The sequence below is a fragment of the Mauremys mutica genome, chromosome 2 (genome assembly GCF_020497125.1).
Source record: "Mauremys mutica isolate MM-2020 ecotype Southern chromosome 2, ASM2049712v1, whole genome shotgun sequence".
NCBI lineage: Eukaryota > Metazoa > Chordata > Testudines > Geoemydidae > Mauremys > Mauremys mutica.
This window is the reverse complement of record NC_059073.1, coordinates 228,706,847-228,976,849: the sequence shown is the minus strand read 5'-3', so window position 1 is coordinate 228,976,849 and position 270,003 is coordinate 228,706,847. Positions and strand designations below refer to the sequence as shown.

At 43.3% G+C, this 270,003-nt stretch overlaps 4 protein-coding genes and 1 long non-coding RNA gene across 20 annotated transcripts; 2 read left to right on the top strand and 3 right to left on the bottom strand.

Annotated features, from left to right (window-relative positions):
• Positions 1–3,854: 3,854 nt before the first annotated feature.
• On the bottom strand, positions 3,855–13,735 carry DPH3 (diphthamide biosynthesis 3). Of its 2 annotated transcripts, XM_045005996.1 has the most exons (3): positions 13,598–13,735; positions 8,381–8,455; positions 3,855–6,769 (listed from the first exon to the last, which is right to left on the bottom strand). In XM_045005996.1, the coding sequence occupies exons 1-3, from the start codon at positions 13,703–13,705 to the stop codon at positions 6,707–6,709; spliced, it is 246 nt and encodes an 81-aa protein (XP_044861931.1). In that variant the 5' UTR covers positions 13,706–13,735; the 3' UTR covers positions 3,855–6,706. The 2 variants fall into 2 exon arrangements, with proteins under 2 accessions (XP_044861931.1, XP_044861932.1); XM_045005997.1 differs by lacking the exon at positions 8,381–8,455.
• OXNAD1 (oxidoreductase NAD binding domain containing 1) lies at positions 13,505–47,849 on the top strand. 9 transcript variants are annotated; one of them, XM_045005984.1, is made up of 8 exons: positions 13,505–13,764; positions 19,280–19,438; positions 20,747–20,810; positions 28,270–28,376; positions 33,968–34,109; positions 37,867–38,109; positions 46,555–46,663; positions 47,410–47,849. In XM_045005984.1, exons 2-8 carry the CDS (start codon positions 19,308–19,310, stop codon positions 47,562–47,564), a joined length of 951 nt encoding a protein of 316 aa, XP_044861919.1. In that variant the 5' UTR covers positions 13,505–13,764; positions 19,280–19,307; the 3' UTR covers positions 47,565–47,849. The 9 variants fall into 9 exon arrangements, with proteins under 9 accessions (XP_044861919.1, XP_044861916.1, XP_044861924.1 ...); XM_045005981.1 differs by having other exon boundaries at positions 13,731–14,153; positions 19,280–19,359; XM_045005985.1 differs by lacking the exon at positions 13,505–13,764 and adding an exon at positions 14,070–14,153.
• A 7,087-nt stretch (positions 47,850–54,936) lies between these two features.
• LOC123364147 lies at positions 54,937–65,120 on the top strand. Its single transcript, XR_006577012.1, has 3 exons — positions 54,937–55,071; positions 60,582–60,665; positions 64,510–65,120. It is a non-coding gene; the product is annotated as an uncharacterized LOC123364147 (long non-coding RNA).
• On the bottom strand, positions 62,117–225,455 carry RFTN1 (raftlin, lipid raft linker 1). Of its 3 annotated transcripts, none has more exons than XM_045005979.1 (10): positions 225,315–225,455; positions 179,544–179,696; positions 145,178–145,364; positions 126,895–127,003; positions 105,618–106,053; positions 99,585–99,788; positions 88,810–88,928; positions 76,362–76,465; positions 74,817–74,898; positions 62,117–63,757 (listed from the first exon to the last, which is right to left on the bottom strand). In XM_045005979.1, the coding sequence occupies exons 2-10, from the start codon at positions 179,686–179,688 to the stop codon at positions 63,305–63,307; spliced, it is 1,839 nt and encodes a 612-aa protein (XP_044861914.1). In that variant the 5' UTR covers positions 179,689–179,696; positions 225,315–225,455; the 3' UTR covers positions 62,117–63,304. The 3 variants fall into 3 exon arrangements, with proteins under 3 accessions (XP_044861914.1, XP_044861913.1, XP_044861915.1); XM_045005978.1 differs by lacking the exon at positions 225,315–225,455 and adding an exon at positions 187,112–187,334; XM_045005980.1 differs by lacking the exon at positions 225,315–225,455 and adding an exon at positions 187,112–187,334 and having other exon boundaries at positions 88,810–88,925.
• Positions 225,456–225,633: 178 nt separating this feature from the next.
• Positions 225,634–266,937, bottom strand: DAZL (deleted in azoospermia like). Of its 5 annotated transcripts, none has more exons than XM_045005992.1 (11): positions 266,476–266,657; positions 254,256–254,399; positions 253,817–253,908; positions 252,798–252,849; positions 251,981–252,047; positions 251,430–251,566; positions 245,728–245,805; positions 231,841–231,891; positions 228,832–228,939; positions 227,778–227,905; positions 225,634–226,477 (listed from the first exon to the last, which is right to left on the bottom strand). In XM_045005992.1, the coding sequence occupies exons 1-10, from the start codon at positions 266,476–266,478 to the stop codon at positions 227,813–227,815; spliced, it is 825 nt and encodes a 274-aa protein (XP_044861927.1). In that variant the 5' UTR covers positions 266,479–266,657; the 3' UTR covers positions 225,634–226,477; positions 227,778–227,812. The 5 variants fall into 5 exon arrangements, with proteins under 5 accessions (XP_044861927.1, XP_044861926.1, XP_044861925.1 ...); XM_045005990.1 differs by having other exon boundaries at positions 225,640–226,477; positions 227,778–227,876; positions 266,476–266,643; XM_045005994.1 differs by lacking the exon at positions 266,476–266,657 and adding an exon at positions 266,917–266,937 and having other exon boundaries at positions 225,641–226,477; positions 227,778–227,876.
• Positions 266,938–270,003: the final 3,066 nt, after the last annotated feature.

Here is a 270,003-nt window from a genome sequence, read left to right as displayed (position 1 = left end):
GTAACGGTGACTCTAGTCAAAAGAACTGAGACATTTGGAGGTTATTGTCACAACAATTGTGGGATGTATCACTCTATAATGACTCATTGCACTATCGAGCAATAATACTGAGGACCTTCAGAGAGCTCAGTCAGAACAATGTTGTTGTGTTATAAAACACAGACTTCTGTCTGCAAAAGTGACTGGTAATCTGAGCCCTTCTATCCCACATGTCCAACCTGCTCTTTCAGCTGACACATGGGCATCCGCATTCAGATTCAGATTAGGAATAGTTGTTATAGGCAGGGAGCTCAGAATCTCCCTATTTGCCGCTGATGTCCTTTATTCTCTGATCTTGGGTAGTTCATCTGTTTGTAAACATCGAAGAGCAATGATGAGGGGTCAGCTAATTTTACAGTTTTTAGGATTAGTTTTTGGTGTGAAACTATGCCGGTTTCAAATACAGACTAAGAGCAACATTCTACTTTTCTTTTCATGGGTGTAAATCTGGAGTAATGTAATAAAAGTAGCTTGACTTACTCCAGATTTAGATACCATGGATTTATACAAATGTAACTGCAGAGCTTGGACCAAAGCATCATTTATAAAGTACTTTATATCAACTGTTCCTCAGGGGCTTTACATGCCTAGAGCGCAGAATAGCCCCTGCCTGTTTAATCTTAATAAACTGCCTTTGCAATGCAATTTAGAAACCTGTTTACAATTCTGGCATGATAATTTCATGGTTCCTTGAGATGATTAATCCATCAAACCTGAGCCTTTCTCCAGAACACTTTATTTTTGCAGGTGCTCCTGATATAACTGCCTAAATAGTACAAGAACAAACTAGACAAAATGTGCAGACGCTTTATTTGGCATGGAAAGAAATCAAGGACACAGCCCTGCTACAGTTGCAAAAATCAAAAGAGTATGGGGAATTTGGCCTTTCTAAGTGGAAATTCTACATTTGGGTGGCCTTGCTGCAATCTGTGTGGGACTGGCAGTCATTGTCTCTGAATGAAAAGCTTGGTTTAACCTATCATGCTATCAAATTCTCCCTTTGTAAGAGCTCTCATTTGGTAAATGTACTGCCAGAATTTCTCTGGCTGAGAAAGCACTATCAAATCCTATTATGTATAAATCATAAAAGTGGGCCTCTTAGTTTAAAACGTTGAGTCAGACTAGGTTCTTCATGTTTTCTCCAACTGCTGATTTCTTTGAATTGTCCTGTAGCTAGGAAACTCCCAGACTTGAAAAATTAACAGGAAAACAAACAAAAAGGACTTAAAAAGATCAAGGAGTGTTTTGTAGGGAAACATATTAAATTATTCTAACAAGGTAATCTTCTGTATCAACCAAAATGAAATGTCTGTGTGTTCCTATACGTATGGCATTTCTTATTTACAACCCTGAACAGATGGAATAACAGCTTTCAAGACAAGGCTGAACATGAGGAAATCACCCACATATTTCTAATGAAGGATAAAGGTATCATGCATAGACAATCAATATATTACACATCTATGCTCCTTCTGTATCTGGGTGTGCAGCACAGTACACGAAATTGCTCACTAGGCTTTACTAATTAAGGAGCAAATCCTGTGCCCAGTGCCTAGCACAAATAGTTGTGCTGGGGAGAGGAATCTTCCCCTCACAAACTGCAATAGTTTCCCCAAGACCTTTTGAAACCCCCAGGGAAGGAAGAACCCATATACCAGCATATCTTCCTGACCTGCCTCTGCCACAAGCTGTTCTCTCTTTGCTGCTGCAGGGTATGGAGCTGTGCACCAGTCCCCATCATCCAGGCCCCCTTACATGGCAGAACCACACCAATTCTACTGCTAAGCAGCCTTCTGTGGTTGTGGAGGAGGGGTTTCATTTGTCCCATTATAGTGAATGGGAATCCTTACTTGTTCAAAGAAGGGCTGCTGGATCTGACCCTCTGACTAGCTGCCTGCAAAGTTTGTCAACATTCAATTGTGTATCATGTTCTCAACAGGAGGCTAGCGCTGAGGCTGAGAAGGCACTTCCATGCCAACCTCATTTTAGGTGCTCTTCCTGGTGAGTCCCAAGAAGTAGCCTTTCCCTGAGGACCTACTCAAAGGGAAGGGAAACTGAGTTACAGTTAACCCCTTGCCCCTACACTCTGTTACAGTCATTATTAATGACTCATTAACAATCAGACTCACTATCCTTTTTTCAGGGCAGTCACTAGAATGTAAGCATAACACACTAATAAGCACTGAACTGGTCTGGTTTTCTCCTGTAAGGAGAGGGAGGTGGTACACAAGCCAATACATCATGGTAGGACCCCATTGTATAAGGCACATAACAGGCAGCATCCCCACTCCCTACAATAAAGTTAATACAATATATTAAAACTAGAAATAAACATATCCCAGCCTCAAAAGGCCCACCAATCTCAACCAAAGAATCTGGCATCAGGGCAACCAAATAGCCCTCAGGAAAACCACTGTACCAAAGAAAGCTTCTTGGGCAACAGCTTTAAAAGACGGTGGACATTTATGGTGCCATATAACAAGTGATGTAAATGATAATTCCCAACACAAAGAATATGGAAGAAAATGACTTAAAAGATCCAAACAAGTAAAGCCAAAGCAGTAGTGCGGGAAGGGGAGCATAAATCAGATAAGGTCAAACCTGCCTAAATGCATCACCCTTTCATCATCTGCATCAGTTGCTAATAAGGGATTTTGGTATACTTCCTCTCAGAGAGAGTTCCACTGCTGATGGCTCTATACTCAGGGCATGGCTACACTACAAAATTAAATCACATTAATTTAAGTCGACATCTAGCCACTGCAGTAATTAAGTCAGTTGGGCATGTCCACACCACTCTCAGTCTCGGTGGAGTGCATCCTCACAAGCAGTGCTTGCATCAATGCAGAGAGCAGTGCACTGTGGGTAGCTATCTCACAGTGCAACTAGCCACAGGGGGGTTTGGAAAGGGCTTGCAATGCCTCATGGGACCAAAACATTGTCGCAGGGTAGAATGGGAACATGGCTTCGACATCTCACAATGCAGTTTCCTCCCTCCCTCCCGATATCAATGGCAAACAACCCATACTTTTTGCAAAAGCCTGGCTTAGTCACGTGTACACCATAGCCCAAGAGGTATGAACCCCACTCAGCTGTGCACTCTTGTTGTGAGCATTACAAACACCTCACATCTTAATCTGCACTATTTCCAGAACCGAGACAGGAGCTACCATGCGGAACATTGCAATGTCCTTGGAGCAGTCCTGCTGCAAGCCAGAGAATGCTGGCAGCCATGCAGTGGCTGAACATATTTCTGGTTGCAGGAAACGCGCACTGACTGGTGGGATTGCATCATTTTGCAGTTATGAGATGACGAGCAGTGGCTGCAGAACTTTCGAATGGCCACTTTCCAGGAAATTTGTGCAGAGCTTTCCCCAGCCCTGAAGCACAGCGACACTAAAATGAGATTTACTCTGATAGCAAAGTGAGTGGTAATTGCTCTGTAGAAGCTTGCAATGCCAGACTGCTACCGGTCAGTGGGGAATCAATTTGGTGTGGGTAAATCTACCATGGGAGCTGTTGTGATCCAAGTTTGCAGGGCCATTAATCGATTTCTGCTAAGAAAGATGGTGACTCTGGGAAATATGCAGGACAGAATGGATGGTTTTGCCATGATGGGGTTCCCTAACTGTGGTGGGACACTAGATGGCAAACATATCCCAAATTTGGCACCACCTTGCCAAAGAGTACATAAACCGAAAGGGATACTTTTCCAATGGTGTTGCAAGTGCTGGTGGATCACAGTGGGATCACCAACATCAGTATCGGATAGTCAGGAAAGGTGCATGACACACATCTTTAGGAACACAGATCTGTTCAGAAAGCTGCAATCCGTGACTTTATTTCTGGACAGCAAAATAACCATTGATGACATACAAATGCCAATAGTAATCACGGGAGACCCAGCCTACCCCTTGCTCCCACGGCTCATAACTGGTGCAAGAAAACCAAATAGAAAAATTGAATTAGTCCAAACAAAAATGGCGTACTGATATAAGTCAAGGACTGTGGTGAGATATTTAGTAAACAAGAAAAGGTGGGAAAAAAAGTTATCTATGCCAAGTTTGGCTTTACAGAAATAGATTTAATTGTTGTACAAAATAATGAGGATAAAATGTGTCCTTCACTATTACTCTTTTGGGGGCGGGGGCGCGAGGGTCTGGGTTTTAAAAAGCGACCATCCCCAGCTCATCTCCCAACTTCCCAGCATTGCAACTCATCTCAGCTTCAAGTCAGAAAGAGCAGATGAGGGTAACGGACGTTCTTCTCAAGAGGAAAACCAGCTAGCCTTGTTCTTGTTTAAGGCTCGCACTCTCTCTCTCTCTGTGTGTGTGTGTGTTTCTAATTGCCCCTTTCCTTGTTGTATTGCTTTCTATCCCCCTTCTTTCCTCCTCTCATTCTCGGGCTTTTCATTGAATTCTGAAATCAACTATACTGCATTCATCCTTCCTTGTTAAGGAGAAAGAATCCAATCAGATGACATCCATGACCAGAGCCTGAACCAGGGTCTAAGCAGCAGGTGTCATGGTTGACTTGCCAGCTAAAGCATCCACTTGTAATGAACCAGCTGTCCAGTCTTCCAAAAAATAACAAAACATGCATTTCACCCATTTATTTTTTATCCTGTTTCTATGCTACCTTGCATCTGTCTGTTAACAGCAGGATAAGTGAATGCCCTTCACACATCAGGACTGAGTGTAAAATGAACTTTTTCCTTTAAATCAAAGATTATTAATGATGTTTCTAATCTAAAAGAAGGGAGACTGATAGGGTCTTACTAAGTTTGTTTTATATAATCACTCAACCACAGTTTCAATATAAATGTTTGTTTTAATTCCTTGTTCTCTTTTTTTTGTTAAATCAATAAACTGTCAACCTGAATGAATGCTTTTGCGTGTCTGCCAAGTAACCATGTAAATCCAAGGTTTCTGTAAAAATAACTCTGAGCCTAACAATCACTGTTTAATGCTGGACAGTGAAAGAGTTTACAAAGATCTTTAACTCCTTAGGCCTTTAAAATCAGTATCAATACAACAGGACCCCACTGTTCTAGGTGCTATACAATCAGAATAAATGATGGTCCCTTACAATTAATGATACAGTTTTAAAAACTTTTATTTAAATAAACAAAATAAATATTTGTAAAAATATATTTTAAATAAATTGAGACCACAGCAGTTTTTAAACATAGGAATCCAGCACCACCTTGTGGCCAACCAATGAAACAATTATTTGTTAAAATCATAGTATCATCCAGTTCAGATTCAGAACTTGTAGTTAATGGATACATTTTGGAACCATCTAGGTTTGGCAAAAACAAGGTTTTACCAAGCCTCATAACAATTTTTTCCCTTATGATTTTGTTTGGATTTAGTTATCCCCCTCTAGCACATACAAACTCACTTATTGCAGGACTGGATTAACATAGGAAAGCTTGAAATAGTGAAACTGACTTGTTTATATTCAGTGCCCAAGCTGAGTGACATGAGTAGTAAACAAACCACATAAGTGTTATAAAGTATGAATCTGTAAAGCAGCCCAAGAATAAAGTACTTTGGAGTGTGTTCTTTCAAGGTTTTCTCTGTCTTAAGACAACCATTTAGTCATATGCAAACCTGCACTCATGCATAGACTCCTGCTGGGAAAGCACTTACTGGACCAGGGTCTACATTGGTAAAGAATAATATAAATGTTGAGACGTACAAATAGAAACATAGCTACACTATTCATACATTGACAAACAGCATTGAGAATAACTTGCAGCCTTATTGACTATTTCATGTAGTAGGGTCAGATGAGTTCCCCTAAGTTGTTCAGGAAAAACTGGATCAAATGCTGCCCACAGTTACACCCATTCACCCCACTGGGAGTGCAGGTGCATTCATGGGAAGTTACCATGACTGCACGAATATTACTGAATGTGGCCCACCATGTCTCTCTTTGTGCAAACTAAATAACGGAATCAGAAGTTACCTAGTTTGTTTTAAGTAACTTTAGCTTGGTAGCCATTATCACATGATTGCTTAAGGCTCTAGGACTAAAGATTTGTTTACTTTAATGTAGCAAGCAACAGATATGACAGGTGCAGCAAATAAGTTGTACCCACTGAAGGCAGAAACTGCAGCTGTTTGTTTCTAACCAGAACACTTTCTATTGCCCGAACCAGAAAAAGTCTTCTACCATTCTAACAGTCCACGTTTTTCCATGTGGCGAACCATTTTGTAACATACATCATTAATAGAGCCAACCTTTTCTTAAGCCCCCACTGGTTGATGATCCAAGTATTTCATTCTGTGCAGCAACAAGGAGACTTTGCTGGTCCAGAGACTGGAGAATAACTACTCTTTAGCTAGGTTTAGCATACAAATTTCACAACCTTATATGCAATGGACTGGAAAAAAACTTTTGTTGATTTCAATCCTATCCTCAAGAGCTTCTCAAAGTCTTAAAACATTTTACAATAATTTAAGAATTATATGCTTTCAGGCACAAACCCACTTATGTTTTGGATTATTTCACACTACTAGAGGCTGTTGATAAATAGTAGTCAGTCGCTGCACAGGTATTTGAGGAGCAAACACCTCTAGAAGTACAGAGCTCTGCGAGTTTTTCCACATCCACACATTGTTTTTTTTGTTCAAGAAGAGCAGAGTCCACATAGCATTCATCAGCATTTAACCAATTCTTTGCTCGTAGGTGCTGAGACTACTTCACCACACATAAACTGTTCCTAAAAAAACAAAAATGAATAGTGTTATAACTAATTTCCACTGCTGCCCTCACAAGCAGTATAAAGTAAGATAATTTTGTTTTATCTGGCAAAACAGTTTTATTATAGCCACAGATGCAACTGAAGCCCAAAATTAAACTTTCATATACAAATTTGCAAGAACTGATAACATATAAGTATGTTTTAATAGGCTTGTCATTTGGCTAACTAAAAAACATCATTGCTAATTTGGATTACGGAGGTAGTGCAATTAAGGTTGTAACTAGCTTCCTATTACAAGAACAATTTTATCTACTCTTCATTTCATCTCTCCTCCTACCAAAAAGGAGTTTCTTTTAAGCTATGTACGGACTGTGGGTAAGAGGGAATTGGGGGGGAAAAATATTAACATGAATTTTTGAAAAAAATTCTAATTCAATATTTATTTTCAGTGTTTGAAAAATAGTATCACAACAACAACTAGCTCCTATATATGGCATAGAAACTTCACATTTGATTTATGTGAGCTCCGTAACATGATCTAGTCAGTGCACAGGACTGTTTTTGCTAGTTCGAAATGTTTATTCACTCTGGGTTTCTGAACATATGCATATACGATTAGATCTCAATTATCTTTACAAACGTCAAAGCTCTGCTGATGGACTGCTGGGGCAGTGAAATGTGTAATACATAACAGAACAAAATTTATTTACAATATATGACTTTATCCTTAGAGTGCCCCTTTTATTTATAAAAAAGCCCAAAAGAATGCATCTACAATGACTTTTTCTCCTGGAAAATCTCCCACCATTGCTGGCAATGGTGGCAGCATAAATGTAAACTGGCTGTTGGCATTACCACTGTTATGTCACATACTTGTCTGCAGCCGATCTAGCCACATGAGGGAAAGACTGTCTGCAGCCATCTATACTAACACCTATGCGGGTGGTACCAGTGCAACCACACAGTTCCTGAAATACAGGTAAGAAATTTCCTAGTGTATCCAGGGCCTGAGTGCAACTTCTCAGGAGACCTACCTGGATGAGCCATTTATAGCTACCAGTGGCAGCTGTATGCCTGCAGTCAGATGTCCAGACTAGAACAGTGTATCAACTAAGATGTTATAATTAACATTTTTAAACTAGTGTGGAGGTTTAACATCTTCACGAGTGTTTTAGACAGTCACAGTTGACCCTAGAGGGAGCCTGGGGTCCTCTGCGACAAGCCAGCATGCTATTAAAATGATAAACCCTGATTACACTAGGGCAGGGGTTCTCAAACTGGGGGTCGAGACTCCTCAGGGGGTCACCATGTTATTACATGGGGGGGTCACGAGCTGTCAGCCTCCACCCCAAACCCCGCTTTGCCTCCAGCATTTATAACAGTGTTAAATATATTTAAAAAGTGTTGTAAATGTATGGGGGGGGGTCACACTCAGAGGCTTCCTGTGTGAAAGGGGTCACCAGTACAAAAAAGTCTGAGAACCCCTGCACTAGGGACTGGATAGGGTTTAAAGATGTACCAGACACCTGTTTGCCTTGACGGTGTCACCCGCTGCCACCAAGCCACCGAGGGAGAGACACACTTGTGTCCCCAGGCTCCCACTCACCCCTAGGCTGGCCCCATTCTCACCTGGTCATAGATCACCCTCACAATCAAGGAGCAGCTGGGGCAGGTGGCCACATCCTCCCCATTCTCCAAATCCTCCTGCAACAGAGCCAGGGACACAGTCATTGCTCCACAACTGTGCTGCACTAGTGGTGTAAGGTTGTATTCCACCCCCTCACCCGATGTGCTGCTTGGCTGTTATAAGCTTGCTCATGCGAGCTAGAGTGCCCACTAATATCTGCTATCCTCACTCTGCCCTTACTGCCTTGCTATTCATAGGGACTAAAGGGAGCAAATTGGAGGGGAGGGATGGGCAGAATCTGTGTGTGGGAAACAATACACAAGAGGATTAAACAGCTAGAAGGAAGGAGAAGGGATGAGGGGCAAAATCAGGGACAGGGTGCAAAAACCAGAGTTAAGAACCACAGTAACGCACTGCCAGACAGTGGTAGAGGAAGATTCTGGGATAGGGAGGGGGAGAAGGAAAAACGTTACCCCAAATGGGAGCCATTTGCAGTTGTTACAAAAATACGGCAGGGGGCTGCTGCTCCCACACCCTCCACAAGACAATATAATTCAGCACCCACTTCCCAGTCTAGTTCTTAAAAGCACAGAGCACCCAATGCCTAGACAAGGCAGCTCTTCCCATCTGATAGGATGTATTGATCTGCTGAAGGAGTGAAATTTTTTTACATACGCTCTCCTCCAAAAGTTATAATTGTCACACGTTTTTAGTGTTTAAAAGAATCTCATATTAGTTTATATGTCTGCATAAAGCTGCAACAGTTGTTCACAGATCCTCCTACCTGCTGTTCTGATTACCTGAATCGGACTGCCTTTTTCTACATTTACAGTGGATTACAAGTTTCACTCCTTTAAATGATTTACTTTTAAAATGTTATTTTTATTATTCTTAGCACTTCATCATTTACCTTTGTTGACACTGTGCAGATGGATGTTACTGTGTTAGTTCATATTTTTAATAGCAAATAAAGTAACAGTGAAAATATTAATAATAGCTAATAGCTTCAGCAATCACGTCTCAACATTTCTAGTATTGTGATATTAGTTTTTAATTCTAAATTTGTGTTTCTGGTATTTATTTTTTTTATTGGACAATTTTATTCTTTGGGGTCAGATGACTTCAAGACTGACTGATTTCCTGGGTTCGTGTCAAAACTTCTTCAGTTCCCTTTGATCTGCAAATGGGGACTGTCTTTATCAACTGTTATTTGTCTCCCTAGTACTTTTTCCACGTGTCACCACTTCTGTATAGAACGTGACTCTAAAATAATCACTAAAGGCCAAGTTTTAAAAGGCTGAAAGCATCTAAATGCCTTTGAAAATCTCCCAAGTCACCTAAATACCTTTAAATAACTGGTCTCAAGGGCATTGTTCTACCTTGTATGAAATCCTTCTCACACGCAAATTTTTACTGTAATTTTTATATGCAATGTACAATAAAATATACAACCCAAGATGGATTCTTGTGGTTCTCAGTCTAACAATCATGTGTTATGCACCTGAAAGTCATGAAATTAAAAATAATATAAAAAAAATCTTGCAATTTGCCTTTTTGTTTCTGTGCCTTCGGGGATACTAGCTTCATACTTTTGCTGTTACCTCTCCCAAAGAATCCATATACAGTAAAAGCTGTTTCCATGTTGGGGGAATGGGAGGAGCCAGTAAGTGAAAAACGCTGGTTAACTAAGAGGGAGGGAGTTTGGGTGTGGGGCTGGGGAGGAGGCTCGGGGTGCCGGATCCGGGGGGCGCTCACCTCAGGAGGCTCCCTACAAGCAGTTACTTTTCCCAGCTCTTCCTAGGCACAGGTGCGGCAGCCAGCTCTGCACGCTGCCCCCGCCCTGAGCGCTGGCTCCACAGTCCCATTGGCCAGGAACCATGACCAATGGAAACTGTAGGGGCAGCACCTGCAGACAGGAGCAGCGCACAGAGCTGCTTGCCACACCTCCACCTAGAAGCAGCCGGGACAGATCGACGCTTGCCAGGAGCCAGGGCCGGCTTTAGGAAGTGCGGGGCCCAATTCGAACATTTTCGGCGGGGCCCCGGCAGGGATGACTTTAAAAAAAAAAAAAGTTAAAAAAAGCCTTTCATTTCTTAGCAACCGGTTCCCTGTAAAAAGTTCTGCTTTAAGGGATGTGCCACAGTATGTATTTTTTGTACCAATAGGGTTACCATACGTCCGTATTTTTAAAAATTCCTCCCGGATGGCGATTTAAGAACCAAAAAGCTGGACATGTCTGGGAAAATACGGATGTACGTTAACCCTACCTAAAGTTCTTTTTTAAAAAGATGAGCCTGAACTAGAAATGAGCTCTGTTTCACATGTGTGGGTCCCCACCACTCCCTGGGGGTGTGCTAGGGTGACCAGATGTCCAGATTTTATAGGGACAGTCCCGATTTGGGGGTCTTTTTCTTATATAGGATCCTACTACCCCCCACCCCTGTTCCAATTTTTCACACTTGCTGTCTGGTCACCCTAGGGTGTGCACATGTGTGGGTCCCAGCTGTTCTCTGCCCCTCTCATTGAAGCAGGTGTGCAGGGTTACTGCCCTGGGAACTGCAGGGCACCAGTGGACATGGGGCTGGCTGGAGGCAGAGCAGGGGCTGACTGGAGGTAGGGTCTGGCTGCAAGCAGGGCAAGGGGTGTGGGGCTGGCTGGAGACAGGGGGATGTGGGGTGGGCTGGCTGGCTTCAGGCAGGGCCGCAGGGGGGTGCGGCAAGGCTTAGCAGGCCTGGAGACAGAGGAGTGCTGGACTGGCTGGCTTCAGGCAGGGGGGTGCAGCAGGGGTTGTCTGGAGACAGGGCAGGAGGTGCAGAGCTGGTGTGGGCAGGGGCGGGCTGCAGGCAGGGCAGGGAGTGTGGGGCTGGCTGCAGGCAGGGGGTGTGGGTACAGGGGGTACAGCCCACCCTGTACGGTGAGAGCCTCCTCCTCCTCCTCCCTCCCCCACCAGGGTAGCAGCAGCAGCCCGGGGCTCGGGGGCTATTTAAAGGGCCTGTGGCTCCCCTGCTTCCACCGCCCCAGCCCTGTAAATAGCCATGGGAGCCCTGGGGAAGCGGCGGGGCTCCGGGGGCTATTTAAAGGGCCGGGGCAGCAGAGGCAGCTGGAGCCCCCTGCTACCCCAGGACTCTGGGGATTATTTAAAGGGCCTGGGGCTCCCCTGTTTCTACCACCCCGGCCCTTTAAATAGCCACAGGAGCCCTGGGGAAGCGGCGGGGTTCCAGGGGCTATTTAAAGGGCCGGGGCAGTATAAGCAAGGGGAGCCCCAGACTTTTTAAATAGCCCCCAGGGCTCCAGCAGTGGGGCTCTGGTGGCAATTTAAAGGGCCTGAGGTTCCAGTCCCTGCTGGGAGCCCCAGGCCCTTTAAATTGCCCCCTGGGGAAGCTGGGCCACCCCGGTACAGCGCACTGGCAGGGCTTGGGTGCGGGGCCCTCTTAGGCGCGGGGCCCGATTCGGGGGAATTGGTTGAATTGGCCTAAAGCCGGCCCTGCCAGGAGCCGCCCAAGTTGAGCACCTCCCTTGGATCCGGCACCCCGAGCTCCCTCCCGCACTCCAACCCCTCTCCCGTACCCAAACTCCCTACCAGAACCCCTACCCTGCACGTCCTCTCATGCCCCCAGGCCCGCACCCCCTCTCTCATGCCAAACCCCTCGTGACCATTCATCTGCCTAGGAGCAACGGGGACATGTCGCCATTTCTGGGGAGCCATGCAGAGCCAGGTAGAGAGCATGCCAACCCCGCACCAACCGGACTATAAACTGAACTTTCTATGAAGATTAGAAATACTGGTTTATAGAGCTTTCCTGTTGGTACAGGGCCAGATAACACAGCTTTTACTCTACCTAAAATGGATGTACATTACTATAACATTAAATACAGGTTTGAACCTCCAGGAATGTGACCCCCACCCTTTGTAACTGAAAATTTATTAAAAATCCTAATTTCTGTAAGTAATCTCCCATTCTCCAAACACTACGGTGCACAATTTACTCTTCTATTACTTCACTTGTTGCATACATAGAAGTTGATTTTTCTAGTAGATTATTTATACTTCTAATTGCATATTTTAAATTTCACAGCCTTTTTTGTATGCTACATAGTTTGTTATGATACATTTCAGTGAAGTTCTTCATTCTAACATATTTACTGTTCTGTACCGTCAAAAATAAAGGATTCTTAAAACAGGAATGATCCTGTTACCCTTTTTTATTAATTGTGTGGGAGGTCATAGGGCTGATCTCATCTAGTTTGCCTTTGGTGGAACTAAAGTACCTTGTCTGACTCTACACTACGTTTTTACAGCAGGATAGGTAATACATGTTAGTTACCCCATTGGAAAAATACACATTTTCTTAGCACTGAGAACACAGATTACAATGCTGACTCAGATGTTAATTAATCATTATTATTCATAGTTGACAACTCTAACACTGACTGTATGGCTAATACTGTTTCTAAGTCATCAGAAGTATGTGTCTCTGATGTCTGCATCCCCACAGTGGTTTGAGCATTGGCCTGCTAAGCCCAGAGTTGTGAGTTCAATCCTTGATGGGGTCACTTAGAGGTATGGGGCAAAAATCTGTCTGGAGATTGGTCCTCCTGAGGTCCCTTCCAACCCTGATATTCTATGATTCTATTTGTACAGGGGTCATAGATAACCAGTTAAAACGAGAGGAAGGGGATTGATGTGGAAAAGGCCTGAGAAACGGTCTCTGAAATAAAATCAGATGGCAACATGGCCATGTGTTTGTGCCAAGGGACAGAAGTGTCAGTTCAATACGCGTGACAGTGACAATGAGGGTGCACAGGAGGCTGGATAAAGAACAGTGGCAGATTTTCCAGCCTAACAGCTTGTGTTTAAGAGGCGTTCGCAGGCATGGCGAGGTACTACCGGTCACGCTGTGGTCAGCACGCTTGGTACGTTAAGCGTTCCCTCGCTGCAGACACGCTGCGGCCTAACCGGCAGTGGAAAGCGGCTAAGGAGAACAGACAACACCTTCCCCCAGCGTGGGACGTACAATAGCCCCGCGGCTCACGTTACAAGGACACCTGACTCTACCTGCGCCACGCCGGCCGCAACCCCCCGCCCCCATCGCAACGCGCCACCCGCGGCCCGAGCACGAGCGCGGCAGCCGCAGAGCAGTAACGGCTAGCGAGCGAGCCGAGCCGGCGGCCGTTGGTGACGCGCCGGGCTCTGTGCACGGCCGCCTCGCGCTCCGTACCCGGGTGATGAGGAAGCGGTCCCCGCACGGGCACGGGTAGCTGTAGGTCTCGGTCTCCTCATCGTACTCGAAGTCCTCGATCTCCACCTCATCATGAAACACCGACATCGCCGCCGCCGGTTCTCAACTGCGCATGCGCCGCCCCTCTTCCCCAGTACTCACGTCAAGTACGCCGCCAGCCCACTTCCGGGCCGACTCTTCCGTGTGCGCCAATCGCCGGCCAAGCTGGAAGCGCATTGCGCGTGCGCCGAAATCCATTTTCCGGCAGGCCATTGCGCCATTCACTCGCGAGGGGGCGGGGATTTTTCTGGGACAGACCCCGCCATACGTCACAACCCGCGGGGAGCCAATGGGGAGAGAGCAGGGGTTGCCTCAGCACCGGGGAGATGGGGCTGTTGGTCCCCGTCAACGCAGCTCCAGGGGCGAGCACAGTGACTCTCCCCAATGCCCCCCCCCACGCCCTGGGGCACAGCTCCTGGCAGGGCCGGCGGTCGTTCTCTTGCCCTTCGGGCCACCGGGCCGCAGGCGGGCGGCGGGGCGTAGCCCGCCAGCAAATGTAGGGGGCGTGGCCTTTATCACGTGACTAGGGCACTGGCTTCGCGCAGGCGGGCGCCCCCATCACATGATGCGGATGCGGCGCCGGTAGGGCAGCTGGGGTGCCGGGCGCACGTGCGGGGGAGGACGGTTGGGGGAATGAGTGAGCTGCCCCTGTGTGAGGGAACCAAACAGTCACGTAGTGGGCGCGCGGAGAAACAAGTCCCCCGACCCCGCCTCTTCTTCCCGGGGTGGCGGCCCCTCTTCTCTGACCCGGGCCGGGGGAGGCCTGTGCGCCGGGGACCTGCCTCGGCAGCCAGTCGGGCGCGGAAGCGGGGCAGGGCCCTGCCAGAGAGCGAGGGAAGAGAGGTGCGTCGTGCCGCGCTTAGCGCCCAGAGCTCAGGCGGGCAGGACCCGCGCTCTGCCTGCGGGAGGTGGCGGAGTTATGTTTGGCCCCAGCTTTAGTCGGAGATTTCCTGTGATGCGGTTTCGACCAGATGTGACAGAAATCTAAGACAGGTGTAACCCTTCCACCCGTCTGAGTCGGCAACAACAAGGGCCAGGTTCAGTGCCTAGGGGTCCCCTTTCAATGACAGGCAATAGCGGTTCAGAAAGTGACAGACCTAGGAGGGTGTGAGTGGCTGACAGCAAATGTTTCAACCTGGTGCAACAACCTAATCTAGCGATGTTGATCTCCTATAACGTATTGCACACATGTATACACTGCATAAAACATTGCTTATATGCTTATTAATAGTGACAGCAATTAGCTTTAGGATACCTCTAAAGTAAGTTTGCATTTGTGACTCTTCTATAGAAGCAACAGTATATTTATAAGGCCCTCGTGTTATGCTCTTAAGAAAAAAGAAAAGACTGGCAGCTTTTTGTAGGTACAGTAGAACTTTAGTTATGAACACATGGGGAATGGAGGTTTTCATAACTCTGAAATGTTCATAACTGAACAAAATAGGATTCTTTCAAAAGTTTACATCTGAACATTGACTTAATACAGCTTTGAAAATTGCAGAAGAAAAATACGGCTTTTACCCATCTTAATTTAAATGAAACAAGCACAGAAACAGTTTCCTTACCTTGTCAATTTTTTGAAACTTTCCCTTTTTTTAGTAGTTTACATAGTAGTTTACATTTAACAGCACTGTACAGTATTTGCTTTGTGTGTGTGTGTGTCTGCTGCTGCCTGATTGCCTGCTTCTGCGAGGTGGTTGACTGGTCAGTTCGTAACGTCACTGTTCGTAACTGAGGTTCTACTGTATATTGTTTTCTAACAGAACATTAGTGGATTGACATTTACAGTAGTGCACTCTGCAAACATATTTTACTGTCATCTAAAATGGCTTGCTGTCCTTGAGAAACTTGAATACCATTTGGAAAAAAACATACTTACCATGGTGAAACAGAATTTTAGCCTGCTCTGTTCTTAGAAAAGGAGCAAGCAGATTGGATCCACTGTAGTGCTGTCTTGTGTGGAAGGAGAGGAACAAGGAAGTAGCACGACATCTCTAAGAGGATGGACAGGGAAAGGGAGGAATAGAGTGACTTGAACTGCTGCTGCTTTTCTTGAAGGGAAGGGAGAGAGGAAAGGAAATCAGAAATAAGGAATGGAGCAGTTCAAATGAAGAGGAGCTGGGCAAATGAAAGCCCTCGTGCACATCTAGGAGGGCAGTAGCTCCCCCATAACATATCTGTTAGAGTGTTTATTATCAAAGCACTTCATAATCTTTTTTTTTTTTAAGATGCACTGCAAAAGATTCAGTTTAGCTGGTTTGTTTTAAACAGTTATGTTTTGAACGTGTTTGCTTCACTTCAGTAGTTTGATAAAGCTAATCTTTCCACCTTTACTTGACAGTGCTATGATTCATTAATAGGCGGGGTTTGTTGTCCTTAATTCATTAATAGGAACAGAAAACATCCAGAAGTAATTTCTAGGGTAAGGGTGGGGGATAGCGCAGTATTCATTAACTTAGGGAGAGGAGGAACTCAATTCATTTATAGGAGAGCATGGAATTTATTAATTATAGGGTGATGTGTTAGAATTGATTTTGTTGGAGGTGGGAAGTGATTACATGGCTATGTAAATTATATAGGGGTAGCTTTGAGGGAGCATGCTTGGTGAAACAGATTTTTCCACCAACTAGTAGGCTTAGCCTTCGTCTACGCCACCAACCTACGTCAGTATAACTACGTCGCTCACAGGTATGGAAAATCCACATCCCTGAGCCACACAGTTATACCCACCAAACTCCAGGCGTAGACGGCACTATGTCAGTGGGAGAACACAGCTACTGCCTTTTGGGGAGGTAGAGTACCTATGCCAATGGGAGGAGCTTTCCTCTCAGTGTAGATAGCATCTTCACAAAGCACTACATCAGTGCTGTAAGTGTAGACAAGCCTGAAGGTCATGTTTACACTACCACTTGTGCTGGCAAAACTAATGTTAGAGGTGTAAAAGAAAACACCTCCTGAGGGACATAAGTTTTGTCAGCATAAGTGGTAGTGTGCATAGCACTATGTCGGTGGGAGAGCTTTTCGTTAAGTGGTTTTATTATGTTGACAGGAGAGCTCTCTCCTGTTGACGTAGAGTGGCTGCATGAGTGATCAGTACAGCTGTGCCACTATAAGCTCGCTGGTATAGACATGGTCTTAGTCTTTAGGTGACTATTGCGTGTGTTAATGGAATCTTTCAAGCCCTGACTGATTATTGCACCTCTTACAGCAAAATTCTGTTCTTTTTTCTTTGTGTTCAGTATAACTTTTACTATTCAGCTCATATTTTGGCCTTACCTTCCCCAATTTTTAAAGTCTTAATTTAAAGAAAAACCACTCCCCTCTTGAAGGAAATGGCACTGTCAAGTGAAGGTAGAAAGAAGGTTAGCTTCAACTTTATCAAACTACTGAAGGGAAGCACACACATTCAAAACACAACTGTTTAAAACAAACCAGCCAATCTGAATCCCTAAAACTAAGTTGCAATGGGATTCTGAAGTTAGGCCATTTACCAGCAGATGTCGTTATGGTCAGTAGAACTGGTTTTTAAGGATATGGGAGGATTAAACAAGAAGTATCTCTGAAAAAAGACAGCTATGTTACTTGTTCTATAATTTCGTGGATTATGTCCAAAGCCTAGGTATTCTATATCCTGTTTACAGTTGGCTATTGATTTTCTGAAATGTACTTAGTATCTTTACTATTGTGATGTTGTCACAGTTATCTGCCGTAGCAGCGTTTGACGTTAAGGGAAAAAGCTACCTGCTGCCATGACAGGTATTTTTTAAAAAATACCTGCCTATCCTAGTCTTTTCCTGTGCAATTTAAATCAAGTCCCACAATCAGCAACAACATTGTGCTAAGCCTTCACAGAGTTTGGGAGAAATCTGTAGACGATATAAAACACTTGTCTTATTTTCTTCTCATTTCTTTTCGTCAGTTCTAACTTTTTGGGAAAATATTTTGTGACTTTAATATATATGAAAATAGTCAGTCCATTTGACATGGATTGCTAATCAGCATCTTCTAAAAATGTGTGTACTGTAAAGTATTGAGTATTGTTTAAATTGAGTATTCTGTAGCATATACTGCAGCAAAATTTTTATAAACCAGTGTTCAGTCCTGGTGCCTTATGACAAGATACTTTTATAGAAGCCTATATTAAAAAGTTGCAGTATACTGTGAAGATAAACACTACAAAGTTATCACAAATTGAGAAATGTTAAAAGTAGCAGCAACAAACACTTAAGTCTGAAATTGGGCATTTTAAATAAATAATAAATGCATTCCATTTGAGGGATCTACTTCCATTTTCCTCTACTTCCATTTTCACAAGGTTATGGACAGGAGACTTTATTCGGTAACCAGCCAATGCAGTTCTTAGTGAAAGCCTAGGAACATATCAGTCAGGCATACTGGATTGTTGCCATTTTAAAGAATTCACAGTGGAAAAAAAACAAAAAATCCCTTCTAAAATCAATAAATAAATCCAGTGTATGTCAAAGTAAGATTTTTAAATGTGAAATGAGAGATTAAGAATACTTGTAGAGATGCAAGAGGCTGCAACATCAGTAAACTGTATCCTAAAAATGAGATCAAGAATTATGGTAATCCAATCTCAAGAAAAAAAAAAGGCATGTACCAACAGAAAGATGTATTCATTCATCTGATCCTGAAAGTGAAGCCAAGGGGGGTTTCTAGTTTGTTTTCTTGTACTATTCTTGATTACTTCACTTTTCTGTGGTTGGTGCAGCTGCTTGTTCAGATAGTAGGTGGTTTTGAATCAAAGCTATATTCTCACCGTATTATGCAATTGTCTGCACCTTTAGATGAAAATGTACTGTTTAGGCTTTTACAAACATGAGTCTTATGGAGGATATACAAATCACTATAGTGCATTATGCTTCTTGCATCATCATGGTGTACATTCATCATTTTTAAAGGTAGATTTTGAATGGTTAGGAAAGATCAGGGTGTGTGCAAGTGTCCTAGGCAGTTGCTATATAATCTTTCCCTTGCTGTCCAACCTGTATGCCCCCTCAGTGATGACCTGGAGGGACAATTTGTAAGGGCGAGAATATAGTTGTCTCTATGCCTGTTCAATTCTTTGCTATCTTTGAGGAGATTACAATTTTGGTTGATTTTTGTGCTGTGGGACCTGCCCCTTGAGAGTGAACTGTGACCAATCAATTCCACATGGACCACTTAAAGAAATTTTTTTAAAATAAAGTCATTAGTATTTGATGGATATAAAATGTATACCCAAAATTAGCTATGTTTTATATTATCAGAGGGATAGCCGTGTTAGTCTGGATCTGTAAAAGCAGCAAAGAGTCCTGTGGCACCTTATAGACTAACAGACATATTGGAGCATGAGCTTTCGTGGGTGAATACCCACTTCGTCGCATCCGACGAAGTGGGTATTCACCCACGAAAGCTCATGCTCCAATACGTCTGTTAGTCTATAAGGTGCCACAGGACTCTTTGCTGCTATGTTTTATAGTTTAGGATAAAGGGGAGATGTTCACTACATATTGGAGGTTTTGAACTCTTTTCAAACCTGATGCTTTTGATTTACAGATGAAAGCAATCAAGCTGAATAATAAGAAGTTGTTGAATAATTATTTTAAATTGAATTTTCAGGAGCTGGCGACTTTGATCAGGGAACACCATGGCCCACACTACCATTTCTGCAGCTTTTGCTATTCCTCAGTTACTGAGAGGTACTGCTCGAATTTTCCCCACTCATTCTGCATTGTTACGGTTGAAGTACTCTGCTTTGTGTTCCTGCACAATGAATGGGTAGGTTATCAGTCTACAAACATGACTAAATATTTTGTTTTTAAAGAGATTGTGATAACCGTGTCATGAGTGCCAGAGGCTGAACAAACTTTAAAGAACTATAGAAATACAACCAGGTGATTGATAGAGTATTTTAAAGACATTAGTAAGTAGGGCTGGCTGGCACACAATTCTATTTATAAAAAAATTGGGTTATTCAAATCTTTCAACAATTTTTGTGAAAAAAAACATGAGGGAGACAGAAATAACCTAGTGCTTAGGGCACTTACCTGGGTTGTGGGAAACCCTGGTTCAAGTCCCTACTCTCCCTGACCCAAATGAGTGCCTTCACCACCAGGCTAGAGAGTTATTCTCTGTCTTTCTCTACTATTAGAGTTGTTCCATATTGTATAACTAGGTAAATATTCATGGGCGAGAGGTTCTACAGCCCTGTGGTTCTCAACCAGGGGTACATGTACCCCTGAGGGTACTCAGAAGTCTTCCGGGGGTACATCAACTCATCTAGATATGTGCCTAGTTTTACAACAGGCTGAATTAAAAGCACTAGCAAAGTCAGTTCAAACTGACAGTGACTTGCTTATACTGTTCTATTTACTCTACACTGAATGAAGTATAATTTATATTCCAGTCGATTTTATAATTTTATGGTGAAAGTGAGCAATTCCAGTAATAGTGTGCTGTGACACTTTTGTATTTTTAGGTCTGATTTTGTAAGCAAGTCCGTTTTTAAAGTGAGGTGAAACTTGGGAGTACACAAGACAAATCAGAGTCCTGAAAGGAGTACAGTAGTCTGGAAAGGTTGAGAGCCACTGCTATAGCCTGGTGGTTAGGACACTCACCTGGGATGCAGGGAAATCCAAGTTCAAGTCTCTGCTCTTAATTAGGCAGAACATAGACTTGAACTTTGGCCTCCCAAACCACCAGTGGGTAATCACCAGGCTTGGCTATTATGGTGCGGGGGAGGGGATCTTTCTCTGGTTGTGACCACAATATCTGCCCTGGACCAGAGAAACCTGTGTGGTGAAAGTTTTGTCGAAACAAATGTTCCTGTGAAAAGTTTTGTTTTTGGCAAATGAGTATTTTCTGTTGAAAATTTCCCAACCAGCTCTAGTGTTAGCATTCTAAGATTAAATCTGAGGTGAGATTAGTGTCTGACTTCATTTAATTTTTGTTTAAATTAACATGGTTTAGAATGGCAGATTGATTAAAGTGGTTAAATTGTCAATAGAAATTCCTACCTTTTAAGCGAAGCACTGATGCTTTGCAGTTGCAGTAATGACGTTAATCTTGATTTGCTTTTTGTTGAAGCACAATGAAATCCAAAAGGAAAACAGATCATCTGGAGAGAACGGCAAATAACTTTCGACAGGAGGTTAGTGTTCTGTTCTGCAGAACTGACATGTTTTTCTTTGTGTTATGAAGAGACTGGATAATCTTATTTGATGGTGATTAGGCTTCTTTCTTTTCTATATGAGATTTTTTGCCATTTGTCATTTTTCTTTTTTGCATTTATATTCCAAAGACACTGTTGTAAAAAGGCATGGTTTGGGGTTTTTTTTGGATGGGTGAAACAAAATGATGTTAAAGAATGAATGGCTGTCATTCTTTAACATTTTTAATCAGGAATTAGTAGTCTCCTAGTTCAGTTTGGATTGTTCTAGTTTAGGAAATCTTAGTCACTTATTTGTATTACCATCATTGATACATAGGCTTATAAGGAACCATGGGATCCCCCCCCCCCGATAACATCTTCTAGAGATATCTGATATGTACAGTAACTCCTCACTTAACGAAACAACATTAACTGGGATGATGTTATTAGGTCGCTGGTCTATTAGAGAACATACTCCTTTCATGTCCTGCACTGTTCCCTTATAACATTATTTGGCTCCCACTGCTCTGCCCACCGCTTCTGCCAGGGAGTGGGGTGGAGGCCTGAGGGCTTGCCTTGTTCCGCCCGCCCAGTGCTTCTGCCAGGGAGCGGGCGTGGGGGCTTGCCCTGCTTGGAGCACCGGGCGGACTGGGGCAAGCTCCCGCACCCCGACCCTGTTATGCCCCTGTCTCAACCAAGCTTCACAATCATTGGTGAGTACAGTATTAAGTTGTTTGTTTAAAGTTATTTAAATCTTACTGTATATGTATACAATGTCTTGTCTGGCAAAAAAAATTCCCTGGAATTTAACCCTCCCTGTTTACATTAATTCTTATGGGGAAATTGGTTTAGCTTAAAGTTGCATTTTTCAAGAACATAACTAGTATGTTAAGTGAGGAGTTCCCTACTTTTTGATTTAAGGGGTGAAAGTGCTGCATCTTTAACAGAAGTTCTCTTGTTTGTAATGAATTAGTTTAAATAAGTTAACAAAAGAGTTGCAGATATTTTGAATATAAATAACTTGCTTTCTTCATTAATAAGGTTTCAGTAGTAAAGTGATGCTACATCTTTTTTTGAATTTCAGTGCGGCTGGGAAGTGGAGGTGTGTTAAGGGATGGGGATTGGTTAGTTTGAAGAGGGAATGGAGAACTGTGCAGAGCAAGTAAAGAAAGGAGGGTTCAGTGCTGCTACCTCAACTTTCTGGAACATCTGGGAACTTGTTATTTTTTTCCATGCTTAATTTATTCTTAGTTGTTACATGTTGTCACTTTATTTCTGACCAGTTAGAAATTGGTCCGTTCGAAACTCCTGTTTAGCTATAAATCCTATGTAGTTAGTAATTGGCTTCCCTCCCCACATTACCTTGCTTGGTTTTTGTAATCCTTTGGAAAGGTTAATGGAGGATTTTTCTGTGTTTCAGTAATGTGGATAAGTACACTAGTTATCACATATTCAAGGATGTAGCACAAATACAAGTGCAAGAAAGACTGGCTGAAACTTTGTCCATCTATGGTGAAATCCAGATGGAAAAAAAATGAATGTCTGGGTCTTTTATTCTGCCAAATCTTGATCTGGATCAGTTGGTTACTCTTATGAATGGTCAGAGTCTTCTCTGAAGGTCCTTGATCACCCGGGCCTACATCAAACTTAGTTTTCTGCACCAACTTACTACAGAGTAATTAAAATTCCAGTGTTTTGTCAAAAATGTAGGCCAAAGAACAATTGGGGTGGGGGCGGGGGGAGTTGGGAAGGAAAGGGTAGAAGGAATGTCAAGTGTCTGCACATTTCCGGCACTAAGACCATTACATAAGAGAAACATTTAAATAGCCTACCTGACACTTGTCTCGTTAACCAGTATGACTGCATTTCCTGTTTAATATTGTCTATTAAAGTGGAAAAGTACACTACTCTAACTTCGTTTTAAGTTGGCAAATGTCCTGTTGTTTTACTGGACAGTAGACATGTTCAAATGTTGTTTTATGGAGAAATTCATTTCCTGCCATGTGTTTTAAATTAGAGCAAGACTGGTTAAAGTTTCATTTGTTAAATTATTTGATCTTGTACAGATGAGAAATATCACAATCATGTGTTGTAGGAAACATCAGACTGGGAGAGTTAATGTAGTAGATGGCATTCAACATTTTTTAAACGTTTTACAGCCTAGGACATAGACTGGCCTATTTACAAAACCAGTTATTCTGTTTCGCTGAATTTTCAACAACAACTAAAAAAAAAGTCAGTGGGGAAAGAAGGATGGACAGGTATCATGCAAGTTAGCTGTTCTTATAAAAAGAATTGTATGTTTTGATACACATTGCTGACAGTCTGTTTCTATCCCTATATATTGAACATTAATATGATTGTTTTCTCCTGTAGATCAGGGGTCAGCAACCTTTCAGAAGTGGTGTGCCGAGTCTTCATTTATTCACTCTGATTTAAGGTTGTGTGTGCCAGTAATACACTTTAATGTTTTTAGAAGGTCTCTTTCTGTAAGTCTATAATATATAAACTATTGTTGTATGTAAAGTAAAGAAGGTTTTTAAAATGTTTAAGAAGCTTCATTTAAAATTAAATTAAAATGCAGAGCCCCACAGACCCATGGCCAGGACCCAGGCAGTGTGAGTGCCACTGAAAATCAGCTCGCGTGCCGCCTTTGGCACATGTGCCATAGGTTGCCTACCCCTGCTGTAGATGGATACTGTGACAAAGTTCCTCCTCTACCTTGGTGGGTCCTGCGCTTATTGGCGGATTTGCTTGCCTCACAGATTCACCCTGTGGGTTGGGAAACAGCCCAGAGACCTTCCTGTCTAGTAGAAGCCACAGTCCAGGTCAATTCCTCCTGTGTTTGATCAGGAGTTGAGAGGTTTCGGGGGAACCCAGGCCCACCCTCTACTCCAGGTTCCAGCCCAGGGCCCTATGGACTGCAGCTGTCTAGAGTGCCTCCTGGTACAGTTGTGCAACAGCTACAACTCCCTGGGCTACTTCCCCATGGCCTCCTCCCAACACCTTCTTTATCCTCACCACCGGACCTTCCTCCTGATGTCTGATAACGCTTGTACTTCTCAGTCCTCCAGCAGTATGCCTACTCACTCTCAGCTTCTTGCACGCCTCTTGCTCCCAGTTCCTCGCACACCTTTTCCCTTGGCTCCCTCTGGCCTGACTGGAGTGAGCCCTTTTATAGCATCAGAGGGGCCTTAATTAGTCAGCTGCTTAACTGCCTCACCTGACTCTGAGCAGGTTAATTGGAGTCAGGTGTTCTCGTTAGCCTGGAGCAGCCCCTGCTCTGGTCACTCAGGGAACAGAAAACTGCTTATCCAGTGACCATTATATCTCCCTTCTACTACTCTGCTGTTCCCAACTGGCCTGGGTCTATCACAATACATTCTTCGCGACATGTATATATCTGCTGCCAAATGCTTCCCTGAATTGCATCCTTGCAGCCTCATTGAAGTCCAAGTTGTTGCATAAATATAGGGAAGAATTTGGTGTACTGTGTTGGTGGAGAAAGCATTTATGATGCTGCAACAGGATCAACTTGCATGGACCCTGGCCCATTGAAGTCAACAGGTGGAGGGTTCAGCCTCTGTCAGCCTCCATTGTAAGATCTGGCCCTTATTTAATATAGTGTTATTCTTTGTAGCTCTTGTCCTTAGCCTTTTAGCTGTAATATTTATTAAGTCAAAACTATGGCTTTCAGGTACTCCACTCACAACCAGAGTCTTTGCTTCCTGCCAGCAAGAAAAATATGTTTGTATAAAAGTTTCCCTCCATTCTCAGTGACATACTGGGCCTTGGGCAAAATGCTGTTATGTCACAAGTGCTCTCATCAAAACATGGAAGTATATTTTTTAACTCGCTTTAGTGTTCGCCATTTATCCGATGATAGAGTAGGACCACTTTCCCAAACGTTAAATATCTCAGGTTTTTGGTTGTTTTAAGAAATCTTATTTTAGGAGGTATTGTGGCAGCTAAAGCATAAACACATACCCCTAGAATGAGGTTAGTTTCTGCCAGAACTAGGTATAGATGAGAGTTTGGTACAGTGAGGCGAGATGTATTAAATTAGACATTTACAACTGGATGGCATGTGTTCATTGAGGGGAAAAAATAAACTGAGGTTTAATATAGGAAACATAGCATGAAAACAAAATAGTGATATTGGCCACTGAACAACTTTTTTTAACTGTAGCTTCCCCCTCCCTCAAGCCTCTGAAGTAGGGCTCAAGATTTCCAAAATATTTTATTACTGACCATGCAAATAATGGTCTCTTGGCTTCTCTGGTAATTGATTCACCTTATGTCTGTAGATTCATATGTAAATGTGTAAATTCATGGCTAAATGCAGGAGGTTAAACTGCATTTTGTACAATAATCAGCCCTATGACATGAGGCAAGGGGAAAGATATGCCACTAATGTAGTGGAGATTCCAGTGGCCATTGTGGTTAAATTGTGTTTGACTGTCTTAAATGGAAACAAGTAAATATATTAATCTAGAAGTGAAAAGTAATTTTTCATTTAGAGTGACTGAAAAAACAGATTTAATTAAATGAAATGACAAGTTTAGGTTTGTTTTTTCTGCAGTCATCTTAAATATCCAATTATTTATGTAGAATAAATATTCACTCCAAACTTCTCCCAGTGATACTAGTCAGTTACTGGTCTCCTTTTAAAGGTTGCCTTTGTCAACATTTTTTTACATGAAGATTTTCTACCCACTTGTTTTGATTTTTTTGCTCTCAAAAACCAAAAATAAACTAGACTTTATTTTGTTTTGGTCAAAACATTTTTATGTAGCTGGGCCAAGATTTTCAAAAATGACTAGTGATTCTGGGTGCCTGCCTTGCCATGGTAAAAGGGCCTGTTTTCCAGTGTGCTCAGTGCCCACTTTATGCAAATAATGCCCCTTTAAGGTACCTTGAATTGGACACCCAAAATTCCTAGTCACTTTTCCCTGAGTCTGGTACTTACCATAGGTCTGTGGATAAATCAGATTTTACACTTTTTGGTAAACTGGAAGGATCACTTGTGCAGTTAGAAGTGAACTATTTTCAGATATTTTCTCTGTTGCAAACTTCAATGTGTAACTGGCAGAAATAACTAAGTGTAACACTATGAAGTAGTAAAAAAAACCCTAAAAGTTAAAATTTATTGTGAGGGGAGGAAGGATTATGGGTAAGGAATTGGGAACAAGCATTATATTAAGAGCACATTGTATTTGTTAAATCCACTAGACCAGGGTTTCTCAGAACAAATTATCTGGTGGTCTCAGAGTGCAGACACCAACTCTTGTGGTGGCCGCTCTGACAATTTTTCATAAAACAATTAACTTTAGGAAAAAGCAATAAATATGCATATATACAGATTCCAAAGCATTGTAATTTGTTTATTGGTAGCTAGTAAGTCTGCTGTGAAAAGTGATATTAACATACAAGTATCACTTTTCACAGCAGACTTACTCAGCTCTGGCAAGTTTGTGGACAAATTAGGCCCTGGATTGGGGGGGGGGCAGGGGAGGTAGTGGGGGGCCAGGGAGGCAGCGGGGCTCTAGAGCCCCAAAGCCCTGTGGTCAGAGGACAGAGTCCAAAGCCATGCAGCCAGAGCAGGGGGCATATTGCCATGGTGCCAAAGCCCAGGGCTGGAGACTGAAGCCCTGGGGCCAGAGCCTGCCGCCCCGCCACCCTAGGACTGAAGTCCAAAGCCTGAGTCCCACTGCCCCTGGGAAGTTAAAGAACTCACCAGCTGCTCCTCTAGTGTTGTGCCCCAGGTGTCTCCAGAGGAGGGCAGGGCCCAACCCATGCTGGCAGCCCCAGAAACCAACACCAAGGTGGTGTATCCAGGAGTACCAGGGAGGGGGAGAGGCCACTGCTTCCCTTCCCCCCTCCAATCACAGCCCAGGAGGCTGTGGCTGCAAAAAAAGTCCCTGGGGGCCGCAGTGGCTGTGTTTGAGAGTGAGGGGAGAATGCTTATTCTGTGAACAGCCTCATGATTCCTGTTGGGAGATTTCACCTTCAGAGATACCATTCTGAACGGATCTTAGTTGTATTTCTGTTATGTAAAAATGTTTTTCTAACTAGGTAACCCAGCAGTTTCCAAACAATAGGTCATGATCCCAAGTGGGGAAAATGTCACTTTACAAAATGGCATCCTTCACACAGCATAACTTTGCATGTACCTTTTGTGCAAGGATATGCTGTGTGGAGGATGCCATTTTATGGCACAAATTGGCATCTTTGATGTGTGTGACCTCACACTGTGTCCTCCATGCAGTCTGGAGTCATGGGAAGCAATACCTCTGAAAATGGGGTCATACAGTGTGTAATGATCAGGCCTCATTGGAAGCATCACCTAGTGATTAGGGGTTGGGCCCTTCTTAATGCAGACAGGGATGGTAGGGGAGCCCAGACCCTCCCACTCCACCAGGCTCTAGCCCAGGACTTGTATGGGTTCAGCATTCAGGAGCACCGTAAGGCTGGCCTCCCTGTGACCCCTTTTACTATCCACTTTGTTCTCCAAGTTTTGTTCTCTATTGTGAAATGGTAATAGAAAAAGGTACTAACAGTACCTTCATTGTGTCTGGGTCCAGCAGATAAGCTCATCATCTCTAAAAGTTGACTTCTGCAGCACCCCTCCTCAAGAGCAGGTAGGGCAGTCTTCTCCCTGCCTGGTTAAAAAAAACCCTCTTCTGAGCTGTTTGGCTTCCTTTTAAACTCCACCTCAATCTGGATCATGCTCTGCAGGTGCGGCTGGGTGGGGTCATCAGAGCACAGAATTGCTCTTTAACCCCTTCAGTTCTAGTGTAAGGTTTCCCACCACACAGAGAAAAAGTTTGGGAACCACTAGTAGTAGCCCCAAATTCACCAAAGATCATCTAACATCCAATTTAGCAAGCACAGTAATAGTCCCATGAAAAGTGATAGAACAAGTACCTTGCTGAGTCAGGGCCATAATGACTGTTTATAGTAGTTCCATTTTAAAGATTTTTGGATATCTGAAAAGAGTTTATTTTGAAAATTACTTTACAAATTCCACTGTCATTCAGTTCACACTGTTTGCTTGGTGTGAATGTTGTACATTATAGATATTCAGTAAAAATAGCCAGATGGGGATAATGTTGCATGTTTGTTTCTAGAGATACCTCATTTTTTTTCAAGTAATCTAGAATGTGTATAGTTCAATTTAATCTGGATGAAAATAATTTAAATTTAAACACAGGTTTAGATTAACCCTGATTAAAATATCCAAAAAATCTTGGTGTTGGTGTATACATTTAATGAGGTGTGGTTTTCTGTGTGAGTCTATTATTATTTTTTATTATTTTCCCACTGTGGTGGATACGTGGTAATGTTTTTAAATTATGAAATGCTGTAGTTAATGATGCATAACTTCCATGGACGGTCTGAAGCACATTTGCTGAAAATAACACTACTGTAATATAATGATTCATTCTCCTTTCTCTAGGTTATTTCTCCAGCAAAAGTGTGTGGCATCACCAATGAATCTGAAACAGTTAAAAGACTTCGCTTGGCTGTCACAAATAAGGATTTTACTTTTAAAGCAGGACAGTGGTAAGACTTCTCTCTGATTTTGTGGGGGGGGGAAATTGCTTACAGAAAGCCCAGGATGATGAAATGTTAAAAGGAAGATACTGGGATAATTCTTCTCCATTATATTTATATAACATACTATTTTAGTCATAAATGCCATATAAAACAGCTGATAAATTCAACTTCATAATTGTAAACTATGCTTTATTAAATACATTCATATTCATACAAACAGAAAAAAATAAAAAATAATATTTGCCAGTTTTCATTTTGCTTCCTTCAGTGATGACCTGTGGTTTATATCCATTAACTTATTGCTATATTAATATCTTTACACACTATTTGTATTCCATTACTCTGATAGCTAGCTGCACAGTGGAGCAGAGACTGAGTGTTGCAAATTTGAAAGTTAATTTATATTTGGTTTTACAGTTTTACCATTAAAAAACCCCAAAAAGTGATGTTGACATTTGTCCTCCTAAAATTAGATCTGCTGGGTTAGTTTGGGTAAGTGTATACTTGAAAACAAACCCAATTAACTGCTTAGCCCATTCTGTTATGGATTAACTGTTATGACACTTCCCAGGGATACCCAGGGCTTTAAGGCTCTTTGCTACCACCTGTCTTTAGCATGAAGAATCCTTGTCTGTGCCTTTTAGGGGTCAGCTCCCCAATTCCACTGGCCATGAGCAATGCAAGTATTCCCCTCTAAGCCTTGCAAGTCTTAGCCATTGGCACACCCCAATCCTCTAGCCCTCTAATCATCTCACTGGAGTGCCCAGCCCCTCGTTCGCTGGATGCTTGCAGTGTTCACGGATTTGCTTCTTCCAAAGAAACAGTACACCCCAGTTTACCAATTCCACCTTCTCTGCTGAACATGGCGCTCTTAGATATATTTATGGTGAAATCAGGAATAAGTTTCTTTAGGCAAGCAAGGAGATTCAAAGTAATAGAAAATAGAAGTATTGGAAACAAGAATGATTACATATAAAATAAAACCATAACATGCATACTAGACCCTAAACATAATTAACAAGATATTCTCGTGTCTAAATAAGTTTTGCTCACCCAAAAATCCTTGCAGCGATTTATAGCTAGGCTGGCTGTGATCCTCCTTTTATGAGACAAGCATGCTGTCAGCTTGCTTTCTCGGTGAAGAACCTGGAGGTGTCCTTGCATCCCAATATATAACAGACCAATCCTTTGTATTTATTCATAAACCAGAGCACCCGCTCACCCAGGTGTTTGTTTCCTACTGGGAATTCCCTCTCTCCTAGATTTTGCAATCTCTTAGCCTGTGGCTTAGTAAGCAAATAGGCATCCATTGTGTGGTGTACAATACACAGATGACCAGACAAGGACATAGGTGTATGTTACCTCCTGCCTGAATGGAACATTTGAGCTATGCCACCTGCCTTAATTCAAGACCTCAAGAACATAATTTTTAGTAATAGATATATAACTCCTTAAATATTATCTTTGTGTACATTTCAAAATGAGTATGATGACCAGTAGGCTACTGACTCTCAGTAGGGACCTCATATGCCACCCTTCAGTGAACTATTATGCATACATCTGACAGATACCCGTAAAAACCTATGCACCCCCTGTGCCCTCTGGCAGTTGGCACCAAGCAGTCCCTCGATCACAATTGCTATTTAAACAATGTTACAGTTTTAGGAGTATCAGAATTTTTCAGGATCAGGAGGAATTCCATGTTTCAATTCAAATAGTATTTTGTAGGATAAGTTATAATTTGGATCTCTCACTCTTGACAGTGAGAGACAAGGTGGATGAGGTAATATCTTTTATTGGACTAACTTCTGTTGGTGACAGAGAGAAGCTTTCAGGCTTACACAGAGTTCTTCTTCATGTCCCAGATCTGAAGAGGAGCTGTGTGTAAGCTCGAAAACTTCTCTCTGTCACCAACAGAAGTTGGTCCAATAAAAGATATTACCTCACCCACCTTGTGTCTCTGATATCCTGGGACCAACACTGCAAACAGCTCTCAGTGGTCCTTTAACTTTTTTTTTTTTTTTAAACTTCCTGTTGGCTTAGTCCATCTGGAAACTGCTTTTGCTGGAATCAAAGTTTAACTGCTAGGGTGTTAACAGCATGTGTTACCAATGTAGTCTTAATATCCAGACTCTTAAATTTAGAACCAGAAAAACAAGATGTTGATTGCAATAATTTTTGTTTGTGGAGCATTTTGTTGCAGTTTTTGCACGTGTGGAGTGACGCATATTAAATTCTTGCTTGCCAGTTCTTCGAAAAACACATTTACCCATCAAAAATGTTTTAGCAATTATCACTCTGAAAAATGAAAGCTTTAATTATAATTACTCTTTTCATATTCTTTTTCCTTGAAAGTATTCTGAGGCTGTTTTTTGGCATGGCAACTTCTCTGTACTGGAAGCTATAAACTGTGGTCATGTTTTCTGAGGAATAGTGCCAAGAATCAACAATTTCCTGAATAGAAAAGCCTAACATGTCAGTGAGATGCCAGAGCTAAAGTTTGTCTTCACAGTATTAACACAGAAAATGGAGCTTTCATAATCTTGGTTTACATAAGCAAAAAAAGTTGATTTGTTGTCCCAGGATCTAATAGACTTCTGTTGTCTATTGAGTTACAAGTAATAATTAAAATGAAAAAGAAGAGATTTGTTGCTGTAATAAGGAATTTTTGAATGTGATAGATTGTGCATGCGTTTGTTTGTTTCTAAGTATCATGAACGGCTGAAGGACAAAGGACCAGTAACTTTAAGCTCATCTTAATACTTCTAACTTCTTATTCCAGCAACTGTTGGATATTTATCTCTTTTCTGAATCTTTGGCTTTAAAAACTTTAACAGACAAAGGAGAATATGTGACTGAGACATACCTATAAGTTTACAAATTCTCTTTCCTCTTTTTAAATGCAGCATCTTCCCTTATTTTGGCTTCCCCTTGTTGGATATATATATTTTTCTAGAATTACTCCACTTAAACCGTCACCAGTAGTGTATTACTTTGGAAGTCCTCCCATGTCGTCTCACACCCTGTTAAAGTAAGGCAAGCCTTCAGAAGCAAAAGTCAGTCCAAGATATTATATTACAGCATAGTACGTAGCCCATTAAAACTTCTGCTGTCCGTAGTGAGCTAAGTTTAAAAAATTATGTACTTTTAAAAAAAGTACACACTTGCGTAAAATCTTTACTTAAAATTCATGCTTTTTAATAATTTTTGTTTGAATTTGGTGTGATCTCAAACAGGATTTTAAGAAACTAGTAATTTCCCCTGTCCATAACCAGAATACTTACTTTGGCATGATAGTGGACCATGATTTGTGGTTTAAGTGCCCTCCATTCTAGTCTGAGCATTCCAGTTTATTCCTTTCCTGTAGAGAGTGGTACAGAGCTTTAGTATCCTCAGCTGAGGTGTTCTTTGGTACTGTAAGTATTGCAGCACAGAACTGGATCACCTTTACTCAACTTCCCAGTCTAATTACTTAGAGCCTGTTTACCAGAGGTGCTGAGTATCAACAGCTCCATTTGAAGGCAATGGGAGTGGCAGGCACTGAGGACATCTGAAAGTCAGGCCCTTAATTTCTCTAGATTAGGCAGTCTCCTCAGGCCTCCTGTCCTGTAAAACAGTGTTTCTCAGCCTTTTCAGGTTGGCAACCCAAAAATGTCATGATCTCCTTACATTTACTATAAACGAGTAAAAAAGATGTGTTAATGATAAGCCTAGTAACTTGTGTGTGTTTTTGAGAGATTGATGGAAAATACTTCTCTCTGACGGGTAAGGGTGTGCTGGGAGTGGAGGAGAAAGATTTTCTGTGCTTTAGATAATAACATTGCCAGTGCCTTGCCCCCTAGCCTTACCCCCAGCTGCCATTCATAATCTCTTTTGGGATCATAACCCACCAGCTGAAAACACTGCTCAAAAACATCCATGCAATAGAAGCTAAACCACACTCCTCCTACCATCCTCATTTAACTAGCCAACTTAATGACTCATTGTGCATTATCTGGGGCTATTAAAGAAGCTGACACACATAATTTTGATCAGAACTGAATATTTACAGCATTTTGTGTGGGGTGTCATCTCAGGCCTTAATTGACTAACCAGTCATTCTCCCATATTTAGCAGTCTTTACCACAGTACTCAGTTCACAAAGAGAGCAGCCCAACTGACCTTAACATAAAATTTATAAAAAAGTCAGAATTTTGGTATTTGCAGCAGAGAAGTGGGAATATTCTTGACTACTGAAATATTAAGGCAGCTTTCTTTAGGAGTTTGAAAAGCACCAATAGAAGATTCCGAGTTAAGACCTGATTTTCAGAGATGATGGAACACCACAACTCCCATTGACCTTGATTGATGCTCATCACTTCTGAAAATTACCCCTAACTTTCTGAAGTTATTTAAACTGAACTATGAGGTATCTGTCTCTTTCATTTGTGAGTGCAGCTGGATGAAAATGGAAGAATTTTAATGTTGTTGAGCATTGAATTTGACTTTTAGCTGCTCTGAAAGTAACATGACCATATTTTGCAATATGATGTGAAACACATTTACTAAGACTCCAAATATTTTTAGTAGGCTTCTTATATTTTTTGATATATTGTTGTTCTACAGCTTTACTAGCATCATTTGGGAATGATCCACATGCACAGAGAGAACCCCTGATGGCAAAAGCTTGTCTTGTAACTTGCCAGCCACTGATATACCTAGCCTTTTACAACATGTTAATTTCTGAACTTTAAGTTCTTAGGTGTGTGTTCTAAATTTAGTTTAGACGAACACACATTATAAAAATGCTTCTTGTACATTATCAAAATGTTGTATGTCACTAGAGGGTGCTGCAGTTTAGCATGTAAAGCAGTATCACTTATTTTAGTGGCTTTCATTTTTTGTCATAAAAATAAATAGGTATGTAAAGAATTTTTTAACAGTCATATTTCTTAATCTCAGAAGAGTGCATGTGTATGTAATTAAAATCTGTTTTCCTAAATTAGTTTTCCAATTCCTTTCCCAGTAAGGTACAGTAGTTTGAAAATCAAAGGGAGTATCTGTGATGCTGAAAATGGTGGGAACTGAGTCCTCTGGCTGGACCATATTGACTTTTTAAATACATAGCTAGACTTAAGTAAATGACTAATAATGTAAGATTGTAGTACCCCTTTTTTATACATTGCACTTAAGCCTCAAGAACAACCTAGAAATGTGCCAGTATAATACAGATGTATTTTACTTTTTGGCAATCTGGAAAGAAAAAGAAATAATCCTGCCCCTTTTCAGTCGCAGGTGAAAAGAATTCTGATTTGATGGCATTACTCAAGCTGTGTGTTCGGATGCCAAATGCTTCTTATTGTTAAGCTAGTAATGAAAAGTGGTTACTCAACTTTGTAAAAAAGTTTTGTTCAGTTATTTTGTTATTGAAACATACAAATACAAAAACTGCTAGTGCACTGTCTCTGTTGGGTTCTGAACCTTATAGAAATCAAAATGCACACGTTTTGATAAATACAGAGTAGCTGAGATCAAGCCAGCCATTTTGAGTTGGAGGAAACTTGGTAAACGTTCTCTTGCCTTGTTTTTAAAGTTTCTTTTATTTCACTATTTGTTAGGGTAGATTTCTTTATTCCTGAAGTTGCCGTAGTTGGTGGATTCTCAATATGTTCCAGCCCTGGTCTACTGGAACAAGATGGAGTATTAGAACTGGCAGTAAAACATACTGTACATCCTCCTGCTCACTGGATTCACACTCAGGTAAATGATATTTGCAGATGATTACACACTGAACAAGTCATTTTTCACTTAGAACTTGATTCTGTCCTACAAAGTCAGTAGCGAAACTCCCAATGACTTCAGTGAGTAGGAGATGGGCTCTTATTAATACACAATTTCTAAACATCTCATTTAATTGACCTTAACATTTATCTTGAATAAAATAATCTGCTTTGTAAGAGACCGTGAAATAACATAATTTGCATGTGGTAACCTGAGTCTAAAGTTGTGATCTTCTAACTTTTTGGTGCCTCTCTTCTGAATCTTGCTCTTAGATACAGCTCTGTTATATTAGTTAGCTATATCGAACATCCTGTGTTTGTGGAACTTTCCAGCAATCACGTCTAACTGAAGGGTCACAGTTAGTAAGTTTAAATGTTTATATAGTTACATATGGTTGACAGACAAAAATAATATGTTATAAAAGGGACCCTTATGTCAGTCAAACATAATCAGTAAAGCAACAATACTTCAGAGATGACAAAATCCCAATACTCTGGATTACACTTTGAGACAATTTAAGGCCTTTCTTTTGGTCATGCTAAGGGTAGTCTGATTCTTTTCCCCGCTGCTGTTTTGTGATGGGTACGTCTTGAGGCCTTGGAGCATTTTTTTTATCATACATTCTCCTATTTACCACAGTTTAATTATGGTCACAAGATTTCCTGCCACACTGTCTGTTCAGATATCATCCCTCCTACTTACTATCCTATGCCTATCGTCCATAGTTCTCTAAGTGTTGCTGCAAGATCTAGGCTAACAGATTCTTCCAAGGTTACAGCCATTGCTGCTCTGTTTATTGACCAGAAGAGTCACAGTAAAAATCAAGCAGTGAGAATCCCCAGGTGATCCTAACCCAGCAGTCACCATGTGACCTTGCACTGCACTTCTGCTGCTGTTAAATCAGGTTAGTTTCATGCATCACTGGACTTCAAATGAAATGACTTGTTTTGAAAGGCTGTGTAGAAAATGTAGGACCAATGTCACTGGCTACACCCTTAATGAGAGTACACAGGGACATTTCCTATTTCTTTGGTGTTGCTCAGTAATACTACTGAAAGCCTAACTTAATCTTCCATCTCTGCGGCATCTCTGAAGCTGTTACCCGTCCTTAACCCACTGTTGAATTTTCTAGGTGAATTCACAGGAAAATACTCCGTTCACATGTAAACTAGTTCAAAAGCTGATGCTGCAGAAGAATCCTCAGAATATGAACTGTGTTTTCTGTTAAGCAAGTGCTTTATTTCTGTAATGAGGAAAGGAGAAGGAAAAAATGTAATGACCTCTTTGAATCCTATGACACTTATTTGGTAGGGAAGCTATGAGATTTAACTGATTACATTTAATTTGTAATGCATTTTGAGATTCCAGGATAAAAGATGCTTTAGAAATGCTAAATATTATTTGTCTTATTTATTTATTGCACCTGATTTTTTCAAATTGATTTTTTCATAATTAACCTTTAATACCTTATTTATAATAGTATATTTCATCCTCCGTGTTTCCAATACACTTTATAATCTTAATAACGTCAAGAAGACACACTTCTGTGGATAAAGCTGTAGTGTAGTTTTTTTGCTGTTGAATCCATCTTCTTTTTCTCTCAGCCTACGCCATTTCAATGCAATGCTTGCAATTTTAGTAGAATATGCTAGTTCTGTGCTACAGGGTGATGCTTCCCCACCAAATCACCCCAGAATTAATAGTCTTCACTAACACGGTGACTCTTAATAATAAGCTGCTTCTCTAATGTGGTTTCCATTAGTATGGCTGCATAGGTGTGTCTTTCTCATCTGTCAGTCAGGTTATTGCATTGGTCCCTGAACTACACAGGGGGCTGCTGGTGTAAAAAACAGTTGCCTAACTCAGAGCCCCATCCCCCTCCCCACCCTGAGGCCTGACTGTGCTCATTCTACAAGAGGCCAAGATGGTGAGGGATACACAGTGGACAGGGGCGGACACTTTTGTCTCTTCCTGTTTTATTTTCTGGGAGAAAGGCTGTCTTCCCCTGTTCCAGGTACTTCTTGACCTCTTCTGAGGCCTGGAAGAAAGAAGGTGCCTCTCTGAGGCATGGAAAAATGGAAAGAGCCTGCCAGTGTGTTGGGAAAAGGAGGAGGAACTGGGCTCAAAAACAACTCATACAGATTGCCTAATACCACTTGACTGGCAGATAAGAGGAACTCACTCATTTGTCCACATTACACAATGCAATTAGCAAGGAAAGAAACATTTTCGGTTTTAGGGTGATGATGGTAGTTAGTTTATGGGCCTCCTGCTTCCTTGCAATCCCAGTTGTGTGTAACACTGCTTCAAATGATCTTCTTTCCTCATCTTGGTACAGGTAGTCTTTTGGGGGTTGGACCTTTACTAAATATATGCCTGTCACTGATGGAAATCACTCTTCATGGTAGACCTGGTTGAGACAATGTCACTTAACCCTAAGCCCAAGATTTGCCTTTTTGATTTTGCTTTACTTACTGTTTTGTAAAGCACTCAAGACAGTAATTTCTCGGTCTGCTGGAGCCTGACAAGTATCTAGCTTAATCTTCAGGTTCACTTCATAAATGGTTTGTAGTAGTAGCATCCCACCAAAATGACAAATAAGGGTCAGTCTTTTAGCCTCCTGCCTCAACATTTTCTTTTTTGTTTTTTCTCACCTTAACATGAAGTGATTTGGCCTCATCTGTTTCAATTGCTATGTCCTGATAATAGAAGAGACGTTCTGGAGGCAGCACTTTTTGTACGTGACTGATGAATTGCTGTTCCTGATGGATTTTTTTCCCCCTTTTCTTGTATTTTTACCCCTCTTCCTTTTTCTGTTTGTCCCTCTTTCCTGTTTGTTCTTCCCCATCTGTGTGGTCTAGAGTGAGAACATAAGATTCGGATCAGGAGTTCTGGCTTCTACTCCTGCTTCTGCTACTAACTTGTGACCTCGGAAAACTTGCTTAATTTCTCTATCTCAATTTCCCCCTTCATGCAAGGGTGTCAGTCTGGAATTGAATTCTCATATTCCAAGAGGACATTACCCCAGTGTTATATACTCAGGGCAGTTTCACTTTTCCATGTATTAAACTTTCTTTGCAGAGTTGCTCTCAGGAAATACCTCTATTTATATACAACTGGAATTTTGATTTTGAGGGGGAAAGGGTAACTTTTTTACCCTGTGGTTTTTGTAGTTGTTTATTAAAGCAGATAGAAATATCACTGTAAGAGAAGTTTTGGAGTGGCAGTGGGGAAGACAGCCCTTTTTAGGTCCACACAACTGCAGCATGACTTCCTCCTGTGGTCTGTCTCCTTTCCCCTTAGCAGAGCCTTTCTGAGAATAAGGGCCCTGGACTTAATGGGAATCTCAGACTTTAACCTTGGGTCTTCACTACAACACACATTTTCATTGTGTAAAAATCCTAACATGAATCACTCCTTACTGTGAAATATCCTGCATCAGCCCTCGTGGGGGAATGTCATCAGTCCTTTATCAGGGCCGTGCCTTGGCCTGAAGGCAAAAAATAGGCCCCTTCAGGGCACTCAACCAACTGACTTCAGATAACTGGGTTAATTTTGAGTGTGTGTTTTTAAAATACTTGAGCTTTCCTTCTTGGGTAAAATATGTAAAAACTAACAATGATGATCTTATTCTGAAGGCCAGCTTGTCTTATGACTTAGCGATGTATGAGGACTTGTATTTTGTCCTTTGCTTTTAGTAAAAGTTAAAATATTATCTTTCTCTTTCTGCCCCTAGTGCTCTCTTGACTCAGAAGTGGCTCTGCGAGTGGGAGGCAATTTCTTCTTTGATCCTCAACCTGCTGACTCCCCTGTAAACCTTGTGCTGATAGCAGGGGGAGTAGGAATCAACCCATTGTTTTCCATACTGCTACATGTAGCAGATCTTCATAAAAATCAAGAGAGTGAAAAAATTGGGTATAAAATGGGAACAGTGAAGCTGTACTATAGTGCAAAAAACACAAACGAACTCTTATTTAAGGTAGGTAAAAGGAAAGTAGTTTTCTTGAATTGTTTGTTCTTTTCAGAAGGCTTTATTGTTCAGTTGGTTTGTATCAATGTAGTGAGGAGAAGTGCTACTCAGAGACCAGGCCCCTCTTGTGCTAACTGCTCTACAAACACAGAACAAAGAGCCTGTCCCTGCCTCAAGAAGCTTATATACCTTTTTTCCTGCTCCCATTGACTTCTGTGGTGCAGAATCAGGCCCTGTATAGGTAAATTTTCTGCCTTTCCCCCTTATTGCTGTTTTATTGAACTTAAATACCTCTGATTTGCTTTCTGTTTGGGAACATCTGACCTTATGATCCGGTGTAATGGTTACCAAAGAGACAATTGAAAGTTAGTCACAGGTTGTCAAGTCGATCTATAAAACCAGTTCTAATGGAAAATGTCTTCGGAAAAATTCTTGCTAAAATTACGCACAGGCCCATACGTGTTCATGCATCTTCAAGGTGCCCACAATTGCAAAGATTACATAGTCAGGAAGCAGCATCAGTACATGCAGGGGAACTTCTAAACTAATATAGTCTTGTGGCATTAACCACAGTTGCAGTTAAAGCACAAACATTTCCAAAATAAGCCTTCCAAATTTCTAGTCCAAAAGCTATGATTCTTGTACAGATCTAGACAAATTACCTCCTCAAAGACAATTAGCCAATTTTTCAAAAGTTGCATCTTATTTTTGATGCCTCTGAGTACTCTTCTTAAGATACTGATTTTTCTTTCTTTTCAAGAGCACTCCTTGACTTTAGTTGGAGGTGTGGGTTCTGATCATCATCCCTGATAATCAGACCTTTGGTATTTAAAGCTGAGTATATGAAACTAGTGACCACTCTTGAAAACAAATTGTATAGTTACACTGATGGAATTTCAGAGAAGCTAGGATTCAACTTTTTTCAGATTATTATTCACATTCCTGGCTTGTACAATAAGAATTTATCAAACTGATCAAAATTGTTGCTTCAAAACATTTTTGCTCCGTGTAAACTGTAACTGAATGTTGAAGTATTACACCCTGTTGAGTGTGTCTGCGCACATCGAATGGCCGAACATATTTATTGGTATTGTTTCAAAAGATTTGGTGAATGTAGTGCTAATGACTGTTGCTGGATTGATAGCCCTGCAGATTGATGTCCTTTTCCCACAGAACAGCAGCATGTATTATGCAATGTTATTTTTCAGCATGCAAAAGAGGTACAGATATCCTGTGTGAAGTGGCAGTGCAAGTTTGCCAACAGTATCCCACTAATGTGTATCAGAATCCTGGTCCAGAGATTCAAGGGTTATTTGGTCTCCTTTGGCTACTTCTGGGTGTAAAAATTGTATGGCAGGCCATGAATGCTCACAAATTTGGGGGTTGGAGTGCAGGAGGGGGTGAGGGCTCCGGCTGGGGGTGCAGGCTTTGGGGTGGGGCCAGAAATGAGGAGTTCAGGGTGTGGGAGGGGGCTACGGGCTTGGGCAGGGGATTGGGGTGAGAAGGGGTGCAGGCTCTGGGGTGGGGCTGGGAATGAGGGGTTGAGGGTAGAGGAGGGTGCTCCAGGCTGGGACTGAGGGTTTGGAGAGTGGGAGGGGGATCAGGGTTGGGGAAGGGGCCACCGGGGTGGGGAGGGGCCTCAGGGGTGCAGGCAGGCTCTGGACGACACTTACCTCAAGCAGCTCCCAGAAGCAGCATCAGGCCCCTCCTATGGCTCCTACACAGAGGCGCAGCGTTGGCCATGTGGCTCTGCGCACTGCCCTGTCCACAGGCGCCACAGGTTCCCGGCCAATGGGAGCTGCGGGGGGTGACGTTTGGGGCAGAGGTAACATGCAGAGAGCCCCCTGGCTGCCCCTATGCGTAGGAGTGGAGGGGGGACATGCCACTGCTTCTGGGAGCCGCGTGGCAAGCCCCTGACCCCGCTCTCTGACCAGAGTACCAGAGCAGGGCAAGCCCCTGACACCGCTCCCCAGTGGGATCTTGAGGGACAGATTAAAAGGCCTGATGCGGCCGTAGTTTGCCCATTCCTGCACTAGGAACTGGAGTAAATTATACATAGGCCACTAAACAGCTGTCATATAGTCATGACTTGTTCATTACAGAACTGGGCTGGACTTAGTGACCTAATGGTGAAAAGTTCTCATTAACAATCTGCTCATTGCTATTGATAAATTAAATACTACAGTCGAACCCATTTATCTCGACCTCGGTTAACTTGCCAACCCTATTAAGTCGACGTTTTACAAGTGGAACCGCCAAACTCCCTCTTTGTCTTATGGGTTTCTCATCCCTTATGTCGATTCCCCGAACCCTAATATCTCGAGCCCGGCTCCCCGCGTCCCCGACCCACCGTGTCCCCAGCCGCCCACTCCCCGGATCTCCAGCCCCGCGGTTCCCCAGCCGCCCGGCTCCCCGCGTCCCCAGCCGCCCGGCTCCCCGCGTCCCCGACCCACCGTGTCCCCAGCCGCCCGGCCCCGCATACCCGGTCCCCGCCCGGCCCCGCATACCTGGTCCCCGCTTCGCCTGCCGCCCGCCTGCCCGGCTCCGCTTCGCCGGTCCCCGCTTCGCCGCCCGCCCGTCCGCCCGGCTCCGCTTCGCCGCCCGCCCGGCCCCGCATACCCGGTCCCTGCCCGTCCCCGCCCGCCCGGCCCCGCATACCCGGTCCCCGCTTCGCCGCCCACCCGGCCGGCCGGCCCCGCTTCGCCGGCCCCGCTTCGCTGCCCGCCCGTCCGCCCGGCCCCGCTTCGCCGGTCCCCGCTTCGCCTGCCGCCCGCCCGCCCGGCCCCGCTTACCCGGTCCCCGCTTCGCCGCCCAGCCCCGCTTACCCGGTCCCCGCTTCGCCTGCCGCCCGGCTCCGCTTACCCGGTCCCGCTTCGCCTGCCGCCCGGCCCGTTTACCGGGTCCCGCTTCTTTGGCTGCCCGGCTCCGGGTCCCGTCCACGGCCGCCCGGCCCCGCTTCCCCGTCCCGCTTCGCCGGATCCAGCCACGTGCAGCACCGCGGTAAGGGGGCAGGGAGGGGGTGTTGGAGAGAGGGCAGGGGAGTTCAGGGGTGGAGGGGTGGATAGGGGTTTATCTCGATCATCGGTTATCTGGACTATTTTTGGCAAACCCCTAGGCCGGCGACATAACAGGGTTCAACTGTATTTCAACCAGTGGAAAGAAACTTTTTCATAGAAGTATAGTGTATTTTTATCTCTATGCTCTGCCTTACTGATGTACCTTGTATTTTTTTTTTTACAGTACCATTGTTGACCTGCTATGTCAGACATGCCAACCCTCCCTTATTTTCAGTAATCTCTTGATTTTTTAAAAAATAATTATGAAATTACTATTCCAGGCTTAAATCTATCACTTTTGCAAGTGCGCACATACGCAAATATATATATTAAAAAACAACAACATATGCCTGTGTCACTAGCCACCACTCAGGTCCTACGAACATAACAAATAACGTTATGCCCACTGTAAGGATCTGACAGGAGGCAAGCCATGATGGTTTCGAATGGGTTGGGGCCCTGCTGAATTAACTGACCAAACCACAGGCTGCGTGTTTTGCTCTAGCTGCCCCGTGTATACCATGCTGGACTACGTTAATGTGCTGTAGGTACCTAGAGCACGCCAGGAGGGTCTGCATGGGGCAGTTAGAGAACAACATGTAACCTGTGCTGTGGCCCTACAGATAATCACTGCAGCTTGTCTTCTTTTAAACCCTTACCAGGGAGTCTGCAGGGGAGGAGAAGCCAGAGGGGTGGGAGGAGGCAATGACAGTAGAGAAGGAGAGAGGGAACATGACAGAGGAGAGAGCAGAGGGGAGGATCATCCTGGGAAGGAGGTCCAGGGCGAGGACTGACCAAGATAATTGAGGGTCCTAAGTGGCATAGGCGGGCAGCTTTCTGCTTCCCTATGCCTGCCTTTGGCCATAGACATGGAGGGGATGGTGGAGGTCCTGGTTTCTTTAGGTGGAGGGGAAGGGAAGGGAGGTGGAGAGTGAGGTCCAAGCAACTTCCCTAACTTTTTTCCCATAAACATCCCTAAAAGTCTCAGAGCAAAGTTGGCATCTCTACTATGTTTTGATGTCTGGATGAAATAATTTTATAACTTTTTTTTAAAATGTTACTTTTTTTATTTGTTTACATAAATTTCACACCCTGAAACGCCAAGAGACTGAGAATTTCTTGCATAATTTGAAAACACAAAAAGTCACTTTTTTGCATGAAATTTTGCATATGTGAATTTCAAATAATTGGGTTTGGTCAAATTTATACTGAAGAGTTTTGACAAAATTAAGAAGTAGAGATGGTAGCACAAAGCTGGGAATAATGCTTCCTTACATCAGAGGGGGTACTAAGGATTAAAAAACATAGCAATTATGAGGTGCTCAGAATTTGCTAATGCTAGGTGTGTAAGTACCTATATAGATTTTCTTCAAACAACATTTTTTTAATTGCTTCTGTTTTCCTAACTCAAAAATGTGAAAACACAAATTAAATGGGGGAAAAAACTGTTAGTTCTGTGTTTTTGCCAGCCCTAGTTTTGATCAACCATCATGTTGCTGCTACATCTCATAATACTGTGTTGGTTGTTTAGTATAATATAGTCTTTGTGATAATACTTTGCCATCATCTCAATGTTTGTGACAGTTTAAGGACTGAGTAGTACAGCACTTGGATGTAGGTAGGGTCACTGATAACACTGTTAGTGTCAAATCAGCACAGCTTCCATAAGGGCAAATTGTCTCTCTCTAATGAGTTAGGTTATTTGAAGACATCAGTGGCTTTTGGTCATAAATGATTGAAGAAAATAAACACTAGGTAAAGGGCAAAGATCTGTGTGGATATAAAAAATGGCTGATCAGTATGATCTGTTCCTCTGAATGTAGATTAGTAAATGGAATGCCTGAGGCTGAGGTCACTACTGGGTTTGGTTTAATATATTAATGACTTGGAGGAAGTAGACAGTGAATGGGTGAAAACTCCAGGTGAAACAATATTTTGGTTTGCAAAGACTGAAGTATAAGAAACTCTCAGATGTATTTAAACACATTAGGGAATTGAGCAGCAAGATGGCTGATGTACAGGTTATCCAAGGTAAAATGTAAGGTGAAGCCTGTTCGTATAATATTGTCTAAAGTGCTCACATCTGCTGGTAGACTCTGACTTCTATTATTCTCCTGAGTGAGAAAAAGAAAGTCAGTCAATCCGTGTGGGTCACTGAAGGTATATACCCATTGCATAGCCAAACTAGAATAAAATAATTTCTTGCATATGAAATTAGTAAAATAATGCAGGAGCTGTTGTGACATTTGGCAATGATTTGCCCTCATCTAATGGAATGTCTGCATGTTTGATCACAGCACTTTAATGATATAGTTACAAAGTCAAGGAAGATGGCTATAGGAATGTCAGGGCTACTTTGATCCAATGATTGTATAGTGGGATTGTTTAGTGTCTCAGGGATAGGAGTTAGGGGCTTAATATATTAAACTACGCAAAGAACTGATGAGTCCCTCTTCTTAGTTATTAAAACCCTATTGCATACAATGAAATTAAAAGGCAAGATATTTGGATATAAAAGGTAATGTTTCTTACTGTGTCTGTAAGAAAAAAACCTGGAAACGGTATGATGCTTGCCAGCAAGTCCTCTGTTTGTCATGTCTATTTAGATTACAAGTTCTTTGGGATTCAGACCATCTCTCACAATGGGTCTGTATAGTGTCTGACACTGCAGGGCCCCTCACCGGGGCCTATAGACTTCATTGTAATACAAACAATAAGCAATGAATTGGGGGGGGGGAAGTGGGTAATTGCATGATCCTTGTTTCTCAGTTGTGCTAGGCAAGTCAAACTTAATCAAAGCTTATGCATCCAGTTAAAAGGTGAATTGTCTGCAGGACTCAGTAAAGAATTTTCCTTCTACAAGCAGTGTTGCATAATTAAGCCAGATGCATCCTGCGAGGCAGAGAAGGTGTTTGCTTCCACTAAAGCATCTGATGTTCTTTGCTGCTGGGGGCAGAATAACACACTTGCACCAATAGCTTCATTCAGTAGAGCAATTACTAATGTTCCTGTGTGTTTTATAAATATATACTATTTTTAATGGGGGTGGGGGTGTCAATACTTTCTAAAAAATCATCATCTTCTGCAGTTTTGTGAGAGCATAACCTTTATATGCTTGAGCATTCTGCAAGAGAACAGTGTGAGATAATGAGCTGTGACTAGAGATTGCATTGCCACATTTGAATGATTTATTATGTATGTTCTTTCTTCATGATCTCTTGAAATTTAGCATTCAGAATATGTATGAAAAATCTTTGATAAATACGTACACCGGGATGGGGCACACATGATCATTGCTTGGCGCTCCTTGTTATCATGAGACAGCTCCATATTAAACTCCCCAGGAAACCTTTAGTGCTTCAGCAAGGATACAGAGGACCCTTTAACCCCCAAGAAAAAATTAGTTGTGAAGTCGACCTTCCTTTCTATCACCTTGTCAAGTTACAGTAAATCATTGCTCTGACACTTATTCTTTCGCATGCTCTTCAGCAACTTCATAGGCAGTTACTGTTGCCCAACTCTTTGGAAATGTAGCTCTATGGTATGTTACCCACTATATACATTATACCATATTAATATAATTACTGCCAGTCTCTGCTTAAATAGCTGTCTCAAGTTTCTCTTAAAGTGAACGTGACTGTTCTTCCCCTCCCATCTCCCAGTCACTATGAGAAGAGAGATCTTTTCCCCAGTGGGGGTCTCATTGTCCAGCTGCCATATCCATTTTGTACATTAGTTGTCAACTGGCAGATTCAGACAGACAGAATAAAAAAACAAAACACCTCTGACGCATGAATGCTGCGGAAGCACTGCCTTTCTCTGCACCAGGTTTTGGCACTGGGGTGTATGCAGAATCATGGTCTGCACTCCTTGAGAGTGAACATGCAGGCAATATGTGTACAAGTAAGAGCAAAACCTGTGAATCTGCTTGGGAACCTGCTTAGCCAGGTCCTGATGTCTCCAATCTTTGGGAGAAGATTTGGCTCAAAAGTACCCCAGTTATGAAAGCCCGAAGTAGCTTAGAATCTAGATCAAGGGAGGGCAAACTACGGCCGATGGGCCAGATCCAGACCTCCAGCTGTTTTAAGCCGGCCCTGGAATTCCTGCTGGGGAGTGGGGTCTGGGGCTTGCCGCGCTCCGCCGCTCCAGCCGGGGAGCAGGCTCGGGGGCCACTCCATGCTCCTTCCAGAAGCATAGGGGCTGGAGTGGGGACATGGCTGCTGCTTCCGGGAGCCGTTTGAGGTAAGCGCTGTCCAGAGCCTGCACCCCTGAGCCTCTCTCTGCACCCCAACCCCAGCCCTGATCCCGTCGCCTGCCTGCTGAACTCCTCAATTCCAGCCCGGAGCACCCTCCTGCATCCCCAGAGCCCGCACCCCAAGCCGGAGCCTGCATCCTTTCCCGCACCCCTGTCCCAGCCCTGTTCCCCCTCCTGCCCTCCGAACCCCTCGGTCCCAGCCCAGAGCACCCTTCTACACTCCAAAATCCTCATCCCCAACCCCACCAGAGCCTGCACCCCCAGCCGGAGCCCTCCCCCCCGCACCCTACTCCCCGTCCCAGCCTAGAGCCCCCTCCCGCACCCTGAACTCCTCATTTCTGGCCCGACCCTGGAGCCCTCACCCCCTCCTGGACCCCAACCCCAATTTCGTGAGCATTCATGGCACGCCAAACAATTTCTATTCCCAGATGTGGCCCACAGGCCAAAAAGTTTCCCCACCCCTGATCTAGATAGTAACTAATGAAGTCGTAGTCGTGAGACTTCATTACAGCACTGGTCTAGTAAATTTTCACTGAGAATTGGCATGAGGCCATTGGGGTTTTGGTGAGAATGATCGCACTTGTGGATTACAGAATTGAGAATTAGTGAGTTTCTACTCAGGGTATTAATAGGATTAAAATTTATCCTGTAGGTAGTTTTGGGTTTTTTAAAAAAATAGGTCAGTAACATTACCAAGGGGAGGTGGTTCCAGGCTTGGACCTAAAGGTCTGGACAACTGAAATGCACAACTTGTTCATTTTTAAGTAAAAACATCAGGTTTCTGGAAGGTGGAGGGAGGAAATGGAGACCAGTTTGCCTTTTTTGACAGCTTCACAGCTGCAAGAGGAGAAGCCACATAAGAGCGGAAATAGTCATAAGATGCAAGTGTGGTTTAATTACAAACAGTTGCAGAAACGGAGAAAAACATCAGCAGTATAATTGGTAGCATATTCAGATTCCAGATAAAGAAGTCCAAAGTCCTTAAAAAGTTCTGGCTTGTTAAACTCAAACCATCAAATTCTTAAATAGAGAGAATTTGATGTGCAGAATCTTAGTAGATAATATAATCAGCCGTGTTCTGTGCACACATCTGCTTTGATTTAATAGACTCTGTGGTATGACCAAGTATGTTTAACATTCCAGAATAATATCTTTGGTTTGATGAACGAATTTCCTGGAAAGATCACATGCAGTTTCCATGTTACTCAACAGAGTTCACAAATCTGTGAAGAACTTCAGCCATATATCACTGGTACGTACTCTGGTGATGCCTAGAGATTAAGTTAAAGTAATTGGTTCACTGGGAGTTCTGATCGTAGTGTTGTTCAGACTATACTTTTAGAGAGGTTTGATGTGCATAATGTAATGTTTTATAATATCTGAAAAAAATCATCATACAAAATGGGGTAGGAGCCCAGTGGATAATTGGGAAAATTTGTACGTGAGAAACATGAATGATTTAATTGTATGTACTTTTTGGTCCTCTGAATCATCTCAAGTATGCTTGCACAAGTTCTGTGTTACACTTACGGCTGAATTGCTTCTACTTGCTGTTAATTCTTATTTACACTTCATATCCAGTCCTCTCCTCTGTGTGTTCATCACTTGTATTTACTTTGCTTAAAGCTGTAATGACAAAGCAGGATAAACCCACAGCCTTTAAGGTGTCCTTGGCATGGAGAGAGAGAGGGAGATCTATTCTCAACAAAATATGGGATATTTTAGTTGTACAGTATTGTTACTGTTAATGGCAATTGAAGAACTAATGTCCTGTAAATTGTCTGTTTTCTTAAACACTGATCTAAGCTTCCGTGTGTGTGTGTGTGCGCGCGCTTTCCTACCTTGAGCAACCTTAACCAGGCCTGCTTTTCAGAGGGCCACTGTTGAAACACCAGAATCACTACTCCATGTTAGAAACTTTAGGCCACTGCCTTTTGACTGTATAAATATCTGTCTTCATATGAATTTCTGTTCTTAACTACGTGTGTTCTTTGGCAGAGGGAAGAATATCTGAAAAGGATCTAGAAAAACATGTGTCTAAGGATACTTTATGGTACATCTGTGGTCCACCTCCAATGATAGAATCTATATCCAAACTACTAGAAAACTTTGGTGTCCCTACAGACTGCATTTACTTTGAAAAGTGGTGGTAGCAACAGCTACTTAGCAGAAAATAAAAACTGAAAACAACTAATCTATGTATTTTGATAAATAAAAAGTGCCTGAAATGCACAGAAGATGGACTCTACTATGACCTCACTGACTGCAAGATTTCACTATACGCACATGAAATCTTTACACACATGAAATCTTCTTGTATCTGGTAACAATTCCTAAATTATCCTATAATGCACTCTGATTTGGATCATTATTGCTTTATTGCTTTTGGAAAAAAACCTGTATTTTATATTAAAGACATGAGCCATTTGATTTTTGTATTTCACTTATTTGCTACTGATTGATTTGTGTAGTACTCTTTTTTTTGTTAATTAGGTAGCTTTTTAAACATTCAAATACTATTTTCATTACGACTATAACTTAACTTGCAATTAACTAAATGTGTAAAAATGACCAGATGTAGTCTATAATGTATTAATTCAGACCATAATTTTGTAAGCTAAGCAAGGCCAGACTGGGTCACTAGGTGGTGAGGGTCTCATCTCCCAGCTGTTGCAGATAGTGATATTGACACAATACCACTATTGGCACAATTCCCAGAGTCCTATTTAGATGCTGCAGCCTGATAAGGGTGCTGTTTTCCTGAGACTACTACTCTTTGAATGAGATGTAAAACAGGTCTTGACCACTTCTGGGTATTAAAGATCCTATAATATTTTCAGAAGTCTAGAGCAGTCTCACCTTCTCTTGGGCCAATTCTAAATTACATTCTGCTTACCTAAACTTACTTTTATATAATTGGATAAATTTACCCATTCACTTTCTGTTGTACAAGGGGAAAAAGCCATTTAGAAGGACTTCTGTATGCCACTGCCAACTGTGTTGGTGGTAAGTGAAAAGAGCGGTATAGTCTGGTATGAGTATAGTTTGTAATTATGTGAAATGTTTTGAGGCTAACAAAGTGCTACGTAAATTGCATAATACAGTAGAACTTCAGAGTTATGAACTGACCAGTCAATCACACACCTCATTTGGAACCAGAAGACTCAAGCAGCAGCAGACACAAAAAAAAGGTGCCGAATACTGTACAGTACTGTGTTAAATGTAAACTACTAAAAAAAAAAAAGGGAAATCTGTATAGTAAAGTTTCAAAGCTGTATTAAGTCAATGTTCAGTTGTAAACTTTTGAAAGAACAACCATAATGTTTTGTTCAGAGTTATGAACATTTCAGAGTTATGAACAACCTCCAGTCAGGCCCAAGGTGTTCATAAATCTACTGTAGTATGATTTAAGATATTTAAATATGCGTGTGATTTGTTTGTTGAAGACTTTTCTCTTAAGCTTGGTAATGAGCTTACTGATTTTCTCAGCATCCATGCAAAAGAGAGGTCTCCTTGAAAAGGAATCATACAGGACTCAATTATTACAGAAAAGACGCACTCTCACTTTCTTTTCCTGCAGTACACACACATCCCTTCTTAAAGATAAATGGAAACAGAGGTCACCAAGATCCATCTTGCATTTGTTTCCCCACATTCATGTAGGAGAGGTACGTATTAATTCTTTTGTTGTTGTCCACACGGATTCCACTCACGCTGTTTGTACACCCCATGCTTTTGAGATCAGATGCTTTTGGCCATCAGTTTCACTTGGGGGCCATACCTGTGCCCTAAATGTCCTTGCATCTCCAAGTCAAAGGGCATAAAGAGTGGAGCAGGCCCAACCATTCTTCAGTTCCTTCTTGCTGCCTGTAGCAGTGAAAAAGAATCCTTGCCCTGTCCATCTGCTTCTGAGCACCATGTGCTTATATTAGTTAGTAGACTTTAGTTGTTAGATTCTAAAGCCAGAAAGGACCACGGTGATCATCTAGTCTGACCACTTGTATAACACAGGCCATAGAACTTCCCCAAAAATAACTCCTAGAACATGTCTTAGAAAAACAGCTGATCTTGATTTAAAAATTACTGGTGATGGAGAATCCACCGTGACCTTGGTAAATTGTTCCAAGTGTTAGTTTATATAGATAGTTCTCTGCCCATACGTTCTCTTTAGGCTAGAGCCCTCCCTGTACAGCATTATGGGAGAAGTAAAATCCCTGGGGTTGAAAATGTGTCCCTTCATTCAAAACTTCAGTGCCATTTAATGACCAGCACTCCCGATGCCTCTCTTGCCTGTCGGAGGAACATATTCCTGAGCAATGTTATATATGTCACTCCTCTCAGCAAACTCAGAAAGGTGGAGGTGCCTGCCCAGTGTTGTTCCTCTTCAAACTTTCAATGCAAGGTCTTGAAAGGAAAGATGCAACTTGACCACAATCCTCCAGTTAGTCCTTCTCCATGAGCGATGGGTGAGTCAGCCCCAGTCATTCCAGTATCAACAACACATCAGTCCAGGTGGGTCCAGCACCAACAACCAATGTCCATTCTAGTATCAACAACCTCAAGAGGCATAAAGGAGCACTACTCCAGAGATGAGCCAAGGCATGGTAACTTCCAGTGCCTACCACATGGATAAACAAGTCACCAAACTTCTTACTTATCTTAGTCTCAACGCTCTTAAGGATAAAAAGCATCAAAAGGGCCCCTTTGGAGTCCTGGTACTAAGAGTGTCAGTGGTCCCTACTAAATCTACTAACCAGCCTGCATATTCTGCACCTTCCAGACTTAGATTCTCCCTCCCCAAAGAGGCAGTACAGACCAACCCAGCCAGGTCAACTAGTGCAGCCTCAGGTTCTGGAAACATAGGAGGAGGAAAGCAAAGAATAGCCTACTTTCACATATGTTCATCCTGCCCACAGAAAATTCAGATTTCTAGTATGGATCTCTTACTATTCCTGTCCTTTGGTCTTTCCACAGTACTGAGGATATTCATCAACTACTTGACAGTTGTGGCAGCTCTTCTAAGGAGACAAGATGAGGGTTTACCGTGGCCCATACATTCATTACTACCTGATCCAAGGAAGATCACCCCAAAAGGATTCAAATAATCTTAAATCTTTTTCAGTCTGGGCCTCAAAGACTGAGAAGAAGCCTCACTTACTGCGACTTAAAGCATAGAGTTCATAGGAGCAGTGTTAGATTCTAGATCAGTAAAAGCTTACCTTCCACCAGGAGCGATTCCAAGTTATAGTGACTTTCATCGACTGACTTAAAGCTCACTTAGACACCAGGGAGGGCATGCCTCAGACATTGAGAACAGTGGTCTCAAGCACTTATGTGACACAGTTTGTCACACTTAGCCTACACTCCACAGATGGGTGGTTGAAATCAGCGTATTAGCTGGCACCACATTGATGTATTGGGCACAGTCCCTCCAGAAGTCTTCTCCTTGTTAAACTGGTGGAAAGACCACCTTCAGGTGTACAACGGAGTAGCCTCTGCACCTCCACCTATGAAGCCTGACAGCTGATGGCTTGCCTTCAAATTTAGGAAATTTCCTTCTTCCAAATTCTGTGGTCCCTGCAGGACACACAGCTACACATAAACCACTTAGAGCTTAGTGCCATCCACTTGGCATTCAAAGCCTTTCTACCTCCATCCCAGATAGCCACAAGCCAGCTGCTAACAGACAGCACATTATGTTAGGAGACAGGGAGGACCATTTGGCTCTGGTCTTCATCTATTTACCACCAGATCACACCATTGCTCCTGCATCTGCCAGAGATTCAGAACTTGCTAGCAGATCACGTCAGCAGACAGGTCTCAGACAACACCGAGTGGCTGATCAAGAACCCAGTGCTACAGAGAGTCTCTCACAATCAAAGCTCTAGACCTATTTATTTGCCACAGACCAGAATAAGCAATGCCGTGTTCTGCTTGAGTGGGGGGCTCCACTCAGACACTTATCATCTGGATACTGGAATTGAGGTATTCCTGCCCCCTGATCTCCATGATACTTGAGGAAACTGACGCAAGAGGCAGGGTTGATGATCATGAGACCTCTGGCCAGTGGCCAAGCAGTTCTCGTATTTGGCTCTGATGAACCTCTCAGTACCTTGCCTCAGTGGTTCTCAACCTTTCTGGACTATTGTACCTCTTTCAGGAGTCTGAGGCCAAAGCTCTGCCACCCGGGGCTCAAACCCAAACTCCGCTACATGAGGCTGAAGCATGTAACTTAGCTTCGTGGGTCCTGGGCAGTTGCTACCCCCTAACACCAGCTCTTCACTTGCAACACGCATAAACTCATCCTGCTACCTCCCTGGGGGGGTTGCAGCCCACATGTTGAGAAACATTGATCAAGAGTTGATGTACCCCCTGGAAGACCTCTGCATACTCCTAGAGGTACATGTACGTCTGGTTTAGAAACACTGCCTTACGTGATCTAGCTGACAGGTCCTACACCCAGATCCACCTTTGTTACATTTGACTGTCTAGATGCTTGTCTGGATGATATCACCCAAAAGAGTCTGTTCACCTAAAGTTCAGAACATTGTGCTGCAAAGCAAGAAACCCTCAGCTGGGATGACTTAGAAAACTCTCTTCCACTTAGCTTTATATATGAGCATATCAGCACCAGTTTCTTTAACACTCGTTTCAGCGCTATTGGCCTATTTGCTATCCCTGAAGCAGTCTGGACTTTCAGTAAGCAACAGAAGTATTCATTCAGTACTAATAGCTGTGCATCACCTGCCTATCCCGTGCCATGTATTTTCTCACCCTACAAGGTCTAGATTCTTTAAGGGCTCTATTCATGTTTTTCCTCCAGGCAAAACCCCCCCTCCCCTGAACCTCAATATCATAGTAACAGTATTGATGAGTCCCCAATTTCAGCCATCAGCAACCTATTCCTTTAACCTCCTATTGATGAAAATTGCCTTTTTAGTAGTCATTACATCAGTTTTAGAGGTAGAGGAAATTCAGGCCTTCATGGCAGGTTCCCCTTATACAGTGTCTTATAAAAATGAGGTTACTTTTAGGCCTCTGCCCAAGTTCTTGGCCAAAGTGGTTTCAAATGAATGGAGGGTGGAAAATTTATTACTAATTTCCTTTCTGGGACTGACTTCTCCCCCAGTCAATTACTAATAGGCTGTAGGAAACAGTAAGGAGAAATAGTAGGATACCACTGCTTACACATGAATCATCTTGTTTCCAAAGGCTGCGTCACAGTAATAAAGAGCTAGCTGGTAGCGTATTGGTATGGGACCATCTAGTAACCTTGGCAATTTCCTGTGCGGTAGTTGCTCTTTGGGTTCAAGTTGCTGCCATAGAGCACTGAGCTAGTTAGGGCTTTATATTAGCACCTGTCACAGTAATAACTGGTCCCTGAAGCTCCTATTGCTTTTCCTGGGGCCAGATACGATTCTCAGATGCACCATTTTATTCTTCTGGCAGCACCATCCCTATCTAACAGCATCCACAAATGGGGGGTCTCCTACTACCCCTGACAATGTTGGAGCCCCTGGAAAAATTAACCACACTACCTCCCAGCACTCTGGGAGAACTGATTAGAAATATTTTCTTTCTATGGGTCAGGGCTGTGGGAAGGCATCAGGTGTGGGGTTTGCATTTGACAGCCAGAATTCCCACAGGCAGCAAATGTAAGTTTAAATGGGTCAGTGTGGCAGCCTGATGTTGATGTTTTAAAGAAAAATAGTTGCTGGTTTGCTCACACCAGAAGTGCAGAGGGAACAAAGCAGTTGTCCACATAAATAAATGTCAGGATGTGTTGTGTTAAAGAGATCAGAACTGGCATTTCAAAGCTTAGTTTGGAGGGAAGCCATCATCTTCCTGAAAAGTGAGATTCTGTGCCATTGGCAGTGCTAGAGCCCTAAAGAAGAGGCCAGAAACCAGTTTCCAACATGCTTTCCATTTCCCAATTAAAAGTCAATCTTTAAACATAGATTCCCTATGGCTTTGAAGCCATTAAACTGGTTTACACTATACCGATAGGGCATATTCTCCCTGTATCACAAATACCATCCCTTTCACACCCTGCTCCCTCAAACTGAAATATTAACAAAGTTAAACTAAGCTGGCCACTTAACAGATGACATTTCATATCATTTTGCTTATGTAATTATCAACCCCTGCACCTCTGGCATCCCATGTTATATGCCGATTGAGACAGGGACAAGGCCATGTCTTGTATGTGGTTATTTACATCTAAAGTATTACAAAAAATAATTTCAGCAATATGAGACCATCTGCACTAATAGGCTCAGAAGATGTAATTCAAAAAAATTAATCAGATTCATAATACGTTTTCTTACCTTGTGATCTTTTAGCCTGTTGGCGAGCATGCAAGTTTCCTTTTATTACACTGAGCACAGAACATCTTAAATTCAGACACAACATGGTTGTAAAAAGTCTGACCTACCTGGAAAATGTTCTTGTGGTCCAAAAATCCCCATGGAATTGCTACACTAAATTATGTTCGTTAGACTCATCACTAACTAGTTTGTGGTGATTCTTTACTTATGAATAGTTGGGCATCTTTCTTCTGCAGCTTAACAGTCTAATAGTGAAACACCAGCATTTTCATACCACATAGTAATTTATAATTCATTTGCTCTGAAGCCATCTTAATGGAAGAATTGTTCATGCAGCATAGAGACATGCAGGCCAGTAACAAGAGTGTTTATTTAGCCTATAGTGATAGGAAACAGGAAGAAGCCTCTGCTAGTTAAAGGGCACGAATTTAAAGAGAAACACCAATCATCCTGTTGATTGTGTTGAAGAATCAGTTTCATTTTGGAAAAGTGTTCTTCAAGCTTTGTGTGGTAAACGGATGGGCTGTTACTAGAAAAAGTGAGACACTTGAAAAGACAATTTTGATGAATTCTTATATATGTCTTTTTAAAAAATGGCTTTCAAGGTACCCTTGTGTTGGTACTATATTAAATTAAATGTATTCCTAATTTCTTTTGTATCACTCACCAAGAGCTCATTTAGTATTGTGGGTATGATGCAATACTCTTATAGGCCTTCCATTAATTAACTAGCAAATGGTTTCTGGCTAGTTACCATTAGCACATCACAGATATCCACTGCCTTCGCTGACAGGGGTTTTTAGAACAAACAAAAGAAAGCTCTTAAATTGTGAAGACTTTTTTCCTCATATGGATGAGGTGCTGAACATGGTAATTGACTCCAGTCAACAGTATAGGTAGACTGTTGCTGAAGAAAATTTTTGCACTGGCAGTCAGCCCCACTTAAATGAGACTCACATCACCATTAGCAGCGCTGGACATGAATTAAACTGTGGGTAAAATCTGTGAAAAGTTTGCTGGTTTAAGGTAAATGTAATGTGAAAATAGTCACTGACCTGGTGAGGTATTAGCACATCCTTTGGCTGAGCTTTCACTGCTCCAAGCACACACAGCCCAGGATTTAACTCACCTGGAAGTCCTTTCCTAACTGCAATCATTGTTCTCGATTGTGATGTCAGCCCACTACAAGACACACAGCTCACCCTCTGGCATGGAGCAAGTCCCTGGGTTGCTCAAATTTGGTCTTCCCTTGGCTTCTTGTTCAAGACATAGGCATAACAGGTGGCAGACAGGCCTGTCCCACTGAATACTAGAATCTGTTGACCACAGCAAGGTAATTCGCCTTGGTGCCTGCTAGATCTGGCTTGAGGATGGTGTGGGGGGAGGAGAAGGAAAGGGGACTAGCTACTCTCCCTGCCTCTTCCCTTTGAGAACCAAATTGGTTTGGGGAGAACTATCTGAAGGGGGGACACTGCAGTGAAGCTGGGTGCTTGTAGCTGGTTATGCTCCTCTGGCTAAGAAGCAAACTGGAGCTCTCTCGCCTACACTGCACAAAGCAACAGAGAGGCCTTATCTCCTGCAGCTGGAAGCCAACTCCCTTATCTTGCCCCAAATACCATGCTTGTTTGGACTGGATACCCATGTCCGGGCAGTCCCAGCCATTTGCAGGCTAGACTGAGTATGATTGGTTGTTCAGGCATGTCAGTCAGGCTCCTCACCTAGCAATTCCTTTTCTTGTCTGTGCCCCGGCAGCCCCCATTGTCCCAGTTTCAAGCACAGCACCTGGGCAGTCACTTTCATTTTCTTGGCCTCTGTCCCAGTCTCTTTCAAGCCTCTAAATGGCAAGGAGGGCTAACACTGACTAAATTAAACAATTACACGAGCTTATCATTGGAACCTTGCCCTCTCTCTCCTTCTCCACCCCCATCACAGCCACCTTGGGACAATGGGTGAGAGTTTTCAAAGTCAACTAGGGGATTTACCCAAACAAGTCCTGTTCATTTGAGTGGAACTTGTGTGACTAAAGCTCTACTTTCCTTTGAAAATTTCAACCATTGCACTTGGGTACTGGTAAGTAATAAAAATCTCTATGAGGTGTCTTGGAGTGGCAATCATTGCCAAAATTGGTCCTCTGAATATTTCAGGATTTGGAAATAGTGTACGCAAACCACTAGGGTGTGAAGAGGTCAAATGCTCCCAGAGAAAGGGTTTTTAAATGTTCAGTACAGTACTTATAACCCAATAAAAGAATAGAGAACTGTTTTTTCAAGATTTTTCTAATAATCACTGTGAACCTGCAAGTGATTGAAAAGTGCATCCATTGGAAAAAAATGTATTGTACCTATTGGCATGATATTTCCTCAGCCTTGTCTACATGGAGGAAGTGACATCAGTTTAACTGAAGGTATCATTTTAAACCAATATAGTTAAACTGGTGCAAACTCTTTGTGGTTTCAAAGTTGTTTAATCTAAAGTGCAATAAACCATTTCCTAACTGATGTAATATACACCACATTAGCCTAGTTTAAGATCCTGATTAATTTCAATTTAATTAAATCAGTTTTAAATCACCCCTTTCATTAATCTGGTTCAATTTTCTTTAGTTAATCTGGTACAAGGGTTTAATTCAGATCCTTATGGATATTTAGGCTTGTCAGGGTTCCCTCCTCACTTTGAACTCTGGGGTACAGATGTGGGGACCTACATGAAAACCTCCCTAAACTTATTTCTACCAGCTTAGGTGTAAAACTTCCCCAAGGCACAAATTCCTTCCTTGCCCTTGGTATTGCTGCCACCACCAAGTGATTTAAACAAACATTCAGGAAGGGCCACTTGGAGCCCTATCTTCCCCAAAATATCCCCCTAAGCCCTTACACCCCCTTTCCTGGGGAGGCTTGGGAATATATCCTAACCAATTTGTTACAAAGTGAGCACAGCTCAAACCCCCTGGGTCTTTAGGACACTGAAAACAATCAAGTTCTTAAAATAAGTTTAAAATCAGCATTTCCTTGTTCTTACTTACTATTTCTGTAATATTAGATGCTTAGTTCAGATATGGCTTAGGGAGATGCATTTTCCCTGCCATGATTCATCGCTGACCCAGAGAGAACAAAGGAACACAAAACAAAAACCTTCCCCCACAGATTTGAAAGTATTTTCTCCCCTTATTGATCCTTTTGGTCAGGTACCAACCAGGTTATCTGAGCTTTTTAACCCTTTACAGGTAAAGGAGGGATTTTATGCTACCCTTAGCTGTATGTTTATGACAAGGGTCCTAACTTCCATTAAAATCAATGAAAGTTAGGAGCCTAAATATCACTGAGGATCTAAATCTTATTAGTCTCTCCTTAGTTCTTTCAAATAGCGGCCAGTGAACTAGTTAACCAGATTTGTAACATCAGCAACTAAAGCTAATAGAATAGTGCTTTAACCACCCACCAGCATGACTGCTCACACTTGTTTCTAGGCCAAGCTAATAGCAAGAGTGTGAAATAAGATGCCTCCCACTCACATTTGTTTCTTCTTTTAGCTTTGTAAATGTTTGGCATCCAATTAGAGCAAAGTAGGTCATCATGTGCAACCAAACACGTTTTCCAGTGGAAATTCACTATTTAACATACATAGTCTCTGTATCAACTATTTTCCTAGAACGCTGGTTGACTTATTTTTTAATTCAGAGAAACTTAGTAAGACACAGGCTTTAAGGACCAGCTTTATACTCAGTTAGTGACAAGATACTGTGCCAATAAAATCTGCAAACAAATGTTGCTAACTATCCAGAGTACAGTGTTTGTATTAAAATTATTTACAGTCTTTTTAAAAATATTCTGTTAAAATAAATACTCTTCAGTTATTGTGGAAAAAAATACAACATGTTTTCTCAAAAAGAACAGGAGGACTTGTGGCACCTTAGAGACTAACAAATTTATTTGAGCATAAGCTTTCGTGGGCTACAGCCCACTTCATCAGATGCATAGAATGGACCATATAGTAAGGATATATATATATACTTACGGAGAATATGAAAAGGTGGGAGTTGCCCTACCAACTCTAAGAGGCTAATTAATTAAGCTGAGCAATTATCAGCAGGAGAAAAAAAACGTTTGTAGCGATAATCAAGATGTCTCTGTCTGAGGGATTGAAGCCAAGCACCAATAACATCTCTATCAAGCATTCTTAAAACTACAGTACCCACCTGCTGAAGTGAAAAAAACAGATCGACAGAGCCAGAAGAGTACCCAGAAGTCACCTACTACAGGACAGTCCCAACAAAGAAAATAACAGAATGCCACTAGCCATTACTTTCAGCCCCCAACTAAAACCTCTCCAGCGCATCATCAAAGATCTACAACCTTTCCTGAAAGATGATCCGTCACTCTCACAGATCTTGGGAGACAGCCCCCCAACCTAAAGCAAATACTCATCAGCAACCACACACCACGGAACAAAAACACTAACCCAGGAACCTATCCTTGCAACAAACCCCAATGCCAACTCTGTCCACATATCAATTCAAGTGACACCATCACTGGACCTAATCACATCAGCCACGCTGTCAGGGGATTGTTCACCTGCACATCTACCAATGTGATATATGCCATCATGTGCCAGCAATGCCCCTCTGCCACGTACATTGGCCAAACCAGACAGTCTCTATGCAAAAGAATAAATGGACACAAATCTGACATCAGGAATCATAACATTCAAAAACCAATAGGAGAACACTTCAACCTCTCTAGTCACTCAGTAACAGACTTAAAGGTGGCAATCTTGCAACAGAAAAGCTTCAAAAACAGACTCCAATGAGAAACTGCTGAACTTGAATTAATATGCAAACTAGGTACCATCAATTTAGGCTTGAATAGAGACTGGGAATGGCAGAGCAACTACACACATTGAATCTATTTCCCCATGTTAAGTATCCTCACACCTTCTTGTCAAACTGTCTGAAATAGATCATCTTATCACTACAAAAGTTTTTTTTCTCCTGCTGATAATTGCTCATCTTAATTAATTAGCCTCTTAGAGTTGCTTGGGCAACTCCCACCTTTTCATGTTCTCCGTAAGTGTATATATGTATCTCTTTACTATATGTTCCATTCCATGCATCTGCTGAAATGGGCTGTAGCCCACAAAAGCTTATGCTCAAATAAATTTGTTAGTCTCTAAGGTGCCACAAGTACTCCTGTTCTTTTTGCGGATACAGACTAACACAGCAGCTACTCTGAAACCCAACATGTTTTCTGTGCATGAAATGGAGTGATTTAAATTTAGCGGCAATTATCCAAATTACATGGACATTTGATGTTGTATGATTATTTTCTCCCTGTTCAGCAAATTGCATTATTTCTTTTAGATGTTGACTGTAGTTTAAAAAAATAGCTTGAACATGCATGATGTGCACTTAGAAAACAGATTTTATTGAGTTAAAATACTGTACAAAGAAAGACTGAGAATTACCAGGCACAAACTATGGGAAAAACTATATTGAACATAAGAACAGCCATGCTATGTCAGACCAATGGTCCATCTAGCCCAGTATCCTGTCCTCCAACAGTGGCCAATGCCAGGTAGTCAGAGGGAATGAACAGAACAGGTAATCATCAAATGATCCATTGCCAGTCGCCCCTTCTCAGCATCTGGCAAACACAGGGTAAGGACACTTCAGCTCATGGTTTTGCATCCCTGCCCATCCTGGCTAATAGGTGTTGATGGACCTATCCTCCATGGACTTAGCTTGTTCTTTTTTGAACCCTGTTATAGTGTTGGCTTTCACAACATCCTCTGGCAAAGAGTTCCACAGGTTGACTGTGCATTGCATGAAGAAATACTTCCTTTTGTTTGTTTTAAACTTACTGCCTATTAATTTCATTTGGTGACCCCTAGTTCTTGTGTTATGAGGAGTAAATAACACTTCCTTACTTGCCTTCTCCACACCAGTCATGATTTTATATACCTCTATCATATCTGCCCCTTAGTCATCTCTTTTCCAAGATGAAAAGTCCCAGTCTTATTAATCTCTCCCCATATGGAAGCTGTTCCATACCCCTAATTAATTTGTTGCCTCTTCTGTACCTTTTCCAATTCCAGTATATCTTTTTTTGAGATATGAGGCAACCAGATCTGCACACAGTATTCAAGATGTGGGCATACCATGGATTTATATAGAGGTAATATATTTTCTGGCTTACTAGCTATCCCTTTTCCTAATGATGCTCAACATTCTTTTAGCATTTTTGACTGCCACTGCACATTGAGTGGATGTTTGTAGAGAACTAGTCACAATGACTCCAACATCTCTTTCTTGAGTGGTAACAGCTAATTTAGACCCCATCATTTCATATGTATAGTTGGGATTATGTTTTCCAGTGTGCATTACTTTGCATTATCAACATTGAATTTCATCTGCCATTTTGTTGCCCAGTCACCCAGTTTTATGAGATCCCTTTGTAATTCTTCACAGTCTGCTCTGGAAGAGGGCCTCATCCTCCCTGATTGAACTAACCTCATTATCTCTAGACTGATTCTTGCCTGCATATTTATACCTGCCTCTGGAAATTTCCACTACATGCATCTGACGAAGTGGGTATTCACCCACGAAAGCGTATGCTCCAATACGTCTGTTAGTCTATAAGGTGCCACAGGACACTTTGTCGCTTTTGAGTAGTTTTGTATCATCTGCAAACTTTGCAACCTCACTGTTTACCTTTTTCCATCTTATTTATGAATATGTTGAACATTATTGATCCCAGTGCAGACCGCTGGGGGACACCATTATTTACCTCTCTCCATTCTGAAAACTGACCATTTATTCCTACCCTTTGTTTCCTATTTTTTAACCAGTTAGTGATCCATGAGAGGACCTTCCCATCTTACGTTTACTTAAGAGCATTTGGTGAGGGACCTTGTCAAAGTCTTTCTGAAAATGTAAGTACACTATATCCACTGAATCACCCTTATCCACATGATTGTTGACCCCCTCAAAGAATTCTAGTAGATTGGTGAAGCATGATTTTCCTTTACTAAAACCATGTTGACTCTTCCCCAACAAATTGTGTTCATCTATGCGTCTGATAATTCTGTTTTTCCACTATAGTTTCAACCAATTTGCCTGGTACTGAAGTTAGGCTTACTGACCTGTAATTGCCGGGATCACCTCTGGAGCTTTTAAAAATTGGCATCACATTAACTAACTTCTAGTCATCTGGTACAGAAGCTGATTTAAATTTTAGGTTACATAGCACAGCTGTTAGTTCTGTAATTTCATATTTGAGTATCTTCCAAACTCTTGGGTGAATATCATCTGCTCCTGGTGACTTATTACTGTTTAGTTTATCAATTTGTTCCAAAACCACCTCTAATGACATCTCAATCTGAGACAGTTCCTCAGATTTGTCATCTAAAAAGAATGGTTCAGGTTTAGGAATCTCCCTCACATACTCAGCTGTGAAGATCGATGTAAATAATTAATTTAGTTACTCTGTAATGGCTTTATTTTCCTTGAGTGCTCCTTTAGCATCTCAATCGTCCAGTGGCCCACTGGTTGTTTAGCAGGCTTCCTGCTTCTGATGTATTTAAAAAATGTTTGCTATTCTTTTTGAGTCTTTGGCTAGCTGTTCTTCAGATTCTTTTTTGGCCTTCCTAATTATATTTTTATACTTCACTTGCCAGAGTTTATGCTTTTTTCTATTTTCCTCAGTAGGATTTAATTCCCACTTTTTAAAGGATGCCTTTTTGCCTCTAACTGCTTCTTTTACTTTGATGTTTAGCCATGGTGGCACTTTTTTGGTCCTCTTACTATGTTTTTTAATTTGGGATATACATTTAAATCAAGCTTCTATTATGGTGTCTTTAAAAAGTTTCCATGCAGCTTGTAGGGATTTCACTTTTGGCATTGTACCTTTCAATTTCTGTTTAACGAACTTCCTCATTTCTGTGTAGTTCCCTTTTCTGAAACTAAATGCTACCATGGTGGGCTGCTTTGGTGTCTCCCAGCCCCAAAGGGATGTTAAATTTCATTATGTTATGGCCACTATTACCAAGCAGTTCATCTATATTCAGCTATATCCAGTTGGACCAGATCCTGTGCTCCACTTAGGACTAAATCAAGAATTGCCTCTCCTCTTGGGGGTTCCAAGACTAGCTGCTCAAAGAAGCAGTCATTTAAAGTGTCAAGAAACTTTATTGTTTACAGAAATGAAAAAATAGAAGGTATTTTTTAAAAACACCATACAGGACTGCCTAACTAATTGTAAACCGGGACTCTAAGGGGATTGCTTATTAAGAAAAGAAAAGCTACTACATGTTACATTTTTAAGCAGACTAAAACTGTTTAAGAGTATATTCAAATATGATCTAAAAAAATTGTTACACATACATTTTACTGTAAAAATTTTAATATACCTCCAAACATGAAAATGTTGACCATTTTACATCATAAAGTTTGTATGTCAGCTGAAAAACATGGTTATCTGTTGTAAAAGAAAGGTTTAGTCATCAGGGTCATTCAGTAGCTTTCACTGACATTTGCCTGGTAGCTATTTGATTAAAAAAAACCCCATCTTTCCTGTGACACACACTACTCCAGTTGATAAATGATGAAAAGTCACATAATAGCAGTTCTAGCAGATGGCGAGTGTATCCACTATTAGTGAATATGTACAATTAATGAGTTACATTTTACGAGCAGTTTTCATTTTCTTTTCTATTTCTTGAAGCCCCAGCAAGCATTGCCGAAGGGCTGATTAGCAACCTAAAAATCCAGAACACCAAAATAAGAGAATAGGGAATCATAGGCATTATGTTAGAGCCATCTGCTTAACATACAACACACATTCATCAAGAGGTTTGTTTCCCCATCAGGTTCCCCTTATGTACCTACAATATTCGTGGTCTGTTTATTGCTTTATATATCTGCAAGAGAAAACTAAATTCAAGAGAATATCAATGAGTAGATATGTTACGGAGATAAATACAGCTACAGCCACTTTATCAAACTTCCCAATTCCAGCCTCTGTAAGCCTAAATACCATTTTCTTGACAACACAAAACAATGACAAAACGACATGGTGCAAATAATTGTTTCAGCAATGATACTTCGATAAAATTATTACATAAGGAAACTGACCAACAATGCTTCTCCTAAACTAATATGAAATACTGAATACAAACCTGTTTTTGTTAAGATAGCACAGAGCAGTTTAAATATCAGCATTTTTTCTTGAGTCACAGAACAAGCCTGACTATGTTTTCACTCCCAACTTGGTAATCACAATACATTTCATCTCTACCTTTAAAACTAAGGACAGTAAAGCCAGTCCTAATCTCAGTAAAGTCAGTGGAAATTTTGCCATTAACTTATGTGGGAGCAAAAGTGGGTCTTACAGTTAGTTGAAACTTTAAGATGCCTGTATGTTAATTGGAGAGAATAAAATTGTATAGGGCATTTACAAAGCCAAATTAAAAGTTGTATTAAGCAATTAAATTAGTGAGGATGATTAGCAAAACTTGTCCTTTAGTTTGGCAAAAGATCTGCAACTCTTTCAGTAATCTTGAGATGCAGGTGATTAATCGCAGGAAGCATCCATAGCTTCAGTCGCATTGTCCCCATCCCCACTGTCAGTTATTAGAACACAGCTTCCTTCATGTCTTATCTGGTTCTCACAGTTGTCCGACGTATCATTGTGACTCAAGCACACTTCCACTTCTTTTTGATCAGTATCATGACTTGGATGCCATTTTTCTTCTGATTCCTCATGGCCATGGATAGATATATCTTTGTCCTCATGCATCTCAGATGTCTTGTCTATGATACTATCCAGTTGTTCATTCAAGACTGGTTTGCAGTTCCCAACATTTTCAATTGTTGACAATTGTGCTTCTAAGTTTCTTGTATTCTCTGTAACTTCACACTCCGGTTTTTCTTCTGCTGTTTGTTTCTCCCTCGAACTTAGTTTAGCCTTGTTAGATTTCTTTGTTTGTTTGTTGTGCATCTCTTCTTTGGAGAACCTCCAGTGAAACTATAAAAAAAAAGATTTGAAAGTTAAAGGTCACTTTAAACATAAATAAAAACTCAAGTAAAAATTTGCTTTCTGAAATAATAATGGTTTAACTTCAGTTCAATGGTTGATCTGGTCAAAGGATCCAACCTCAAAATGTATATTGTATATGAGTACCCAGACTACTTAAAATTGTTATGTTTGTAGCTATTACACACATGTAGATACAACACTTCTGTTCTTTTCTCTGTCTCTACTGCTTTGTATGACTAATCGGTTTCTTGATGAAGGATATTTCAGTGCTGAGGTAATAACCCACAACATCCTGGCAGACATTCCAAACTGTTCTGAAAGCAAGAAAATGGAAAGCTGTGCTAATGTAGACAAACAGAGGAAGAGATCCTGGAGTATTAGTCCAGTTTTTCAACAAGTTAGTAGCAGAAGTAACAAAGCCTGACTGAGAACACAAGCGCACACATTCACCAAGTGTGTGAAGATAGCAACTCAGAAAATTTACAAATTCAGCTTTTAAGGTGCAATTCCACTGCTTGTTTTATGACTATTTATCCTCTCTCTCAGATATGTGTAAGCATGTATATAAAGTGCGCTATGTAGACATTGATATAAAACCAAAATGTGAAAGAGCTGTGCAAGAACAGTTTTATAAGAAAATCATTCAAGTATCGTGTATCATACAGAAAAGTTCTGTACTCCTATCCTATGTACTGTTTGGAATGTGCCACAAAATAACTCTAAAGTGTTTTCTTTTTCAGAAGCCCACAGTTCCCACAGGACCAGCATTTGCAAGACTAAACCAGCATTTTGAAACTTTCAGGAAGTTTTCCAAGTCAGTCTGTGGACTAAAAAATTCCAAATGTATAATCTGATCTGCTTGTGCTAAGCCATACATACAGTGCAGAATCCAGAAGTGATTTTACAGTACAATGTTTTAAACATTGAGCATTTAAAAGACCAAGTGATAAACAGTGCAAGTAAGTAGCAAAACATTCTGAGCCGTTTGTATGAAAGTTTCTGGGGCAGAATGCACAAGGCCACCTCCTACAACGCACATCACAAGACTCATCATGACCACCATTTTGGATGATCTATGTTGACTAATGCTGAAGGCTGTATTTTGACTAGCAATAAAAGTAACTATGGTTTCTTGAAACGTTGATGCAATAGTCATAGAATTAAAATCAGAAGGGACCACCAGATCGTCTAGTCTGTCCTCCAATATATCACAGGCCACCAAAACCACCTACCACTTGCATACTGAATGCAACAACTGAAATTAACTCAAGGTATAGCCCTCAGGAGACTATTGCGTGCCACAGGCAAAGAATAGGAGAGACCAAGGACCCTGCAAGGGCAGGAAATTTATTGAGAGGTACCCAGATGAATCTGGCAGGCAATTTGGACCACATGCTCCAAAGGAAGATGAAAACCCCCCAAGACCACTGGATAATCAGCTGAATGTGAGCTCCCAGTGTGATGCTGTGGCCAAAAGAGCTAATGCAATCCTGGGATGGATAAACAGGGGAATCTCGAGAAAGAGTAAGAGCAGAGAGGTTACTTTACATCTGTATTTGAGACTTGTGCACCCACTGCTGGAATATTGTTACTCCTTGGGGGATTCTGTGCACCTGCAGCAAACAGCCCTCCCTACAGAATTCTTGCTTTTCCCTGCAGAAAATGTCAGGGAAGCTGCGCTGCGGAGGGAAACCATGTGTGCAGTTTTTTGGGGGGATTACCCCCCAAACATTGCTGAGGCATGGGGGGGCACACAGGGTTATGTGCCACTGCCCCCCCCTTTGTGCAAACGCAAAACTGCCCAGCTCAGAGGCTGCGTCTTGGGCTCTGCTGACCCTGAAGCTGAATGCAGCCTCCTGGCTCCTAGTGCCAGTGGTGCTCCCCTTCTGTGTGCTGGGAGCCTTCCTATTTCCTGTGGAATGAGTTTCCGCGGTGGGGCTGGGTAACAGCGGGTGGGGGAAATGAGGGAAGGGGGCTAAGGAGATAGGGGGGAGAGGCAGTGGGGAAGGAAGGGGGGTGGAATAGGGCGGGGGAGGGGAATATGGGAGTGAGGGATGGAGAAGAAAAGGGAATCGGGGGGGAAGTGTGAGCCTGACATGCTGTGACCCCTTGGCAGCAGCTGGGGTTCCCCCATTAAGCAAGCCTATCAAACCCGCACCCTGACAAGCCCTACTGCCATACACCTGGACCCCTCTGACAAGGCCCCCACCCCACTGAGCCCCAACCAGCTGCACCTGGACCCCCACCCATCAAGCCCCACTCCCCCAGCACCCAGACCCCCCCACTGAGCCCCCACCCCCAGGCTGCCCCGCCAAGCCCCATCTCCCCACCCCCGGTGCATCCAGATCACCCACGGAGCTGCCCGCACCCAGACTGCCCCACACCTGAATCCCCCCATACTAAGCCCCTCCACACTTGGATACTGCTGGGCTGAGCCTGCCCAGCCACACCTGGCAAAGAGGGGCAGGAACACGGGGTGTTTCTGGGGCAGGCCCAGCCCTTGCACTGTGTCAGGATCAGGTGCAGCCTCACTGCCGAGTCCCTGTACTGGGGGAGGTGGAGGCTTCAGGGTGATCTCCCACCTCAATGCAGCCAGTGGCCTGTGCTCCCCACTGCCATGCTGGAGCCACATTTATTTATTGACAAATAAAACTTGCAGAATTTTGCAGAATTTTAAAATATTGTTCATATAATTTTTAATTTTTTTGGCACAGAATTCCCTTAGGAGTAATATTGTGTTCAGTATTAATGCCCACGATTCAAGAAGGATGTTGATAAATTGGTGAGGGTTCAAAGAAGAGCCACAAGAATGATTAAATGATTAGAAAATAGGCCTTATGGTAATAGCCTCAAGGAGCTCAGTCTATTTAGCTTATCAAAGAGAAGATTAAGGGGTGACTTGATTACAGCCATAAGTACCTACATGGGGAACAAATATTTCATAATGGGCTGAGTTGTCTAGCAGAGGAAGGCATAACACATCCAATGGATGGAAGTTCGAGCTAGACAAATTCAGACTGGAAATAAGGTGTAAATTTTTAATGGCAAGAGTAATTAACCATTGGAACAATGTACCAAGGGGTTGTGGTGGATTCTCCATCACTGACAGTTTTTTAACTCAAGACTGGATGTTCTTCTAAAAGATATGCTCTCAGAATTATTTTGGGGATGTTCTGTGGCCTGTAGTATACAGGAGGACAGACTAGATAATCATAATGGTCTCTTCTGGCCTTAAAATGTATGAATCTATTAATCAGACCTATGGGAAAATTCCTTCCTGACCCCACATATGGCGATCAGTTAGATCCTGAGCATGTGAGCAAGAACCAGTCAGCCAAGCACCTAAGAGCATTGGCCAACTCCGTCCATTGTCCCACCTCCAGCTGTGACCATCTCTGATGCTTCAGAGGGATGAAAAGAAAAAAGAAACAATGGGGAGGAGAGAATCCCTTCCTGACCCCTAATAGGTGTAATGTGCTTATAATGTCTGAAAATTACTCAGAGGACAAAGGATTTATCTGCCTCATTCCTGAAGGAAAAGTCAACCTTCCCAAGCAAAGTCAGCCTAAACTTTCAAGTGGTTAGTTACTTCACCATTTAAACAAATTGTCTCACCAATTTGCCAGCACTCAGGTTCCACTCTGCATCGTGCTGCATGCCAACAGCTGGGCCCTCACCTGCCGGCTGTGAAAAACTCAGCAGCAGCTCCTATCGGGGACTGGGCAGATCCAGGAAGTGGGACGAACCCATTACCTGAGGGCTCACCAGCAGGGAGGGTAAACTAAGGAGTCGGGCGAGAAGGGAGGGAATCCAGGAGGGTCAGGTTGGTGAGGGGAGGGCTCCCTTGAGGGCCCTTGGAAGGTTGGGCTGGTGAGGGGTGCTTTGCCTCACACATTTGCAGTTCTTCTGGCACCCATGCTTTCCATACTACATAAAATATAGGAGGCTGTGGACCTTATCTGGCTGTCCAGAAGTCATTTTCCCAGTGCTAGAGGTATATAAAATCATGAGTGATGTTGAGAAAGTGGATAAGGAAAAGTTATTTACTTATTCCCATAATACAAGAACTAGGGGTCACCAAATGAAATTAATAGGCAGCAGGTTTAAAACAAATAAAAGGAAGTTCTTCTTCACGCAGCGCACAGTCAACTTGTGGAACTCCTTACCTGAGGAGGTTGTGAAGGCTAGGACTATAACAATGTTTAAAAGGGGACTGGATAAATTCATGGTGGCTAAGTCCATAAATGGCTATTAGCCAGGATGGGTAAGAATGGTGTCCCTAGCCTCTGTTCGTCAGAGGATGGAGATGGATGGCAGGAGAGAGATCACTTGATCATTGCCTGTTAGGTTCACTCCCTCAGGGGCACCTGGCATTGGCCACTGTCGGTAGACAGATATTGGGCTAGATGGACCTTTGGTCTGACCCGGTACGGCCTTTCTTATGTTCTTATGCTACAGGTCTATACCAGAGACCACCAAGAGGACAGCTCATGATCACAAATCTTTTGCCCTCCTTAGCAATTTGATGCAAGAGGACCACCCAAAACCGTATCTTAGAGAAAAAACCTTTTCCAAACCAAGTTTTGAAAACCAGCCTTCCATTTTGCACCTACAGTTTTAAGCCCACAAACAACTGTGAGCAGAAAGTCTGCCATTTGTGATCCTGTTCTGCTCACAGATAAGGTAGTTGTGTAAATCCCGTATGTTATACCCACAATTGCACATGCAATTGCTTGCAAGCATACAGAGGCATGGTTGAGACTCTTACTTCATAACACTGAAGTAATGCTCCAGCTGGCCAAACTCTGAGGGAGCAAAAAATCCTCTAGCAGTAGCTAGATTTAGCCTATATTCTTTTATGTTTTATTTGAGTCTAGATGTCGTTCACCAAACGTATCTTGCATATAAATATATTAAAGAGAACACCACAATTTTTTAACTTGTGTCTAAATTTAGACACTCGAAAAAAGTGTCCTGATTTTCAGAGGTGCTGAGCATCCACAATTCCCATTTAAATCATTTAGAGTTTTCCGTGAGTAGTGGCCAAAATGTTAAAAAGTTTCTTCTGAACTAAGGTCAGCCTTTACGGGGTTTAATGTCCATGAAGCCTAATTTCTGCTGAAATGAGCCTTGATTTTGTCTCAAGAAACAGCAGATAAACTTTACGAGTAATTAGATTAAAGCAGCAGCCTGTGATGGGGCAATGAGAGGTACAGTTATCGCTATCTTATTGCAGAGTTTTTACAATTCCTTATATGTTACCTTTCTGTTCAGCTGAACTGCATAGCACCTGACTAGTTCATATGAAGGATTTAGTTTCCACCACTGCAATTTCATTTTAATCTTATCAGCACCACATATTTTCCCCTCCAAGTGTTTATCTACAAAAAAGTTTTAAACATGTTGTAATCAAAAATTAAATAAAGCTATCAGATCTTAGTGCCTATGCTTTTGTGCTGTTCAGAATGCTTAGCAACTGATTCAAATGTAAGGTGGTTTATGTCAGGCATTTACCAGCAGCTGAATAACAATGACAGCTTTTTATAGAACTACTATGAATTTGGATGATTTTACCTCTCCCATATTTTTCTTGAACCTTTGACTGAAAACCATCATATTTTATTACTTGTACTTTTGTACTACATTTATTTCAAACTTCCTGCACGTAAATAATCTCTTATCAATAGACATTTGTAAAATTTGAATGAACCTTTTCAATGGTATATGTAAAAATAATATTTTCAGTCACACTTGTTGGTTTGCAGCTGCCACTACCGTTGACTCATTAGTTATGGATGTATCTATTATAGGTTCCCATCCTCTTCATTAAAACTCACAAAGCAAACAAAAGCAGGGTCCATGATGATAACCACCCCAACCCTCAGCCCAGCTCCTCCTAAATAGCCTGAGAAAGACAGGTTTTGCAGCATGCCTAGAAGAGTAATAAATCTGGGCTCTGGCTAACCAAGTAGCAGAAGTGAATTCCAACATAAAGGATACCATGCCAGCAGCTTACTCTTGTTTATATTAAGGGGGATCCAGCTTGAGCATCTCTGCTGATCTCACCTGTGGCAACAGTGAGCAGCTAATAGTGGAGTTTCCAGGAGAGAGTTTGGGGGATTTGCTTTATTAGTACGGTTTTGACTCAGCAACAAGGATAGAGAGTCATCAGCTAGTCTGATAGTCATCAGTGGTCTGCAGTGGATGTGCCATCTTCTGCTTCCTGCCTGAAGAGAGAGGAGACTTTGTCTTGTCTGTATGAAGTGCAAGCTAATAGCCCTGATGGAGGTGAAGGTTTGTGGTCTTGAGGAACAGCTGACTACCTTGCAAAGCACCAGGGATACGGAGGATTTTCTGGTCAATACTACAGCAAATCCCACAGGGGATGGTAACAGAATCAGGTGACAAGAGCAGACAAGGAAATAAAGATAGGAAATTTGTCACCACCAGAAGTAGGAGAACCCAAAGGGCATCTTCACAGCTGGATATATCAGGTGCTGAGTAAGACATCTGAAAAGAACAACCAGCAAGACCCAATTGGAGCAAAGGACCTATAGACAGCAGAGAAAAGAGCTAAGAACTTCTGCCCAGCTCAAACTAGATGGACTCAGACAAGTTCAAGAGAGCATATCCACAACTGGCCAGAGAGCAAGACAATCCTGAATGGGGATTACATGCTAAAGAGAATGGAAAGGACATTCTGCAAGGGCTAGAAGGACAGCAAGACAATTTGTTGTTGCCTTCCAGGAGCAAAGACAAGGGACATCACCACAGGAATAAACAAAATTCTGAAGTTGACAGGAGAGATTCTTTAGGTGGTGATCCACATTGGTGCCAATGACACTACATCTGGCACTATTCCAGAGATTCTGGAAGACTTCATGGATCTAGGAAGGAACTGAAAGAGAGAAATATCCAGATTCTGGGAATCCTTCCTATGCCTCAAGTGAGAGAAGAAAGAGGATATCAGAGATGAACAGTTGGTTAAGTAAGTGGTGTAGGGGAGAAGGTTTTGTGGAATATTGGGGTAGAAATGGTACCGATCTCCTGGGTGACAGACCAGCAAGGGTATCTGAGAGGGCTTTAAACTAACCATGAAAGGCAGAGGGTGTTAATCGAGCAATCATGGTGCCAACACCCAAATATGCAAACCAGCCTCATGGTGTCATGCATATGACAAATCCAAGTACAAAGGCTCTTGTAAGGGACACATTTTTAATCATCTATATTCTGATGCTAGGAGCCTAAGTTACAAACAAGAGGAGTTGGAAATGCTCATATCTGAGAAGAAATATGATATGGTTGGTATTACTAGAACTTGTGGGATGGTTCATATGATTGGAACATTAAAACTGATGGTTACAACTTATTCCATAGAAATAGAGGGAAAAAGAGGAGGGGGTAGCACTTTACATCAAAGACACAGGAGACTGGAGTGTTACCCAAGGACCTCTTGATGCCAACTGGCATAGGGAACAGGAGATGCACAGAGTTTTACATGGATCCCGTGCATCAGGTACGCACATAATAATTCACCAAAGGGTGGTAGGTGAGGTCTCTACTGAGAGCCAGTAGTCCATTGATGATCATAATCATTTTGAATTGCATGTACAATTAATATTTAAGGAGCTATGTATCTTTAATAGGAATTATGTTCTCAAAGCCTAGGCCTTAAGGCAGGTAACCAGGAGATGATGTGACTCAGACTGGTTCCTTCCAGACAGGATGTAATAAATGCTTATCTCCCTGTCTGGGCATTGTGTATTGTCCATGGCACAACACAGATCTATTTGCATCTGGAGCCAAAATGCTAATCAAGGGATTGTGAAATCTTCAAGAGAGGAAATTTACAAGAAGAAATAAAACAGCGGGAGGGGGATCCTGTTTATGAGTAAAGAGAATGAATTGTTGGAATATATGTGGGGGGTGCAGATACCCCCCTGCACCCTTCACTGAGGAGGCAAGCTGGCAGTGTGACTTGTCTCACAAACAGAAAATCACAACTGAGCCTGGCAGTAAAACGCTGGGAGGACTTTGGGACGGGCTTTGCTATGTAAGACAGGAAAGTAACTTGTTAAATAAATCTAGGTTCTCGAATGCAAGTTATGAAATTATTTTATAGTAACTATTTATTTCCAATATTCCTACGTGCTGTCATTTGAATCTCTTCTCTTTGTTAAATAAACTTTTGCTTGTTTTCCCTATAAAAATATCTAAGTGCTGCATGTTAAATGGAACTGTGATCTGAGGTGAAACTGTAAGCTGGAGTGCTCTGCTTCTCTGGGAGCAGCAAATCTGTGAGCTCTGTGAGTGTCCAATGGATCAAGGGCTAGATACTCCTGGGGGCCGCTTGGAGGGCTCGGCTGTTGGAGTGGGCCCATCACTGACCGGCAGAGAGCCAGCGGTGCCTGCCTCGGCTGAGAGAGGCATGCTTGTGCTGCCCAGGGCTGGTGGAGTCAGGGAGTTGACACATGACAGACACAGATAAGGCTTCTTCATGCTAAGCACAGGTGGTAGTGAGGTGCCTCCCAGCCATGGGTAGCCTTGGGAAGTGTTACACTGAGTCATAAAGGATTCAGAATCACAGGACCTTGAACGCTTATAAATTAAAGTTCTAACTAGTAAAACCAAAGATGGGCTACTGGCAGGCATGTGTTACTGGTCACCAAATTCCACTAGTGAGCAGAATGAACTGCTCCTTAGGCATCTGCCCATAAAGGGTAGAAGGAAAAAATGCGTTATCATGGGTGACTTCAGCCTGGGGGATATTTGCTGGACATCTCATGTAACCAGTAAAAAAATTTCCTTAAAGTTTCTAAACATTAATAACTGATGATTTCTTAACACAGAAATTCCTGAAACCAAAATGATGGGGTGAGGGAGCTCAATACTGGATGTCATTCTGATGGCCAAAGATGATTTAACAGCAGGCCTAAAAATCAGTGGTTGCCTAGATACTAGTCATGATCTGATTATATTTACTTTATGCAAACAGAATATGGCAGCAGCTAGTAATATGTTTATTTGGAACTTTAAGAGGGCCAACTTTCCAAAGAATAAGGCAATTAATTGTCAGTATAACTGACTGGGAATATAAATTTAAAATGGGAAGTGTTAACAAAAACTGGTAATTGATCAAGAACATCCTACTGGATGCCCAACAGCCACGAAAAAGGTTATCCTGGGCAACAAGTCATCCTGGTTAAAAGCAGTCCACATGGTGGGGCTACCCCTGAAACTGTAGACTCTGGGAGCCCCGGCAGTAGCACAGTGAAACTGACAGTCTTATCAGTTTTGATGCTGCTAGTAATAGTGATGAAACTGACAAGACTGTCAATTTTACTCAGTAGCTGTCTGAGACTGGGGAGCAGATTTTACTTTGGAAACTCCATATGTCAGTGATTCTGAAACAAATTTTGGGAGGATTTCTGGTTCATAGTAAATAAAAAACAAACTGAATTACTTCCCATTCAGAATGAAATCAAATTTTAAAACTGCAAAATTTCCTGTGAACTGGAAATCCCGTGATTTGGCCAGCTCTACTCCTAATGTCCAACTCCACTTAAAAAGCAGGCTCAACATTCTGCACTAGCTGAACTTCTGAATGGTCCCAAGGTGTCATCCCATTGCATTGGTAACTAATGTTAGTGTAGCTGCAGTACATAGAACAGGAATAAAATGAAGGCAACACTAGTAGCTTCCAGGGGCGGCTCTAGCCATTTTGCCGCCCCAAGCACGGAGGTCCACCGGAGCCGCCTGCCGCCCTCCCGGCGACCGGCAGAGCGACCCCCGCAGCATGCCGCCCCAAGCACACACTTGGCGTGCTGGGGCCTGGAGCCGCCCCTGGTAGCGTCTTCATCCTCCGATGGCTTGCTTTCACTAGATGGGTTGTATTTCATCTTCATATTTCACTTGTTTGGCTCCCTTGCATGCAGGTTGGGAAAGGTGAAACACATGTGAACAAGACCTGCTGGTTGGCAATCTGCCATTTTTTTGCCTTGTACAAATCTCTGTATTTTCTCCTACCTTTTAAAGTATGACATGTTTGGGCCAGGCTTTCTGCCTGCTGGTCATTTCATAAAGGGAAGTGAAACACTTCAGGGAAGTGGGAATAAAATGAAGATTCACTGATACCTGTCAGCTGCATGCTCCATTAACTCTAGCTTGGTTTGGTTACTTTTTATAGCAGGGGGTTGGCAACCTTTCAGAAGTCGTGTGCCGAGTCTTCATTTATTCATTCTAATTTAAGGTTTCGCATGCCAGTAATACATTTTAACGTTCTTCAAAGGTCTCTTTCTATAAGTCTATAATATATAACTAAACTATTGTTGTATGTAAAGTAAATAAGGTTTTTAAAATGTTTAAGAAGCTTCATTTAAAATTAAATAAAATGCAGAGCCCCGGGACCGGTGACCAGGACCCGGGCAGTGTGAGTGTCACTGAGGTTGCCTACCCCTGTTTTATAGGTTAGTGAAATTCTCCCAATCTCATATGTTAGTATTTATTTATATTACAGAAGCACCTAGAAGCTCCAACTGAGATTAAGGCCCCACTCTACTAGACTGTCCAAAAATATAGCAAGAGACAGTCCTCTGCCCCCAAAAGTTTACAATCTTAACGGATAAGGCAGACAAAAGGTGGGAGAAAGGAAATATTATGGTCCCCATCGTACAAATCATGAACAGGGTCAGAGAGAGAGGTAAAGTGACTTGCCCAAGATCACATAGGAAGTCTGTGGCACAACTAGGAATTGAGCCTACATCTCCTAAATCCCACTCCAATTCCTCGCTGTGTTTACTGTTTTTAGTATACCACATAGTCTCTAGCTCCCTCCAATGGAAGGAAGAGTGACGGACAGAACCTTTCATGTCCTTTGAGTATTTTGTTATTTCTTTGGTTTAATAGTTCACATCAGAGTTCTAAAGTGTTCTGATAATATTCAGCAAATCTTCTAAGCCATTAGAAATGTTGAAACTGCTGTGGAAAATCAATTAGCGTATTAGAGTACTGCCACGATAAACGTACACAGGAATTCAAGGTCATTTACCTTAGATTCTTTCTTCTTTGCTTTCTGGGGTAGAGAAGGTCGCTGAAGAAAGACAATCTGCTTAGTGGCTAAATTCCCTTCCCTGTAAAACATAATCCTGAAAATGAGTCAAGCTTATACAAAGTAGGATTCAAAATCCAAGAAATACCTCAGTCATTTGCTTAAACTGGGCAAAAGAGAACCACCAGAAATGACCGAAACATCTGACTGTCTCAAGTGCGTATGGATAGAATGGTATTTGTTGGGAAGCATCAGCCTAATTTAGGCTCATGTCTAATTTGATGCACCTAAAATCCCAGTTCAATCGCTGTTTTTTCTACCAAATGTTTTAGAATTTAGAATGTGCAACACAGAATAAAGTTTTTGAAAAAAAAATCAGTCTATGTGACATGCACTATAATCTTTATGTGCACTACAATGTCAATTACACATTGCAGTGTGCTTTTCCTAGCCAAGCAATAAGAGCTGACAGATTCAGCAATAGTGATAGCACTGATTAATGCACAGCTCGGGTATGTAGTGAAGCACAAGGCAAAGGCAAATGCCTGCATCACTCAGGCTGGGCGTTAATCAGCACTAACGACCAATCTGACGGATTTAATGGAGGTAATTATAAAATGGTTCACAGAAAGGAGTGGAAAGAAGGGAGGACAAAGCACAGTGTTACAAAAGGGGATTAAAAATCCTTATTTGTGATTTTTCATCCACTGATTTATTCTAATGAAAAACATTAGATTAGAATAACTCCTTCCACTGGTTTTCCCAGCATGTTTGGTCTCTATAGACTATAAGAATTCAAGGACAGGAATTGTCTTCATCTGTGTCTCATACACCACTGGGCACAATATTGGTGCTTTAATAAAGAACAACTTGGCATGTTGATCTATTTTTTTTATTCATGACTGATGAAGAACCCTATTTGAATAGCAGTTCCGGAATGTGCAGTAGTAAGGATCAACTGCTGTCACATGCCTGTATTTTTAGCCAGTCTCCATTAAGAATGTTTTAAAACTATTTACATTTCTATTAATATAATTATGCTTATGATGCAAAAGTAGATATAAAAATGACCAAAACTCACCAACAAAGGAAATTCCAATTGAAGGCTACTACAGTACTATCAGTGTTATTTCACCCACTTTTGCTGAGCTACTGCAGCAAATGATGTGTAACACCACACACTGTTCTGATAGCTACTGATGAAAGACAACATGTGCTTCTACCGCTAGGCCACACCACTCTACAAACGGGACCACAGTTAGTTAGTTTATTTTTTAAATGGAGCTAAGAACTTACACCTGCAACCCGGCACATACAAGTCTGGCAGCACCCCCACCCCCTTCCTGCCCAGCAAGATTTGTGGCACGGCTGAGGTGGGGATAGAAATGCTCAGACTGGCCCAGTGGCAGCTGCAATGTGGCTTTCCTGGACAGTTTACTGCACATGTGCAGGGAACTATATACTAGGAGAATGGGGAGCTGTTAGCACAAACTATCATGCTGATACAGAGGCTTCCTTAACCAAAATGTAGTGCCCACACAGTACCTGTTTGTCTTTACAATTGGAGTAGGAAGCACACAAGTCAGCTGCCAACCGTATACCGCGAGAGAGTTCAACAGTGGAATATAGTCTGTCTGCACTTCAACTCCCTGGGGAAGAAAAATCAACTGTTAGGATTATCGCCTGATGTGTGACAATTTTTAAAACGGTGTTTTGTGTTGTTTCTTTACAAAGTTAGATCATTTTTGCAAGTTAAGAAAAGCAGGAAGGAAAATATTTGAAAACGCAAGACACGTAGGATCATTCTCCAGTTCTTGCTGAAGAGTTAAATATATTTGTTTAAACAGTGCAAATATGCAATTTCTTTTTGGTCTCTAAACCATCCATGTGACAGCTGATGAATCAGAAAAACAGGGCTAATTCATTTTGTTTTATCAGAGATCCCTTGGATAAGTGGCCTCCTGCAATCTTCATTGAAAAAACGAAGAATTACATCCTGGCAAACAAAAAGGAATTCATGTGGCACAAAAACGCATTACACTGTGTGGTCCAGATTCTGCTCTTGACTATGCTGGTGTAAATCCTGAACAACTCTCCTGAAGACAAGCAAGTTAACTTCTGTTTTACACCAGCAGAGCTGAGAGATAAATTTGGCCCTCCGATTTCAAAGCATTTCATGGGGAGTTAAATGGTATTATGGTGGTAATGAACCCATGTTATTTACATCCAGCAGCAGAAAGAAAATATAAGTACAATTTGTTTTAATCCTTTTGTCACCACAGGCAAATAAACATTACCTATTTGTTATTCTGAATCAGGAAATATGTGGGCGAGACCAAAACATTACCTTTCACTGTAAAAGTCTAGCTTCACTCAGAGATTCTGTACAATAGACTCTTGCTAATTCTCCCTCTGCTAATCTAGAAACCCAGTAATTCTCTCAAAAGGAACAAACAGTAGTCTCAGTAAAGATTGCTACTAATCGTACAAAATAATCTATTGCACATTTACTCTTCAGTGTTACCAATCTTACTGAAGTATTATCATAAATTGCTAATACACTTGTCACTACAAATACTATTACACTACATGACAGTACAAATTATGCTTGCCAAAATAAATGCACAAACACATTCTGTGATGCTGTGAGTGAGTGTGTGTGTGTGTTCATTTTCTTGTTAATTCTCAAAACCGGGTAAAGCACCACAGTGTTCCCAGTCATCAATGTCAATCAGTAAGGTTCTACTTCACTACACTAGTTCAAATCAAAATCTATATATACTGTAATAACAATCATTTGAACAGACCTAATTCATATCCTGCTGTAGTATTTTAAACAGAGGCCCTGATTTTCAGTTTTAATTGGGCTTTCCTTTTTGTGCATGCGATTTAGGACACTTAAATATCTATATAACTGAAAGGCAGGTATAGTTGGGTAATTAATCACTTACATGACCTAAACTGTATATGAAACTAACTGAAGTAGCAAAATTGTACCCATTTAAAGGAAAGCCATTATTTGAAAATCTGTCCTAAAATATGCACATAAGCACACATTGGATTAACCTTGCTTTGGGTTTCTTCACAAAAGCTGTCAGATGCTCACGATGATACACCTACTTACAGAGGTCAGACATATTTGCAAGGGTTGGCAGCATCACCTTATATAAGACAGCATGAAGGTACAGGAAAGGAAGAAGATGGCCTTTAAGAGAAAAGATAAATTCTAACTTAGCTTCTGACTCATTTCCTCAGAAGCTTCTCAGAACTTCTTCAAGTCTACCATGATGGCAGAAGTGCCATGTTTATGGAGCCTCAGAGCCACACAAATCAGAGACTCCACCAACCCCACCATCTTTGTCCTCCCTCCCTCCAGCTGCTAAACTGACTTTTTCCTCTTTCCAGTTTTGAAAATGGCCCAGTGCCTGAAGAAAATCTATTAAAGGTACAGACAGATGTCCAAATGCCTTTGAAAGCAAATGCCTCAGGAAAATACTAGGTATTTTGGAATGAATTTATAACAAAATCTAAGATTTGTCAGAGAGCTCAACAACTCCTTATCTCCAGAGTTATCCAGAAAAGAAGATGGTAATATCCAGGACATGTATAAAGAATGAAACCAGAACATTTGCTGTGGCAGGCATGCTACTGGGCAGATGCAGGAACATACAAAAGGAGCTGATTGAAAAAAATCCTTCTATTGTACAGTACCATGAGCGGGAAAACTTTTGGGACTTAACAACAAAGGACATGCAAAGAGTGGCTCAGAACAGACAAGGATGGCGGAGCCTTGTTTGTGCCCTAAGCGATGTCTGATGGTGCAGGAAGGATTCAGACTTCAGATTCAGCACCTGAGGGCTAAGATTATCAAAGAGAGCCTTCCTGTTTCATCGAGAAATGTGACAAACATGTCAAAATCCAAGAGTAGTTATGGCAACCAGGAAGAGCACCACGACAACACAAATCACATTTGGCTGCTGCAGGAGCCGAACCATTTCAGCGATGCGCTGTCTCCTGCCACAGCCAGTTTTCTCAGCAGGCTCTCACAGCAGCAAGACAATGAATCCCTGTGGGATTTTGACCTGTCTGACTTGTCAGACCTATGCATCACCTGTAGCAGATGATGTTAAATGTCTCAACAGAAGCTTAGAGAGAGAAAAGAACAGGATAGGGTTCAACAAAATTAAAGCATTTATTAGTTCAGACGGTTGAAGTGTATAAGAAAATTGAAGGGGAATGGTTAGGAAAAACGGGTGGATAGAAATTGTTCTAAAGGTAGCTTCTGTTTTCTGTGTTAGTCTCATGGTACCTTTCTATCCACCCTTTTTTCCTAATACCAGTCAACTGGGTTTTTAGCACCCACGAGAAAGCATGTCCACACCCTGCAGAGGTGCATACCTGGCCCTAGAATCACTTCCATGGCCCTCCTTAACAGCTCTGCTGGAAGTCACCCAATGCCTCTGTGGAATCAGCCAAAGTACCTCTCTCCAGGTCACCATGCCAGTGATCTGCAGGCACACACCTGCCCCATCCCAACTAGCTCTGGTCAGTGGTGGTAGGTAGGGGAGAGGACAGCAGCTTTTTTTCACCTTAAGTAATTTTTTTTTCCAGTGGAGCTCAAACTCCTCACTGGCAAATATAAGTACTAGCAGCTTTAGAACCAAGAGAGCCACAGAGACACTAACATGGAAGGGCAAGAAGAAGCCACGATGTGTAATTGTATCACAGGTAGAACTTGTGTTCCACCAGGAACCATAGCTGACGAAGACACATGGGAATACACATCTTGATAATAAACCTGAGTGTGGAACCATGCCGAAGTGTCACCATTATGGTTCTTTCCAAAACAAAAAGCATCTAAATGCACACTAAATTTTAGCACAATCTTGCCATGCACCAAAAAGCAGTCTCTAATCTTATAGTAAATGTAATTTATATTCTTATATTAAATGTAGCTATATTAAGTTCAAATACAGAAGAGCATGAGATTAAACTACTGTAATTAGGATTTTTTGAAGCTCAGGGTTAGTTAGACAGAATCAGTAGAAAGTACATGACAGAACTCTAATGAAAAAGAAGGTGCACAAATAATACCCTGTATCAAACTGAGAGACATTTCATTCTGTGAAAGGGAGCAAAATTGTAATTAACTCACTTCCCACTCTCCTGCGGTTGGTAAGTAATCTCTGATCACACCTTGAGTGTCAAAAAACCAGAACGCATTGAGCTGTGCTTTTTCCCTGATTTGCTGCACATAATAAGATTTCATTTTTATTTATAGTTTTGCTGTTTGGTTTCAACATTTCTTCCCTCCGCCCAATAGTCTCAGCTATTAGAAATGCCTAAAACCTGATTTTAAAAAGCATAAAGATAATCCCTAGGGCAAACTATACCACATACTGTATTAACAACATTCATTTTCTTTTACAGTTGCAGTTTTAGTCACTGAGCAACATAAAAAAAAAGACTGCTAAGTTCTTGTCCGACTGAAAAAAATTCAGTCAAAATGATTTTTTTTTAGTTAAGTAAATGTAGTTCAGTTACAAGTGAGCCAACTTTGGTCCCTGCCCAATGTATATTTTCTTGCAATGTGGACACAAAACAGACCAAGATTAAGGAATAAAAGATGGAACATCCCATTAAGACTTTATTAAATAAGTCTTAATAAAGTATTTAAGGCAAATCCGGATGAGCTGTGCACTGAAAAGAATGACAGAGTTTGGAGGTGGAGGAGGAATCCTGGCAATCAGGATTGGGAGCAGAAACACAGACAAGTTGCAACTGTCCCCTGCGTCTCTGCATGGGGAAATGGGTTGTTAATTATTTTTATCTATTATTTGTATTGTTGTAGCACCTAGAAGCCTCATAACTCTATAGGGAATGCACACCCCTGTGTCAGATTCGGACAACCTGCCCCCAGTCACACCGCAATTATGACTCTCTATAGCCCCATGGGAAGGGGAAGTGGGGAGAGCAGGATTTGCACCTCAGAAAAAGAGAAAGGAATAAAAATGTGTCTGGCTCGCTGAGAATAGGCTGGTGAAGGAATGTTTTATGTCCTCTGTGCATTATGAGATGGAAGAATCCCTAATATGGAGTTGTTAATGATATTTCGTTCTATTTTTGCACTCTTCCCATAGAGTCATTTGGTTAATCATATAATATTATTGATCTATTTTAAAAAAGATATTTATTGTTAGCAAAAGAGAAGTTATGTGTTTGTGTATGGAACAGCAATAAAAGTTGAACTATCCTGCTCTCAGATTGGGATCTTCCTAAATTTCAGTACATAGCACAACAGAACATTGCTAATTTGCACTGATTGGGAAGTCCACTGTGGATTACCAGCTTTCTAAATTAGACACAAGTCCTGCAAACTCATCAGCTTGGGCAAACCCCTGCATCCATAACACTTTGAGTGATATCTACCCATGCTGATCAGTTTGCAGTATTCAGACATCAGTGAGTAACTACAACAAAATCACAGGGAGGCCTTGCACATTATTCTGGACAGGTGTAGTTCAGATGGTTCATGGTATGTGTGCACTGTGTATATTTTGAGAAAGTAACAATGCCTTAGTACAATCACTACAGCACATTGCTATGACAATTTAAGTGAGAACAGGGGTGAGAGATTACCAGTTATTTTGTAAGAATTATTGGATTTGCAGATTAGCTAAATGAAGATGAGCAAAATTCTGCTGTATCAGGTACATCTTCATCCCCAAGCTCCACTGTGCATGGCCCAAATTGCACGCTCATAAATGCACCCAAATGTCACAAGTCCAAAACTGTGTGTGCTGCTGAACAGTCTTAACACCTGTGTGCACCTGTGTAAATCTCCTCTCCTAGTGAGTTTTGTGGATGCAGATTCTAACCCCGACACATGCACATGTATTAAGATTGTTCAAGTGCTCACACTTGGTATTTGCACCTGCAAAGCACAGGCACGTTTATGTAGAGAAGCAATTTGCACAGTGGAGGATGAGTAGAGGCTCAGCTGTAAATACAACTCTATGCGGCTAACACATCAATATAGTTCACTCATCACTAGAAAGTGTCTTAGTAAATGTTTTAAACTAACATTTCAATGGCAATTCTCACAGCCAGTACTGTGGGAAACTTTCACATTCTTGGCCATCGGGCATGAGAAATATAATCCAACAATTTTTATCAGTATATTTTTTTAAAACCAATTCATCTAGACCATAGAATGCATCTGGTGTATTTCAGTAGCTACATTCTTGTGACACCTTTTTAATTAGGCTCTACTAGACTCTCACATAGCTTCACTTTGGTACTGGTTCTACTATCTGTAAGTCAACAATTTTTGGAAAAAAAATTAGCTCATTTATTGTTCAGGAACTGGTATCTCTGATGATAGCCAGGCACACTTCATAGCACACACTGTTCAATGTTGACCATTCAGCTTCCCACTGCAAGTCACCCAGGGTGAAATTCATCCCACTGCCTGGACAAAGCCCAAGTAATCAGCCTTTGTGATGACAACTCCACGAGTATGAAATTTGCCACCCCTCCTGTCTTTAGGCAGTCCACAGAGCTAAAGAGCAGACCCTTCACCATCCCTATTCCAGTCAATGGAAGAGCAGCCATTGCCCTCCTCTATGCAGGGTTGGGGCCACTGTATATGTAGTCATGGATCCCCTGGCCTGCCTCCAAAGATCCCTCCAACATACTGCTCTATTCAGAGTTAAGTCTGGAGGAGGGGGATGCACAGCATCCAATTCCCTGTGCAGCTGCTTCACTCCCATCTCCATTGCATGGCTTAAAGGTGACCTGCTGAAGGAATGGAAATGAATTTGTGCCTTTTTGGTTCTTTATGAAATATAAAGAAGGGCTAGAAGAGCTTTTTTCCAGACTGGAAATTCATCTCTGTGTCTATCCTTCCCTATTTTTCCTTGAAGACTCTACGGATGAATGGAGAACTAACAGATTTATGACAAGATCACAAAGACCAAAACAAAACATGAGTGAGAGGGAAAGTGATCATTATTAAGACTGTCTAAAACTCTGTATTTTGTCTGCTTTTGGCAATACCTATTTAACTCAAGCTCCCTATCAGTAGACAGAAGAAATACTGCCTTTGTTAGAACTTTAACATTCCTGTCCCTACAGTCAAGGGCCGAAAAAGGTCTGAATCCACATTTCCAGATTCCAGCAAAACCAAGAGAAGATTACACTTGGCATTTTTGTTATATTTTTAAGATAAGAAACAAACATTACCAAAAAAAACCCCTTTAAAAAACCCAATCCCCTTCCCCAAGCTTTTTAGCTGTATATACATAATAAAGGAGCAAAACAAGGACAAACCGCCAATATTTTCCCCACTGAGCGATTACTTTTATGTGGTACAGGCCTTTCATAGGACTGAATTTTGTACTCATCACCTTCAACCCTCTTGCTATTCTAGTCATGGGTCTATCTTGTGACCATAGACTGACAAGTATAACAAAGTGAGGCGATCAAGCCCACCAAACTCACTGGAATCTGAGGTAGATCAGATTTAAAACCGAATTAAGGCCAGATGTCCAGAGAAATTTCCAGAAAGAGCACTGAATTAAGGAAACTTGTAACCCAGGCAGCTGAAAGAAATAACTTTGTTTTGTCTATTGGAGTAGATACAACATTATGAACATTTATCACACCTATAGCTGATACTATATCACATTACTTCCATTCTACCAGACACTGCAACATCACAATATATCTGGGAGCTTATAGTTTAATTCGAGTCAACACGCTGCAGACATAGAGGAAAAAAAATATTGAAGTGAGAGCTAAAGATGCACAGTGGGGAAATATCCTTTAATCAAGGAAAATATTTTCAGAATGAATGTTACTCGCTAGTGAAAAACAATGCAAATATTTGAAATAATTGTTTATAGTACTTCATTTTAATGAAATACTGGTTAATTTGTCAACATGTTCTGTTTCTTGGGTACAGGAAAGAGAAGGTGACACATTAGAGTTGGGGAGAAGGGAAACCAGACAGTCTTTGATTGATCAGAGCTGCCTACCCAAATTTGCCTGAACAAGCAGAATTAAAACCATGAAAGAAGTTTTAATGCTAGAGCTCACAGACTGTAATGAAAATAATGTGACCTGACATTTTTAGGGTTAAAGTGATAGGGTCGAGGGAAACATTTAGTCATTAAGAGTTCTCTGGTCATTTGCACAGATACCAGAGTTCTGTTCTGTCTGAGTGGAAACAGTTAAATAACTCAGAACTATTACATCCTGTCGGTTGCTTGGCGGACCGCATACTGTGACAGCTGCAAGCTTTACATCCTCTTGCAAACTGACATTTTATACACATACCAAGTGCATCAGAGAGTTCAGCTTGTTCTCGCTCTTAGACTTGGAAGCATTACTGTTGTTTAATAGCAATTAAACAGGCAATATTTTCTCTGTAGAGAGGCGTGCCAATTCCCCCTCATTTGCCTTTATGATGATTGGAAAAGTTTACCTTTTATTTAGTCTCAGTAGATTCACTGATCTTTGTAAAGTGCTTTGAGATCTGCTGATGCAAAGCACTGTATAAAAGCAGGGTATTATTATCTTTTTATTTATTACTTTATTATTGATGGTACTGAAAGATATATGGCATCTTTTCTTTCATAGTTGTGGCTGGACTTTTTAAATTGGAGCACAGTTAAAGAAACAACATATTTGATAAGCCAGTTCTCATCCCCAGAAGGAGCACACAAATAAGGGAAGTTGGATAAGCTCTCCAGAAATTACTCTGAAATGTACATGTAATTCTGATTCCATCCCAAAAATTCTGAAGCGTTAAGCAAGATAAGCAGGTCTGATATAAGCCCAAAATGGGAGTCAATTTATCCACGAATTTCTGACTGTCCATGGATGTTTCTTCCATCTGCCTGGTGCAAGACAGACATGTTCTAACAGGATGGAATTTTAGAAAAGATGAACATAACCTATAATGCACCAACCATGAGCTTACATAAAGATGAGAAAGTCTGGATTAACCAGACACTTCACCCCTCTGGAAAACTCTGCTGATGATTCTTTGGTGTATCTGTAGTAGAGGCAAAGCGCTTATTAAGGTTCCAGATAACTCCATTGTGTCTCACTGAGTTCTGTCATCCTTGAACCTGAAGTCCCTCTCTCTCCAGCTGTGATCTAATCTTCCTCTCTGCCGCTTCATTTCCCTGCATTTGTCTGTGAACAAAGGTGAATTCTAAGAACATCTGGCTGGGAGACAGTTTGGTCTACTGGACAGAACACTGGCGGCCCACCAGCGGATTACCCTGCCAGGCCACAGGTTGCCCACCACCTGGGTTCTAACTAGAAATGATTGTGAAATTTTCAGGGCATGTTGTTGGTTTTTTGGTCAGAAAATGTTTATCCATTGAAACATATTGGCTTTGACAAAACTTCCTCAGGTCCAGGATGGACTTTCTGGTAGAAATCAAAGAGAGAGACCCATTCCAGAATAGCCAACAGCCCAGTGGTCAGGGCACTCATCTGAAACATAGGAGAGGCAGATTTAATTCCCTGCTCTGAATTAAGCAGACTTGAACTGGGATCCTTCCACATACCAGAGGAGTGCCCTAATCATCCACTTCCCGGAGCTCCCATTGGCCGGGAACGATGAACTGCTTGGAGCGGCTCCAGGCCCCAGCACGCCAAGCGCGTGCTTGGGGCGGCAAGCCGCGGACGGGCGCTCTGCCAGCTCCGCGAGGGAGGCAGTCAGGCTGCCCTCCGCGGCTTGCCTGCAGAGGGTCCGCTGGTCCCGCGGCTTCAGAGGTCCGCCAAAGCCGCGGGACCAGCGAACCGTTCGCAGGCAAGCCGCGGAAGGGGCCTGCCTGCCCTGCTTGGGGCGGCAAAATTCCTAGAGCTGCCCCTGCACGTGCGGCCCGCGGGCCGCAGGTTGCCTACCACTGATATAGACTATAAGCTCTTCTCTCTTCATGCATTTGAACCTAACATAGCGGGGGCCTGATCTCAGTTGGTGACTCTATGGAAAACAGTAAGAATTATAGGAATACTAATAGTGGGCTAACTCTCTTAAGGGAAAGGATGTCATGGATAGCCAGCTTACATGGCTTCCCAACAAACCTCTGAGATACTTTTCTAGCTATGTGATAAATTCATTGGTTCTCAATCTTCTTGAATTGGTTTGGATGCAAGAGTTTCTTAGGATCAGCACAAACATAAAGAGCAGGATTGCCAGGAAGCATCCAGGCCATCCTGATCTCTCAAGTTACATCAGGTGATGATCTAACTATGGCACCTGAGTTATATATTCCTAGATCCTCCCAATTCAAATCCACATCCTACCCAGTTAATGGCCTATCTTACAACCAAGTCAAGGGAACTGCACCAGGGATTAACTTGGCCCACCCGGTGTGTACCGCATCTGATGTGCATGTTACCTGCTGTATGAGAACTGATGATTTTAACACCTAGTGTACTACAGTAATGCCTGGATAGCCTTCTATATCCTGAATAATGCTGCATGCAAAGAGCCTATATTACTCTGCCTTTTGATGAAGTGTTTGCTGAAAAGGATTAGTTAGCCCTAGAAAAGGCAAAAAAAATTAATTAATATATCTGAAAACGTTTTTGTACTCAAGAGACTTGGAGAAACTGTTCAATTAGCACTGGCTCCAAAGTCCATCCCAAAGATGTTCTATGAAGAACCACTACGTCTGACAGATGATTACAAAGGCGAAATGTGAAGGGTGAAACAAGAGCACACCCTGGATATGGATATGCGTGGCATTCTTTTAGGTCACTCATTTCTGCTTGTTGGCCCACTGGCCTCTGAAATATGTTCATTCTTGCCTTTTAAAAAAAGTCTTTTGAATTGTTTCCACTCCTTCAGAAGTCACTTCCAATTTTAACTTCTCAAAAGTCTTAGATGGTTTGGGGAGAGTATTTTCATGCCTCAGCCAGTGAGGAAAACCTAACCCAAAAATCTATCAAGATAAACTATCAAGTGATATAATCAATAAGAAGAGAATACACTTGCCACAATCCAACTGAAGCCAATGCTATAAATGTTTAAAATATTATACCGCAACAATAGTAAAGAAAATATATAGTTTTAAGGCTTGTACCTTGAAAGAAACCAGTAAGACTTCCAAAGCTTCCTGTGGAAATTCACAGGATGAGTATTTATCGTTTCCTCTGAGTTGCCTGATACTTAACACCCACAACAGTTAAAATTTAGGAAAACCAAAGTAAAGCATCGCTTATAGCAAGAAAGGCTTTGTAGCTTTCAAAGGGTTTTAATTGTTTATATATCCTCTCTTTAACAATTCAATTTATACAACTGGAATATTTATCAGGAAAAAGGTCAAGCTCTTTCAAAAATAAATGTTGAAATAACTTGGTGTTAAAATGCATTCTTAAAGCACAGACAGGCTGGACTGTACCTAGCCCCTATGTGGGTAAGCAAGACAGGCGAGGTCAGAAAGAACCTGTCTCCCTAACTCTTACACTTATATAAGCACATAAGGGCTGACTACAGTTCTATTGCGAGCTCCTGAGTATGAGGACAGCTTTTGTGTAGCACTGTTACAAGCAGCAATCACCTGAAAACTGGAAAGGCGTAGGCAAGGCCATGGCTGTATTCCCCTCCTTACCCTGGAAAGGAGCATATGCTGCAGCTTCTGTAAGAATTTCTGCAAGGGGACTCCCTAAGAACACCTGGAGGCACAGTGCACAATTAGGATACGATGCCTCTGTGAGATGCAATGGCTCACAAGCACTCTTTGCAAGGCTCTGTCTTAATGCCACAATTTAGCCCAGAAATGTGCAGAAAATAGCCTGTTAACTTGCTTTCAAGATTATAACTATTAAGAGTGACCATAAGACACAAATTATTTATTCAGACACATTTAGCCACAAGAGGACCCACCACTAGCTAGTTAACAGAATGCCTGTATTGTTCTTTGATAAGATCTCTGAACATTATTGTACGGCCATTTTATTTCACTAAGCCACAAGTCATCCCTTGATAACCACTAAAATCAGTAGTGCTTAACTTTTTTTGTTATGCATACTTTTTGTGAATCCATGCTTTCTTTAAGCCTCTCTCAGGATTTTATACCCTTTTACTCCATATAGCAAACTAGAAGTTTAGTCATTATCTTTTTAAATACATATTTTTTTCTGCCAGCACTGAAATAGACATACAAAAAGCAAATTAAAGTAAAAATGTGGGTAATAATACAAATGCATTGTTACATTTGATGCTTCATTTTAGATGCAAAGAATTCTGAAGCTCAGTTTAGTTGAACTAGTTTTGCCTGCAACTGGAGATATACACCATTGGGCCTGATCTAAAGAGTCTTTCTAGTGACTTCATAGCAATAAGGTGATATGCCGCATGCTTAGTTTTTCTGCACTCTGTTCCCATTTCTCTCCTTTAATCTGTGAACACTCAACTCTGGTTAGTGCTGACCGGCATTCTGGCCAAAGATGCATCTCTACTCATACCTTGTCAGTTCTTTTTGTGTGGGCCAGAGAGGTCACTACAAAGCGAATTACTAGTTATGATGTGTACTCATGGCATCTATATCTATCTAAGAGTTTTTTTTAGTATCACTACCCCCGTGATGAATGTAATGTTAGAACTTGAGCTAGCATTTGTGATTATGTTGCCATGACAACTGATGGAGATTCTCTTTATAGTTCATGTAGCAGAGGCATATATTTTTGGTCCTGAGTTCTATCTGTCCCCAACACTCATGCCCCTCAAAGTTTAGCTGAGAACTGCAATGTACAACACAGGAAACATATCTTATCAAGACACGTAGGCATCCCACTTATGGTTAACTTACCATATTATGTTTTCAAGCCCTCTTTCCTTTACCTCAGTAAAGCATAGTATTTCTGAAGTATGTGAAAGTCTACTACACCATCTTGCCAGCTTGTGATTTAGAAAAATATTACAATAACCTGAGGGTGAAAATCAAATTATAGTAAATGATATACTTACTTCTAGGACAGTCCATTGTTCCACAACAATAGCATCATAGCCCTGTATAGTTTTACTGTCTTCCGTAGAAAGATCTTCAAAGACAAACACTCCATCTATCAAGCCCTGCATGGAATCTGCTAAAACAAGAGGTTTCTGTAAGCTGCACGGTAGACACCTTACACACAGCAAGACATTTTATTTTGTTAATGATCAAAATCTGATCTTTTTTCCCCAGCATGTTAATAAAAAAGGACACAGGCGGAGACCCCCATAAAGTCAATGAGGCTAATTAATCTTGTAGTTTTAAAGAATACCCTTGATTCTGTAAGAGCAAGTTTCATGATCACTTATGTGTTAATGTGTTTATTTTCAACAACATAACTACTTCAGTTTGAACATGCCAAATGAAATATGCCCACGTTAGGCCCCAAATCAATGGGACTGCTCACACGCTTAAAGTTATACACATACTTACATGCTTATGGATGAAGACCAAATAACATAATATTTATTGCCAAATTTTCACAGGCCTCATTATATATGCTTACAATATTAACGAATACATCCACTTGTCCACACAAGTCATATAATCGCACATGCACTTGCAGGTGCAATTACCTAATCTACATGCACAAAGTAACTATTAGCATATGCAAATTAAGGATTGTGTGTGAGCAAAGATGTGCTCACAACTATTGCACGAATTATAAACGTATTTTGGTCACTAGGGCCACTGTTTCCCACCCCTTCTCAATCATATATATAACTGCATGTTCAGCCATTCTCTTGGTTTTCATAGATCATTAGTAAGTAATTTTAGCAGCATGTTCTCCCAGGCCTTAGTCATGTACTCATAAGCAGAAGTCACTAACCAATTCTTTTCTTTAGTGTTTTGCAGTATGTGCTCCATTAAGGCGCTATTTTGTAAGATACACAATTGAGAAGCAATTGAGTTACTGTTCCTTGTAAGATAAATAATCTAAATTATGAAACAATCAACATATATTTCAAAAACAATCACAAAAGATTACTTTGTGAAAGATATAATATACTGTGAATTATTTTTACATTGCTTAATAAAACATGTTTTCAGCCAGCCTGCCTTAAAATAGCTCCTAAATAACACATTTATTTTGGATGACTGATTATAAAGGACCTTGCGCATGTTCTCCCCTCCCCTTTCCCCCTCCCCAAAAATGACATTTTATAGCATAGTTTCTTTTCATTTTTAATGAAATTATTTTCTGCACATGGCCATGATCTGTTGTTTTGCAATGGAACCTGATATGCCCAACCAACAGATCACACAGAGCTGATATGACAGCTAATGAAAATCACACACATCCAAAGAAAAGCAAACCTAGTGATGGATTTTCCATAGAAGAGTGACTTCACGGGCATATTTTGTTCAGTAAACCTGTTATTAAAAGATTTTAGTTGTTGTCATATTTGCTATTGGAAATCATGCTGGTAAACCATACAAATTACAGCTGGAAAAGGCGTTTTCAGTCTGAGCCAATGCCTATATTTATTGTCTAGTGCAGGGGTGGCCAACCTGAGCCTGAGAAGAAGCCAGAATTTACCAATGTACATTGCCAAAGAGCCACAATAATACATCAGCAGCACCCCACCAATCAGTGCCTATCCTGCCTGCCCCCATAATCAGCTGTTTCACATGCGCAGGAGGCTTATGAGGGGAAGGGAGGAGGGGGCAGGAGCGAGGGCATGCAAGGCTCAGGGGAAGGGGCAGGGGCCTTGGGGGAAGGGGTGGAGTGGGGGCAGGGCTTGGGGATGAGCAGGGGGTTGAGCAGTGAGCACCCCCAGCACATTGGAAAGTTAGCATCTATAGCTCCAGTCCCGGAATCAGTGCCTACGTAAGGAGCCGCATATTAACCTCTGAAGGAGCCACATGTGGCTCCGGAGCCACAGGTTGGCCACTCCTGGTCTAGTGCCTTGTCAAGGCTTCTATCGTTTCCTTTAGTTGGGGTCTTTATTCATCTACATTTACCTGGAGGGAACAGAAACTATCCACACAGCACTTCTTTGACAATTACACTAACATGAATGCAGAGCTCACAACCCATTTGGACAAAGGCAGTGGCCTTCTTTTAAAGGCCAATGATAAAACCATGGGCACAACTGCTGCTTTTTTCCCATGGCTCACAAAGGAGGTGATGCAGAGCCACATCACTCAATAGGTGAGCCAGACATCACAGTACTCCCCAGACCTCCCAGGCATGCAGGGAGCACACCCATTGCTGCACCCCTGACATATCTGCTTGTCCATACAAGTCTGCTTTGCTCTGATCCCACCTCCTTCCCACCCTCACTTTGGAATGTCTTGAACTCACGGGGTGCTTGAAAGATAGCACTGCTGCCTTCAAGGGAGAACACATCGACAGTGTGCCCAGCCATTGCATGAGGGCCAGAGGGGGGCTTCTTGAACCTTCTTCTCCCTTTGTGAATCATTCTAGACAGAAACCAGGCACAATCTGGCTCTACGTCTTTTGAAGATATTACTTCGGGGGAATGTCTCACACATTCATTATGGTAAAATATAAAGCCCAGGTTTTTAGCAAGCCTTCAATACTGCAAGCTGTGTTCACAATTACATGGTGAAGAACTGCAGGTGTAGGCATTTGCAACAGTTATTGCACCTATTTACAGGCTGAATTACTTTTTTTTTTTTAAGATTCAATCAAATCATTAGGCTCTAAACGAGTGCAACTGCAGGTGCAAATAATTCACACCCAAAATAATGAAGACTATTTTTGTAAGCTTAGGCCTAAAGAAGAAATATGTAAGAATTCTGTTAGTGATTTCTTTTAGGATTCTGTTGGGAAACCAAAAGCATCAAGGAACCATGCCATTTTCCTCAGTTACCTCTGTCCCCACACCTCCAATGACCTCCCTGCAATCCCTTTTAGAATTAAAAAAGGGTCCCAAGAAGCTTGGGTTGATTGATTAAAAAAGGGAAGAAGGAGAATCCAGGGAACTACAGACCAGTCAGCCTCACCTCGGTCCCCGGAAAAATCATGGAGCAGGTCCTCAAGGAATCCATTTTGAAGCACTTGGAGGAGAGGAAGGTGATCAGCAACAGTCAGCATGGATTCACCAAGGGCAAGTCATGCCTGACCAACCTGATTGCCTTCTATGATGGGATAACTGGCTCTATGGATACGGGGAAAGTGGTGGAGGTGATATATCTTGACTTTAGCAAAGCTTTTGAAACGGTCTCCCACAGTATTCTTGTCAGCAAGTTAAAGAAGTATGGATTGGATGAATGGACTATAAATAAGGTGGATAGAAAGCTGGCTAGATTGTCTGGCTCAGTGGGTAGTGATCAACAGCTCGATGTCTAGTTGGCAGCGGTATCAAGTGGAGTACCCCAGGGGTCGATCCTGGGGTCGTTTTTGTTCAACATCTTCATTAATGATCTGGATGATGGGATGGATTGCACCCACAAGTTCGCTAATGACACTAAGCGGGGGTGGGGGGGAAGGGTAGATATGCTGGAGGGTAGGGATAGGGTGCAGAGTGACCTAGACAAATTGGAGGATTGGGCCAAAAGAAATCTGATGAGGTTCAACAAGGACAAGTGCAGAGTCCTGCACTTAGGATAGAAGAATCCCATGCACCGCTACAGGCTGGGTACTGACTGGCTAAGCAGCAGTTCTGCCTAAAAGAACCTGCAGATTACAGTGGATGAGAAGCTGGATATGAGTCAACTGTGTGCCCTTGTTGCCAAGAAGGCTAATGGCATATTGGGCTGCACTAGTAGGAGCATTGCCAGCAGATCAAGGGAAATGATTATTCCCCTCTATTCGGCACTGGTGAGGCCACATCTGGAGTATTGTGTCCAGTTTTGGGCCCCCCACTACAGAAAGGATATGAACAAATTGAAGAGAATCCAGCGGAGGGCAATGAAAATGATTAGGGGCTGGGGCAGATGACTTATAAGGAGAGGCTGAGGGAACAGGGCTTATTTAGTCTGCAGAAGAGAAGAGTGAGGGGGGATTTGATAGCAGCCTTCAAATACCTGAAGGGGGGTTCCAAGAGGATGGAGTTAGGCTGTTCTCAGTGGTGGCAGATGACAGAACAAGGAGCAATGGTCTCAAGTTGCAGTCAGGGAGGTCTAGATTGGATATTAGGAAAAACTATTTTATTGGAGGGTGAAGCACTGAAATGGATTACCTAGGGAGGTGGTGGAATCTCCATCCTTAGAGGTTTTTAAGGCCTGGCTTGACAAAGCCCTGGCTGGGATGATTTAGTTGGGGTTGGTCCTGCTTTGAGCAGGGGGTTGGACTAGATGACCTCCTGAGGTCCCTTCCAACACTGATATTCTATGATTCTAAGCTTGATCCGTACTTTCTGTCCTTAAAACACTGGACTGCAAACTAGACAAATTGGACTACAAAGCAATGACCTGTCCAAAAGGCACCTCTTTTTTGGGCTCAAGTGGATCACTCTGTTCAAACAAGAAAGGAAATTTCTGTTAATAAATAACTAACAAGCTGACTAAGGAGCTAGGGTACAGGTTAGAAAATGTGGAGACTCAGACAAGTGCTCACTATATGCACATGGCTGGCCAGGGAGTATCTTGTATATTTCATTCAAAAATGGCACTTGTAGGACTTAGCTTTAGATGCTAAATATGACCCAATTTATGTAGAAAGTGCACATGCCAAATCTACGTCCAGCAACAGAATGAATGGCAAAGCTCAAACAAGCCCTTTAATTTTTTAAGATAGGGATCCGAAGAAGGGACTCAAGGCTGATATATAAAAGACTGAGATTCAATTCCAGAATCAGTCTTACTTACTCTCTGACTTTAGGCAAGTCACTTAACCTCTCAGTTACTACATCTGTAAAATGGGGATAATAATGCTTGCTTTTGCAAAAGCTCTGAGAGCTACAGATATAAAACATTATGTAAGTGCAAGGTTTGAATATTACTTATTACTATTCTATTTTAGCAGTGAGACAGAAGAGGGAAGGTATATATAAGGAAAAGATCTACCTGTACCTAGAGGTATGCCCCCCCAACTCAGAATAAATATTAGGAAAACCTAATTTCATTGTACCTTCCTGGCACTGGGAGCAGCAGTTTGTCTATTCTATCTGGGCCAAGCTGCACAACATCTTTGCATAAAGCACCCATCTCTTTTGTGCGGGGGAGGGCTGGGGGAACACCACAGATAAACAGTTACACTACTTGAAATTCAAAAATGCACCAACTGAAGACAATATCAGAGGCAATGAAGCAGCATCAAAAGAGAGCCACTAGCCAGATTACCACATTGTCGTACCAAAAACAGAGGAAGGGGGTTAAGTGAAGCTGAATAAATACACTAAGGGATAAATAGAACCATGTAAAGTAGTGGAAAAAAGTAAAACTGGAATGCATAGCAATAAAGCTCCAAAATCCTGTGGCAGGGGTTTATTTCACTTCTCAAACCTTGGAAATGGATTTTCCACATCTGTGACTCAGTCTGATAAGTTTGGCATGGAACAGATTTACATGGAGTTAATGTTGTATGTGTTTTTGATTGAAGTTTTTGAAAAGATACAAGTTTGTGAAACCACTGAGACAGATTAACCTCTTCTCTTAAAAGGAACAGGTCTGGTCACCCCTCAACTGTTAGGATGCCCAACAGGCGATCATAATGGCAGGGATAGCCAAGAAAAAAAGTGTTGTAGATGAACTAACAATACACTGGTCTAAATCATACAAGAGAAAGGATATATGTGGTAGTAGATGCTTTGTGCAGGTTATGGTCTATACAAAAATCCAATAAAATATATTTTCATACACTTGCATAACTGTAGCCTCCACCTGCTCATCCACCCATGCTTGAAGGTTCAAAACAAACTAGCACACACGTCTGAGCCCACTCTGAAATCATCATGTGTGCCTCATTCCACTGCATATTAATCTACTCATGCACAATTCACAGCATTCACATATGTAAATAAACAGTGCGGGGGGCCTGGATCAGTGTTCATGTCGCACTCTCCATCAGTACCCGTCCCAAGCCAGGGAAGCTAATGATACAACCAGCGGACCAAATTCGGTGATAAATCCTGGTCATGTGCCACCTGAGGCACAGTATGCATCTTTTTGAGAATTAGTCTATCATTGGCTGAACTTGCAAGGGCATGCGCTCAGCCTGATGGCATTTTCTTGGCCGTCTATAATGCAATGACTTCTGAACCCTATCTTTGACCAATTCCAAAATTTCAGGGAATGTTTCAGGTATCAATTGGCAGAACCCTATTGATTTAGGAGAGGAAATCAGAAAACTGGAAGGGGAGAAATGGGGGACACACAGAGCCCCTGGCATCTGTTTAGCAGAGCCACAGCACTCTGTAATTATCTATAGATAAAAAACATCAGTTGATAGAACCCATCAAAAACTTCTAGCACAGCAATATCCCTATCTCATTTCTTCCTGCCTTCTCAATAGCATTTATCATGTTGACAACCTGAATGACTTATCTCCCACACAGAAAGAAGAGAAATAATAATGGTGGGGGGAAAGGATGCCTGGGGAAGAAGAGGTGCCCTGGTATGTGGTGGAAGGAGGGTAGAGGCAGGCATGGGGATCCACAAAGAGCATGTGGCCTTGGTAGAGAAAGGGGGACCCTGCAGTGGAGCTGTGGGGAAGAAGAATGTATGGGGCACAGACTCATTGCCATGGGGGGAGGTGGGAATGGGGGACACTCGATACTGCTGGCACATGGGAAGGGGAAGAGGGAGTTGCAGGGAGTCCCTGAAATAAAGGGCGATGCAAAGGAGACACACAGGGTGCTTGCGGGCAGGGGAAATAGAGGGGTGCAAGGAGTCCCCGGAGTGTATTATGAGCTCCACCTAATGAAGATATTTAAAGGTATGTCTACACTTCGAGCTGGAGTTGTAAATTCCAGTTCAAGTTGATATACCCACACTAGCTCTGATCGAGCTAGTGCACTAAAAATAAAGTGTGGCCAGAGTAGCATGGGCAGCAGGAGGGGCTAGACACCCCAAGTGCATTCCCAGCATCTTGGACAGTTATGTACTTGGGTTGGCTAGCCCAACCTGCTGCTTGCACTGCCACAGCTACACTCTATTTTTAGCACACTAGCTTTATCAGAGCTAGTGTGGGTATGTCGCCGTGAGCTAGAATTTATATCTTCAGCTCGACATTGTAGATATACCCAAAGTATATACCCTAATGTGCAAGAACATGTGTGTTCTGGGACAGAACCATCATGTCTCGAGTCTAGAAAAATAGTCATCCAAAGCTTTGCAGGCCACACAACAAGACTCTTTTTTACAATTCCTACAGTAGTCTGCAGTAGTTACACCATCTACCATGCCAGCAGTTTAACGTCTCCCTGATTCCTGTGTGTTTTTCTCATCTTTCAATAAACTCTTCATTAGTGTGATTAATCTCTTGGAAGTCAGTGTATTATATTCATCCAGTTAATTCTCAAATACTAAGTTAGCAAGCCCTGTGTTGCAATCAAACATTGGGCCATTTCCATTAGCAGCGGTTCATTGGGCCACACAGCTGGTCATGCTATTAAAACAAACCATGTTTCGATTTTGTCTGGTTCATGGCGTCATTTTCCTCTCCATCCTCTTAGCTCATGCAACTTCATTCTTTCTCAGACTGAAGGCTCAGAATACAAAGGTTAAATCGCCCTCCTTTACCAACAAATGGTCCATTATCACTGCATTTTTTATTAAGGTAAAGATTCTCCCCCATTGTTCACAAAAAGCTATTTTCACTTGGCTGTATAAATATTTGATGCAGGTCTATTGGCAAAATGCTGCTGTAATGTTCTTGCTTGTGATTTAAATGAAGGGTATGGAAAAAGATTTCTTATTTTATCATGACAGCTATACTAGTGGGCAACAATTTTCCCACAGCTGTCTTTGAACTATTAAGCCACCTCATCTCTGAAGCTAACCTTTATGTTGTTATTGTTTTTACTGAGTGAAACATACTGGCATAAATTCTATTTGGCGTGTGATCTGTGTGTTAGCCTTTGGCTGAGCTCTCTCTCTCTCTCTCTCTCTCTCTCTCTCTCTCTCTCTCTCTCACACACACACACACACACACACACAGCATAAGTGACCAATGACTACTGTCCAGTGTGACCAGTAATGTCCCAAACATTTTGGTTTTCCAAGCAATTCTTCTATTTTTTTTTAAACATTGTAGATATTTTTTAAAAGTCCAAAAGTTGGAAATTCATAGTTAAGGTAACAAGCAAATGTAGGAAAACTAAGAATTTAGAGGACTGTAAATCAACAAAAAACCTAAACATCATCAAATCTGGAAAAACTCATCTAAAGTATCAAGCACCAAGCTTACCTCTGACCCTATTTGCCTTCATCTAGCCTCTTCTTACTGGTGGAAGAACTGCACTAGCTGTCACATGAAAATCTTTATATATTATATATGAATCACAATAATATGGTCTTTTGTTCTCCAATGACATAACCTGCAGCTACACTTCCAAGCTCCCTCAGGTACGGGAGGATTTCAAGCCCATCTTAGAAGGGCAATTAGACTATGGAGGGCCCATAACTCATTAGTTCTGGATGAATATAGAAAATTTGACTTCTGATCTGTGTTTGGAATATGAGGTTTTTGACTAATACTGGGAGAGTAAATGGATAGAGTCAAGTGCTATCATCTCATGGAGAAACAGGGACACCTAGATGTTATAGTCTTTGATCTTTACCATGAAGGTAGTAAAAGGGCAGGCGTCTATCTGCTACTGAGTGGGTTTAGCCACAGTTTATACAGTGAAGGTCTAGGGCCCGGAATTGAAAGTGATCAAGGATAAACGGCAGAGTTAAGGATGGTGTTGGCACCATACTGACTATTTTTAAGCCTCGTGACATTTAGGTTGAGTCAACAACAATGTTCTAAATTCATTATTTCCATACTTTTTTTCTTGATTTTCAAACTTTTTGCTTTCGCAACAATAAAATTCTAATAATATTGCAAATTAATTGTCTGTTTACAACCTTTACTCTATCTTAACTCTGGATCTGGCCATTTTTACACAATTCTAAACTAACTGTACTATTCAGTTTGTTCAGAAAATAAACAACATTTAAGACTCAGCCTCTAATCCCTCTTCACTGCTGTGTGTAGGCATTTTCCAAGCTCTCTTCAACATAGTATCTGAGTGCATGAACCTCCCCCAGAGCAATATTATGTAAAAGCACTTTTAATGTTTAAATAACAAAAGAATACTTTTCATCTGCTGTGTTTAACAGTACACCGATGAGGGGCCAGGAATAAATACTTGCATTAAAAAGCAGACATAATTGGGCAGATCAGGCTCAGTGACTCATACTTTATAAATTGCAATTTTTATATACACAAAATAAATGACCATTTGTTTCTAAGCAAGTTAACTAGCAATTACAGGACTCGCCAGGAAGCTCTGAGAAAGCATTCCATCATGTGAACTTTGGACCTTCTCTTTGCTGCTGTTTGTTGCAGAATGAAAAATTAGGAGTGACTGTTCATTTCCCAATTGAATTTTAACAGGATAAATTAATTTTCTTGTGTTTTATCATTGGCCAAGAGACTTTTGCCAGCAGCAAAAGAGGAAGAAAACCTCTGGCAGCAGTCCTTGTCTCACTTTGCCACAAACCTTGTGCCCCCAAATCAGCGCTCTATCCAGTGAATTACTACTGAGGAGTGGCTAAGCAAACTCAGTGAAGTCAGTAGAATGCGAAGGCACTCAGCAGTCACAGGATCAGGCCCTTATTTCTCTAGTCGTGAGAGGACTACTATTATATTCTTCCAAGAAAGTTAGTTTGTTGTCTATAACCGGAACATTTTTTTTGTCCTAATATTTTCCCTCCCTTGGCCCGTCTTTTCCTTCCCATCCTTCCTGGGTCCTAAACACCTAAGTCAATATTGTCCCTCTCTGTAAGAGGGCTGAGGGCTTGATTTTAAGTAAAGCATTATGGCCAACTATATTCTAAGTATTGGTTGTGGAGCCAAGAGAGCAGAGTTCAAATCCTGGCAATGATGCTTAATTTTCAGAACAAAACCACTCATTTCTTTGATCTACTCTTCTTACTATAACATCAACAAAACAAATGAACCACCTCACTTCTCCATCACACACTCCAGATCGGAGAAGGCAAAGTAAAAGAGAGATTTATATGTACATTTTGTAATTTTGTGAAGTACTCAGGTGATGGGTGCTGTGTAAGAACCTAGACAGACTGATTATAATGGATAAACGGAATCAGTAGTGTCTTTGCAGTGACCTACACTCAGACCCAGAAGCAGTGTACAGCACAGCAGTTTATAGGAAATGCCTCCCTTAGTTTATTTCAACTGCTTTAAAATGTTGAGATACTATTTCACAAGCTGCTGTGGGGGTGAAATCTACAAGTAATCTGCACGTATGGTATGTGATTCCAGAGTGTAGTTAAAAAAACAGACTATTCTTTGTTAAAACTTCAAAGATTAAAGATCAAAAACTGACTCGTGTAAATAAACTGATACTATCTGTGTTTGCATACTTCTGTGATTGCAGAAGCATCTCTACAATGTACATAAAATATAACGCATGATCTCAGGGTTCCTCATTCAATCACCAAAGTATTTCCTGTACTTGGCTATTTCCATCACTGAAATAGGTTGATCAAAAATAAAATCTGCTTTGGCTTATCCTAAAAACACCCACCAAATGTCTTCTCTTCAACTACAGTAAGCCCCTTAAAAGGAAAAAGAGTCACAAGGTAGTGCTTTCAGTAAATTCCATACCATTTACCATTCCAAGGCTGAAGATGGCATTCACCAGCAAGCCTCCTTTCCTGAAGTGATCTGTCATGTGCTCCAGCCAATTTGCTTCTAAGCTGTTGACAGTCTGCCCATTCCTGGAGATCTTCATAGGAATCATCACAGTATAGTACTGGCTGCATCTTTGTTGAGTCTTTGGCTTGTTGAAGATAGCAAATATTTCCATTGCTAAAAAAAAGTTTTTAAATAGTAAGACTATAAACAAACATATTGTGATATTATAATTATTGTTTCCTATTATAACTATCATAATCAGATCCTTCTCCTTTTGTCTGCTTGTCTTTCTGTTGTAACCCTTCAGAGCAGGGTCATCTCATTTACGTGTTTATACAACGCCCAGCACAACAGGGTCCCAAATCCTGACTGGAGCCTTATCATAATATAAATATTTACTAGTTGTAATATGGAACTCCTGCTCAGAAGGAGAGTCAAACAGCATAAATAAATAACATAGTAGAAACAAATGAGTTTTCCTAGTAAAATTTATCATTGTAGAATATATTATTAGCAAATTCACCCAAATTGTATACTTGTTTGCCTTTGTGTAAGCGCCACAAAGGAGATAACTACTAACTGTGATATCAAGGACATAGCTCAAATCTGAGATCTTACTGCAAATTTAGGACAAGTAACATTTCCAATGATATGACCTTCCACTAAAGAAGTAAATAACTTATTCTGGTGTTATATGGGTTGCGCACGGAAATGGCAAGTGGGAGAGCCAAGATCAGGAATTCACAGTGGATCAAACAAATATAGAGGCCAAATGGGTCTGAGAAGAGGCAAAGCAGTAAGAGATGAGCAGAAGAATAGGAAGGAAAAGTGGAATTGTGAAGATCCCTAAAGATAAGGGCATTAGCTAGATACTGGTGTGTGTAATGTAGCTTCCAGCCCACCTGAGGAGCGATTAATTTAATCTCATCATTAGGTAAGTCTCAGTAGACAACAAAATCACCACAGACATCTGCAATATTGGGGCTAAGTGGGAGTTAAAGAGATAATCAAAACTCCCAGGAAGGAAGGAACACTAATTTAACAGTAAAACGTCTAAAATTAAAAATATTCATATATTGTTATTTTACATATTAGTGGCCTGATTAATGGCCTAGTGAAGTCAATGGTAAAGCTCCCATTGATTTCAAACACAGCAGGAATGAACCCCAACTGAACTGATTTTTTTTTTCAAAGGGAATAAAAATAATAAAACATTCAGGAAGCCCATTAACTTGGAAGTATCTCATATTATATTGTAAAGGTAATATCTTCTAATCTCAGGTGTTACTATGATACAGTCACTCTGACAGTTCTTTCTCATGGAGGCCTCATCGTGGAACTAAAAGAACACAAAGCAAACAGGGACAATTTAGAGTAAGTCACTACTGTGAACAAAGATGGTGGAACAAGGTTCCATAGGATTACAATGCCAATGACTTAGCTAAAGCCTGGTTGAAGTAAGCATGGTGAAGAGCGAAAAGCTAATGAAGGCTTAATCAAGTACAGAGAGTGTACCTCAGAGAAGAGCTCAATACTCTCTCTATATATAAAGGAAGGTTGGGAAACAACAGCTGATGGGTCCTGGAGGAAGGGGATGCAGAGAAGAGACATATCTCAAAATTAACACCACCAAGGGGATGTTAACAGGAATTCACTCACTACACACCACTTGTTTAGAAAGAACAAAGTGATGATAAGGTGACTCAAAAGGGTATAATACTCAAAAAAGCATATAAACAGAGAACATAAATAAATCAGGAAAGATGTTAACTATCTGGAGATAAACCAGGACATGATTATTAAAGGTAGAAATAAATGGAGAAGGTTTTTTGTGGATATGATAACTATAACACTTTTAAACTTGGAAATAAAGGGAAGTAGGGAGGTAGGCTATTTTGATTTGGTTTTGAGCTGTGCAGGTCTGATCCTACACACATTTGTGGTTAACTGGATTCTTTCATTGGCCTTAATAGGCATTAGTCCAGGCCCTTGATGACGTGAGTGAAAGTGTAAATGTAGGTAAACAAACATTAGCAAGAAAAATCTGGTCTGGTTTGTAATCAGAACTAACTTGATATCAAAGAAGTCCTGTCTACACTTGAAAATAGACCATTATTGACAATGATTTTCAGCAAAGTGTAAAAAGATCAAAATCCTCTTCAGTACAGTTCAGAAAGCATGATATTTTCTGAAATGTTACTCAAAATATTTAATCCTGGTTACATGTACACTTAAAATCATTCTCAATCCAGGTTTGGAGGACCCCTTGATGAAAGTCACTGTCAATAATGGTTCAATTATTGACAGGTATACAAGCAGAAAGGACAAAGATTCTGAATTTCAAAAGAAATAAGAGAAGAGAGGAATTCAGTAAAGAAAAAAAACCAGAAAAGAGAAATGTTCAACTACTACTACTACTACTATTATTTGTGTAGCTAAGCTGGGGATTGGCTCTTTACAGGTATAAAAATAAACATGTTGGCTCAAGAATGTAACAGTAGATACAGATAATAAAGTCAAGAGAACAACTTCTACATAAGGGGAGAATTAGCTAGGTGACAACACAAAGGCAGGTGGGAAAAGCACTTGGAAGAATTTCTTGTGAGAAAGTACTGTATGCCAGTGAGTTGTATAGAATATTTGGCAATACATACACATGGGAATAGAAAAAGGTCAATGTGGATAAACAAAAACATGCAAAGAGTAATAAAAAATGAGAAAAAGTCATGTGGGCTCTACAAAATAATTAGGCAAAGACACAGATCAGCTAGCGTAAAAATGACATTGTAAGAGTGTAAGAATGAGAAACACAAAGGATTCATTTATATTGCAGCTGGAGATGTAATTTCCAACTCAGGTGGACATACACATGTCAGTTTTGATTAAGCTAGAGTGCTACAAGAGCAGTGTAGCTACAGTGGCAGCACAAGCTAGCTGCCTGACTACAATCCCATCCAAGACCCTACATAAATTCTTGAGTGGACAGCCTATCCTGCCTCCCATGCCGCCGTGGCTACCCTGCTGTTTTTAGCACATTAGCTCAATCAAAGCTAGTGCAGGCATGTCTACACAAGCTGGTAATTAAACATCCAGCAACAGTATAGACATACCCTAAATTAAATAATGAAATGAAGACTGCACAAACTGTAACAAATACTACAACCATTTAAAAAAGATGAATTCAGGAGAAGAAAAGTCCAAGAGAGAGCAGAGACTGTGTGGTGAAAGAAAAGGAAAACAATGCAAAAATTATGCAAGGATTCAGTGTTCACAAGGGAGGATGAAGGGTTGATGCCAAAGACTGAAATTCATTTTCCAGGGAAGGAAAAGGAAGCACTGAAAGAACTCACGGGCACTCAAGAATAATAAAGAAATCAGCTATATGGTGGGGACAATATATTTGGAAAAATCCAGCTACCGGTGAGATACTTCATAAAATTGTCTTCTCAGATCCTCATTCTTGGAAAATGGAAGCATTACTCAACCCGCACACTGGCTGAGAAGTACTCTCAAATCAGAAAGCACTCAAAGAAAGAAGTTAAACAAAGAAGGTCAGCAGAGAATGAGAAACTGAAGATCTTGTCTAGTGAATCAGCAGCTGGGGTGAAATTTTTGGGGGTTTCCAGAAGGCCTTAAAATAAGTTCCACAACTAAAAGGTTCAGTACAATTGTCAGAAAGTTGGGCACAGATGAGCTATCTCAGAGTCCGTAGATAGATGGAATTAGGGAATGGAAACCGTTTGTGGCAGAGAGACAAGTGATGCCTTTCAGGAAATCAGATTAGAATCGGGTTTTCCTGACTTTATGTATCCAATGACCTGGATAAACTTCATAATACATTGCACAGACTACAAGAATGGGCAAATGCAGTAAGAGGCTCATACAATTCAGTGTAGAAAAGTATAAAGCTAAGGAGAAAATAAAACATGGAACATTAGTATTCTGAAAAGTACTCTTATGTAAGAAAGAGAGAGTAACTTGCCTGGCTGAACTGGATATACTCCTTGTTTAGAAGCAGTTGCAAATGCAAATACAATGCTGAGATGCATAAGGGTCTAATACAAATCCAAATAAACTATTCTAATAAGAGACAAATGCAACCACTTTGGGATATACTTTGGATAAATCTGGCTGCTTTACTGTCCCACAAACAATGAAGAAAGTACAGTAAAAGGTGGCCAGTTTGATTCAGCCCCCCTCAAAACTTAGTTATGTAAAAATACAAATAATCAGGCCAATATTCTATGGAGGAGGCTAAGAAGTCACTCTCACTATCAGATATAGAATCCTAAGAGGAATAGAACAGTTTGGACGTGCTTATGTAAAATATAAGGCATGGGAATAAACTACAACCAAGGAGATGATGGTTGTGAAAATAATTAAGGTGGAATTTCATTATATAAAGTAATAATTAATACCAAATGGACAACTAAGCAAAACAGTATGAGAAACTAGTGTAAAAAGTGTTTTATAAGAAGCTAGACAAGAAAGGGAAAAATATTATAAGGTCTAATTGTTAATCATGAGATTCAATTCAGAATAATTTGGGAAAAGGTAAGAGTAAACATTTCCTTCCCCCAATGACACTGTGTGTTTCTAAATTGTTCTAACCCATGTCTTATTTGTAATTGCAGGTGAAGCTACTGAGTACCCCACACAGAAGTAAACAGATCAAATAGGGAGTCTGGTGGCATTTCCCTGCCAAGATTTTTTTTAGTGGTGCAAAATGGCACATTTAAAGTAGAATGTGCAACTAGAGGACAACAAAACAGACAAAGGAAAATAGTTTATGATGAACCACCCTCCACTAACAAATACATAAGAATAAGACAGGGCTGGCCAGAGGATTCAGAGGGCCTGGGGTCTTCAGCGGCGGGGGACACCTGCTTTGGCGGTAATTCGGCAGCGAAGGGTCCTTCCGCTCCGGGACCTGCCGCCGAAGTGCCCCAAAGACCCGCGGCGGGGCTCCCCTGCCGCCAAATTACTGCCGAAGTGGGACCCGCCGCTGAAGTGCCAGGTCTTCAGCGGCAATTCAGTGGCGGGGAGGTCCCTCAGAAGGACCCCACCACCACCGAATTGCCACCAAAGACCCAGAGCGGAAGAAGCTCTGGGGGCCCCAGCCCTGCGAGAGTTTTCTGGGGCCCCCAGAAGCGAGTGAAGGACCTCGCTCCAGGGGCCCCGAAAAACTCTCGTGGGGGCCCCTGCGGAGCCTGGGGCAAATTGCCCCACTTGCCCCGCCCCCGGGTGGCCCTGGAATAAGAAGATGAAAATGATCAAGTGTAATGAGAATGAACATTTACCATGAATAACTACCCCTTCCCTCTTACTGCTATCTGATGCTGTCCTAACTGGAGATCTGCAACTCCCATCTCCACCTGTCTGAGAGTCTAGATCCTCTGTGTTCTCAGAACTCTTGGCCTGGTTTATATTCTGCTATCTGTTCACCTACAGTGGTGCTTACACACACTGAAAGGGTTTGAGGACTGTCCCATTTGTGAATGAGAACTGTAAAGCCTTCTCAGGCACATTATCATCTTTTCAGATGGGGAAGTAGTAGATGAAAATCAACCAAGCTCAGGAGCTCTGAGGACTTCAGTACCACAAGCAGGGAGCAGTAGCAAACAAACCCAGATGAACAGCAAGCATATGAACTTTCCATGTGAGAAAGAGGCAAAAATAAGTTAAAGAGGGAAGCCCAAATCTGAGACGACAACTGCCCCCTGCAAACTACAACCCCACTAAAATAGCACAGAAGGATAAACCTAATTGGTCACAATGGAGTTGTGCCTGATCTTTTATTGCTCCTATGAATGCCTAAAAACTCATGATTAAATGATTATGAAGTGTGCAGCCAAGTTGAAAAGTGGGTTAAAAGGTTTTATTATTCATAGTGTGCATCTTTTCCCTGTTGCAATGCTACAATCACTCTTCCAAGATGCTGTGATCATAACAAGGGCAGTTTAAAACTTGCTTGTTCATATCGGAGGTCACTACAGTACTTACTTCCAGTAAGTGGTTCTGTACACAATGCCGATGTGTCGCTTTGTGCTACCCCTTCTTGATTCTCTGTTGCTTCTCTGAGTCTTCGTGAAACACTCGGGCTCTCTCCTTGAAACTGCTCTCCATTCTCCCCTGCAGAGTTTAAGCTCAGATGCTCAGTAACTGGTTCTTCCCCTCTTACATCCCCACTGAGCTCTACACTCTGGTCAGCATTTTCCTCACTTGGGGCTGGTGCACTGCATCCATTAGCATCATCTGCTTTCTTGCTATCCAATGAAGCATGATCCTCTGAATAGTTTGATGTATTTTTGACATCTTGTGGTTGTGCAGAGTTGTTACTGGTGGGTGCCACTGCGGTGAAGGCCTGGGAGTTCACCTGGGAATTGTACTGAGGTATAATTCCAACAAACTTCAAGCCTTGACTTGCTGCATCTTGAATCTACAAATCAAAGGAGATTATGTTTTAATTTGCAAGTTGTCTTATAGGACTAGACATATTCTGAAAATAACACACTTAAAGGGAACTAGCATGTAATTTTAGTATTTCATCTGTTACTATAGGACATTCTCATAATTAGCTTTACATAAAATGTTAAATTCTAGAGAAACAGAATGACACAAGTTCTTTCAACTGTCTGTGAAATGTGAAAATCAAAAAAGAAAGAGAAAGGCCTGTGCAATGACATGCACATTGGATTTCTTCATTGGGAATGAATATCTGTGTTTGAAAGGCTTTATTTATGACACATTAGCAGATGTAGCTTTGCCTAACCCAAGCTTTATAGTGCCAGGTTAAAGACACCTGGAGTTGAACAACACTGCATATTCTGCTCCATAACAGAATGTTGTGTATTCTGCTTACTCGATGGGTATGCAAGTGAAAGTCCCACAAATTCCCTGGGCTACATATACATCTTTGTTAGCCCCTTATTTTAAATTGAGGAACAAATGACAAACTTTCACATGATGAGAGTATAAAGAACAAAGTTATTGTAGTACCATTTTAGTATTTGAACTAGTTCTAGAGATAAAGATACATTTGGAATAAAAATGTCTGTGTGGATAAACAAAGAAGCATAATGAATAATCAAATTTAAGATTTATTTATAATTCACAGAATCATAGAAGATTAGGGTTGGAAGAGACCTCAGGAGGTCATCTAGTCCAACCTCCTGCTCAAAGCAGGACCAATACCAATTAAATCATCCCGGCCAGGGCTTTGTCAAGCCAGGCCTTGAAAACCTCTAAGGATGGAGATTCCACCACCTCCCTAGGTAACCCATTCCAGTGCTTCACCACCCTCCTAGTGAAACAGTGTTTCCTAATATCCAACCTAGACCTCCCCCACTGCAACTTGAGACCATTGCTCCTTGTTCTGTCATCTGCCACCACTGAGAACAGCCAAGCTCAATCCATTTTGGAACCTCTTTTCAGGTATTTGAAGGCTGCTATCAAATTCCCCCTCCTCTCTTCTGCAGACTGATCAAGCCCAGTTCCCTCAGCCTCTCCTCGTAAGTCATGTGCCCCAGCCCCCTGATCATTTCTGCTGGACTCTCTCCAATTTGTCCACATCCTTTCTGTACTGGGGGGCCCAAAACTGGACTCAATTCTCCAGATGTGGCCTCACCAGTGCTGAACAGAGGGGAAAAGACAGTTATCATTTCTGTAACTAGTGTTCTTCAAGATGTGTTGCTCATGTCTATTCTACAATAGATGTGCGTGCTCGCCACGTGCGCTAGTGTCAGAAGTTTTCCCCCTAGCAGTACCCATAGGGGAGCACCCCTAGCAACTCCTGGAGTGGCGCCTCTATGGCACGGTATAAGGGGTGCTGCGTGCTCCCCCCACCCTCAGTTCCTTCTTGCCAGACAACTCCGACATGAGCAACACATCTCGAAGAACACCAGTTAACGAAAAAGGTAACTGTCTTTTCTTCTTTGAATGATTGCTTATGTGTATTCCACAATAAGTGATTCCAAGCTATATCTGTTGGAGGTGGGTAGGAGTTCACAGATTCTTCAGCCCTGCTGAACCCAGCGTCCTCCCTGGTTTTGGAGACGATCGCATAATACAAGGTGAAAGTGTGAACTGAAGACCATGTAGCAGCCCTACAAATGTCCTGAGCCCTAGTCAAGTGTGCCCTCACAACTGATGGCGGGGGGATTCCCGCCAGGTCATAACAGGTACAGATACACGATGTGATTCAGTTGGAGAGCCGCTGCGTCGAGATCAGCCGAGCCTTCATGTGTTCGGCTGAGGCGATGAACTGCTGTGAGAACTTTCTGAACAGTTTTGTCTGCTCCAGGTAGAAAGCCAGAGCACATCGCACATCCAGTATGTGGAGGTGGCGCTCCTCACTGGACAGGGGGGGCTTGGGGCAGAGGACCAGCAGGAAAATGTCCTGACCCATGTGGTAGGCAGAGACCACCTTCGGGAGGAACGACGGATGTGGACAGAGCTGGATCTTATCCTTATGGAACACCATGTACGGGGGCTCGGAGGTCAGGGCCCTGAGTTCCGAGACCCGTCTAGCTGCCGAGTTGCAAACAGGTCCACCTGGGGAGTTCCCCACTCTTGGGTGAAGAGACCACTCGTGCTGAGAGGAGAAGTCCCTGCACAAGCGATTTGCCTGTGAATTCCGGGCACCCGGTAGGGTGGTAGGCCTGTAGGCAAATGTCGTGGGCTATACAGAAGTCCCACAGCTTGAGGGCTTCCTGGCAAAGGGCAGAGGATCGGGCCCCGCCTTGCCTGTTGACGTAAAACATTGAGGCCGAGTTGTTCATGAGAACCCTGACCTCCAGGTGTGAGCAGAAAGCCATGCACACTAGCCTCACCGCCCTGAGCTCCTTGACGTTTATGTGGAGGGCCAGGTCCTGCACAGACCACAGACCTTGAGCCTGAATGTCTCCCACCTGGGCTCCCCACCCAGGTCTGATGCATCGGACACCAGTTCCATCGACGGGGGCCTGCCTCTGAACGGGACCTCATCCAGAGTCTGGCGTGGCGGACCACATACGTGCACACCGACATGTGATCTAAGAGCTGGAGGCACGCTCTGGCTGTTGTCACTGGAAACCTTGTGACTGTGCCGATGAGCCTTTTCAGGGTCTCGAACCTGTCCTGAGGGAGGGAGGCTCTGGCCGACATGGCGTCCAGGACCGCCCTGATAAACTCTATGCATTGTACCAGGACTAACGTGGACTTGGTGTCATTTACCAACAGGCCCAAAATGGCACACGTGGACAGGAGCGCCACGTGATCCCACACCTGCGACCAGGAGCTGCCCTTGACCAGCCAGTCATCCAGATAGGGGAAGATCTGGACCCCGCGGTGCCTGAGGTAGGCTGCTACCACCAACATACACTTTGTAAATACCCTGGAGGCAGCAGACAGGCTAAACGGGAGGACTGTAAATTGGTAGTGCTCCCGCCAAACCGTGAAACGGAGGAAGCGTCTGTGCCCCTCGAATATATGGATGTGGAAGTACGCGTCCTGCAGCTCGAGGGCAGTGTACCAGTCCCCAGGATCCAGGGAGGGAATGATGGAGGCCAGGGAGACCATACGGAACTTGAGCTTCACCATGTACCGGTTCAGGCCTCACAGGTCCAGAATGGGCTGAGCCCTCCTTTGGCCTTCAGGATAAGGAAATAGCGGGAGTAGTAGCCCTTGCATTTGAACTCCACTGGCATCACTTCCACCGCTCCTAGGCCAAGGAGCCGCCCCACCTCCTGCTCAAGCAGAGCCTCGTGAGAGGGGTCCCCCAGGAAGGACGGGGGTGGAGGGTGGTTGGGCGAGGTAGAGGTAAACTGGAGGGTGTAACCCCAGGAGATAGTGTTGAGGAAAAAACGGTTACTTATCTTTGTAACTGTTGTTCTTCAAGATGTGTTGCTCATATCCATTCCATGTAGGTGTGCGCGCGCCGCGTGCACGTTCGTCGGAAGACTTTTACCCTAGCAACTCAGTGGGTCGGCTGGCCGCCCTCTGGAGTGGCGCCACCATGGCGCTGGATATATACACCAGCCGACCCACCCACTCCTCAGTTCCTTCTTGCCGGCTACTCCGACAATGGGGAAGGAGGGTTTGGAATGGATATGAGCAACACATCTCGAAGAACAAGAGTTACAAAGGTAAGTAACCGTTTTTTCTTCTTCGAGTGATTGCTCATATCCATTCCATGTAGGTGATTGCCAAGCCTTACGTAGGCGGTGGGGTCGGAGTGAGATGTTGCAGAATGCAAAACTGCTGAGCCAAAGGCTGCATCATCTCTGGACAGTTAGACCAAAGAGGCAAAGGTCCGGATAGAGGACCAGGTAGTAGCATGACATAACCCTTGGAAGGGTATGTGAGTCGGAAAGGCAGCAGAAGAAGCCTGAGCTCTGGTGAAACGAGCAGTAAGGTGGCTCGACGGAACATGGGCCAAGTCACAGGAGGTGCAAATGCATGACGTCATCCTAGATGAAAAGCTTTGGGAGGAGACAGGTAGGCCCTTTATTCGGTCTGCCAATACAACGAAGAGTTGGGGGTGTACAAAAAAAAAAAACTTAACGAGAGAAACTACGAGTAGCTAGGGAAGTGGAGGTCAGCTAAGCCGCGCTCCACTGTTCCAACGACTGACACGGGCAGTAAGAAGGAACTGAGGAGTGGGTGGGTCGGCTGGTGTATATATCCGGCGCCATGGTGGCGCCACTCCAGGGGGCGGCCAGCCGACCCACTGAGTTGCTAGGGTAAAAGTCTACCGACGAACGTGCACGCGGCGCGTGCACACCTACATGGAATGGATATGAGCAATCACTCGAAGAAGAACCATCGATCCGAGGTCAGCTGCGACCACTCTGGGAGGAAAGCACACAATCGGTTGGAGAAGGGAAGCTTTATCTAGGGTGTATCCCTGATGAGAACTGGCAGGGCACCCCTGGGCATCCCGTCAAAACTGCTGTTTCCCTGCCTGTTTGCCCTTGGAGGACCCAGGCTGGGGGGCAGGCCAAGAATGCCTCTGCAGGCGTTTCTTATAGTCCCACGACTTTTTATAAGCAGGCTCGTATTTTGAGTGGGTGGCCTGGGCGGGTGCCTGCTGCGGCTTAAATTTAGGTTTAGTGGGACAGAGGGAGGAGAGGCCATAATTGCCTCATCAGGGGAGGGCGAGGAGGCCGGAACCATACTTAGCATATCAACCAGCACCAGAGGGTCCATCACCTGGTCGGTCTCCGAGCACGGTGCCGAGGATGTACGTCCCACCGACTCTTTCCTCAGAGGCCTGGAGAGGGAGGCTGATGGCTCTTCTGAGGCTCCGGCCACTGAGTGAACCCCCACCGGGGGCTGCGTCGGGGGCCACGGTGCCCACTGGTACCATTTGGCCGGGAACGGCGTTGACGTTCGTGTCGCAACTGGCTACAATAGCCCCTCTGAGATGAGGACCCTCAGCGGCGTCTGCCTCAGTCCCGTTAGTGTTGGCTCCTCGAGGCAGAGTGGTGCCTGGAGTCTCGGTCAGACGGAACCCAGCCAGACAACCTGGTGGGAGTCGACGGCAACCCATGTGGACTATGCATGGAATGGTCGCTGAGCGGCGAACGGTGTCAGGAACGTTCCCTCGACCATGACTGGTACCGAATCAGGGGCGACTGCGGACATCCCAGCGGTGGCTTGCCTCTGGACCACTGGGCCAACACTGGCGGCGCTCCTAGTACTGGCATGGACATAACGTCCCGGGCTGCTTGCAGGGCCTCTGGTGCAGAGGGCATCCGGACATCTGGGGAAGCTTGCTCCGAATGGCTGGGCTACTCCGCTCAACTTGAGTCAAAGGCCTAGAGGCCGATGGGGATCAAGGACTGGCCAACACGGGTCTTACTTCGGTGCCGCGGTGGAGAAGGCCTCTTCTTAGCCTTCTTGGCATGGCCCATGGACAGGGAGTGGTGCCGACTGGTAGATGGTGCCTGGGGGTCGCCGCACACTGACATCACGGTGCCCAGTGCTGACTCGGAGCGGTGCGCCAGGGTCAAGGGTCAACGCCGACTCATGAGGATAGCCTAGAGCCTAATGTTTCCCTCTCTCTTGGTGCAAGGCTTAAACAACTTGCAAATCTTGCAGCGATCGCTGTGTTTCACTCAAACAGCGTAAACAGTCCGCATGCGGATCACTCATTGGCATCGGGCGCCTACAAGTGTCGCATGACTTAAAACCCAGGGCACGGGGCCTGGCCTGGCCTGGGCGCACTAGCTAAACTAAACTAAAACTAATTGAGTACTAACTACAGGTCACATACACTGAATGAACAGGAGATCTGGGGACAAGCTACAGCAAAGCTGGAGCAGAGCAGTTCCGAAGCACCTTCACTGGCGACAAAAAGGAAATGAGGGTGGGGGGAGCGTGCAGTGCCCCTTATACCGCGCCATGGAGGTGCCACTCCAGGGGTCACTAGGGGCGCTCCCCTACGGGTACTGCCAGGGGAAAAACTTCCCACACCGGTGTCAGGGAGAGAGGAGACTGGCTGCTAATTCATGCATCAGAATCCCCTCTGGGAGAAGAAAGACACTAGTGACTAGTGGGTTTGTGGTGCATATTCTTAGTTATTTTGATTTAAGCAAAACCCCAAATTATAAAAAGAAAAGGCCTCAAAATATAGGAGCTCTTCAACCTCAGGCTAATACTGTGTTTTCAAGGCAAATAATCCAGCAGAATCAGAGCATACTGGTTATTCTCTACAGTTCTGATTAATATGAACCTAAATAAAAGCAGCTCAGGCTTTTCAATTGCAAGTGAAAGAATGAATTATCCAGTGAACCCATCACATTAGTTCTATCGCACTGGGAAGTGAGGTGGGTGGGGAAGAAGGTTGAGATATTAACAATTTTATTTAACACTAAAAAATAAAGAGGAAGCTCATTTCTGCATTTTGCCCCCACCCACGGACATTTTTTATGAATCATCTATTTCCTGAGAATCACATTACTGTGCTGAATATATACACAACCTACAGGTGACATCTGATCAACACAGAGAACTTCCTCTTTCAAACCATTGGGATTTTTCATGTTTAATTAACCTTTAAAGAGTGTGATGGTAGGAACTGAAGCATGGTTCCCCAGGAAACAGGCTGACAGCAGGACGAGTTTGCAGATGGACAGGAGCTGCTGACTGGAGTGAGGCTCATTGCTAAACTGGGATAATTACCACAGTGCAATCTCATCTCAATTAACAGGAAAGTAAAAATGCTATGACAGCGGCCTATTTAATAGAAGAAAGCCGGACAGCATTAGCGGTCTCTATAAATAAACTGAAGTATGTTATTTATATTGGGCTAGAAGAAAGTCAGTGTGTGACTGGCTTGCTCAGTTGATCCAAGTGCATGCAAACGATATGATGCACTCATGATAGCCTATTGTGTCTGACTCCTTGTTGCAATTTTACAAATACTTGTAATACACTCATTATTAGCAAGTGTTACAAAGTCTCTTCATCTTCCAGTGCTAATCTAAACTGCATTTGTATAGTAGAATGTCAGCTCAGCTAATTATAGTAATTTAACTAGTAAGTAGCTGCCAGGGTTTGAGTACAGTACAGGGTAGAGGGTACAGTACAGGGTTTGAGCACAGTACATAATTTACTGATCTTGGAACACTGGCTGTCACCCCATAGCAGGCTAACACACACTGTGCCCTGAATTACAGCAGCATTCACAGGTACTGCAGCAATGTGATAAGATCTCAACACATCCAGAAAAGGTGTTTGTTCTTAGAAATATCTGTTCTTGGAAAATGGCTCTTGTTTTCAGAAGGGACAGAGGGGAACTGAGGATGGATTAATATTCTCAGCGTGATCAACCTAGGATTGTAACCATATTGTAGAGACTGAAAAAATCCATATAGAATTTATTTCAAGGCACTTTACAAATAAACTAATCAGCAGTAAAGCAGTAACCAGGATATAGCGCCTTGTTTCAAATCCCGTTGTACATGGTCCCAATAAAATCAGTGGGGCAAGCATCTAATTAATTTCAATGAGGCAGGGATAATGAAAGTGTTACCCTAGCAGTGCAATGAAAGGTATAATACATCAGCAGATGTATCATTTTACTGCAATAATGCTTCCTCCCCACTCTCCACAGAAACATGTAGGAGCTGACCCTTGGCACAAATCAAGGAATCAACTCCTAACATTTTATATTTCCAAAATGAGGCAGTTTTTCTTTAGAATTTGATTTTAGTTTTAGAACCCTACCTAGAGCCCTGAGAAATGTAGGTTTTGTTGGCCTAGTGAACTAATCAACTTAAGCCATCTGCATGGAGTCTTACAACCTCTGTGCCATGATTGGATTAACGCATTTTCAAACAGCTAGTATTTATTGAAATCTCTCATATTTTGAAAAGTTATTACTGCATTTATGTAGCAATTATTTTTCAAATGTAAATATCTCAAACTTATATATACATAAGGTCATTGGGGTTTACCATGCTCACCCTTATTATAAGTTTCAATTACCCACTGAACTTCATTGCTTAAATTTTAAACTATTTTTTGAAATCAGAATGTTTATGATGAGTTCAAGTAACTTGCAGCATAGGCTCTGTTTCATTTTATCTGTTGTTGTTTTTAAAAATAGACAATCACCAACTTCCCCAACCCCCACTTCTTTTGAGGCTGAAACCATGAATGCCAAATTTCAGCTTCGAATGACTGGGAAGCACCTGACGGTAACGAAAAACCAAGCTTTGTAAGCAATATACTGGAGCCGGTGTGGGTGCTAATACAAGATAATCTGAAGTTTGATGCTTCCTACCAAAGGTGTTTGAGTTGGTGACATGACATAAGCAAGCGCTTGGGGGAAAGCCTGAAACTTGTGCTGCTGACTGAAGTGTGTGTAACTTGTGCAGCACATCTGCTAAACTTTTTTGGACAAATTCTTTTAAGAATGTAAATAGCCTGATTGTAGATGTAAAAGTAGCATTCAAAACTGCTTCTGTAAGGACAGTCAGGTACAAGCTTCTCTCGCAGGCTGAAGACAAATCTTCAGCATTGCCACCCAGCAAGTTATCAAAAGATGGAACATGCTTTCTTGTTATTTTCTACCATGAAAACTACTTGGATGTTTACATCTCTTAAAACAAGAAAAGAAAGTGCTGCATGTGCTAGAGCTGCAACTTTTCTTCATCACAAAAAGTCAAATGTAATAGTAAAAGGGTAGCAAAGCATGCTGCTGTTTTATATTTAAGAAGCACGAGGCAGATCAAATGAAAACTCTCTGCGTGCATGATGAGAGAGTGTACTTACTAGAAGTCATAGAATATGCTTATAAGAACAGAGCTCTAAAAAAAAAAAAAATCTCCCCAACACCATGAGAGGTTGTGCCCAGAAGCGGTGTGACTACATGGAACAAAATGCTTGTAAGCCAGCTGCAAAATTCTTTGAAGAAATGCAGATTTTTTTAACCCTTCAAGGCATCATACAGGAAATCAAATCTGTTCCAACATACCAGCCTTTGAGGAAAATATCCCTGCAAATGCACAATTTAGAATCAACATGGGGGAAATACATGTAGTGAAGCTGGACTGAATGAAAAGAACACTATTTCATTTTGGCAGGCTAGTGCTGAAAGTATTCCAGATTGGACAAATATTACAATTGGTTGTCTTTATGTGCCAATCCACAGCACAAATAGTGAATGGTCCTTTTCACGTTATGTTCTATTGCTAAATGAGAAAAACAAAAGCATAAAAACACAGAAATTGCATCTGTACAGCATGCTGCAGCAGAATGAACTCAACATAACAAAAACTTCCCTACAATACATGCTCCAGATTGACTGAGGCTTTTATTAAAATTTGTTGTGTTTTTGAACATGTTATACGCAAATTAGCCTTTAATTCTTGGAATTTTTCAAAGGGAAGCTCCAATAAGATAAAAAAAAGTATAAAAATTTCTTGTTTCATTCCTCAGATACATACAGAAACATTTCTAGCACCTTATAAAGCATTGTTTAGTTGATATGGGCCATTATAATATGGGCTGGTCTACATACACAACTTATTCCTGTTCAACTAAATTTTCAAACCAGTTTAGTTCAACCAGTGTAAATCCCTACGTAGACACATTTTAAATCAGTTTACAGCTGTCTTATATTAATGGATTTGCACTGATTTAATTACATCAATTCTAAAACAGATTCTGTTTAACCAGGTGCAAGTTTCATGTATAGCCACAACCTATATATTTTTGGAATTTAATACTGCCCATGTAATTTGCTTCATAAAAATGGCATTTTGTCTTGAGGAAAAACAAAACAAAAAACGACAGCTTTACCCATTGCTGTCAGTGAAGTAAATGGCAAATCTCCCGTGGACTCAAGTGGGAACAGGAACAAAACCTTCATCAAATCTCTCCTGTAATTACCCAACTTGGAATTTGGCCAGGACACTTTGACTAGCACCTCCTAACACTTGTGAAAAGCATCATGGATTATTTCCTAAGTGGTTGGGACTTTAGTTTTATGCCTCAGCTGAAAAAAGGCATTGTCAGCAGCACAGTGTAATGCGGCCAAACACCATGCTAAGGCAATAGATCAGAGTGCCGCCTACTGAATCACTTGCTGAGGCACCTGCGATTTCCTTGGAGATCTCCTATCTAATTACAGACCCATCCCAACTTTGCTTTTAAGATATAGTAAAATCACATCTCATGGTGGGATAGCTGATTTACAAAATGCTATTTTCAAAAATTAATCTGTTTGAGTTACAGGCACCAAAAACCATCACAGAAATCCACATTTTAGGAATTGGGGGCATTGTTAGTTTTATAAATGAACAATTATAAATGGATTTTTTTTCGAATTATTTAAATGAAATCCCCGGCAAGCTGTTTTTTTGGGGGTTTTTTTGATTGTATATTTATAACTGCATTATGAACTGTCAAATAATCGCTGATGTATAATGGACGGGTGACACTGCTGTCAATACAGAATCATGAAGAGTACAGATATAAACACTGAGTAGCATACATTTTTTTTGCCAGTTTCTGTAATTGTTCACAATAGCAGTCTGTGCATTTCTCCCATAGGCTGACATTTCTTTCAAGTTCAGAACAGTATTTCATCTAAATCAACAAGCACGGAAATTACAGCAGAACAATTTAATAATGAAAGCCCATCTATTGGAAAGGGCTTTCAAGCACAAATACAGTTGATTTTAATAAGACTCATGTTCTAAACTTCTCTTAACTTTTTGATGCCAGGAGCTGGAATTTCTTGGCATGCATTCAGAGTAAATATACATTGTACTAATGCCACCAGTATACTCTAATTCGTCACAGCTGGCAGTGTTTCTGAGGTTGAGACTCCCTGGTGACTTAGGTAATAATTTTTCAGAAACTAGTCATTACAACTGAGTGGTTATTTCATTAAGGCTTTATAGACTGGTTTGGTGTATGATTCATGGTAGAATAAGGTGCCCAGTGAATGTAGTAGCAACCAATTAAAGGGGACTGTTGCTAACACAAAACAAACAACAGAAAACATTTGCCGAGAACAGATGAAGCAGAATTCCATTTGGACAGAGGAAAAAAGTCACTCTCTAGTAACAACCCACCAATTTTCCACAAGCCACGTGCATTAGATTAGGCCTGTAATAAGTTCGGAGACAGAAAGTTGCTACTTAGTGCTGCTGATGAGAAAATACATTGCACTAGAAACAATAGGCTGGTCAAATTTGGTCAAAAGATATTTTAAAAAATCAAGTCTAGGCTGTCCCAGTTAATAAAATAAATATTTCTTATTTTTTATAAAACTTCACAGCAGGTATCATACACCTAATGCATATAAAGAAGCGAGCCCATGGTCATCTGTCAAGTCCCTGTCACAAGTCATACAAATGTACTTTTGATAACTGACATACCCTCAAAGGTCTTGAGGCAAAGAGTACATGTTGGTGGGGAGCAAGGAGAATAGTATGTACTGTATGTCAAGAATTGGTATGAAAATGCTGTTCCAGGCTACAGCATTACAACTGGATTTATTGGTACATATTTTATCATAAATACCAAACCTCCCCTTTTTTGGTTTCTGTATTTGTTTCTGAAAAAAAGATATTTACAATTAAAAGCAGATTTTAGTTAGTCTTGAACATTTTCTGTAAGTCTGCTATCCTCATGCTCATTTCCTAAACAGAAACAGTAAGCCAGGCTTTAAATAGGCTAAGCACAGCCAATGGCATGAAGGAAGATTTTTGTAGTTATTTCTATAACCATTCAGAAACAGTGTTAAACTTTATACTTCTAACACTTTTGCATCCTGAATGTTAGGTTGCAGAAAGTGTCAGAGTGCTGGGAGCTAGCACCTACTGAGTTCTGGGGGTGGGCAGGCGCAAGCCCACCCACAAGCTGGGAACTGGCAGGTGAGCCAGCACGCTGATCACTCTGGCACTAATTCGTTTCCCCAGGGAGGTCTGACTGGGGAATGTAATGTAATTGGCAAACCAGGCTGGCTGTCTAGGTGAGCTAAAGGATTAACTAGCCCATCAGACTGATAAAAAGGCACAGGAAGGAGGCACTGGGGAGATGAACAGGGCTAGCTGAGCTTAGGCTGATAGAGCTTTGGGGAAGACCCTCTGTTCCTGCCAGGCGTCGGGGAAAGGGCTGAAGGTACAGGGGACGCTGTAAATAGCATTACTGTGCAGGACTATAAGGGTGTGGGTGGTGGGACCATAAACAAACTACAAAATATGACTATCCACCCGGCAGAGTCTGAGCAGGTTTCTGTGATTCCAGAGAGCAGGGGCAGAATGCTGTCCTGTTACACTTAGCAAATGGCAAAGAGACACCAGCTCAATAGTTTTATATATTATTAATCTGAAATACTATATCAGGTTTTCCAGATGTTCAACATATGGTATATTTCTGATGGGGATGAAATGGACTAAAAAACAGGGCTTGGTGGGGCAGTGCACAAGCACCGTTCACTTTACATTCCGTCTTACCTCCACATCAAAACAAATCTGACGATCTCATGTTAGGACTGAAATTATACCCTCAGATATGAATGTGTGGCTTTGGTTTGTGGCAGTAGGATCTCTGAAAGCAGGAATTTTTCACTTCACAAACTTATCAAACAATTTAGTATGAATGGCAATTTTTGCTCAGCAAAGGCTCCAACCTTAGCGGCCCCAAATAATTCAGTATCCTGTCAAGCAAAACTTTCACTGAAGTCAAAGGAGATTTGCTTAAGTAAGCACTGGATACTGAAATAGTAACAGGAGTTGAAAGTTAAGATTGTGGTACAATAACAGAGATCAGGGATTTACCCATCTCAATACAGCTCAACCAGGCTGTCAGTGACCTTGCCTGAAATAAGATTCTTCTGAAATGTATGGTCCTAGCGCCAGTGCAAGCTCCATTAGAGATAGCAGTGGTGAGAGCACTAGTGGAGACTGTCCACAAGTGTATAAACCACTGTGTCATTAGAGCAGTGTTAGATGACATAATTATAAGAATTCTAGTGGCTACTATAACCTAGGGCTAGCATGGGTGCTAGAACTTCAAAAAAACCCACCTCACCCTAGCCATAGCCTTACTTTGTCTAAGATTTACTCTTTAAAACTGGTATATACCTGGAATGTCCTCCAGGCTTCAAGCATCCTTCTCCTCAGTCCCCATCAACCTCTGCATACGCTTTAACCACAGGTCACTTTGGATAAATCTTACCAGTGACCTGCTGGAGGTTTGTTAATGGCTTGATATAAGGCTACAGATTTGTGACTGTAGCTTTGAAGTCTGAACACTGCCTTGAATCTGAATCATCTGTTAAAAAACACAGTTTCTAATGAGTGAATATAAATAGGGAACAAGTAAAGATTTATGCAAATACAAGTTTGAAAATTGATTTCAACAACCATGTCAGCTGGCTGAATACGATTTAGTGGTCAGTGTATATCATGACAAACTCTGTTCTATGCTGGGTTTACTCATAGTCAGTTGACACAATACTAAACACTGACTTAGTGTATCTTTATTGTCCAAGCTGGGAAAAAACACAAAATGTAAAGTGTAATGGACATAAATTAGATATTACAAGTTGTCTTAGTTTTAGGTTATTTTTAACCTGAGAATATCAGTCTAAAACCATACTTGCTTTCACCTAACAACCATTTAGTATCTACAGTAGAAGCTGCAGTTCAACAGACTGAACGATTTGCCCATACCTTCCCTCAGGACAATACCAAATACAAACAGATCTACTGTTTCCAAATATTTTCTTTTTTTCCAGACAACTACTGGAACACTGAAGACATAGGCTGTATATTTTACAACATCTATTTTTACCCTGGTCAAGAGGATGACCCCAAAATCTGCTGGGACAAAGGATTCCAAAAGCACATCAAGGCCCCTGGGAACATCATGAAAATAGTTTTATGACATTCATGGAGCTTATATCTCAACACCAGAGTAAAATGGCTGAGTCAAAAGAACTCACACTGAAAGAAGTTTAACCAGGAACAGCTGTTCCCCTTCACACTATACTGCTTAACATACAGTATATGTGATTTTTCACCATACTTTGTTTTACATATTCTTTCAAAATGTTAACAAAACACACTTTGACAAATACCATTATTGCAGCAGACAGCACACAGCTGGGCCATTGCTGTCCACTTTTAACCCTTGCTTCTAGATCATATCTACAACAGGAACCCAAATTTTAAAAAATTAAGCACTACTCTGCACTGAAAACATGCAGAAAACAAAGCTGGTCTGAGATGGTATTCATTACAATGTGTTACAGAAATAAATGTATTGTTCTCTTGTACATACACTTGAGAACGAAGGGAAGTTTTTTCTGAAGGATGGAAATGATTTGAAAGAGTTTCAGATCACATATAGATAAGTAATCCCTCTGGGTAATAAATGATATTCTAGAGGGGTCATTTCCCAACCATTCAAGTACATTCAGACTGTTTATTCATTTGAAGAATGACCTCTACGACCAATACTCATGGTCCAAATTCTTCTCCCTTTCCATCTTTTATTTCCACCTGCTCTGCCTATCATCTGATAGGCTCTGTAATAAATTTCTAAACAAAAAGCATATCAAGAGTGTCAGTTTAAACTACAGAATAATGTTTGATTTTTTTACAAAATATTTTTCTACTGAGCTTTGACAGAGACAATGTACTCAGAGAATGCAGGGAAGAGCTCTTTGTACCACTATGCAGCAAACCATCAACCAGCCCAGCAACAGCATTAATAGACTCCAAAAATTGCCATGGCCAGCTATTCTTTCCTGCTGAAAAGAGGCTTAAGTCCAAAGCAGAGTACTAGCAATGAAGAATTAGAGATGTGGAATAAAAGGACCCAAAACTGGAAGACATCAGGAACAGCCATCTAACAAATAAAATAGTCTGAAAGATTTTTTGTGGGTTTTTTTGTAGAATATATAAATAATTGATTAGAAATCAAAGTGTTAGTACTTTTTACTTAAAAACAAAGTTGTTTTTAAATGTACTACAGAGTGCAGCTCTTTAGCCTTTTCTCCTCTCCAGTTAATACACACGTATCTTGTCTAACTCCCCACCTGTCCTATGACACAATTGCAGTCTTCCCCATCTATCTGCCCTTTCATGCATTTAAGGAGAAAGGTGCTTCTGGAACAGCTCCACTATTGTAACTATGCGGCGACAATGATGGAGGACGAGAAGAATTTCTTTGCTTTCCTACATCATTCTGGCAAATGAATGTCTTGTGATGCTGTCCCACAGATTTAAAGCTGCCATTCCTCCAGCAACAGTCCATTATCCTACCCTCCTGTTTCATCTGTTTCAGCTTGCCTTTGAGCCAGGGAGACCTGGGTGGGGTGCTGACTCCTGGGGTTAAGTAAATCAATGACTATGGATAGCAGATGATTGTAATGTCCTAGTGATCTGGCAGTTGTGTGGTATGCCTCCTCCAGACTGCCTGGAATCTCACTGCGTTCTACTGTCTCAGAGGGGGGACTATCACTGCTCTGGCTCAGCACTTCCATTTGTAGAAGATGAGTACAGCCAGCAGTCAAGATCAGGTCCAGGGTGAGTCTGGCTATATGACTTACTCAGGAGATCAATGGGAAGAACCCCATGTTGAACATGGACAGATTTTGAGCCAGTGTTGGAGATGTCATCTGTGTGGTCCCTGAAGTAGCCTAAGACTACAGGGGGATGCTAAAAACAGGCTTGATAGCAGCTTGATTAGCTCCAGTAGGAAATCCACAGGAGTGTGGTTATATACAAGTATTACATGGCTACTCTTTAACCTGGAATTCACATACCATGCAAACACACTTGAATTAGTCCACTGTTGAGAGTGCAAAACTATGGCTGCTACTCCTTCCTTGTCCCCCCCTAGAGTCAGGCATCACAAAATTACCACTTGGCATCAGCTGTTAGTACAGGTCCACCAGAGTCATCCAGCCAGATTTCAGTGATACACAATGAGTTTATGTCATGAGTTACAGCCATGATCAGGTTGTATATGGTGTTCATTCTGCTGAAGACCAGTTAAATACAATAAGCCTCATCTTATGGTCACTTCAGAGAAAGTGGACAGAGCATTGGAGTAAGACTTGGGTGTGGTTGGAGAGATCCAAAGACGATGCCCACCACTGGGTTTCAGATTGTGGTTTTTGGTCCAGCCTTCCCCAGGCCAATCACAACTGGAACAGTGAAGGATATTGAGTTCAGAGAAGGTGAGGGAGAGAGAAGCAGGCTGTCCAACCTCTGCAGTGGGATCAAACTGAAAGCTTTCTACAGAGTAGAACATTATTTGGCTAGGAGACAAAGGTGCAGAATGATGCGTATCAGCAATTTTTTACTGCCAAAGAGCAGAACAACAATGGTGCAGAAAATGAATCACAACTACCAACTGCTTTCTAACCATGAATGCCTCACTCCTTTCCAGAATCGATCTGGAATGTATGAATCCTCTATGTTTGTTACAGAACTTCTACAGAAGAGGATCGCAGATTGATGTGTAAAGCAAAAGTCCTGAGAGCAGCATATCTATTTTGCAAAGTTTGGTATTTACATATTGACACATTTTGAAAATTACTCTCTCTTTCCTACAGACATCCGTCCAGTTTCCCCTTCCTTACACTTCTGTCTCCACGTAGCTCCATAACATTTCCTTCAACGTTTGTTTCCATAACACTTCCTTCATGCATCTAGCCATGGCAGATCATTTATGGGAGATCAGAATATAAGGAAAAGTGGCAGGCTAGAGGGAGGTCCCATCATAGAGGATTCCTAACACGAGTTATACCTACAATACAAATGTGACTGAAGGATTTCCTTGGGCTTCTTGTTTTGTTTTCAAGTAAAGAGAACATATGCTCACATCATGTCTCAGTGTCTTTCAAGTGAAATATCCTGTTTTTCTTTAATCGATGAAAACTTTTTTTTGTTTTTTTCTTTTTATTACTGCCAATGTTTGTTCAAGACCTATGGCTATACCAAGCAGAATTTCCCCTGCATTTTCCAGGAACAAATAGTCCAGTTGTGTACAATGTGATGGCTAGTGTCTGGAGTGAAGCAGAGAGTTAACTGAGGATAGACACTATCAAAGATGTTCCTTTGCTCAAAGTCAATGCTAATCACCCTCGTTCAGCATTGCATAATAAAACTCATAGAGAAATTAAGTTACTGGAAAAAAATCTCCACTCCAAGAAAAGTCACTGAAAAGGTAGTAAGAATCCACATGACTGAGGATCTGAATATTCAATAATCACAAATTAAATAGTTTGTATTGTGTTTCATGGTTTGGGGAGATTACTGGTGGTGTTCTCTTTTTAAAACAACCAACAACCCTGTGCCATCCAGGCATCCCCATATTCACCATCATATAATTTTGCAATGTTTTATACAAAGTATGCCTTGTGAGGTATCATCCTAAAAGTCTTGATCTGCTAGACATTAATATCTCATTAGTTTGTATGTGCTATCATTGTATTTTAAGTTATGAAGTTTGGCTATGTATGTGCTACTGAAACATGTGAGGTTGAGAACACCCACAAGCAGCCTTTCAGGTACAATAATAAAAAGGCCAAACAATGCTGATGGCTTATTGAGGACATACGCACAAGCACAAGGATTACCCCAGGAACAGTGTACAATAGAAACCTCTCAGAGATAGCACTACACAATGGGAACTGTTTGACCCAGGTCACAGAAAAAGAGCTTTCCAGCAAGTTGGAATAAGATATAAAAGGGGGAAGTGACATCATGACTCACTCTCCCTACAACACAACACCTGAAAGTCTGGAGGAAAAGAGACTGAACCAGGGGGGAGTACTGGTCCCTGGCAGGAAGGAAGGAAGCCTGCCTTTGTATGCAAAAGCTAATCTGCATATACTATCTAAGGGTACGTCTATACTACCCGTCGGATCGGCGGGTAGTGTTTGATGTATTGGGGATCGATTTATCGCGTCTCGTCTGGACGCGATCAATAGATCCGCTAATTGACGCCAGTACTCCATCTCAGCAGGAGGAGCAAGCGGAGTCGACGGGGGTGCCGCGGCAGTCGACTCGCCGCTGTGAGGACGGCCAGGTAAGTGGAACTTAAATACACTAAGCTGAAGTCGAAGTATCTTAGTTCGAACCCCCCCGCTAGTGTAGCCCAGGCCTAAGTGATTTAAATCCTAACTAGTACACTAGGCTTATATTGTGGTTTTGTTTTATTTCGTATGGTAATCTACTTAGATCTGTTTGCTATTATTTATAATCAATTAAAATCTTTCTGTAGTTAATAAACCTGTTTTATGTTTTATCTTAACCAGTTTGTTTTTGAGTGAAGTGTTTAGGGAAAAATCTCAGCTCAGTTAACAAGGGCTTGTGCATCATCCTCTTCACATCAAGGGAGGGGCAGATTGGGTAATAAATTCATACTGGTCTAATTTTGACCAGGGTAGGATGGTACAGCTCCAGGGTCCCAGGCTGGGGAGCTGGAGGTATTTTGGCTGTAGATTCTCTGTTGTTGGTTCATGCAGTGGCTGGCCAGAGCATTCATGAACACAGCTGGGCACGGCACTTACCAGTGGATGTTGGTGTGAGCGCAAGCTTGGAGGGCTTTGCAGCTTGTCACAACGTCAGTGTGAGAGGGAACTCAGATTGGTAAAACAGAAGGCTCAGCTGTGCCCCAGTTCCAGGTGGCACACTAGAGGGGACCAGTCACAAATCCCACCATCAATTGCTTACATTTTTTAACCTGATTCCTTTGAATGAGAACTTATTGGTTTTTGGGTTTTTTTTATTGATTTGGTTTTAAACATCTATTTTTTTCATCCTGAAAAGCAATGGACATTTTTGTTCTTCAATTAGTTAATATGACAATTAATTCCTACTCTCAATCAAGTAATTTTTCTCCCCACCTCCTGGACTAGTTATACATGAAAGTGTAGAGATTTTCACATTGTTTTTAATCAGATACAGATGGTGAGACAACATGCACCTGACAGTAATGTTTTCAAAGAACTTCAAATTCTACTACATCAAATAATCTCCAAAAATGAATGACATACACAACACTAAATATACACTTTTATATATCAAAATGTCAATGATTATCTTTCCAAAAGGTATTTGTATAACCCAATAATCAAGTGAATTCAAGCAACAGAAAGATCTCTGAAGACAGCATGGGAAAAAAACATTCTAGAAACTCAAAACTTTTTTATTTATGGTGTATTTGTGCAGGTGTGTGGCTCTTGACCATCATTTTGCTTTCATGTTAGCCACACTCCTTTACTGGAATTGTGTGCATTGACATATTACTACTAGCAGGTAGCAGGTCACAGCATATCAGGCTTCTATGTAGCACAGCTCATAGAACTGAAGGACGTATTTAAACATATTGAGACCAATTCACCGCTGCATTACTTCAGGTTTACATAAGTGTGACTAAAATAACAGAAGTTACTTCTGAAAAATTTCAATACATCCAATCCACAACATTCAGATTCAGATCCAAACTTTCCCAAAATAAAGTGTGTTTAGATTTTGGTTTGAGCCCGTTTCTAAAATTTATAACCATACCTATATTACAAGATGAACAGTCACCCTCTTTTGGGTTTACTCTTTCAGAATGTTAGACACACTCCCAGAAATCTCTCCTGTTAGATTTGGACTTCACAGGCGTATGGGGCTAATATTTAGCTTTCCTAACTACTCACCACAATTAAAATGTAAATATTTTGTCATTGCTTTTTAATAATTTATTTCAAGACCCAGTAACAGAGGATGTATAATCTGAACCATGAATAATGAAATGGTGTTCACTAAACTGGATTTAATCTGATCAATTTACAAATTAATTAAATTATATGATATCACAAGCAGTAGGAAAAAGGCAACAAATCACAATTAAGAGTATTCTCTTTAAATTCCTCAGCATGAATCAGAGTTTGTGGAAACCAGTACTTTTCTGGGTGGCAAAGGGTTTGATTGATCTATCTAACTTTACCTGATGCTGAAATATAACTTAAAACAATACTCCCCCACCCCATTCAGCCCCCAGTCCTGCTCCGCCTCCAGGCCCAGCTCCACCCTCATTCCCTCTCTGCCGCCAGACCAGCTCCAACCCCAGCCTCAGCTCCTCACTGCCCCCAGCCTGGCTCTGTCCTCATTCCCTCTCCACCCGCAGACCAGCTCTGACTCTAGCCCCAGCTCTTCCCCAGCCCCAGCTCTGCCTTCAGCCCAAGTTCTGCTGCTGAGGAAGCCGTGGCTGTGCAGTAAAGGGGAAGGGCGCAGACAGATTCCATTACTGGTAAGGGGGGAGCTTGACTGAAAAAGTTTTAACACATCTGGCTTAAAATAATTCTATGCAAGGACAATTCTGGGAAATAATGAGCCTCTACTGTATTATCCAAGTGTTAAACTCAAATAATTCCGAACAATTGGCACCAAGATGGAAATATATTATTTTAGCTGAGACTGTGCACAAAAGTCAATTACAGTGCATGGATAGATTGTACAGTGATAAAACAAGTTAATTAACATCTACTTGAGATCACTCACCCTGTGGTACAGCAAATCATTTTCTCATAACAGATGGTCAATGACTTGATTCACCAGTCACTATAACGAGAAGATGCTATCCAGATATTGGAATCATAAAAGAGTAGCAAACTTTACTGAAGCCTTGTTAATATTTGAAATATACAGAACACGGGGAGGAGGAGGAGGAAAGATGAACTTGCAGTGGCTATTTGCCCTGATGGACACAACTAGCAAAAGTTATTAGGCCTGTTGTGGCCTTTTCAAGTTGTTTTCCTTACACTTACTTTCTCAATAAAATCTGGTATCTTTTTTTTGTCCGAGAGTTGGTCCAAGGAGGAGCAGCATTCTAGTTCCAGTGTGTATCCTTCACTGTGAACATCACTTTTCACAGATCTGAGGAGACAGAAAAACACAAGTAGAGCTTTTAAAATTAGATTCCCCCAAAATCCTTACATACTTGTTCCTAATAAAGTTTGGTTCCATGCAGAACTAGCATTCAGTCAAATCTTGGGTCCCAGCACATGTTACACAGAACCCAACACAGCTTCATAGCTCAGGTGAACCCACAGCTTCAGAGACCTATGTATTACCTAAGGAGGGAAGAGATCCCCAAATGATGGCTGGGTTATGCATAAATGGCTGCCTAATCCCGTCATCTGCCCAAGGTATCATGCCCCAGCTAGGGTCTTCAGAATGATATTGGGGAGGCAGAAATATGCATGTGCCTCTTGGACTGTGGAGGGGGCAGGTTCCACCCCGATGGATTGACAATGGATCTGACCCCACACAGACAAGCATAATAGGCTTGCTTTACCAGGCTCCCCCTTCTTTGCAGGTATAAAAGTGAGAGAGCCAAGCATCACAGAGATCCAACAGAGGGACAGAGCTAAAAGGAGAGAGTGTTTTATGGGCAGTGATTTATTTGTAGGTTAAAGTAGGGAAATCCCTTCCATCATCGCCTATCTGGCTCCAAGAACCAGATTTTTCCTCCTTTTAGGAAGAGTCATCAGTTTATTAATGTGTCACAAACAAAAAATCAAATAACTCAGGGCTTTCCACATTTAAAAAAAAAACAAGAATGGTGGTTGACTTTACAGAATAAGGGCTATAAAATGTGTCATTTTCTGAGCAAATCATGGAGTCAATCTGGGTAGGTAAGAAATATTTTCCAGCTCACACAATATAATAAATAAATAATACATAAAACTTTTTGTCCATAGATTTTAAAGCATTTTACAAACATCAAATAAGTCTCATAATACCATTCTGAAGTAGTCATTAATATCTCACTTTTATAGATGGTTAAACACAGACACAGAGACCCCAGTTCTGCAACTCTTACTCCCACTGTGTTACTTAGATCAGTAAGAACATAAGAACAGCCATACTGGGTCAGACCAAAGATCCATCTAGCCCAGTATTCTGTGTTCCGACAGTGGCCAATGCCAGATGCCCCAGAGGAAATGAACAGAACACGTAATCATCAAGTGATCCAACCCCTATCGCCCATTCCCAGTTTCTGACAAACAGAGGTTAGGGACACCATCCCTGCCCATCCTGGCTAATAGCCATTGATGGACCTATCCTCCATGAATTTATCTAGTTCTTTTTTTTAACCCTGTTATAGTCTTGGCCTTCACAACATCCTCTAGCAAGGAGTTCCACAAGTTGATTGTGCATTGTGTGAAAAAATACTTCCTTTTTTTTATTTAAAACCTGCTGCCTATTAATTTCATTTGGTGACCCTCTAGTTCTCCTGTTATGAGAAAGGGTAAATAACACTTCCATATTTACTTTTTCCACACTAGTCATGATTTTATAGACCTCTATCATATCCCCCCTTAGTCATCTCTTTTCCAAGCTGAAGAGTCCCAGTCTTATTAATCTCGCCTCATATGGAAGCCATTCCATACCCCAATCATTTTTTGTGCCTTTTTTGAACCTTTTCCAAGTCCAGTATATATGTTTTGAGATGGGGCAACCACATCTGCACGCAGTATTCAAGATGTGGGGTACCATGGATTTATATAGAGGCTATATGATATTTTCTGTCTTATTACCTGTCCTTTTTTAATGATTCCCAACATTCTGTTCGGTTTTTTTGGCTGCCGCTGCACATTGAGTGGATGTGACTCCAAGATCTCTTTCTTGGATGTGGATGTGACTCCAAGATCTCTTTCTAGCTCTTAGTAGTAAGAGCTAATTTAGACCCCATCATTTTAGATGTATAGATGGGATTATGTTTTCCAATGTGCATTACTTCTCATTTATCAACATTGAATTTCATTTGCCATTTTGTTGCCATTTTGTTACCCAGTTTTGTGAGATGGTTTGTTAGCTCTTTGCAGTCTGTTTGGAACTTAACTATCTTGAGTAGTTTTGTATCATCTGCAAATTTTGCCACCTCACTGTTTACCCCTTTTTCCAGATCACTTATGAATATGTTGAATAGGACTGTTCCAAGTACAGACCCCTGGGGGACACCACTATTTACCTCTCTCCATTCTGAACACTCACCATTTATTCCTACCTTTAATTTCCTATCTTTTAACCAAAAGGTAATAAAAAAGGTAATAATTGGAGATATACCAATCTCCTAGAACTGGAAGGGACCTTGAAAGGTCATCGAGTCCAGCCCCCTGCCTTCACTAGCAGGACCAATTTTTGCCCCAGATCCCTAAATGGCCTCCTCAAGGATTGAACTCACAACCCTGGGTTTAGCAGGCCAATGCTCAAACCACTGAGCTATCCCTCCCCCTTTTACCAATCCATGAGAGGCTCTTTCCTCTTATCCCATGACAGTTTACTTTGCTTAAGAGCCTTTGGCAAGGTACCTTGTCAAAGACTTTCTGAAATTTTAAGTACACTATATCCACTGGATCCCCCTTGTCCACATGCTTCCTGATCCCCTCAAAGAATTCTAGTAGATTGGTGAGGCATGATTTCCCTTTACAAAAACTACGTTGACTCTTCCCCAAGAAATTATGTTCATCTATGTGTCTGACAATTTTGTTCTTTACTATAGTTTCAAACAGTTTGCCCAGTACTGAAGTCAGGCTTACCGGCCTGTAATTGTCGAGATCACCTCTGGAGCCCTTTATAAAAATTGACGTTACATTAGCTATCCTCCAGTCATCTGGTACAGAACCTGATTTAAATGATAGGTTACAGATGACAGTTACTAGTTCTGCAATTTCACATTTGAGTTCCTTCAGAACTGCTGAGTGAATATCATCTGGTCCTGATGACTTATTACTGTTTAGTAGGGCTGTCAAGCAATTAGAAAAATGTATCATAATTAATCGCACTTTTAATAATAGAATACCATTTATTTAAATATTTTTGGGTGTTTTCTACAATTTCAAATATATTGAGTTCAATTACAACACAGAATACAAAATGCACAGTGCTCACTTTCTATTTATTTTTGATTACAAGTATTTACACTGTAAAAAAAACAAAAGTAGCAGCATTTTTCAATTCACCTACAAATACTGTAGTGCAATCTCTTTATCATGAAGTTGAACTTAGAGATGTAGAATGATGTACAAAAAACTTAATTCAAAAATAAAATAATTTAAAATTTTAGAGCCTGCAAGTCCACTCAGTCCTACGTCTTGTTCAGCCAGTCACTCAGACAAACATGTTTGTTTACATTTGCAGGCGATAATGCTACCTGCTTCTTATTTACAATGTCATCTGAAAGTGAGAACATGCCTTCTCATGGCACAGTTGTAGCTGGCATCACAAGATATTTACGTGCCATATGCGCTAAAGAGTCATATGCCCCATCATGCTTTAACCACCATTCCAGGAGACATGCATCCATTCTGATGACGGATTCTACTCAATAACAATCCAAAGCATTGCAGACGGATGCATGTTCATTTTCATTATCTGAGTCAGATACCACTAGCAGAAGGTTGATTTTCTTTTTCAGTGGTTCGGGTTCTGCAGTTTTTGCATCAGAGTGTTGCTCTTTTAAGACTTCTGAAAGCATGCTCCACACCTTGTCCCTCTCAGATTTTGGACGGCACTTCAGATCCTTAAACCTTGGGTTGAGCGATGTAGCTATCTTTAGAAATCTCACATTGGTATCTTCTTTGCATTTTGTCAAATCTGCGGTGAAAGTGTTCTTAAAATGAACAACATGTGCTGGGTCATCATCTGAGACTACTATAACATGAAATATATGGCAGAATGCAGGTAAAATAGTGCCAGGTACATACAATTCTCCACCAAGGAATTAAGTCACAAATTTAATTAACGCATTATTTTAACGAGCATCATCAGCATGGAAGCATGTCTTCTGGAATGGTGGCCAAAGCATGAAGAGGGATACGAATGTTTAGCATATCTGGCATGTAAATATCTTGCAATCGGCAACAAAAGTCCCATGCAAATGCCTGTTCTCACTTTCTGGTGACATTGTAAATAAGAAGATGGCAGCATTATCTCCTGTAAATGTAAACAAACTAGTTTGTCTTAGCGATTGGCTGAACAAGAAGTAGGACTGAGTGAACTTGTAGGCTCTGAAGTTTTACATTATTTTATTTTTCAGTGCAGTTATGTAACAAAAAAAAATCTACATTTGTAAATTGCACTTTCATGATAAAGAGATTGCACTGCAGTACTTGTATGAGGTCAATTGGAAAAAAAACTATTTTTTTTGTTTATCATTTTTACAGTGCAAATATTTGTAATAAAAAATAATACCCACTTTTATTTCAATTGCAACACAGAAAACAATATATATGAAAATGTAGAAAACATCCAAAATATTTAATAAATTTCAATTGGTATTCTATTGTTTAACAGTGTGATTAAAATTGTGATTAATCGTGATTTTTTTCTAATCGCGATTAATTTTTTGGAGCTAATCGCGTGAGTTAACTGTGATTAATCGACAACCCTACTGTATAGTTTATCAATTTGTTCCAAAACCTCCTCTAATGACACCTCAATTTGCAACAGTTTCTCAGATTTGTCACCTAAAAAGAATGGTTCAGGTTTGGGAATTTCCCTCACATCCTCAGCCGTGAAGACTGATGCAAAGAATTCATTTAGTTTCTCTGCAGTGGCCTTATCATCCTTGAGTGCTCCTTTAGCATCTCGATTGTCTAGTGGCCCCACTGGCTGTTTAGCAGGCTTCTTGCTTCTGATATAATTAAAAAATATTTTGCTATTACTTTTTGAGTCTTTGGCTAGCTGTTCTTCAAATTCTTTTTTGGCCTTTCTAATTATATTTTTACACTTCCGTTACCAGAGTTTATGCTCCTTTCTATTTTTCTCATTAGGATTTAACTTTCAATTTTTAAAGGATGCCTTTTTGCCTCTAACTGCTTCTTTTACTTTCCTGTTTAGCCACAGTGTTAGTCTCATTGCTTTCAAAAGGACTTTTTCCATTCGTAAGGGTTACGGGCCTTGTAAGGGCACATTTTGCAACACGGGAAGTACTTTCTACTCCAAGTTCTCCAATTCATTCATGATGCAGAGCTGAAGGACACTTTTCTAATGTGTGGATAGCTTTGAAGATTCTGCTCATGCCAGGGCCAGCCCACAACATTTTGGCACCTGAGGCAGGGAGCTCAAATGATGCCCTCATGCCCCCTCGTTTGGGCCAAAACTTTGAAAGGTCTCAATTCTGCCTTCTTCCTGTTCTACTCCTCTCATGGTACTGCTCTGCTACCTACCCCAATGAAGGAGAACTAACAACTTAAAATGCCTTGTTCAAAAATTTTAAGTAACACTTAACTTTCAAACACCTGAACAGTAAATGTAACTTTTCTTGTCTGCATAGTAAACACTGGCATTTTTATCTGTTTGAATAATCAAAGTGATGCTTTCCGTGCCTTCTTGGTTGCCAAGATCTGAACTGCTTCCTGAAGGTCCACAGTCTGGGCCAGCTCATGTTCTGTTGAGACGGTTGCAAGGCCGACCAGCCTCTCCTGTGTCATTATGGAGCGTAGATGTGTTTTTATTAACTTCAGCTTGGAGAAGCTGTGTTCTCCACTGGCAACTGTTACAGGAAGTGTTAGAAGTATGTGCAGAGCAACAAAAGCATTTGGAAAGAGGGTGGTCATCTTATTTGCGCACATATATTCCAGAACAGCCTTTGGAGTTGATCCTGCTGAAATGTATCTTAAAAAGAGCTTTCAGTTCATCACCTAAATCACTCGCATCAATATTGCGCATGTCATCATGTGTCAACACTGTTCTCACAATGGCAATGAGCCTTTTCAGAGCATTTTGCTAGTAAAGAGACTCTGATGCAATCTTCTCTTGATGCTGATCATCTATGGTGTCCTTTAACCTTAGTCTCATCTCAAGCTCTTTCCACCTATGGAATGCTCTCTGGTGATTTGCTACCTTCTCATGGCATGCCAGACTTCTAGCCAGATTTTTCCAGTCCTTTGTTCCCGTAGAATCCAATGTGGCTGGAACATTAGACTGGAAGAGTTTGCAACAAAAGCAGTATGCAGCATTCTGGGTTTCTGAGTACATAAGCCATGGCCTGTCCACTTTGTCACCACTGGGGATTTCACGCCAGTAATGTGTTGGATGGAAATCCTCCATTTTTAAATGAAGATACAGCAAAATTTCAAGTCTGCTACAGATTCCATGGACTTTGCCACAGACTTTAGGTCCAGCTTGCCACTGTGTATACAGGGCCTTGATTACAGCAAGTAAAACACTGTTAGTTGGATTCATCTGGTGCTATTTTGTTATTTTTTTTTAATAAATCGCAAGTTATACAATAGATATCATTCTTTTTTATTTAAAGCTATGCTATTTTGATGAGTCACCTTGAACTCTCTGTCAGATTCCTTGGCAGGTAAGTAAAATTGGTATTGTTCAAATTGTGAATATTTGTGTTTTGAATTGTGGGGAAATAAGAAGAACGAAGCAGCATGATCTCATCAAGAGTGTCACTGTACAGCAGATTTCATTATTTTAACAGAAAAGGAGAACAAGTGTAAAGTTTCTCAGCTAAACCCAGTGCTCTCCTTTGAAAATTTACCCCCAAATAATAAAACCACTGATTCTAAATTTGCACTGAAATTCTTTTCTTAATTATTATTTTAATGATTACAGCTGAAACCTGCATAAGATAAATCTTAAAGATTGTCAGCAATATGGCAAAAAAGACCTTGCCAGGACGCAATTTATTTTTAGCTACCTCAATTTATTACTGTACGCATGAACACACAAGCACTATTCTAAGCAAATTATCCATGAACCTAGGATAGAGATCGCCTAACGGAAGAGAATGTGGCTTTCTTTTTGGCACATACTAGTCAGGATGGGAAGTGCAAACATCTTAATTAACATTGAACTTTGAAACTACAGCACACTAGACAGGAGTGTCACAGCAAAGGCGACCGAGACAGCAAAACAGGGAGGAAAAGCTAATGCAGACCTGCACAACTCGTAAAGCGGCGAGGGCCACATTACTCCAAAGAAAACAGCTGAGGGCCGAAACCCCCCGGCCCCGCGGAAACACCCGCCCCAGCATCTCCCGGCCCCGTGGAAACACCCCTCCCCAGCACTGCCCAGCCCTGCAGAAACAAACCCTACTTCCCCAGCACCGCCCCACCAAAACAGCTGTGGGCCAAAAAGGAAGGTTGGGGGTGGGGAGGTGATACTTGATTTTAAATCAACCAGGGGCTCCCAGCTGAAGAGGTGGCTGGGAGCCCTCAGGGGTAAATTAAAGGGCCCGGGGCTCCAGCGGCTGGGGGAACCCAGAGCTTTGCGGGGCTAGGGCAGGGATTTAAAGGGCCCAGAGCTCCTGCCACTGAGTGCTGGGTTGCATTAGCTCAGGCCTGCACAACATGCGGCCCACGGAGGCTCAATGTGCGGCCCGTGGGGGGATTCTAAATCCCGTGCACACGGCGCTCTGCGGGCAGCCCAGAGCCCTTTGATTTCCGGCCGCGGCTGAGATTCAAAGGGCTCTGGGCTGCCCGCAGAGCGCCATGTGCGCGGGATTTAGAATCCCCCCGTGGGCCACACAGTGAGCCTCTGTGGGCCCCATGCGGCCCGCAGGCCATATGTTATGCAGGCCTGAGCTAATGCAACCCAGCACTATGGAGCTGATGCAGACAACTCATTCAAAGGCCAATGTTGGGGCTCCTGTTAGGCGTAGGTTTGCCGCAACAGCAGTAGATTCTCAGATCTAATAATGTGCCAAATACCTAACCAAAAGATCTGAGATGAAATATTAAAGAAAGAGTCAGAAAATAAAATACCAAAGAGGAATAGTTGGTTCCCACAAATGGACCACTAATAATCTCCTCATTTAAGCTTTTGTTCCGTCTGCACCATTCACAGATCTAACTGATTATTCTTATTCTGGTTAGCCAGAGCTTTCTATTTATTGGAAATGAACTGATTCTCTACGTTCCATTTGCCAAGAGAAACATACTGTGATAAGCTCTACTACTATCACATACTTTCTTCAAGTGTAAATCAGTGTGAATCAACTTTTCTCAAGTGTGAATCAGTAGACTCTAGGCTAAACCTTATGTTTGCCTCCCCGCCCCTACATAAAAGAAATCCCCTCTTGAAGAGTCTGGATTCACACATTGCCCCTTGCACATCTTGTTTAACTGATAAATCTCTCCTCTGAAGATCCAAATTCTCAGAATTCATCTCTGTCAGAGTCAAAGTCATTATTAAAACAAGATATGAAAAAAGCACTACTTAGATCACTGCCAACTACTTTTAATTAAAGAGGTTAAAAAAAATAAACATACAGTTTTTTGCAATACCTTTTGAGAAGCTTAAAATAGAGTTTTTTACCCTGCTAATTTTGTCCTTTTCCATTTGAGTCCCAATCCAACTCTCACTAGTTCATTAATGTGTGAACACTGAGGCTACTACATTAACAAGGATATAGTAGTAGTAAGATAAAAATTAAAGTCAAAACAGAGTTTTCCCACTAACTTTAATGAGAGCTGAATCAAGTCCATCATAATCATGACATCCTGCCATCACCCCTATTGTTTCTAAAGAATTAACATGCTTATATTTGTTTATGCACCATCATAATTAATAATCTCCATAATTCGATGTAAATTTTGATGTTGATTGAAAAATAGCTGTTGTCTTTCTAATATTCTTTGTAACAAAGTTAACATTTTAAGGGGAAAAACCTTCCTTAAGATGCACATGGCTCCCACTATCTGCTATGAATACCTCTTTCTCACATACATCCAGAAGCAGAATTTAGCCCTGTTTCCATATTCACTTGAAATGGGTATTGTGGCAGGGGAACCATTCGCTCCTGCCTCTGCTCAAGTCCACAAACCGCTCAGAGACCTTTATGCTGGTAAATCACCTGGTACAGTTTATTTACAGTCTTGATACCCACCACCATTGTACACCACACAGCCTTACTCCTTCAGTCTTAGGGAGCCTTCAGTTCCTGAGGCAAGCTGGGAAGAGTAATCTCTCCCTCTCTGTGTCTGCTTCCCTGCCTCCCAACTTCCTTCCTTCCAGTGTTTAACTGGACCTGCAGTGACCAGAGCACTGGCTCAGCTGCAGTTGTCCAGAGGATCAAGATTACTCCCTTTATCCCCTGATCCCTCAAAGTCTCAGATTCTCCCAAACCTCCAAACAGTGCCTGGGTTTCTTCTCCTTGGGGCTATGTTGCAGGGGGCACCATATGTCCCTCAACCTCTACTAAGGAGTTTGCGCTGTCTGTTTCCCCTGTACCTTCTTCCTGAATTCCTATCCTCCCGCCTTCAATTTCCTGGGGAGGTCTCCTTTCCTCCTGACTTAGGCTTTGTTGTTTAAGGGTTTCTATTGTTTCTCCCATGGGCTCATTCTTTTCTCGCCCTTCTGGTTTCCCTTTCCCGAACCTGGGATTCTTTATACTACCTTGTTTCCGTATTGGGATGGGGCTCCAACCAGTGCCCCACACAACCGGATAGGACAGCCCCTCCACTACCACAACCTGTTTCCAACTAAACCTCCAATGGCCCTCCGGAGCACTTGGGCGACAGGGCAGTGTCTCTTATCCCCATGGACACATTCCATGTCCATAGCAGCTCCTGGAACCATCCAGTGAGATTTCACCAGCTCCCTCCAGACAAGAGAGCAACCTGAGGCCATATCCACAAGTCCATATCCTCCCCGCCACTACCGAAATGGTGGACAGTTTTTGTCCTTGTTTCTGCCCTCCAGGTCTGACCCAGCCACAAAACTTGGCAAAACTGCAGTCCCTGTACACGGGCAGTCCCTTTTTATGTGTCCCTGTCGCCTGCACTGATAGCATGTAGTGGGTCGAGCCCCAGCCAGAGCTCCTCGGGGTTCTTCCTTCATCCTCTCTATGCCCCTTTTTGCTGTGGGTTCTCCGGTCTTCCTCCCACGCTCTAGATCTTCTTTTCTGGGTTGTCCCGTTTTCTTAGGAAAGTCTATCTCTGTATTCCTCTGTCAATTTCATGGCTGCATCCACCGTATCTAATGGCCGCATCCAACTGACCCACACTTGTACTTTCTTAGGGTACGTCTACACTACGGGACTATTCCGAATTTGCATGAACCGGTTTTGTAAAACAGATTGTATAAAATCGAGTGCGCGCGGCCACACTAAACACATTAAATCGGTGGTGTGCATCCACGGTCCGAGGCTAGCGTCGACTTCTGGAGCGTTGCACTGTGGGTAGCTATTCCGTAGCTATCCCATAGTTCCCGCAGCCTCCCCCGCCCCTTGGAATTTCCGGGTTGAGATCCCAGTGCCTGATGGGGCAAAAATAATTGTCGCGGGTGGTTCTGGGTAAATGTCATCAGTCACTCCTTCCTCTGGGAAAGCAATGGCAGACAAGCATTTCGCGGCTTTTTTCCCTGGATTGCCCTGGCAGATGCCATAGCATGGCAATCATGGAGCCTGTTTTGCCTTTTGTGACTGTCACCGTATGTGTACTAGATGCCGCTGACAGAGGCGATTCAGCAGCGCTACACAGCAGCATGCTTTTGCTTTTGCATGACAGCAGAGATGGTTACCAGCCATACTGCACCATCTACCAATCCATAAATTGGTAAAAAGATGATCATGGCTACCAGTCGTTTTGCACCATTTGCTGCTGTCATAAGTGCCCCTGGCTGCTCTTAGCCAGGGGCGCAAAAGCCAAAATCGGGAATGACTCCCTGAGTCAATCCCTCCTTTTTGGTATCTAAAAACAGAATCAGTCCTGCCTAGAATATGGGCAAGTGTACTAGAGAACCACTGTATCAGAGAGCACAGCTGCTCTGTGTCAGATCCTGCAGAAATTATGAGCTGTATGCTATTCACAGGAGATGCTCCTGCAACAACCCCACCTGTTGATTCCGTTCTTCCCCCAGCCTTCCTGGGCTACCGTAGCATTGTCCCCCCACTTGTGTGATGAAGTAATAAAGAATGCAGGAATAAGACACACTGACTTGTTAGTGAGAAATGAGTGGAAGGCAGCCTCCAGTTGCTATGATAGTCCAGACAGGACAGTAAGGAGTGTGGAGGAGAGGAGCCCAGCATCCCTCTGCTAGTCCAGGGGCAATTGAATCTTTTTTTTACACATGAAGGGTGGGGGCTGACGGAGCTCAGCTCCCTGTTGCTATGATGACGATGGTTATCAGCCATACTGTAACATCTACCAGGAAAAATTAGGGCCAGGCGCCCTTGATCGACCTGACGGATGCTAGTCAGCATGGTTACCAGCCCTTTTGCACTGCCCCATGTGCCAATAGGCTGATGATGAGGACAGATACCAGTCGTTTTGCACCATCAGCCACCCATGGCGGGGGCGGGAGCAAGGATGTTGGTGTTCAGTGCTGCAGCATCGCGTCTATCTGCAGCATTTAGTAAAGATAGGGTGACATGTAAAAGAGTCAAGAGAGGATTGTTTTCCCTTTCACTTCTGCGGGTGGGTGGGGGGGTGCGTAAATTGCCGAGCTATGCCCTGACCCACCGCGGACACTGTGTTTGACCCTAGAAGCATTTGGAGCTCAGCCAAGAATGCAAATGCTTTTCAGAGAGACTGCAGGAACTGTGGGATAGCTTGAGTCCTCCAGTCCATGAGCGTCCATTTGATTCCTTGGCTTTCCGTTATGCTTGTCACGCAGCAGTGCGCTGAGTCCCTGCTATGACGTCTGTCTGGAGATTTTTTAAAAATGTTTTTTAATTCGTCTTCTGTAACGGAGCGCTGATAGAACAGATTTGCCTGCCCTTACAGCGATCACGTCCGCATGGTCCATGCAGGAGCTCTTTCTTTATTTTGATTTTTAACTGCATCGCCACACGTGCTGATCGGAGCTCCACGCTGGGCAAACAGGAAATATTCAAAAGTTCGCGGGGCTTTTCCTGTCTTCCTGGCCACTGCATCCGAGTTCAGATTGCTGTCCAGAGCGGTCAGTGGTGCACTGTGGGATACCGCCCGGAGGCCAATACCGTCGATCTGCGGCCACACTAACCCTAATCCGATATGGTAATACCGATATTAGCGCTACTCCTCTCGTTAGGGAGGAGTACAGAAACCGGTTTAAAGAGCCCTTTATACCGATATAAAGGGCCTCTTAGTGTGGACGGGTGTGGCGTTAAATCGGTTTAATGCTCCTAAAACCGGTTTAAACACGTAGTGTAGACCAGTCCTTAGAGAGGCCCTGAAGGAACTGTTCATTATTTCCCCTCTGGTCTCAACCACCAGGTGGCCCAATCCATAAACCTTTGGGTGACTGGCCAGGGTCGTAAACCCCCAGTTCAACTTGCTGATCTGCACTTTTGGCAGTACTTCTCAATTGACAGATCCAGCCGATCCAGGATGGCTGCCCTCACCATCTCGTAATTCCTGGCCTGCTCCTCACTCAGAGCCATATATGCTGCTTGGGCTTCCCCTGACAGATAGGGAGCCAGAATCAGGGCCCAGGTTGCCTTATACCAACCTGCACCCATAGCTACCCTCTCAATAGTGCACAGGAATGCATCAGGATCATCTCTCAGGGCCCATCTTACATAATCCCAGGCCCTGTGTCCAGGCGCCATCCACCACCATGGGACTCACCACATTCTGTAGGAGCTGTTGCTGCATGTTGGCTTGTTCCCTTATGAAATCTTTCAGGCTTTTCTGCTGCTCTGCCTGCCAAGCAAACAAAGCCTGCCTCTCCATGTGGTAGGATTGTTCAAAACTTTACAGGGTCTTCTGCATTTATTCTTGCTGTTTTGCCAGCCATTGCAGGGCCTCCTCCATCATACATGCCAGACAAGCCTCCATGTGTGGCAGGGCCCACTCACTCCTGCCTCTGCTCAAGTCCACAAACCCCTCAGAGATCTTCATGCTGGTAAAACACCCAGTGCAGTTTATTTACAATGTTGATTCCCACCACCCTCTTATCTCTCCCCATCCCCTTCCCTACTTATTTCCTGTGCCTTTTTGTATCCTTTGCCTAATGGCTTAATTAGCCTCCCAGGTCTCCTCCATCCTCCAATTAGGTGCAGCTCTTCTTAACAGAGTTTGTTCTGCAGTGTTTAATTGCAGCTGCAGTGACCACAGTGCTAGCTCAGCTGCTGTTGCCCTGTGCTCTGTCACAGGTACTGTATAAGGACAGCAAACGGGGTCAATAAAAATACCTATGTAAGTTAATGGAAATGTCCAGGTAATGTTAAAAAAAGCCATACAATGACATTGCAAGTCCCCACTGAGCATGTTAAAAGACAATGCCAAAACAACAGCAGCAGCAGTAATACACTGCACTTATATTGCACTTTTATCCATGGATCTCACAGTACTTTACAGGGCGGGGTAAGGATTATTATCCCCATTTTATAGCTGGGGAAGCTCAAGCACAGGAAGACTACAGTGAGTTGCTGAAAGCATCAGGAAGATGCCTTGACATCCATCTCCTGCTCTGGCCACTAGGCATATCATCCGCTAGCACACGGCTAGAAGGAGGGGTGATCCCACGAAAAACAAAATTCTAGAAATGTATGTCAATAGCAACCATGTTAAAATATCAGTCTGAAATAAAATGCAGTAATGCTGATGGAAGTATATAGACTAACTAAAATGTACAATTAGATGTCTAGGTACACACAAATACCTGACACATAGTACTGCATAAGAAAAGAAACTAACAAAACTCTTTGATTTATGCTACCTTCAGAAAGCAAGGAAGGAAGTGGGAGAAAAACAGGACAGATAATGATCACTGTAAGAGTACCGAAAGTTTAAATAATAACATCAAAACAATTGGTGTTAATAAGAAGCATCAGAAAGTAAGCCCTACAATCTTTCAGATGCACCATACAGAATGACAGTGAATAGTGAGGTGGAGTGCTCATGAAAGCTAAAAGATTTTTTTTGACATAGTACAGCTCTTGTGTGCACTCTTGGTGATATTACAGAAAACAGAAAGAGGCCATTTCTGGTTCAAAGGGTAGGTGACTTTGCTAATGAGTTTACGCTTAGAGCTGGACTGCCTACAATCTTCTAACACTAAACATAAGCCCTCATTAGGTATAGTGTGTTCAGAAAATACCATAATCATCTGCTTCCATCCAATTGTTTAATTTAACAGAGGTGTCAGATGCCAAACCTTTGCCAAACTTAAAGATACTTAACTGATCTTTTTACTTGATCACAGATTAATCACATCCTTTATTTTATTTTACAAAATGTCTTCTACTAAGGATGATTTTTCTGAAGCAGCTTTGAAATCCTTTTTTCTGTGATGTAAAATCAGTGTTATTCCATTTAGACTGCAGAACAGACTGTGCAAAAAAGCCTTCTGCCCAGCCCCTTGCCACAGCTATCTGAGATCAGTCAGCTGCCCATCTCTCTTCACTCTGCTTTGAGATCTTCAAAATTTGCATTTCCCCCTTGTTCCGTGGCAGTAGCTACCATCACACATTTGGCCAAAGTCAGAGGTGCATCTAAATGATTCGAAGGGAGTCTAAACTGGTGTAATTCACCCTTCTGTTAGGTTTTTTTTTTCCAGCTATACTCCTTTTTCATTGCCTAAACACATAAATTACACCATCTTAGACCCATTCAGCCTCAGTGAACCAAACTGATGAGAGATGGGAGTTAAGGGAATGCAAACAAATGGAATGTGAATATAACGGTAGTCTAACTGACTCAGACTCTCCACCGCCTTGTATCTTGTATACTCATTCACAGATGTGCAAAGTGGGTGTAAAACACTGTCCCCAATACAAGTGAGCAGAGAATTCAGATTTGGTTCAGTTTCACTCAGGTGTAAATTACTACACAAGGTGCAAGGCACTGACAAATCAAGCTCATTGAGTGTAAGATAATATCATCTACATGCGCGCTAGCCCACTTTTACAGGTCAATCCTGAAAGGTGTTGAGCTCTCTAGCCCAACAAAACACATAAGCATGTGTTTAATTTAAGCAAGTAGTCCCAGTAACTTCAAGGGAGCTACTCACATGGGAACTACTACCCATTTTGCAACTGGAGAAACTGAGGCACAGCTCTGGTAAGTGACTTGCCCAATATTATTGAAGACATCTGTGAAAGAGTCAGGAACAGACCCCACATCTCCTTATTCCCAGTCACAAAACTGTGACCTCCCTTTGCCAAGAACATTGGTAGGTTGCAAAATAGCATGAAGTTCCTTATTTATAAAACAAAGGGCTGCTCTACACTACCGGGGGCGGGAGGGGGAAGAGGAGGGATCGATCTATTTGTAGCTGAAGTTGACATACTTAGATCTACTTACCGCAGTGTCTTCACTGCGGTGAGTTGAGGGGAGACTCTCTCCCATCGATTCCCCTTGCACTTCTTGTTGAGGTGGAGTATCAGAGTTGACGCTAGAGCGATTGGTGGTCGATCAATCACACGATAAATCGACCCCCACTGGAGCAATCACTGCCCGTCAATTCGGATGGTAGTGTAGACAAGCCGTAAAGCAAGTCAGTATAGAATGACAATCCTTTTAAAAAGTCAATCTACCTGGGATACTTAATGCCTAGATGTAACTGGTAGTGAAACATGGAGCCTTTCTCCCTTAGGCCACTGGCTCAAATTTGGCCCTATCTGTAGTTGGTAAGGATGTCAGGTCACTACCGTCTGATGATCATTTGGTAGGCTGTGTGAAGAGGGACTGTGGTCTGACTCCAATTTCTATTGAACAAGTATCCAAACCACAATTAGCCTCCTTGTCTAAATCCTCAGCAGAAAAAGATAAGGACAAGAATAGGCAAAGGAGAATGAAATACCCTCTAATTCCTAGAAATTGTTCCAGCATAGTAGGGCATCTTCTTATGGCTGATGTAGATGTAGAACAACAACTATAATTTTACATGTAGTGGTTAAGTCAGATAATTGAATCAGGAGTAGAGGAGTGTAATGTTGTGATGCCTCCTTTGTATTTTTGAAGCAGCCATTATGTTGTTATATGTTCCACAGTCTGTTCGGGGTGCTCACAGTCACACATTGGAGGGTTTTTAATTTTCCATTTGTGCATCAAGTGTCCGCATCTGCCATGGTTTATGTGGATGCTGTTTGGGGCTGCCCATAAGCTTCACGGAAGATCAAAGCCAGAGATCTTCTGCATCTGGTCTTTCACAAGGTGTTTGTGACTTCTTGTGAACTCCATTCGGCTTTCCAAGCTCCATCAGGGTTGAAGTCACATTGCTGGAAGTTAAGCGCATAGGTCCAAAAGGGCTTAAATGACTTCAAGTGGTGGTGAGGGACATCACTGAGGTCCCAGTGGTTGGGGAGACATTAGTTTTTCTCGATTCGCTTGACTTCCCAGAGGGTTAGGGCATTGCGGTGAATGGATAGGAAAGCAATGTGCAACAGCACAGGCAGCCAGGGTGTTGGGGTCAACTTGAGGGTTCCAGTGATGCATCGCATTGCAGTGTTTAGTTAGACATCAACGAGTCGTGTGGCGCTACTTCTGTTCATACCGGTGTACAATATTCAGCTACAGAATTACACAGGGCCATCACTGATATCCATAGCACTGATGCTCCTCAGCTTGTGCTTGCCAGTTTCTGGACCAGGTTGACCCTTGTTTTCGTCTCAGTGGCTACCTTCTTCAGCTGGTTATGGAAGGTTAGCATGCAGTCCAGCTTCACTTCGATATAAGTTGGAGAGAGGTCATGTTGCACAGTGTTGCTGCAGAAGGTCACTTTCAGAGTGCGCTTAGCATTCCTATTATCAAGATGGAATGCAGTGACTGTTGTTCTGTGGGGGTTTGGTCTGAGCCTCCATTTCCAGAGATACTCCTCCATGGTGTTTAGGTCCCTGTTCAAGGTCGACTTGATGTTATTGAAGGTGATTGCTTGTGTCGCCAGAGCAAAGTCATCTGCATATACAAATTTGCGTGACTTCCCTGGTAGCATGTCACTCATGTAGGCATTGAAGAGCGTCGCCGCGAGTACTGAGCCCTATGGCAATCCATTGTGGAGGAACCAGGGCGAGCTGACTTTGTCGCCCAGATGGACACATAGCCGCCTATTGCTCAGCATCGTTCATAGCAGGCGTAGTGTTTTGAGGCAGGGGATGATCCTTGCAAGCTTCACCATCAGGCCTTTAATCTAGACTGTGTCGGAGCAGTGCTGAGGAGCATTTGTGATATGGGAAGATTGCACTGCTTGTTTGTACTTGTCCTGCAAATAGTGGACTGTGGTCCCCATGGCTATCAATCCAGCATTAAATGGATTCTCTTTGAAGTCTTTAAATACAAAATGTGAGGACTTCAGTAACTCAGGCAGAGGTTATGGGCCTACTACAGCAGTGGGTCAGTGAGGTTCTGTGGCCTGCAATATGCAGGAGGGCAGACTAGATGATCATGATGGTCCCTTCTGGCCTTAAAGTTTAGGAGTCTAAATGTATTTTTAAAAACTCTTTACTAAAAATTTTAATACTATTATGAATGTTTATTCTCAATTTCTCTCTCTCTTTTTGGAATGATTAAGCAGAAAAATCTATTGATTTTTATTAAATTGGGAGATTAAAACAGAAGGAATTGTGTTCCCTTTTATTTATTCATCCCTAGCCACTGAATGTATTACACAAAGATATTTAATACAATTTAAAACACAGAACAAAGCAAACAGACTCATGTTCTGTTGGTTTAAAATGAGTTGTACTGGGTTGGAAAATTAAAAGCACTTTTATAGTTTTGGGAGTAAAGTTTGTAGATAAAGTACAAAAATGCACGTTACTTTACAATTTTCAGATTAATTGTGTTATCCACTGGCTTTACACCTCTTCAAAGTAAATATTTTTCTGGCTGTATTTAATCCACTAAATTATTAGAATAAAGAACAAAAAATGAACTGTCTTAGCAAATTATTAGGCACAGGGTTTGTTTGCTTTTTCATGATAACACATTCCAAAATATAAAGCAGATTTCAACTTGTTATTTTCTGTCTTTGCTGACAAAATGCAGACGGATTATAAACACGAAGAACATGTTAAGCCTATTCAAGCCTACAAATAAATATCCAAGCCTTGCACAGCAAACATTAGCAATGACATTGCTATAATTTCCTGATCTAGGTCAAAACTCAGCAGGAAATCTCATTGTCTATTTTTATCCCAGCTCACTGGAAGTGCTTTACCTTTCTGTTTTCTTGATCAGCACAGCCCTGAAGATTTGTTCCTGGGGAGTCCTCTCTTTTTCATCAGTTGGCTGCACAAAAGGGTGGACAGCAGCCAAGATGAAACCCTGCTGATACAGTTCTTGCAGCTGAGATGGAAGATCATGCCAGGAAGAGAGCTTGATTGCAGAGGATCTTGGTAGCTCAGCTGGAAACAAAAACAAAAAATAAATCGATCAATAATCCTAAATTAAACTATTTTTTTTGTATTCCAGCCTCTCTGGAGGTAAGCATGCTTCACACTGATGTGCACCATTCCAGCTGATATACCTGTAGCTAACTGAGGTTTACTTGATTCCAGAATTCTTACCAGATTGTCTTGCAAAAGGTTTAATTACTGCATAAATGACTGGTCCAATTAGATGTAAAGGGTCAGAATCACATTAAAATACAAAGTGTGTTGGATTTTTGGTGGATAGTGTGGGGAGGGAACACTTAGACAGCATGTAGCAGGAGGCACCATTCCAAGTTTCAGGAGACATCATTCTATCCCAATATAATGATCAGCACCAAAGGTCAAAATGTAACACAAGAACAAGGGGAAATTCATTAATGAATGTAAAAGATGACAAATTCAAAAATAATAGAAGGAAGCACTCTTTTCCCCACACAATGCACAGACTGCAGAATTCATTGCAACATGATGCCATTGAGACCAAGATCCTAGCAAGATTTAAAAAAAATGGATATTCATAAGAATAAAAAGTATATCCAGTTATAATAAAAGGGATAATCTTCACACCCCCACTCTACCCTTTCTCTGAAGCACCTGGTGCTGGCTACTATCAAACAGGATCCTGTACTAGATGGACCTTGGGTCTGATCCAGTCTGGCAGATCCTATCTTATCCCAGTAGCCCTGCATAGTTACAACAACCTTCCTGCATCTGCCTCTGCCACTCTCCATACTTTTTCAAGTGTTATCTGCAAACACATCTTTCCTCCCTGGCTCTGCTGCTTAATTCCCCTCTCCCTTGGCTATCATTTATTTTTTAACTAACTACAACCTAAGAGCCTAGTTTTGTGAGGTGAGGTGCCAAGTGCCTTCAACACCCACTGAAATCAATGGGAGTTGAGAGCACTCAGCCATTTGGAGGAAGTGCTCAGCTCCCCACAGGACTGGACCCTTGCTGTAAATCGCTCTGGAATAGAGTTTGTTGAAAGATGCTAGTTATGCAAAATAAAGATTTATTGTATTGCATTTCTCATCAGATAGTGTGGGTATCCTTTATGAATAATGTAAGAAGTTATCAAAAACTAATAAATATTCTAAACCAATAATAGTGAGGAATAATTTAAATAATAGGATAGCTATGCCATGTACACTTTTTCTTAACATATAAGAACATGTTCCAGACAAGGATAATGAAGCTTTTGATTGAAGGCGATATGACACAGTTTAATTTGTAAATAAAGAGAGAAACCTAAGAAATGTATATGGTGACAGATAATTCAGCTCTCTAAGATCTATAACGACACACTAATCACTTGGGGTTCATAAAAAGAGCTATCCAATAAATAATGTATAATAAATATAAATAATCAAACACACTGTTAATTATATTGCTCCTGCTAGGGAGTAAAGTGGAGGGAAAAGCCCAAGTGTCCAAACTCTACTTATGTGTTGTTCAAAATGCCTACCTCCTCTGGAGGGCTCTCCCTTCCACTTCTTCTAATGACTGTTCACTGTGAGCCCCAGAATACAGGAGAAATAATTATATTAATAACAAGAAAATGTAGGCTGAAATAGCTTTCTAACAGTGAGATCTATCAAGAGTGTGGAATAGTTTCTCAAAGGGAATGGTGGGAGCCTTATTGTTTGAGAAATTTAGAACTGACCTCGACAAACCCCTGGAGCATATGCAGTAGAGAACAATGCCACACTAGCCAGTGGACAGTAAAGAGCTAGGTTATATAGTCTACTCTACGTTCTGAGAAAGAAAAAACTAACCACCAGAACATTTCTGCTAAAATGTTGACAGTTAATGTTGACATTGATTTATCCTCGGTGAGCTTCAGAGTTAACACCCTAAAACAATGAGTAGGGGTGATTTCACTTCTCAGAGCCAGAGCCGCCCAGGGGGGGCAAGTGGGGCAATTTGCCCCAGGCCCCGGGCCCCGCAGGGGCCCCCATGGTCTTCGGCGGCAATTCGGTGGCGGGGAGTCCTTCCGCTCTGAGACCCGCCGCCGAAATGCCCTGAAGACCTGCGGCGCGGGGTCCTTCTGCCCCGGGACCCACCGCCGAAGTGCCCTGAAGACCCGCGGCGCGGGGTCCTTCCGCTCCGGGACCTGCCGCCGAAGTGCCCTGAAGACCCGCGGTGCGGGGTCCTTCCGCCCCGGGACCTGCCGCTGAAGACCCCAGGCTCCCTGAATCTTCTGGGCAGCCCTGCTCAGAGCTATTGTTTAAGGCACAATGGGAGCTGCAGGGGCTGTGCCAGCAGGCGGAGGCAGCGCACCGAGCTGCCTGGCCACGCCTTCACCTAGGAGTTGAGCAAGGTGATGCCACTGCTTCCAGGGAGACCCCCAGGTAAGCGCCACTCAGAGCCCGCCTCACCCCATGCTGTGCCTCAAGCCCTGCCCCCTCCCACACCCAACTCTGCTATGGAGGTCGGGGGGGGAGGGAATGCAGTGGCCTTAGAACTGCCCCAGCAGTGGCCAGTGCAACTGGTGCAGGGGCTGCCTGAGCTGCCTCTGAGCCAGGTGCACTGGCCACTGCAAAATTCACGGAGGTCACAGAAAGTTGCGGAATCCGTGACAAACTCACAGCTTTACCCATGCTTACCTTGGGCATGGACAATGGATGTGTCTTTACCTATGTCTGGATTATTCTGCATACACTCTAAAAGAAAGATTTGGGTATCTAATAGAAGGTCAGCACGTAAGTATGAGACAGTTGCCTAATTACTTCCTCCCAAATGCCAAATACGATGGGAAAATGTCAAAGCAAACATATGTGTGCCCCAAGACAAGCACTTTAAAAATCCTTAGTATTATCTTAACACTCTCATAGAGCCTCATCCAACCCCCAATTAAAGTCAATGGAAAAAGTCCTATTGACTTCAATAACAGATAGCATTTTTCACCTGTAGATCTCAAAGCATTTTACAAAGTATGATCTATCCATATTTTAAAGATGGGGAAACTGAAGCTGTGAAGTGAAGTGTCTTACCCAAGGACACACAGCAGGTCAGTGGCAGAGCAAACCTTTCCACAATTCCAGTATTTACAGTAATTACACACGGCAAACCTGTGTATCCTGCCAAAGGTCCAATACATTCTTAACAGGTTTTTCCGTTGTATCAATCTTGGTTTTAAAGTGACTGTAGCTCTACTAACATTTTTGCAAATTCTGCTCCACATTCCCATGTTTATTGTTACACTTCACATCCTGACCTCAGTGATTGCTCTGTTTATTCGGTCTAGGTTTAGACGAGAATGTGAGAAGCTTGTAAATGACAGATGCTGTGTTTTTCAATTTAGCTATAGTTGAAAGTAGAAACAGAAGTGTGGGGTGTGTTTGGAACTGATTCCCAGGCAAATTAGGTTACTGCTTGGCTGATAATTGAAGCTGCAAGTATTTCCAGCAATACTCATTACCAACAGATTAAACAGTATCTTACAGATCCTAGAGAAGGAAAAGAATATTCCCCCATGAAACAACTGACATCCATAAGAGCCATGCGTTTCCTGGGGTCTACAACTCCGGGGTTAGCCCATACATTCTATATTGCTAATAGGAGAGATCTCAGATTGTCTCCCTCCTGCAGAGAAAAACAGAGAGGCAGACCGGACACAGAATTCTAGAGGATGAATTGTGAAAAATTTAAAGGTGATTGTCCCCTCAGGTGCTCGGGCCCATCCAAGGGGCAGTGCAAGGTGGAGGTGCAACTTCCCAGCCTCACAGATCCTGAGGTCCACAAGGGGGCAAAAGCTGAGAATCACAGATGAAGAGGCAGCTTCAGCTAGGAGACTCCTTGGAGCTGTTCTAGTGGCCTCATCTTCTGACAACACAGCTCTCTCTGGAACAAGGCTACCATTTGGTGAACCCTTCCTGGCTGCAAACTAACATCTGGGCAGAATCCACAGAAATCAACGCTGCTTCCAACAGCATTAACTTTAGGGTGACCAGAGAGCAAGTGTGAAAAATCAGGACAGGGGGTGGGGGGCAATAGGCATCTATATAAGAAAAATCCCTGAATATCGGGACTGTCCCTATAAAATTGTGGCATCTGGTCACCCTAATTAACTTCCTCTTGGAATCTGAAACAGAACTCTGAAAGGCTAGCAAGGAATGGAGGCACAGAGAGCAACTAGTATCTAGTTCCGTATCTTTCTTCCCCAAAACCCTGCAAAGCCTAGTCCCTGCAGAGAGGCTTCTAACAAGTTCTTATGGTGGGCAGATGATGCCATAAAACTGCAACTCCCCTAGTGTCCCACAGGAGATAGCCCACTGTATCTCTGTCTCCTCTGCTTGTTGTACCAGAGGGGATAATTTGGACTTCTTTACTTTTTATTTGTCAGCCTTATCCAAAGTGACCCTCCCAGAAGCCATGGAGAGATATGGAGAGTATTTACTTTGGTAGCACTGTCCTCCTGTTTGCGTAGAAAGTGGCACTGGTGATGTCTAAAGCTCCCCAGTGTTCGCTCACTTAGGGCTGTCCTGGGCCTTGTCCCTGAACCACAAGACAATCTGTTCCAAAAGACAATGAGCTAAATCCACAAAAAGGACTTAGGCTTTGCCTGGAGCAGGGGTTCTCAAACTTCATTGCACCATGACCTCCTTCTGACAACAAAAATTACTACATGACCCCAGGAGGGGGGACCAAAGCCTGAGCCTGCCCGAGTCCCACCACCTCGGGTTGGGGGCTGGGGAGCCCAAGCCCCACCGCCTTGGGCGGGAGGGGGGAAAAGCCAAAGCCCCAGAGCTTCAGTCTAAGGCAGGGGGCCTGTAATCTGAGCCCCGATGCCCACGACTGAAGCCGTTGGGCTTCAGCTTTGGCCCCAGGTGGTGGGTTTCGCGCTTCTGCTTCAGCCCCAGGAAGTCTAAGCTAACCCTGGTGACCCCATTAAAAAGGTGTTGTGACCCACTTTGGGGTCCCGACCAACAGTTTGAGAACTGCTGGCCTAGGAAACTTTAATGGTGAAAACTGAGGTGCCAAGGGACTTTAGGCACAAACAGAATTAGGCAGTGGGTGAGTGGGATTTTGATTGTCTCTGGTGCCTAAATGTTGGATTTAGGAGCTTAATGTGACAGTTAGACACAAGTCTTTTGGGGGCTCTGGGCCAATGTTTATAAATACTGCTGTTCCGGTAAGGACTCCATAACCCCTGGAATTAAGCCACAGATGATCTCTAGCAATTGTGCTAGGGTCTATATTGAGATAAGCAGATGCATCCTTCATCAGATATTAAGAGAGAAGAATATTACAAACACAGTGGGCTGTTCCACCTGTATCAAACAATTAGACTTGGCTAACTCTGGGAAGCTGCAGTCTACACCTTTCACAAATAAAAACTACAAAGACATTCTGTGAAATAATACATCAGTTGTCCTCACCCATGATTAAGATGACAATCATATAAATATATTAAACTTTCATATTATGCAAATATCTTAAAATCTGAAAATAATCATAGAATCATAGATTCATAGAATTGTAGGACTAGAAGGGAATGTCGAGAGGTCTTCTAGTCCAGTCCCCTATACTCATGTCAGGACTAAGTATTCTAGGCCAGTCCTGACAGGTGTTTGGTAACCTGCTCTTAAAAATCTCTAATGATGCAGATTACACAACCTCCCTAGACAATTTATTCCAGCGCTTAACTACTCTAACAGGAATTTTTTCCTAATGTCCAACCAAAGCCACCCTTGCTGCAATTTAAGCTTCTTGTCCTATCATCAGAGGTTAAGGAGAAGAAATTTTCTCCCTCCTTCTTGTAACAAACTTTTATGTATCTGAAAACTGTTATCATCTCCCCTCTCAGTCTTCTCTTTTCCAGACCAAAGAAACCCAATTTTTCAGTCTTCCCTCATAAGTCATGCTTTCTAGACCTTCAATCGTTTCAGTTGCTCTTCTCTGGACTTTCTCCAATTTGTCCGTATCTTTCCTGAAATGTGGCACCCAGAACTGGACACAATACTCCAATTGAGGCCTAATCAGCATGGAGTAGAGCGGAAGAATTACTTCTTGCTTACAACACTCCTGCTAGTACATCCCAGAACAATATTTGCTTTTTTAGCACCAGTGTTACACTGTTGACTCATATTTAGCTTGTGATCTGCTATGACCCCCAGATCCCTTCCAGCAGTACTCCTTCTTAGGCAGCCATTTTCCATTTTGTATGTGTGCAACTGATTGTTCCTTCCTAAGTGCAGTACTTTGCATTTGTCCTCATTGAATTTCATCCTATTTACTTCAGAATATTTCTCCAGTTTGTCCAATTCATTTTGAATTTTAATCCTCTTCTCTCAAGCACTTGCAACCCCTCCCAGCTTGGTATCATCTGCAAACGTTATAAGTGTACTGTCTGTGCCATTATTAAGGATACGATTCTGTCACAGAGGTCATGAATTCCGTGACTTTCTGGGACCTCTAACACTTCTTCTAGGGTAGGGCTGGAGAAGCTGTTAGTCCTGGGGCTGCCAGAGCAGCAGCCACCAAAACAGCTGGCTGGCGGTCAGCCCCGGGTCCGTTGTTGCAGCTGCTGGCAGCCAGTCTTGGGGCCACCAGAGCAGCAGCAGCCAGCCCCAGAGCAGTGGCCCCTGGAACATCTGGCTGGCAGTCGGACCCAGGGCCACTGGAACAGCAGCCAGTTGCCAGCCCCAGGGATGCTGGAGCAGTGGCCGGGGATGGGTCAGCCCCTACCGCAGGAGCAGCTGCAAGCCCCGGCAGTGCTCTGTTTGACCTCCTCTCAGGGTAGCTGTAGTAAAAGTCGGGGACAGGTTGTGGGCTTCCGTACATTTTTGTTTATTGCCTACCATCTGTCCCTGACTTTTACTAAAAATAACCATAAAAGAATCTTAACCTTAGCCATTATCTAAATCAGCGGTTCTCAAACTTCTGTACTAGTGACCCCTTTCACATAGCGAGCCTCTAAGTGCGACCCTCCCTTATAAATTTAAAACACTTTTTAATATATTAAAAGCCATTATAAAGGCTGGATGCAAAGCGGGGTTTGGAGTTGAGGCTGACAGCTCACAACCTCCCATATAATAACCTCACGACCCCCTGAGGGGTCCCGACCCCCAGTTTGAGAACCCCTGATCTAAATCATTGATGAAGATATTGAACAGAAATGAACACAGAACCGATCCCTGCGGGACCCCACTTGGTATGCCCTGCCAGTAAATCACTGATAACTACTCTCTGGGAATGGTTTTCCAACTAGTTATGCACCAACCTTCTAGTAGCTCCATCTAGGTTATATTTCCCTAGTTTGTTTACGAGGTCATGTGAGACAGTATCAAAAGCATTACTAAAGTCAAGATATACCACATCTATCACTTGCCCCTTATCCACGAGACTTGTTACCCTGTCAAAGAAAGCTATTAGGTTGGTTTGACTTGAAATGTCTTCCTGTGAATTTTAACCTTTCCCATTTGACAAGGAATAATGTCCCCTCTCCATACCTTATGTTTCTAACACAGCTAAAGTAAACATTACTCTTTTGGTTTTCTTTCTACTTGTGCAATGACATAATCATGGAACTCAACATAGCCCTGGGAAGAGCAATCGTTAGTTATCCGCCAAAGTTGTATTATTTAATCTCTCTGCACTAGAGGAGTATTTTTTAAAATATTTTTTTAAGATAGTTAGAAAACTAGAGGAAATCCCTCAACCAGACTATAACATTTTTAAGACAAGTGAAATTTAGAGCCTCAACTTCTGAGTACTGCCACTTAAATTAAAAAAGGAGAATGGGCATAGTGCTTCACTATAAACTTTAATAACCTATGTTACGGGATTTTTCTTTTAAAAAAAATCTATTTATTTCTTTATATTTTTACTTAATGTGGCTTTGGAGCGTTAACTTTTAACATATTTCTCTGATTAAGCTTTTTAGCCCTTGGCCACAGTCACCCACAGCTGCTAGAGGCTAATTTACCCTGTGATGACAGTGGCACTGCTGATAAAATTGTTGCATAAAATCAATATTTATTTTTTAGACCCATTTTAACTCACTTGTGTTCCCTGGTACATAAGTTTTCATGCTGGCAGGAATCCTTCTCGTCGTTAGGCAATTATTATGAAATTCCAAAAGATCTAGATGGCTGCACAGTTTGCAGTGTGATGCAATATAAAATGGTCTATTTCGAATTTTTATGACATAAGGCAAAAATACATATTTAAAAAGAAATATGTATATGCAGAATATAAATATATCTTCCCTGCTATGTGATGCAAAGGCAAGCAGTCTATAGCAGCACATGGCTAAAACATGGTGCACACTTGGTGCATAAGATGAAAACAAATAAAGGCAATGCTCCACTAGTATGGCAGTAAAGCTGCAGTGTGCCATGCCACATTAGTGGACATTCTGCAGGGTTTTGCAATGGAGCAGGCAGACCCCTGCATCTAGAAGGAGCTAATTGCAGGACTGGAGTCCAAGTCAGCATCAGCTTGCTCTGTTGCATCCTGTGACGCTCACTCACGGAGTCACAACTGCACATCTGCTGGAAGGAAGCTAACGGTGGCACATCCAGAGAGCAGCAGTGAGGTCAGTGCTAAGAGAAGGGGGTTTACAGCTGAGCATAGGCATGGATGATGAATAAATTAGCCCTATGCTCACAGAGTTTCTTACATTTTTATTCAAAAACCCTGGTTCTATGTGTGAATTCCTGGCCATATTCACTACCTCTTTTAGCAACCCACCAGACAGAATAGGAAGATGTGGTGAATGACTCTTCCATGTAATTATCTATCCTCTGTATGTAGATTCTCAGAGGAAATCACATGACATTTAGTTAGCATGAGGACCGGTACTTTTATTTACTCCTTTCCAAAACACCCATTTTTGCTTAAATAAATAATAATAAAAACAGGCTTTAGTTTCCTTAAGTCCAAGTTCTAAACAGACTTCTAAAGTATCACCTTCAATACTTGAAGGCATTTCCATGGGCACGTACAAAAAATCTTTATTTGCAATAAATACAAAAAAAGTTTGTGTTTTTTGACAGAACAGTTTTCTGACAGAAAAGGCAGTTTCATCAAAATCTAAAATCTAAACATGTACCAATTTCAACAAAAATGTTGACTAGACAAAATCTATTATTGTTTAGATTTTGTTTCAATAACATCAAAACATGTCTAGTTTATTAATTTGATTCATTTTGTTTCAACTATTTTATTTATATAATATATATTTAAATATCATAAGCCATTGACATTATGAAAATGATTCAACATTATTGAAAAGAAATGTTTCTGTGGTTCTGATTAGAAATTTTGAAGAATATTTGTTCCACAGGAAGTTTCAAAATTTTGGCTTTCTGTTTTGCTCTGTTTCAGATCAAAGCAACAAACAAAAATTCTAATTTCAGAATTTCCCATAAAATAGAAATTTGGTTTCCGACTAGCTCTAATTTGTATGAACAAGTAGGAAGTTTGACAGGTAATTATCCACAAGTTTTGAGGATGCATTTTATTAGAGCTGCTGAAATTACGGCCTTTTAACAGTCTGGGGTGTATGGGGTGTTCAGGGAGGGGTAGCACCTCTGGTGTAGGGGCATGTCGTGTCCCTTCCAGGGCAGCTCGTCCACCTTTGGTCCCCACCTGTCACTCAGCTCTCACCTGTGGCTCCTAGTAGCTGTAGCATGCGCAGCGGCCACACCCCGGGCAACAGCTTCGACAGGCTGGCTAAACCAGGTTGAGGGTAGCCGTCGGGCATAGACCTTCGGTGAGATAGGGCCTTGTCTATCCCGAGCATGTGAAGACAGACTCCGGCGGATTGAGAAGATGAGACCTTTTAGAATAGGACCAACGGTCATGAAGGCGGTTTCTGCAAACGATGTGGTACGCTAAGAGCACGGCAAGACGCGAAAGACGCCCTGGTCAACCACTGAGCCCAGTCCATCTCCAACCGTCTCGACTTTTGTCCTACCATTGGAGCAAGATGGAATCTGGGAAGAGAGAGTGAGGCTGAATATGCGCACCTCTCCCTCACTTTAATCCAATTCATGCGCAAGTCTTGACATCCCTCCAATTTCCGTAAACCTTAAATTCCTGTGGCGATGGGCGAGCGACGAAACAGCAGGTGTGGATACACTGGGAGCTGTAGCCGCGGATCTGCACACAGGTGGCTCAGGTCTAATGGTCGTCTTCCTGCTGACCGAAGCAACAGCTGGATTCGGCGTCTACCTGAGTGACTGAGCAGTCCTTTTTAAGACCGCACTGCTCACCTCCATAGTAAGAGGAAGGGGCTAGAAAAGGTGCCCTAACCATTCTTTGCTTCATAGAACCCTGGCCAGCTTACCGCGGCTGGAGGGGATCCCATCTTATGCGGTCGAACAAAAAATTTCAAATAATAAAACGTAAGGTGACACCACTTATTATTGGTACATGGAATGTACGCACGCTTCAAGACAACCCCTCAGCAGATCGACCAGAAAGAAGAACAGCCCTGGTCGCCAGAGAGCTCGCAAGATTTAACATCGATATTGCGGCCCTGTGTGAAACTCATCTAGCCAACGAAGGTCAGCTCACAGAAACAGGAGGTGGTTACACATTCTTCTGGTGTGGACGCAGCAGTGACGAACGTCATAAATCTGGAGTTGGCTTCGCGGTTAATAATCATCTTGTCCACAAACTTGCCAGTTTTCCCAAGGGCGTGAACGATCAACTCATGACACTGCATCTTCCATTACCGAGAGGAAAGCGTTTTATACTAATCAGCGCTTACGCACCCACAATGACGAATCCGGATGAAGTAAAGGACAAGTTTTATGAAGATCTTGATGCCCTACTCTCATCCATGAAGCACACCGACAGGCTGATTCTACTTGGTGATTTTAACGCGAGAGTAGGATCCGATCACTCTGCCTGGGATGGCGTCATTGGAAAAAATGGAATCGGCAAATGCAACAGCAATGGCCTACTACTATTGAAGACATGTGCGGCTCATGATCTGATCATCACCAATACCATCTTCCGCCTGCCCACTCGCAAAAAGACGTCCTGGATGCACCCACGCTCCAAGCACTGGCATCTCATTGATTATGTCATCGTGCGGAGGAAAGACAGACAGGATGTAAGGGTGACCAAGGCCATGCCGAGTGCTGACTGTTGGACTGATCATAGACTTATCTCTAAATTAAGCCTTCACATCAAGCCAAAGAGACATCCGCAGGGAAACAAAGCTGTGATGAAAAAGATCAACGTCAGTAAACTGAGAAACCCCAACACAGCAGTTTCACTAGTAGAAGATCTTGGCAACCAACTCTCAGAGCTGCAATTAGAGGAAAATGTTGAGAGGAACTGGGAACGCTTCCGAGATATTGTGCACTTTTCTGCACTAAAGGTTCTTGGACCCTCAAACAGGAAACAGCAGGACTTTACTTGCTGAAAAGCACCGCCTTCACCGTGCTCATCAGAATGACCCGTTGTCAACAGCTAAGAAAAATGCCTTTAACAACATTCGCAGGACCGTACAGAGCAAGCTTCACAAGATGCAGGACTCCTGGTTGAGTGCCAAAGCGGATGAAATCCAGAAGTTTGCTGATAGAAACGATGCCAAACGGTTCTACGAAGCCCTTAGATCCTTGTACGGCCTTCAGGGAGTTCCCCTCTACTGGACTTAGATGGTGTAACTCTCATTACTGAGAAGACTCTGATTCTACAGCGTTGGGCTGAGCATTTCCAATCCGTACTGAACCGCCCATCTTCCATCAATAACGAGGCGATTGACAGAATGCCCCAGGCGGATATCAACTACAGCCTGGACGTTCCACCATCAGAGACTGAAACCCTACAGGCCATCAGCCAGCTGTCCAGTGGCAAGGGCTCAGGATCTGATGCGATTCCAGTGGAAATCTATAAGGATGGTGGTGCAATGCTTGTTGATAAACTCACTCAGCTGTTCCAGTCCTTCTGGAATCAAGGGTCTATTCCTCAGGAATTGAAAGATGCGTCCATCGTACACCTCTATAAAAGGAAAGGAAATCGAAAAGTTTGCGATAATCATAGAGGAATATCACTGCTTTCTAGCGCAGGTAAGATCCTTGCATGAGTGTTGCTGAATCGCCTGATTGACCACCTGGAACAGAGTCTACTACCCGAGACACAGTGCGGCTTCCGCAAAGAGCGTGGCACTGTGGACATGATCTTCGCAGCCCGACAGCTCCAAGAGAAGTGTCAAGAGCAGAATCACGAATTGTACACCATCTTCGTGGATCTTACCAAGGCTTTTAACACTGTCAGTCGCGAAGGTCTGTGGCGCATCATGTCGAAGTTTGGGTGCCCTGACAGATTTATCCTGATGGTACGTCAGTTCCACGACGGCATGACGGCTCGTGTTCTGGACAACGGAGAAGCTTCAGAGGCCTTTTCCGTCACAAACGGCGTCAAGCAAGGGTGTGTGTTGGCACCGACCCTGTTCAGCATAATGTTTTCAGCTATGCTGTCAGACGCCTTTCAGAACAGTTCCTTGGGAATCAGCCTGAGATACAGGACTGATGGGAAACTGTTCAACCTGCGAAGACTCCAGGCTGTCACCAAAATAAAGGAGACTGTGCTACGAGACCTCCTTTTTGCTGACGACTGGCCCTGAATGCTGGATCAGAGCAGGAAATGCAAGCTAGCATGGATAAATTCGCAGCAGCATGTGACAAATTCGGCCTCCTCATCAACATAAAGAAAACCGAAGTGTTGCACCAGCCAGCTCCGAAAGCCCAACACCAAGAGCCCACCATCACAGTGAAGGGGCAAAAGCTGCAAGCAGTGGACCAATTTACATACCTTGGCAGCACCCTTTCTCGCGCAGTGACAATTGACATCGAGGTCAATTGCAGAATCGCCAAGGCAAGTTCTGCATTTGGCAGACTGCTGACCAACGTGTGGGACCGTCGTGGAATAAGCCTTGCTACAAAGCTTAAAGTCTACCGAGCAGTAGTGCTAACTACCCTGATGTATGCCAGTGAGACCTGGACTGTATACAGGAGGCACGCTAGGCAATTGAACCACTTCCACACGACTTGCCTCCGCAGACTTCTGAGGATTCGGTGGCAGGATAAGGTGCCAGATACAGAAGTCCTCTCCAGAGCAGGCCTGCCGTCAGTTTACACTCTGCCCATGAAAGCCCAGACACGCTGGGCAGGCCATGTTGTAAGGATGCCAGACTACCGCATCCCCAAACAGCTCTTCTATGGTGAGCTGTCTCAAGGAAAGCGATCGCACGGGGGACAAAAGAAGCGATACAAAGACACGCTGAAAGCCTCTCTTAAGTCCCTGGATATCGACATCACCTCCTGGGAAACCCTGGCACAAGATCGATCGACATGGCGTACGCTGATCCACCAAGGCTGCCAGACATCTGAAGCCAGAAGGATAACCATAGCACAAGAGAAGCGAGCACTCCGTAAAGCCAGAGCTGCAAATGCTGTAACAGTGGTGCCCACGCATGTCTGCCCGACATGTGGCAGAACATTCCGTGCCCGTATTGGCCTTGCCAGCCACCTGCGGACGCACTGTGGACAGCTTACAACTGCTAGATGTCAAGGTCTTCTTCAAAAACGATGGACGAACATCATCATCAGTACACATGAAGTCAGCACAGGTTGAAGATGCTAGAATTGGGGGATAGCTCATCTCAATTGATTAGACTCTTCCTGTTGGTATGCATACTTCCATCTTTTCATGTTCTGTACGTATAACTATCTCCTGTCTGTGTGTTCCACTCTGTGCATCCGAAGAAGTGAGCTGTAGCTCACGAAAGCTTATGCTGTAATAAATTTGTTAGTCTCTAAGGTGCCACAAGTACTCCTGTTCTTTTTGTAGAATTGGGAGAGAAACTGCTCTTTGCAGAAAAGCCCATATTTCAAGAAAATAATCTTGAAAATCTTTATTCAGATCAGGAAAAGAAAATTACAGGGTTTTTTTCCTGAGCCAAATCAGTTTCAGTCTGACAGCAAAACCTGCCCAGCTTGGTTTTAAAGGAAAATTCCAGTAATTACTTGCAATGCATTAGATAGATAAATATTGACTAGGACATGCTTTTAAAGAATTTTCAAAGAGGCTTTTACTTGTCACTGTTTCAGTTCTCCATTTAGTGAAGGGGGCCATATTGTCTCTCTCAACAGGGATTTCTACTCTAGACTCTTAAGTTCCCCTCCTGTGTAAAAATGCAGAAGAGTGGAACACTTCCATGAAAAACTGCTGTGAGGGAGGATGAGTAGCATCACTGTATCCTCCCTTGCACCACAATGCTAGTGGCAATGTAGGTGGGGCAGAAGGTGTGGACACACAAGTTACTAAGGACCACACACCACCGATCCCTGAGAAGATGCTGAGAGGGTCATCCTCTATGTTCCTCTCAATCACCCCAGCCCTGACAAGATCTCTTGCTACACAGTCATTTATTCCTGGGGTTCAGTTGTGTTCAGTGACCCTTCTGTGTGGAGAAGGGTGTACACAGAGCTGCAAGGAGGAGCTAATGGGCTCTGAGCAGCATTTTTTTTAATGAAAACATGAGGCCACATTAGGAGGGGAAACATGAGGCTCACTACTCCCTTACTTCTCCTCATTGTTTCCTAGCCATTCCCTTATTTTGCCCAACAACCACACAGGGTTTCTGCAGACACGACATTGGCAGCTACGTGAAGGAACAACTCACAGAGCCTCACTTCCACTTCACACAGGCCCTAACCTCATTCTGCGAGATTAAGATGTGGATAGTGATAGAGCAGTGGTTTTCAGCCTGTGGTTCGCAGACCCATGGGAGGGTCGCAAACTATGTTTAAGGGATCAGCAAAAGGTTGTCATTACCATAGAAGAGGGGTCTTCGACCTGTGGTCTGCAGATCCCCGTGGGTCTGCAGACTATATCTAAATTTTCTGAAGGGGTCCACACCTCCATTTGAAATTTTGTATGGGTCTGCAAATGAAAAAAGGTTGAAAACCACTATGATAAAGCATTGACCTTCCCAGCAGTAATAGCATGGTGTAATGATACAGCATAGGCCTGAAAGGGTCAATTTTCCCTCTTATAAATCAGAAAATTTAAAAGCTATTGTAATGCAAGCACTATGTATTTTTCACTGGTTAATTTAACAGTTGGTTTTGAACACTTAAAGAGGTCACCATCACCATTCCTTCCAACAATTAACCTTCAATAAGTCCCGAGCCCCACTGCTGGAGCTTAAACGGCGCTTTAAAGGGCCCGGGGCTCCCAACAGCAGCCGGCGCCTCTGGCCCTTTAAATCGCCGCCTGAGCCCCAACATTGCTACCCCAACAGCGGCAGGGCTCCAGAGGCAATTTAAAGGGCTCGGGGCTCCCTGCAGTGGCAGGAGCACTAGGCCCTTTAAATCCCCACCCAAGACCAGCTGCTAGAGCCCCAGGAGCTGGGCTCTGGCGGGGATTTAAAGGGCCCGGGGCTCCCCGCAGCGGCCAGAGCCTCTGGCCCTTTAAATCGCTGCCTGAGCCCTGGGGCTCCCAGCCGCCTCTGCAGCTGGCAGCTCCGGGGTGATTTAAAGGCCCTGGGGCTCCCAGCCATAGCCGGAGTCCCAGGACCTTTAAATCTTGAAAGGCCCAGCCTCTTCCAGTTGAGGCCCCGCCCACTCAGGACTCCGGCGTACCGGTAAGTCCTTTAAATTACTTTCACCCCGAATAAGTCTAATTATTTATTCTGAAGAGTCAAGAAGGTAATATTTGAACATGATCAAAATATTGGTACTCTCTGAGGCCATGATTCTGCACGATTAAAGCCAACAAGAGCTTTGTCATTGACATAATAAATGTAAGATCAAGTTCTAAATGCCATTTCCAAGCAAAAGGAAATAAACAGTTGCCCATTGCAAACAAAGTTTTATCCTATGTTACATATGACAGAGCTAAACTTTCTTTGGCACAACCATAAATAGTTTGCATTGGTTGGCCATACAATCGAATTGGTTCTTTCTTAACTGTTAAAAAGCATTTCCTTATTAAGGATGCAAATAGATTCTTGTCAACAGCAATGAAAGTGTCATCAAAGAATCACAATATACCAAGGAATTTCCTTCATCGGTAAGTAATGATAACATTGTTAGTACAACTTGGAGAAAACACAAAGCAGTAAACACATTTCCCATGAGTATTTGTGTCTGGACAGCATTGTAAAATAATAAAATAATAATAATAAAATGTCCTAAGAATTCTTGAACTGAAAGCAAGATAAACATCCCTGACTGAAATGCTAAACTAATTAGACTTACAGAAGAAAATAAGATGTCTCTGACACTATGCTGCTTGGATTTAATCATTTGAGACATTAATATTAAAATGCAACTTGTTATGAGCTGAGCCCAATGGTTTTAAAGTAATATTTAATTAAACCTATATTATTGACTTATTTATTAATTATTATTATTATTTTAAAGAAATGAGAATGGAGAGCATGGAGATTCCAAAATTCTAAAGAACCTCCAAGCAAAATAATCTCAAAGCAGAGTTCAGGCTCCGTCATAGTCAGGCAAGAGACTGGTTGTTAATATTTCATGCTGTTTTCTTGATTTATTATGTTAAGTGACATTCTCAGTAGTTTTTCTTTTGACTTTGAAGGGCAGTATATTACATATTCCCATCAAAGAAAATAGTGATGAATATGCAAGAGAACTCTGGAATTTAAACAAGAGGGAATGTTCAATAAGCTCCTCATGCTTACTTTTATGACAATATCTAATAAATGTTAAAATTAAACAAACGCATTCAAAGGCAAAATCATAGTATCTCAGGAAGGCAAGAACTGAGCATAAAGGACACTTTTAAAAATAAATATATATTTATTCTTCTGTTACCTCCAGGAAATAACAGAGACATCATTATCAGTCAAATCTAGAAAGTGTTCCGATTACCCATCAAAATTTAATTAGATAAGACAGAAGAATATATGTACTCTCAGTGGTATGGAATTTGCCTTATAAAATTGTATAATTTTTGCATAAGTGATTTTCTCTCCCTAGCTCCTATTCTTACAGTCTCTGTCCAGCAGGATGAGTTTATGGGGGACATAGTATTCCAAAGAATATTAAAAAATGTGAGACTGAACACTGTCTGGGCTTGTTCAAAGTGGAGGCAAGTCTAATAGACCAGAGCAAGGCTAAGGGAGAAGCAAAAGGGGGGAGGACAACCAGGGCTTTGGAGCTGTGCTCTGGCTCTGTTCCAACTCCAGGCAAAAACCTGCAGCTCCACTGCTCCGGAGCTGCTCCGCACTCCAGCTCCGGGCTCCGCTCCAAAGCCCTGAGGACAACGGGCTTCTGGGAAAAAAAATCAATGGTTTTTTTTTATTTACACTCTACCCTGTGTACAGCATTCTATCACGAAAATGCCTCCAACAATGAACAGTAAATCAAACTTCTTTGGACTCATCATGGGATAGGGGATAGGATTAATTCAGCCCAGCCTACCAACATACAACCATTTCCACTTCTGAAAAAGCTGTTGCTTTCACATCTTCTGCCTGTACTGAACTGCATTTAACTTTTATGACCCATGAACTTGGAAGAATGGGGGTGGCCCAGACCAGCTGCAGGAGCATAGCACTTAGGTTCAGACGACCCTGCAGGATTCTGCAAGGCGGGAAGAGCCCAACCCCCTCCCTCCAATAGCAGAATTCATAGGAAGCTCTGTGGAGAGAGCTTTGCGGTTATGTCCCTTCCCACATAACAGCCTGCATGAGGGGATGATTTGCTGCCATTGCCCAAGTTGAAAGGGAGTTTTTCCTCACATAAGTACTACAGAACCAGACATGTGGAGGCAGAAAGATAATTTACATGCCTTGTTCAAAATTATAACATTCCATCCGAATGTACGAATATGATCCACATAAACTGGAAAAAGTGGGTAAGTGGCTGAGTTATGGGGTGAGTGATGGTCACGTTACTTAAAGCTACCGAGGCCCAGCTTCAGCCAATATACCCCATTAATTTCAAGATTTCAACATCTTTAGAAAGGAATCTAGGAATTGTCATAATTGGCTCACACCAGTAATCCAACTAGTCACCTCCTGTCATAGCCAGTAGTCATTACATGTGCTTTAAAGTGAGATTCAAGAAACCCAACAATTATGAAATAACTTACCATCTGGAGAAGTTTCTTCCAAAATCAGGTAATTTGTGGTGCTTTGATATGAGAAGTTTGATACATCTTATTATTTCATATTCTCTTGCTAATATATCTGTGAATGTTCTTGTTCATATACATACCATTTATTTATTATTATATTTTATGCAATCCTTTTTAATCTTTCTAAGATCTTGGCCTCAACAACAATTTATGGCAATGAGTTTCAGAGGTTAAATATGCACTCGGGAAATTTTCTGTTCTTTTTAATATGCACTTCTTTTTATATGGGCATTTCATACTCTGGCAAGTTTTTACTCCACATTCTAATGCTGATGAAACAATAGAGAAACAAACTGAGAATCTTTGCCAAATCTAAATTAATCAAGTTTGGCCCAAGACAGATGTTTACAATATCACAAGCATATTTGTACCAAGTATACACATACTACAGCTTTAAATAAATAGCAAGCTATACAAACCTTGTTCATTTTATTGCATTCTACAGTAAATGAGAAATAATCTCCTAAAAAATGGAATGTACAATTTTTTGAGAGCCTCTTATGTATTATCACTGAACCCTACTGTCATTAAAATTTGCTATCTGGTAACTGTTTGATGAGTTAAAAAGGTACAAAGAACACTGCATCAGCCTACAAATTTCCATCCAACCCAACAGAAAATAATTTTGGGATTATTGTTTTTTCTTAATCAAGCACAGAGGAAAAAATAGGTTATATGCATTATATTATGAGGTTTTTCCATATTCACAAGATAATTAGTACACAGAAATCTCACTGAAGCTTCAGGGGTGGTTTCCAAAAGGTAACAAGAGAATTTCAAATAATTCATGAAAAAGGGGAAGACAAGAGAGTGAAGTCAACAGCAGTTTTGATTGAGTAAACAGGATTTGAGCCTTCATCTTTAGAAAGTACATTTATTGGTGTTACAGTTTTCATGTACACTTAAAATGAAAATTGAGGCCAAGGCTTGGCCTATGCATTAAATTAATGCAGGCTCCAATATAAAGATCTAAATTCTTCAACAGCACGGTGGGCCTCCACTCACCCTTGGAAAAGGGCTTTGGATTTATCAACACAGTCTCTGTCCCACAAGCCAACTTATGCAACAGAGGATTGGTAGCCTCCAGGGAAACCACGATCCCCTTGGCACATTATGCCTATATATTTTATACATACTGCAAGGTGCAACATAGAGAAAAAGGCACAAATGGCTGCATACATGTTTGAGGGTTTCATACAAATGTTATCTGCTGGTTTATGTTTCCTTTCACATTAAATCTACACAGTTTCATATACATTTTCCCTTCTGTTCTTATTGTTATCTTCAGTGCAATTTAGAAAATTATATAGGATGATACTGGTACTGTGCGCTAAGTTTAGGATATTTTTTAATTTAGATTTTTTTTATCCAATCCTATTACTACTACCAATTCATGTCCCTGTTTCAAATGTTCTTGTTTCTCAATTGCCTGTATGTATAACATTCTTTCTTCTGTACAGGCAATGAGACTTACCAACCTCTTAGTACTTTAATTAGTTCAAATAAGGCACAGCAGTCATTTTCATCTTTTTATTTTACTTGGTTTAAAATATTTCAATTTTTAGGCAACTTTCTCCTCTTTATTTCAAGATTTATTCACATTTTTCATTTGATTGAAAACATGTTATTCAAAGTATAATTTTCTGATGTGCTTTCAAATCGAATTCTTTTATTAGGGCAATCTGGTTTGATTTCTCATAAAAGTAAATTGCCTTGTTTCAGCTTTAATAGAGATATGACATAGTCATAGGTTATGCAGTTACAGTATTTAGATAGAGCATGCATTCTGCATTGTACAACTAAGAACCCAGTTTTATTTAAAGACACTGTGGACTGGACTTTGCCCCCCAAATTAGATTTTGTTTACAAAGGGAGAGGGGATGGGTCTTGATGATATGTAATATGAACATGTTCATAGAGGGAGGCGATTATATTCAGAGAAAACTAAGGTTGGCAGTGTTTCGTTTTAAAAAAAAAACAAACATTCCCTTGCAGTGATGTGAACACAAACAATACCATGGCCTTGTACATGTGAACCAGAATACCAAGTAGATAAACAAAGTTAAACTGCCCTATCTAGTTTCATACAATTTTCCACATAGAGTGAAATGCAAAATCAGAGAACAAAACAGCATGAAAAGGTGAAACATAAGTTAGATTTTTCTTCTTTTATAGTAATTCCAGCTGGTTGGAAAGTTGTGATGAAAAACAAATGAAGTTTCTCAAAAAAAAAAATGTTTTGTTTGCAATTTCCCCTTTATCCCCATCCCTTTTTCTTCCATATATGGGAACACCCCGGCCTTGTTGGGGCAGGGTTTGAGTTTCATCCTGGAGTTTCCTTCTTATTGTTGTGTCAGAGGAGCAGGGTTTACTTCCACTCTGTCAGCTGATCTTGGCCTGCGGAACCCCACCATCTTCACACAGTGGCTGTGATTGCCTCTTAACCCCAGCAGTTAGCTGCTAATTGTAGTCTTCCCTGTAGCTACATAGCAGCACAGGAGGAAGTAACCCAATGGGAGTTAAGGCTGATCTGATATTTGCAGGAAAACTTGTCATGAAATGGCTGCTCGCCTCATCCAGCTCCTTCAATCTACACATCCTCATGGAGCCCTGACTGACTCCCAGGGTGTACTCACACAGAGGTAGGCCTGTGTAGGGACAGGCAAAAAACATACAGTGGTAATGATGCCTACCATGCCACTCCCTCAGCAGTCTCTGATAGGCGTGACATGTAAAAGTAGAGGGAGAAACTCAGCCCAGGATTTTTATAATGGCAGCACAAACTCAAATAAATTAATTCCAGAAAAGATCAAGCTAGAGGAGAAAGAATAAATTAAACATATTTAGGACTAAAACTATGTAATTATTTCCTTTGGAATCGTGGCAGGGGTAGGCTACATCCATAATGAACAGTAGCTGCATTAGAAACACATGTTCTTGGATCTGCGACTGTTGCCAACCCTCCAGGATTGCCCTGGTGTCTCCAGGAATTTAATTAAAGATTAATCTTAATCAAAGATGTCATGTGATGAAACCTCCAGGAATACATCCAACCAAAATTGGCAACCCTAAATGTGCCAACCTTTTAAGACTAGATATTATGTAACTTATTAGTAAATTACTTATGCTATGTTGAAACAAACAAAGCCTTTATGATGCCTACTACTATTTTATATAGCGCTTTTCCCACAAATTGTTACTTAAAAAAAAAAAAGCGTACTACAAACTAAAATCCTTTGAGTCAAAGCCTGCACCTCTAATTCATGCAGAAAGGTCTCCAGAATTTTGCCCTTTATCTTTAGCAGTGTATTTATCAGGAATAAGGTTTTTATAGTACACTGAAAATGACAATAGGGGCAGAGGCTGTGGCCCAGCATTGGCAGCTGAGAGAGATATATCACCACCAACACACCACATCACATCTAAGTAGGCAGGAGAATCTGTTAGGGAGCCAGAGAATAGTGGAAAATGCACTTAAATATTAGCAAAGTACTTCCCAAGAGTACCATTTTGGTTTTTTTAAGCACGCCAGCCAGAGCAGGGGTGATGGATTCACTAAGGAAAAATAAATTTTTGTTGCCAAAAAAATTGCTTTTTTTTTCTTCTTTAACTCAAACCTTGCTGTTGCCCTCCAGCAGTTGAACTTCTACTCCCCTTCTGCACAAAAATGTGGCCAGTTTCATTTGTGTGTGAATAATTCTCAGAGTTATATTGGTAGTTTGCAAGTCTATTGGAAAACCACCTCATAAACCCTAAATATGGGTCATAGGAGCATGGTAACAAACTCCAGCACCAGAGAATAGAACTGAACTGCAAAAACAAACAAGAGGCCAGTGCTGACAGATCAAAAACAGAGATCTGGACCATTTTTCATAATTATGCCTGCTAAGAATAATAGAGCATTCCCCCAAAATATCTGATGAGAAAACAGAAGTTTAACTTCATTGCTTTGTACAGTCAAGAGTTCACGTGATCCTTTCAAAAACAGTGCTATGTGTAAAAATACTTGGTGGAAATAAAAATGCAAGTACCAGAAACATCTTGCTTTCAAAGCTGCCAAAGAATCAGTTACTGGAGGTATAATAATATTATCCAAAAGTAATAAATGCACATAATAAAGACATAACAGGTGTCCCATCTAACAGGGATAGGATTCTACTTCACTATGAAGAGGGTAAACATGAAGCATCATGCAGCCCATCTTAACAAGATATAAGCCTCTTCCTCACCCCCTGAAATGTTCAGGCTCTTATCATCCTTTACGACAATTAGTGGCATTGGAATTAGTTTTATAATCCCACCTCCTGCACAGCATCTTTTTTTTTTTAAAGTCAGATTCTCAGTCCCCCCCCAATGAACACGTTAAAGAGGCTTTAAAGGCAGAAGGATACCCCAGCATAAGGGGTCTCCCGAGCCAGTGGCAGAAGCAATGCAACAACCTAATACCAGCCTCCAGCATGGAATGCATGGCAGGAGTGACACTGTGCTCTGGTTAGTCTTGGTTGTTCACAATCCTTAGCAGGCCACAGGAAACCCAGGCACAAGTTAGAGCAGCTTTATGGCTGCTCTTAAGTTCCACTGGGGGCCAAGAAGTGTCTCAGCAAGGTCCCACAAACCAGAGGGTGCAGAGGTGGCTTAAAAGCCACCTTTCTTCCTCTCCATTCCTGTGCTGAGTGCATATCAGCTGAAATGGAGAATTGCTCCCAATGTGTATATAAAACTACCAGATTCTAAGTAGTATTAGGGCTCCCACTGCCCAATAATGGAATTTCATAAGTAGGGAAATCTTCCTACATGGTTAGGACTTCTGAATAATGCCTTTTGAACAATTAACCAAACTCAAAGGAAAGGCAGCTTGAGCTTCTACCACTGGTTTTGGAAAGGCTTTTCCTGGAAATATCAGCTGCTGAGCAGATCATTTCTCCCCCCAAAAATTTACTAAAACAAAAACAAAAAACTGACAAATATTGTAAGGGTGCAGCTTGATAACAAAAAGTCTGACAATTATAAAGTATTTTATTCAGTGCACATGTGGTGAAGAACAATGAAAATAATCCTGCAGAATATGTACAATTTTATCTATTTGATCATTTGAAAGGCTTCATCAAGGCAGTCGACCCAGCTGGAAAAAATCGGATAGAAGCAGGACCACAGAGAAAGGCAGATGCTGCATCTGAGCTTAGCATTCCTAAGTAAATAAATAACAAAAACAAAACAAAAAAGATTCTGACACTGTTCCAAACTTTACACAACAATAACTTAACAAAAGACCATTTATTCTGTCGGTCTCTCTTTTCGTTCTTTTGTTTCGTGCTGTTTGATACAAGTAGATGCTAATTTTTTGCTTTTTAATAAATTTTACAATAAGTGGTGGTGAATTAACCCGTGCAATTTAGCACCATTTGTCAATTCTTGTGTCAGTTGTTCAGAAATTCAGGAAATAATTGTTTAAATAAAAGAGAACCAATACAGGGCTTAGCAACCAAAGAATAACAACAGCAGACTGGTGTTTATTTATATTTCATGAGTAACCATGTCTTGACTCATCTCTAACTTTTTCAAAACTCTTTCTATTTAATTTGTAAACCTCATACCTCATTCCCTTTCAGATTAAGGCTTTTATCATTTCATTTCAAAACACATGGCATCTTTAGGACTCCTCATGTCTTTGATGTTTTGAATTTTTTATGTATCACATACCATGTAAAGGGTCTGTATTTCAGAGTTGAGATGAATTCTTTTACGCCCATGACTGTTTAAGAGAGATGGGTAGAATTTCTGCCATTTTTAATGCACCTGATGACTGTCAAGCTTGTCTTTAGTGCATTGATCAAGAGCTGCAGTTCATAGCAAAGACTTAATGAGATTTTTCTCCCTCAAAGAAACTGTTTCTTTCAAGAAAAATCTACAGCTAATATGTGCATTTCTATTTTTTTTATTTATTTATTTTAAGTATACAGAAAGGACTGTTTATACTCGGTAAAGAGGCTTTATTAACTACTGGTTAGAATGCCTTGAGCTTGCAGCTTCAGTACAATACCTTACTTCTAAACACAACAGCCATGCTTAACATTTTACAAAAGTTGGTCATACCACTTGGCTGTGATGGCGGGAGGGCCTTAGGTCCAGCTGAACCTGTACACATTATACATTAAAAATAGAAAACAATTATATTTAATCCCTTCTAGTAAAATATTTTCCCTGGAGCATGTGCTGCAATTCCTTTTTACTCTCCATTGCAAACTTCAAACATTCATAAGCCATAAATCAACCCCTCCTTCCCCCAAAATTCATGTGATCAACTTAAAAATGATAAGATTTAAAAAAATAAATAATACATTGCAGGGGTTTTTGGTCTGTCCTGATTTTTGAGCCATATACCTCTAATTTTTTGAGTGATCATTTCAGTTCAAAATTCAACCTTGAACACACAAACAAGACGATGCGCCTCACTGTTGACAGTCTGGAGCAGAAGTCTACTTAACCTCTCCGTAACTCTTGTAGGAGGGTGGCTGCCATTCTCTCTGAATGCTCATCACTATCTTGTCATCCGCTCCCTGGAGGAAGTACTAGCCCACTGGGGGCCTTAAGCCGGAATATTGTGGGGGCCCACACAACACATACTATAAAAGTGAATAAAGGGCTGCCTTGAGCTGCTCAGGGCCCTAAACAATTGCTTAGTCTGCTTAATGCCTAGCCCCAGCACAGCCCACTCCTCTCCTCCTTCTCTGCCTCACTCACTTCTCCCTGTTTTCCCCTATGCCCTACTGTCTCCTACCTGCCCCCTTTATTCATGTGGCCACATTATTATGCTTTCCTTTCCTCTCATGTTCTCCATCTATAACACCCCCAACTCCTGTCGCTCCTTCAGTGTCCTCTTGTTCTCAACATTTCCCTGTTCTTCCCACAGTCTCTGTTCTACCATTATATTCTCCTGTCTCCACACACTTTCCCCATACACTCTCCTAACCACAAAACCCAGGAGGCAAGTAGCCTTCTGGTGTGCAGCTAGGCTGCAATCCCATTGGAAGCAATGGGCAATGGCAATTATTGTTATGAGGGCCGCCTCGCTTCCACATGCCAATGTTGTAGGTAAATGGTGACCTTCTTGACCGAAGGCAGCCTGTGGTTGCTAGGGTTGCCAACTTCCTAATCGCACAAAACCAAACACCCTAGCACCGCCCCTTCCCTGAGGCCCCACCCCTGCTCACTACATTTCCCCTCCCTCAGTGGCTCGCTCTCCCTCCCTCCCTTTCACTGGGCTGGGGCACGGGGTTAGGGTGTGTGGGAGGGTGAGGGCTCTGACTGGGGGTGTGGGCTCTGGGGGGGCAGGGTACGAGGAGTTTGGGGTGCAGGAGGGCGCTCCAAGCTGGGGGGTGGGGCCAAGAGATTCGGAGTGTGGGAGAGGGCTGTGGGTTGAGGCAGGGGATTGGGGTGCAGGAAGGAGTACGGGCTCTGGGCTTGGGGTGTGGGCTCTGGAGTGGGGCCAGGGATGAGGGGTTCAGGGTGTGGGAGAGAGCTCTGGGCTGGTGCATGGGGTTCGGGTCCGGGGTGGGTCAGGGCTCCTGCTGGGGGTGCAGGCTCTGGGGTGGGGCCGGGGATGGGGGGTTTGACATGCAGGAGGGGGCTACTGGTGTGGGGGGGCTCAGGGCTGGGGCAAGGGGTTGGGGCACGGGCTTACCTCAACCATCAGCGGTGCAGCGGGGCTAAGTCAAGCTACTCCCTAGGTCTCCTGACTCTGTGCTGCACTGCACCCTGGATGCAGCCAGCAGCAGGTCCGGTTCCTAGGTGGGAGGGCCAGGAGGCTCCGCACACTGCTCTCGCCCACAGGCACCACCCCCATCTCCCATTGGCCGTAGTTCCCAGCCAATTGGAGTGCAGAGCCGGAGTTCAGGGTGGGGGCAGCACACGGAACCCTGTGGCCCCCTGCCTAGGAGCCAGACCTGCTTGCCCCTTCCTGGGCGCAGTGCAGTGCCAGGACAGGTAGGGATTAGCCTGCCTTAGCCCCACAGCACCATCGATAGAACTTTTAAGGCCCGGTTGGCAGTGCTGACCAGAGCCACCAGGGTCCCTTTTCGACTGGGCATTCCAGTCGAAAACTAGATGCCTGGCAACCCTAGTGGTTGCAGTCACATTCAAAGTAATGGAAGTAGTGGCCATCTTGAATAGAAGCCACATTTTGCAAATTTAGTGCCCACAACTGGTTTTAAATTCTCATGATCTACAAAATCAAATCAAATATCACAAGACTCAGTAACTCCATTCACTTTTATTTAGTCAATAACTTAATAAATAACAAATATATGTCAAAACACTTGATTTACAGAGTTATATCAGACTTTTCATGTACATTTCTCAGACTTCCTAAATATATTACAATATCTAATTATCTAATAACCTAAAATATCTAAAAGGGAAGAAAAAACAAGTAATAATAAGAAAGTCTGAAAAATTAGTACCTCTGTTAAATCAAATGTGGAGTCAACCCTTCAGACTAAGTATGACCATTAAACATTATTTTTTTTTATATCTATATAAATAAATAATCTGGTCTTCTTAATATAAATTATGGTGTCCAATCCTATACTCTTTACTCAGGCAAAAATCCCACTAATTTGCAGAATCAGGCCCATAAGTGGCTATCTTGCAATTTCTAAGCACAATGGGAGATGGTAGCAACATTTAAATTAGCTAAAGAAAATTCTCATCTCATGTTTCAGTTTTTATTGTAATTTAATGAAGCTTTTCCCATTTATGGGTTCAAAACAGGCTTTATACTGCTCAATAATTTTGGGAGGGGAGGGTTATCTCAAAACTACACACTATGTTAGAGGAAGACAGGATTTGAAACCACAGATGTCTTGTATTGCATTGAAGAAGCCACTTGACTTTTGACCATAACACTGTAACTGCCTATGTACCCAATGCTGTGGTCCTTATGTTTCGCTGACAGACCCCAGTCGTCCGTGGGCAGAATCGAACTGGGGATCCGTGGAGCTTAGTGCATGAGTCTTTACAGCATGAACTAAAAGCCAACTCGCGCTTAGTGAAGGCTGTAGAGCAGACTCATTTAAAACTCTCTCTCTCTCTCACAGACCACCACACACAGGAGGTATGTGGGTTACATGTACATAAGCAGAACTCTCAGAGAAGTCAACAGGAAGTTTTCCAAAATGACTGCAGAGTCACTTAAATACTTCCCTTTTCTTGCTAAAATGGTAGAGTTCCTTATTTGTCAATGGAGTGAAAAAATCTTTTTTGCTTACTATTCCTGTATCTCTAGTTGCTTGACTGTGGCTGTATGTATATAGATTGTTATAGGTAGGATTATTTTGATCCTATGCCTTTCTGTTATAGTAAAAAAGTCTGGCATCAGCATGATGACCCCAAACCACATGCAGCCTATGACTCAAGACTAAACTGTTCACCCATACACTCAAAAGCAATTATGCTTTTTCCTCATGGGCCTGTCATGTATAACAGTTAAAGGTCCAAGTTGTTTTTCTCATGGAGAGGTTTTTACTTCCCCTGTAGTTGGTGGGCTTACAATGCAAACTAAAAAGAAATGAGTTATATTTCCCCAGGGTTTTCTTTTCAGTACGATTAAGAAAAGTGACTTCTTAGTCAAGAGCTAAGTGACACCAAGATTTCCTGTTTTCTCTCAGCAGGGAGGCTGTCACCACTCAATATTAATTGATTTTAACCCTCCATCCATCACGCTACAGTTCCACAAATTTCCAGTCAAAGATCAACTATTGTTCTCAAAGTAAACTATTCAGAACTTCTCCATTAAAATTAAGTGTTGCATATATTTTGTATGTTGTCTGTTACTTGACACAAGTTAATGGATATTTTCTCTAAATATGCAGTTAAAAATTATGGAAAATCCCCTAACATTTTACCTCAGGGTTCCTTCCCACTTACCCCAGTTCCATCATGAAGCCATTATGGTTTCATTATTTAATCCATAACAAATTACAAGCAACTCTGGGGCCTGATTCTACTCCAATTTAAATCAGTGGAAATCTTGCCACTAATTTAAATAGAAACAGGATCGGGCCCTTTTGGCTTGTAGCTGTTGAGGAATTTTCACCATTCGATCAGAAACAAAGCCTTTGCACTTGGCAGCTGATAAGACCAATTCCTTGACTCTGAACAACATCAGGAGCGTGTAACCCTCATGCAGATTGGAAAAAATTATAAAGATGGAGGCAACAGACTCTATAAAAGCAAAGAAGGAGATTGGGTACAGTACTTGAATTGTTAACAGGATGAGAAGGTTTCTTAGAAATACAAACCTTTCTTTGCAGATAGATTTGTAACTGCTTTTCCATTATGGGAAACAGAGATCAATCTTAAGAAAGAAAAATAGTTCAACTACAGCTTTAAAAGAGGCTCAGTTCTTTCTGTAAATACAAAGCAACAAATCAGAAAGGGTAAGAATGGAGAGTTCTACCTCCCTACTGCTATCTATTTTTAAGATTAATCAAGTCAATATGTTATAAATGCTGTAGCACCTGGGAACCAGGCGTTCCCATTTTTTTTCATAACACAGATCTCAACAGAAAGATTGTCTTGCAGACATCCTCGCACAGACCACCCCTTCCTTTTGTAATTTTTTAACATCTCTGTGGCAACTACAACTATTGCCTACCTTGAAGATATTAGTGAAGTATTTAGGCTGGGAGTGTATAAAAAAAAGCACCTAAGGGATCAATTCACTCTCAATGGAAGCTGGACACTAACTTCCTTAGGAACTTTTGAAAATCTCACCCTCACTGTATTTTTAGCATCTTGTATCATGATGTAGCAGATGGAAACCAGGAGAAGACTTAGACCTATGTGACCAGAAAGCTCTCCACAGACAGGCAGCAAGTGCTTTGCAAAGCATCAAAACACTGATCTCTAATACATACACCATAAGTTTACATACACCATAAGTGTATATTCATGAACTACATATTTACACGGGTGTTCTTTATCAGCAATTGGTAGGTTCACAAGAAATCACCAAATAATAGCTAGGTTTTCATCTACCCTACAAAAAATTACCCTGTGGGGATCCTGTTACAATATGGTATTTCCCCAGAGCAGCTTGGTCTTGAGTGCACAGGCAAGACTGATGGCTATTTTAAAAATTTTAGTGCATATGCATGCTATTAATAAGACCTCAGTACAGAAATTTTGTAGCATACTTAGTAATAAAGTCAGTCTGACCTACTCCTTACTTTAGATCCATTGATGAACATGCATTTGGGCAAGACCATGGCCAGGTAGGTAAAATACAGAACTGGATATCAGGTTAGGATTCTATTCTTAGCTCTGCCACACATATAACTTTAGATAAGGAACTTAAGTTCTATGTGCCTCAGTTTCCTCATCTGTTACATGAGATTAATCTTTCTCTACCTCATTAGGATGTTGAGATAATTTATTAATTGATGTTTATAAGGTGTTTGGAGATCCTTGGACAAAAAGTACTATATAAATTAAAAATATTACTGTTTAACATTTTGTTTTACAAGAAAAGGTAAAATGATGAAATCATCTAAGACACATGCTGTTGGAATACTTAGCATATATCATCAGTAAAATATACCTTGTCAAGAGGTATGAGGCTGCAAACAAGAAACTATCTAACTGTGTCTAAAAAAACAATTTTTGAGTCTATCATAATACAGCTGTATACACAAAAAGTATGGGAAGCAAGTTGCTATTTAAAAACTAGAATGTAGTTGATATGCTTTCCCAAGCTATTAAACTTTAGTTAAAAGCCAAACAGGGTAAAGAAATCTGAAGTTCTACCTATCAGTTATACCAGTTAGAGCAATTATTTTTAATAAAAGCAATAAATCTGCAGCATATAATACTAACATGTTTAATGTTCTTTTTATGTCATATTACATATAAAAATTGTTTTCTATGCCTTGGAGAAAACATTTTATGCATTGCTGTAGTCTGATAATTGGGTTTTGCTTTGACCTATAGTGGTGAGCAATTTTACTGCAGATTGCTTTGGGCAGCTGTAATTCATTTGAAGAAAATGCTGAAGTGCTTATCAGAAGACAAAAAGTAGAATATTTGCTTTCATATTTGATTGTGATACTATTACTGGAGAGGGAGTAATGCCCTGATCCTGCAAACACGTGCTTAATTTTTCACATGAATGTAGTCCAATTGAAATCAATGTGACTATATGCATGAACAAAGCTGAGCCCACATATAAGTGTTTGCAGGATCAGGGCCTACAGCAATACAACACTTAAACTCAGATATTTGAGCGATAAAAATTTTCAGACAAGTAATCCATCTAGATTTCCCGATTTTCTGGGACAGTCCTGATATTTGGGGCTGTCTCTTATATAGGTGCCTATTACCCCCATCCCCTTTCCTGATTTTTCACTCTTCCTGTCTAGTCACCCTAAATCCATCATCCCCTTCTCCTTCCCATTTTACTGCTGTCAATCTGTGGATTTTATCTTTCCATATTTATCTGCTAGGAAGCCAGGTTTATAAGAAGTAAGTTCCTTTCTAATTTATCTGTGTTTTACATATGGTGCATGATCTCATTGTAGCCAATGCACAAAGATCTCTGAACTAATAATATTTTACCATGCTAACTTCATTTTATCACTCTCAAGAACAAAATGGTGGTAACCTACCTGGTCAAGTGGAAATACAAAACTAGAATGCTGATTTCCTTTAAACACCTCTGCTTACAAAATGAAAGCAGGTAATTAAATAACTTCAAATTGGAAAAAAATTGCTTTTACCAGTCTTAAATCAAATAAAAACACCTGCAAATGCAGTATTTTTAAAAATGTACAGCCACATACTCTAATACAATTTTTAAAATGAATGGTGAAAGGAAACAGAAGGCAGAGACCAGGCACAAGCTACTGTTTAATGTAATATCAAAATCACTGGTAGAAAGGGAAGGTAATCAATGAAGTAAATAGCAAATGCTATATCCTGCAGAAAATAGAAATTTGTTGATGAAAACTTGCATCTTTTTCAGTGCATGAGGTTTCCAAATCCCAGCTATGAATACAATTAGATTCCCCCCAGTGAGATTGTGATCAGTTAAACTAAGTATCTTGTCAAGACAATAACTGAAATGTGATACTATTTTAAGTATATTTCAATAGTAAAGGTTCACTTAACTTTTGATTTTACGACATAAAATATGACCTCATAAAAGGCTCATCTATACCATAATGGTGTGTTTTGATTAAAAAAAAACACAACGACTTCAATAAATCTGAAACAACTGATGTTTGAACAATGTAATTGAACACCAAAAATGTTACTTGTCTCATGTCCAATAGCGTGTCACACATTTTAAATATATATAGAAAGATAGGTCCATTCTCTGAATAGATTATAATCTAAGATCCCAGTTCTACAAAGACATGCATGTACTTTAATGTGCACACTATGAGTAAAGAACTGGGAATATAATCTTAAAAAGACAATACAGATAAAGGAGTGGGGATGGATGTAACTCAAGAGTTCTCTTTTTCTAACCTTAATCTCTTTGCTTTTTTTTATTCTGCTCTCTTTTACGATAAAGATGCTAGCTGTTACACTAAGGAATTCATTACCATACAAACACACACATAAGATACGAATCAGTTAAACAATATACAAAACTAAATCAATTTCTAACGCCCTCTTTTGGATCCAGGCTTTGCAGCAGCGTGTTTATAAAGGGACTGATCCTGCAGACAGACCCATGGACATTCTTGTATATCTCTTGTTTCAGGACTTTTGCATACAAGACCTAGCGTGTGAACCTGCTAATCAAGGGACCAGGTATAGGAGGATGGATGGTTTTGTGGCTAAGACACTTAACCAGGATGCAGGGAATCTGAGTTCTGTGACAGAGTTCCTGTGTGGCTATTTGCAAGACACATCATCATTCTGTGCCTCAGTTCCCCATCTGTAAAGTGAGGATAACAACATCTCCAAACCTCAGAGTGTTAGGAGCAGAGCTTAAATTCAGCTGGAGCCATCTGGAGCAGAGCTCCAGTACATATTTTCAAGCCCACGAGAGCCCCGGCACACCCCACTAGGCTGAAATCCCAAGCCGCAGGGCTCCAGAAAATACTTGGGGAGAATTTAAGCCCTGGTTTGGAGGATACATTCAGTAAAGATTCTGAGGCACTCAGATATGGTGGTGATGAGTGACACAGAAAAGACTTTAAATAAGCAAACGTCCTCAATATTAATTCATTTCCACTAGCTCCACAGTATGCAATATATCACAGTAAGATTGCTTAGAAAATCAAAGAACAGACATGAAGGCTCTCAGAATTTCAAAATGAGCTATTTGACTTGGTTTTGTATTTATTTACTTCAATTTCAACACACAAATATAAAAAGAATGCCTATCCCAGCCTCCCAATATTCTTGACAAATAACTAGAAACGCATTCCAATTAAGACAGAAACAGCTGTAAAAATTCAACAACCCTTCTCCAACAAAAGGAACTAGTCCACAAAGCCAAAATTTCTGTACCCCACGTCCCCAAACTCCATTTCCCTCAAATCCACATTCCTACTCAACCACTCCCTACAAATCCTCAGCTTTCTCTCAATGTCTGGTCAAAAAGAAGGGCTTTGCAGCATGGAGGATAGGTTGATCAATGGCAGTTAATCAAGATGGTCACAGATGCAATCCCATGCACTGGGGAGTCCCTAAACGTCTGACTGCCACAAGCTGGGACTGGACGACTGGGGATGGATCATTCGATAACTGCCCTGTCCTGTTCCTTCTCTCTGAAGCATCTGGCATTGGCCACTGTCAGAAGACAGGATATTGGGCTAGACAGACCACTTATCTGACCCAGCCTGGCCATTCTTATGCCCTAAAAGTTAAACAATTCATGCTATTTTCAATTAAAAGTGAATTCTAAAATCAAGAGGCTCTCAAGGAGAACATTTTGCCAGCAATGCCCTCTCTCCCATAAGTGACTTCCAGCTTGAGCATCTACACTGACAGAGTTGCACCAGGAAAGAAGTGATCTCTCAAATAGACAGGTCCCTAGTCATTTAGCACTTTATAGGGCGGAACCATGATTTTAAACTCTGTCTGGAAACCAACAGACAGACAATGCAGATTCCAAAGCACAGTTGTCATATGTTAAAAAGTGGGCCTTCTGCACCAACTTCAGGTTCCAAAGAAGTTTAAGGTATAGCCCAATGTAGACTGTACTACAGAAGTCTAATCTTAAAATAACAAAAGGCATGAATGACTGCAGCCTGGCATTTCTGGAAGAGCTTCTAGGTTCATAGATGTCAACACAAGAGAAAATAAATGGAATATTCACGAGCAGTCATCGGATTAAGATGTGGACTATTTGGCATACTGTTGAAAGGAAGAGGCTCATTGCTGGACAAAGTTAAGAGATATATTGAAACTACAAGGCTCTGTGCCTTTCAGCAGTTTTTTTTTAAAGTGGGCTTCTGCCATTTTCCATTTTTCCAGGCATACGAATGCAACAACACAGCCCATAGACATTAGTCACAGCCTGAGGGTTATGAATGACAGGTCAGTAAAGTGACAACGCTGAATTCAACCTCTAAAAACAGTGATCGAGAGTGACAGTGGGAGGGGGAAACAGTGGAAAACTGTCCAACATTCCAGCTCTGAATCACTTTACCAAATGAAATCTGGATAATGTGCAAACGTAAAGGAATCTAAACATATCATTCATATCAAATACACTGAATATAAGGAATCCCTTCTAAAATCTGAATAGCTATATTTTATGCATTAGTTTAAAATCTATGGTAGAAAAAAAACGTTGAGTAAGATATTGTCAAGATGGTAAAATCATCAAGATCATTGTGACTGCATGTATTAAAGTTATTTAAGGCCAAAGAGATTAAACAAGACTTTTTAAAAATATATAAATACTCACATGTACTACACTAATTAAAAGCATTATGAATTGATTGGCTTCTTGGTGTCATCAAAAATAAGTGAAAAGAAAAAGACTTTTGTACTTACCATCATTCAGAGTTGTGAACTCCAGGAAACGATACTCATAGGAAACATCTATCTTGGTTTCTACCTGGGGCCTCTTCAAAGTTGAATAGATATTACCAGGCCGTTTTTCATCACGTTTCTCTAATTTGTTTAGTCCACAACCCATTTCAACAGCTGCTGATTCAGAGAGGTAGGGGAAGGGGGAAGAAAAAAATAACAGCACTCATTTTTCTATTTCATATGCCAGTCTCAAAGTTTCTATGATTTATATTTATTTTTAAAAATACACTAGCCATAGACCTTTACAAAACAGCATAATTTAATAAATGTTCAGATACTAAACAATCTATATTTATCATGCCTGACTCACTTTTTTTAAAGATAAAATTACCAGGTGTACTATTATTTTATTGAAAGCTGAAAATGTAATGTACCTCTAATATACTCTGAAGGACACATGTTCAGTTATAGCCAGTGATATAAAATGCAATATAATGTTATTAAGCAGTCAACATATATATAAAGCAACAATTATATTATATATCTATGACTGCTATAGGAAAACATAGTTATACCTATCCAACTGCAAGATCTGTCCTAATATTAAAAGTTATCACTAGATCTGTATTTAAATGAAAAAAAAACATGTATCTGTAACTAAATATTTCAGCTTTTATGGGATTTTAGATAAAAATCCTGTATTCATCCTATCCCTCCCGGCTTTTTCAGGGTAAGCTACGGGCAATAATAGTTACCTTAGGAAGTCAACTTTAGAACAGAATAAAAGCTGGCTGAACACTACTGATAGCCTAACACAAATTGGAAACAGAAATCAACATGTGCTAAAAAGAAGATTTGTTGCTTCAGTATGAAAGTGTCCAGAGAAATGTTACACAAATGTGTGTTATATGTTGTGCCAAGCTTTAAGTGTTTTGCCATTTACCCTATGGAAAAAATAATGCTTCTCTGTTTATTTTGGCAGAATTACACAAACTTCATTATTTTAAATCATTTCTATAAAGCTGGAGTTAGATATTTTACTTAGTGAATTAAAAGCTAAGCACTGCTAATGTTTTTTTCTATTTTAGACAGCATACAGTCTGCGATCAATGATGAAAATCAACACTGCAAAAATGTTTAGTAGCCAAAAATATTTAACAGAGTTATATAATGATTGCGCTTCCTTTTACAAATAAGAATTTCTTTGCTTTGCTTCTTTAGCTACATCCATTCACAATACAACAAAGGATCTTGGTAACATGGCTAGCACAAAGAAAACAATATGTTAAAACAATGTGACAAAGCAGCCTATACTTTAAGGTACTGATTTGATAAAGTATTTAAAGCATATGCTTAACTTTAAGCATGAGAGAAGTCCAACTGACTTTAACAGGACTACTTTAAACATATGCTTAAGTTCCTTGCTGAATCAGGGCCAAAGGCCGCAAGAAGTCTTATCAAGCAAATCAATATTTGGCTGTATTTCAGTGGTGGATGAGATAATCCCTATGTAGAGCGTGTATAAGTATTATGGTTGTCAACTGTCTAATTGCACAAACCCAAACACCATTGCCCTGCCCCTTCCCCAAGGCCATGCCCCTTTCCTGCCCCTTCTCTGAGGCCCTGCCCCCCACTCACTCCAGCCCCCTTCCCTCAGTCACTTGCCCTCCTCCACCCTCACTCACTTTCACCGGGCTGGGGCAGGGGGTTAGGGTGCGGAAGAGGGTGCAAGCTGTGGGCTGGGGCAGAGGGAGTGTGAGAGGGAGGTGGAAGGGGTGCGAAAGGGGGTTAGGGGGCGGCGCTTACCTCAAGTGGCTCCCGAAAGCAACTGAAACATCCCTCTGGCAGCAGCTCCTACGCGAGGGGGGCAGAGGGTCTCTGCGCACTGTCCCTGCCAGCAGGCACTGTCACCGCAGTTCCCACTGGCTGCAGTTCCCAGCCAAAGGGAGCTGTGGAGTCAGCGCATGTTCCTGCAGCTCCTGGAGGGGGGTGGGGCAGGGAGTTCTGTGTGCTGCCCGTGCCTGCAGGCTCTGACCCCTCAGCTCCCACTGGCCGCAGTTCCCGGCCAATGGGAGCTGTGGAGTCGGCGCGCAGGGCAGGGGCAGCGCGCTGAGCCCTCTGACCCTCCCAGGGGCCACAGGAAGGACAGGGGGAGGAATAGCTCAGTGGTTTGAGCATTGGCCTGCTAAACCCAGGGTTGTGAGTTCAATCCCCTCCTTGAGGAGGCCACTTAGGGATCTGGGGCAAAAAATTGGTCCTGCTAGTGAAGGCAGGGGGCTGGACTCAATGGGCAAGGTCCCTTCCAGTTCTAGGAGATTGGTATATCTCCAATTTTTATTTTATTATCCTATTATTAGGAATGTGCTGGCCACTTTCAGGAGCGGCACAGCGCCAAGGCAGGCAGGATGCCTTCCTTAGTTTCTCTGCACCGCCAGACTTTTAGTGCCTAAAATCTCCTGGTTTGTCTTTAGTAGCCTTTATTCCAAGAGACTCCCAGCGAAACAACAACCCTAATAAGTATGCAAATGTTTATGAAGTGCTCTGGGTGAAACTGCTATGTAAGTTGTTAGTATTACTAGTTCAGGGCCTGCAGCCCTTCTTCATGTGAGGAGTCCCTGTGAAATCCATAGGATTCCTCATATGAGTAGGGGTGCAGGAGGAAGTCTTTAAAGGCTTGGTGATGACTTGTGAGAAATTACTAAAAACGTTGTTCAGTTTTATGTTTTTTCTGACTTAGCTTGACAGCCCTAGAGAATTAAAGCCTCTGCTCACCACAGAACAGTATAGCAACACAAGCTTCCCCAGCAATGTTTCTCTATCCAATTCTGAGAGGACAATCCTTTGTGTCTTCAGGCTCATACAGATCATAGAATATCAGGGTTAGAAGGGACCTCAGGAAGAGAAGTCATCTAGTCCAACCCCTTGCTCAAAGCAGGACTAATCCCCAGGTTTTTACCCTAGATCCCTAAATAGCCCCCTCAAGGGTTGAACTCACAATGCTGGGTTTAGCAGGCCAATGCTCAGACCACTGAGCTATCCCCTCCCAGATGGTAGGGTCTCTGCTGAGAATGGTGAGTTTTAAGATGTGGACCCCTTTGCATGTGGGACTGCATTGAGACCACCAACTATTTTCATATTGATGCACTGAATAATTATTTACCCAATGGCTATAACTTTCAATTAACTTCAATTAATCACCTAACTTCAATTAATGACCTAATGGTGAAAGATGCCATAACCCATATCTAATCCCTGAGACAGGAAGTCCCACCTTTCTTGTAATTAGGTATTTTTTAAATGCCTGGGGTAAGGGTATGAAAACAGGATCTTTTCTCTGGAGTTAAAAGGATAAATAAGCAACAGAAATGGGTTCCACAGTGACAGCATAATCAATTGCTATGGAAACGATTATGATGTCACAGAAGATTATGATTCAGGTGTGGTGACAGAAGAAACAAATTATTAAAAAATAAAAGAACCTGCATTCACATGAAAATTCTTAGTAATAAAAAAAGATTTTTAAAAACCTGGAAATCTATAAATCACTAGAATTTTTCTTGAGTGTTTTTCAAATTTTCTACAATTTCCATCATGCCAGCTTTTTAAGAGATAATTAATTTTAAAGTAACAACATGCTCTTATTCACAATTCAACAAGAAGAATTTGATTATTGATCCTTATTTACTTGTTAGTATAAGGTGGAAAATTATTATTTTTCAACCCATTACATTTAGCATGAAAATGAGAATAGCAAATATTTGTCTGTTCTAAGTTTTCAAACAACTGTGTTTCATTGAGAATGCATCCTAATTATCAATACAACAGCTTCACGTTTCTAGAAATTACTTTAATGATTTTTTTAAATGGCAAAATCTAATGAAGATTGCTAAATATTAGAAATGAAGACTTTTCATGGATCCTTAGAGTTGTAAGAAATACATCTTTTAATAAAATCTCTTGGAAGTTTGTTTCACAACATTTTGGAAGACTGTGTTTTTAGTGGCAATTGTAAGGGCTAGGAGCCAGGACAGTTCATTCTATTTACAGGTCTCTCTGTGACCCGCTCTCTGACTTTGAATAAGTCACAACTGCCTACTGCCTCAGTTTCCTGTTCTGTAAGACAAGGACAATATTTACCTACCTTACAGGGACACTGGAAGGCTTTTTAAAAAATAACTACAGGGCTTTAGATTTGCTAGGCAGTCATGGGGATCACACATTTTTTTAAAGCTCCCACAATTTTAATCCTCCCATTTTGGTAAGGATCAACTCATGCAGCGGCAGCTCCAGGCCCCAGCACACCAAGCGCGTGCTTGGGGCGGCAGAATTCCTAGAGCCGCCCCTGAACTGATGGACTCAATACTGAAAAGAGCTTTGGCTCTGACTCTGCTCAGTGCTTTGGCCACCCATTGGCCTAATACATCACTGGAGAAGAAAGCTTCAAAGCTCCTCCCCAAGTATGTTACTCAGTTACAGAATGGCTCTTCTGGAGGGAATTGGTGAAAGCAGCTTTGCTCTGCAGAAGTTTTCGCTTAGCTCAGTTACTGCCAGTCTAGGGCAGATGGGCACGGCCTCAGCTCCCTCTTCCCTACACTGACTGCAGAAACATAAAGAAGTTCTCAGCCCCAAACCCACTCAGCCTTTTTAAGCTAAATCCTGAGGACAGGAGTTGCTTGAAAGCTGATTCCTCCCTCCACCACGGTTAAACAAAAGTGGTTCAGTGTGACGCAGAAGAGTGACAATGGGGGCAAGAAGTACCAGGGAGAGAACCAAGACTGGGGAAGATGATGGACAGCACCAGACTTTGGAAACAAGGCATACAACCAACAAAAGCAGAGAGCTCATTATGCTGAAAGTGGACATACAGAAGGGACGGTTGACTCCTGCCAAGCTCTCACAAAGCATTTGAATTCATCCTTCTTTTACAATTTGTAATCTCTCACACACTTTGTAGGAGTTTTAAGGACTTCCTTTCCCATGAAAAAAGTGAAACTGTCCTGAACTATCTACATGTGTTTTATAAGTGTGTTTACAAATAACTTTGTATGTAAATATAAAAGAATAGTAGGTGACATCGCTTTGTTACACACAGTTAGACAATGGTTGTTTATGTCAGTGGCGCTCAACTGTTCCAGACTACTGTATCCTTTTCAAGAGTTTGAGTTGTCTTGAGTAACCCCAAGTTTCACCTCACTTAAAATTGCTTACAAAATGAGACATAGAAATACAAAAGTGTCACAGCACACTATTACTGAAAAATTGCTTACTTTGTCATTTTTACCATAGAATTATAAAATAAATCAGTTGGAATATAAATATTGTACTTACATTTCAGTGTATAATATATAGAGAAGTATAAACAAGTCATTTTCTGTACTGACTTTGCTAGTGCTTTTATGTAGCCTGTTGTAAAAGTAGGCAAATATCTTGATGAGTTGATGTACCCCCTGGAAGACCTCTGCATTCCCCCCCAGGGGTACATGTATCTATGGTTGAGAACTACTAGTTTATGTAATTTAGGTTTCCAAATGATTTGAAAGAGCAAATTATTTATGTTTCCCAGCACAACTCAGGGCTGCTGTAAGTATTTAGTAATATTTATACATACTTGCTCTGCACTACATTTTCATTCTCAGTCCAGGGGAATACCAATGTTCAAGGAGTGGAAAACCCCATGCCTGATGTAACAAATTTATGAGGCCCAGTTAAATGTTCCTCTAAAAATGCAGGGAAGGTAGACTGAAATAAAGTCATAAATGTGACCACTGGTATTGTGAAAAAAAACATTATTCACATAATTTATTACTAATTGCAAAAACTGAAACTAATAGATTAGAAGCACTATAAAGGAAATGTAAAAGATTAACAACATTTTCCCCTTGTAAATTGAAGATCATTTATGTCTTAGCAATGTTAATTATTTTTCTATTAAGTCAAAAAAAGTTAATTGAGTACTACTGTGTTCCAAATAGAAAAACTGGCAGTTTATTTTAAACAGATAAAATATCAGTTTGGAAACTACATGGAATATTTACAGTTTTACTCCCAATAAATACTTTTTAGGATAAAACACATCTATCAATTCAGCTTGGTGGCTTGGCTTAGTTGGTGCACTGTACTGCCATACAGCAGCCTCTAGTTCCACTTGCTTTCCCCACCAAGGCTATGAGTGCAATAGAAAGAGCATACTGAGCCCTACAGGAAGCCTTTGGCCAAGTTGCGAACATTACAGATGAGCTCATTCAATTCTCATTCTGTACCATCCCATCCAGTTCCCCTTTTCCAAGAGTATGCAGGGTTACTGGGACAATGACAAGCAGAGAAACTCATAGCTCTTACAAGGATGCAAATTAAACAATGCTAGAAAAAAAGTAAATCATTCCCATTTTCTAGATTAACCAAGTTCATATTCACACACATTTAAACACATTCCTGTACACGCACATTTAATAACTGTTGTCCTACATTGCCAAAATGTCACTGATATCCATGATCTCTGTGAACCATATCACATCAGTGTGTCACTGTTCTTGAGTCTCAATTCATTTCTGAGGAATTTCAAGCCAGAAAGACTAACAAGCCATTACCACACTGGTCCTCAGGCATCATACAATAGCATCCTCCTCCGCTTGAAACCAGAGTGAAGCTGTACTACAGAGCTTCGATTATGTACATGGTTTTGGTCATTATGTTGCTTACCTAATGGAAAAAAATTCTCTAATTCCTTCCTCAATTCGGCCCTTATCATATGTATTACGTTCTGGAGACACTATCTCCACCAAGGTGGTAACTGTGACCTGACTTACCAGCCCTAGGGGTATAACTGCAATGTCCTGAAATCAAGGACACACAGCATGAAAGAATCAGAAGAGCTAGCCATGAACTAACGTGTCAGTTTCCAGCTAAGAGTATTTTGAATGAGCTGCCAGTTTAGTCCCAACATCACCATTAAGGTGTACAGAGCTGCTTGTCAGAGATGAATCAATGCATGTGCTTGGCCTGATCCAAAGCCCATAAAAGTCTTTGGAAAGCCCAGCTGTCTTCACTGGGCTTTGGATCAGGCCCTGGAACAACACGGAAACAAAGGGAAAGCTGGTCTTTTTCTGCCCAGCTACAGTTCATAACCCACCCCAGCCCCAGAAGTGTCCTGGGGAACTGAAGGCATCCAGCGGCGCATTAAAACAACACGCAGTAAAAACCCGTTATCCCATTGCTGCCGCCCTATAACTCAGCTCCCTGTTCAGGAGAGGCGGGTGCCCGGGGATCCTTTGTCAAACTTCAAGAAGACGCACAGGAAAAGCCTGAGCGCCGCTGCCCCGAGGGGCTGCTCCCCACTGCCCCAGGGGCTGCAGGACGGGAGAGCGGGCTCCCCTCCCGCCCAGCCGCAGCGCAGGGCAGCGCATCCCCCAGCCCGGGCGATGGCTGGGGCGGTGACTGCCGCGCCCCGCGCCCTCGCACCTACGCCCGGGGGGCGGCGGGAGACCCAGGCAAGTCTGCCGGGCGAGCAGGGCTTGGAGCCAGCCGTAGCCCCGCGGGGGTGAAAGGTGCCCGGCGGGCGGGCGGGCGGGCGGAGGTAGCGGATCCCTTACCTAGGGCGGGCTCCTCTCCGCTGGCTCGCTCCACCTCCCGCGCTCAGCGCCCGGGCAGGGACATGCTGTTGCCGCCGCTCGCAGCCCGGCTTATCGCAGGGCAGAAAGTTTGTGCCGCGCAGCCCGGCCGGGGAGGTGGGGAGCGGAGACCGACAGGCTGCGGCTGCCCGGGGGAGGCAGCGCTTCTGGGACTGGGAGGCGCCTCGGCGGGGACAGGCAGCTCCGCTCAGAGCCCGAGCCGCAGCCGCTGCACTTCCTCTTCCTCTCAAGCCGGCGGCACACGCTGCTCCGCTCCGCAGCCGCCCGCCAGAGCGCACGGGCCGCGGGGCGCAGGAGAGCGGCTCCTGCCCTCCCTCGGCGCCTCTGCCTGGGAAAGGCACCACCCACCCGGCCTAGAACTGGCCGCTCCCCGGGGCCAGTCTAGAACTGCCCTCCCCATCACCACACGCAAACCCCGCTCCCCTTGGCCACTCTAGAACTGCCCTACCCATCACCACACGCAAACCCCGCTCCCCTTGGCCAATTTAGAACTGCCCTCCCCATCATCACACCGAGACCCCGCTCCCCTTGGCCAGTCTAGAACTGCCCTCCCCATCACCACACCGAGACCCCGCTCCCCTTGGCCAGTCTAGAACTGTCCTCCCCATCACCACACCCAAACCCCGCTCCCCTTGGCCAGTCTAGAACTGTCCTCCCCATCACCACACCGAGACCCCGCTCCTCTTGGCCAGTCTAGAACTGCCCTCCCCATCACCACACCCAAACCCCGCTCCCCTTGGCCAGTCTAGAACTGCCCTCCCCATCACCACACCCAAACCCCGCTTGCCTTGACCAGTCTAGAATCGCCTCCCCATCATCACACCCAAACTCTGCTCCCCTTGGTCCACTCTAGAACTGTCTTCCCCATCATCACACCCAAACTCTGCTCCCCTTGGCCCACTCTAGAACTGCCTCCCCATCATCACACCCGAACACCACTCTAAAACTGCCCTCCTCGTCATTACATCTAAACCCCACTCCCCTTGGCCAGTCTAGAGCTGCCCTCCCCATCATCACACCCAAACCCCGCTTGCCTTGACCAGTCTAGAATCGCCTCCCCATCATCACACCCAAACTCTGCTCCCCTTGGTCCACTCTAGAACTGTCTTCCCCATCATCACACCCAAACTCTGCTCCCCTTGGCCCACTCTAGAACTGCCTCCCCATCATCACACCCGAACACCACTCTAAAACTGCCCTCCTCGTCATTACATCTAAACCCCACTCCCCTTGGCCAGTCTAGAGCTGCCCTCCCCATCACCACACCCAAACCCCGCTTGCCTTGACCAGTCTAGAATTGCCTCCCCATCATCACACCCAAACTCTGCTCCCCTTGGTCCACTCTAGAACTGTCTTCCCCATCATCACACCCAAACTCTGCTCCCCTTGGCCCACTCTAGAACTGCCTCCCCATCATCACACCCGAACACCACTCTAAAACTGCCCTCCTCGTCATTACATCTAAACCCCACTCCCCTTGGCCAGTCTAGAGCTGCCCTCCCCATCATCACACCCAAACCCCGCTTGCCTTGACCAGTCTAGAATCGCCTCCCCATCATCACACCCAAACTCTGCTCCCCTTGGTCCACTCTAGAACTGTCTTCCCCATCATCACACCCAGACCCCGCTCCCTTTAACCAGTCTAGAACTGCGCTCCCCATCATCATACCCAAACTCTGCTCCCCTTGGCCCATTCTAGAACTGCCTCCCCATCATCACACCCGAACACCACTCTAAAACTGCCTTCCTTGTCATTACATCCAAACCCCACTCCCCTTGGCCAGTCTAGAATTGCCTCCCCATCCACAGCCTCAGAAACCATCCACAGCCTCAGAAACCATCCTGACATTATAATCAAAGAGGCTGATAAAGGAGGTGCTGTTGTCATCATGAACAGGTCTGACTACCAAAAGGAGGCCGCCAGACAACTCTCCAATACCAAATTTTACAGGCTACTTCCCTCAGATCCCACTGAGGAATACACTAAGAAACTGCACCATCTACTCAGGACACTCCCTACACTAGCACCGGAACAAATCAACATACCCTTAGAACCCCGACCAGGGTTATTCTATCTACTACCCAAGATCCACAAACCTGGAAATCCTGGACGCCCCATCATCTCTGGCATTGGAACTCTCACTGAAGGACTGTCTGGATATGTGGACTCTCTACTCAGACCCTATGTTACCAGCACTCCCAGCTATCTCCGTGACACCACTGATTTCCTGAGGAAACTACAATGCATTGGTGACCTTCCAGAAAACACCATCCTAGCCACCATGGATGTAGAGGCTCTCTACACAAACATCCCACACACTGATGGAATACAAGCTATCAGGAACAGTATCCCTGATGATGCCACAGCACAACTGGTTGCTGAGCTCTGTGCCTTTATCCTCACACACAACTATTTCAAATTTAATGACAATATATATATCTCCAGATCAGTGGCACCGCTATGGGCACCCGCATGGCCCCACAATATGCCAATATTTTTATGGCCGACCTGGAACAACGCTTCCTCAGCTCCCGTCCACTCACGCCCCTTCTCTACCTACGCTACATTGATGACATCTTCATCATCTGGACCCATGGGAAGGAGACTCTGGAAAAATTCCACCATGATTTCAACAGCTTCCACCCCTCCATCAACCTCAGCCTGGACCTATCTACATGGGAGGTCCACTTCCTAGACACCACGGTGCAAATAAGTGGTGGTCACATTAACACCACCCTATACCGAAAACCTACCGACCGCTATGCCTACCTTCATGCCTCCAGCTTCCATCCCGGGCACACCACAAGATCCATTGTCTACAGCCAAGCACTGAGGTACAACCGTATCTGCTCTAACCCCGCAGACAGAGACCAACACCTAGAAAATCTCCACCAAGCATTCTCAAGACTACAGTACCCACACGAGGAAATAAGGAAACAGATCAACAGAGCCAGATGTGTACCCAGAAACCTCCTTCTGCAAGACAAACCCAAGAAAGAAACCAACAGGACTCCACTGGCCATCACATACAGTCCCCAGCTCAAACCCCTCCAACGCATCATCAGGGATCTACAACCCATCCTGGACAATGATCCCACACTTTCACAGGCCTTGGGTGGCAGGCCAGTCCTCGCCCACAGACAACCTGCCAACCTGAAGCATATTCTCACCAACAACTGCACACCGCACCATAGTAACTCTAGCTCAGGAACCAACCCATGCAACAAACCTCGATGCCAACTCTGCCCACATATCTACACCAGCAACACCATCACAGGACCTAACCAGATCAGCCACACCATCACCGGTTCATTCACCTGCACGTCCACCAATGTAATATATGCCATCATATGCCAGCAATGCCCCTCTGCTATGTACATCGGCCAAACTGGACAGTCTCTAAGGAAAAGGATAAATGGACACAAATCAGACATTAGGAATGGCAATATACAAAAACCTGTAGGAGAACACTTCAATCTCCCTGGCCACACAATAGCAGATTTTAAGGTGGCCATCCTACAACAAAAAAACTTTAGGACCAGACTTCAAAGAGAAACTGCTGAGCTCCAGTTCATCTGCAAATTTAACACCATCAGCTTAGGACTAAACAAAGACTGTGAATGGCTTGCCAATTACAGAACCAGTTTCTCCTCCCTTGGTTTTTACACCTCAGCTGCTGGAACAGGGCCCCATCCTCCCTGATTGATCTAACCTCGTTATCTCTAGCTTGCTTCTTGCTTGCTTATATATACACACCTGTCCCTGGAAATTTCCACTGCTTGCATCCGAAGAAGTGGGTATTCACCCACGAAAGCTCATGCTGCAAAACTTCTGTTAGTCTATAAGGTGCCACAGGATTCTTTGCTGCTTCTACAGAACCAGACTAACACGGCTACCCCTCTGATACTCCCCATCATCACACCCAAACCCCGCTCATCTTAACCAGTCTAGAACTGCCCTCCCCATCATCACAACCAAACCCTGCTTCCCATGTCCAGCTCTAGAACTGCCTCCTCCTCCTTAGAATCATAGAATATCAGGGTTGGAAGGGACACCAAAGCCCCACTCCCTTTGGCCAGTCTAGAACTGCCCATCTATCATCACACTGAAACCCTGCTCCCCTCAGCCAGTTCAGAATTGCCCCATCATCATCAAACTGAAACCCTGCTCCCTTTGATGAGCTCTAGAACTGCTGCTTCCTCATCACACTCAAACCCTGCTCTCCTTAGCCACCCTACTCCTATCACAATGAAGCCCAATGCCCTTGCCTAAGTCTAGAACTTCTCCCATTATTAGTTTAGTCTCACCTTCGAGACACACAACCAGTGGTGTAATCGTGAAAAAAATAAGTGATTAAATGTACCTGAACTAAACTCTATATTCCTCCAGAGAAGTCAGTAAACTCCCTTTACTCAAATTACCCTCAACTACACTATTGCACACTTTCAAGTGCACTGCCCCACTTTGACCCTTAATGTCATTGGAAGTCTTTTTGCAACCCAGGCTTACAAATGCCTTCCTCCCTGCTATGCTCTTTGTGGTTTCTTAGAGGCACATTGTGCCTCAACAGGTAAGAGAGGAGACTGTAAGTAAAGTGTAGGAATCCAGTTGCCATTATTAAAAACAAAATCTATTGTGTATTAATAGAAAACACTGCAGTAACAGTAATGAAAGCTGCAATATTATGACCATGACTGCAGAATACTAAAAATATTTAAGGCTGGTAATGTGCATACATGAGATCTAGTCACACGTACAACTCCAGACTGAACTGTCCTCCTACCACTTTTCTGTCAGGTGCTACAGAATATAACCTTTGTTAGTGGAGAGCGGCACAGCTTTTTTACCACATACAAGCTCTCAATGCACAGTCCACGGAGTGGGCTAATTAAGGGAAAAAAGGTGTGAGATGTAAACATAAAATATTATTCTAAATTATATTGTGTAAAGAAGACGCACAAAACAGAGAAAAGATTAAAGCAGAGGGACAAACACAGAAGATTAAAGACAATATCAATAGTATAAAATGCTTCTTACCTATTCTTAACTATAAAGCAACCACCTACCATACATTTTTGTGTAAGTTTTCCAGTAGCTTTACCTTGTCTTTCAGTCCGTCTTCTCTTTCTCCTTCCTTCTGCTCTTCTTCTCTCTCCTTCCTTATTCTCGCTCTTTCCTTGGAGTTTTCCCTTTATTATTTGCAGTGTTTTTCCTCTCTCCCCCTCTTTCTGTACCTCATCATTCCCCCCCACTCAATGGCTTGTCTGGCTTTCTGACTGTGTGAGAAAGCAGCATGCAGTCACATCAGGGAGCCATGTAATTAGGCTGTTTTTCTGATACTGGTGTTAAAGCATATGGGGAAGAATTTGTGGGCAAGGAGTGAAAGTACAGCTTTCCCAGTAGCATAATAAGCAAGTCAGGTCATGAATGGCTCCAGAACCCAGGTCCTGGGTGCTAGGCAGTGGGTTGCTGATGCCACAGGATTGGTGAACTGCACATCACAGATTTAACTTGAAAAAATACCTTGCTTCAAAGCAATTAGGGGCTATTGCTATGCAAATACTTCCTCTGTCAGAGTAAGGGACTCCAGCCAAAAAGAGAAGGTATCCAACCAAAATGAGTCCAGAATACACTGCTGTACTCCATTCCTGCCATGAAGCAATTTTTACTTCAGAAAAGGAAAAAAACCTGTTTGTTTTCTAATTTCTTTTAAAATTTCCACTGGGTCATCTTTTTCAAGCCTACAGACCAGACCATAGTTTTGCCAGCCACTATATATAAACATTTTTTTACTAGGAGCTGCTAGCTACTTTGAAAACTGAGGGCGAACATTAGAACTAAGCTGTCTAGCCTCACTGGCTCAGCTCCTTTCCAGTACTGAGCTAATTAACTGCTTTAACCCACCTTTGCACTCCTGGCCCTATGGAAGTCAATGTCAACATCAACAATCCCACGCAAAGAAGTTTCAATTTTTTTCACAAAAATCTCTGGAGATGCTAGAACTGGACTGAGTTATAATGAACAAAAGACAGAGGCTTCAAGCTTTGTGGCAGAAATAACTATGCACCTGAAAGTGCTCTATGACCCACAAGAGGTATACGGCCTTAGTTTGAAAACCACTTTGGTAGGCAAAGCAAAACCGACATAAAGGTTATTATGGATACTACTGTAGGTCCTAGGAACCCTAGTCATGGACCAGGGCTCCATGGTGCTAGGTGGTATGCAAACAGAGAACACAAACACTGCCCCATGGAGGTGAGTCTAGAACAAATTTAGGACACCAAGAAAAGCCCATCTTGTAAGGAGGGCTGGATTAACCTTTTGTGGGCCTGATGCCAAATGTATTTGTGGGCCTCCATGGAGGCAATGGCGGGGGGGGTTGGTCCTCGGAGTGAGAGGCGGGCCAGGGGCATGGCATGGCATGGCAGAGGTGGCCCCGCTCCACCCAGCCCAGTGCGAGGGCACTATTAACAAACTGGCCCTATGCTGCCAGCATGCTGCTTCCCCTCGGGGGTGGGCCCATGCCATGTCACACATCCTCCCCGCCCAACACTGGAACACTCCTCCAATTCTCTATGGCCAAAGCCCTCCCGGACCCGCTATGCCCAGCACTCCCCCAGACCCTGCCACAAATGCACAGCACCCTGCACAACACCACCTCTGCCCAGTGCCCCCCTGCCCACAGCCCAACTGCCCAGCACCCCCTACAGAACCCCCACTCCCTAGTGCCCCAACACACAGAGATCTTCCCCACCAACTCACAGCTGAGCCGCACCCCCCAGGCCCTCCAGAGACCCACTCCTCCACTCCCTGCCTCCTGGCTGCATTCACTGGCCCTGCTAAGAAGTGACTGTATCTGCTCGGCTGAGCTGCCAGTGCAGCCAGGGCTGGTCCCAGGGCGGGGAATCGCTCTGGCTCCTTGGGAGTGGCGCGATCAGCCAGGCCAGCCCCTGCCCCAGCCATGCTCCCTCAGGATCCACTTGCCTGGAGAAGCCCAGCCAACCCCCCCTCCCCACACACACACACACGCTGTACCCCACCTCCCAACCGGCCGAGACTGGCCAGGCTTCTGCACCAGTCCCAGGCGGCTCAGCTCCAGGGACACAGGTGAGGCCGCACAAGTGGTGGGAAGCAGAGACTGCCTGGAGCCAGAGGTGCACTGGGGTCCGGTCAGGAGGCAAAGAAAAGCTGGCGGGTGGGGCCAGGGGGCAGAGAGGAGCAGGTGGCAGGCTGAGAGGAACAAGTGGGTAGGGGAGGGGAAGCCAGCGGGCTGGTGGAGTCTCAGGGCACAGTGCAAGCAGAGCAGGCCGGGGCCCCTTCTGAGCATGGGCCTGGCTCCATGGCGCTATTGTAAACCCGGCACTGCTTGTAAGTGGGAAAGAGGACTGAGAGCAACATTTCTCTCAAAAGAGAAATCTGATGCTTGGTGAAACTGCCACAGTATGAAAAAAACCTAAACTGCTTAGGCTTATGGCCACCAGCATGTCCTGAATCCCCTCTGTAGTACCATGTGATGCAGACCACAACCACTTTGGACAATTCCATGGTTGGCAGACCCATGCAATTGGGACTTAAGAGCAGCTAGCCAGGGCAAATCTACCCCATGTAGCTATCAGCCCCATGCTGATCTCCATCTCCCTTGCAGTCCTGCACTCCTGTGAACAGTGGCACCCCCTGATGCAGCGCCAAGTGAATGTTAAATATGAAAGGACCAGAAAGGAGAATGGGAGGCCAGGGGACATGCAACAGTAGGGATTTATTGTTTGGAACTGGTTTCAGTGTTTGCATTTTACATGAACTTTATTTTTGTTAAAAGTTTAGTGTTGATTTATTACTGCTGTGCTGGTGTGCTAATAGTAGTTGGCCTGCCTGACAATGGTTTAATATTGTGCTTTTCTAATATATGTTCAAAAATAAAGATTTCTATTTTATTAAAAAATTTCATTGCCATCACTGCATCACATCATATAATTTGTATTTCAAATAATAAAAGGTAAACACATGATAAGGGATAACTTGGAAGTAGTATGCAAATACTTTTACTCAATACATTTCTCTACATCAAGCCATAAATGTAAATGTACAGTCCTTGCCACTCGCCGCCCACTCTTCCGTCATAAACAGTCATGTCATTCACAACTACAACGCATGACAATCCACACACCCCTCCCTAACATTTCATAAGCAGTCACATCATTCATAATGACAATGCATGGCAATTCACCTCCCGCATATGTACATTTCATTCTATGATGTGACATAAGAACAACCGTACTGGGTCAGACCAAAGGTCCATCTAGCCCAGTATCCTGCCTTCTGACAGTGGCCAATGCCAGGTGCCCCAGAGGGAAGAAACAAAACAGGTTATCATCAAGTGATCCATCCTCTGTCGCCCATTCCTGGCTTCTGGCAAACAGAGGCTAGAGCCACCATCCCTGCCCATCCTGGCTAACAGCCATTGATGGAACAGCCAAAGTTCTTTTTTGAACCCTGTTATAGTCTTGGTCTTATCCTCTAGCAAGGAGTTGTGTGAAAAAATACTTCCTTTTATTTGTTTTAAACCTGCTGCCTATTAATTTCATTTGGTGATCCCTAGTTCTTGTGTTACAAGAAGGAGTAAATAATACTTCCATATTTACTTTCTTCACACCAGTCATGATTTTATAGACCTCTAAAATATCCCGCCTTAGTCATCTCTTTTCCAAGCTGAAAAGTCCCAGTCTTATTAACCGAGTTATTCTTCGAGTGCTTGCTCATGTCAATTCCAATTAGGTCACTCCCAAGCCTTACCTAAGCGGCAGGGTCGGAGTTCATGGAATCGCTGACTGAAGCAGTGCTCTGCCAAATGCTGCATTGTCCCCGGCATGCTGGGTAATGGCATGAGAAGTGAAAGTGTGGACTGAGGACCACGATGCCGCTCTACAGATCTCCTGGATTGGGACCTGGGCCAGGAAAGCCGCCGAGGAGGCCTGTGCTCTAGTGGAATGTGCCATCAGCGCAGGGGCAGGTATCTTTGCTAGATCATAGCATGATGGGATACAGGATGTGATCCACAATTCTATCCTTTGGGAGGATACCGGGAAGGCCCTTCATCCTGTCCGCCACCACAACAAACAGCTGATTCGATTTACAAAACTGCTTTGTTCGTTCAATATAAAAAGCCAATGACCACTGAACATCCAGGGAGTAGAGCTTCTGCTCCCAGCCATTAGCATGAGGCTTCAGGAAAAAAACTGGGAGAAAAATGTCTTGCTTGGCATGAAAATGTGAGATGACCTTAGGAAGAAAGGTCAAGTGTGGCCGAGGCTGCACCTTATCCTTGTAAAAGAAGGTATAAGGAGGTTCAGATGTGAGGGCCTTGAGCGCAGACACCCTTCTAGCTGAAGTTACAGCGACCAGGAAAGCCACCTTCCATGACAGGTAGAGCACTGAGCATGTTGCTAAGGGCTCAACTGAAGGTCCCATCAGCCTTGAAAGAACCAGATTAAGGTCCCAAGCCAAGGTCAGTTGCTGAACCTGTGGGTATAACCTATCCAGTCCTTTAAGAAAACACCGCATCATTGGGTTAGTGAAGACCAAGCAGCCTGCCTCTCCTGCATGGAATGCCAAAATGGGGGCCAGGTGACAAGAACGACAAGCCCTGCTGCTTTAAATGTAGCAGGTAGTCCAAGATAAAGAGTATTGATGATTGTGTCAGAGGTACGGCTGTAGGAACACCAGATTGAGAATCTCTTCCACCTGGCTAACTAGGTAGCCCTGATGGATGATTTCCTACTGCCAAGGAGAACCTCCCTCATGGGATCTGAGCATTTGAGCTCACCAGGAGACCCAGTGTCGAATGTGGACCTTATCAATTTGACCTATTGTTCCACTTGCATCTTGGAATGGCCCTTGACCAACCAGTCATCGAAGTACCGGAATATCAGTAACTGCCTTTTCCTCAGGAAGGCAGCTACGATTGACATGCGTTTGGGGAATACCTGAGGGGCCAATGACAGGCCGAAGGGGAGGACTGTAAATTGGTAGTGAGTGTGCCCCACTATGAATCTTAGAAACCTCCTGTGGGACGGGATTATGGAAATGTATACGTATGCATCCTTCAAATCGATGGCGGTGTACCAATCCCCTGGATCCAGGGACACGATGATGGCAGCCAAAGAGATCATACGGAACTTCAGTTTCTTCATGAACCTGTTGAGATCGCACAGGTCTAGGATGGGTCTGAGACCCCTTTGGCTTTCAGTATGAGGAAGTACTAGGAGTAAACCCCCTTGCCCCTTAGTTCCTGTGGAAACTTCTCTACTGTTCCTGCCAATAGGTGGGTTTGTATCTCCTTTATTAGGAGTTGCTCATGAGAGGGGTCCCTGAAGAGGGATGGGGAAGGGAGGGGGAAGGGAGGGGTTGAACTGAATTGGAGAGAATATCCCAGTTCTACCGTGCGTAGTACCCAACGGTCTGAGGTAATTTGGGACTGTAACAGGGTGGATCCCTGCTCCCAGGTTTTAAGGGGTTTGAAAGCGGCTTGGCAGGGGTTGAGAGCTGCTGCTCTCAAGCTGGGCTGATTGGGGAAGTAGCCGCAGCTGGGCCACACCCCAATCAGGCCACAGCTGGCCCCTATAAAAGGCTATGAGCCAGGAGCCCAGGCAGTCTCTCTCTGCCTTCAGAGAGAGATGGGCCTGGCTGCTGGAAACTAGAGAGAAGGTACCTGAGTGAAGCAGGGCTGGGGAAAGGCTGAGGAGCTGGGGAGCTCCAGCCTGGAAAGCCCCAGGCTGCAGCCTAGCTATAGGCCAAAGGTACTGTGGGTTGCAGAGGGCAGCCCAGGGGTAGGACAAAGCAGCAGGTCCAAACCCTCCTTGCCAGGGATGAGTTGGCTGAGACTGCAGTCTGCCCCAGAGTGTGGGGCTAGACAATGACTGGCAGTAGCCATACACTGAGGCAAGGTGGGGATAGAAGGTGGGGGTTCCCTAGGGAGGGGGAAACCCAGTTACAGGTTAAAGAGGCACCGGGGTGTCTGGGAGGGACTCGGGCCAGTAGCAAACAGGTGGATCACCAGCCTGCAGAGGGCGCTCCGGGCTGGAACAGAGCTAATTCCCCAGAGCAACCAGTAGGAGGCGCCGCAGGGGTGAGTCCGACCCTGTTACAGGGACCACACATGGTAAAAATGGGATAGACAGTCTAAAAAGGGTAGTAACAGATCTAGGATTTGGGTTGGTGTCACCCCTGGGCACATTTTCAAAAAGCCTGCCTGGGACCGGGGGGTTGTCTCGATGACCCCAACCCCTGGTTGTTAGGGGGTTGAGATTGGCGATCCCAATAGTTTCTGCCCCTTCTTCTATTGAAGTTCTGCCTAGAGTGCCCTGATACAGGCATGGCATAGGCTGGGGCTTAAAATGCTTGTGCTGGGTGGCAGGTGTGTGCAACCCCAGAGATTTTAAAGTGGCTCAAGAATCTTTTAAGCTATGCGGCTTCGAGTCCATTTTTTCTGAAAACAAAGTGGAGCCCTTGAACAGGAAATCGTGAATAGTCTGTTGAACCTCCTCCGGGAGGCCTGAAATCAGGAGCAATGACGCATCACAATCCCCGAAGATATGGTGTCGGTTGCTAAGTCCGCCGAGTCCAGCGAGGCCTGCAATGAGGTCCTCGCCACCACCTTGCCCTCATCAACCAAGGCAGTGAACTCAGACTTGGAGTCTGCCAGCACAAAAAGTCTTTAAATTTGACATTGCATCCCAAGATTTAAAGTTATAGCAACTGAGATCACCTGCTGGTTCAGAATACGAAGCTGGAGCCCTCTGGTGGAGTACACTTTCCTCCTGAAGAGATCCAGCTTCTTCACATCCTTTGCCCAAGAGTGGGGCCCTGCTGCCCCTACCTCTCCCGCTCATTAACAGCTGCCACCACCACCAAGTCCAGTAGTGGGTGCATAAGCAGATATTCATACCCCTTTTATGGCACAACATATTTTCTTTCAACCCCTTTTGCTCTGGGGGTCAGAGAGGCTGGTGTCTGCCACAGGGTCTTAGTGGTCTCCTGAATTGTTTTAATAAAGGGGAGTGCCACCCTGGTGGGGCCTGTAGGGGATAAGATGTCCACCATAGGGTCCAACACCTCAGTGACCTCCTCCATCTGGATACCCAGAGTCTGTGCCATCCTTCTTAGGAGCTCCAGGTGGGCTCTACTATCCAGTGGGGCAGGTGCTGAAGATGTTCCTGCTACCGCCTCATTGAGTGAGGATGATGAAGAGGCCCGGGCTGCTAAGAGGCCTTCTTGCTCCACAGCTTCCTTGATGTACACCCGGTAATCGGTGGCAGTGCCCATCTCTGTGCCTACTGCAGTGTTGACGATGGTGTTATCTGCAGTTCTGGTTGCGGTGCCAGCCGCGGTGCCGGAAGTGGCACCATGAGAGAGCTCTCTGGTCCTTGATGGGGCTCGTCCATCTGATGCGACGGAGAGGGATTGCTCTGTGATTGGTGGTATGCCCACAGGGTCCAAAAGGGCCACTGCACTGGCATCTGCCACTACGCTGGCCACGGCTCAGGGGGAAAGGATTGTGCCATTTCTGGTCTCTGGGGATGCCGCTATGCTCATCCCCAGAGACCAGAAATGGCACAATCCTTTCCCTTTCCCTTTCCTTTCCCAGCTAGTGCTGGCTTCTCCTAGACATAGGACTCCACCTCCGAGTCTGATGCAGAGGAGTCCAACTGCAGAGACCATGGTGGGGTGGTGTCGGACAGCACAGGGGAGACGGCGAGCAGTGCCGCGTCATCATCGGCTTGCCCCTGGATGGCACCAGTGGTCTTTGCAGTGCTGGAGGCTTCGGGACCGATGACCTTTCGCGTTGGTTGGGAGAGCGTGGATCTGTCAGGGCTATCCGGTCACTGGCTGCCTCAAAGGTCTCTGATGTGGAAGAGAGATCTAAGTCTTTCACTTGACCCTCTTCCACTGGCGCCGGACCCCTCTGCAGGCCTGGAGTCAACAGTGCTGCCTCCTGTACGGATGAGGCAGAGTGGCCCAGCACAGGTCGCGCTCCATTAGCAGGCTCATGCTCAGTCATTCAAGCAGGCGAGTGCTCTCTGTCCATCTTTCTATGCTTCTTACGTGGCACCAGTGACTGCAAGCAGTGCCAGGACTCCGCACATGAGGCACTCTTCAGTGCCGGGGAGTGGCGGTGCCAAGGGTCTCTGACCCCTGAGTCCTTCCTCCATGCCACATCCCTGATCAAGGCCAGCACACTGCGAACCGATGCCGAAGAACCTGGTGCCAGATCCATGGGGCTTGACTCTGACTGCTGCCACAGGGCTGCCTCCATCAGCAACAGTTTTAGACTCTCAGTCTGCTGGGATTCCCCCAGGCAGTTCAAGCAGGATGTGTTCAGGTCGCCCCTGGGCATCGGCTTTTGGCAGACCCCACACGGCTTAAACCCCTGGGACTGAGGCATGGCCTGGCCCCGGGAAGGGGAAGGGAATGGGGAAGGGAACCCTGACTAACAAGGGACCCAACTACACCAAACTACCAACTATTAACTAACTACAGAAAACTATTTACAGATACACTAGGGGATTGTTTGAAAACAAGAGAAAAGAATGCTCCAACGACCATCACTGGCGGTAAAAAGGAACTGAAGAGGCGGTGGGTCGGCAGGGCCCTAGATGCAGCGCCATGAAGGCGCGACTCCAGGGGGCACCTGAGCTGACCTTACGGGTGTTGCGAGGGGAAAACCTTCTGGCAACTGTGCACGCAGCACACACACACACCTACTTGGAATCGACCTGAGCAAGCACTCATAGAAGAAAGTAAGGTACAGGATGGTTAAATGACTAGGCCAAGATCATTAGAAAGGCTGTATCAAGAAGTGAAAATTGAGGGTCCCAGAAAGTCATGAACAAAATTGGTATCATACCCGTTCTATTTTATACACCAGATTTATAATGTTGATAGTGTTGCTTTAATAATCAGTAACATTTTTAATGCTCATGGTATCTAAAAATAAATTCTTCCTCAAATTGTGAGATCCTGTGCAAATGAAGACACACAGGACTCTGCCTCTCCCTCTGTAAGTGGGTCTACAGTGTTGTAACTAGTAAGCTGGGGAGGATATGTGGACAGGGGCCCTACTTAGTGACTGCATAAATCTTTTGAGGCCAAAGACCCATCACTGATTCCCAAAGAAGGATATTTCCAAAGAAAACAAGTAGCAAAGGGCACTTCCAGTCATAATTAAGTCCAGACAGTATTTCTGACAGTTTTTTAATTTGTTGCAACTAGAAGTATAGGCATTTAAATAAGAAAGAACTAGATTTCTTGGATGAGGCCATCCAATCTTACCCCCCAAAAAGTGATGCTAAAATGCACTGCAGGGTTCTGATGAGAGGAGTTGCTTAGACTGAGCGACCTGAAAACAGTGAAAAATTCTAAGGGGTGAGGGAAGAGCCCATGGACTGAAAATAAATCCAGAAGTAAAATGTAAGTACCATGAGTCTTAGAGGCTAGAGAAAAAAAATCACTAAAAAAATGTGATGAACCTCTGAATTACCACCATTAAAAATGTCTGATTCCGTTCTTTCCACGGCTTCTGCTCAGAACACATAAAAGCTGGCAATAAGCTTCAGATTGTTTATATCATATCAGGACAAAATATTAAGATGTTTATGCACATATTTTTTGCCATTTGTGTGTTATACCCCTATTCTCACACTATGTCTACCTTGTCTATTTAGATTGTAAGTTGTTTGGGACAGGGACCATCTACTACTCTGTGTTTGTGCAGTGCCTAACATGACGAGGTCCCATTCTTGGTTAAAATAGTACAACCCACTGGGGGGACAGAGTTTATCAGTACACATATGCTTACAAAGATACAGCTTATTTCTGTGAATTTAGGGGGAATAAGCTATAGCGACATAAGCACTTATATACTGGTATAGCTGTATTCACACTAAGGGGTTGCACCGCTTTATATCTGTTTCTAAATAGATATAAATAAAGCAGTACATAAACAGTGTGTGTTGGCAACTCCTTAAGGAGTCTGTCCAGTACAGATGACAAACACCAGCTGCAGTCAGCAACAAATTAAAAGTCTTTTAAAACACCAAAACAAAACTCCCATCCCCAGAAGAGTCTTAAAAAAGGAGAAGTGCCAGGGATTATATGAAGTCCAGAAGGAACTTCACTAACCTCTGAGGACAGGACAAGAAGCAATGGGCTTAAAATGCAGCAAGGGCAGTTTAGGTTGGACATTAGGAAAAACTTCCTGTCAGGGTGGTTAAGCACTGGAATAAATTGCGTAAGGAGGTTGTGGAATCTCCATCATTGGGGATTTTTAAGAGCAGGTTGGACAAACACCTGTCAGGACGGTCTAGATAATACTTAGTCCTGCCTTGAGTGCTGGGGACTGGACTAGATGACTTCTCAAGGTCCCTTCCAGTTCTATGATGCTATTGAAACTGATTTTATATGGTAGTTACTACAGTAATAGGTAGCAGTATAAACCCCAAGACAGATAGAAATACTGTATATTCTTTGTAGTAAAATAGATTTAGGGTGGCTTTGACCTCAATTTTTTAAGTGATTAATTTCTATCCGAAGGCACATGGAATAACAATACAGAACAGATTTTCTGTGTTTTATAAATGTAAAGAAAAAAAAAGGAAATATTTTCAGTAGAATTAGAAGCAATCTAGGGCTTTGAGATGAAGATGTGCTATTTTACTTTGTTTTGGAACAGACATTGTACATTTCCTCTCTTCTGGAAATGACAAAAATGGATTCTACATAGCTGCGGCTTTACTTTCTGCATTAGCTGCTTTTTGGCATATAAATGTAGTTAATATTTTAGTTTGGACTTCCAAAGCCCTTAGTGGGTGGGTTTCTACTGTAAGTTGTTGTTCAAGTTTCTGCACCCTATCTTTGCTCTGTGGGGCTGGGGACACAAATGGTACAGCTCATCTAAGTGTCCCTCCTGCTCCAAATCTTTAGAATGCCTGTTCCCCTAACATGATGAGTGCCATGGGCTATATTTTTGGCTCCTCTTTAAAAGGGTCTAGAACTTGCCCTTAGCACTGTAATTGATTTTGTTTGATCTGTTTTTAAGCTTGTGAGAATTTCAGTCCCTGTTGCCATAAAAAACGGTTACCCACCTTTTAGTAACTGTTGTTCTTCGAGGTGTTGTTCATGTCCATTCAAAGTAGGTGTGCGTGCGCCGCATGCATGCCAGCTGGAAGATTTTCCCCTAACAGCGCCCGTAGGGTCAGCCCTGGCGCCCTATAAAGGGGCCCGCCGACCCTCTACCCCCTCAGTTCCTTTTTGCTGGCACTCCGACAGAGGGGCAGTAGGGTGAGTATTGGAATGGACATGAACAACACATCTCGAAGAACAACAGTTACTAAAAGGTGGATAACCGTTTTTTCTTCTTCAAGTGGTTGTTCATGTCCATTCAAAGTAGGTGACTCACAAGCCTAACGTTAGGTGGTGGGGTCGGAGGTCACTGCTGACTGGAGTACTGCACGACCGAAGGTGGCATCATCCCTAGCCTGGTGCGTGATGGCATAGTGCGACATGAACGTGTGGATGGAGGACCACGTGGCAGCTCTACAAATCTCCTGAGTCGGGATCTGAGCCAGGAACGCCGTGGAGGAGGCCTGCGCCCTGGTAGAGTGGGCCGTAACCGGAGGAATAGGGGTTTTGGCTATATGATAGCATTCCCGTATGCAGGCCGCGATCCACGAAGAGATCCTCTGAGAGGAGACCGGGAGCCCCTTCATTCTATCTGCCACCGCGATGAAGAGCTGAGTCGACCGTCTACACGGCTTTGTCCATTCAACAGAAAAGGCTAGGGCCCTGCGGACATCCAGGGAATGCAGCCTCTGCTCCTTACTGGAAGAGTGCGGCTTTGGATAAAACACCGGTAGGAAGATATCTTGTCCCATATGGAATTGGGAGACGACCTTGGGAAGGAAAGCCGGGTGCGGTCTAAGTTGGACCTTGTCTTTATAGAAGACAGTGTACAGGGGTTCGGCTGTCAGTGCTCTGAGCTCTGATACCCTCCTTGCCGAGGTGATCGCTACAAGAAAAGCGACCTTGTATGACAGGTACAGCAGAGCGCATGAAGCCAGGGGCTTGAAGGGAGGACCCGTGAGGGCGGAGAGGACCAGGTTCAGGTCCCAGGTAGGAGCTGGTTGATGGACATGCGGGAAAAGCCTGTCCATGCCCTTAAGGAAACGACCAACCAGCGGGTTTGCGAACACTGAGGTGCCCCCTTCTCCCAGGTGGAAAGCCGAGATGGCTGCTAAGTGAACTCGAACCGAGGAGAGGGAAAGGCCCAACTGTCTCAGGTGGAGCAGATAGTCTAAGATAATGGGAATCGGGGCCCGCAACAGTTCCTGCCCTCACCGACCGGACCAGATGGAGAAGCGTTTCCATTTGGCCAGGTAGGTGGCCCTGGTCGAGGGTTTTCTGCTACCGAGCAGCACTTGTCTGGCCTGTTGGGAGCACTGCATCTCCACCGGGTTCAACCATGGAGCAACCAGGCTGTGAGGTGGAGAGATTGCAAGTTCGGGTGGCGAAGGCAGCCCTGGTCCTGCGTGATCAGGTCCAGCAGCAGGGGCAGCGTCAGGGGCACTCGGGTGGACATGTGCAGGAGCGACGTGTACCAATGTTGGCACGGCCACGCCGGTGCTATCAGGATTACATGGGCATGATCCTTGCGGATCTTGAGAATTACCCTGTGTATCAAGGGAAATGGAGGAAAGGCATAGAGCAGCCCTTCCTTCCATGACAGGAGGAAGGCGTCTGACAGAGACCCCGGGCTGTGGCCTGGAGGGAGCAAAACCACCGACACTTCCTGTTTTCCTTTGAAGCAAACAGGTCTAACTGGGGACAACCCCAGAGCCGGAAGATTGAGTGCACTACATCCCAACAAAGGGACCACTCGTGGCCCCGGAAAGAGCAGCTGAGGGCGTCCGCCAGGCCGTTCTGTTCCCCCAGGAGGTAGAACGCCATCAGGTGAGTAGCATTCTGAACGCAAAAGTCCCACAGCGCGAGGGCTTCCCTGCACAGGGGAAAGGAGCGTGCACTCCCCTGTTTGTTGATATAGAAGACTGCTGACGTGTTGTCCGTGAGGACTGAGACACATCTGCCGGCCAGGTGGGATTGGAAGGTAAGACAAGCCAGGCGAACAGCTCTCAGCTCCCTGACGTTGATATGTAACTTGAGGTCCTCCTGCGACCACAAGCCCTGTGTCCTGAGATTCCCCAAGTGCGCTCTCCATCCCCGATCCAAGGCATCTGTCACCAGGGAGAGGGAGGGTTGAGGGGTAGCAAAGGGAACACCCAAGCCCACCTTCTGTGGGTCGAGCCACCATTGGAGAGAGCCCAGCACCACCTGGGGAAGAGTCACCACTGAGTCCAGGGGATCCCTGGCCGGGCGGTATACCGTCACTAGCCAGGATTGTAGTGGGCGGAGCCGGAGTCTGGCATGGCTCACCACATAGGTGCACGCCGCCATGTGGCCCAACAGCTTGAGGCAGTTTCTTGCCATGGTGGTCGGGGCACGGTGCAGACCAAGAATGATTTCAGACATGGACCGGAACCTGGACTCCGGACGATACGCTCTGGCGTGTGTTGAGTCCAGAACCGCCCCTATAAATTCTATCCTTTGGGTAAGAGACAGGGTGGACTTGGCCTCGTTTAAGAGGAGGCCGAGCTCGAGGAAGGTCCGCCTGATGAAAAGCACCTGAGCTTCCACCTGCTCCTTGGAGCGGCCTTTTATAAGCCAATCGTCCAAGTAGGGGAATACCTGGATACCCTGCTTGCGTAGAAAGGCTGCCATGACTGCCATGCACTTCGTGAAGACCCTTGGTGCCGCCGATAGGCCAAATGGGAGCACTGTGAACTGCAGATGGGCGTCGGCCACGACAAACCTGAGGTACCGATGGTGTCGGGGGATTATGGCAATATGGAAATATGCCTCCTTTACGTCGAGGGCAGCATACCAATCTCCTGGATCCAAGGAGGGAATGATCGAAGACAGGGAGACCATGCGGAACCTGAGCTTTTTCACAAACTTGTTCAGCCACCACAAGTCCAGGATGGGTCTGAGGCCCCCTTTTGCCTTCTGGTATTAGAAAATACCGGGAGTAGAAGCCTCTGCCCCTGAGCTCCTGAGGAACTTCCTCCACTGCCCCCGCTGTGAGGAGGGACCGCACTTCCTGAATTATAAGTTTCCCATAAGAGGGGTCCCTGAAGAGGGATGGGGAGGGGGGCTGGTGGGGTGGGAGGGAGGAGAACTGGATAGAATATCCCCTCTCTACCGTGCGAAGCACCCAACTGTCCGACGTGATTCGGGACCAGGCATGGTAGAAGGGGGACAGACGTGACCCAAAGGTAGGGAAAGAAGGATCCGGAGTCCTGATCGGTCGGCCGTCCTCAACCGTACCATCAAACAGGGGGCCTAGGCCCCGACGACGGTCTCGGTTGGCTGGATGCCTGGTCGGAGGGGTGGTGCTGGTGGCGCCTTCGCCTGTTCCTGCCCCGTCTGCGCCCAACCTCTGGATGATTCTGAGGCTGGTAAGGGCACGGGGCCGCTTGCGGCCAAAGCTGCCTATGTTGAGTTGCCGGGGTATGCAGGCCTAGCGAGCAAAGCGTAGCCCTCGAATCCTTTAGACTATGCAGACGCTTACCCGTTTTGTCCGAAAACAGCGTCTGCCCTTCGAAAGGGAGTTCCTGGATAGTCTGCTGGACCTCATAGGGAGGCCCGAGACCTGGAGCCAGGCTCCCAGCCTCATGACCAGACCTGTTGCCATGGAGCGTGAGGCCGAGTCCGCTGCATCTAGGGCAGCCTGAAGGGAGGCTCGGGAGATGAGCTTTCTCTCTTCCACCAAGGCCGAAAACTCTGCCCTCGAATCCTGGGGAAGGAGCTCGGTAAACTTCGACATGGCCGAACACGTGTTATGACCATATCAGCTTACGACAGCCTGTTGGTTGGCTATTCGTAGTTGAAGGCCTGCCGTGGAGTACACCTTTCTACCAAAGAGGTCGAGCCTTTTGGTGTCCCTGTTCTTTGGCGTCGACCCTTGAAACCCCTGACGCTCCCTTTGGTTGGCCGCGTCTACCACCAGGGAGTCCGGGGAAGGGTAGGTGTACAAATGCTCATGCCCCTTCGAGGGCACAAAATAACGCCTCTCTGTTTTCTTGGCAGTAGGGGCCAATGAGGCTGGCGTTTGCCATAAGGTGCGGGACGTGTCCTCTATGGTCTTGATCAACGATAGGGCCACCCTGGATGGTCCCGATGGAGCCAGGATGTCCACTACCGGATCTACGTCGTCTTCAATTTCCTCAGCCTGGATTGCGAGGCTCTGAGCAGCTCGCCTGAGCAGTTGCTGAAGGACCCTAGTGTCTTCCAGGGCCGGTGCCGTGGCCATGCCCACGACCGCCTCATCCGGGGAAGAAGAGGAAATCACTTGGATTGGCCCGTCCTCCGGCACTTCCAGCCCTTCAGGGTCTGGCAGCACACAGTACCGAGGTTGCGGGGCCGGTGCCAGTTCCAAATGCGGCACCGTGGCCAGTACCGGGGTCGCCAATGAATGGCTTGGCATGTCTGGCGGCATCTGTTGAGCATGAACCGTGGTTGCCGCCGGTGCCGAGGCCTGGCTAGGGGGTGCTGAACTTAGATGCGGCACACCCCTGCCTGGTGCCGGTGCCGGTGGAGGAGGCAACTGCGCCAGGGCCATCAATGCTGAGGAGACCGAGGCTGACCTGGAGCGAAGACCAAATGCCTGGCCCACTGACTGGTGGTAGGCTCAGGGGGTCCAAAACAGCCACTGAGAGGGCGGTTGCCATTGCTGCTGCCACTGAGGTGGGTGCCACTGGTGGCTCACCCCCGAAGTCGATCTTCTGCTCCGCGACCGGCTGGAGCGATAGGAGTCCGCCTCTGAGCCGGAGGTCTCTGAATAAGAGGACCTGGGGGGAGCGGCACCCGTCGTTGCTGGGGAGCGGCGCGGAGGCGGGGAGCTGTCTCTCTGATCTGTGCTGCCCGGGTGGTGCGGGACGGAGAGGAAGGTGACAGCATGGCCGGCTTACCCCTAGACTTTACTGGGGGACGAGCTATGGTCAGCAACTCCCTGCCACGATGCGGGGAGACCGGTACCAGGAGTCTCAGAAGGTCTGAGGCCGCCTTGAATGCCTCTGGCGTCGAGGGGGGACGCACGTCTCTGCTAAGGCCCGGGGATGGTGGTCGCTCTGGACTCGACCGCCCTCTCTCCAGTGCGGGAGTCAACGGAGCAGCCGGGGGCTGCTTGTACCAGTGGACAGCGTCGGCCTGTGGAGGTCGTGGTGGGGCAATCGCTCCCTCACCAACTTCTTCTTCTTAGCGGGCACTGGGGAGGGTGAGCGGTGCTGCACTGAGGCCAACTTCTTATGACCCGACTCCCTCCGGTGCCGGGTTTTAGAGGATTTGGGCTGGGCCCTAAGTCCTGATGCTGGTGCCGGGGCGCTCCGCACCGACAATGACGTGCTGGGCACTGTGTCGGCCGGCTCCGGGTCCGAAGGTGGCCGCAAAGCAGCCTCCATCAGAAGAACTCTAAGTCTTTGTGCTCTTTCTTTGAGAGTTCTGGGACGGAATCCCCTGCAAATAGTGCACCGGTCCCTTTGGTGGCTCTCCCCGAGGCACCGCAGACAAGCAGAGTGCGGGTCACTCTTTGGCATGAACTTTCCGCAGCCTTTGCAGAGTTTAAACCTGGGAGACCCAGGCATGCCCCGGCGGGGCGACAAGTAGGTGGGGGGGAGCCCCCAACAGCAAAGAACTATGTACAACTAATCTAGATAGACTAACTATATACACGAGGTTTTATGGACACTGCTAAACTTGCTATCAGCAAGCGAAGTTCCAGCTAGCCGTCACCGGCGGTAAGAAGGAACTGAGGGGCTGGAGGGTCGGCGGGCCCCTTTATAGGGCCCCGTAGTGGCGCCACTCCAGGGGGCGCCAGGGCTGACCCTACGGGCGTTGCTAGGGGAAAATCTTCCGGCTGGCATGCACACGGCGCGCGCACACCTACTTTGAATGGACATGAACAACCACTCAAAGAAGAACTGAACTGTTATGTCTGTGAAGTGCCTAAAATGCAATTGGATCATATAGGCAGTATATATATAATAGCAGATAATATAGGCAAAATTATAGGGCTAGGTAGTAGCCCTACTGTCTGTTCAGATTTCCCCTATGTACCCAAAAGGGATTGGGGTCATTCCTTCCCCTGCACACAGAGTGTACTCCACATGCTAAAGACAGAGCTGGATGGAACATTTCTGACAAAAAGAATTATCAAGCCAAAAGGAATCAGTTCTGACAAATTTCAATAAATGTGGGGGTGGAGGGAGAGAAATGGAGGATGGGAAGAGAGAGAGACATGCCTACAGTTAGGACACTGGCCTGAGATGTGGGAGACAAGTTCAATTCCCTGTTCTGCCCGATTTAGAAATGGGACTCAAACCTGGGTCTCCCACAAGTGCTCTAGCATCCCAGATGGGGTTGATGGACAGACACGCACATGCCCCTTCCCCAATCAAAAGCTCAGATATCAAACAGAAATGGATATTTTGACACAATTCTGTTTTTTGCAAAGATGTTTGAAAGGTTTTTGTTTCAATGGGAATTGCAAATTCCAACACCGCAAAAGTTGGCCTATAAAAGAAAGTTTACCTTGGGAATTTTAAAGGATTTTCCCCCACTATTACAATTTACTGAATTTTGTGAATTATCAAGCAAGCAAATGAAGGATTCATCAGAAGTGTACTTTGTTCATTTATCTGAAGAATGTAATTCACTTTTACAGTACTTCATAATATTGTAGTAATTATTCTATAATGCTATCTTATAAATACAGATCTCACAATACTTCTCTGGCATTAAGTATTTACTAAGAAATGGAAAGAAACTGCTGGTATCCTGTGTGGTATCAGATGCGTGGATTAGCAAGACTGCTGTATTTTTGTTACTGTGAATGGTGCACATTTAAATTCATAATCAGCAAGGTATACATTTGTATAAATGAACCTTAAGAATTTTTTTTAAGCTTACATGGTCAAAGTTATTTACAATAACTACATAATTATTTTTCTAAGAAATGGACTTTGTCATTGGACAGTGTTAATTCCAGAATGAACATTTCAGAAGAAATTTTCTGGTGTAGAATCAGCCATGGAAGCTGAAACTGAAAAAAATCCCTGATCCTCAGCTGGGCAATCCCCCAATCGAGTCAGGGCACAGGGGACTGATCTTGTGAGATGCTAGACATCTGCAGCTCCCATTGGCTTCAGCTGCAAAGACTTAGCACTTCTCAATATCAGGCCCTATATCTGGCACACTTAGCAACAGCTGATTGTACTTTAAATGAGTGGGCACATGTCAGTGTCAGACCTCTACCTGCTCATATGAATGGAACAGAGGAATTGGCGCAAATTTTGAAGAGTTGAACAACATTCTTATCCATTTAAATCCTAACTCCACCTGGTAAAGGAGAAGACAACAAGAACAGATCCTATGCCTTTCAGTTTACATTGCTAAAAATATCTATTGTGGTGTGATCATTTGTACCCTAGAAACGGTAATGAAAGACAACTCATTTCACAAAGCTAAAATGATATTTCTGTACTTTTAATAAAAAGAGTCAGACTAGCTCAAGAGTTGCAGCACACTGTGCTGCAGGATTCACATTATGAAAGGCAGTCGCTCTAGAGTCCTATTAGGATAACAGAATATTAAGTTTCCAAAGTTACTATATTAGGTTTTTGTTATCTTAAAGCCCCATCTGCTGGCTGATTATTAAATTTCATCATGGCCCCCACCAAAGGAAGTCATGTGCCTATTATTCTAATACCTCTAGGTAGCAATATGCTGTCACGGCAACTCACAGAACTCTACGTGGAAGATGTGATGCCTGGCTGGGTGCAGTACTTTGTGTATAGATGAAAAAATGGTTATGTACCCTACAGTAACACTGATTCTTTGAGATATGTTGTCCACATATATTCCACTTCTGATGCACATGCACCCCATTCACATGAGACCAGAATCTTTATGAACAGCACTTTCCATTGGGGCCAAGTTTGCACCCCATATGTCCTCTGGTGCCCCATAGCAGAGGGCATAAAAAGCAGGGTGGCTGCTACCACTCTCCAGTTCCTTCACTCATGCTGAATCCAAATCGGCAGGGATTCTGCAGTAGTGGGGAAGGAGAATGGATCATAGAATATATGTAGACAATATCTCAAAGAACTACAGTTATTGTAGGGTAAGTAACCGTTCTTTCTTGAGTTCTGGTACAATGGATCTTAATGAGCCCAAGTGAGTCTAAATAGGCCTATGTGTAGTGTGGCTTTAAATACAGTCCAAGACCCATTTTAATAGTCTTTGAGTAGAGATAGGTTGACCCTTCATTCTGCTGGAAAATACTGGGAACAATCTAGGAGAGTTCCTAAAAACAATTTTGTTTTGTTCTGATAGTAGGAAAGATAACTGACAATGTCCAACATGTGGGGAGGTAAGCCTTTCCCCAGGTAATGTGAGGCTTGGGAAAGAAGGCAAGTTGGTGGATCTCAGCTGGTTAAGATGCAAGTCAGAAACCACTTTGGGTAAAACTTTGTGTGAGGTTTTAAACACACTTTGTCCTCGTGGAATACAATATGTGGTGGTCCTGTCATAAGGAACCAAACCTCTCCTAATTGTCTGGCTGAGGTTATAGCCACTAGGAATACAGTCTTCATAGAACAGTACAATGAACAGGTTGCCAAACGTAACAGAATGCTCAACTGTATTATACTGTTTGCCACTAGGTGGCACTTATGTAAAATACCTTATTTAAACTAAACACAGCAACATCTGGAAGAGCATTAAATGATCTTATGATGAATACATCTGGCATATATAAGCAAGTTCTGTGTCCAGTCGATATCTGGTACCAAGGGCTCAAAAGAAGGTCCCAGGAGGGCAGAGTCTCCCTGACTGGTGGAATGACGTGGAAGAGACCCTTGGGAAACTGAAGCACTGTCAGATGAGAGAAAACAGTGTGGCCAAAGGATGATGGGTGGAGCTGGCTGCCAGGTGTACTCTGAATAGGCTGAGGAAAAGGTCTGAATGCCTTTAAGACAAGGCAAAAGTCCAGGAAGGCAGCAGTGGTGCTTCTGAAGAAGCAAAATGATTCTTGAATGCTCAGATAACCTCTTCCATTTAGCAGACTGGTGGAGTCCTTTCTGCTGGAAGCCAGGATGTTTTCAACTACTAAAGAGCAGGATCTGTGAATGGATGTCAGAGAATGGGGTTTCCAAACTGTGCTGGGGCCACTTTTGGGACTCATGTGCCTATAATTTGCCCTCTTCAAGGTACACATGAGTACATAAACAGAAAAGGGTACTACTCTATTGTATGGCAAATTGAAATCCCATTGGAGAGAGCTACAGACCAGTTTGGATACCTTGCAAACTGGACCACCGGCATGCAAGCAGACATGTGGCCCATAAGTCTCAGGTATATCCAAGCTGCAAACTGAGCCAATGGTACCAAATTGCCTGAAAATGGTTGATCAAGAAAAGTGTTCTCAAACAGAGTCTACTAGGGACCCAAAGAACTCAATTTTCTGAGTGGGAACCAAAGTTGACTTTCCAGTGTTTAGGATTAGAACCAGATGGCCGAGCAAACACAGTACAATGTAAACGGGGGAAAAGATTTCCCTTTGGTAACCAATCATCCAGGTATGAGAAGATGTGGATTCCTTTCTGAGGTACATCATCACCATGACCATAAATTTGGTAAAAACCTGAGGGGCAGAAAAGAGGCCGAAGGGAAGCATCATATACTGAAAGTGATGCTCTGCTACGACAAACCAAAAGAATCACCACATGAAAGTAGGGGTCCTGAAGATCCAGAGCAGTCAGTCTGAGGCAATGGGGGAGAGTAGTCGATAAAGTGACCATTCAGAACCTCATGCATGTAATATATTTGTTGAGGCAGCAAAGATTGAAAAGAGGTTACTTACTTGTAACTGGAGGTTCTTCAAGATGTGTGGTCCTATCTGTATTCCACACAGATGTGCATGTGCACCACACGCCTGAGTCTTGAAGCGTTTCTTAGCATCTCCTCATGCTCCCAGCTCAGGGTATAAGTAGTAGTGTGAGTCAACGCCTCTCCAGTCTCCCTCTTATTGTAATGGAATCCAGTCTGAAGCGAAGAAGTTGGAGGGCAGGTACTGGAATACAGATAGGGACCACACATCTCAAAGAACCTCCAGTTACAGGTAAGTAGCCCCTCTTCTTCATGTTATCTATATTCCATACATGGGTGACTGGTGAGAAGTGGTCAGCAGAGGTAGGTGTGAGGATGCCAGTGGAAATGCAGTCTGCAGTACGGACTGGCCCATGGCGACGTCTGTAGCTGCTACTTGTGTGATGGCGTGGTGTGTCATGAATGTGTGAACGAAAAACCACATTAATGCATGACATATGTCTTGCCAGGATATGTCCGCCAGTGAGGCGGATGTGGCGGCCTGTGCTCACATAGAGTGCACCATAATTTTATCAGACAGGGAGGGGTACGTTGAATTGGTTGTAGAATTCGTAGATGCACCCTGAGACCCATTTGGAGATTAATTAGGATGAGAGCACTTGGATTGTCCAGCAATGGCCACAAATAGTTTTGGCAATGAGTGAAAGGGTTGAGTCCTGTGGAGGTAGAATGTCAGTATACAATGGATGTCAAGGGAGTACAAGCCTCTGTCACTAGGGTAGGTGTGTGCGGTTTGAAGCAGAAATAGGCAGCTGTATGCACTGATTTAGGTAGAACACAGACACCACTCTTGGGAGAAAGTTAGGGTACAGCCATAAGGACACCTCTTTGTGCAATATCGTCTGGGTGGCGGTGGGGTGTCTGCCACCATGGCTGCGAGTTCCCTGACTCATCAGGCCAAAGTAATGGCTACCAAGAAAGTCACTTTCATTGAGAGGTGGGAGAGGGAGCCTGTAACTAGCAGCTCAAAGGGTGGCTTCATGAGGTCTGAGAGAACAAGATTAAAACCCCACAGCAGCGTGGGCCTCAGTACTGTGGAAAGGTGTTAAGTAAACCTTTCATGAAGTGGATAGTAGTGGGGTGTGTAAACACTGAGGTGCCATCCACAGGAGGCAAAATGGCACTGAGTGTTGCCAGGCACACTCGAATAGATTGATGCCCAGACCAGACATCTTGAGGACAAAGTCAGTGAGTATTGATGGGCCCATGCTGTGAAGCATCTCCATTTACCTTGATAGCAGGCTGGTGACCAACTGGATTAGAGCATGCACAGTTTACCCTCTACGCACATCCAAATACTAGGCCGTGAGGTGAAGAGGGTCTGGATTGGGAAGACAGAGCCTTCCCCATCTTGCGTGAGCACATCTAAGAGTATGCAGAGGTGGAGTGATGTGCGGGAGAAGAATTTGAGAAGGTCCATGAGCCAGAACAGGGCTATGAGTGTGATGGTGGCTCTGTCCCAGTGAACCTTGCTTAGCACCTGCAGCAGGAGGGGAATAGGAGGAAAGGCATAGTAGAGGTTGCCTGTCCAGGGGAAGAGGAAAGCATCACCCTAAGGAGGCCTCCATAGAGCTCCTCTGGAGCAACAGACGGACAGCTTTTGGTTCTCATGAAAGAGATTCCATCTCAAAGAGGTCCCATCAGGGGGGTGCCCCTCTTCGCAAAGAGATACAAGAGTGTACTGTTGCATAGCTCCATTCATGATTGACGTGGACAGTCCTGCCGAATGTATTGACCAAGGAATTCTGGGGGCCCCAGTAGGTACACAGCTTAAAGTGTCACATGGTTCTTTGATGCATCAGTTCCAAAGCCAGAGTGACTCAGAGCAGAAGGAGGGAGACCTGGCAACTTTTTGTTGATGTACACCACTTCTGTGATGTTGTCGGAGAGCAGCTGAACATGGCGGACTGAATGAGCAGGAGCAAGGCCTGGCATACTAAACGGACTGCCCGCAGTTCTAGCACATTTATGTGCATCCTAGCTTCCCATGGCATCTACATCCCCTGAGCTGTATGGAGGCCTAAGTGGGCTCCATGGACCAAGGATTGATCTTGGAGGGATTGGACCACCATGTGAAGAAGGACGTGATCCTGGACTCTATATGAGTCTCTGTTGGGTGTGTAGATGGAGAGGAGACAAGCTTGAAGACAATGTGTATGGAGGTGTGCGTGCACTGTCATATAGGTGCAGATTGCCATATGACCAAGGAGGGAAAGACAATGGCAGACTGTGATGTGTGGTCTTTAATGCATGTCTGCGATGAGGGTTGTCAGTGCTGCAAAGCAGTCTGCCAGGAGAAAAGCCCTTACCATGCTAGAGCTGAGTTGTGCCCCAATGAAGTGTATCATCTATATAGGTGTCACTGACTTTTCCTCATTGACGCAGATACCTAGAGATGCCAGGAGACTATGAAGACAGAGGATTGCACAGATTGCTTCCTTTTGCGATAGTGCCACCAGGAGCCAGTTGTTGAGGTAGGGGAATACAGAGTAGCCTAAGCAGCACATCTGGGCTACTACCACAGCAAAGGCTTTTGTGAACGCTCTTGGAACTGTTGCTAAGGAGGACCTGAAATTGGTAACGTTGGTACCCTACCCAAAAACGGAGGAACTTATGCTGGGCCGGGTGAATGTCCAAGTGGAAGTAAGCGTCTTTCATGTACAGAGTTGTGAAGCAGGCTCCCTAGGATAGGGAGGAGATAATCGATGCCAGTATGACCATACAGAATTTGGATTTTCTGATAAATGCACTGAGCAGCCAAAGATCTAGAATGGGGCAGTGCCCTATGCCCTTCTTCAGGATGAGGAAGTAAAGAGGGTAGAAACCTCACCACCTGCAATGCATGGGACAGGCTCTATCACTCCCTTGACCACTCCCTTGACCACTCTTGGTGAGTTGCTCCCTCCTGCACCTGTACATGAAGACAGCATTTTTAGTAGCCATTACCTTAGCACAGCAAATAGGGGAAATAGCTGTGTTGATGGCACGCCCACCGTTCAGTCTTTTTTAAAGGCAAAGTCACCCTGAGGCCACACCTGAAGTTCCTCCACAAGTTAAGTAACCTTGTCCTTCCATATGAATCAACTCATTCACCTCCCCTACCTTTTTTCCCAAACCACATTGTGACAAGAGGGAGGCAATGCTCCATGTTAGGAGAGCCCTAGCATTTTATTTGGACAGGACTAAGGACTTTAGCAAGTCTCTTAAACTCTTCCTTTCATTCATGGAAATATCCAAAGACTCCACAATATCAGCTCAAAGACACTCTAAAATGGGCCTCCAGTTGCATTAATCACTGTTACCATGCACATAACCTGTTGCCCGCATCAGGAATCCTCATGCATTCCACGAGATCCATTTCCACTTCAGTTGTGCTTGTTAAAGATGTCCCCATCTCAGAAATCTGCAAGGCAGCAACCTGAGCCTCTGCCCATACTTTTATGGAACACTACCTGATTACTCAAGACTCAACCTCTGATGACATCTTCAGTACTATCATCAATAACAGACTCCAGTCCAAAGCTGCAGCCTTTCATCAACAGTGGCTTGTTTAGCCTGTCCTTGTGGGACAGAAGACAGATCTGAGCCATATCCCAAAACAATCTCATCTATGGGGTTTGGGGTCACAAGTGTGCATGCCATCATGTGTCCAAGACGCTGAATTTCTGGCCGGTGTTTGTGGGCTGGCCTGGACTGTTTGTCTATGAGACTCATCAAGGTGTGGAATCCATGGAGCTGGAGGAATGCTCTCACTTACACTGCGTCGAGTTCAGCCCCAATAAACTCCAGACATTGTACTGTGGTCAAGGTCGATTTCTGGGTATTGAGTTGTAGACCCAGTTGAGCAAATATGTGCATAGTTCTCTGGGTGGCTTCAAAGGAACAAGCCTGGAGAAGGTAGTTGTCCAGGTATGGGTAAATGACAATACCTAATGTTCATAGATGTGCTGTTATGACGGAGAGGATCTTGGAGAATACCCTGGGTGCAAATGAGAGACCGAATGGGAGCACTCTGTACTGCTAATGGTCCTGCTCAAAGGTAAATCAGAGGAATCTCCTGTGGGACTATCAGGTTGAAATGTAGAAGTAGGCATCTTGTAGGTCAAGGACCGAAAACCAAAATCTCCTTGCTCCAGAGATGGAATGGACTTAAATCTGTCTTGCCAGGCTCCATTTCACCGTGGTTATGACCAAGAAGTTTGGGGACAGATGCAAGTAAAAAGCTTCAGATCCTTGCACTGGAACAAACTAGCCTCTCTCCATGCACTTTGAAGTAGACAGTACCGAAGCTGGCATACTCCAGAAAATCTTAATAGGCTCTAGGAGCCCACTGTTAATATGGAAAGCAACTCTCCCAGAGGCAGATGGCTGCAGGATATCCAACAATTTATGGGTATTCTCCTGCAGAAACTCTGCTTGAATACCCAGGGAAGTGGTAATGCACACAAGAGGTCCTGGTACACCTTGACATCCTCTGATATCAAAAGGAGAAAAAGAACTAGGTACTGCAGAATTGACCAGGGACAAAGATGAAGCAGTTAACCGTGCCACAGTCAGATCCTGTTCCACGACTCTGAAGGCTCCACAAGGGGAAGGTTCACTGGTACCTGGGCCTACGGTGGATCGATGGTCACCACATGCCTTCTCAGTGATCACTTCTGTGACCAAGGAGCATCCCATAGATTCCATGGAGACCACTAGGATGGATAGGGCATTGGTGACCAGTAGGTACCAGGCTGGGGCCCCCATCCTGAGACAAGCACCAACCCAGGTACCCACAGTGCTCCTGAAAAAGCCCTTGATGCGCATCAGGTGATAGAGAATAGGAGGAAGATCTCAACTGGGATGCTGAGTCCCAGGCTTCAGGGGATAACAGTGGAGCCAGCCCTGGGGGTGTAAGCTACTGGTCTAATAAATCGGCAGCCCAAAATGAAGAGGGAACTAGCGCCAACAGTGGTAGCCAGTACACCTCCATTGTTTCCAGTGCCAGAAGCGTTGTCAGCCCCAGCAGTGGTGCTGAAGTGATGGTGGTGAGTGCCGCCACAGTAACATTGGCAGCACCAACACCATAGGTGCCAAAGAGGTGACTTGCGCTGAGTCTAACACCAGCCCCACTTCCACTGACTGTAGAAGGGAAACATTGGGGTTTGGGGCCAAGAGACCCACAGGTTTAGTGCCCCTCCTCCCCTGCCAACAGAGGTGTAAATGATGCAGCCCTGACAAAGTCCTGAACCAAGAGAATTTGTGACAGAAAGGCAGAAGGTGTCTGTTGCATCCTGATATGCCGCTGGTGCAGAAACAGCTGGTGTCCACATTGCCCTTGTTGGTACCAGACTCAGTCTCCCCAGGGCCAGAACTGGAGTTGATAGTCTGGGGTCTCTGACTTTCTTGCATAGTACCTGAGAGCAGCTGATGGAATCTGCTTCATCTCACGTCCCAGCATTCATACCATGCCAGTCTGCATTCCTTCTGGAGAAGGCAGACGAGTCCCCACACGACCTGGAGTGGCCACAATCTGTCTTACGTGACTTTTTCCTTGATACACTCAACAGGGAGCGACTCCTCCATCTCTTCAGAGCGTGTAGTTCCAGGGTGCATAGCAGCAGCACTCCCAGAACCCAGAGTGACCTCTGATCCAACACATGCCTCTCTGGCAAAGCAGGATGCATGGCCTGTTCAAGCAAGCGCTGCTTTAAACAAAGATCCCGTGTCACCCGAATCCTGATGATCCCCCAACAATAACGTTTAAATCCCAGTGAGGGCATCATCAGGAAATACTTATACTAAAGCTAACTGTATGCAAGTAGAGAAAAGTCACTAAGAAACAGAGAAGTTGTGAGGTTAGAAACCAGACAGAGCTCTGACTTCAGTCACGGGAGGTAAGAGCAAACTGAGAGAGGTTTGTGGCAGTGCTGCCTCATATAGCCAGGGGAGGAGCTATGGCCAGGAGGCACAAGCACTGTCCTTCTACAGCAGTGGTCCCCAACCTTTTTTGTCTGGTGGGTGCCAGACGAGCCACGGAGGACCATGGTGGTGGATGAGCAGCTGCTGTAATGCCGCCAACAAGCAGCAACGTCAATAGGTGTCACTGCCAACAAGCAGCGTCATCCAGAGGCGTCACCGCCAAAATGTCACCAGCAGCATTTCGGCGGTGACGCCTCTGGATGACGCTGCTTGTCAGCAGCATTGCGGTGGATGCTCGTTTGCCAGCCCGTACGCGGGCACACGTAGACACCCTGGCAGGTGCCATGGCACCCACGGGCACCGCGTTGGGGACCCCTGCTCTACAGGTACTGCTAGGCAAAGATCTCTGGCACCAATTCACTGGGTGTGCTCACACTTAAGAGGCATACACAGCTGCATCTACTAGAAGAAGAAAAATTGCTTTCAAGACATTTACTGTTTGCATTTCCTGGTTGCCATTTTGAATTACACAAAGTTGGGGAGGGGGAAGAGATGGGAACAAGGTGGCATACAATCCACCATTAGCAGATATTGTACATGTTGTTAGCCAGGGCTTCTAATGACTTTTGCATTGGTTCATAGTACAGAAATCTCTCCCATTACTGTATTAACATTAGAATGGAGCTAGAAACTTACTGAGCTCAGGGGTCACTTCCGGCCCTTCTGGGTCTACTGCAGGTTCTACCTTGGGCTGTTCTTGGGGGGGGGGGGGTGCAAATAGCTCCTGGGAGTACATCCCCAAAATGTGCTGCTGCTGCTGTTCCTACTGCAAAGCCTCCTCTGCGACTGCTTTCAGCAGGAGTGACTGCATTATCCTCTCTTGGCACCTACTACTGGCTCCCATCAGGCCCCATGCTGGATTCTGGGCCCAGCTGAGCACCAGGCTGACCAAGTCGTCATGCACCATTGGCTCCAAGCTTGGTCCAGTGCACAGCACAAGGTCAAATTAATCACAGAATGGTCATGATATAGCCACGTTGCAGTTCTGGTTCCTGGTTTTCCAGTACTCAGTCTTGAGCCACTTAATCTACTGCCTGCAGTGGTCACTGGCCTGGTAAATTAGCAACACTGCCAGTTTCTTCTCTATTTGCTAGTAAGTAAAAGTACCAGGCATGACCATACATAAGTTGACTGTTTTGCTGGCCCCGCACCAGAAATGTACCAAAGACTGGCTATGCTCCCCTGATCGTGAAACAGCACACTTTGCAAAAGACTTCTTCTGTATTTGCAATGGAGACCGAAGACAAGGCTCTTGGATGAGTGTTTGCAGCTCAAGTGTTCAGAAGACAATGGAAGGATTAAACACTGATGCTGCTGCTCTACACCAAAGCGAGATGCTTCCATTCCCCTGGAGTCAATTAGAGATTCTTGGAATCAAGAGGACAAAGGAAGTTGGCCCGTGGGGTTGTGGGATACTTTTGGCAGAGTCCCAGAACCTGAGCTGGGGGGAGAACTGTGTCTGCACTGCAAAGAAATTGAATTTAAACCCTGGGTCCCAGCTTGACTCAGGCTTGAACACTTCAGCCCCGTAGGGTCCTAGCAACTTAGGTCCAAGCCAGAATCTGAGAGAGTTGTGTGTAGACAGAAAGGAGTTGGGATCAACCCTGAGTCTGAGCTTAAACTGCAGCCTACACCTGCCTTGGGAGCCTTCTCCAATTGTTAGTCTCCTCACTGGCTTCAGATTTTATTTTCAAATATTCCCATTGAGTTCCGAATAATCTTTGAATAAAAATGACCCCCAATTCAGCAAGATTAATTAAGCTTGCCTAAGTGCCTCTGGAACCCAGATACCTGCTCAGAGACCTCCCTCCAAAGGAGCAACACTTAATAGATCAGGCCATCAAGGTTAAGACTGAGGAGTAATTCATGCGCCAGTTGAAGACATGGAAAAAGGAGGGGGAAAAACCTCACATTTAGTGACATGCAATATGCTGTGCTTGCCTTGAAATATTAGGTCCACTACGATATACCTGCGAATAGCTGCAGCTTGCATACCTTTTAATTAGCAGATTTGGAAGACAGACCATCTGTTGCTTTAAGTCATACATAAGAAAGCAAGCCCTGTGATGTGAAACACAATTAAGGAAAGATATCTTTCCAAGTTACAGCTTCAAGCTTTAGATCCCTCTCACGTAAAACATCACAAGGAATTTAGCAGTCAATGTCTTTGTTTTTAAACATACAAATACCTGAAATGGAAATACTTTTTTCCTTTTAGTGTGGACTTCATGTATACATCAGACACAGAGTAGGATTCTAATGGAGATAGACAGATAGTGCCCTTCTGTCTGATAGAGTGAATTTGTCTCACATGGTGGGGCCTGTGAAAGAAAGGCATGGGGGCCACAGCAGTGTAGCAGGTTGGATAGGGCACCCGGCCATGGAACCAGAGAAAAAGTAACAAAAACGTGATGTGGTGTACTTAATACAAGATCTAACATTATGCTGGTATCTTTACCTCTCTTGTCTAAGTTCTCTTTGGGGCAGAGTCTGTCTTCTCATCCATTTCTGAAGTCCCTAGCACATTTTGGATGCTTCCAAAAAAGCAGCTAAGTGTTCCTTTCAAGAATGTATTGGGAAAATATTATTTCTTCCATTGCTAAAAATGTTTGACCCTGTAAACATCAATGAGATTAAACACACAAGACTGAGTGTTACACATTAACAATCCACTCAGACTATATACTTGGTGCAAATCTGCAAGAGGCTCTACTGTGCATATACTCCGGTAATGCCCTCAACTACAGCCATACTAAACAGATGTTATAAACTTCCTGAATGCAACGTACAATAGAGATTTACCTACTGTTTCTGTGTTATGGTTATTGTGTACTTCAAAAGAACATTAAAAAGTATATGTTATTACTTGTTACTTTTATTGGTGTATGCTATAAAATGTACAATTCCCAGATGGGAATGAAAAAAAAATAAATAAAAAACATCCAAGAATTTCCTACGGATGAGGAATAGCTCAGGGAAGCAGCACAATGCTATCTAGTGGAAGAGAAAATAAATGGCACTCGTAAGGACTGGGTTATGCATTTCACCACAAAAAAAAAATCTTCACAGCATAATTGTAAGGACAATTCATATCCAGAACAATTAGCACTCACCAGATGGTGTTATTGGTAAGACTATCAAATAAACACAAAATATGTACTCTATGTAGATATCTTCCTTTTATACTTTTTTGGGGGTTTTGCTACTTTGTTTTTAGTCTCATTTTGTAAGTAGTTTCTTAATAGTTGCTACATAAAACCCACCAGAAAAATGTTAAGCTAAATAAAATTTGCATCTATGAAAAAACAATTACCTTTCCAAAAAAAAAAAAAGGGGGTGGGTGGGTGGGGGAGTTTGGCAAAATCTATGATTTTGAGTCACAAAGGCAAGGGCACAGTGTTTAGTTGCTTAAGACAGTGGCAGAGAACAAAGAATCCCAAAATTTGAAAAGTAGGGAACTTCAGGGGAATCACTTTCAATTACTCTAAAATTGCTCAGAAACATATGTTTTGTAACTTACTACTGATGAGAACTAGAGTAAATTACAAAATTAGTGACCAGATTTTAGCTTTTCAAGAGCAAAAAAGGCAAATCTTTTGCAACACACCAGAAGGCATGGAATGGTATGTGTCAGCTCTGTCTCATGCTATCCATAATCCTATAAGGATCTCCACACAAGTTCTGAAGCAGGAGAGAGAGTAGTCCCTCAGCAATTCTCCCAATGAAGCCAACCTACTAATCTGTTCCAAGTTTTTTATTCATAATGAGGAGACACCCTCAACGGGTTTTATTAGTGGTCAGCCATAGTGTCATTTATAGGTCACCATGCAACAAAACATATATTTTTACATTTTGGTTGTGGCCTGGGACCTTTTAAAAAGATATCCCATCTTAAAGAGCTCAAATGATGGAGAATCCACCATATACCTAGGTAAGTTGTTCTAACAATTTGTTATCCTATTAAAAATGCACACACTACTAACCTGAATTTGTCTAGCTTCAGCTTCCAACCACTGGCTCTCATTTCACCCTTTTCCATTGGATTAAAGAACTATCTACTCCCAGAAATCTCTTCCCCATGCAGGTAGTTGTAGATAGATCAAGTGAACCTCAACCTTCTTTTGAATAAAACAGATTGAACTTCTTAAGTCTCGATTTATTGGTTTTGTTTTCCAGACCTCAAGTCATTCTTGCATCACAAAACCTTCCCAATTTTCAACGTCCTTTTGGACATGTTAACATCAAGACTGGACACAGTATTTCAACTATATAGTCTCACTAATGCCAAATGCAGTGTAATACCACCTCCATTCTCCTACTTGTTCTTCCCAGCTTACATTATCCATAGAGGTGTAAGCCCTCTTGGCCATAGCACACAATGGGAGCTTGTGTTCAGCTGTTTATCTATCATTATCCCCAAATCATTTTCACTGCTACTCTACTTGAGGATATTATCTCCAATACTGTATGTGACCTTGCACCCAGGTGCAGTACTGCACACATTCAATTAAGCCCTCCTGACCAAATGATCCAGAGTGGCCTCTACAGCTGACCTGTCCTCTTTGTTGTTTATCACTGCAAATGTTCATCTTCAAATTTTAACAGCAATGATTGTTTTCTTCCAAATCTTGGATATTAAATAGCACTGGGCCAAGAACAGATCTCTAAGAGACCACACTAGAAACACTCCCATATAGTCTGATAACTCATTACAATTACTTTGAGATCCATCAGTTTTTAATCCCTGTAATATGGGCTATATTGAAAAGTTAGGACTAAACGAAAAAAAAATCAGAATGTTGTGTAATACTACGACTAAATCATAAAGAATTTAAGTATATAATCTCAATGTAGCTAGTTCTATCTTGTATTCTCAATTAAAAACAATATAAAGTTTGACAAAACCTATTTTCCACACAACTATGTTGATTGCCATTATGTTACCATCCTTTTAATTCTTTAGTGGATGTTTCCCATGTCAATCTTCCCATTATCTTGCCCGGGATGATGTCAAGCTAACTGCTTTATAGTTACCTGGGCATTCCATTTACGCTTTTAAAATACTGGCACAACTTGGTACCTGCAGATAATTCAAAGCCTCTCCCTGAACAGCCTATATTTGATACCCAGAGATGCTTTCTTCTGGATGTTTACTAACATATACTTGTGTCACACTTCAAAGCAACACCTATACACTTTTGTATAGTCTCATCTTGGAGAGCCTAAGGCCCCAGAACATCAGTTCTCTCCCACTTCATACTCAGCTGTGGCAACTAAGAGCTGGAATTATGAGAGAAATTGACTTGACAAAACCACAGCCATTTTGGTGCACTCAGTCATCATTAACTAAAAGCGAGAACACAACATAGTCATGCATAACAACTCTGCATGAGCATATGAAATAGCTGCAGCTTCAGTTTTGCTGATACAGAAATAGAATTGGAAGAACCATGAGAATAGGTGGAAGTGTGGCTAGTTAACCATGGATCTAGGTGTTCTTGATTGAGTTTTTGCTGATGTTATGAACAGAGTTGTTTTGCTGATATTAGGAAACTGTTAGTTTGCAAGAGGTTACTATGAGATATCTTTTAATAGGTTGCTCAAAAAAAAAAAGCACATAAGTCAGAGTGTGTAAGTTGGAGAAGTTTTCTATGAGCTCAGAGGGTGACATCCCACTCCCCAATGGATAAGAGTAAGGCTGGCCACCAAAAACATGCTGCTGACTGCTCAACATGATCTCAGACTTCAGGTAACTATATCTGGGTTGCACTAGACTATTGCTATTTTAGATGTGTGCTGTAGACTTAAAATGGATTTTTTTTTTTGAGGGGTGGCGGGAGGAAGAAGGGGTGAAAGCACTGACATTTGTATCAATCATTTACCAAATGGAGAAGTTGTGTTCCCATCGATTTATTCCTGAAACCACCTGAAGAGGGGGAAATAGACGTTACCATAGTTTTGGGTTCAGACAACCCTGGGCAACATTGGATATGATTTCTTTTTCGGAGCCAATATTACTTTGGAATTTGTCAGATCACCTTAGTTAGTCTTTTAAGGGATCGGTGCACCATCTCTGAAGAGGCTCAACTTTGGTCTAAAAGCAAAGACTGTACTATGGTCTCAAACAAATTCATTAGACAAACTCTTTACCTTGATCTTTAGCTGCTGGTTTTAGCTACATTTGCTAAGCAACATCCAGTTACTACAAATCTGTGTAACAGGATAATGTTGAACATAGCGCAAGTACTGCAACAAATGGCTGCTGGGAGAATACAGCAACATCTAGAAAGACAAAATTTAAGACCTGTGTCAACAGCTGCAATACTGTAATTAGCATCTCCAGTAGGAAGCCAACTCAAACAAAAAAAAAATAAAAAAATTTATTAAGTTTTTCAAATACGAAACTCTAAAATCTACATAATTATTATAAAACATGTTTCCTTACAAAATTCTTTTGATTAACAATTTGTGTGATATAACATAAGGTTATTTTAATGTCAGTATTTTCCCACAATTTTAAGATACAGGCATTGTTAAAATTTGCTCAGTAAAAAAGTGTAACCCACTGAGTAGTTAATGTAGCTTGTTATGTTCTTGGGTTTTTCTTTGAATTAGACCTAGGAATTTTAGAATTCTCTTAATTACTTTTTCCAATCAAACTGATAGTGATGCTCAGACTCCAGGTGCATAAACTGTAACTAATAAATGTAATCTCCATTGATTGGATTATTTGTAGAGAACCAGCAATATAACACCGGGTATAGACTTGAAGGGCTTCAATTGAGTTACAACTTGATGTCTTCTGTTCCACTGATTAAGAACACAATTTAAAAACTACCTTTTGGGCAAATTTCTAGTTCAACTTTTGAATTACGGGCTAAACTTGGTAGGCATTTAAGCTGTGTTTTAAGAGAAAACAAGTGCAACATGCAAACTGTACCTTAAACTCCAGAAGAAAATTCACACATTTACAAATTAAACCAGGAGTAATCTTTCCATACAAATTCCTTAAAAAACGTTAACATATTCTAGCATCAAGTGAAAGGACAAAACCCAAGTAATGTAATACTGAAACTTTCTAGTCTATCATATCCTTAAAATGCTAGAAACAAAACAATCTAGGAACAGATAACATGCAAATATGAACAACTTCAACTTGAAGTAACTTTTTCCATAAGATTACATAATTGTACAGCACATCTCGCTATACTGAACAGTAACACCCCAAACAGGCACTTTAAGTCTTCAAGTGTCATTGGTTAAACACTTTTAAGCACTGTCCTACTTCTTCTAAAGTGATGCACCCTTTTCTCCTGTGAGGAAAGGGAAAGAAAAATAGTTTTAATTCACTGAAAGGTAACAATATTGCTAGATACAATATAATGAAGTAATGTAAGTTACATAAAGCAGAAATATATTTTAAAATTTTGCTCCTTCAAAATCCCATGTTCTAAAAATGCAGATTTTACATAAAGCTTTTTAGTTCAGATAATAGAGTAGGAGTGTCTATTCTGCAAAAACAAGTAAAAACTGAAAAACTATTCAAAGATTCAGAAAGACAGCCTTAAAAAATCCTAATGGAGAGTTTAATAAGAAGATACCAGGGTGTGGTCACATAAAAACAGTGTGATCACAAGTTGTAATTAGCCCAAACACACATTTGTGAACTAAAGCAAAACAAAACAACACAACCCTGAGAGTGATTGGAAGCGTTAGGCCTTAGACCTGAGAAGTCCAAGAATAAGCCACCATTCTCCATTTCACACAGCTGGAAGGGCTGCAGTAGCAACTCTTACTGATTTTGAATGTCAGAATACAGTTATGACCAGGGGCGGCTCTAGCGATTTCGCCGCCCCAAGCACGGCGGCACGCCACGGGGGGCGCTCTGCCGGTTGCCGGTCCTGCGGCTCCGGAGGACCTCCCGCAGGCACGCCTGCGGATACTCCACCGAAGCCGCGGGACCAGCGGACCCTCCGCAGGGATGCCTGCAGGAGGTCTGCCGGAGCCGCCTGCCGCCCTCCCGGCGACCGGCAGAGCGCCCCCCGTGGCATGCCGCCCCAAGTACGCGCTTGGCGTGCTGGGGTCTGGAGCCGGCCCTGGTTATGACAGATCTGAAGAACACAATTTATAGAACCCAAGTCATCCTCTGGATGAGGGAATAAACTGCTGCTTGTTCAGTACAAACAGACCAAGGTTAATCTATTTCTCACTGAAGGAAAATGTTATGGAAAAAGATGTAATATGGAAGAAAAGGCTAATGCCAATACTGCCAGTTTGAATTGCATAGCAGTTTTTGTGCAGGTTTGTGATACTGCACTGTTCAATCTAATTCAAGTCAAGGCCATCAGTGGTTTCATAAAGGTTGTCTTGGGCACTGGTATTAAGATTCAAGACCTTCCAAATACCACTGCAATAGTTATATCAAAGATCTCTACAGAAAAGCAAGCAAACAATCGCAGTAAGTGTCAGAGCCAGACACAGATATGGTCCAGAGCAGCCTACAGTTGCAAAAATTGAACAAGTCTATTGGCATTTGAGTTACTTGTTTTTCTTCCACCACTAAATACTATAGTGACAACAGGTCAAATTTTTAAAGTTTGCTTTTACCCGTACCTTGAAATAGTCCTCTTGGGATACAAGATTGTTTCTCAGACGGTTCTCGGGATTAAACAGACAGGATACCACTGTCTGTATGCTTCGGTCCACAGACTTCTGAAATACATGTTTTCAGTAACATGCATCTACAACAATACTGATTTTATTAACTATCGTGTCTATAAATCAGATGCTAAACTCTGAAGTGTAAACATTCAGGATTACTGGCAAGTGTCAATATTTATCAAGCACTTATTTGCTATAGTATATTTGCTAGTTTATATTCAAACTGTATGAATATATTACACAACAACAATTTTGTTCTTTCCCTCGGAGTTATATGAAGCTTTTCTTTTCTTTTTGAAAGGAAGTTACTAGGCTGGGGTTTTCCAGAATTATCTGAAGGAGAGATTTCAGTTTACTTGTTTCCTCTAGTAACCTGGTCCACACCTGAAATGCCACTGACCAAAAAAGTGTTCCATCTCCTTATCGCAAGCAAGAATTTATTACTAATTGGCAATACGAGCAAGTGATGTCTATTGAATACCAAGTTAAATTTAAGTCCCAAAAGTTAAGGATCTACAACCAGAAGGGGACATGATGCCCTTTCCTAAACTAGGAGACTTCAACATGAAAGACAAGTGTGATACTCCCCAATGTTTTTTGACTCCACAAATTGTCAGAAGCAAAATAAAATTAAAATTGTTAAATTGAAAAAAACAACAAGTTGTACCTTGTTTCATGTGATTCTCACTGTAAGCCAAACCATATGGCTAAACAAAGTTGCTTGCTGAATTAATGCTGATTTATACATTTGTCTATCATAGTACCCAACAACCTCTCACTGTGTTTGAGGAAGTATTTACCACCGTTACTGTGGGGAACCTGAGGCACTGGGTAGCCTGTGACCTTGGACAAGTCTCTCAAAGTCTAAGAGTAGGCAGAAACTGAACCCAGGATCCCAGGACTGTGCCCTATCTACTACATCTTCCTTCCACCCTTCCACACAAGTTCCTAGAAATAGGTTATATGGTGACATTTAAGAATATACATCTTCAGAGTGAACACTTGCCTTCTGTGGACTGTTTCCAGATGGTTGTGCAGGCTCTGGAACAGAACATTCTGCTTGGATAATGTCTGGCTCTACTTCACTGCAGTGGTAGTTTACTGGAGTATAAGCCTGTATAATTAAGTGTTGCAATTAATGAATGAAAGTACATGTGCTCCCCATCCCAAGGTGGATGGTTGTGGGTCTACTGCAATTTGAATTGGAGCAGTTTGGAAGAATAGCAGCTGGGTCCCTGGTCCTCAACTACCACTAAGGCAGAGCAACTTTTACTTTCTTTCTTTTTTTTTTGATGTGTTGACACTTTCAAAAACTGAAAAACATCAACACAGGAGTATCTATTGCTCCTTCCAGATAAACTGAATGACTGGTTCACCAGGATACATTTCATGGTGTAATGCTGGAAGTTAGACCGAGCTCTCCCCCTCAAAAAGGGTTATTTTAATAGGGAATTGTATCTAATTTGGGTGGACAGGAAGGGAAGAAAAGGTGTTCACAGCTGAAGCCAATAGACTGCAAAGACCAGGCCAAGAGCTGGAAGAGAGCACATGTATATAGTTTCTGATTGCCATCAGAAAGAATCTGGCGTGGGATGTTCTGGGGGATCCAAGGCACTAACGAACAGAGGCCCAAAAATCCTTGAGAGCCACTGAACTTCCAGTAGTCTTCTGGTGAAAGATTCATGAGTACAATGCCATTCCATGAGAGGTACTGCACAAAAGTAGTAATCACTTCATGGCTCAAATGGCTTATCAAGGCAAAAAATGATGCGACAGACAGTATCTCCTACCCTGTATGGACACCCAAATGGAAGATACCGGTACTTACTGAATGGCTTTAGACTGAGTTCTTAAGTTATAACTAAGCATTACAAGAAACGTGCTGGTATCTGACGCTTCAGCCAAGAAACACTGCTGTAATCAAGGAAGGGAGCTTGGCTGATTACTCATTGGCCACAACACCCTTGTGGTCACTGCCCCTCTGAGAAACCCCCTACACACAAATCTGTGATAAATTTACTTCCTAAAAAGGTCTGTTCTCCCTACTTGTTTACATTCTGTTCAGACTACTACAATTAATAGCTTTATTTTTCCTGTTCCAAACTATAAAATAGTTAATACATTGCCACAATGAAGCACTATACTATGAAGGGTATATGATGCTTACTACATACACACACACACACATATTATATATAACAGCAAAATCTCTCATTCAAAAAGCTGTGTTTCTTCTAGAGAGAAATTCTGCTGATCCATTCAGCCCAATATAAGCACTATTATTCTGAAAGACAGCTCACCCTATAGCACCTGTCTCTAATGCATACTATTTGTCTGCCAGCCAGTAATTGGGATGGAACTATAAGTTGCTTTTTAGGAGAATGTTTCGTAGTCTGTTAGAATGAATTCCTTTAAACATTAAATGTTATGCATCTTAAACTGGCTGGAAATTCAGGCGTATGGCCACTTCCAGACTGCTGTGAGTGGTGAGTGATAAGCCTGATCCTGATTCTGCTTCTGTAGATGGAAGACACATTGTAATGGATCTACAGACTTTCCCTGCAAAGGATGTGTTGAGCACAGGGATTTCTCCCTCTATGTTAGAGGTTAGAGTATGCTTCCAAGAAAGCTTGGTACACATGATCTACCCTACCCACTCAAAACCAGGACAATATAAGTCTGTTCTTAACTATGACTTGAGCTGAGTAATTGTTCAACATGGGGATGGGTGGTGACACCTGCAATAGTTTGTGAAAGAGAAGTCCATCCCTGAGACTCAAAATATCAGAGTGGGAAAGTGATTAACATTATTTCCAATCCCCCATGCATCCTATAGGGGGTCTGTGAGAAATGGAATTGAAGAGATACCATTCACAGGAAGAAAAACCAAGAAGTGTATCAACTTTGAGATAGACTAGGTCTACACGGGAATTAAGACACCTGCAACTTGCCCATGCCAGCTGACTTTGGCTCACGGAGCTCAGGCTAAAGAGACTGTTTAAATTTTGGTGTAGACGTTCAAGCTCAGACCCAAGCCCCAATACCTACAACTGCAATTAAACAGCCCCTTAGCCCAAGCCTCACAAGCTCAAGTCAGCTGGTACAGGCCAGCCGCCAGTGTCTAATTCCACTGTGCACATATCCTATCCATATACTCAAGCAGCACAATTTCAAATCATGGCCAAATTATTCATTGCACTAAAATAATTATTCCTAAAGGGAAGTCATGTCAGACCCTCCAACGGGGAAAAAAAATACATCTGGATTAAATGTGGACAGTGATTCAAGTTTCAGGTTTTATACAAGTAGAATAAAATTCTTACAGGTCTCTAAAAGGAAAATAAGAGTAAGAATTACATGTTTTGTCACTTCTGCAAAGCCATGGAAAGTTACCTTTCTTTGAGAGTTGGAGCTGATGGCTTCCAATCACTGTTGCCAGTCCATTCAATTTGGCAGAGATACTATAGTCTATCTTGCTTCAGTAGGGTTTGGAAGGAACCAGATTCAGCAATTTGTAGACACTTTCAGAAATACTACAAGCGTCTGCTTTATTATACATTATCAGAGAGCCTTTCAAAAAAATTGGAACAATCAATAAGCAGTAGTAAAGTCCTCGTTGTACAGGTCTTGAAGAAAAAAGTTAAGGCTACCATTTTATCCCCTCTAATTTTCCATGAAAAGGAGTAGTTCAAATTATGTTATTTTAGAGCCTTAGAACTCTCCCAGGGGGTTAATTGGGAGAATATGGAGAAAAAAGAAATGAAACTTGTTTTTGTTCTCCCAAGAAACTCTTCCTTAAGAGAGCTTCCATGCAAGTATGAAACCCTAAACCAAGACTTACCAATCAGCAATATCAGTCACAAGTACCACTGTCAGCATTTAATCCAGAGAGGTCTACTCTTTGCAGAGCAATTTTGCACCAATAAAAGTTTGATTTTGCTTACAAGTGTTAAGATGCAGACCACCACTCAGACAAGAAGGTTGAAGTTTCATGCACTAAGTTTTATCACCTTACCGGAGGTATAACATAATTCCTTTGCTCCCCAGGAGGCCACTGTGGTGGAACCTTAAAGATTTAATAAATAAGAATTATCCTTTATCTTGACTTGTGCAAAGAACACTTACAATAACTGCAGTTCCTGGAGGTAAGTGTGTGAGTGACCACAATTGTGGTGCTCATGCACACCAATTCAAACCTGTTGACCCTCAGCATTGTCTCCTCATGCATGCCCCATGAAGATACGTAGGGTAGTGCAGCCCTTACCGCTTCTCACTTCCCTCTCTAATTCAGAACCCCAGCGAACATGAACTCCAAAAGCACAGGGATAGAGGCTAGGTCAGGGAGCTACACAGACTAGACATCTTAAGCCACAGTAACTATAAGTAAGCCTGCGAGTCTGTCACGGAGGTCATGGAAGTCATAGAGTCCTTAACTTCCAGAGACCTGCATGAGTTCAGCCCACAGCACCTAGGAGCTGCAGGGTCCCCCCCCCACACGTGGGGGCTGGAAACTGCGGGGTACCCTCAAGAGCTCCCAGCCACCATGGGCAGCAGGGATGCCCCAGGAGCTCCCAGCCACAGGTGGCAGGGGGACCCTTGAAGTCTGAGCCAGACCCCCCCGCAGGACGACCCCCCACAGCTCCCAATGTTTGTCATGCATATTTTTAGTAAAAGTCAGGATAGGTCAGAAGCTTCCATGAATTTTTCCTTTATTTCCCATGACCTGTCCATGACTTTTACTAAAAATATGCATGACAAAATCTTAGCCTTAACTATAAGGAACTGTGCTCTCAGTCTTTGTCCATGTAGATTTGAGTTCTAGCAGGTTCCAAAGCAAGTCGGGCGGGGGGGAAGAGGAGGAGGTTTGAGGAGTTCTATTTATATCTAACTAAATACAGATTGCAAAACTGTTCTCCAAAATTTGTAATCTGACTTAGATGCCAAATGTAGGGCATATTTTGTAAAAATAGAAATGGAACTCCATGAGGCTATTCTGCAGATTTCCTGTACAGGAGTCTCTCCCAGGCAAGCTGAAGGGGTTTGTGCTAGCTAGTCAATAAAGAAAGGCTCTGAAGATAGGGTGTGCAATTTGGCTTCCCTACGTTTGAATAGGGTTTGGAGACGAAAACTGAGATTGAGAGCATGGTTTAAATTAAAGTCGGCCAGCACCTTGTAAGGAATTTAGGCTATGATCTCAGCACCACACTTTGGAATACTGTCTGAGAAGTATCAGAGGGGTAGCCGTGTTCGTCGGATGCAAGTTTTACAGATCCAGACTAAGTGGGTATTCACCCACGAAAGCTCATGCTCCAAAACATCTGTTAGTCTATAAGGTGCCACAGGATTCTTTGTCTGAGAAGGATATACCATTAGTGCTTGAGTTTCACCGACACTTCTGGCTGAGGTGATAGCTATCAGGAAGGTTGTTTTAATGGTGAAGTGGTAGAGTGCCTTGGATAAGGGAACAAATGACAGATCTATAAGGTCCATGAGAACTATGTTAAGGGCATAACAGTTTCTTGACAAAGGAGTTGTAGGTACCCTCTTGCCTGTTGACATAATACAGGGGTGGCTAAACTGTGGCTCACAAGCCATATGCAGTTCTTTTTACTCCTAAGGGTGCTCTGTGCCACTGCTCACTTTAGAAATTAACATTGTATGCACAGAATTTCCTTTCCCCCACAGAAATGGGCTGAAGTGACACCACTAGGGGCCAGCTCACACATAGAAGACACTGCTGGGGAGAGGGAGAGAATGCTAGAGGGTTCCTGGCAGCTGCAGTTCCCAGCATGCCCTGAGGGAAGGAGAGGGTGGCATGCAGGAAACTCCATGCAAGCCTGGGACCGAGCATCAGGCTGTTTCTCCCTCTGGATCCCTGGGCTCTGGAGGGTGAGGGTGGGGAATGGCTGGGCTAGGGGGACCATAGCTGGACTCTGGCAGGGGAGGGGGTGTGGCAATCTGGGCTGGGGGGCCCTGTGGCTGGCCTTTGGGGGGAGAGGTGCAGATATCTGAGTGGGGGGAGGCATCTGCCCTCTGGGTGGGGGAGAGAAGAGATTGTGAGTGTCTAGCCCAGGGGTCTCAAACATGCGGCCCTCGGAGCTCTTCCCTGCGGCCCGCGGAGCTCCCCCAGTTACTTCCTGTCGCCGCCAAACTCCCCTCACCCCCGTCCCCCTCCCCGAGTTATTTTCTGTGCCTAAGCTCCCCGCGCGCTGCTCCCCAATGTTTGGGGCCGGGTCTCTCCCCTGGCCCCACCTGCCGCCCCCACGCGCCTCCCCCCAGTGTCTACCAGCCCCCACTTGCTGCCCCCTCACCGCCCGGGAGCTCACGCTGACTCCACTCCTCCGCTATGCCGGCTTCCGGCATCACCTGCTGCCGCAGGGTCCTAGCGCCCCCCTACACTAGGGCCAGGGCAGGGTGCCCTTCTGCCCTAGTCCTGAGACTCTCCAATGCCCCGAGCCTCTCCAATGCCTCAAACCCCTCACCCTCAGCCCCACAGCCCTCACCCCTGCACGCCCTCCTATCCCCAAACTCCGTCCCAAAGCCTGCACCCCCACCCCCTGCCGCAGCCTGGAGCCTGCACCGAGCACAGAGCCTGCACTCCAGACCCCCTCCCCCACCCAAACTCCAGCCCAGGGCCTGTACTCCAGACCCCCTCCCCCACCCAAACTCCCTCCCAGAGCCTTAGGCAGTAAATCTAAGTGCGTGTTTTGTCCTTTGAGTGAGGTGCATTACTGAGTGTATATATTTATTAAAACTGCGCGCGCTTAGGGGAGGAGGTGGAGAAGAGACAGGGCAGGGGCGGGGCCAGGGGCAGCAAGGGGGCGTGTCAGTGATGCGGCCCTCGGGCCAATGCACTAGTCCTCATGCAGCCCTCGGGGTCATTTGAGTTTGAGACCCCTGGTCTAGCCTCCCAGCTGGGCTCAGGAAGAGAGGAGTGGGCAGAGAAACAGGAACTGGGTGTCACAGGGGTTTCTTTAACGTTCTACTCTTGAGAGAGAGGGAGGGAGAAAGAGAGTGAGTGTGGGTGTGTCTGTATTGTTACAGACATATTTGGCTAGGCATTTTTAAATAAATTACCAAAATAATTGAAAGTGTGTGATGAGGTAGCTTTACTTTGACAAATAAAATGTGCAGAATTTTAAAATATTGTGCACAGAATTTTTATTTTTTGGTCACAGAATGCCCCCCAGGCGTATCTTTTACAGTTAAAGTGTGGCTCATGGAGTTCCCCCTGCTGCCCTCCCACATTCTCCACCTCTCAGACTGGGCGGGGGGAGGGGGGGTTGGGGGGAAGCTTAGGACCTCTGCCTTGCAGGTAGCAGCTTCTGCACAGGGGGATGGGGGTGGGTGGTCGTGGGGCTTCAGCCCTGCAGGGGGTACCTGCTGGGGCTCCAGCAGGAGCAGGGCTGAAGCCCCAAGCCCCAGCAGGCACCTGCTGGCTCTAAAACTGAAGATTGTTGTATGCAGCTCAGAAAAATTTGGCCACCCCAACATAATATATTGTTGAGCAGGTATTTGCATCAGGATCTGCGTTGTGCTCTCTTTCAGAAATGGTAGAAAGGCTCTGCAAGGTAGCCAATTACCAAGAGTGCTTTACAAAACAACACTAAATCCTAAATTTTTTCCTGAGTGACTAGTGATGCTGGATGCCCCACCAATCACTGATCAATTTTAACAACCTGAGCAAAGTAATTTGTGGCGCTCAGAAGAACTATAGGGGCCTGCGCCATTAAATTCAGCATTTTGACTAATAATCTTGATTAGATTATGACTCTTTACACAGAACTCTAGCCATCCTGTAGATAGCTTTGATTAAGCCACTGATCTGTGGGTGCAGACACAGCTGAACTTCAAGACTCTCAGGATAGGGATGCTCACTTCCTGGTATCAGATACATTCTTTGGCAGGAAGTATTATTTATGTTAAGGCTGAAAGCTAAGTAATAGAGGGTGTTTTTAAAATTAGACTTTAAAAAACTTTCCTATAACTCAAATGGCCGAGAAACTCTTAGAAGAGGTCTCTTAAAAAGACAATACCCCTGACTCTCAGTTAAAAGGTGAAAAAGCTCACAGTACATATATGAAATCGCCAATCTTTTAGCAAATCCAGGGAAAACCAGACATGACGATCCAAATATTTTTAAAGATTATACACACACACACATATATATTTTGATCACCTTGCTTCTCAAATTGTCTTTTTGGCATTCTTTATAGTTGAAGAATGCAAAGAGGGCTCAAACCCATTTTTCTTTTTCCTTCGCATGTCACCTTTAAAAGCATTTGGTGAAGATATTTGCAGCCTAGCTTGAATAGAGCATGTAAGGCCCACAACTAGATTAATATCCCTTCACCAAGCAGAATATTTTACATTTTTAAGAAAGCCACGTTATCAGTTTAAATTGTACCAAGTTCAAATTGTACCAAGTTCAACTGAAGTACTCTACAAACTTTTTAAAATAATGCAATAGGCAAGTTAGAATACCACACCCTGTTTGGCAAGAGCATGAGGTGCTTGAGGTCAGTTCTACGTGCAAAAACAAGCTACACACAAAGCCTGTAGCCCAGTGTGTGTTACCCAAGCACATGTTATTCTTGACATCTGTCATGGTATTTATGGAGAACAGGTATTCAGTCCTTAGTATTTTGATTAAGTATGTAGTAAGTTTTACCACCACATTGCATTGCCTACTTCTTTACTGTAGGTCAGGGTGATTTTATTTAAATGAAAGCAATTTAAATCAGGAACTAGGGAACATGATTTAAACTAATCAGTTTAATCTTGTTTTGAATTTGTACAGAAGTTTTCCTAAATAAAGTCTGATTCTCAATTTTTACCTTCTGTGTTAGAAAATGGATTACATTCGCAAGTACTACATGATTAATTTTACTCATGTAGTGTGTAAAACCGCATTTGTATGGCAACTGGCATTCATAAATATTGACAAAACAGCTTTTTTTTTAAAAAAAAGTTACATTAGATGTGCGGATACATTATAAAAGCTTATCAAATCTTGTTTGAGCATTTAAAACTGATTTACTAAAGAAACAATTAGCGGCAGTTAGTGATCTGAATTATTTCAAGTGCTAAACCAAACAACTGGTTCCAGTTGCTTAGCCAGTGACTTCTAGCTGTTCAGTAGTCTGACATTTCAGCAGCAAGTATGTATGCTTGAATATTTTTATTTAAACAGGATTACAGTAAGTTTAGGGAGTTTTTGTTTTTTAAGAAAATATGCATTTAAGTCAGGGGTTTTTTTTAAAAAGCCATTTTTATCCACACTGCTGTGCAGACTGTTTACCTATTCCCAAGCAGTTACTGAAGCTTCCTCACCAAATTGCTTGCATCATAGACTCATAGGATGGGAAGGGAGCAAGAGGTCTTCTCGTCCAGCCCCTGCACTCATGGCTGAACAAGTGAGAGAGTGTGTGTGTGCGCTGCTCTTAAAAATCTCCAGTGATAGAGATTCCACTGCCTCCCTAGGCAGTTTATTCCAGTGCTTACAGACTCTGACAGTTAGGAAGCTTTTCCTAATGTCCAACCTAAATCGCCTTTGCTGCAATTTAAGCTCATTGTTTCTTGTCCTATCCTAAAGGGAATTTTTTTTTTAAATAACCTCCTTCTCATAACAAATTTTTATGTACCTGAAAACTGTTATGTCTTCCCACGCCTCAGTCTTCTTCTCTAGACTAAACAAACCCAATTTTTTTCCCCCCATCTTCCCTCATAGGTCATGTTTTCTAGACCTTTAATCATTTTTGTTGCTCTTCTCTGGACTTCCTCCCATTTGTCCACCTCTTTCCTGAAACGTAGCTCTCAGAACTGCGCACAATACTCTAGCTGAGGTCTAATCAGCGCAGAACAGAGCAGAAGAATTACTTTTCATGTATTGCTTACAACACTCCTGGCTAAATACATCCCAGAATAACGTTTGTCCCCTTTTTTTTTTTTAAACTGTTGACTCATATTTAGATGGGAATCCACTATAATCCCTAGATCCCTTTCCTCAGTACTCCTTCTAGGCAGTCATTTCCCATTTTGTATGTATGCAACTGATTGTTCCTTTCTAAGTGGTCTGATCATTGTGAATTTTAATCCTATCCTCCAGAGCACTTGCAAGCTCTCCAAGCTTGGTATTATCCACACTTTATAAGTGTACTCTCTCTGTAATTATCTAAATCATTAAGATATTGAACAGAACTGGACCCAGAACTGACGCCTGTGGGACCCCACTTGATATGCCCTTCCAGCTTGATTGTGTGAACCACTGATTATTCCCAGAGAGTAGTTGTTTTCCAGACAGTTATGCACCCACCTTATATTAGCTCCATGTAGACTGTATTTCCCTAGTTTGTTTATGAGAAGGTCATGCGAGGCAATATTAAAAGCCTTACTAAAGTCTTACTCTATCAAAGGAAGCTATTAGGTTGGTTTGACACAATTTGTTCTTGCCAAATTCATGCTGACTGTTACTTATCACCTTACTTTCTCCTGGGTATTTGCAAATCGATTGCTTAAATTATTTGCTCCATTATCTTTCTGGGTACTGAAGTTAAGTTGACTGGTCTGTAATTCCCTGGGTTGTCCTTATTGCCTTTTTATGGATTGGAAAAGGGCAAATACAGTGGCACTCTGATGGGATCTCTCCCATCATCCATGACTTTTTGAAGATATCTGTGCCATAGATAGCTGCAGCGGCACAGGAGCCAGCAAATAGAGCTGTAAACAGCGGAGTTTACAGGGGGAGTGTTCGGGAAGACTAAGAGAGGCAGGCAGAGGAACACACAGGCTACTGAAGGGGTCACTGTTCTAGCAGTGTCTTGGTTCTTGTTGGGGGTTTGTTTTGCTGTGGGTGGTGGTGTTTTGGGTTGGTTTGTGTTTCCCAGATTTACAGAGTTTAGGTGGGAAGCCTATGACAGATACAAAGGCAGCAGTTGTAGTGACCCAAGCAGCAGAAGACACAATGAGGATGACTGGATGTGGAAGCTGCGGCACGTACATGATCCTGGAGGGGGTACCTGAAAAGAGTTTTGTCTGCATGAAGTGCTGCCTGATAGAGCTGATGGAAGAAAAGATCAGAGGATTGCAGATGCAGGTGGAAACTCTGGTCGAGTTTAGAAGGGGGTTCGAGCAGAGGATGGAGCAAAGACATGATGAGGCCGAAGGGAAAAGCTCAGACTTGCAGATGGAAGCAGGACCAAAGAACTCTGAAGGGAGACTGCTGGGTGAGGAAAGTGGATGGTGGAAGCATGTGACCAAGTGAACCAGGCAGAGGAAAAGATGGGCTAGTGAAGGAGCAATAGCGCTCAGGAACAGGTTTGCGGAGTTGGAAAATGGAGAAGGGGCACAGCAGGTGGTCGCTGAAGGTGAAAGGGCAAGGAAGAAGAGGAGAGCAGCTAGCCCTATAAGGAGAGGGGAAGAGTCAATGGAAAGGATACCAAACATGAACCCCAGGAGGATACGGGATGGGTTGCAGAGGACTGCAGGGTGAATAGGAATCGAGAGGACTTGCAGCCAGAGGGAACAGGGGATACACTGGAGAATCGCACTGTCACCAGGAAAAGGCAGGTCTACATGATTGGGGACTCCTTACTGAGATGAATAGACAGGTCTGTAACCAGAGCTGATCCAGCGAACAGAAGGGTGTGCTGTCTGCCGGGTGCTAAGATAAGGGATGTGGACCTGAGGCTGAAGAGGATCCTATCGGGAGCGGGAAAGAATCCGTATTGTCCTTCATGTGGGAACAAATGATACGGCTAGATTCTCACTGGAACGTATCAAGGGAGACTATGCCAGGCTGGGGAAGACACTTAAGGAAATCGAGGCTCAGGTGATCTTCAATGGGATTCTGCCTGTTACTAGAGAAGGGCAACAAAGGTGTGACAATATTATGGTGATCAACAGATGGCTCAGGCAGTAGTGCTATAAGGAGGGCTTTGGGATGTATGGCCACTGGGAAGCATTCATGGACAGAGGACTGTTCTCTTGGGATGGACTTCACCTGAGTAGGGAGGGAAATAGACTTCTAGGATGGAGGCTGGCACAACTGATTAAGAGAGGTTTAAACTAGGAATTTGGGGGAGATGTCCAGGTAATCTCCACGCCAGAATTTAACATTGAGGGGGAAGAAAACAAAGCAAGAAAGGATACTGTCATGGGTAAGAGAATGGACATACAGAGGAAGGGTACTGTAGATACAATTCTAATAGGTGATACTGGCGGTAGAATGTCTGGGCCTAATCAGGTAAAGAATGTGAGTGATGCCAAACAGCAAAAATTAAGATGTTTGTACACCAATGTGAGGAGTCTAGGTAACAAAACGGAGGAACTAGAGTTACTGGTGCAGGAAGTGAAACCGGATATTATAGGGATAACAAAAACATGGTGGAATAGAAGTCATGACTGGAGTACAGGTATTGAAGGATATGTGCTGGTTAGGAAAGACAGAAATAAAGGCAAAGGTGGTGGAGTAGCATTGTATAACAATTATGAGGTAGACTGTAAAGAAAGAAGAAGGGATGGAATGGATAAGACACAGTTTGTCTGGGCAAACATCACATTGGGGAAGAAAGCTATTAGCACCTCCCCTGCTTGGGGTGTGCTATAGTCCACCAGGATCCGATTTGGATATGGACAGAGACCTTTTTAATGAACTAAATATTAATGGGAATTGTGTGATCATGGGAGACTAACTTCCCAGATATAGACTGGAGGACAAATGCTAGTAATAATAATAGGGCTCAGATTTTCCTAGATGCGATAGCTGATGGATTCCTTCACCAAGTAGTTGCTGAAACAGCAAGAGGGGATGCCATTTTAGATTTGGGTTTGGTGAGTAATGAGGACCTCATAGAAGAAATGGTTGTAAGGGACAACCTTGGTTTGAGCAATCATGTGCTAATTCAGTTGAAACTAAATGGAAAGAAACAAAAACAGATCTGCGACTAGGGTTTATTTCAAAAGGGCTAACTTTAAAGAATTAAGGAAATTAGTTAGGGAAGTGGATTGGACTGAAGAACTTAGGGATCTAAAGTGGAGGAAGCCTGGAATTACTTCAAGTCAAAGTTGCAGAAACTATCAGAAGCCTGCATCCCAAGAAAGGGGAAAAAATTCATAGGCAGGAGTTGTAGACCAAGCTGGATGAGCAAGCATCTCAGAGAGGTGATTAAGAAAAAGCAGAACGATCTTCCATTCCTTGTAGGCTGAGTGATCAGCAAGGAAAGCTACCTTATTGAGATCAGAACATGTAGGGATAAAGTGAGAAAGGCTAAAAGCTATGTAGAGTCAGACCTTGCAAAGGGAATTAAAACCCAACAGTAAAAGGTTCTATAGACATATAAATAAGAAGAAAACAAAGAAAGAAGAAGTGGGACCGCTAAACACTGAGGATGGAGTGGAGGTTAAGGATAATCTAGGCATGGCCCAATATCTAAACAAATACTTTGCCTCAGTCTTTAATGAGGCTAATGAGGAGCTTAGGGATAATGCTAGGATGACAAATAGGAATGAGGATATGGAGGTAGATATTACCACTCCCGAGGTAGAAGCCAAACTCGAACAGCTTAATGGGACGAAATCAGGGGGGCCAGATAATCTTCATCCAAGAATATTAAAAGGAACTGGCACATGAAATTGCAAGCCCATTAGCAAGAATTTTTAATGAATCTGTAAACTCAGGGGTTGTACTGTATGACTGGAGAACTGCTAACATAATTCCTATCTTTAAGAAAGGGAAAAAAATGTGATCCAGGCAACTACAGGCCTGTCAGTTTGATATCTGTAGTATGCAAGGTCTTGGAAAATTTTTTGAAGGAAATAGTAGTCAAGGACATTGAGGTCAATGGTAATTGGGACAAAATGCAACAGTTTTACAAAAGGTAGATCGTGCCAAATCAACCTGATCATCTCCTTCTTTGAGAAGGTAACCGATTTTTTAGACAAAGGAAATGCAGTGGATCTAATTTAGCTCGATTTCAGTAAAGCATCTGATACGGTTCCACATGAGGAATTATTAGCTAAATTGGAAAAGATGGGGATCAATATGAAAACTGAAAGGTGGATAAGGAACTGGTTAAAGGGGAGACTACAACGGGTCATACTGAAAGGTGAATTGTCAGGCTGGAGGGAGGTTACTAGTGGAGTTTCTCAGGGATCGGTTTTGAGACCAATCTTTTTATTACTGACCTTGGCACAAAAAGTGGGAATGTGCTAATAAAGTTTGCGGATGACACAAAGCTGGGAGGTATTGCCAATACAGAGAAGGACTGGGATATCATATAGCAAGGTCATCCAGATCTTCTAAACTAGAGTAATAGTAACAGGATGAAATTTAACAGTGAAAAGTGCAAGGTTATGCATTTAGGGATTAACAACAAGAACTATTGTTATAAGCTGGGGAGGCATCAGTTGGAAGTAACAGAAGAGGAGAAGAACCTCGGAGTATTGGTTGATCACAGGATAACTATGAGCTGCCAGTGTGATATGGCTGTGAAAAAAGCTAATGTGATCTTGGGATGCATCAGGCGAGGTACTTCCACTACAGATAAGGAGGTGTTAGGACTGTTATACAAAGCACCGGTGAGACCTCATCTAGGATACGGTGTGCAGTTCTGGTGTCCCATGTTTAAGAAGGATGAATTCAAACTGGAACAGGTTCAGAGAAGGGCTACTAGGATGATCTGAGGAATGGAAAACCTGTCACATGAAAGGAGACTCAAAGAGCTTGGCCTGTTTAGTCTAACCAAAAGAAGGCTTAGGGGAGATACGATTGCTCTCTATAAATATATCAGAGGAATAAATACCAAGGAGGGAGAGGAATTATTTAAGCTCAGTACCAGTGTGGACACAAGAACAAATAGATATAAACTGGCCATCAGGAAGTTTAGACTTGAAATTAGACGAAGGTTTCTAACCATCAGAGGAGTGAAGTTCTGGTACAGCCTTCCAAGGGGAGTAGTGGGGGCAAAAGACATATCTGGCTTCAAGACTAAGCTTGATAAGTTTATGATGGGGATGGTATAATGGGATTGCCAAAATTAGGCTATTAATTCATCTTTGACTACTAGCGGTAAAATATGCCCAATGGCTTGTGATGGGATGTTAGATGGGGTGGGATCTGAATTGCTACAGAGAATTCTTTCCTGGGTGTCTGGCTGGCGAGTCTTGCCACATGCTCAGGGTTTAGCTGATCGCCATATTTGGAGTCAGGAAGGAATTTTCCTCCAGGGAAGATTGGCAGAAGCCCTGGGTTTTTTTTGCCTTCCTCTGCAGCATGGGGCATGGGTCACTTGCTGGAGGATTCTCTGCACCTTGAAGTCTTTAAACCATGATTTGAGAACTTCAATGGCTCAGACACAGGTTTGATACAGAAGTAGGTGGGTGAGATTTTGTGGCCTGCATTGCGCAAGAGGTCAGATTAGATGACCATAATGGTTCCTTCTGACCTTAAAGTCTATGATTCTATGATTAGCAATTATCTCCTCAGTCAGTTCCTTGAGTATTCTAGGATTTATTTCATCAGGCCCTGGTGACTTGAAGACATCTAACTTGTTTAAGTAATTTTTAGCTTGTTCTTTCCCTATTTTAACCTCTGATCCTACCTCATTTTTACTGCCATTCACTATGTTAAACATCCAGTCACTAACCAACCTTTTTGGTGAAAATTGAAACTAAAAATTTGTTTAATACTTCTGCCATTTCCACAATTTTCTGTTATTGTTCCCCTCTCCCCCAATCCCTCATTTAGTAATAAGCCTACGCTTGTCCTTGGTCATCTTCTTGCTTCTAATGTACTTATAGAATGTTTTCTTGTTACCCTTTACATCTCTAGTTAGTTTAATCTCATTTTGTCCTGGCCCTTTCTAATTCTGTCCCTACATATTTGTGTTGTTTATATTCATCCTTTGTAATTTGACCTAGTTTCCACTTTTTGTAGGACTCTTGAGTTTCAGATCATTGATGAGCTCCTGGTTAAGCCAGATAATGGTCTGGAGAACTCCTGCCCTCTCTCATCAGAATATTTAGCAACATCATCAGTTGTCTATTGTTTACTGGCAAACAGTTTCTGAACAGCCATGCAACCCAGCAGAAAATTCCCAGAATGTGTGACTGTTGCCAGTATTCATCTATTTTTAAACAAAGTAGGGCTGTCAATCAAAAAATCATGATTAATCATTCTGTTAATAGAATACCATTTATTGAAATATTTTGGATGTTTTCTATATTTTCAAATCTATTGATTTCAATTACAACAGAATACAAAGTGGACAGTGCTCACTTTATATTTATTTTTATTACAAATATTTACACTGTAAAAAACAAAACAGTATTTTTCAATTCACCCAATACAAGTACTGTAGTGTAATCTCTTTATCATGGAAGTTGAACTTACAGATGTAGAATTATGTACAAAAATAACTGCACTCAAAAACAAAACAATGTAAAACAGAGCCTCTGAGTCCACTCAGTCCTACTACTACTTCAGCCAATCGCTCAAACAAGTTTGTTTACATTTGCAGGAGATAATGCTGCCCGCTTCTTGTTTAAAATGTCACCTGAAAGGGAAAACAGGTGTTTGCATGGCACTGTTGCAGCCGGCATTGCAAGATATTTACATGCCAGGTGCACTAAAGGTTCGTATGTCCCTTCATGCTTCAACCACCATTCCAAAGGACGTGCATCCATGCTGATGATGAACTCTGCTCGATAAGAATCCAAAGCAGTGCAGACTGACGCATGTTCATTTTCATCATCTGAGTCAGATGCCATCAGTAAAAGGTTGATTTTTGGTGGTTTGGGTCCTGTAGTTTCCATATCAGAGACTTAAGACTTCTGAAAGCGTGCTCCACACCTCACCCCTCTCAGATATTGGAAGGCACTTCAGAGTCTTAAATTCTGGGTTGCGTGCTGTAACTATCTTTAGAAATCTCACATTCGTACCTTCTTTGCGTTTTGTCAAATCTGCAGTGAAAGTGTTCTTAAAATGAACAACATGTGCTGGGTCATCATCCGAGACTGCTATAACATGAAATATATGGCAGAATGTGGGTAAAACAGAGCAGGAGACATACAATTCTCCCCGATGGAGTTCAGTCACAAATGTAGTTAATGCATAATTTTTTAAATGAGCATCATCAGCATGGAAGCATGTCCTCTAGAATAGTTTCCGAAGCATGAAGGGGTATCTGAACGCATATCTGGCACGTAAATACCTTGCAACACCAGCTGCAAAAGTGCCTTGCAAACACCTGTTCTCACTTTCAGGTGACATTGTAAACAAGAAGTGGGCAGCCTGTAAATGTAAACAAACTTGTTTAGCCAATCCCAAAGACAAACAAGATAAGGACTGAGTGGACTTGTAGACTCTAAAGTTTTAGATTGTTATGAGTGCAGTTATGTAACAAAAAGGAAAAAAAAATCTACATTTGTAAGTTGCACTTTCACAAGATATTTCACTACAGTACTTGTATGAGGTGATAAACGAAATAGTATTTTTCAATTCATTTTTACAGTGCAAATATTTGTAATAAAAAAATAGTGAGCACTGTACACTTCATATTCTGTGTTGTAACTGAAATCAATATATTTGAAAATGTAGAAAAACCATCCAAAAATATAAAATACATTTCAATTGTTTATTAATAGTGCTATTATAATGGAGATTAATCACATTTTAAAAAAAATTAATCAGGATTCATTTTTAGTTAATCGCGTGAGTTAACTGCGATTAATCGACAGCCCTAAAACAAAGAATTTATCAAGTCAACTGGAGAAAGATTTGGTGGGGGAAAAAAAAGCATTGAACCAACAAACTGAGGTCCAACATCTAGACATCAGAATGTTTAGATATTCTGATTCACAATTAATTTTTGTGATCAATTAAGCCATTTTTTAAAATATGTACCTGATAGTTGTAGGCAGGCTGGTATCCTACAGGAACTTGCTGTTGTATCAGTACAGCTTGTGACCCATAAGGGTATGCCTGGAAAAAAAAATTTTTTTTTTGCATTTCATAGGTTAAAGAGATTAGGTAAAGTACATCTACACTGCAACCAGGGTATAAATTTTCAGCTCTGGTAAACCTACCAGCACCAGCTGATTGAGATAGCACACTAAAAATAGCTTCCACAGCTACGTGGGCAGCGGCATAGGCTAGCTGCCCAAATACATCTGCGGGGAGTCAGGTTTACACAGGGTGGCTAGCCCACACAGTCATAGCTACATGCTATTTTTAGCACATAAGCTCGATGACAGCTAGCATGGGTATGTGTATGAGAGCCAGTAGTTACACCTCTGATCACAGTGTGGACACATCCTAAACATCTAAGACCTATTTTCAAAAGGGAGCTTAAGGACTGTCTACACAGCTACCTATAGAGTGGCAAGCCATGGTGTGAATCTACAGCACACCAACCTGCTGTGCAGTAACATCCTGTGTGGCCATTGTTTATCATATCCCACCAAGCTGCACTCCGTGGCTTTCACTGCACTGGAGCAGTTTCCATACAGGACATCCCCACTGTAGACCCACTGAGCCTCAATGGGACTTTTAACATACACCTACTAACAGAACTTTCCTTAGAGCTTATCTCTACAAATACTGAGTTTGCAGCAAGTTGGCGTGTAAATAATCTAACTCACACTAGCTTTCTGTGCACTAAACATTTGTATAGACAAGCCCTTAGTTGTGAGTTGCATTTGAACAGGAATGGAAGTAGTTGCTTCTAACAATGAATTTATTTTAACCAGATTCTGAGTTTAGGCAAAGTAAACAACTCACTTCCAATAGTTTAAAATCAACAGAAGTCTGAAGTAGTTTGTGCTCTCAGAAGATATGCAAGGTTTCAAGCAGTTGAGTTAGAATGAAATATCTGCCCCCCCAAATAGTGTTCCACTACTTGATTTCTTAAAATCCTCCCCCTACTCTCCTTTAACTAAAGGTTTATCTAGAACAGTAGTTCTCAAATTGTGGGTCAGGAGCCCAAAATGGGTTGCGACTCTGTTTTAATGGGGTCACCAGGGCTGGCGTTAGACTTGCTGGGGCTGAAGCCAAAGTCATAGCCCCACTGTTCAGGGACAAAGCCCAAGGGCTTCAGCCCTGGTTGGTAGGGCTCAGATTACAGGCCCACTCCCCAGGGCAGTGGGGCTTGGTCTTCGGCTCTGACCCCCCACCTGGGGCTCAAGCTTCAGTCTCCCCTCCTGGGGTCATGAAGTAATTTGTTGTCAGAAGGGAGTCACGGTGCAATGAGATTTGAGAACCCGTAACTGGAAAACTGAGGTAAGATTTTACAGAGTTTATTTTTGGCTTGTTACAGCTCTTGTTTGATGCTAAATCCCTTCCAGTCTACTTAAACTATTTCAGCATAGGAGGTATTAGAATTATTCCCATTCCCCAGATTTCCTTCACATTTTAGGGCCAACTCAGTGCACATTTACCAAGTATTTTACCTTTAGTAAGTTATTTTCTTAACTCACCATGGGTTGCATGCCTGTTTACAATAAATATTAGATTTGGTCATATTTAGTAGGCAATGGGGTTTGGTGGAGGTGAGAAGAAAAGCTATTAGGGGATCCTCCCAATGTGGTGTTGGGAGGGAACGACGCATGATGACAGCTTAGAAGACAACTGCGTAGACATGTATGAGCATGCATTCCATTTCCCCTCATTAGATGTATAAAGATATCACTTAAATGGTGATATTGGTCATGCCCACAATAATGGTATGTCTTACAGAAGTGAGCACAATATTTGTGTTTTACAGAAAGGTACTGTACCAATCCAGAAGCAAACAAACTGTTTTGCCCGGAGAAAGTGTTGACAGAGCCAGCTTTGCTGTTCCATACCTTGTTAATAAAAGGGATGCTGTACACTAGGCCTCTAACTTACTCTCAAGTGAAAATCAAGAAGATCTTTCAAATAAGTTTCTCAGCTCAAGTGTTATGTGAAGAATTGTGTGCTTTGGGAGCAACCTCCAAACTACCCAAGATCTCTTATAAGCTAGGTTACTTCCCCCATTCCCTTTTCTTGCTCCATTCTGTAGCATTGCCAGGCTGAAGATTTTTGCTTTGCCAGAAGCTAGGAATGGGCAACAAGGGATGGATCACTTCATGTTTACCTGTTCTGTTCATTCCCTCTGAAGCACCTGGCATTGGACACAGTTAGAAGAAGACAGGATACTGGGCTAGATGGACCTTTGTTCTGACCTAGTATGACCATTCTTATGCTTTAGCTTCATTTGAAATCATCAACAATCCCCCTAAATACAATGCTTCCTCAGCTCTCATCCACTCGCGCTACACTGATGACATCATCATCTGGACACATGGGAAAGAGGCCCTTGAGGAATTCCACCAAGATTTCAACAATTTCCACCCTACCATCAACCTCAGCCTGGACCAATCCACACACAAGGTCCACTTCCTAGACCAGGGGTCGGCAACCTTTCAGAAGTGGTGTGCCGAGTCTTCATTTATTCACTCTAATTTAAGGTTTTGTGTGCCGGTAATACATTTTAACGTTTTTAGAAGGTCTCTCTCTATAAGTCTATAAACTACTGTTGTATGTAAAGTAAACAATTTTTTTTAAATGTTTAAGAAGCTTCATTTAAAACTAAATTAAGATGCAGATCTTATCAGTTTAGTGCAGTGTTTCTTAACCTACGGTGCATGCACCCCCTGGGGCAGGCCTGGTGCAAGGATATTTTGCGCCCTAGGCAAAACTTCCACCTTGCACCCCCCCGGTCCCCTTGCACATCAGTTCATTGAGGGGCAAATCCCAACGAGCCTTTATAGACCCCAGGGGCCAGCCTGCCCAGGACCCAGCCGTGCCCAGGGGCTGCTCTTCAGACTAGGTTCCCCCCCTCCCTGCCCCCTGAACTCCCCTAGAGGGTGCACAGAGCATCCCGCTTGCGGCAGCAGCGAGCCCTAGCCTGGAGGGGCTGGCGCGGTGCAGGGGGGCAGCAGCCCTGCAAAGGTGGCGGTGCTGCTAGCAGGGAGCAGCTGTGGCCCCCTCCACCCCAGGCTGCGGTCCAGCACCCCACAAGGGCTCCTGCAGGCTGTAGTGGATGTATGCGGGCGCCAGCCCCCATGAGCCCCCTGACTCCCCCCTCACCTAGGGTTACCATATTTCAACAACCAAAGAGAGGGGAGAGCCCTGCCCTAGCTCCGCCCCCATCCACTCCCTCCCACCCCCCGTCAGAACCCCCTCCCTCCTTGTCCCCTGACTGCCCCCTCCTGAGACACCCCCCACCCTAACTGCCCCCCAAGGACCCTATGCCCTACCTGTCCCCTGACTGCCCCAACCCTTATCCACACCCCTCCCCCAGACAGACTCCTGGGACTCCCACACCTCATCCAACCACTCCCCACCCCGACAGGACCCCCAGAACTCTTGACCCAACCAACCCTCCCCCTGCTCCCTGACTGCCCCCCGGGACTCCCCTTACCATGCCCATGCCAGTGAGACACTGGCTCCACATGGAGGCTAAACTCCATGTGGAGTGCTGAGGCAGCGGGAGGGGCAGCAGTGGCTCACACTCCTGGGAGCCGCAGAGCCAAGCGCGGTGAGGGGAGAGCCTGGGGCGCACCTGCCCAGGCTGCAACCCAGTGCTCCCCTGCAGCGGATGCATGCGGGCAGCGGTCCCTGTGCACCCCCCCGGCTTCCCTCTCGCCACGCTCAGGCTCTGCAGCTCCCAGGAGTGTAAGCCACCGCCGCCACCCCTCCCACAGCAGGCTCAGGGCCCCACGCCCCGGTGGCTCACACTCCCGGGAGCCACAGAACCCGAGCGTGGTGAGGGGAGAGCCAGGGGGCACACCTGCCGCCAGTCTGGGGTCCCAGCCGCCGGCCCCGCTCAGCCTCCTGCTGGCGGAGTAAACAGAACCCCAGGCTGGCAGGATGCTGAGCGGGGCTGGTGGCCGGGACCCCGGCCAGCAGCTGTGTGCCAGGCAAAAATCGGCTCGCGTGCCACCTTTGGCACGTGTGCTGTAGGTTGCCGACCCCTGTCCTATACACTACGATGCTAATAAGCGATAGTTACATAAACACCACCCTATATCAGAAACCTACTGACCACTATACTTACCTACATGCCTTCAACTTTCATCCAGACCACATCACACGATCCATTGTCTACAGCCAAGCTCTGAGATACAACTGCATTTCCGCCGATCCCTCAGATGGAGACAAACACCTAAAGAATCTCTATCAAGTGTTCTTAAAACTGTAATACCTACCTGGTGAAGTGAAGAAACAGACTGACAGAGCCAGAAGGGTACTGAGAAGTCAGCTACTACAAGACAAGTCCAATAAAGAAAGTAACAGAATGCCACTAGCTGTCACCTACAGCCCTCAACTAACCCAGCACATCAAGGATCTACAACTTATCCTGAAGGACGATCCATCACTCTCACAGACATTGGGAGACAGGCCAGTCTTCGCCTACAAACAGCTCCCCAACCTGAAGCAAATACTCACCAGCAACTACACACCACACAACAAAAACACCAACCCAGGAACCAAACCCTGCTACAAACCCCGTGCCAACTCTGTGCACATATCTATTCAAGGGACACCATCATAGGACCTAACCACATCAGCCACACCATCCAGGGCTCGTTCACCTGCACATCTACCAATGTGATATATGCCATCATGTGCCAGCAATGCCCCTCTGCCATGTACATTGGCCAAACCGGACAGTCTCTATACAAAAGAATAAATGGACACAAATCTGACATCAGGAATCATAATATTCAAAAACCAGCAGAACACTTCAATCTCTCTGGTCACTCAATAAACAGACCTAAAAGTGGCAATTCTTCAACAAAAAACCTTCAAAAAACAGACTCCAACATGAAGCTGCAGAACTGGAATTAATTTGCGAACTGGATACCATCAGATTAGGCCTGAATAAAGAATGGGAGTGGTTCGGTCATTACAAAACCTAAACTTAATTTCCCCAATACTAATTTCTCCCTACTGTTACTCACACCTTCTTGTCAACTGTCTGTAATGGGCCATTCTCTTACCATTTCAAAAGTTATTTTTCCTCCCTTGGTATCCTGCTGTTAATTGATTTATCTCGTTAGACTGACCTCACACTTGGTAAAGTAACCTCCAACCTTTCATGTATTTATACCTGCTCCTGTATTTTTCACTTCATTCATCGGATGAAGTGGGTTCTAGCCCACGAAAGCTTATGCCCAAATAAATTTATTAGTCTCTAACGTGCCACAAGGACTCCTCACTGTTTTTCTTAACTACAAAGTAAGCTTCCACAATACAGAGGTACTTTGTGGTATAGTGGGTTAGTAACTGGCTGCATATATCAAGATTCTATAAAGTAGAAGACTAATTTGAAAGACACATTGAGGCAGTACTTCTAAAGCAGGCAGAACTGTCAATTTAGAAGACAATTCTATCTGCACTTGGCTTATTTGCTATTGTTACAGCTAGATTTTCATTTTTAGGGGTATGAATGTCAAAAATTCAAGTTCCTATTGTACATATTTCAGAGGCCATGCAAGTGTGGCGCTCAAAAGTGTTACATTCTAGTGCTTTGAAGAACAGTTATAATCCAAGATCAGACCATAAAGAAATAATCTTACCTGAACGTACTGAGTTACTGGACTCATCATAGCTGGGGGAGGCATGTACGTTTCTGTGTTTTGATTACTCCACACGCTATGAAACTGTGGCACAGGAGGATTAAAACCCAGATGTCTGGGTTGCACATGGTAAGCACCTAGTTTAGAGAGACAAAGGAAAGATGATCCAAAACGTTTTAACAGCAGTTTAGGCCCAAAATTAAGGTTTTGTGTGAGTTCAGATATGTATGTTTCCATGAATTTTTTTTTACATTTAAATTAAAAAAGTAGTGCGGGACAATAGATAAGTTCAGCAGTGTTTGCAATTTACATGCTGGGGCATTTTGATAGTACAAAATTAATCACAGTTTGCTTTCTTTGCCAAAGCCACGTAAAAAAAGTCTCAGTATTGACTGGTAATTACTTAGATTTTAGTTTAGTTGTAACACTTTTAATACTAATAAAGCAAGATTGTAAGTATCACAGATAAACAAATTACTTTAATATCTTACATGTAAGCCAGTACCCTTTCATGAGGAAACAAGTTAAAGTTCCAGTCTAGATGTACTTACATAAATTCTGTTGTTTTCTGATTGCTGGGCCCAGTTTCAGTTTTTTACCATGGAAGTTTATTTGTGACTGGAGTGGGGAGGAGAACAAAAACAGAAAAAACACCTTACTATACTTTCAGATTCAGTGACAGGTCAATAACTATTTTTAAGTCAATCTAAAGGTACACCTACATTTACAGCAGCATGTAGAGTACAGCGACTGCATGCACACCTAGCATAAGTATAAATAGCAGCGTGGACAGTGAGGCACAGCTTAGAAGAGTAGAGTTCCCTACACACCTGAACGCCCAGGGTATATAAACCACTCTGCTCAAGCACACTGCTATTTTTAGTAGTCTAGTGTCTCACTGCTAGAGCCTTTTTTCACAGCCGTGAGGCTACAGTTCTGTTGTACTCTGTCATTTCTATCGGTTAATAGCGCAGTTTTTACATAATTTGGTCAGTGTATCTTGAAGCCCTGAACTACTCAAGTGTGTTTGAATGGCAGATAGGAATGGAAAGAATGGACTTTGAACGGACACTTCCATGCAATAAATTTAAAAATGTGTTGTTATTTTTGGCTAAGTAAGCTGTGTAAAAAAAAAAAATCCTACTTCAAGAGCAGTGGTGATTTTAGAAAGATTGTAATCAGCTATTTTGAATGCTCAGTCTTAATCTTTGCCTCTTCCTATTCACTTAATCTAGTCCAGATTCTCATCTAACCTTTAGACAGCTCAATTTTCCTGTTATTACCCCCTCAAACCAATCACCATACTGCATTCTTCGTTACAGAATACAGATATGAACATGAACATCCTCAAATAGCTAAGTAACTTACTTCCACTATTTTCTGAACATCCACGTTGTCCAAAAAGGATACAAATCCATATCTGCAGAGGAAAAAAATTCAGTGTGACTACTGCACAACCTACAAGCCTGTTTTGAACAAGACTCAACAGCATAAATTGGGTTACTGTATGCCTAAAGATAGTCATGTCCAAGTCTATATCCTTCCATTGGCCTCTGCGAACCAAAAACTGATGCGAAGGTGTATTTATTGCAAGGTGCCAGCTAGCATCCAGTTAAGAGATTTGATTCTCGTTTCAGACTGGGTGCGACCTGGTGCAATTCACTTCATCTCTGTCTTCAATTCCCCAATTTGGGAAACTGGGATAGTATTTGGTCCCATCACAGAGTTGATGTGAGACTTAGAGCAACAGGAGTTTATTATATTAAGCATGGACAATACAGTAGTTTTATATCAAAATTAGTCTTCTGTCTAGCACATTACCAATAACCAAGACTTCCAGTTATCCAGGGTACATCACAACTTGCAGGGGAAAGTTTGGGGCAAGAGGTATAGAGAAGCTGACAGAAGAGTTCTTTCCAGCTCCAAAAGTTCATGCCTAGGAAGTGGATCCATGATTCTTTTGGGTGAACAATAACGTAAGAAGCTGGGCTAAAAAGATAAGAATTTCATCCCATCCCATCAAAAGCTGGCTGCATTTGGCTGACAAGGCAAGTTTGAAGCTTTGCTTCCACCAATTCAGCAGTTATATGCCCTATATGCCCCCTGAAAAGCAAGATTTATTAAGTCAGCTAAAGCATACCATATTATTTTTTTACAAAATCAGCTATACTTAAACTGAGTTATACGAGCCAACTGCTTAGCTGTAATTCACCACTTCTGGAAGTAGTGATACAGGCAGGGCTCAAGCATTTTAATAGTGTGTTGTAGGGTTGGGTTAGTCCAACTCTCCATGTGGTACTGCTTCCTCTGGTGATTTATGGCTATCAACTTTACTAGGTTAGAAAAGGCTTTAATGACCCAAGGCAAGTCATTCATGTTCTACTTACCCTTTGGAAACACCAGTTCTATCAGTGATTATCTTCACTTCTTTCACTGTACCATATCGTGCAAAGAAGCTTCTAATTTCTGTTTCATCCATCTAAGGAACAGAATTTGTTTAGCTTTAAAAAAAAATACATCACTGGCCACAACAAGAAAGTCTTAACTCCTTTTGCAAACTTGTGTTCAACTGTTTGAAGTGGTTTACAGAAGCAGGAGCCACTTTCAAACCCATCCACCACTGTTGCACAATTCAGTGCTGCTCACCTAGTTAAGGGATAAAACTGGAACTGAACTCAGATCTCTCACAGCAGTGCAATACCATAAAACTGGTAGATGCCATGGGATCAGCCAAGTCCTGTAAGAAGTCTGTTTTCTGCTCTCCCCGCCCAAAAAGAACAGTCCAACCACCACAGAATATATGTGAAAGTTAAGACATGTAAATACCCTTATATCAATTCCACCAACAAAGACTGTGTTCGGCATGATTTTTCCTTCTGGTAAAACATATCCTTGACTGGTAGTTGACGACAACTGGGTGTTATCCTCCCTGGAGATGCTTGCACATTGGGACTCTGGATTTGCTGCAGACTGCAAGTTTGATAAAGTACATATTATAACCATTTATGTACTGCATTTCAGGATACTAAAACTTCAAAGTGTTCCCATGGACACAATACTTTCCATTTCCAGTTTACTCTATTTGGAACAGAAATGTCTCAAATAATTTTCTGAAAAACATATGTTCTGAATTAATTCTACTTCATGGACTGGTTTTCCAGTATTTATTCTCTTTACCTAGCACTAAGCTGCATTTAGAATAGATTAAGTAGGTTTAGTTAAAGCTGCTTTTCCTCAAAGCTCCATGGTCACTTTAAACCTATACTACTAATTCTACAATGAAACTGTTGAAAAATGCACTTCAATATCTACCAAATGGGATTTAAGAAAGAGTTAGCGGAGATGGAAGACTGCCAGATCTGCTTGTAGAGTTCCAGAATTCCACATTATCCTAGCCAAAAAAAAATCCTTAAACAATTAATGCAGCACTCATGTATGAGCAATCCCAGAATAAAACCCAGCAGCTACACATGGAAGAAATTTATCTTTAAAAAAAAAAAAAAAGTTATAGCCACTACAACTAGCTCTTAATAGGATCACATTACTATGCTCCCCTTTGGAAGGAGAGATTTTGTACTCTGTCACAATTTAAAGTTACACCAAATCAGAGGTCTATCAAGATCTGCAACTGCCTTAAACAGTCTGAATAGTTTGAGATTAAGTGACTTGTAAAAATCACTTATGTTTGTAATAGGGTGTACACACAGGCCACCACGTTCCCCCACCCCCCGGCATATATAAACAGGAAGAAACACATTCAAAGAACAATCTTAAGTCAAGCACTCAAAAGCTAAATAGTAGAATTAAGGGTGCCTACGCAACTTTAATTGCATGCATTTATGTTTATACATTATGATACAGTCTTTAATTACATAATCACATACTATTTTCCACAGGACCCCACCTTCACTTAGTGCACAGAATGGATGGAACTCAATGAACAAACAACTATACAGTATTTTGTTCAAAGACCATAAAGCCATGAGTGGCCCCTTGCTTTTACTGCACACCATTCAAATCATGCTCCAAAGAATGAATTATTAGTTTCCTCATGGGCTTTTCCATGGCACTCACTGTAGTATCAGCGAGCTTCACAGTTGTGAAGCTATATTACCATCTCACTTCATGTGGGTGTTATTATAAGAGCTGCACAAAGTTCTTCAACAAATAAAAATGCATTTTTAGAGTACTAAAACTATTTACCAATTTAACCCCAATTTTTGAACAGTTTCAACTAAAAAAAAAAAAAACCCTGATTTTCTCCCAAAGAAGTGTTCATTCAACTCAATGTTTTGTTTAGAAAATTGTCCATTTGAATCAAGTCAAAACTATTTCAAAATTGTTTTCTGGTTTTTCATTTTGGCAAGAAACAAAAAAAAGTCAGTTTTAAACCAAAACAAATGGATTATTTACATTCTCCCACTACACTAAACTCAATTATTTAGTCAGATCTAATTATCCTAATTTTAGCGATAGGGAAAATGGAATCACAATGAAGGTCAAAAGCATCCACTAAGCTTGGGTGCCTAGGGTATGATTTTTCAAATAAAACTTAATACATGGCACCTCATATGTTCAAAGCACAGCTACCATGGACTTCAGCTACAACTGAGTGATCAGCACTTTTGCAAATTAGACCCCACAGTTCCAAACTGAGCATGCAAAAAAAAAAAAAATATCTGAGCGTACAGTTAGTGGCCAAACTTTTAACATGTGGTTTAAGTAGCTTGCCTAGCATGACACAGAACACCCGTGTGACAGAGGCAGGGATAGAATCGCTGCCCAAGGTAGCATTCAATTGCCTTAACCATGAGACCATCATCTTCCTTCCTCCGGTCCCCTGCTTCATTTACTACAGTTTTGGTCCACTGACCTTCACTCTCATCATTTTTTCCATTTCTTGATCCCTGCAACTTGTGGTCTGGGTTCACTGGCCCGCCCTTCCCTCCAGTTGATGGGGAGGGCCTTTAGCTCTGGGCAGGCTTAGGTCTACCATCTATCTCCCAGAACCACAGGTACACAGTTTTGGCCCTTTGACCTTCACTCCCTTCCCTGTTTGTTTTTTTAACTTGTTATCCCCCATTACTCGCATGCAACCTAGGTCCAATGGCTCATTTCCCTCAGCTAAGAGGGCAGGTCTTTAGCTTTGGGCAGGCCTAGCCCAGCCTGTCTCACTATCCACAAACAGTACACACACTATTTCAGCTCTATGACCTTCACTCCCCCGCCCCTTTTTGTCCTCTCAGAGGAGAGGATGGGCCTTTTGGGAAAGTCATCCCAATATCTGCAATAGGTACATGCACCCTCAATATCTACAACAAATGAGAGAGGGGGTCCTATAGCCTTCTTCCATTCACAATCCTGATTCATTCTCAGAGCAGGTTCGGCCTGTGCACTGAATGAAGGAGTCCTGGGGGGTGGGGGAGAAAGCAGTAAATGATCATGTAATCAAAGAGTCACAATACAGTTGCACAAGGCAGACAAATTAAGTTTGCACAGCCAACCTTAATTCTGGCATTTCCTAACTTCTGAGTGTTTGACTTTGCAAACTTAATATTCTTTTAGTGCAGTTGCGTGCAAGTGATTTCCTGGGCTGTTCTTTATAAAAAGAGAACACAAAGCTAACTGAAAAGCAAAAATTCCATCAGGTGGCTCATGACACCCACAGGAGTTATCAGAGCTGGTCAAACTACAGCCCGCAAGCCACATCCGGCCCAGAGGACACTACTGCCCAGCCCCTGAGCTTCTGGCCCAGGAGGCTCGCCCCCGGTCCCTCCCCTACTGTTCCCTCTCCCCCGCAGCCTCAGCTCGCTCCACTGACAGCGCAATGCCCTGGGCGGTGAGGCTGTGAGCTCCTGGGGCAGCGCAGCAGCCTATCATGCTGCTCTGGGCAGCGCAGCTGTAGAGCCAACAGCCACCAGTGCTCCAGGCAGTGCAGTAAGAGGGCAGGGAGGGGTTGGATAGATGGCAGGGGAGTTTGGGGTGGTGGTCAGGGGACCGGGGTGTGGATAGGGGTTGGGGTGGTCAGAGGGCAGGGAACAGAGGGGCTGAATGAGCGCAGGGGTCCCGGGGGGCAGTCAGGAATGAGAGGAGGAGTTGGGTGGTATGGCGAGGGGCAGTCAGGGATGGGGGCTGTCAGGGGACGGGGGGGTGGATGGGGCAGGAGTCCCTGGGGGGCCGTCAGGGGGCAAGAAGCAGGAGGGGTCGGACACGGAGCAGGGCTGGGCCACGCCTGGCTGTTTGGGGAGGTACAGCCTCCACTATAGCTTCCATACAATTTTGGAAACCCGATGCAGCCCTCCAGCCAAAAAGTTTGTCCGCCCCTGCTTTAGATCCAGACAGATCTCTGCCACTTGTGATACTGGAGAAACTGATAGCAGTAGAGGATGTCAGTCTCAGTGTGGACCAACACTAGAGGGGGACTTGACACACACTTTGCCAATGGGTTTCAGACATTTGTCAAAAGCAGAACACAGACTTGAGTCTTAGGTTCCACTGCTGCTGCAGATTCAGCTTCCCCCTTAACCCCAACCTAGTGCTATCTGTTCCACACAGATCCCTCTGCTTCTTCACCGCAACCTCCCTGCCTAGCCAGACCCGGGCTCCACCCCCAGACTCTACCATTTGAGTCCCAAACTCGTCATCCATCCCTGGCTCCTCATCCAAACCTGTCCCAGTCAACAAGAGTCAAGGAAGAAAGCAGTATCCTCAACATTGACTCCTTAATGATGCAGTGACCAGTCACTTCCTGGGCAAATACCATTAATTATTCCCCTAAGCCTCACCCCCACAAAGGGGTAAATTTAAAATCTGAGAGAGCAGCAGCACAACTTCCAAGCCCTCAAAAAGAAATAAGTCTTGACTGGTTGAGGCTTTTGTACAAACAAAATTCTTGTTAAAAATAGGTAGCAACACCGCAAGAATTAGTGCCAGAACCAAAGTTGTAGAGTGTCATCTGCAAAAAAGTCAGTGTATCTGTTTAATGGCCCCATGAATACGGTCCCTTAAACATTTTCAATAAAGGTAAGCATTTGTAGATTGAGAGGACATTTTTCCCATGGCATTTTTACTCAGATTTTTGCATACCAAGGAACAAATATTGCTGTATCAAGAAAATTGAATACAATGCAATCATTGTGCATGAACTAAGACAACTTTTATAGAATGTTATATACACATAGCTTCCCGCAAGACTAGCTATTTCCCTGGATATACCTATAGGATCCTCATCTTTTTGTGCCTGGCTATTAACCAGTTCAAGTTTCTCTAAGCAAACTATGGAATGGTAATCAAATTTAGTGGAAATCAGCAATGGAGTTTTGTTAGTTTTTCAACTCTACTTCCAGAGCCCTCCAAAACCCTTTTAGGTTAGAGCTATCATTTAAACATCCAGATACAATTACTAAATGCAATTACTTTTGCACTCTTTAAAATGATAACTTTTCATAATTAGGATACCTAGCAGACATGTGGTAGTTATATGGAAACTCATCCTCAGTTTAGGTACATCCTAAGTTTCTAGTACAGTTTGACCAAGGGTAGCTATCAAATGCAAAAGTAGAAACAAGCAACCTCAGCTTGTTTCCTGCAGGTGTCCCTGCCATTAATTTCATATTCACAGGAATGAAGTGCTACTGTACATGATGAAGTATTTCTCCTCAATGGTGTTACACAGAAAGGACTGGGCACTCCTCTTTCATCTCTTTTCACAAGAGAAACTTCCTTGATTCTTCAAGGTACGCATCTATCTGATTTACAGACAAGGGTGCTGGTATAGATAGATCTTCTTCTCCCCCCTACCATTATTCTTCTGTGTTTTTCTTTCAAGCCCTTTGTCCCTCCATAACAGCCTTCCGCTATAATTGGAGAGAGGGGCTAGACATCCCTTATGGTTTTCCTGCTATGATTTATGTCCCACCTCAAACTACACAGCTACAGAAAAGGGAGTGAAATGAGACTATAAAAAAGAAAATACTTTTCTGGATTGTCAAAAGGAGTTATCTTCAACTGAGGGGGAAAAACCAGCAGGGAAAGAACAAGAGTATGCCAAGCATCTATGGGAAAAGCAGCAAAAAGGTAAGAGAAGCCTCAGTGCTGCGGTAAATAATATTTTATGTTACTTCCTTTATTTTGTTTGATTTCTCTGGAAGATGAGCTCCAAACATTTGCGGGAACAGGATCAAAGAATACTAAATGAATGTAGCACCAAAGTTATATCAGAGATCTTCAACAGGATCCAGTGTGAAAACACCCACCTGCCATGACAGCTCTCTCCTATATAAAAAGGTACCACAACATTCTATTCTGTCAAACTTCCTGATGCCTGTGTAGGCAATATATCTGTGGGCAATACTGAGATTTAGACTGCATTGCCATCGGGATGCAAAACATAACACCTAGCTCTGGGCAGACATAGTTCTTACTGGACCTGGGCGACTCGAAATCTGTTTAAGCCAGCCTCTAACCAAATCAGGACTCAAACCAGAAGATGCCAGTGGCTGTGAAGAAAAAGTTAATGTGCAGTCTGGGGCTAGAGCTACAGGTGCCAACCTTCCAATGTGCCAGGGGGTACTCACTGCTCAACCCCTGGCTCTGCCACAGGCCCTGCCCCTACTCCACCCCTTCCCCTGAGCCTGCCGTGCTCTCACTCCTCCCCTCCTATCCTCCCAGAGCTTCCTGCATGCCACAAAACAGGAGATCAGGCTATACCTATAGGATCTCAAAGTAATCGGGAGGAAGTGGGAGGCACTGATCAGCAGGGTTGCTGGTGGGCAGGAGGCACTGGGAGCTGGGGGGTGGGGGCAGCTGATGGCAGGCTGCTGACATATTACTGTGGCTCTTTGGCAATGTACATTGGTAAATTCTGGCTCCTTCCCAGGATCAGGTTGGCCACCACTGTACCAAGGGAATCAAGCTCTCATTGCAGCTGCTGAGAGGAACCTTCTCTTCCTCTTTCCATCCAAGCTTCAGAACCCCCTCACTGTTGCAAAGGGAGTCTGTTACACTATCTTTCCACAGCCTTTTGAGTGTCTCCAGTACCTGCCACAACTCATGGCTTTGTAAGCAGAGTGAAAAATGACAACTGCCATTTTTGCTAGTTCCTACAAGATTCTGAACCGCAACACTGAAAGTACCCACAGACTACTTAATTCCACATTGTTACGGCTGCTTGACAATACCATGAACAGCAGCAGAGGCACTGGAGCCATTTTTCTTTGATCTCAGGAAGACCACACTACATCACTTTACATTCAGAAGGTTAACTTGAACCATAAGGCTAAAAAAAATGTAATTCATTTAGTTAAAGGTAACTTTACAAAGTGTAATTTGACTTAAAACAGATGTTTACATATTTCCCTGCTTTTTTTTTTAAACTGTCATTGTTCTTCTGTGAAGTCTGTTTTACAGTATTCAGAAAAAATACTTTAAACTGCAATAGCCATTATACATTAATTCAATGGATATTGGGGTACTTCTCAGGTGGCTGAAGGCATTTTCAGCCTTTTGCCTCTCAATGAATCAGTCAACTACTAGTCTATTACGTACATCTTGCAGTGACTTTATTCCTATACTTTAGACACTTTTCCACTAGTTTAGACAAACTAGTTTGGCGCCACTGATAGGTTTTTGATTTGTCAAGTAAACCTTGAAAGAGAGAGAAATGAAACTAACAAGTTTCATTGCTAATAATTTCTTAAATCCAGCTACAAAATGACCTGCAAGGGAAGATAAAGTTACACTTTTTCTGCTTTTGATGCATAAAACACAACCTTAGTTTGTTTCAGGAGGTTTAAGCTTTGTATCAGGAGCATGTTCCTATGATTTTTCCTAGTTTTGCTGGAAGACTCGAATGTGAATTTTGAGAGAATTTTGCAGAGTTCTGGATCTAGAGATAAACATCTGGGAGAAAGGATATTAGGTACTGGGATTAAAGAGGTTAATGGCACAGATTTACACAATCCAATTAAAAATCTTTTAACCTCTCAACTGCTCAGCTGTTACTCCTGTAATTGTCCTAGTTCTCCAATTATCCATGAGTTCCTGAATAGACCAAATCAATTTTTTTAGTGTTGAGACAAGTTTAAGAAAAGTCTTCTTAGAAAAATAAAGCAGCAAACAATGGGTACGTGCCTTTTTTCCTCCCTGGTAGGTCGCCTTTCCAAGTCTGTAATGTCACAGTGCATTTCAGCCGTATTCCAGTGCAATTGTCAGGAAGAAAGACTGCCCATTTCGGACAATTTGGCCTAAAGTTTTCGTTGTCCCCATCCCAAACAGGAATCTATATAATGCAAGCATGTAGACTGTTGGCCCTTATTCCAGCCGCTATGATTTAGATAACAAGGCGTTAGCAAAAAGGGTTTTGCCTTAAGTCCTAGATGAGGAAAAAGCAAGAAGTTATCGTTTTAAGCTCCCATAAGGAAAAGACTCTATAGCCTTTTCCCATATATGCTGGCCGATCCTCAAGAGCCCTGTGTATTCCGCGGCCACTGAATTTACATCTTACCGGAGAATTACACTCTAAAATGAGAGCTGAAGTTCCCAAGTCTTTCTTACCCTCATGGTTAGAAATAAAACCTAGAAGGTTAACTGACTAAACTGAAGCAGTAATATATTTGAGTGAACACACAGCCTGCAACAATAGCTCTAAGTGTAGTGGGGTGACCTGCCTCATTCATCTCAATCTGGGGCCTGTGAAATCAGATTCCAAAATGCCAAGGAATTCAATATTTATGTCACACCATTTGCTGTTTTATTGCAGCCATGCCTCTGACATTACGTTTTCTTCTTGCAGCTGCCTCTTATTCTCCAGATTTCATGACAATGGGAAATTAAACAGATTATAGTGTATGCTCTCTGTACTGTCAAACAGAGTCAGGCAGCAGGAAGTTGGGGAACCAGAACAGGAATCTAACTTGCAGCCAGGAAGCCAAGTGAACCAAGAGTGTAAGATGTCAAGTTGAGCTTCCTGGAGAGCATCATAGCAGTTAGGAGTAGCCAGCATCAGCAGGTGACTTCAAGCTCCACCCTTCCCTTTTATACAGGGGAATAGGAAGAGGTTCTGATCCAGGCTGGCTGGCCAGCCAACATCACAGGAACCAAAAGGTCAGGGAGTGCAGTCAGGCTGCCTGGAAAAGTTAGTGGGGGGAAAAAAAAAACCCAAAACCATTTTCAAAAATAGAGGGATAGTTGAAAGTACTAACTGATATAAAATTGAAGACCCTTAGATGGGTGTACAGAAAAATATGGCAGATGGGAATGGAGGACATTTCATGACAGTTGCCAAAGAATGTAGGCATTGCTGCTGCTGCAGCACTAGGGCCTATTCTGCCTCTGAATAGGCAGGGCCTCTGTTATACCCTACAATATTTATAATAAAGCAGAACTGATATTTATGAAAAGAAACAAGCCTCAACAAACCTAACCAACAGTTCTGTTGTATCCTCGCTAGAGCTTCAATTAGCCCACCCCAGAGCAATGTGCCTGTGCCTTTTTTCTCCCTAGACAGGAAGTTTGAGTCTGACCTTTCTCCACCCCTTCCACACCCTGCTCAGAATATAAAGATATGTAATGTCTACTCACACTCCTGGTATTGCACTCACATGTGCAGCATTTCTACATACAGGAGTTGCAGTTACCATGACAGCATATTACCTGAAAGGGAGAAGGAACATGGCTCCCTGTAATAGTGATAGTGTAGTTTACCCATCAAGCAGCAGGTGGAGCTATTAGCCAAGTACTGTACATGCTTTTTGAAAACTAGTTGATACCTTAATCAACTTTTTCAGGACTTGGGTCTTGTAGCTGACAGCTATGAGTGATTCTCTGTTGCACATACATCAGTGGCTCTCAGTGTGGGGGCATGTCCCCCAGGGGGGACACAGAGGAACATTTGGGGGGTGGGGGGGGAGGCAGCACAGAGGGATCACCATGTTTCCAGTCCCATGCTGCTCCCAGACCAGCTGCAACTCCAACCCTGTTCAGCTCCCAGTCCTGCTCCACCTCCAGGCCCAGCTCCACCCTCACTCCTTCTCTGTCCCCAGAGCAGGTCACCTTAATTCCTTCTCTGCCTGTAGCCCCAGCTCTTCCCCCATCCCCAGTTCCACCCCTACTTCTGCCTTGAACCCAAGCTCTGCTACTGAGGAACCTTTGGCTATGCAGTAATTGGAGGGCAGGCACAGACAGATTACATTGTTGATAAAGGGGGTGGGGCATGACTGGAAAAGTTTGAGCACCGACGTAGACCAATACAATTATTTATCTATAATTAATTCAACCTCTGTTTTCATCTACTCTTATAAAGAGGCTGGAAGCATGCAAAGATTCTCTAGCAAATAGTTTTGAACAAACACCCAAGGTGAAAAAGTCTGTTGTCCCTGTGTTAAATTCAATTAAAAAAGTAAAGCAGTTAGCTGATAAATGACCCTGGTAATACAAAATAGCTTACATGAGGGGAATGGGGAGAAAGGGTACCTTAGATCAGTGGTGCCCAAATGTTTTCTGTCATGCCACACACACCCCTTACCAGTAATGGAATCTGTCCATGGCCCCACTCCATTATTTAACAGTTGGCTCAGGCTGAAGGCGGAGCTGGCCTGGGACTGGAGCAGAACTGCAGTTGGGGCCATAGCAGAGCTATGACTGGTGCCAGAGCTGTGGGGAGCATGGTGGGGTGCTCCCTTCCCTCCCCACCCCCCGTGGGGGCTAGCCCTTGCCCCACCACATACACCCCTACCCTGGGGACCACTGGCTTAGATTTATATGTCTAATACAGGGGTCGGCAACCTTTCAGAAGTAGTGTGCCGAGTCTTTATTTATTCACTCTAATATAAGGTTTCACATGCCAGTAATACATTTTAACGTTTTTATAAGGTCTCTTTCTATAATATATAATTAAACTACCGTTGTATGTAAAGTAAATAAGGTTTTTAAAATGTTTAAGAAGCATCATTTAAAAATTAAATTAAAATGCAGAGCCCCCTGGAGCGGTGGCTAGGACCCAGACAGTGTGAGTGCCACTGAAAAGCAGCTCGCGTGCTGCCTTTGGCACCCTTGCCATAGGTTGCCCACCCCTGGTCTAATACTTAACAGAACTTGTACAGACTGAAAGTGGGTATACAATCAAGTTGCTAATACGACAGGAAGTGGCTTTTGGATTGTGTGTGTTTAGGACCTCATTGCAGTAGCTAGGAAATATAGAAGTGTCATGCTGCCATAAATGAAAGAGTGTGAAGAGCAAAATTGCATTTAAATATGAAAGGCAAGCCACTAAAACATTTGCTTTTACAAAAAAAGAAAATATTAATAAACAACCAGCTTTGAGAATACAAAGGTCAACTGAATTAGTGTCACCATTTGAAATATTTTAAAGCCAATTATTTATGAGATCTTTCCATGCACACCTGCAGGAAAGGCAGTTTTTATATATTTGTACAGAGCATAGTACATGTTGAGAGTTACAATACAACTGCTACCTTGCAACTGAGATTCTTGATTGCTAGTATCTTCAGATGGTTTTATCAGTTTAGTCCTATTGTTAACATCACATCAAGCTTAATGCAGCACACCCCCACGCCCACCCCCCAACAGACAACAGCATGATTTAGTGAAAGGGGATGTGCAAAGAGCATCAAGCACTGAAAAAAGTCTCCATTTTCTTATTTAGTAAATGATTAACTATGTGTGAGAGATAAATATGTCCTAGTACACCCTGAAAAAGAACTCACATAAAGAGAACTAATTCCTCTCAAAGACAATAAGGTACACTTTGGCCTTTAAAAGTTTGACACAGAAAAAAATGCAGGCTTTAGTTTCTAGTACTTTCACCACACACATCTGAGAACTGCAATTGTTTGGTTTTTTTGAAGAGCAATTCACAGCAAGCTCATAATATGAAATCGCTTTTGAAAAAATTCAAACTAAAACATTAGTTTAGCTGAAATATGTAACTATAATATACATAAATCAGAATTGCTTTGTTATGCATTTCCACAATAGCCTGGGCAAGTCTCCACAGTAGCAGACACACCAGTGGAAGTTAACATTACCAGGCAGTCCCTGCACCCACTACTGCCAGTGGGGAACCTGCCAGGAGACCAATGGAAGCATGCATTTCAAACGGTCTGCAAGAGCTGACCTCAGATGGGGCACTACACCATACAGCCCGCAAGAGAGAGGCAGAAGGGAAGAGGATGATTGACGCCTCTCCTGAAAATGCTTCCTACACACAGGCTGATCTGAGACATCAGTGACCTCGCGCTGAAGCCTCCACCTCACGGGGCATCAGAGCAGGGAAATGCCGCCACAGGCCGGCTAATCCCAGCCCCCCAGCCGAGGCAGGAGGGGAGGAAGCCCAACTCCCCACGCTTGTGGGCTGCTGCTCCGTCCAGCAGCACCTCTAGGGAACGGGCCGGTAGGGCCCACCCCAGCGGGCCGGGGCTACCCCCCTGGGGGCGGACTAGAGTGTGACTGCAGGGAAGTACCCGGGACCGCCCCCAGCCAAGCAGGCGACGGGCCGGGGCTGAGCCCGCCCGTGGTGAACCGGAGCCATGTGGCGCAGTGAACGCGCGCGTGGGAGGACGGGGCCCAGGAGGGGCCCGCGGCCGCAGCACCGCGCTCCGCCCGCCCTGGCGCTGGGCTCCCACCCACGGGGAGCGAGCGGAACAGGCCGGGCGTCGCCAGCCAGGCTGCAACAAAATGGCGGCGGTTGCGAGGCATGGCGCTGTCTTCTCGCCGCCCCGGCTACCTGCCCTCGGCAGAGCCGGCCCATTGCACCCCGCAGCGGCCGCTCGCCCTCCAGCCCCGCCGCTTCCACCCCACATGGGATCTCGCCCATGCAAGGGCTGGTGACCCCCAACCTCAGTCACACTGAGCCTCAGGCCCTGGCGAGCCCCTCCCCACAGGCAAGCCAGCCCTGCACCCCGTTCCCAACCCACAAGTAGCCAGCTGCTTTGGGCCCCAGCCCTCCCCCTCCAAGGCTCAGATCACCGCCCCCAAACCACATCGCTAACCCCCCCTCAGCTCGTCCCCCGCCGCCAGCCTCACTCACCATCGTTCCCCGCACGCGGGACAGCGCCCATGCACGTGTAAAAACTAACCCCACCGACTCCCTCCCTCCCGCCTACCCCTAAAAACAGCAGCTCCTCCCGCTGGGCCAGCCGCCTCTCCAAATAATCAGTGCGGGGAAGGGGGCGGGGAGAGGCCACACCCAGAGGGGCACTGCTTTGTCACTAGGAAGAGGGAGGGAGAGAAGATTGGCTTCTTCGAGGTGTTCCCACCCTGCCTTTAATCTGGTATTGGATTGGGGTGGGTTTTGCTCTAACCTCTCTGGAGGTGGGAAAGGTATTTTACTGTGTCCTGTAGCTTCCCCCTGCCCGCCAGTGAAAAGGGTAACATTTTGCTGCATAGCATAAGCTCTTTCCAACAAATGGGAGGACTTCGCTCAGTAGGTGTTAATTTTAATGAGGCACTCATCCTTTGAGAATCTTACCGCATTTAATCGGTCCTCGCTTAAAACATGGCCCTGGAGAAGAGGTTTCAGTTTGATTTCCTCACTTTAACAATCACCTTCAAACTGAAGTTTCTTGTAATATAGATTTTCATACGAGAACTTTCTCTCTTTCTAACCAAATCTTGAGATGCACTTGTTCCAATCAAAGCCAATGGGAGTTCTATTATTGACTTCAGTGACAACAGGATTGGGACCATTGCTTGGTATCTATGCTAGTCTCTAAGGCAGAGGTGGGCAAGCTGCTGCCTGTGGGCCACCTCCCCTAGTCCCTGAGCTCCTGGCCCTGGAGGCTAGCCCCGCTGTTCCCCCTTCCCCACAGCCTCAGCTCACTGCACTGCCAGCGCAATGCTCTGGGTAGCCGGGCAGCGCAGCTGCAGAGCCGCAGACTGACCTGGTGCTCTGGGCAGTGCTCCAGGCAACGCGGTAAGAGGGCAGGGGAATTTGGGATGGTGGTCAGGGAGTGGGGGTGTGGATAGCGGTCAGGGCAGTCAGAGGGTGGGGAACAGGGGTGGTTGAATGGGGGCAGGAGTCCCAGGGGGGCAGTCAGGAAGGAGGGGGGTTGGATGGGGGGGCGGGGGCAATCAGGGAGCAGGGGGTGGCGGATGGGGCTGTCAGGGGACAGGGAATTGGGGGGGGTTGGATGGGGTAGGAGTCCCGGGGGGGGGCTGTCAGGGGGCAAGAAGTGGGGGGGTCGAATAGGGGTCGGGGGCCAGGCCACTCCTTGCTGTTTGGGGAGGCACATCCTCCCCTAACCGGCCTTTCATTCGATTTTGGAATCCTGCTGTGGCCCTCAGGCCAAAAGGTTTGCCCACACCTGCTCTAAGGGTATGTCTAAACTGACTTGGCCTAAGGGGCTGTTTAATTGAGGTGGAGATGTCTGGGCGTGGGCTGCAGCCCAAGCTCTGGAACTGTCCCACCTTAAGTCCAAATATATACACTGCAAATAAACAGCCCCTTAAGCCTGATCCCCACAAGCCCAAATCAGCTAGCATAGGCCAGCCAAAGGTTGACATCTACACTGCCAAGAAAAACCCGCTGCACCGAATCTCACAGCCTGGGTCAATTGGTTCACTCTAAGAGGTCTGCAGGGCTAAAAATACCAGTGCAGACATTCATGTCCATATTGGCCTTTTTCTGTTGGTGGTGTGCATCCTCACCCAGAGCATGGCAGCTGACCAGACTCCGGGTGTGGAGCACCCCGCCAAGCGCAGCTCTGCTCTCAGTGCGGAGCGAAGAGCTGAGACCCCCACGGGCGGGGGGGAAGGGTGGAGAAGGAGGGGGAGAATGGGCAGCGGGGCTCCTGGCATGGAGATCTGTGCCTGGAATCTGGGCGGCTGCCATGCTGCCGGTGGGGAGCCAAGATCCCAGTGGCCAGCCAGGTCCCCGGCAGGGAGATCTGTGCTGTGTCCAGCTGGCTGCCCCGTTTCCGGCAGGGAGTCAGGAAGCCCGGTGCGGCTGCCCTGTTCCCAGTGAGGCCTGAAGAGCCCAGGGACGGTAACTGGGCTCCCAGCGGGGAGATCCGCGCCTGAAGTCTGGTCGGCTGCCATGCTCCCAGCGGGGAGCTGAGAGCAGCAGCCTGGATCAGAGCAGGAAACCAAGAGCCTCGGTGGCAGCCCACTTGGAGCAGGAAGCCAGGACCTTGGGAGCCGGCTTTCTAAGCTGCCTTAAGTCGACCTGATGCTGTAGTGTAGACCAGGCCTCAGTCAAACACTTTTTATCAAAGGAAAGAAGTAAAAGATCTTGGTACTTAAGACCAGTCAGAGGCCAACAGTTTAAGGGCCTACTTCTACAAAGAGATCCATGACAGCACAAAGATCTATGCATGAGGATCTTTTTGAAGGATCAGATCCTAATGTTCACCTCAGACTGTGTGCAGAGATTGCTTGGTAGCTTTGAATCCTGTTTGGTCACAACTAATAAACTTTCCAATGATTCTCATTACTAATTTATTTGCAAGTATTTTTAAATCTATATTTGACATTGGATAAAAGGATGTATATAGTGGATAAAAGGTTTACCTTATGTTTTAAACCTATAAATTTGTCTCAACTTAGGGACAATTTTCAGAGTTTCAACAAAACCCTTCTTAATAATGAGGATTTTTTCCCCTAAAAATTTATATATATATATATATATTAGTGAAAACCTATCAAGGTCTGGATATTTTCTGATCTTTATTTCTTGCTCTGTGCCACTCCTTTTTTTTTAATTTTGCAGTTGTAGCAATTCTTGATCATTCCCACTGAGTAAAACTTGTTTAAACTGTTTATCCCCATAAATCCCCAAATTTATTTCTAAGTAATTTAAAATATACTGCAGTCTACTCTCATGCCACTTATTTTCATTGCCACAGTGACAGGAAATTATTCTGTGAAGGTGGACTCACAGATGTGCAGTTTCACATATACTCTTTGAAGTCTGCCCTGTGCTATTTAACTGTATTATCATTTTGCAATAAATTATCATAAAAACCCAGTGCTTTGTCTGTTTTGGTCCCAATGAACTGCTTATTAAAGCCCACACAGAGGCATAATCTGAAATAATGATATAATTTATCTCACTTTGTTCTACCCTGTGAAGATTACTTCTATCAGTGCAAATTAAATCAATTCTAGAGTAAGAGATGCATTTCAGAGTAATATCTCTTATGCGTTTTTCTCCAAATATCCACAAGCTGTAGTTCAGCTAGCTTTTCTGAGAGTATCCATGTCTTTTTCCTTGCTCTCTTTCCTTGAATATTAACAATTTTTCTTGTTAGAGCCCAGTTAAAAGATCAATATACAGCATCCTTTTGATGTGTTCAGCTGAAATGATTGTGTGTGTATGTGTGTATATATATATATATATATATATATACGTAAGATTCTTATGTGATATAGAAAATCAGTTGCCTTCTCAGATGTATCAAATAACCTTGCGTTTGTTGTTGTACACGTATATGACTGGATGGGATACTGCAAAGCAAATTATTTTTTTTGCTTTCAGTCTTTTTTTAAATGGAATATACTGTATTTGTCTGCAATATATTTCTATAATGACATCAGTCAGACTCCTTTATAAGAAACT

Bases quoted from the DNA above. Each gene is read 5' to 3' on its own strand.
- DPH3 (XM_045005996.1), bottom strand. From the start codon at position 13,705: ATGTCGGTGTTTCATGATGAGGTGGAGATCGAGGACTTCGAGTACGAT. The intron at 8,456-13,597 runs GTACGGAGCGCG...GCTCTGTTGCAG, and splicing joins ACCGCTTCCTCATCACCCGG to GAGGATTTGGAGAATGGGGA. The intron at 6,770-8,380 runs GTGAGAATGGGG...TTGTTTTTTTAG, and splicing joins TGAGGGTGATCTATGACCAG to GAACAGTTTATGTGTGGTGA.
- DAZL (XM_045005990.1), bottom strand. The intron at 228,940-231,840 runs GTAAGGTGATAA...TTAATTATACAG, and splicing joins GGAATTATGTTATACCTCCG to GCTTATACTCCAGTAAACTA. The intron at 227,877-228,831 runs GCAAGTGTTCAC...CATGTATTTCAG, and splicing joins CTGGAAACAGTCCACAGAAG to AAGTCTGTGGACCGAAGCAT.
- RFTN1 (XM_045005979.1), bottom strand. From the start codon at position 179,688: ATGGGTTGTGGACTAAACAAATTAGAGAAACGTGATGAAAAACGGCCT. The intron at 106,054-126,894 runs GTAAGTGTAAGG...TTTGATTTGTAG, and splicing joins TACCAGATTTTATTGAGAAA to ATTCAAGATGCAGCAAGTCA. The intron at 63,758-74,816 runs GTAAATGACCTT...TTTTTTTTATAG, and splicing joins CAAAGAAGAAAGAATCTAAG to TTTCACTGGAGGTTCTCCAA.
- OXNAD1 (XM_045005981.1), top strand. From the start codon at position 13,731: ATGCGCCGCCCCTCTTCCCCAGTACTCACGTCAAGTACGCCGCCAGCC. The intron at 28,377-33,967 runs GTAAGACTTCTC...ACTATTTGTTAG, and splicing joins ACTTTTAAAGCAGGACAGTG to GGTAGATTTCTTTATTCCTG. The intron at 38,110-46,554 runs GTAGGTAAAAGG...TTAACATTCCAG, and splicing joins CAAACGAACTCTTATTTAAG to AATAATATCTTTGGTTTGAT.